Raw genomic sequence first — 205036 nt, forward strand, 5'->3', positions numbered from 1 at the left:
CAACATTAAAGCTATAATGCTAAAGTCTAGCAGAAACAGTCCATATGGCAAAAAAAAAAAAATATATATATATATATATATATATATATATATATATATATATACGTTTGTATAAATAGATAAAGTATAAGAATAAAATGTATATATATATATTACTGAAAAATATTGTTTTGTAAATATATTTCAGCACATATATTTTTTAAAATTATTTTACAACATATAAGCACATAACAAAATGCAAAGATTTCTTTTTAGTACACACATAGAAAATTTTCAAAAATGGCTGCAGTATCTAAGTTCTGTACTCCTTTGCCACTAAAAGAGTTTAAATTAGTACCTCAAAGGTGCATATTGGTACCGGAGAGTGCTATTAGTGCCTCAAAGGTACATATTGGTACTAAATGTGTGCATATCTGTCCCTAGATGGAACTGAAGGGAACTGCCCCAGTGACAGCTTGGGACCATTTTCCTGCTAGTGTGTAATGCATTTATTGTACTGTATCACGTTTGAGAGAACTAATTGAATTGGTCACTGTCTCTTTAAGAGATTCCGTCCCGCCTTTTGCCCAAGTTCCGCGGCGCGTCAAACATGTGCATGCAACACGGAAGTAAATAAACTCATGAGTTTTCATCTCACGTAAACACACCATACAGGTTTAGTTTAATCAATGTTAGTTTTAGAGTATGTGTATTGTTTAAAGTTATAGATATGTTACCGTCGTCAAGAACCGCGCGTGTGAATTGCGTAAGTCTTAAACGAGTTTGGTTGTTATTAAATACATTTGTATACAAATATTGAATGAATGACGTTTAGTGTTCTTAAATACTAACATGCTTATATCATATTTACGTCAGTAACTTAATGCTAGAATATATATACTACAGTGATTGTTACTACTGTATAATAAATTGTTATATACACAATGTAATCTGCAGTTACAAAACAAATCAAAACGACAGTGACAAAATGACTCTGAATTTGTTCTTTCACAGTTTAAAGAAAACCCCATATTAATTTACCATGGTTTTACAGTAGTAATGATGTGGTACTTTGGCATAAACTATAGTTACCATAATAGCTGGGTAGAAGTATGGATGATACATTGCAAGTATTTGGGTCAATGACCTGACGGAAGTTACTTTGTGTCTGTATGGATAAATTAAATGTAAAAGGGTATAATTACTTGCATACATTCTCTGTTTTGAAGACCAAGTCTAAAATTTCTGGTTTTATTTCATTTTGAAAGAATTTTTGGGGGATACCTGCAAAAATGTCAATGTGGTTTAACCAGTCTGTGTCAATTGGTGTAACTAGTATTTTTTAAATGAAGATATAAATATATTAATAAAAAATGTGGAATAAAATATAATCATCTAGTTTAGTGTAATATGATTTTTTTCCACATACATTTGACATCATTTGTCAAAGATTGTTTAGAAAACAGAATATGTCCGGACAAATATTACCAAAACACATTAAAATTTACGTTTAAAATTATATCTAATAAAATGTTATTTAATTCAGTTTTTTTATGATTACGGTTACATGCCATCAAGGTGGGTAAAATATTTAATATTTCTCATTTTTTGTGCAATTGACAGTTACACCATTTGACATTTTCAGGTCCATTCAGTCTTAACTTTCATAAAAATTGTGCAAATGTAATTTTTTTATTGCATAAAATTAACGTAAATACAATATTTGCATTGAAATAAACGATGCGTGCTTTTAAAACAAGTTTTTTTAAAAGATTTTTGAATTTCTCATCTTGCCAAACCATTTTTGCCACTTACCCATTTACATCATTAGTCAATATAATACAGAGCAACCCCAAAATAGACAAAATAAATGGCTGATATTTTTATTTATCACTAATGCTAGTTATTTTACTCATCGTTCAGTTCATTTTACCTCACTGATCCTGAGCATTTTTCAATTAACACCTTTCTGTCTCTCAGATTGATGTTTTGTAACTCCCGTAAAGGAGCGTGTCTGGACATGGATGCCGAGTCTAGAGATATGATCCCACCACAGAGATGGAGAGATGAGGATGGAGGCGTCAGATTCATCTCTCCTGTCAGTTTCTCATTGTTTGGGATTTGTGGGAGGAGCTGAAGGAGAGAATAGATGGAGAAACCGAATGAAAATGAGGTGAGGAGATGGACCATCACAGCTGATGAAGAGGGAGAAGAGGAAGGACATTTGGAGAGAAGTGTGGAAGGTTTTGTAAATAAAAGAGAGATGATGGCGTGGTCACATACTGAAGGTTTGTTTTTTTGTATAGCACAATGTATTGTAATAGTTACCACTATTGCATTTTTTAAAGGTGAGTTGGTAATCTATGTATCCGTCTAGATGAAAAACCGGCGATGATGGTAGCAGAAGAGGAAAAGGTTCATTCAAAGACCTCCACGGATTTCAACGGGGAGCAATTCTCATTTGCTAGCACAACCAAAGTTGAGCCAAAGATGAACTTTTCGGAAATTCCCTTGTCAAGATTAACAATTGGCGCAGAAAATGGCGGAGTTCACTCTTTCTCTTCGGGTCTGGTGGACACCTGGGCTCCGTCCATCTCAGACTCGCTCCTCGGTTCTTCCTCCTCTTCCTCTTCTCTGCCCTCTCTCTCTCCACCTCTTCCTCCGTCCGTTGAGCTGGATGGCGTGTTAGTGGAGGACAGGCTGGTGCTGGATGTGTATCGAGGCGGAGCAGAAGTTTTGCCGGTGTTGTGGGGGTGCGTTCAGGAGCGTATGAGAGACCTGCAGTACCTCAGACTGGGCTCAGAAGAAAAGGGGGCGCTAGAGAGAGCGCTGGATGTGCTACATCGACTTACACAACTGCGCTCACTGACTTTCAGAGGACACAAATGGATAGTTATATATGTACACACACACACACACTCTGCCTAGGTGTGTTACACAGGTAGCTTATTTTGGACAAAAATAATTGTTTGCATTTACTGTCTTATCTGTCTAAACCATTTAATGTGTTTATATTTTCTTCTTTCTCTTATTTTCGGTCTCCAACACAAGGACACCTTTTCCATGACGCCCGTGGTGACCCTCTCCCCGGTCTCCTTACATCTCTCCCTCCCTCTTTCTCCTCTCTCTCTTTACTCGTTCATCTGGATCTCTCCTTCAACCGCCTCTCAACTCTTCCTCTTTGCATCCTCTCTCTCCCTCACCTCCTCGAGCTCCTGCTGTGCCACAATGAGTTGACGTCTCTACCCGAGGGTCTGGGGACGCTGGTGTCCCTACAGAGAGTGAACCTCCTGGGGAACAGGCTGGTGGATCTGCCCCGGTCAGTGGGGCTCCTCTGCAGGCTTGAGGAACTGGACGTGTCCTTCAACCTGCTGGAGGCTCTTCCAGATGAACTGGGACAGCTGGAGAGCTTACAGAAACTGGAGGTGTCCAATAACAGACTTAGGGTGCTACCAGAGAGTTTGGGTAAGGAACACACCAGCATTAGACAGATCCATTAAGTCTACAAACTCGCATGTTGAGTTGTGGAGTGTATGATATTTAGATGCATCTGCTACCCTCATCCTGCATCCGTAATATCCCACTTCAATACTATATGGGTGATTCTCACGAAAACTTGGTTTTAAAAATGTCAAGCATGAAAATGTAAAAATTGCTTAAATTTACTTTTTTTCCCACCAGACATTGAAAAACAAAGTCTGGAGTAAATGGGAACATTAATTTAAAAACTTTTACTTATCATTTAACACTTTTTGTAACATAATAAAAAAAATAGTCCTAAAAAATCTCATTACCGCAACAGTCAGAAAACATCAACACTGACATGTTTTCAAAATGACATGACAAACCTGAAAGAACATAATTTGTAGATTCTTCACATGCATTTAAAATCAAAGTATTATGCTTCTATTAATTAAATTAACATTTAATAAGCATCTGTTGCGGTAATGATAATCAAAATGTCGTGTAAGTATTCTGACAAGACAATATTTCAAATTAACTGTAAAAAAATTATCTTACCTGGTAGCCATCTTGAAGTAACTGGTCCATGTGCTTGGTCACTCAAAATCAAACTTTATTAAAATTTGTATGTGTGCTTAAACTGCTCTCAAAAAGTGTTGCGGAGGATGAGAACATCATGAGAATTTTTCTTCATTATTATTATACATGAATATTCAGTAAATATTTTTTTCTGTCATCTAAAGTAGTCTAGCAAAACATCCATTTATTTTTTTTCTTAATATTTTTGTGTTAATTTGATTAAATTACAACATAACGCATGTTCAAACACAGCCGGACACATTGCGGTAATGAGAATTTCAGCAGAAAATGAGATAAAATTTCCAATTATAAATTCTTATGTTGAAATCACACATTGTGCAAGGTAGAACACAGTATTGTGTTAATTCTGATGCTTTTTAATGTTACTATATTACACATTTTAAAGCTAAAATCATTAGTGCCGTGGTGTTTCAATGGTTTCGTGAGAATCACCCATATAACAGATGAATAGTATGTCCAAGACCTCAGTGTGCAAAAAACAGTAGACAAGAAGATACGTTAGTGTGCATTGGATAAACACTTTCTATTTCATAGGGCATGTAAGACGCAAAATTTAAAAAGTGAATAAATAAAAAATAACACAACACTGAATCTTCTGTATGCAAATGATGATTCATACCAAAATGTTTTTTTGCATAGTTGTGTTTGACACATGAAAACATGTTGGGTTGCGCATTTAACTGTTGTTCCCTGAGAAGGGAACGAGGCGCTGCGTCTCCCTTGCCATACTTCCAGCGTCCCTTTAACGCCGTCTTTGGCAATATTTCAGATAGTGATATACTTTCTGGCTCCCGCGTCACCCTGTCTTTGTCATGAAGCCTCACCATTGGTTGAATTTGATATACACATTCAGACGCTTGGAGGCGTCCCCAAAGTGTCACCGCAGTAATGCAGCGCAAGTTCCCTTGAAAGGGAACTGTAAGAATGTATCTTTAAAGGTAACACGATGTAATCTTGCTCTCACTTGAAATGTGTCCCCACATTTAGTCCTTGAATTTGAGGGTATTGGACCTGGAAAGTCCTTGAAAGGTCCTTGAATTTAAAGTTAACTAAGGTATGGAAACCCTGCATTTTAAAGGAGACATATCATGAAAATCAGACTTTTTTCATGTTTAAGTGCTATAATTGGGTCCCCAGCCCTTGTATCAACCTAGAAAATGTGAACAAGATCTATCCAGTAACTTAGTTTTGGTAAACCATTCTCTGCAAGCATGTGAAAAAATAGGTCATTGAAATTCGGCTCCCCTTGTGATGTCAGAAAGGATAATACCGCACCTTAATCTGCACTGTCCAACCACGACACTGCCATTTAGTGCAAAGATCAGCTTACTTGCATTTAAAAGGACACCACATTTTTACTCACACCAACAAAGTGGCAATTTTAGCATGCTATAATAAATTATCTATATGATATTTTGAGCTAAATGGTCACATACGTACTCTGGGGACACCAAGGATTTATTTGACATCTTTAAAAAGTTGTGAAATGTCCCCTTTAACAATTGTAAATGACCATCGTGCATGAAATTCTGCTGCTTGAATGGCTTCATGAACTCTTTCTGTTTTGCTTTTTCTCAGGATCTCTCCATTCTCTCAGGCATTTAGTAATTGAGAGTAATGAGCTGAGAAGCATTCCGGAAAGTTTGCAGTCTCTCCCATTGCTTGTGAATCTGGATGTGAGGAACAACCCACTGGGTCGACCCCCGACCCCACCACCACTCGCCCCTGTGACTCCCAGTAAGGGTGACATGAGTAATATGTAATAGTTTGCTAGAATTACAATGACCATTTGCTTATGAAACAAATCTGATTTGTTTGGTGTACGTTATGCATTTCTGTATCTTCATTAATTATACATTCCTGAGATTTAATTCTACTGTTTGTGTTTTAGTTTTAGAAGATTGTGAGATTCCCGAACTGCACCTTCGATTTGATGAACACAGGTGAACACAGTCCACATTTATTTTACACTTAAACATTAAACACGCGCTCATGGCTATGTTCTAGGGATGTGCATGTATGTCACTTTTTTTTCATTTCGATATGAGGGAACTTGTGACGGCGCTGTACATTTTGCACCTGACTGACTGCATTTTTGTCTTGCTGAAGTGAATCCAAAAATTACTGCATCCTTTTAAAACCATACAGTGCCTCAGTGATGTGAGTTGTGTTCGGCTTCACAGCGCTGGCCGAGTGCACATAGGAAGCTTTTGAATCATGCGTGGTACTGATGATATACGTGTCGACGTCAACACGCACCCAGTCTTTACTACCACAGGCGCTTGTAATGCTAACCAGATATCCAAATGCCGCCATAACCACAAAAAAAATAAATAAATCCACACGGTTATCATTTTCGTGATCGATCGTCGATGCCACGTTGGAGTACTCGAGCAATCGATTACTTGTGCCCATCTCCTAATGGCACACTACAATACAACTCAAAATAGTATGTAGTACACTTCGCCAAGTATTATGATTTTCTATTTATGTGAAATACTGGATGATTTACAATAATTTGCCGTATCCAACCAAAACAAACTGCACCAAATACTGTATCCTACAATGCAATGGGCTCGACGTAACCATATCTTTACAGTATAATGAACGAACACGAAGCCACGATTTTTACCCCAGTCTCTTTTTAGAGTCATATTTGATCATACTACCAAAATGAAAATGCTTTGTTAAATAAAAACATTTAAAAAATTCAATACAACCCTATTTATTTTTCTACTTTGACAACAGCTGGACATTAATGTGGCAATAATATTGTCTAAAACAGGGCCATTCAACATGCTTAACTTTCAAATAATCCTGTAGACTTTTATTATTTATGACATTTATTATATTTATCATACTGAGTAGTGCATAGCTTCACATGCTGTTTTGATTTTAGCATTAAGTATACAATACTACATACTACGTATTTCTAATTTTACCCCTATCAGTTTCTCAGTTTCACCTGCTGGTTGTCACGTGTTTCTTCCTGGAGGGGCGGAGCTCTTATTTCCGCGAAGATGTGTAAGCGCCATCACACAGCTTAAGTGGGGAGAGAGGAGACCGGACAGGAAGTGGGTGTGGCTAGAGGAACATGATGTCCTTTTAAGTCGTCCGCTAGAGCTCCGCCCACACGGAGCCACGTTTCAGAAGGTGGGGCACATTTAATGCTTTCGGTTTGTATAATAATAATAAATAACGTAATAAAATTCACTGTCACTTCTTTTAGCCGGTAGAAGTGTGTATACCTTATCGTAAAACACGGAAAGGTGACATCACAGTTCGTAAGTTTGATGGCCGGTCTTGGATGACGTTATCCACCCAAACCAGGAGAGGCAGTGAGAGACACAGTTGCAGGCCGGGTGGTCGTCCAGCAAGGGTAAGCACATCATCATCTCCGTCACGTCTGATGTTAGCATATGTACGCATACGTAATTCAGGGTTCCAATGGTTCCTTGAAAGTTTGTGAATCTGGGGAAAAAATTAAAGACCCTGGGAAGTTTTTGAAAATAGGGAACGAGACGCTGCGTCTCTCTTGCCATACTTCCTGCGTCCCTGTAACGCCATCTTTGGCAATATTTCAGATAACGATATACTTCCTGACTCCCGCGTCACCCTGTCTTTGTCATTAAGCCTCACCATTGATTGAATTTGATACACATTCAGACGCACTTACCTCTGAAGGCGTCCCCAAAGTGTCACCGCAGTGACGCAGCGCGTAACAATGTATCTTAAAAGGTAACATAATGTACCCTTGCTCTCATTTGAAATGTGTCCCCATTTTGAGGGTATTGGACCTGGAAAGTCCTTGAAAGGTCCTTGAATTTGAAGTTAACTAAGGTGTGGGAACCCTGGTAATTAAATTTTTTTTGTGTGTGTGTTTAGTTAGCTTGCTGCAGTGTGCCGCAGTTCTCGTGGTTCGTCGTCATCTCTCGTCCTTTCCTGGACAGTTGCTCAGTGTCTCCAGTGGGGGCGCTGTTGGTATCACAATTCGACCCAGGAATTAAACTTACATTTCCTCCAGAGTGCACAACAGAGACGCGTACCGTCACACTACAGGTCTGTACCAAAAACAACGCCACACCCAATCATTACAAATACTAACACCGCATCTGTGTTTATAGTAATGCATTGCTGTTTCTCTTAGGTCCTGCAGGTGGCGCTGTCTGAAGTGCATGATCTCACTGGAGACCCTCAGGCGAGTGCCAGCCCTCTGCTCTGCCTGACCCAAACTCCCAGCATGCACTTTCTTCAGCCAATCACAGTACAGATACCGCTTCCACCAGGAGTCACTGGTACGGCATCATATTTTTCGTGTTTTTTTATCTCTATTGTACACTCGATTTCTCTCATTACACAGTCCTTTCAGAAAAACGCTGAGTTTTTTGTGATTGTTGCGGGCAAAAATCGTTGGTCTTGCGGCACGTTTTCTTAAAAAATGCGATGAAATACGCAAGATATTTATGCAATTTTATGTGATGAAATTGCGTGAACTTGCCAAAACTGCGTGAACTTGCAAAAACTGTTTGCAGCTTTTCATTGATGTTCACGTTGCGTAATTACATCACTTCCTAACATTCCCATGTGTGAAGTAAATTCAACATTTTTCAACTTTCTGCTAAGATATATATGACTTTTTGCTACGAAAATGCTGGGATTATGAAATCACGCAAGCCCGCAAATTTTGCGAGCAGAAATCTGCAATTTATGCTGCGAAGTTGCGGCGTATTTAAAGAATTCGGCCCCTCAAATGGGTGATTCTCATGAAATCCAGATTTAGATGATGTCCAGCATCAGATTTTTTTTAAAAAGCCCTTGAAGCCAATTTTTTTTTGCACATATAAGATTAAGGTCTGAACTTACTATAACTATTATTTTTAGAGGATTTAAAAATATTTACTATAGAATTATTTAAATTTTTTAGATTATCATTATCAAAAATGATCATTAGCGTAACATGATATTACATTAAATATATGCATTTACAAACTCATGTTTCGGTAATGAGAACTAAAAAGTTGTCTAGGTACTATGACAAACTAAATTTTAACTTTTATTTGGAGAGAAAAAATAAGAAGTGCTTACCTGGTAGCCATCTTGAGTGTCACAGTCAATTATGTCCCTTCCAACTAATTAAATTTTTTTATTGTTCTTTGAGGGCTTAAACAATGATTGAAAATTGTTGCCGAAGATGAGAAAATTGTTCTTGGACACATTTATATTCCTTATTATTGTCTCTACATTTACCAATGATCACCAAATACCACATGTTTCTTTACTGTAAATGTTTATAGTATAACATGCACTGAAGCTTTTTATTTTTTTTTATTTTTTAATTATAAATTTTCATGTCAAAAAAACCCAAATTCAGTCATGGACACGTTGCGGTAATGAGAATTTCCCCCTCAAATGCGGAAAAAACAATAAAATTGGTTTGTATGATGTCATTTGAAATCATGTGCAGAATAGTATATGAAGAGATGTTTGTATGCTTCTTATTTTGATAGCATTTACTATTTTTATCAAAATGTTTTATGACACCTCTAATTTTGTGAGAATCACCCGCATACATATGCAGACTTTGGCTCATTATGCATTGAATCATGCGATCACATAATCACGTTTTTCTGGAGGGACTGATTCCACTGATGCACACATGAAAATCTGATGAAATATTAATTAAGACCATTAGTTAACTGGAAATGCAAGTTGAACGCAATGCATTGTGGGATACAGTGTCGTACGCAGTTTGCCAGCAGCATTTATGTTTGTATGTTCAGGACACATGGTGGACATGTCCCGTCTGCACCTGATGCACGGCGACCCCGCCGCTCACACCTGGACTGACATCACCTCACAGGTGTCCCTCCACGTCACGCACATCTACGCCATCTTCTCCATTACACACTTTTCATGGTAAGAGTCTACACGCATACCCAAACTCAAACCTGTACAATCTGTCACATGTATGCGTGTGTGTTTAGGTATTGGTTGTGGTACACCACCCACAGATGTGTTAGTGGGGTCGTAAGGAAGATGTATCATCGGTTAAAACAGTTCCGGGTTCGATTCCTGGTGCAACAGAGGAAAACCGACCCAGCTCAGGTTCTGCTGCAGTGCTTACCTGCTGATAAGGTAAAGTGTGTGATGTCTAACCACCAGCATCACCAAACATAAACTTTAAAGCAGTGTTATGACATTTTGTGTTTGTACAGGCTGAAAGCAGGTTGCTGTCTCTCTCTGAGCAGTATGAAGGTCCTCAGCCATCTGAGTTGTGTATCCTGCTGGAGGGTGAGCAGTTTTTCGCCGGATTTGAGAGGGGCATAGACGTCAACGCAGGTGGGCACACACATTAAGGTCATCCTGTTGTTAAATACTGTCGTATTTACAACGTTTGAATTAATGTTTTCAGATCGTCCTGACTGTAGAGATGGAAGGCTCTCGTTTACATTTTACTCTCATCTGAAGAACATTAAAGAGGTCCATGTGTCCCCGACCGCCTCACAGCAAGGCACCGTGAGAGGGCAGGTGAGATAGTTGGATAGTTTTAAGCAGTCCAATGTTAATGTGACTCGCATATGGGTGATTCTCGCGAAATTAGACTTATGAGGTGTCATGACATTTTGATAAAAAAAGTAAATGCAAAATAAGAAGCATACAGTTACAAACATCTCTTCACATACTATTTTGCACATGATTTCAAATGACATCATACAAACCAATTTTGTTGTTTTTTTCACATTTAAGGGGAAAATTTTCATTACCGCAACGTGTCTAGACTGGATTTGGGTTCTTTGACATGGAAATATTTATAATTAAAAAATCTAACAAATAAAAATCTTCAGTGCATGTTATACTTTCAACATTTACAGTAAAGAAACATGTGGTATTTGGTGATCATTGGTAAATGTAGAGACAATAATAAGGAATATAAATGTGTCCAAGACCAATTTTCTCATCCTCCACAACAATTTTTAATCATTGTTTAAGCCCTCAAGGAACTAACATTGAAAAAAATTGTTGTAAGGGACATAATTGACTGTGACACTCAAGATAATTTTTCAATCCAGATAAAAGTTAAAATTTTGTTTGTCATAGTACCTAGACAACTTTTTAGCTCTCATTACCGAAACATGACTTTGTAAATGCATATATTTAATGTAATATCATGTTGCGGTAATGATAATTTTTAATAATAATGATAATCTAAAAAGTTTAAGTAATTCTATAGAAAATATTTTTTAAATCCTCTAAAAATAATGGTTATAGTAAGTAGGTCAGACCTTAATCTTATATGTGCAAAAAAATTGTCTTCAAGGGCTTTTTAAAAAAAAAAATCTGATGCTGTTTTTAAATCTGGATTTTGTGAGAATCACCCATATGGTTAAGTCTAAATGTGAAAACTGTATCGTGGTCTCTAACCCTAACACCATGTATTAGTCCAGTCCTTTAAAAAGGTCCCTTACTTTTGTCTATTTCAGCTATGAAACAGATTTGCATTGGTCATTTATGATGTTAATATCAGATGCACACTGGTTTAAAGGTGTAACTTTATCTCTCCTATAAAGCGTTGTGTGTTTCTACAGGTCTCATTTTACAGGGGTGAAGTACCCAGTGACCTTCCAGAGGAAATTGCTCGTAAGAGAAAAGGGCATGACAACCAATGGATGGCCACACTTCCTCTTCGACTTCCTGTAAGACATCCTGGAACCCATTACAGCCGTGTTTGAAACCCTAGAAGCTGTTAGCTAAACAGTTGGCATCATATTATATTAGGAATCATTTCTCGTATGCTTTACGGATAATAAAATCCCAGAATGCACTGCGATGAGATGTACAGATATACGATACATTTTTTATTCAATATTTTATTCAGAAGTATTAAAGGAGTGCTCCACTTTCATAAAAAAAATCCAGATAATTTACTCACCACCATGTCATTCAACATGTTCTTCTTTCTTCAGTGGGAAAGAAATTAAGTTTTTGAGGAAAACATTCCTGGATTTTTCTCCATATAGTGGACTTTAGTGGACAGTGTATAGTTTCAATGCACCTTAAAAGGTCTCCAAATGATCCCAACCGAGACATAAGGGTCTTATTTAGCAAAACGATCACCATATTCACCAAAAAAAGTATTTTTAAACCACAACTTCTCGTCTTGCACCAACCATGTGATGTGCCAGCGGGACCTAACGTATTACGTAATCATATCAAAACGCACACTTGTGAACCATTTACACTTGTAAACACTGGAGCGGTAGTTTCTCATACGTCATGCGTGACCTTTCGACGTGATTACGTAATATGCAAGGTCATGCTAGCGCATAACAAGGCTAGTGCAAGACAAGAAGTTGTGGTTTAAAAGTAAGTTTTTGGCGTTTTATGTTGCTTTCACTTAGGATGCGGTGTGGGCTGCGCTGCGCTATGAAACCCATTCATTTCAATGGCTTGTGCCGCGCGAGGGCGGTTTGTTGTTGCGTCGAGGAAAGCGCAGCTTGCACTCACGCCATGGTTCAAGTAAGTTCAAAATAGTTTAAAGGTGACATAGAATGATGGAACGGGGTATTTATCCTTGTTCTGTGATGTGACATGTAGACAAAAAAATTTTGTTTGGGTCTGTAATGCCTTAGAAGCTTCCTAAAAACCTCTCTCAGATAGCTCTATTAGGGTGGGTGATTTTAAACAAGTGGTTTTGCACCTATTTGGCTCCCCCTACTGGCTTAACTTGCAATCTCATTACTCAAAAAATGTAGCCAATTATTTTAAAGTGGAGGGCCAGTGAGATGCCTGTGATGTCATAGGCATCAGTTCTTCAGATTAGGCCGTTTTTGGCTGGCATTTCTAAAAGAGGAATTTCTATGAGACTGAGATGTTTAGCATGTTTAGCACTTTTTGTATGTTCGTGAATGCGGGTAGACTACCATTATTCAACAAAGACAAGGTAAAAATGGTTTTTCATTCTCTGTTCCCTTTAACTTTTGCTGTGCGAACTGTGACAATTACCCGTGCGGCCAATAGAAACAGGGGATGTAAGCAATCGCAAAAATCAAAATAAATTTAGTTTATATATATATAATTTATAAAATTATACTCGGAATTCCTGGAGCTTTATAGTGCAAGTTTACGCTCATACAAAGACATCGGAAGGAAAGCCGTGTCATGGAAACACGTAGCAATTCAAGTTGGCATGCCAGGTGTGTTTTAAGTAAAGTAGCCAGCTTAAAAGCAACACCAAAGAGTTTTTTTTACCTTAAAATAACGTTTCCAAAAAAGTCAAAACAGGGTGAACGGCACTTTCACATTCGCTCTGCAGCCCTCTATCGGCCAAAACCGCACTAAAGAAGTTTCCAACGGTCGGGCCGCGGTCCTGTAGTTCGAGTGAAAACTACAAAAAATTGCTTTACGGCAAGTTACAATCCAATCAGAGCCAGCTTTGCTGCAGTAAGCTAAATTATTTACGACAGTGGTAATGGACAATTCCGCTTCCAACCTGTAGGGGGAGCAAAGAGCAAAAATGCTTTAGTGTTGCTTTAAAGCGTAACTAAACCCTAAACCAACTTTTTTAGTTAATGATCTGTAAGAATGATGCTTTATTAGTGCTGTTCATTGATTTTAGTAAGTTTTTTGACATTTGGATATAAAGTGTTTCAATACTACAATATATGGTGTAAAAACGTCTGAGTGCTGCCCTCTTCAGGTTGAACGGTGGCTACTGCAGTTGAATTTTCCTTTTGAATGTTGGGTCCAAAAAATGACTCGTGACGTAAGCAGGTTCAAGATCACCACGCCCTTGTTACGATCTCACCACACAGTTCGTCCCCTCTATCTCCTTGGGATCTGCCCACTTTTCTTGCATTTTTCAAATATTGCCAGTGGGTGGAGTCAGGCTTTGACCAGGGGTTTAGTTACGCTTTAAACTTACGTGAATTGGAGACGGGCAACATCAGTCTTTGTATTCCTCATCCACTATTGTCGTAATTTTATTGAAAACTTTGGTCTGGCAAGCAGAGCGCAAATAGCTTGGCTCTGCTGAGCCCAGCGGCAAGGGCAGCGCACACTGCGTCCTATGTGAAAGCCGCATTATGCCTCGTTTGGGATCGTTTAGAGCCCTTTGAAGTTGCATTGAAAATACAAACAGTTGAAAAAAATTTGAGAAAAATCCTGGAAGGTTTTCCTCAAAAAACTTTATTTCTTCTTGATTGAACAAAGTAAGACATAAACATCTTAGATGACTTAGGGGTGAATAAATTATCAGGATTGTTTTTATGAAATTGGAGGATTCCTTTAATAAAAATGGGAATCATTTTACCAGATTTTGGTGTATGCTTAATTTTTAATAGAAAGCAAGGGAGTGTATTAGGTTAAAAAAATGTGAAATACAGACTTATGACAGACATCTGAGAGCTGTTTTGTATCGTATGTACACACACACAGGGTTCAGACTCTGAAGGGAACATCTACGGCGAGCTGAATCTGGGTGACCCGGAGAGCGGCTATCTGACACAAACCAACCTGCTGTCCATCTCCTTACGCATCAATCAAGAGTGGCAGAACATCGGCATAAATCTGGGCATCAACTACGACCAGCTGCAGAGGATCCGAAACGACCACAGGTGAGCAGATCAGAACCACCAACATCCACCAGCAGATGGTGCTGTTTAATGAACGTGAACACTTGCATGCATGCAGGTTTTGTTTCACAAAAAGCTGTAGTGCTGTGAGGATGAGCAAGCAACAGTGTTGTGATCCTGTTTATATTTATAAGCGTTTATAATAATATTATGTACATAGTCATTAATGGAACCCAACATCATTAAGTTCCAGTATATTTATTAAACCACTTTTGGTGTGTACTGGTGTGTAATTACTCTGGCCAGGGTGTTATGGGGTGTACACCAAATGCGAAGCATGTACTCACACCGCGTTCCTCACTTAATATTACTCGCTAGATTAAATGTTGGGTCAGGCAAATATTTTACTGAAGACACTTTTTAGGTGAATAATAGTAGGGCTGGGCAAAAAAATAGATTTTTCGATTAATCGTTTTTTTAAAACATGGTCGATTCAGAATCGATTCTCAAAGAGCAGAATCGATTTTTTTCTTTTTTTTCTGCAAACTTTGAACGTAAGATTAACATTAATCAAATTACTAGTCTTCTTCACGAGATGTCACCCTCTTTTTTGCCTTGCGCGATGTTACCAAGGAGCGAGAGGTGAGCCTGTCATTCTTTCATTTAGTCCTTAAAATGGCGGTTTTGGATGCATCATCGACGTTGATGCCACCTTCACATAAAAAGTAAGAGGTATGGAGGCATTTTAGATTTCGCTAGCAAGACGACGACGACGATAGTGTTGTGGCTTTTAATTTATTTTTATTAATTACCCACTTGTAAACTTATGTTCATTGTTCTTTTTTATGAATATAGTATTTCTATTAAATCTATATTCATTGAGTTGAATTGAGAATTGAATATAAAAACCGACCCGAGATCTGGAATCGAAAATTGAATCGAGAATCGAGAATTGAATCGATTTGATAGCTTGTGAATCGAAATTGAATCGATCTGGAACATCTGAATCGATACCCAGCTCTAGTGAATAGCGCGTGTTTGTGGCCAATTCACGGCTGATTTTTTATGGAAACTACTTGCGTTTGGTTTATACGCCCCATTACAGAGAGATGATACAGCAGCCCTGTTTCCATTACAGATTTCCTCAAAACTTTTGCTATATTTTCTAGGGATGCACCGATGTGGAAATTTTGGCCGATACCCATAACCGATAACTCTTTATATTTGGGGACCGATAACTGATATATAGGCCGATAAATATTCATATTATTTTCACAATGAAAAACTCCCAGACCGCGGACATCTTGTCTTTGCGCTAGACTAGCATACTCTTCTTAAGCCCGCAACATGTGTCATCAGAAAGCACCAATCAAAACTCCACATGGCCAGCAATGAGCAAGTGAAGTGGTTCAACAAACCAAAGTATTCCATAATTTATCGGCTTTCATTTATCGGCCTAATTTTGCTATCAGACCGATAACCGATAATATTAAAAATAAGCAATTATCGGCCGATAACGATATGTCGGCCGACATCTCGTGCATCCCTAATATTTTCTACATTTTCTAAACTTTTGCGAAATGAGTCTGTTTTTTTAACAGATATTTTGCGACTAAAACATATTTTTCTTGCACAATAAGTCGTTTAAAAAAATGATGGTGACGGATGTTGTTAGTTTACATATATTGGAGAAGTAGGTGTTATCCAAGCATTTATGGCAGGCAAAGCACCTTATACTTGGGAGCGGCCACGTATGAGGATTTTCTGGGAGGAACTGCGGATTCAGAAGTTTTGGAGGAACAGAAGAACCTTTCTTGAGTTGTGCAATGTAGTAGTGCCTCTTTTAGCACCTGCTGCATCGTGCCCAAGGGAGACAAACAAACACATAGCTGTTTATAAACTGGTACAGGGTAGTTGGTGAGACATTTGGGGATTGCAAAACCCCTGTCCACACATTTTAAAGAATGATCTCAGTTTTGCGAAATATTCCTTAGATAAACAACATCATGCGAGCATAAAACTTTTTGCGATATATGGGAGTTTTTGCGACATTTACGTGTTTCCATTCATTGTATTTTTAATTTTGCACAATTTGCCAGGTAATGGAAACGCAGCTAGTTATGTTAACAGAGACAGAATGTAACGTGATTCACGAGAATGTTGTGTGTTTGTTTTGATCTCATTCCCATCACTAAAACCATCTGTGACGCTGCAGGACGTACATGCATTTGGCACATGCATTTATACACACACACACACACACACACACACACACACACACACACACACACACACACACACACACAAAACCTTTGTCCTTTCCAACAATCTGTTCATCCTTTTGTCTTTACATTCCAACAAATCTCTAAGATAGCTTTTTAAGCAACTAATTATCTTAATTTAGTTAAATGTGCATCATTGAAAATCTAGCAGAAATAGTTCAATATATAGCATGACATAAATAAATACATCAGGAAATATTGCATTTAATAAAATAGGGCTTACAAAAGATTCATCGGCATTAATCGCATACAAAATAAAAGTTTTGCATAATATATTTGTGTGTATTTTATGTAATTATATAAATACACACATACATGTTTACATTTATGAAAAATGTGTATTTGTGTATATATTTTTTACGTTTATATATAATATAAAATACATACAAAATAAAAAATTTGAATATATATATACACACACGCATTTTACCGAATTTTACCATTTTATTTTACAGATTTTCCATGGGTTTTTTAATACAGTTAAAAATGGTAAAATTACAGAAATATATTGCAAATTTACATATCTACTGTAAAATCACATTAAAAACACGTCAATGTGCATACATGTAAATGTTTCTTAAATACATACATGCATGTGTGTGTGTTTATTTATATATACAAAATAATTACACCCAATGCACACACATATATTATGCAAAAACAAACTTTTATTTTGTATGCGATTAATCGTGATCAACCTTTTGACAGCCCTATAATAAAATATTTGTGAGTATTATTATAGCACAAAACGACTGAATTTATTTCTAATGTTTATAGTTAATAGTAAATAATCAACTTAATTTATAAATTTATTTTTCAGTTTTACATTCATAATTATATGCCTTATTTATTTTTGTCCACATTTAATACTAATTTTTTAATAACATTTAATACATTTAATTAATTTTCTATTTGCTTTTCTCCATTTTATCCCTCCATACTGAAATGGCAAAAAAATTATCCATATTGCGCAAATGGAGTTAACAAATTAAAAAAGCAAAACAAATGTTGATAGCAACAATATTGAAGATTCTTAGGATCTGACTTTCTTAAAAGCAAGGTGTGTGTTTTTTGTCTGAGGTTAAATTTTGACTTTACTCCCTGTCAGGGACAACTTTGGTGACCAGGTGTTGGCGATGCTGTTTCATTGGGCGAGAGGGCAGCAGGGGGCGGGGCCTGGAGCAGTCCAGCGGCTGATGAAGGCACTTGCGGAGAGCGGTAGGCAGGACTTAGCTGACGAAGTGGACGATATAGTGACTCTGGGGAAAAGGAAGTATGAAGAATCACTGAGGAGAGTCGGACTGGAGACTGCAGTTACAGACACTCAGTCCAGCTGACGCACACACACGCACTTAAACTCAATCTATAAGACCATTAGGATGATACTGCACTTCTGCTGAGATCAGCTGCCATGACTTATAACATAAACTCTCACCAGCATCAGTGGAAATGAACACAGTGACACGTAGACGTGAAGTGCCAGATCTCATAGGACATAGTAACTGTGAGTTAGAGCAGCTGTCTGTGTGAATGTTGTCTTTTTATTAGATGCCTGTCTCACTTTCATACCTCTTGAGGATCTGTGGTGTCCAGCAGATGTGTTTTGTTCGTATTAAGAAAATTGTATATGTGCCAAATGAGCCATGAATATGTTAAGTGTCTTTTTTGTGTTTTAAACATGAGACAATCAAAATGAATCAGTCTGTTATACTGATTATTATCTGTGAGAATCTTACTGAAAGTTTCACCCCAAAATTTAAAGAAAAGGGTTAAGTTTTGCATAAAATCTATATATTACATGCAAAATTACATATACATTTTATTGTGTTTATTTATACAGTACGTGCAAAATGTAATTTTATTTATTATCTTTGATTTTGGAGTAAAATGTTTTCGGCAGATTCGTAATGTTCACCCCTGTACAACACTGTGAATCAGCAAAGTTGAATCAAAATCATTAAATAATTAAATCAGTGATGCTAAATCATCTTTATGCATAATTCATCCAAAAATAAAAAGTGCTAAATTAAAATATAGTGTCATTACTGTTGAAACTCATTGGTTCTTGCATGTCTTCTTGTGACAAAATGAGACACTATAATGAGGTAAAAATATTAATTTGCATTCTTTTTATTGATTGCAACACTTTTGTATACTTAATTAACTAATATATATTTTAATTATTTTATTGTTTTTCCATTTGCTTTTCTCCATTTATCCCTCCACACTGAAATGGCAAAACAAAAAATTGTATCCATATTGCGCAAACGACTGATCTGTGTACAATAAAAATAGCCAAGAATAAGCATATTTATAGTAACCTTTATTTTTTAACAATTGGTGTATTGTTGAATTACCCAAAATTACATAGAAAATAGTGCTGGGAAAAGATTAATTGCAATTAATCGTATACAAAATTAAAGTGATTTTTGGCATAATATATGAGTGTGTTCTGTGTGTAATTATTATGTACATATAAATACACACACACATTCATGAATGTATTTAAGAAACATTTACATGTGTATATATATTTATTTATATTTTTATATATTCTATATCATATATATATATATAAAAAAATGATATATAAATAAAAATCTGACATGAATATATGTATGTTTGTGGTTAAATACACAATAATTACACACCGTACACACACATATATTATGCAAAAAAAAACTTTTATTTTGTATGCGATTAATCGCGATTAATCTTTCCCCAGCCCTAAAAATAATTAGATATTAATTTTACTGTTTATTTATACATGCAAAATTTTATTTATTATCTTTGATTTTAGAATGAAATGTTCTCAGCAAATATTGTAATATTCACCCCAGTAAACACTATAAATCAGCAAAGTCAAATCAAAATCATTAAATCAGTGATGCTAAATCATCTTTATGCATAATTTATCCAAAAATAAAAATGTAAGTGTTAAATTTACCAATGGTTAAACTCATTGGTTCTTGCATGTCTTGTGACAAAACATGCATATAAAAACTAGTCACGATACACTAAATAAGATGAAAATGTTAATTGCGTTACTTTAATGTTGGATGTATGTGCTTTCTTAACCTTCACCATTGTGAGTTCCATGTACACAGAAATCTGATATATTTAACACCCACATGTAAATATAGGGAAAATATCAAAAATGTATACATTAAAATGAATAAAATGTATACATTCCTCAAAATATCTTCCTTTGTATTCATCAGAACAAAGAAATGTATACAGGTTTGTAACACATGAGAGGGAGTAAATGATGACAGAATTGTTATTTTTGGGTGAACTAACCCTTTAAGCACAGCAAACTCCAACATCTTACAGTTTTGCATAAAATTTACCTTTATATAATTAGCTCAAGGGCGCCGTGACGTCACCGCGATGACATCAGCATGCGCTCACCTTCGTTTTGACAGCAGAATTAAATCCGAGCGCGCAGTTACGAAAATGCGCCAGCAGGCGGCGACACAAACGCTCTCCTACCCGCTCCTCCCGTACGTGTCGCTCCCTCCCGCCCTCTCCTCCGCAGACACACGAACGGGAGTAACACCGGCAGTTTGAACTATTGTCACGCTGTCACCGGAGGAGCAACGTCACATGAAGCCGAAATAAACCTCTATAACGGAAAAAAAATCTGCGGAGTCCGGTATGTAGTTCACGTTATGATTTATCACGCGCACCATCATCTGTAGAGACTATGCATATTCGTAGCGTCGCGTAAACGCTCCAAATAGAAAAATTATATTCGAATTTAACAGTTTCTGTATAAAACATGCGTTACGTGAGGAAAATGAGCAAACATAATTGGACTCTATTGAATGTAATGCAGCGGATCGTTTCCCGTTATGTGGAAAGACATGATTTACCATCGCGGCGTGACGCAAGAAGGCGTCTGAACGCAAAGGGTCACCAGGATTGTACGCGAAAGACGCGTACGCCACAAAACTTGAACGTAAAGGTTAAAATCAAACGCTTTGTGGATGCTTGCAATATTTATGGTTGCTTTGTGGGTTTTGCATCGCATTGTGCGCGTGTAAAACTGGCAGCTTCATATATGATTAAAAAAGAGAGTGTTTGACGCGGCGCGTCGCTTGCAGCGTTTATTATAGCAAGTTTGGGTCGCTAGCGTACAGTGTGTTCCTCGCTCAAACATCTGTTTTTCATTATAAAGCGGCGCGCGCTTCGTTCACCGATTTGCGTATTTTTGGTGTGTTTGCATTTGACCCCCGCGGGATTAACAGAACCTCGTACGCGTATCTGCCGTGAGGGGAGGCTTTAACACCCACTGTAGGCTACTGTATGAGTAGATACGGATCTAGATGCGAGGATGCAGAGGACAACATCAGGTCGCAGGGGCGTGCGCGTTCTCGTTGCGTCGTGCGCGCCCTCATAGAGATTCTCATAGAGAATAGGATTCACTTCACACTGCAGATGAATTATGTCACGAGAGAGCATCAGGGACCTGGTGTGTAACTCTTGTACAGATTTCCTCACTGCTGATGTGGTTATCTGTATGTTTTGGCAGATTTTCTTCACGTGATTCAATTATTAATCTACTATAGCCTTGGATTACAGAACACCGTCTCTTACAAACAAATAATGGCCTATTATTAAAATATTTTGTGTGAATATGTACCTTGTCAGTACTGTGTTTTTGTTACTGTACATCATTCGATATATAGATAGACACCTCAAAGTATATTTTTACACATCCATGACATTTAAATACCCTATATCACGCAAGTGCGTGACTGTTTCGCGTGTGGACCAACGTGGGGGTGTCACGTTTTGCCGGGTTTGGGCGTGAGCATGTCACGTTTTCTGTTTGTGTCACTTTCACGTTTTTTGTCCTATTTTCAAACCATTTTCGCTTCGGTTTAGGGTTAGATTTGGTGCTTGTGTTATATGTCACTTTAAGTATTTGTCACTTTAAGTATTGGTTTATAAAAAAAAGATACAAGACTTATTCTTTTTTATTTTCTAAACTTTAACCAATTGTCGCCTGACGTTGGGGTTAGAGTTTGTTTAGGTAAGGATGTCATTTTATGTAAATCTAACCCTAAACCGAAGCGACAATGGTAAGAAATTAGGACAAAAAAGTTGAGTAACCAAAACGTGAAAGTGACACAAACAGAAAACGTGACATGCTCACGTTCAAACCCGGCAAAACGGGACATTTTCACGTTGGTCCATACGTGAAATAGTCACGTATTTGCGTGATATTGGGTTGATACACCATGTTGCCATGTAATACTTTTTGCTGAAATTAGTTATATCAATAGCTGTAGATTAGGGAACGACCAATATGGATTTTTTTAGTGCCGATGCCCATACCGATTTTTGTTTCATCAGGCTTAGTTGATGACCGATAATGGCTGCCGATTTTCTTGAGCCGATATTTGGAGCCGATACTGCTTTTTCTCACACAATTTACATCGTAAAAATGACACGATGATGCCAAATGTTACAAGTCTCAATTTAAAAAAGTAACATTTATTAAACTAAAAAAAAAACATATATTTAACAAATATTAAAAACAGGTTAGGGTGCTGAACTGCACTCTCCACAATGACGAGGAACTATCAGCAGAGGATATTGATTTCTAGCACTTTACTACTATAAATATATATAGAGATGAGAAATAAAAACCCGCTTTGTCCAGGTATGATCAGCTGTTAGGCCGAGCTTTCGATGTTGTCATGGAAAGGGTGGTTGTTTTTAGTCGCATGACCTGCAATCGCTTACAGCTTCCAGCACTCTGTCTGTAAAAAATACCGGAAAAAATCGGCGAACACAGCAGCCACATATCAGCCGATGCCGATTCACATAAAACGCGCAAAAATCTGCCAGATATCGGTCGGCCGATATATCGTAGATATTGACTAATCAGTAATAATGCATTAACTAACATGAACTAGCAATGAACAATGCTGCAAGCTATATTTTTACAGCTTTTGTTGATTTGTTTTATCTTTTATTTTAGGTAATACCAATACAATTATTTATTCTACAGTGGTTTGTTGGTTGTATTAATAGATTAAACATTTGTGTGTTAGTACATTTTAGAAATTACCATATAGTATGATTGATGTGGTAGCACTATACAGTAAGTCTGTATTTGTTAACATTAGTAAAGGCATGAGTTAACATAAATTAACAGCGAACAATACATTTTCAGCATTTATTTATCGTTGTTAATGTTAGTTCGTGTCATATATAATTGTTTATGTCAGATCACTGTGCACACTGCCAAAAATGACTTTTCTTTCGTAGTATTTTGGTCTTGTTTTCAGTAGAAATATCTAAAAATTCTTAAATCATGAGCAAAATGACCTAAGAAAATAAGTCTAGTTTTTGGACAAAAATTATATAGTGAATTTTTCTTGAATTAAGAAAAAAGTTAAAGATTTTTTTTCTTACCCCATTGGCAAATAATTTTGCTCGTTTAAAGCACAAATTCACTTAAATTGTATATTTTTTTGTCTAAAAACTAGACTTATTTTCTTAGGTCATTTTGCTTATCAAGAAAATACATATTGATTTAAGAATTTTTTAATATTTATACTGAAAACAAGACAAAAATACTAGTAACAAAAGTCATTTTTTACAGTGCATTAACTTATGTTATATCACGGGCCTGTTGAATGCTTTATTCTGATTGGTTGAGAGATCGGTTATGCATTATTTTTTTGATAAACGCACACCTGACCTGTCAAATGTCGTAAAATAACCACCAGAGCAATGTTTAGGGTAACAGTGGTATAAGCAGAATAATTGACTCTGGTCCTTTGAATTATGTAAGGAATAATTGACGACGGGCCGTTGAATTATAAGAAAATAATGCACACCCAAGGTGGGTGATGCGGGTGTGCATTATCTTAAAATAATTCAAAGGACCGGAATCAATTATTCCCCCAGTATCACAAAATTATGTACCTATAGTCACATAATTTCATGAGTGTTTTCCGTGACACTGACACGTTTTTCCGCCTTTTTGAGTGAACATGTCACGTATTTCTGTTTACGTGTCACTGTCACGTATTTGTTACTCAACTGTTTTGTCCTATTTTCTTACCATTATCGCTTCCGTTTAGGCTTAGATTTACATAAAATGACATCCTTACCCAAACCCAACTCTAACCCAAATGCCAGACGACAATGGTTTAAAAATCATAAAATATAAATTATGAAGAAAAGGTTGAAACCAATACTTAAAGGCACACCATGAAACTTTTTGGCCACTAGGGGGTGCTAGACATGTATTTTTCACGCCTAGCGCCCCTAGAGGCCACAAGCGCCGCAGCACTGTCGCAAAGGAAAGGAAATGGCCAACCTTAAAACTAAACTAAAAACTAAACATTTAAAACGCTAAACGATCAACATTTTGAGACAACAGGGAGAAACGCAGTCATGTTACAACTTTCTGATGAGGAACTCGTCGTGGCAGAAGCCATTTCTCAATCTGAAGGTTGCAGCCTCCGAATGTCGTATTTCTAAGCTGCATACGTCATCAAGACTCTCTTATTTCACAATATTAACAATTATAAAGTTGACTATTGTACTTAGTTAATCGTAAATTGTTGCAGTATGCTTATGACTTGCGAATGTAATGCTCAGTTTACCTTAATAAACCAGGCTTGATGACGTGTGCAGCCTGCATATTTGACCTCCGGAGGCTGCAGCCTTCAAATTGAGAAACGACCAGAAATATTTCCTTGCCTTTTTCCAAACAAATATTGTTGCATCGTCTCTCTCTCCCTCGCCACCAGGATTTTCCGCAATGGCGCTCGTTTTTCCTCTCTTTTGTGTGAAAATTGTCGCTCCAAATCCAAGTAAACCGATGTAATCCAAGCAGACCTAAAGTCTGCCGCTTTGTAATACGTCACGCGAGTGACAGCGGAACGCAGCAAATGAGGAAGAGAGAAGAGAGAAACGCTCGGATCTGATTGGTGAATGAATAGGGTTTGGTTTTACACTGTGAGCAAGTTTTACTGCTGTAGCATCCTGGATTGTAATGTAAATATCATAGACACAGTAAAAGAAAGGTAAATACGTGAACACAGCATCTGAATACAGGGAACTATATGCAAGATAATCGCCGTCATTTATAAAGAAGATCGCATTTATGTATGAATCAAGATCGTGAGTTTATATAAAAAAGTGCCTTAAAGGGGACTCGAACGCGGGTCGCCCGTGTTATAGGTCCGTGACACTAAAACTGTGCCACGGAGTCACATGCTATAAGTTGCTCTCTACACTCCTTAAGTAGCCTCCAGCAGAATTCACGTTAAAAACAAATTGTGTGGAGGAAGTGATGTATGCCGTAAAGCAGTCGAATTTTGTAGTTTTTTTTGGTGCTCTGGTTACTACCAGAAACCCTAAGTTTTAAAATACGAGTAAAAGTGATACAGACCCCGTCAGGCTATGGTAGACATGTCATTCAACCTATTTAAAGTCGATGTACTACCACAAGGGTCTTGAAAATGTATTATGAAGGTTGAAAAATTACATGGTGTCACTTTAAAGTGACATCCTAACACAAACACCAAATCTAACCCTAAACTGAAGCATCAACGGTTTGAAAATAGGCCAAAAGAGTTGAGTAACAAATACGTGACAGTGGCAAAAAAGGCGTAAAAACATGTCAGTGTCACGATAAACACTTACAAAATTACGTGACTATAGGTACATAATATCGTGATACAGGGTTGGCTTATACCACGGTTACCACAAACATTGCTCTGGTGCCTATTTTTAAGACATTTGACAAGTTAGGTGTGCGTTTTACAGAAAAATAATCAACACCCATGGAGCATTTCTCAGCCAATCAGAATACAGCATTTAACAGACCCGTGCTATAATTGAAAATAATGCACACTGGGCTTAACGTCGTGCCACATGGGTGTGCATTATTTTCAAATAATTCACCAGCCAGTTGTCAATTATTCTTAACAGTTTTACAAATAAATAAGTAAATGTTGAACTTCACATAAACTAAGATGAATAAATGCTATAGAAATATTGTTCATTGATATTTCATGCTAGCTCGTGCTTTAACAAATAACCTTATTGTAAAATGTTACTGACAAATCTTTTAAAATATGCTTTTCTTGTCTCTGGTCTTCAGACTCAGTTTAATAATTCCTAACAGGACAAAGGTGAAAGATAATGCCTTAAAGATAACAGTCATCTTAGGTCAGTTAAATTAGGCCAATCTTAAGTTAAATTTAATCTTTTACTAATACAGATATTAATCACAAGATGTTGCTTGACTGGTTTAAGCTGGTTTTATAAGGATTTGACCACTTTTTGCTGATCAAGCTGGTCGGGCTTGACCAGCTTTGGCTACAAGACATTTCAACAAGGATGTTGTATGAATTTTTGAAATAATTAATTTCACTAAAGTCCTGGTAGAGTACACCGGCTAACTAATTAACCAGAACACATCAAGAGCTTGTTAAGCTGATCTTGCTGATATTTATCTTCCTCGTCTGGTCTAACACGTAGTAAATGTCTCTGTGCTGTACTGTAAATCTCTCAGTCATTACTGTAAACCCATTGACTGCTGAAGACTTTCTGTCTGTCCGTCTGTCTTTATGGTATCGGCCTTGGACTTTGTGAAATCCTTATTGATCAATTACTAATCTGAACCGATTCTCTCAATGACACAGCTGTGCCGCATATACTCATTCATTTTCACGCATGTAGGGGCGGTTTCCCGGACAGGGATTAGACTAGTCCTAGACTAAAATAAATGTAAGAGCTGTCCAAACTGGTAACATCTTGCACTGACATATCTAAAAATACATCAGTGCCCTTTGTTTTGACTCAAAATGCACACAAGTAATGTTTTTAGTAAGGCATGTTTGTTAAAACTAGTTATATTTCATAAGAAAACTAAGGCCTAGTCCTGGCTTAAACTAATCCCTGTTCGGAAAACCACCCCGTAAAGTTTAAAGTGTTGAAACCAGATTAAAATTAGGATTAAATCTAAACTACAGATCAATTATTTTGTGTTTGAAGCACGATACTACATCACACACCGAAACAACATTACAGAGAAATAAGAGACATAAGAAATACTTCATATGTTAAGGACCTAGTTTAAAACTGTTGACCATTTACCAGCAGATGAAACCTGGTGGACCAACAACAGCTTGACTTCCATGTAACAAAACCACCTTAAGATGTCAGAAACAGCTATTGGCTTTTCCCCACACTTTGGTCCAAAATCCAATAAAAAATACTCTGTCTCTCTCTCTCTCTCTCTTACCTTTGACCAAACCCCACCCTTCACTCTCTGACCCTGAAAACAGATCTTTGTACAGTACCAACACCACATGTGTTTAACATATGAAGATTACTTCATCTCTGTGTCGCTCTAGATCGATCAAACCATTTATGGACTAAACACTATACTGTTCAAGTGTTATCTGGTAACCCAACACAGAATTTAAAGGGTCCCTATAATACAAAATCCACCTTTACAAGGTGTTTGGACATAAATGTGTGTTGGCAGTGTGTGAACACAACCACCCTACAATGAAAAAAATCCACCCACTCCTTTTAAATCCCCCTTTAGCCAAAGCAGTCTAAAGAAATGCCGTTTTGATTCTCTTAGCAATGTGATGTCACACTGATAGAGCCCCGCCCACGGACAGTTCTGTATTACCAGTTTCTGCCCTTATCGAGTTACGCTGTCTGCTATTTTCACAAAATCAAATCTTAAAATAAAAATCTAAAAGTGCTTACTTTCTCTTTTTGTAAGAGAGTGTAGTAACTCATTTGCATTTAAAGGTACACATACGAAAAACAGCACGTGTTTGCTCGCACCCAAATAGGGGTGTTTTGGACATGCTATAATAAATGATCTTTGGGGTATTTTCTGGGGACAGATTCTGGGCACACCTGAGACTTAGATTACATCTTGTAAAAATGGGCATATATGTGACCTTTAATTTATTAATCATGTAAATATAATGTAAATGTGTTCTTTAAATCAATCAGTGACTTTTATTTATATTACCATGATCTAAACTGAGACCTGACATGGTTTTGTTTTAAAATTTCGATCTTTTTTTGACAAAATATTTCTATGTGTTATTTTTAAAAGTTAAATGAACAGTATGTAGGATTGTGGCCAAAACTGGTACTGCAATCACAAAACTTGTGTCTAAAACTGGTACTGCAATCACAAAACTTGTGGCTAAAACTGGTACTGCAATCACAAAACTTGTGGCCAAAACTGGTACTGCAATCACAAAACTTGTGGCTAAAACTGGTACTGCAACCACAAAACTTGTGTCTAAAACTGGTACTGCAATCACAAAACTTGTGGCCAAAACTGGTACTGCAATCACAAAACTTGTGGCTAAAACTGGTACTGCAATCACAAGACTTGTGGCTAAAACTGGTACTGCAATCACAAAACTTGTGGCTAAAACTGGTACTGCAATCACAAAACTTGTGGCTAAAACTGGTACTGAAACCACAAAACTTGTGGCTAAAACTGGTATTGCAATCACAAGACTTGTGGCCAAAACTGGTACTGCAATCACAAAACTTGTTGCTAAAACTGGTACTGCAATCACAAAACCTGTGGCTAAAACTGGTACTGCAATCACAAAACTTGTGGCTAAAACTGGTATTGCAATCACAAGACTTGTGGCCAAAACTGGTACTGCAATCACAAAACTTGTGGCTAAAACTGGTACTGCAATCACAAAACTTGTGGCCAAAACTGGTACTGCAATCACAAAACTTGTGGCCAAAACTGGTACTGCAATCACAAAACTTGTGGCCAAAACTGGTACTGCAATCACAAAACTTGTGGCTAAAACTGGTACTGCAATCACAAAACTTGTGCCTAAAACTGGTATTGCAATCACACGACTTGTGGCCAAAACTAGTACTGCAATCACAAAACTTGTGGCTAAAACTCGTACTGCAAGCACAAAACTTGTGGCTAAAACTGGTACTGCAATCACAAAACTTGTGGCCAAAACTGGTACTGCAATCACAAAACTGGTGGCTAAAACTTGTACTGAAACCACAAAACTTGTGGCTAAAACTGGTACTGCAATCACAAAACTTGTGGCTAAAACTGGTAATGCAATCACAAAACTTGTGGCTAAAACTGGTACTGCAATCACAAAACTTGTGGCTAAAACTGGTACTGCAATCACAAAACTTGTGGCTAAAACTGGTACTGCAATGACAAAACTTGTTGCTAAAACTGGTACTGCAATCACAAAACTTGTGGCCAAAACTGGTACTGCAATCACAAAACTTGTGGCCAAAACTGGTACTGCAATCACAAAACTTGTGGCCAAAACTGGTACTGCAATCACAAAACTTGTGGCTAAAACTGGTACTGCAATCACAAAACTTGTGCCTAAAACTGGTACTGCAATCACAAAACTTGTGGCCAAAACTGGTACTGCAATCACAAAACTTGTGGCTAAAACTGGTACTGCAATCACAAAACTTGTGGCCAAAACTGGTACTGCAATCACAAAACTTGTGGCCAAAACTGGTACTGCAATCACAAAACTTGTGGCTAAAACTGGTACTGCAATCACAAAACTTGTGCCTAAAACTGGTATTGCAATCACAAGACTTGTGGCCAAAACTGGTACTGCAATCACAAAACTTGTGGCTAAAACTAGTACTGCAATCACAAAACTTGTGGCCAAAACTGGTACTGCAATCACAAAACTTGTGGCCAAAACTGGTACTGCAATCACAAAACTTGTGGCTAAAACTGGTACTGCAATCACAAAACTTGTGCCTAAAACTGGTATTGCAATCACAAGACTTGTGGCCAAAACTGGTACTGCAATCACAAAACTTGTGGCTAAAACTGGTACTGAAACCACAAAACTTGTGGCTAAAACTGGTACTGCAATCACAAAACTTGTGGCCAAAACTGGTACTGCAATCACAAAACTTGTGGCTAAAACTGGTATTGCAATCACAAGACTTGTGGCTAAAACTGGTACTGCAATCACACAATTGGTGGCCAATACACAACATGACAACATAAACATCAGTTGAGGGCTGCAACTTCACTTTATAAATGACAATATCCTGGCTGGACCACTGTTATACCTATTTGAAATGAAAATGATTTTTTTAATGTCTAGAGACATATCAGGGCAATTTTATGATTATTGATATCAATTTCTTACATACTGATCCTTTAAAGAAGTTCATCATATACAGTCAGGCGAAGCAGAATTTTTTAGCTATGGCCCGGCACAAATTTAGACAAACGTGTGCAGATTCTCTCCATCTCTCTCTTTCAATTTAATTTTCAATTTAACATTTCAATTTTAATCTATAATGAAAAAATTACATCGTTGGAAGGGTCTAAGAATGTGGATTCATATTAAAAAAAAATTGCAGTAGTAATAATGCAGCAACAGTCATTTATTAATTTGTGACAAGAGTATGCAGCAAACCTTGACACCTAGCGGACGTTGTTGGTAAAAACACTAAAAGTGTAACACAAAACTTATTTTTTGTAATAATTTTATGTATAAAATATATACATTATTTTTATTTATTACAATAAATGTATGATGCTATAACAATTTTTTATTTAATATTTTCACCTCCACACACTTCCGTTAACACTTTAGTGTCTTCTTTAAAACAAGACGGAGATTAGGCTTTTAGACTGAAAAAAAAGGCAGATTTATATTCATTTGAAGGTGTACATCACCTTTACACCCCTCCCCCCCACTTAAAAGGGACGAACCAGTTAAGGTACTTTATTGGCATTATTGCTTACAATATAGCCAAAGAATTATACCTAAAACAAGACGTATACAATAACACAATAACAACAACTAACGCCAAGATATAGATAAGGTCTCTCTGTCTCTCTGTCTCTCTCTCTCTCTCTCTCTCTCTCTCTGTTCTAACCAGCTGTGTCTGTTCTCAGGTTGACTTCACCTACTTTCTCTCCTCCTCCCTCTTCATCTTTTCCTTCTCTGTGCGCTGTCTTCCTCACACCAGCTGTCGCTCATTAGTTCGCTCTTCCCTCTCCTTCATTCAGTTGTTAACCTTAACATTTAAATATGTGCAATTTTTATTGGCCTCTCTTACTATGGTAATCAGGTTGCTGAATATACTACCATGTTTTTTGATACCATGACATTTTCATGATTTACATTAAACTAACATGGCATTACCATCTGAAACCATGATTGTACCGTGGTACCGCTGTGTGTTTGTATGATTGATATCTTACTATTCAGTGGGTCAGTAGTTGTGTGCATGTAGATATTAATGTTTTACATACATTCGTCATTACTGAGCACATTTTCTTAGATCTCGGACAGCGCTGCAGTGTGTTTTTAATATTTTCTGTAACTCATGCTGAAATATTTGGCACCCATTAATAGGATTTTTTTAATCTTGGGTCTGTTTCCATGGCAACAATCTCAGTGGTCTCTGTTGTATAGAGATATATTCTGAAAGATGAAATGCTTTGGAAGGAGTTGATACTGTATGTATAGTACGCACACAGATATGCATCAACAATTTTAATTACACTGAACTCTATTTTATTATTTTTGCATATAAAGAATAACTTGATAAATGTAGCTTCACCATCTTAACTAGTAACGTACAGTAATTCATTATGGTGGTTTAGTGAATAGTTTGTCATGTTGTAGTGGTCCATAAAACTTCAAAGGTTTCAGTGAGGGTCAGAGGTCGGCAGCTGTTCATTATCTGATTCAAAGTGCAATGCAAAAGTCACACACATAGACCTGGTGCATGCTGGTTCAAGGTTGCTTCAGTAAAACTGCTCATTCATTCACTGATTCTCGTCAATGGGTTTCCTGCCTTTAAACTTTAAAGCGACTCATTTGTTTTTCTCTTTCCAGGTGTGACGATAATTTAGTACCTGCTGGCTGGAGAACATTTCATATCTGGTAGGATACCGTATCTGTTTTTTATTTATTTTAGTTCCCCATAGCCAATAATTTTATTACTTAATACTCATCTTTGATCATCATATTAGCATATGTAAAAGTTTTTCCTGTGAAAATAATTTCTTCATGCTTTAAAACAACTTGAATGTAACACTGCACCCTTGCCTCATCTAGTATACGTGTAACAGTGTTGTATCTGCGTTGTGTGTAATCAGGATGGACACCAATTCACGCTTGAAGACAGTATTTTATTCTGTTGATAACATATGAACAGTGTGATCAGATTCACAAATCACCCTTGTGTGTTCGCAGCCATTCTCTCTCGTGGCTGGCGTGAATCTAAATTTTTATTAACATTTATATGAACACTTTTACAAATTGAGAAATATGTACCTGTTGATAACATATGAACAGTGTGATCAGATTCACAAATCACCCTTGTGTGTTCTATAATAAAGTAAACAAACTTGATGTTACCACAAAGATGATGTATCATAAACACAATTCAAACATACATTTAAACACACATAAATTTACATCCATAAGATGGTTATGCAATTATATAGAACAGTATTTTATCACAGAGCACCCACTCACCGCAGCCATTCTCTCTCGTGGCTGGCGTGAATCTAAATGACCCTACCGGAACCAGTTCATTATATGGGTGGAGTTTACAGCGGAATTAAAGGGGCCACACATTAAAATGTGTAGCAAGTGGAAACATCTTTATTTACCCTGTTACACTCCCCCCTGCTGATTTCCACTTGCTTCCGCAAACAAGTCCATACCCCACAAAAAAATAACACTAGATCAACATCAGAGTGAAAACACTGATCACAGAATCAGGTACATAACCTCATAAACCATAAAAAGTAATAGAAAGAGAAAGAAGAAGAAACAAAATTATATAGTGTTCAAAGTTTCATGAAATTGTCACTTGAATTCAGTGTAGACACTATTCCCCAAAAGAATTAAAGTGAAAAGAGGGTGGCCAATCCCCTAGGCACTCGTAGACAAACATGCCCATTACATGTTAGATAGACAATGACAATTCATACATTTGTACACACAAGTTACTCGGCAAAGAGACTACATTCCCGTCTCAAATCAATACATTACACTTCCTTAAAGCATCCAATAAAAAATATAAACAATAATAGTAACATTAGCATTAGCCAATAGAACAAAATGTATACCACAGAAAAAAAAACTAAATATTCATGTTTACCCCAGAACTTTTTGCTGGTTCATTAGCTCAATAAATCTAGTAACTGGTTTAAACAGCCTACCAGCTCTGGATCTCACACGACTTAATGAACGTTCAGGAGGAAAGTTATCAAAACTTATATTTGACACTGAATTCTGTTCTGTAAGGCGACCACCAACAGCCTTTGTGGCACTCAAGGAATCAGGAGCAGCTATTTCAACTTGCTCTGCAATGGATTCTGGTACACTCTTGTCCAAACCCTCAACATCATCAATGTTTGCATCATTCATACCATCAGAAGGTAGCTGTGACACCCACTCTTGTGTTCTGTAATTTGAAGCATCTTCAGGCACATCAGTAACCACAGAATCAACACTCTCAGAGTCACTCAGGTGGTTTTCAGTCGTATCTACTTCATCAGGAAGTGGAAGGAAGTTTACTGGCATTATAAGGTTACGATGTACAGTCTTCACAGCACCAGTCTGACTGTGCTGAATTCTGTAAGTATGACTGTCAGCATTAAGCCCAACAACAGTGTACACTGTATCCTCCCAAAGATCAGCAAGCTTCCGTTTCCCACGTGCTCCCTTGTTGGCAAGCAAAACTCTATCACCAACATCAATTGGTCCTCCCTTGACTCTCCTATTGTACAAGTCAGCATGCCGCTTAAGCTGTTTTGTGGCAGATGCATGTGCAATGTTCATTGCCTCCTTCATATCTCTCCGCAGAGCCTGGATGTAATTGTCATAGTTCACAACATCAGGACTATCCAGAACAGCTTCAAATATAAGGTCAATAGGCAGCCGTGGAATCCTTCCAAACATCAACAGGAAAGGGGCATACCCTGTGGTCTCATGGATGGTGCAATTATAAGCAAAAGTTAGAGATTTGAGTACTTGAGGCCATTTGTGCTTGGTCTTTGCTGGCAGAGAGCGTATCATATTGCCCAGTGTCCTGTTCATCCTCTCACATGCTCCGTTACCCATTGGATGATAGGGAGTCGTTCTCGATTTTTGGACTCCAGCGGCATTCAACATCTCAGCAATCAGGGCACTCTCAAAGTTGGCTCCTCTATCAGAGTGAATACGCCCTGGGAAGCCATAAACACAAAAGTAGTTATTCCACAGTTGATGCGCTACTGCTTTTGCGGATTGATTTGGACACAAAAAAGCGTTAGCCATCTTTGTGAAGTGATCTGTGACAACAAGAACATCCAGGGACCGATTGGCAGAGTCCTCCGCTGACCAAAAGTCTATGCAGACTAGTTCAAGGGGCTCTGTTGTAATGATGTTCTCCAATGGTGCACGACCCTCTGGTTCTGGTGTCTTGCTGATCACACATCGACGACAGCACTTAACATACTCTATTACATCCTTCTCTAGGCCACACCAAAAGAACCTTTGCCGAGCAAGATATAGAGTCCGCTGCTGACCTTGATGTCCTGCTTGGTCATGAACACCTTTTAACACCACGGATCTCATTGCGTCAGGCACAACATACAGGTAGGTTTTCTTTTTGGTTACACCATTCTTTGAAACTCTGTACAACACACCATTCTTCATCAGAAGTTTTCCCCAGTGTTTCATGAATTTCAAGACAGTTGTTGGTTCAGTGATTTGTTCCCTCCTGTTAGGTCTCCGCCCTCTCTCAACAAAGCAAATGACTCTGCTCAAAACATTATTTTCCTGTTGTTTCTTAATCAGATACTCATGGGAGAGCATATCAATGTCTGGTGATTCTGATGGCATTATTGCTTGAGGGAGGTGAGGCAGTAGTAAGGTATGTGATTTGATGTTCTCATTGCTATGCCTACAAGAGTGCAGAACAGCTTCCACTTCCTGCTTTGACATAGTGTCAGGGATGGAGACTTTAACTGGATGGCAGGCATCAGCCAGTCCTCCAGTGTCAGGAGTACTGTCAAAGGGGTGAGTAGACCAGCGAAAGACATCTTGGATATGGTCTGTTTGCACAGCTTCAGCCTCTGCCAGCAATTTATTATAAGGAACTCTTGTCAGACGATGGAGTACACTAGGGTGTACAAAAGGCTCTCGGCTCAGAGCGTCAGCAACTACATTTTTTGGACCAGGCACGTACCTGATGTCAAACAGGTATGGCGCAAGTTTGGCAACCCATCTATGTTCACAAGCGTCCAATTTTGCTTTGGACAGAATATACGTTAATGGGTTGTTGTCTGTCCAGACAGTAAATTTCTGACCTCTGAGCCAATGATGGAATTTGTCACAGATAGCCCATTTCATGGCAAAAAACTCCAGTCTATGTGCAGGGTATCGTGACTGAGCATAATTAAGTGATTTGCTTGCGAAAGCAACCGGCCTAGCAACTGTTCCACCAGCAGGAAGCTGAGACAAGACTGCCCCGAGTCCTTTACTCGACGCATCCACTGACAGCAAGAACGGCTCATCAAAATTTGGATGTGACAAAATGACATTTTCAAGCAAGGCTTGCTTCAGCTGTTTAAAAGCTTGCCTACACTCCGCAGTCCAATCTGAAGAAGACAACTCCCTTTTATATGTTCGACGCTTCCCCTTTCCACGTGGAGCCCTTGTTCCGGTAGTAAGACTGAACAATGGTTTGGCAATAGCCGAACACTCCTCAATAAACTGTTGGTAAAATACTACCATACCCAGAAAAGATCTTATTTTCTGCTGGCAGGGAATATTAGTGCCTTCAACCATCAGATCATCTTCAGTAACAGAAGCAATGGCTTGGACTTTCTCAGGATCAGTAGCAATGCCATCTGCACTGATGACGTGGCCTAAAAATTTTACAGAACTTCGTAAGAGATGACATTTCTTTGGAGCAAGCTTGAGATTATGAGCCTTCAAACGCCGAAACACAACTTCCAGACGCTCCAACGCCACCTCTTCAGTGGGTGCAAACACCAGGACGTCATCCAGGTAACATAGTAGACTGTTGAAATTCTGATCTCCGAATATCGTCAACATCATTCGCATGAAAGTGGCCGGACTGTTACACAACCCCTGCGGTAAACGGTTATATTCGTATAACCCAAAAGGTGATGTAAACGCTGTGTACTTCCGGTCATCTTCATGGACTTCTACATTGTAATAGCCAGACGTGAGGTCCATAGTTGAAAAATAAGCATTTCCACCCAATGCAGCAAGGGCATCAGCTTGATGGGGGAGGGGATGCGCATCTTTGATTGTGCGAGCATTAATCCAACGAAAGTCTGTGCATATTCTCAAATCTCCTGACTTCTTCCAGACTAGGACAAGAGGTGATGCAAACTCACTACTAGATTTTCGTATGATCTCACGTTCTTCCATCTCGTTCAGAGCCTGCCGAAGTTTGTCATATTGATTTGGAGCAAGACGTCGATACGGCAAACGAAATGGCTTGTCATCACTCAGGCGAATGCGATGAACAAAGCCTGTTGCTTTTCCACAGTCCAACTTGTGTTTGGAAAAGATAGAATGGTACTGAGAGACAAGATGAACAAGTTTCACTTTACAGTCCTCAGACACATCGCAAGATTCCACATCCAAGTCAGCCAAGCCCAGATCACGTAAGACTGCTATGCCATCAGCAGAGTCGGTCGGTCCAGATTCGACTGGTAATCTTAGAGCATCTGTTACACTCGTTTCATCCTGTCTGTCAGTTAGAACATCAGCTGTTCTTTGAACATTTTGCTCCAAATCAAATGAGCAACCATCAGGTAAGTCAGAGGTGTCAAAATCCTGTAAAGCCATGCAAGGAAAAGCATCAGCAAGCGCAGAATTCCTTTTCAAAGTCACTGCTTTCTGAGAAGGATTTATAACTTTGAGTGGGACCCATCCATCTTTGCGTATCAAAGCTACTGTTTTTCCAACCAGCACTGATCTTGGCCTTGATTTTACTCTACTGGGCTCCAAAATGACAGCACTGCCAGCTGAGATATCATGAGTGTTTTGCAGTTTGCCCCAAACTAAGTTTTCAGTCATGGGCTCGAGTGTCACAGCCTTTTTGATTTTTACAGTTCCCACTAAGTCAGGGATAGTATCATTTCTCCACTTCTCCACATTGGCTAGTAGGTCAAGTAATTTATTTTGTTCAGTTTTATCATACTCAGGATCAGATACACTTATCAGGAACTCTGCAGAACTTCTTAGCTGATGAATCAAATGTTTCAAAAGGTTACTGCCAAGAATGAGATCATCACTCTGGCCATCAACTACCAGAGTCGGAACAGTGACGTGACAGCCGTACACGTCCAAATCCAGCTCACACACTCCTAAAGGGTTTGTCCTGGTACCTCCACATCCAACCAAGACAACATCTGTTGGGGCAAATGAAAGGTCTGACAACACACCAGCACTCAGCAATTGTGGTAAGAACTTGGAGCTCATGGTGCAAGACATTGACCCACTGTCGAGCATTGCTTTTGCCTCAACTTTTCCACCAACAATAACTGAAGTGTAGAAAAGATCCTCGTATGGCTTAAGTTTCTGTGTATTTTGCATAATAACTGTACATTCGGAACTATACTCTTCACACACACTCATATAGAGAGATTCCAGATCACAATCCAACAATGATGGGGGATCATCATTTGGCCTTACACTCACCCCCTCCACATGCAGGCCTATTCGTTTCCCGTACGTGGAAGAGCATCCAATTCAGGCATCCTATCAACAGCTGTGCAGGTTCTGGCTTTAGGACACTCCACACGTGAATGACCTGCTTTGTAACAAAGAAAACACAGATGATTTGCTCTGCAGTGAAAATGGGTGGTGTGGCCAACATCTCCACACACTTCACATGGTAGGGTAGGCCTCACTCTGCTTCTCTGTGACCTAAACGCATTACGCTCTCTACCGGACTGATTTCTTGATCGTTCTTGGTCCAAAACACGTTCTAGCATTGCTAAGATTCGTTCCATAGGTTCAACATGCTCATTAGTTGGAGTTTGGTATTGAGCAGACTCAGGTTTAACACTTGTCTTAACCTTTGTTTCTGTAGGCTGAACAGCAACTTCCTGTTTCAGAAGAGGAATGGCTGGGGGTGCTTTAGGCACAGAGCTACATCGCTTCTCTCTACGATACTCTTCCAAGCGTGCATGGACATCTGCTGCTGTCCACTCTTCCAATGGTCTGCACTTGAAAATTAGTGAAAGCTCAGGATTCGGACAATGTCTGATAAACATTACAGTGAGTTCATGGGACAGATCATCAGTCTTTTTATTTTGTCTCTTTAAGCAGTCTTCGGCCATGTCCATGGCTCTATTTAGCCTCAGCCAATAATCAAAGAGGTCCTCACCAGCGTGCGGGAGAGTGCCATAAAAATCAGCTAATGGCATGCTAGAAAAAGCTGTGTCACTGAAGTGTTGCTTAAGCAAATCAAAAATAGGACTTGGACTTTTGGACAATTCAATAGAGGGGTTACTGCGCAAGCCCACCCTTACAACTTCCCGTGCCCGCCCCATAAGCCTACTCATGACTTCGTCAGCTTGTTCTTCGACTGGTGTCCCTGTTTTGCGTAAATATGACTGCACTATGGCTACCCACTCATGTATTGTGTATGGATCAGCCCGATCACCCCTGAAACAAACAGGTTCTTTGATTTCAGATTTTAGAACTCTGTTCAAGACAGATGAGTCTGCAGAACTACACATTTTAGACTCTAAACAGGAAGCAATGCTCTCCCCAATTGAACGTCCCATTCGTTCTGCCATCCCCACAATTAATTCCATTGAATCATCCCCTCTCAGATTTGGTTGTTTCAGTTCACCTTCACTAAACTGAGGTGGTGGAGGATTTGAATTAACATTTACATTTTCAATAGCCTCTAAGGCGGACATTGGAGTCGATGTGACAGGAGTATAATCAAATCTACCTCTCCCAACTGATGGCATGGGAGAAAACATGAAGATGCCTCTACCTCTACCAAAACTATTCTCAGACTCCATACTCAATGTTGACAATATCAATGAACAAAACAAATAAAAATATTATCCAAATGAGAAAGAAAGAGAAAAAGAATCTTTCCCCTTATGTAGATATATATGAAAATTTGAATCAGAACTTCAGAAAAACACTCTCAGGAGAAAAAAATAGAAAAAATAAATAAATAAATCTGCAGTACTCAAAATGTTCAAAATGTATAGTCCAAAGTTCAATGAAAAGTATTTGTTCAGCTTTCAGTCTTCTCCACAATAAAGTTATTGTAGATTAATTAAACCCCAGTCATCAAAACATATATATATATATTACATACTCTTTTTTTTGTGAAGGAAAAAAAAAATACTTCAAAGTTCAGTTTTAAATGGCAATCGTTGTAAAATATATCATTGCTGCTTTCAAATGGATACCACAATACCAGAACTTTGCTCCTCTCAATGATGAAACATGTTCCTTTACTCCCCCTTGTGGGCAGAAACGGTATTGCGCTTAACAGCGCCGACGCGAAAACTCGTCACCCACGGCACAAACACCTCTGGAACTCACTGATCAGTCGTTTCAGCAGGATGCTTCCAGAGTCACGGTCACGGCACCATTGTAACAGTGTTGTATCTGCGTTGTGTGTAATCAGGATGGACACCAATTCACGCTTGAAGACAGTATTTTATTCTGTTGATAACATATGAACAGTGTGATCAGATTCACAAATCACCCTTGTGTGTTCGCAGCCATTCTCTCTCGTGGCTGGCGTGAATCTAAATTTTTATTAACATTTATATGAACACTTTTACAAATTGAGAAATATGTACCTGTTGATAACATATGAACAGTGTGATCAGATTCACAAATCACCCTTGTGTGTTCTATAATAAAGTAAACAAACTTGATGTTACCACAAAGATGATGTATCATAAACACAATTCAAACATACATTTAAACACACATAAATTTACATCCATAAGATGGTTATGCAATTATATAGAACAGTATTTTATCACAGAGCACCCACTCACCGCAGCCATTTGCTGGATCCCAAACCGCCTACTTCCATACTATATAGTACGTAAAAAGCGCTACTTTACGTACTATATAGTATGGAAGTAGGCGGTTTGGGATCCAGCAATTCTCTCTCGTGGCTGGCGTGAATCTAAATGACCCTACCGGAACCAGTTCATTATATGGGTGGAGTTTACAGCGGAATTAAAGGGGCCACACATTAAAATGTGTAGCAAGTGGAAACATCTTTATTTACCCTGTTACATACGCAGGTCTATGAATATGCAAATTAGTCTCCGCCTCTACCCGATTGCACAGTTCAGGGCATATTTATGAATATACAAATTAGTCCCCACCTCTACTTAATCACACAGTTCGCAGAATAGATTTGAATATGTAAATTAGTCCCCACCTCCACTCTTTTGCATCACCTCGGACCATAGATATATCTGTAAATAGATGCTACATTTGACAGTTTCTGACACATAACAGCTAAATCCAGTTTTACACAATACATACGCAAACTGCACTTTTGCAGCTTTAATTTTTCTACAGCTGATGTTAAAGGTTAAAGCATTTATTGCAGTTCCAGTCGTTTCAGTACCAAGTAGGGCTGCACAATAAATCACATGCGATACCACACGCATCACGTCAGTAATGCCGGTTCCTTGATTAGTAGTAAATCGCCATCAGTTGTTTTCAGATGGAGCAGCTTTAACTACACAGAGCCGTAGTTCACTGACAAGCTGGGCCATATCGCATACATATCGCTGGCCATACGTCCGCGATAATTAATGCGAAATTGCCCCGATTGTCAGTGAACTACGGCTCTGTGTAGTTAAAGCTGCTCCATCTGAAAACAACTGATGGCGATTTAATACTAATCAAGGAACTGGCATTACTGACGAGATGCGCGTGACAATCACATGCGATTTATCGTGCAGACCTAGTACCAAGTCTATGAAAATATTATGAAAATACTCAGCAATGGTGTTGAATGATGATTCTTTTTTTTTGACGAAGTCATGAAATATCATGGATTTTGTTTGTCGCTTTAAATTTTAGTTGTAATCTGCTTGATAAGTTGTGACATAAGGAATGTTGTTTCCGAGTCCAAGCCTTCACTGATTATAAGTGAAACTACAATTTAAACAGCCGTTTATTGGCAGTGTTGGGGGGTAACGCAGTACAAGTAACGTGCATTACGTAATAATATTACTTTTCTGAAGTAACGAGTAAAGTAACGCATTACTTTATAAATGTACACAGTAATATTTAAGTTTACTTTTAAAAAAAAGTAATGCGAGTTACTTTTAAGTTTAATTAATTCTGAAAAAAATAATTAATAAAAAAATAATGTACTGAATTAAACTCAATGTAGTCACGTTTGAGGCACTGATCTATATAAATGACTGGATTGCGCATAGAACGCTTAACGTAACCGCGTGAGGTTAAGCCAGCGCAGAGTTCGAGCCGCCATCTTGGTATACCCAACCGGCAGAGGGCGTCATTGACTTCCATTCAAAAACATGATCTAAATTTACCCCCTTTACAGCGTATCAGTCACACAAGATTAATTTTACGATATGTGTACGTAAATTAACTTTTAATTCTGGTGTTATTTGCAGTGTTTATGTTTTAATTGGGCAGGATAATGGATTTTTAAAAAAACGTTAAGGTGAGTGTGTCTGCTGCATTCTGTTAATGACACGGGTATAAATAACGTTTTTTTGACATTCAGCTACACGGTCACGTTATTTCTTTGAACAAGTTTAGGTAACTTGTACGTTTAGATAACATAATTACGAAACCAGCAAATTATTGCATGCACATACGGTACAAAGCATGATTATTTATTTAGATTTCAGAATGAGCACGTTTGTCATTAATACTAAATATTCTGCGGTCTGTCTGCTGATCTGATACTGTAATGACGATGAATGTATAACTTATTAAAAACTAAAATGTCCAACTTTCAGTAAATAACTATGTACATGCTTAGGACGTTTTTGTTGTAATAATGTTCAGGGTAACTTCAGATATAAAAACGAAGACTAGTTAAGTGATGTTTTATCATTTAAATCTGATAACGTCCATTGATTTAATAGAACGTTTGGGTATACCAACATGGCGGCGCGATGGCTTCACAAGTGTGACATCATGCGCAATCCAGTCATTTATATAAATCAGTGGTTTGAGGAGCAGTTTGTGTCAAAAAACAGAGATGACATGCCAGAGCTTGACATTTTTGTGATGGAAATATGCAATTTCTGAATACAGAACCTCTCAGTTATAAAACTGAAAGAGATCAAGCCTCAGCCGAGTAAGAAAAAGTAACGCAAAAGTAACTTAAACATAATGCATGTATTATCTTCCATGAAAAGTAACTAAGTAACGCATTTAGTTACTTTTTTTGGGGAGTAACTTAATATTGTAATGCATTACTTTTAAAAGTAACTTTCCCCAACACTGCTTATTGGCATTGTTTAATCATTTCGCGCATTTAATCAGACATATGTCATGGAAATTCAGCTTTTTAGTCAGGGAAAAGTCTGGGAATTTGACATTCGGCTTAGAATGGGAACCCTAAAACTTGCGTTAGACAGACAGATGTTTTGTCACGATACACATCGAGATTCATTTAGAAATGCTCAGACTGCATCACAAGATCAACCACAAGTACCACACAAACCAAATGTTCCTCTATAGACTGAAACTGAAAGAGGAATGTTTATGAGGATCTCTCACAGGAAGATTTTATTGCTCAGAAGTTGCTCTTTTATAACTCACAAGACTTTAAGGAATTCTAGTTGTCTTTAATTAAAGATTCATGGTCAGATGTTTCTGTTTACAGTACAAATAGACACAAATAAGACAAGTGTTGACATGTAGTAAGAGTAATGTGGATATCATAGCTTAGATATTTAATAGATAATGATCATGTGACCCTAGACCAGAGTCATAAGGGTCACCCCTCGTGGGTCTTTGTTTTGTATCCCTGTATCCCCCAAATAAACCTTGTTGTGTACACCTAAGCCTGCATATGGGTCCCGTCTCTCTCTCCTTTGGAGATCATGACAACAATATTTGACAGAGATACAACTATTTGGAATTTGATGGTGCAATTAAAGAACAGACCTGCTTTCAAACAAACAACAACAAAAAATGTTTCGTCCTACCTTCATGTTTTCTCTTTTTATCACATCTCAAATATTGGTAGGCTTCTTCAAAAGTACCTAATTTTGAGGAAAAAGCTGAGACAATTCAATGTTTGTGAAGGACTTTTGATAGAGATCAGATTCAGAGCGATTATCAAAACATACACAGAGTTTGAACTGTTTGGCCTGAGGGGTTGCTTACGGGTTTTTTAAGTTGGTTAAAACGCCACCTGGTGGATAATAGTGGAAATATGGATTGCCATAAAAAAGTGTTTTCTCTTAATTGTCGAGTTAACTCGTCAACGGCGGGGAAAGAGTTCAAGTCGTCCAGATGAAGTCTTTAACAACACATATTACTGATGATAAATATTTTTTTTATATATTTATGGTAGTAAATTTACAAAATATCTTTATGTAACATGATGTTTACTTAATATCCTATGATTTTAAAAAAGTGTGTAATTTTGACCCATACAATGTGATTTTTGTGGTCCAGGGTCACATATTTTAATAAATTCATATCTTTCAATTGCAGATAAAATCTGTGTTATAAAACTTCAGCTGAAATCTCCATTTAATCTCACAGATGTCTTGGAGGATTAGTTGAGATCTAATTTCTGAAACCTGCCACAAAAAGTCATTGAGTAAATAAACATGGCTTAAAGTGCATTAGATCTCTGTCTTGGAGAAAGGGTTGAGATATTAAAGGGAGCGTCGTAATGATTTTCTGTCCTATGGGTTGGTGGGTTTACAGTTTTCATTTATGGCTGTAGCTTGACCTCATCCGTGTCTTACAGAGATCTTTGTGTAAGACTCTTAATGGTTGTAATTTAATGTTAACTGATAGCAGCTACATTTTGCCAGACAAAACAAGCCTGATATTCACACAGTTCGAGAAGCAGATTGTAATGGAAAATCAGCAGGATAGAAGAGAATAACAAAAATATTAAAGGTTCATGCTGGTTTAGTTCAGCTGGTTGAACAGCATAACCATGTCTCTGTAGCTATTGCTGGTTGACTGAGGATGTTTCTGGTTATGAAAGTTAAGAGACTTAATGGGTCATCATATAGTCTTAAAGTCCCCCTGTGGTGATTTTTTTTATTATTGTTTATATGTCTACTGTATGTGGTGTTTTTAATATGCTTTAAGACAAACCATGTGCAAATTCGTCATTTAATAGCACTTAAAAGTATTTTCTCCATAAAATTGCAGTTGAAATCGATTCAGTTGAATGCAATTTGAAATCGCCTCGGTTTCCTACGTCAAAAGATACAACCAATCACATCCACATATGTTAACATCAACAAAATATGTACTGCAAACACGCAACTCGCATATGCATTGTTAAGCTACATGTAGCATCTATGTACATATATATCTATGCTCCGAGCTTGTGTGTTTGTAAAGGTGGGGATTAATTTGCATATTCATGCTCCACGTATACTAAATGAGGAGGGTGTAGAGTTACATTTAAGCTATTTTAAAGCATTAATAAAAAACTTTTATTTGCTGTTTTGATGCTAAAAGTTGAGTTTTAAGGCAGTGGTTTGGGGCCGTGAGATGGTGCCAGGGGGGCCGCAGTTTTATGACATTTTATGAAATACATGAATTTATCATGAATTCTGTGTAATGTAATTAAACCTAAAAAAATAAGGCTACTAACCAAAAGCACAACTTTTTTGTAGAATTTAATGTTTTTTTTTTTTTTATTAAAATGTTTTAGAACAGTTTTTTGTCACAAATTTTCTTTGTGGGGCCGCGAAGGAATGCACCGTACACAAGGGGGGCCGGACGCTGAAAAAGTTTGGGAACCACTGTTTTAAGGGATAACATTATCGACTTCAAGAGGATTTTTAAATATACTGCTGTGCAGGCCAAAACAATTTAATGAACTAAAGTTTGAGATAAGGAGGTCATCCTGTAAAAATACTGAGATTAAGTTCACGACTCCAAATTGTACAGGCGGTTGTAGAGTCTATTCCTCAAGGTTACAAGTATCTTTTCGTTATCTTGAAAATACTAGAAAAAGCAGAAGCATGTTACAAAAACCATCATAACTTAAATATATGTGTTGTTATGTCAGCAGGGAGTAATTCAAATAAGAGCATTTATGATTTATTCATATTCTACAAACTTTTTAAAATCAAAAATATGTGAATTGTCAAGCTCAGGTGCTTAATATCACACTCACAGGAGTCTCTTTCAGTTTACTGTGTTTTGTTGACATAGCATAAATGGTCACTTATATTATACTTATAGCATCGTTTAATAAACAGGAGTCCAAAGAAAGAGCAAAATTATCTTTCAAAGTGTTACAAACATTTACTGTGCACTTCATTATTTAATTTTTTTTATTTATTTGTAATAAATAACATTAACCTCCTCGAAATGACATCTCTTCAGGAAGGGCGTGAGACTTGTTTTTGCCCAGGAAAAGATCACAGTGATTAGCAATTAGCAACATGGCCCAACTTCCAACGATTGAATAAGTTGTCGATGGATGAAACAAGTCCCACCCTAAATTTTTCCCGTTTCAAGTGCCGCTTCACACGGAAATACGACTCACAATACAGGAAAGAAGACAATCGATACTTCTGTTTCTTGGTTTGTGTAAAATCATTTTAGAGAATTGTTTCTATAAATGTTTCGCTGAAACACGTGACAAAATTGTGAACTATGTAATACTGAATTGTGGAGTTACACCGTTAAACAGTTCCACATTTCTAAGTGCAGGATTATTTGGGCGGGGCTAAAACGGTGGCTCGATGATGCACTGGAGCCACCGAGCATGGCCCCGCCCCTTAGACAATTGCAAGCATCCATTTAGGTTTTAGGGATTTTAGAGACCGGCTGCTTTCCCACAAGAGGCCGTGGTTTTAGCGCAGACAGCAGACACGCTCCACTTTTTTTATCATTAAAATTTGGCGGTTAATTACACACTTTTTCTGTGGTGTCACAAACTGAAAACACATTTAATAAACGGGGAAAGTTCACCCAAAAATGAAAATTCTGTCATCATTTACTCACTCTCATGTTGTTTTAAACCTGTGTGAATTATTTGTTTTCTGACGAACACAAAAGAAGATATTTTGATAAATGATGGTAAGCACACAGTTGATTGTAACCATTGACTTCCATAGTAGGAAAAATAAATATGATGGAATTCAATGGCTACCATTAGCTGTGTGCGTACCGTCATTTTGTCAAAATATCTTCTTCATCATTTGTCACAATACTTCCATAATATTTGTTTGCCTACTATGGAAGTCAATGGTTATCATCATTTATTAAAATATCGTCTTTTTTGTTCATCAGAAAAAAGAAATTCATAAATGTTTAAAACAACACGAGGATGAGAAAATGATGACAGAATTTTCATTTTTGGGTGAACTATCCCTTTAAGGTTGAGATCTTTTAAAACTTTATTGGAGTTCAAATCTATTTCATTTTTTGCTCCAAATTAATAAAATATTTGTTCAAACGAAAAATAACTTTTCTAATGAAAGAAATTAATATGTTGGTACAAAAGTATTTTTGTCTCCAAAAAGTTATTACAAATATTCCTTCAAAAGGAAACTTTTTTTAATCCTAAGAAACATTTCAGTCAAGTGATTCTAAACTTTTGAACATGACTGTAAATGTGGAAACACAGCAGAGATTTGTAGTCAGCAGAAATCACAGGAACAGGAAACATGTCAGTGGAGGGCTGATGGAGAGATAGGCGGGGCTAAAGCCAGAGAGAGAGCTGATTGGCTGAATGGAGGGGAGGAGAAAGAGAGAGACTGTTACTGTCTTCAGGTCATTTCAAATTCCACATGCGAAAAACACATACAGACAATCTGTCTCTTATTATACCCCAAAAAACATTCAGCCCCCCCCCCCTCTCTCTCTCTCTCGGTGTGTTTACAATAAAATTCAATTACTGTAGATTTGGGGGCAGTTTTCTCTGTATTGAATGTCATGTTTCACACAGAAATGCAGATAGTAAAATGTATTGCGGTTAAATACAATTGACTTCAGTTCTGCAGAAGGACCTTGAGTAGAATTTCTAGAGACAAATATGAAGATCTCGCACCTTCTGATCCCGAACACGTCCAACTCTCTCATTCTCTTTCTATGTATGTTTGTGTAGCAGAGGCGGGTAAAGATCCCAAATCCAAGTCTGGGAGAAATCAACACACAAGCACACACTGAAGAACTTCAGGGGTCCAGATAAATGGCTGACAAACAGATCAGGTTCATTTGTTAAAATCACATTTGAATTGCTTGTTGATGCAAATATTAACTGTGCTAACGTAACACTATAGACTGTTATTGTCTCTTTAATGTCTCATCACCTCTCATTCTTCGCTTCAGTTTGCCTGCCAAGCTAATAAACGGAGGCGTGGCGGGACTGATCGGCGTTACCTGCGTGTTTCCCATCGATCTGGCCAAGACTCGACTTCAGAACCAGCAGAATGGATCACGACTATATACCAGCATGTGAGTGTAAACACAGATCTGTTTAAATTAGGGATGCCACCGAAATTCCTGTGCTGATACTGGGAAAAATTCATGCGTTGATACGATACAAAATGTCTGTGGCGGTTAGGGGTGGGACAAGTAACCACAATTCAAACGAATAAAATGGTTGTGAATTGCAAAGGCAGTATTTTATAATTTTGATACAACGCAAAAATTTTGTGCCGATACGGATACAAAATTCCTGTTCATATACAAATACAAAATTTCTTTGTCAATACCGATTTCTTTGCTGGTACTGATACAAAATTGTGCCGATACCAATACAAAAATTCCTTAGCATATACCGATACAAAATTCCAGTACATATTGTCAAAACAGATTCTTTGCTGGTGCCCATACAGAAGTGCTCTTTGCTGGTACTGCTACATAATTGTGCCGATACGGATACAAAATTCCTGTCCATATACCGATACATCTTTTTTTTTTGTCGATACGATTTCTTTGCTGGTACTGATACAAAATTGTGCTGATACGAAACTAGATATTTGTGCCGATACCGATATCAAATTCCTGTCCATATACTGCAACAAAAAATATTTGTCAATACCGATTTCTTTGCTGGTACTGTTACAAAATTGTGCCGATAGCGATACAAAGTTCCTGTGCATATATCCCGTTAAATAATCTCTTTGTCGATACAGAGTCTTTGCTGGTACCGATACAAAATTGTACCGATACAAAAATTCCTTTGCATACACCGATACAAAATTCCAGTTCATATACCGATAAAATATTTCTTTGTCGATACAGATTCTTTGCTGGTGCCGATACAGAAGTGTGCTGATACAATGCAAAATTTTTGTGCCGATATGTATACAAAATTCCTGTTCATATACCAATACAAAAATTCTTTGTCAATACCAATTTCTTTGTTGGTACTAATGCAAAATTGTGCTGATACGAAACTAGATATTTGTGCCGATACCGATACCAAATTCCTGTCCATATACTGCAACAAAAAATCTTTGTCAATAGCGATTTCTTTGCTGGTACTGTTACAAAATTGTGCCGATAGCGATACAAAGTTCCTGTGCATATACCGTTACATAATTTCTTTGTCGATACAGAGTCTTTGCTGGTACCGATACAAAATTGTGCTGATACCGATACAAAAAATTCCTTTGCATATACCGATACAAAATTCCAGTTCATATACCTATAAAATATTTCTTTGTCGCTACAGATTCTTTGCTGGTACTGATACAACACAAAATGTTTGTGTCGATAAGGATACAAAATTCCTGTTTATATAACAATACAAAATTTCTTTGTTAATACCAATTTCTTTGCTGGTACTGATACAAAATTGTGCTGATACGAAACTAGATATTTGTGCCGATACGGATATCAAATTCCTGTCCATATACTGCAACAAAAATTATTTGTCAATACCGATTTTTTTGCTGGTACTGTTACAAAATTGTGCCGATACAAAAATTTATTTGCATTTACCAATACAAAATTCCAGTTCATATACCGATAAAATATTTCTTTGTCGATACAGATTCTTTGCTGGTGCCGATACAGAAGTGCGCTGATACAACACAAAATGTTTGTGTCGATAAGGATACAAAATTCCTGTTTATATAACAATACAAAATTTCTTTGTTAATACCAATTTCTTTGCTGGTACTGATACAAAATTGTGTTGATACGACACTAGATATTTGTGCCGATACTGATACCAAATTCCTGTCCATATACTGCAGCAAAAATACTTTGTCAATACCGATTTCTTTGCTGGTACTGTTACAAATTTGTGCCGATATCAATACAAAGTTCCTGTGCATGTACCGATACATCATTTCTTTGTCTATACAGATTCTTTGCTGGTACCGATACAAAATTGTACCGATACAAAAATTCCTTTGCATATACCAATACAAAATTGTGTCGATACGGATACAAAAATTCCTTTGCGTATACCGATACAAAATTCCAGTTCATATACCGATAAAATATTTCTTTGTCGATACAGATTCTTTGCTGGTACCGATACAAAAGTGCGGTGATACAACACAAAATGTTTGTGTCGATACGGATACAAAATTCCTGTTTATATAACAATACAAAATTTCTTTGTCAATACCAATTTCTTTGCTGGCACCATTACAAAATTGTGCCAATACAAAAATTCCTGTGCATATACTGATACAAAATGTATTTGTCGATACAGATTGTTTGCTGGTACCGATACAAAAGTGTGCTGATACAATGCAAAATTTTTGTGCCGATACGGATACAAAATTCCTGTTCATGTAACGATACAAAATTGTCAATACCGATTTCTTTGCTGGTACTGATACAAAATTGTGCTGATACGACACAAAATGTTTGTGCAGATACCGATACAAAAGTCAATTTGTGCCCATTTTTATTGCCAGGATTTATTCTCCCCTGATCGATGGCTGTTTTTGAACAATTGACTGACATGCGATAGTATTTGCTGACAATGATTATCGGCCGATATATCGGTGCATCCCAAATATTTAAATCATATTGCAGATTAAGTTTATATGTGTTATATATATGTTTGTGTATCACAGGTCAGACTGCCTTATTAAGACCATTCGGTCGGAGGGATATTTTGGAATGTACAGAGGTAAGTGTATAGTTTTTAGAGAGGAAATTATTAGTAAATGACGCGAGCATGCCTCATGTACCACAACTCATCAGGTCTATGTTAGAGCACACATTAAACAACAGGACATTATGTTTTTTAAAAAGAAAATCTAAAGCTGCTTGCAAATTTGCATGAATACATCATAAGTTTCATAATTTATATGTTATTTCTTTCTCAGGTGCTGCGGTGAATTTAACTCTCGTCACTCCGGAAAAAGCCATCAAGTTGGCGGCGAATGATTTCTTTAGATTTCACCTCTCTAAGGACGGGTGAGTGACATGCAAACAGTCATATTACGAGCATGAATCAGTATAAACATGATAAGTCATTTATTTAGGCGATGCTGATGCATCATCTTGTTGCTTTCATTCCCGTTCACAGACACACACGCTTCATATTTCCCACTTCTGTGTGAAATATGTCGGGTTACAGTAACATTCTGGTTAAAGGTGTAACCATTAAAATATACAGTACCATGGTGTTATGGTAATAATATTGAAAGTACCTTAATTTAAGTAACATGGGATGAATATGGTATCAAGGTATCATTTCGACAGTACTACTAACATGGTATCTTAAGGATTGTACCACAAAAATATGCTTTTTTAAATGTTATACAGTAGTATTACAGCTTCACACCGCAAGTGTACCACGGTATAGCCACATACCTACACTGTCAATCATCTCATTCAATTCAGCTCATGGTACTGTATTACATTGCGTAACACTTCAGTCATTAATATTAAATAGGAGCTCGTGCACAAAGACAATACCCACAATTCCCTGCTCAGATGTCTCCAAGATTCCCCGACCACCTGCGTCTCCATGACGACCGAACCCAGTGAATTATTGACCACGGCTGCCCAGTCATAGTGTGAATTATTAACCGCCTTCAGTGTTTGTGTTTGTGATCATGAGAAATCGAGCTGTCGTTCTCTCTTTAGACAGAAACTCACTCTGCTGCGAGAGATGCTGGCCGGTTGTGGCGCGGGTACGTGTCAGGTCAGTATATACGTCAAACTTTGTATGCATTTCCTTTGAAGGCCACAAGTGTACTTTACCCAAATACACAAGTGTAGGTGACGCACAATGACCTGCGTACTTTGACACATTTCAAAACACGACGACGCATGAAATCACTGTGATCGTGTATTTAGCGTGCACAGTACACAGTAGACTATATATGTGCGCACACACACACACACTATCTGAAATTGCTCTGATATTTGAGCATCCATTATTAGATTTTATTTATTGTCATCACTATTAGTTCCTTCACTTGTGCACACGCACACACGTAGACTTGAATACACACACAGACAGATAATTGTCTTTAATGGCCTGGGAGACAACACAGAAATGCATTAACCGTACAAACACACACACAGCCATTAAACATTCACATTATACACACCTGAATACATCTGCCATAAACACATTCAACTGCAGGAGGATTAGAAATGTTTCTAAAGATCAACTCGGTTGTGACATTAAAAATACAGTAACTAAATAATTTTGTGTTTATTTCTATTAACAGCTATTTTATTTCAGTGCCAAAAATAAAATAAAATAAAGCATTGTTTTCTTGTAATCATTTATTTTAGCAAAGCAATACAGTTTATTAACCAGCTTTATGAACTGAAATATTTCAAATACACGATTTTCAAGAAAAAAATTCTTAGTATTTTGATCTTGTTTTCAGTAAAAATATCTAAAAATTCTTAAATTTAGATGCTTTACTTGATGAGCAAAACAACACAAGAAAATAAGACCTTTTAGACCAAAAATATCAAATTTAAGTGATTTTGAACATAAAACAAGCAAAAAATCTTGAGCATTTTTCTTAAACATTAAATTCAAGAAAAATTCAAGAAAAATTAGCTTACCCCATTTTCAGATTTTTTTTGCTTGTTTTAAGCACTAATTTACTTAAAATTTATATTTGTCTAAAAACTAGACTTATTTTCTTGGGTCATTTTGCTCATCAAGAAAAAGCATCTTAATTTAAGAATTTTTAGATTTTTTTTATTGAAAACAAGACAAAAATACTAAGAATTTTTTTCTTGAAAATCAGACTTTCTTACTTAGTATTTTTGTCTTTCTTGTTTCCAGTAAAAATATCAAAAAATCCTTAAATTAAGATGTATTTTCTTGATGAGCAAAACAACACAAGAAAATAAGACTTTTTAGACCAAAAATATAAACTATAAGTAAATTAGTGCTTAAAACAAGCAAAAAATCTTGAGCATTTTTCTTAAACATCAAGAAAAATTCAAGAAAATTTTTCTTATTCCATTGGCAGATTTTTTTTGCTTGTTTTAAGCACAAATTCGCTTAAATTGTATATTTTCTTGTCTAAAAACTAGACTTATTTTCCTAGGTCATTTTGCTCATCAAGAAAAAGCATCTTAATTTAAGAATTTTTAGATTTTTTTTTGAAAACAAGACAAAAATACTAAGGTTTCTTTTTCAGACTTTCTTACTTTAGTATTTTTGTCTTGTTTCCAGTAAAAATATCTAAAAATCCTTAAATTAAGATGTATTTTCTTGATGAGCAAAATGACAAAAAATATAAACTATAAATAAATTAGTGCTTAAAACAAGCAAAAAAATCTGCCAATGGAATAAGAAATTTTTTCTCAAAATGAGTTTACATTTTCAATAAACACTTAATTCAAGAAAATTTTTCTTATTCCATTGGCAGATTTTTTTTGCTTGTTTTAAGCACAAATTCGCTTAAATTGTATATTTTCTTGTCTAAAAACTAGACTTATTTTCTTAGGTCATTTTGCTCATCAATACATCTTAATTTAAGATTTTTTTAAAAATATTTTTACAAAAATACTAGGTAAGAGTCATTTTTAAGTCATTTTTTGCAGTGTACAGCTAGTTGAAGGATAAAACCAGCATGTCATGATCTAAAGAGTTTTTTTTAAAACCAGTTTAACCAGTTAAAACTACAACTCAGTCAGACTGAAGTCTAGCAGCAGCTGTAAGGGTCAAAACTTTGATGTAAGAGTTAATCACGTGCTTGGCCCTTTAAATCTGCTTGTATGTTTCCTAAATCTCGCCCGTTTCCTTATTTTGCATTGTAGGTCATTGTTACAACGCCAATGGAGATGCTGAAGATTCAGCTGCAAGATGCTGGAAGGATTGGTAAGAATCTAGACCAGTAGTACACTGTAAAAAATGATATGCTGGATTTACTTAAAAAATTTAGTGCATAATTTTTGCATTCACTTTGCATAAATTGCTTAAAATTGCATGTTATATTTACTTAAAAAACGGATGCAAAAATTATGCACTATATTTTTAAGTAAATATAGCCTTTAATTTTTTTCAGTGAAATAATAACAATAACTTAAATACTACTGATATAAAAACGTAAAATTGAAAAAAAAAAAATAAAAGTTAAATATACAAATGTGCTATTAAATTATTGAAATATTTACTTAAAACCTCAGGGGGTACTTCAAGTAAATAATTTATGTAAAGGTCTGACAAAAAACTTTGAAAACCCCTGATCTAGACATTTCTGAAGAGGAAGGAAATGATAAGCGTGTCATTGTTAAACACCGCCCCCTTGTGGCCACACTGATGCTTTAACTGTAATTCAGTTCAATTTATTTCTATAGCACATTTTAAAAAGGACTGCACAGATTTAAAAAACAGATAAATACACAATAAAAACATAAGACAGAGAAGCACAAAAGTCTATTTTATCTTTTAAGAAAAGTCAAAACAATAATAGTCAATCTAATCAAAGGCAGCTCAGAAAAAATGTGTTTTGACTGAGACACGATTTGAACTCAGACAAGGAAGAAGCCGATCTAATATAAAGTGGGAGCCTATTCCATAAGGGGGCCTCGATTCCCTTCTTGTTTTTATCAATAATAATCTCTATTATTATATTAAGATTATCACACGGCTAAATACCAAATTAAATATTCATTTTATTTTTTAAGATATCAAATAAATCTTTGGTGTCCCCAGAGTATATATGTGAAGTTCTTACTCAAAATACCATACAGATAATTAATTATATGTTAAAATTTCCACTTTGTAGGATAGTGCAGATTATCCCCTTATGACATCACAAGGGGAGCCAAATTTCAATGTATTGAATTTCAACCTATTTTTTCACATGCTCGCAGGGAATGGTTTACCAAAACTAAGTTACTGGGTTGATCTTTTCACATTTTCTTGGTAGATAGAAGCACTGGGGACCCAATTATAGCACTTAAACATGGAAACAATCAGATTTTCATGATATGTCCCCTTTAAATAATTTTTATGGGAAAAAAGTCACAGAATGACTTCACAGAAAATTATTATTTTAAAACACGAGTCGACAAGTGATTATGTAATTTTCACAGCATCTATGTTGTTTTTTAATGTGATTGAGTGTAGCGGCTCAGAGGAAGCTCATGCCTCAGGCTGTGACCCCTGCTGGCGGTCCCGTCGAGTTGAAGTCCCAAACTGCTATGCAAATCACCCGAGATTTACTGAAGGAAAAGGGCATCGCCGGTCTCTACAAAGGCCTGGGAGCCACACTGCTCAGGTATGGAAACACAGTTGAAGTGGTTTTGCTTGGAACCAAAACACATAAATCCTACTAACCATCTTAAATCAAAGGGAAACAACAGGTTGATAAGAATTGTACACAAGCCTTTAAACCAAAACATTGACCCTAATCCTGCAAACTGGTTGGATATTAGAAATGTTAGGACCAACAATGGTGGAATCAATAACTTAAACTTTGACTGATTAAAAGCTTGCCTCTCTTTTTTCAGGGACGTCCCGTTTTCCATGATTTATTTTCCTTTATTTGCCAATCTGAATAATTTGGGGAAAAAAGAAGCTGATGGCCCCGCCCCTTTCTACGTATCTTTCATATCCGGCTGCATCGCAGGCAGCACGGCTGCGGTCGCCGTCAACCCTGTAGATGGTAAACCTTTCTTCTGTTCATTGTATCTGTCCATTTGCTTTTTATTAACACACCATTCCAAAATCTTAATAGGCCATTTTTTTACTATTTTTTAGGGTTATTTTTTTAATATTTTGGCTCTTCCTAGCTTCATAATGGCATTGTATAGAGGCAAATGTTAAAGGGACACTCCACTTTTTTTGAAAATATGCTCATTTTCCAGCTCCATTATTAAACCTTTGATTTTGTCCGTTTTGGGATTCATTCAGCTGATCTCCGGGTCTGGCGGTACCACTTTTAGCATAGCTTAGCATAATCCATTGAATCTGATTAGACCATTAACATCGCGCTAAAAAAATAACCAAAGAGTTTCGATATTTTTCCTATTTAAACTTGACACTTCTGCAGTTACATCGTGTACTAAGACTGACGGAAAAATAAAAGTTGTGATTTTCTAGGCAGATATGGCTAGGAACTATACTCTTATTCTGGTCTAATAATCAAGGACTTTGCTGCCGTAACATGGCTGCAGCAGGCAAAGTGATGTTGAGCACTGCCGAAAATAGTCCCCTGCTATTGAAAGATACTAAGAGGACTATTTTCGGCTGCTGCAACCATGTTACAGCAGCAAAGTCCTTGATCTTTAAAAAAAAAGTGGAGTGTCCCTTTAACAATCCCAGAATGCACTGCGTTTCATTCCACCATGCATTGCATTTAATTATGCATTTTATTTAAACATATATCTGTATGTTTGTTTCAGTGATAAAGACCAGGTTACAATCACTAACGCGAGGTAGTCATGAGGACACTTACAGCGGGGTGACGGACTGTATCAGGTGATAAGCGATGACCTCATGACTTTCACCCTATCTTGTATAAGATATGATAATGTATTTGTGGTTGTATTCATTTTTTTCCATCTGATCACAGGAAGATATTACGCAACGAAGGTCCCACTGCTTTCCTGAAGGGGGCGTACTGTCGCGCTCTCGTCATAGCTCCTCTGTTTGGCATCGCGCAGGTGGTTTACTTCTTGGGTGTGGGAGAATTCGTACTGAGTTATCTGCCCAAACGAAACAACTAACCAATCATCTCCAGACCCATCATGCATCGCAGCAGTCAGATCTTTCCCTGTCCTTTTCCCTGCCCATGTGTGTGACCGCAGGATCAAAACGTAACGTGGACCACTTTAACCGATTTTAATTGTTTTATTGTTGTGGCGATGTGTATTTTTATCTGAATGTGGTGAGATTGTGTTCGCCAAGCTGCCTGTTTCGTCTCCGCCGGTCTCGTGCTGAGACAAAGTGACTTTGATCGTAGATATATAAAATAATTTTACGATCTTTTAATCAAATGAAAAGTCGAGCCATCGTCCGATCACTGGGGCTTTATGTCACAACGTTTAACATTTAAATGATTGACGATCATGATGAAATATCAACCTGCCGTGAAAGCGTTTTTAATTTGGTGTAACCGGAGGGCATGTCATGTTCTCTGGGAAGTTGATTAGTTTGCCCGTGTATTAGCTTGTTGTGTTTGTTATCCAACACTGCATGCCATTCCTCTGGGCTAGGAACAACCTTGAGGTGATGTATGAAAGTTTCAGATATCCTGTGACTAAGGTCAGAACTATGTTCATCTGTATTTCTGGGTGAATTTCAATCGGAAGTCATCATCCCTATGCCCTATTTCCTTCGAAGATCAAAGCTCTTGATGTTTAAACTGTGCAGGGAGTTGCGCAATTGTGACTGGCCGTTAAAAATACATTTGGTGAATAGAGCAATGAAAACAACGTAATTTTCTCTTTATATGGAGGGACGGTTTATGAGGCGCCCCCTTGTCGAAGTGCCCGTCAAGGGCGCAAAAATGCAGTTTGGAATTAGCCTTCTGTCTCTATGCAGTCTGGGTCAACTGTTTCTGTGGTTTCACACCAGCCGCGTTGAGGCGTCAAATTCGCGTCTAACGCGTCTAGTTTGATGCTTGAACATTTTGAGTTTACTCGCTTCATTTGCGCGTGAAAGCTGCGCGTGAAATTCTAGTCATCGAGACATTCACGTGGAAATTTGCGTATTGGGAGGGCCTTCCTTAGGCTTCTGTGACTCTGCTCGCTTCCTGTAACTGAGAGCAAGCTCCTGATTGGTTAAGGCGGCACGTTTTTCCACCAAAGTTCAAATTTTTCAACTTGCGCGTTTCCCGTGGTAATGCTCAATTCGCACGAACTAGGCGCACGAATGAGGCGGAATTGCGTCTACCACGCAAATCGCGTCTACCGCACCAAGCCCGTCAAGGGCGCACAAATGCAGTTTGGAATTAGCCTTCTGTCTCTATGCAGTCTGGGTCAACTGTTTCTGTGGTTTCACACCAGCCGTGTTGAGGCGTCAAATTTGCGTCTAACGCGTCTAGTTTGATGCTTGAACATTTTGCATTTACTCGCTTCATTTGCGCGTGAAAGCCGCGCATGAAATTCTAGTCATCGAGACATTCACGTGGAAATTTGCGTATTGGGAGGGCCTTCCTTAGGCTTCTGCGACTCTGCTCGCTTCCTGTAATCACGTCACTACTAGAGCAAGCTCCTGATTGGTTAAGGCGGCACGTTTTTCCGCCACAATTCAAATTTTTCAACTTGCGCGTTTCCCGCGGTAATGCTCAATTCACGCGAACTAGGCGCACGAATGAGACGGAATCGCGTCTACCACGCAAATCGCGTCTACCGCACCAAACGCGTCTAACGCGCAGTGCTAAACGCCTCATTCGCGCCGCGAGACCTGCAGACGCGCGTCAATTTGTCTTTACATTGACTTAACATTGAAATCTCTTGCGCTTGACGCCTCTACCGTGGCTGGTCTGAACGCAGCATTTGTTCGCCTTCGTATGAAAGGTTAATTGGATTAGTTTCATGAAAGCGCAGAGCAAAATGGTGACAGTAAATGTGAAATGTGAATTCGATTTAAAAGGAACTCTCAAACGAAACCTAAGCGAAAAACACTTACAATGCGGAGCGAAGGAATGGAGTTTCGTTCACTGTTTTTTGTTTAGAAAGGAAGCAAACATTTATTTATTTTATTATTAGTCTCAATTACTTTACAAAAGCGCATTAAACGCAATTTCCGACTTTTACAATTGCGAACTACAATGAATCACATTTGTAGGTGATCGGAAATTCGGAAATTGGATTTGAGGTCATTATTGTGCACTTAAAACGTTATGTGACGTATTTAGCAATGTTTGCTATTCGGCAAATCGGTAAGAATCACCTAATTAATATTCATAAGCAAAATATTATTTTAATGTGAAAACTATTGTAATGTTTAATGCAGATATGGGATGTCTCTTAGCCCGTTATTATAAAGAATAGCTACATTATCTCAAAACAAGATTCGCAAAAGCCAAAGTAAAGTGTATTGATTGTAAGGAGTTGGACATGAATATTAATGCATTGGCTGTTTTCATTTCTTACCAAGTTGTTTTTAAGCTCCTGTGATGGTGGTCGAATTAAGTAATCATTCCAAATTTGCGAAAAGCTGAAAAGCACACGCTAATAAAGTGATGTCCCAGAAGCGAAGTTATATTTATTGCTAATCCTTATTATATAGATGTATACACACGGATATAGTATATCTCACTATATATTTGTATAGATAGTTTTATTAGTGTTTAATCGTGTGTGTGATCGTTGTTGATTACTGTAATGTACATATTCAGATTATATGTGATTATTTTGTCTTTTTTCGTTTTGTATGTGATGGCTTATTTGCACACCCCACATCGTTTGCCGGCCCATTCCTTTTACGGTTTACATTTTTACATTTTGGTCGCCGAAAGAATGCACTACCAAATGAATCGAACAAAAGCCTCGTAGTGCCCGTTTACTTTCGTCTTTTATTGTGGCATCATCGCACATGCGTTTGGTTCGATCCTCACATGTTTAAACAGGCCTATTGTGGGAACCCTCTGTTTCCTCTTACATTATGTGCTGTCACAACAGCCCACAGCGGTTACAGTGAGATAAGGTTGCCTATGTGTGTTGTAAAGAGAGCTATTGGCTCAGACTCACAAATTTGTCTCGCATTGTGGGTCTGTTTTATACTGCCGAATGCTTCCTGACCAAATCCCAACTTATAATACCTCTATAATATGAGCTTAACCTTTTTTTTCTACATTTCCTGACATTAGTAAAGGAGCTCAGTGTAATATTGGCCATGTAATGTATGGTATGCACTACGAAACATAGAGAGATGTTGATCGCATTTATGTGCGTGACCTCTCTGAATTAGATGATAGTAGTTATAATTGTTTAGCACTGAATTTGGCTGAATTTGCATAATAAACCAGATATGGAGTGACACCTATGGTAATTGGCCATTGAGTTCACACCAGTCAGTAGCTATGTTTCCATCCAAAGTTACGTATTAAACTTATGCGCAAAATTGGAATATTGTATAAAACATTTTGCGAATTTGTTATCCAGTGAACAAAATCGTCACTTTTTACGTAGCATGCACTTAATATCATTAACTCTTTTCCCGCCATTGAGTTATCTCGTCAATTAAAAGAAAGTGCTTCCCTGCCAATGACGAGTTTTTACGGCAATCTGTGTTTCCGCTATTATCCAATAGATGGCGCTCTTACCCAACTTATAAAACACTTAATCATCCACTGATCCAAAAACAGTAAAAACTCTGTGTATGTTTTGAGGATCGCTCTGAATCTGATCTCTAATAAAAGTCCTTTACAAAAATGCAATTATAATTTGGTATTTTTTAAGAAACCTACAACAACACACGCAGATAGCATGAACCTTATTGCAACTTCTTTTAAAAACGCTGGCGGGAAAAGAATTAAGAAAAACATGCAAAGCCTTCTGGAAGATAACTTTACCAAACTACTTAGACGACAGACTTTGTATTTTCATTTCAAAACGTCCCAAACAGCATTTCAGACTCAATAAGATTGGTTCACTGGTTAGTCCACTTTAGTGCCGTCAAACGATTAATCGCAATTAATCAATGAATTGCATAAAAAATAAAAGTTTGTGTTATTATAATATGTGTGTGTGTACCATACATATATAAATTTAAGAAAATTTTTATTTATATATAAAATATTTTTATATATATATAAAATACTGCTGAGCAAAGATTAATCTCGATTAATCGCATACTAAATTTTTTGCATAATATATGGGTGTGTGCTGTGTGTAATTATTATGTATAAATAAATACACACACATACATTTATTTATTTAAGAAACATGTGTATATGTATATTTATTTATATTTTTATATATTCTATATTCTCTCTCTCTCTATATATATATATATATAAACAAAAAATAGATATATAAATAAAAATGTTCTGAAATGTATATATGTATGTGTTTAAATATACATAATTATTACACACAGCACAGACACATATATTATGCAAAAATGCACTTTTATTTTGCATGCGATTAATCGCGATTAATCTTTGCCCAGCACTAATATAAAAATATAAAAAATGTATATACACATGTTAATGTTTCTTAAATACATACACTATTATGTGTGTATTTATTTATACATAATTCTTACACACAGTACACATACATATATTGTGCAAACACAAACTTTTAGTTTGTATGTGATTAATTGCGATTAATCGTTTGACAGCCCTAATCTAGTTATCCTAATCCATCCATCACAACTTTTTTGACACAAAACCAGGGATTTATTCAATTAAAGCACTTGATTCTTATCAGAATGCTAATTTTTCGAATTAATTTGCATCTTTTTTTATGCGATATCTAAAAAAATGGAGGTGGATGGAAACCTAGCTAGCGTATCTTACAAGATTATCTTACAGGAGAAAGCCATTTAAGTCCGAACAATCAGGGTTTTCGGTATTTGCACCCCCCCCCAAGGTTAAGACCGGTGCTGCGTCTTTGATTTTCTAATGTGGCTATCGTCTGGCAGTTTAATATGAGAATAACTCTAATGATCATTAACTGGAAGTTCAGAAGATTACATGGTGCTGTTTTACAAGTGAACATCTCTAGTGAAGATTCATCATTACTAAAATGCTCTTATTTATTTATGAAGGTCATACGTCGGACTTGACAAGGTCATACTTGACATAAACCGTCTGACTGCTTACCTCACATATCGATGTTTAAATGACATTTATATGAAACGTGACGTTAGATCGGAGCTTCATGCCAAATTCGAAAGATCCAATGACTTTCCGACCCTAATGGCCTATTTTGCCTTGTTTTTGTTTCATCTGTTGGTGTTTTATCCTGAACATTCCCAATGCTGAAATGTCTTGAGATAATGTTTGCATTACTGTGATGATTATTGTCTGTAATTTTTTGTGTTATGTGATGATTTAGTTTTTTTTTCAATCATGTTTTATCAGCTGTGAAGTGATGTGTTTTGTGATGGCTCATGTATTGTGTGCGCGCGGGGGTCAATCAACTGTATGGATTTGTGTGTTTGATGGTATTGTGCGCTTTGTTTTTTTGTTGTTTATGTAACACAAGTTAAACTTACTCTCTCTCTTTCTTTTTCCACCATCTGTCCTTTCTTTTTCTACTTGAAGAGAGCAGGTGGTGCAAAACACCAAAAATAGACAAATACATCAAGCACAAAAGATATCTGGCACAAATGCAATATTAACACGCACCCACAAAAAACCCTTTGATATCGTACGATATACTAGCCTATATATTAAAAAACAGATATTACGTATCAACAATTTTTTTTTTGACAAAGCAGAGAATGTATCTTTAAATCATTATAACCAATGTTGATTGATAAGATTTAGTATCAAATTAGATGTTAGATATTTGTGATTTCACTCTTTATATAATAAGGGGCATATATGTATATTTAGAAAGACCAGCGCATATTTATGCAATAATTAGAAATAGTTGACAAATAAATTGATGAATTTAAACACTTTGAAAACACGATCAGGTCACATTTTATCCTAAATGAACAGAAAACTAAGTTTTGGGGGCAATAATTAAATTCTAAAATTAAATTAAATTATTACCACATTTGGTATATTAAAGGCCTATTATGCAAATCAAATTAATTTCTTTTCATAGTAGGATAAAATCTGATTGACATGTTTAGATCCACCTAAATTCTTCACGTGCTTTTGTTTACTGACCCATAAAGTTATTAACACAATGCTTTTGCGTTCCGAAAAGTGCAATAACACAACTTTAACTACACAATACACAAATATGTGCACAATGCAGCCCTACTGGAAGTGAATCTGTATATCAAGGCAGCGTGAATGTGTATATGTGTGTGTTGATATACAAACATCACATGTGTGAGACCGAAACATAGCAAAGGTTTTGGTCATTGTGGCAATGACACAGTGATAAAGTTGCATTTCTTGTCACAGATTGTTGTTCAATAAAATAACTTTGTTCAAAACGGTCTGATCTGCCTGTAATGATTCTGTTTAAATATTTTTGCAAAAAAAAATGTTTAGTACACGTGTCATATTTTATTGATTAAAAATAATCCATGCATGCAAATGATATGATGAAATACTCAAAGGCAAAATCGAACTATTTTCTACTGAATATTTGCTTTATTCACATAACAAAAGCCCTTCTTCAAGGTCATTATAATCTGTGCAGTAATGAGAATCAGACACTAGATGTCACTGTAGGGTTGATATCAATAATTCACTGCCTGTAATGAAAAATAAATGATTTTATCCAGTGTGAGCATTGCATTATATGATCCATTTTTACATTATAAAAACACCAAGAGTCAGCCAAAACAAGGCTACATTTACATTTTTATTTTTAAGTTAAATATGGGTGGCTGAAAAGACATCTTAAAACTATTTTTTTCTGTGAAAACCACACTGGAAATATAATCTCAGTCAGTCTGTGTGTGTATTGAAATTCAATGTAAGGTCAGGGTTAGGTTTCAAATCGACTGCGGTAAAATATGATCCATTCATCTTCAGTGTTTACTACGGTGACCTCATTCGCTGCATTCACAGCCTGCAGGTTACGTTTACTATTTATTTTTGTGTGACCTCAAAATACACAAAGCTTGTGAGTCGAATGCACTAGACTAGATAGATACACAAAACCTAAGGATATACAGTTTAGGTACTACAGCTGAATGTATGAAATATTACACAAACTGCAGGCTGTGAATAAGATCTCTTAAAGAAATAGATTAACCTTGTAATGAAAATTCCCATGTCAATTGTTTTTTTTTTTGAGGGTGAGAAACAATAACAAAAATGTCATATAAAGGTGAACTTTCACTTTAAAAGAACAGAAACATACATCATCATTAACTAAGGTTGATCTTTGACAGCTGCAGGTCAAGAACGCACACGTCATGACCTGTTCATGATAATAATTAGTTTAAAGCGCAGCTGCACGCATGTGAGCATATATTAAACATATATTCAGGGTAAACATCCACCCTAAACTATTATTAGCTCATCCATTCAGCCAGAGAGAGAGAGAGAGAGAGAGAGAGAGAGAGAGAGAGAGAGAGAGAGAGAGAGAGAGAGAGAGAGAGAGAGATGGTAATGTGTATATAGGTCACTAAATCAATGGGAATCAAGTTTTCTTAGAGCAGAAGACAGAGATATTTATAGAGAGACAATGAGACAGATGTGATGGACTGCCTTTAAAGATCAGTCCTAGAAACCAAACACATAAACACCATTATTAAATTTACTTGTATGTATGCATAAAACATTTATATTTTCTTAGTATTTGGTACACTGTCAGAAAAAATGTCAAAAAATGGTCTCGAGCTGTCACCGGGGCAGCACTCTTTAAAATGGTCCTACTCCTAATATGTACGATTTATATGTATACATTTGGCATGAGGAACTAATGTGTGACCCTGGACCACAAAACCAGTCATAAGTGGCACAGGTGTATTTTGCAGCAATAGCCAACTATACACTGTATGGGTCATAATTATTGATTTTTTTAATGCCAAAAATCATACGGAGGCGATTTTCTCAATATTTAGATTTTTTTACACCCTCAGATTCCAGATTTATGGATTATAATGATGTAATTGATGATTGTAATCTCAATTAAAAAAAAAAGCCTCTTATGACGGGGTTTGTGGTCCAGGGTCACATTAAGTAGGACCTCTTAGGTGCAAAAATGTAATTTAAGAAAGGGTACCGCCCCACACTGTGAAAAAATGCAGTTAGTTAAAACAACTTGGTTTTGTAAGTCAATTCAACATAATATTTTAAGTATTGACCTGTGAATAGTTGACATAACTTATAAAAACTAGTTGAAGTTGTTTAACTTATATTTGTATGCTACTTTAACTTTAAAAAATAATGTTGATTTGACAAAAATTATGCATTTTTATTTTACAGCGCAGTGACAGCTAAGGACAATTTTTTCAAAAAAAATTTGACAGTGTATACGCCCTTTAATCATGGATGATAAGTTGGGGTAAAATCTGATGACATCTTGGAGTAAATGTCACGATGTTCATTATGTTTAGAGTAAATCATAATGCACTCGAACAAAGAATTGTTTTACTTTTTTAACAATCCCAACCCTAAAAATGAAATGCTCTGGGGTGTTTCCCAGACAGGGTTTAAATTAAACCTTAATACTTTAATTTGTACATTAAAGTAGTTTTTACAAACAAACCTAACAAAAAAAGAAACAATACTGGTGTGCATCTTGAAACAAATCATTAAATGGCATTAAAGAGCACCTATTGTCCGATTTAGGATTTTACATTTTCTCTGGTGTGTAAGTGTATGCACCGATATGGAAATTTTGGCCGATACCGATAACCGATAACTTTTTATATTTGGGGGCCGATAACCGATATATATATATATAGGCCGATAAATATTCATATTATTTTCACAATGAAAAACTCCCAGACCGTGGACATCTTGTCTTTGTGCTAGACTAGCATACTCTTCTTAAGCCCGCAACACGTGTCATCTTCGTGCTATGTCACAGAAAGCACCAATCAAAACTTCACATGGCCAGCAATGAGCAAGTGAAGTGGTTCGACAAACCAAAATAATCCATCATTTATCGGCTTTCATTTATCTGCTTAATTTTGCTATCAGACCGATAACCGATAATCTTAAAAATAAGCAGTTATCGGCCGATAACGATATATCGTGCATCCCTAATATTTGTACATGTTAAAGCAACACTATGTAGTTTCCATGTAAAAATGACTTACAGCTCCCCCATGTGGTTGAAAAGCGCAACAGTGCCTGGTATCAGACACTCTTCTGCAGGCAGGGGGAGGGGCGGGGCTGTGTGCTCTACCCTCCACCGCCACTTTCAGAGTGTGCTTGTATTAGCTAGGAGGCTGCTCAGGTTGCAGCAACAGTACAATTTGTCCAGTTAAAAGTTGTTCTATCACTGAAATAATTTTAGAGACATTATTTAAAGGTAAAAAAACTACATAGTGTTGCTTTAACGATATGCAAAAGGTACAAACCCCAAAGTAAATGATGATACAAGTTATCGTATCCAACGTAAATCTCTTTTCTCCGACTACAACAAACACACGGATTGTAGGCAACAGTTTACATCCTGGGATTGGTGACATAAGACCGACATTATCATAATTCCTCCCGCTTCAGCATGCAAGTTAACTCCTGTTAGCATTGCATTGTGAGCGAATCTTTCAAACATGGTAAGGAGCGTCACAATTCCGGACGATGTCACGGAGGTATTCAGACCAATCACAACGTACAGATTAGATGGCCAATCAGGGACATAGAGCTTTCAGGAAGAGAGTAAAATCTGGAGCTACAAAAATGTATGGTATGAGGAAAATAATGTTTTTTTAACCATAAACCAGGCGAACACATTGTATTATACCAAATATACAAAATAACATTGTTTTTTTACCAATGAAATAGGTGCTCTTTAATATGTGTTAAGATATGTCAGTGCAAGGTGTCCTTAAATGAAGGCAGCACAAACATGCCTTGTCCGAAAAACCACCACATAGTGCGTAACTTGGTGCATAGACATACAGAACAATTCAGCAATGAAATGAGCGCTAAAGATCACTTTAGCGAGCACCCACACTAAACACCCACCCTAACACACTGTAGGTGTCTTTTACACAGAGAAGATCCCCTCACAGCTTTCTCATGTAATTCCATAATAGCCTTTGATTTATAAGATGATCATCTACAGCACAACAAAGGTACCAGACGCATTACAGCAGCATGCAAAATTACCGTAATGAGTCTCGTGTATAACACATCCAATTCCAAGTCATTAACGGCTTCACACGGGCATCATTATAATACATATTGCATGTAAAAACTTGCCACTTCATATTGCTTAATAACGTTACGTAAAAATATACAGACTCAACACTGGTTTGCCTGGAGGTACAATTAAATTCCCATTGTACACAATAAACCATTAATCTTCATACTGACTTTTTCTGACTTAGGTCTGTGTGTAAGTGTCACAGATTTCCTAATGCACCTCATATAAATGCTGACTTTAGCAGGAGATAATGAATGGATGAGAATAATGAATTGTGGGTAATTACTGGGAGGAGGCGTGGCTTCCTCCACACATAAGTACACCTGCTGAAAGATGCAGAGATTACATCACAATACACAACAGTTACAGTACAGTACATTCATAATTTAAAAATATCTTTGTGTGATTTTATTTGAAGCTGGAATTGTGCTTCATCGTAAATATTGTGTTTTAAATTAAATGTCTATGGTTTTGGTGACTACAACACTACAGTAGTTTATCATCAGGACTATGACGCACACACTTTTTCGTGTACGTGCACGAATAACAGTGTCATATTAAGAGCAGCACAAAGCCATCCAGACACAGTTCATCGAGCATCAAGTCACCCTTATGGCAGTTTGTTAAAGATGTAACAGATAATGGTAAAGGTTATATAAGAGTTTATTATCTACTGTACATCCCGCTGTGTTCGGATAGTAAATCTTTCCTCGGCCTGGCCAGTACCCTATATAAATAAATCCTGTTTGCCTTAATCGAAACTCCCAAACCATATGTGAGACAAATTAAATGCGTTTAATTTGACTAAACAAACCGCTGGCATCAATCTCTGACCTTAACATAGAGACGTTATATATCTGAACAACCACAGGATTGCCAACTAAATGACGCCAGCTGGTGTTTGGGGACGTTTGGACGGTCATTAAGTTAAAATAATGAACAACGTAATATGTTTAGGATAAAATGAGCATCTCTATTTAATAAGTCACTCATTTGATTGAACAGCATCTCTGCTGGGTTTCATTAGCTTTACACTAAAGCCCACAAGGTTACATTAAACATATTTAAAATTACAACTAGATTGAGATGCACCAATATTAAATATTTACCTTTATAGTGCATTACAGCTATATAAAATACATTGGGAATGCATGTACAGAACTCGACCAATAGCAGATTGGGCAGGTGTGCAATGCAACAGGACAACTGACTGAAAAGTCGTACAGTTTTGTTTAATAATACAACATAAGAATAAGTAGTGAATACGCATTCAGAACAAGATAATGAAGCTATTTTTAAAATGTCAGTATATTATGACGTCAACACAGCCAGCGTCTCCATCCTATAGACGGTTTTAGCAGTAACAACATAAAAAATTGCTTTCGTGGAACAAACAAGTAGATTACCTTAGTTCATATATCATAGCTAAAGCGTTTCAAAAACTTCACTGAGCTAACGTTACAGTGTAAAATGTGTACTATATAATATACAATATTAACTACAGATCAGCTGCCAAACCTCCACAAAGCGGTTATCCATGATCGCCTTCTCCCCTCGTCTTTAGGAAACTAAAACATTTGTTATTTTCGACAAGGTATTTTTTTACAGAGTTCAGTTTAGCCACTAGTAAGACCATTAAAGGGGTCATAGCATGAAAATTCAACTTTTTTCATGTTTAAGTGCTATAATTGGGGCCCCACACTGCAAAAAATGACTTTCAAGAAAAAAATTCTTAGTATTTTTGTCTTGTTTTCAGTAAAAATATTTTAAAATTCCTAAATTACGATGTTTTTTCTTGATGAGCAAAATGACCCAAGAAAATAAGTTTAGTTTTAAGACCAAAATATAAAATTTAAGTGATTTTGTGCATAAAACAAACAAAAAAAAAACCATATGCCAATGGGGTAAGCAAATTCTTCTCAAATTTTTCTTGAATTTAGTGTTTAAGAAAAATTTTCAAGATTTTTTGCTTACCCCATTGGCAGATTTTTTTGCTTGTTTCATGCACAAAATCACTTAAGTTTGATATTTTTGGTCTAAAAATTTCACTTGTTTTCGTTGGTTGTTTTGCTCATCAAGAAAGGCATCTTAATTTGGGAATTTTTGGATGTTTTTACTGAAAACCAGACAAAAATACTATGATTTTTTTTTCTTAAAATCATTTTTTGCAGGGCAGTGAAGAGATAAATAATTGACAGCACAATTGAGTTTCAATTTCAACAAACCACCATCATTGCAATCAGTGTTTGCATCAGCTCATTTGCATTTTAAAGGATACACCCAAAAACTGCACATTTTTGCTCAGGCCTGACGTGTACATTTTAACATACTATGATAAATTATCTGTGGCGTATTTTGATTTAAAATTTCACATACGCACTCTGGGAACACCACAGACTTAATTTACATCTCTAAAAAAACTTATTTTATGACCCCTTTAAACAAACTGAGACCGGAAGTTAAGTTCCGCCCACCGCCACAACGCACGTGCGTCCGATGAAATCGTCTATAAATCTGCGTAAACAAAAACAGGTAGGCTATGATTTTCAATACGTATCACTTTAAATTTTGTCTCTTCCTCACAAAAAGCTTTCGTATGGCTTTGGAGTATACTGTAAATATAGCACACGTGTCGAATTAATATTTTTATGATTCATTTTTCACAACCGTGAGCCCAATTTCATTGGACGTTTTACCGTACAAATAACATGTCAGGATAAAAATTTTGACAAATAAAAAATGATATGGTTTCGGACTGACATTAGGTTGAGTAAATGATGACAGAATAGTAAAGTTTGTCTGTCTTTGTCTCTTAACTGCAGGTGTATTGTTGTTGTAATGGCGCGATTACACCGCTAGACGCCGCCACATTGACATGCAATCCATCAGTTTTTTAGAGGCGTGAGCGGCGTGCGCAATGAGTCCGTGGGACGGGGGAGATGCTGTTTATTGTAGGTCTTCATTCGCTCTTTCTTCTCTACTTATTTTTCTCTTCACGATACCCATCGCTACCTGTGCGTGAGAACCGGGCCAATAAGGCGGGGCAGGTGCAACCCGCTGAGAACACGGACTCCTTCCCCATCGGGATAGTGACCGACCAACCCCACCTGCGGAGTCTCATCTGCGCCACGGGTGCACAAATAGGATGTTATGCAACAAGCACACCTTCAGCTAGTGTGACACTTACTCGAGTGGGTACCAGGTGCATCTTCAAGACTCAAAGGAGAGAAACAATCTTGTTTTAAAGGCACACATCCACGACGCTTTCTCCCAAGAGCAAATCTTTCACTGTGCAAGCCACTCGAGCATGCATGGTGAATTTATAAGTTTTATTTGGCATGAATGTTTTGCATTGTCAAAGCATTATATATGTGCATGCATACAGTATACACACCATAACAGCTCCAGTGCTTTCTATACCCCAACCCACCCACCCCACCCGTGGGGCAATGTCTCAAAGCACGTCACCGCGCGCGCGCGCGCGTATGTGTGGAGGGAGAGAAAGTAGATGTGCAGACAACCTGCTCGCGCGTAATTCTAGTATGACTCTCCGCCGAGCAACGACACAATAAACACTTACGGAACCGCAAGAGTTTACCCGGCGGAGTAACAATAACCACTGAGATCACGTCAGCCTATCCAACCAGGAGAACATCATCAGTTAGCAGCCATGTATCTGAACAGGGAGGAGGGCTACTACAGCAAAGGTTAGTGATTTATTTATTTTTACCTAAAACTTGTTGGAGTACCTTCGTATGGAGAGGTGCTGGCACGCGCAGGCTGGTCCGGCGGGGTGGCACGAGAGGGTTTTGGGATGGTGTAGTTGGCACGATCAAACAGTTGTTTGCTGTCACGGGGTCATCGCCCCCTTGCCCCCCGTGTTTTATACATAGGCACGCGCTGAATGTTTTACATTGTTACGCGCTCAATTGCATTGCCAACGGGCATTCGCGTGGCAATGCTGCGTTGTTGCACATTTGATAGGAGGAAAAAAACTTTGATTTGAGGTCCCGTGCACTTGCATTGAAGGTCTTTGTTATTGCATAATGAAATACATCGCTTCGGAAGTACTTGGTGTGCCCGATGCGCGCTTCTTTGATGCATTTTTCCTTGATATACCCTGACACCGAGAGACTTGATAAAGGACATATGACTAAATCACAAGGTCATAGCATCTCAAATCGTGGCTAGACACTGCGTCTCTTCTCAGTTACGCGCAACATCACCGCGACATTATAGCAATCCTCGTGCATCCTTATGATATTACGTGGGCGCCTTGCTGGTGGCTGTTATTTATGTTATTTCTCCCACGTGTTTCCGAAGCGTGATTCCCCGTAAATTCACGGGGCGTCCACTATAATTTTCTCCGGTGTCCCTCCCACGGTAAATGAATAGCTCCGGGGCTCCGGACGGACGGGAGGTGATTGGAATTACGAGCGCAAAAGCGTTCGGGCTGTGCCAGCAACACCTGCTGCTAAACATAAAGAAAAGACATAAAGAAAAATGCCTCAAATGTTTGAGGAGGGGTAATGGCAGTGTGGATGTAACAGGCGTGAATACGACTGTGTGGGTTTGAATAGAGAAGGCGGTCACGGATGAGTCCCCAACTATAATACGAGCCATATAGAGAACAATTTTGGACACAGAATTGTCTCAGAATTTTAAAGAAAGGCTTTAATTTTTTCATTGTCAAACTTTGATATGCAAAAAAACGAATTTATTTATCCCAATGAATACATATTGAGCCTGTCAATCTTTATGTCCTTAATATAAGTAAATGTGACGTTCAGCCAGAGTTTGCTTATTTGCAGATGTTTAGAAACATTTTAAGATCGTTTTGCATCAGTTTCACCCAGTCTGGGCTTACCTTTATAGCTGTTAGTAAAGCTCTTGTAGTAGGTGTGTGTTTGTGGAGAGTTTAAGTGACGTCAAATTTCGCCGTTGAGCGGCTCTGAATTCTTCGCGCGTGTCAAGGTGGAGGCGGGAAGCGCGAGTTCGATCTTAAACTGAAGGGATTTCTCTGTAATGTTTACAGTTATTTTACCGAATGGTCGTTATTTTTACGAGTTAATTGAGGTAAATGAGGTAAGTTTCTGCTAGTACGGTCACATGAACGCAACTGTGCGTTCATTAATTGTGTTTGATTAAAACTCCATAAGTGTTGTATAACAGGCCGTTAATGAGGGAAATAACTCATTTTGAGTCGCGAGAATCGAACTACGAACAGACTGTATACACAAGGCACAATCTGGAATCGTGTCAAAAATTTTTCCATGCTTGTTACTCACCATTTAGTGACTTAATAAGGAGCTCAAATGCAAGTCCAGGTTTAAGTGGATTTTTTAAGAGAATGTATTTGATGAACCTATAATAGCCTAATTTTTGACTGATGTGGCGTTTAGCGGCTTTTACATCTGAGCTCATATGACCTCATATAGAGATACATGTAAGGTTGATTTGATTTTCATAGAAGCTTTAAACAAAGCAGAAGTCTTGCAGGTATTATATGTCTTCTGTTAACCCCGAGTAAAATGTTATTACACAGTGGTTGCTCTTTCATAGCTCAGGAGATTTCTTAGATGTGTATCAACGATGTCTCAGATGTTTCTCCTAAAATAACATAGAGCTGTACAATTAAAGGATTAGTCATTTTTCTTTAAAAAAAAATCCAGATAATTTACTCACCATCATGTCATCCAAAATACTGATGTCTGTCTTTGTTCAGTCGAGAAGAAATTATGTTTTTTGAGGAAAACATTCCAGGTTCTTTCTCATTTTAATGGACTTTAATGGACCCCAACACTTAACAGTTTTAATGCAGTTTAAAATTGGAGTTTCAACGCAGCGTCAAAGGACTTTAAACGATCCCAAACGAGGCATAATGGTATTATCTAGTGAAACGATTGTCATCTTTGGCACTTTTAAACCACAACTTCTCTTCTTTATCCGGCTGTGTGACGAGCCAGCGCGAACTCACGTAATTGCGTATTGACGTCAAAAAGTCACGTGTTAGATATATGAAACGCACATTTGCGGACCATTTTAAACAAAAAACTGACACAAAGACACTAATTAGTATCTTTCGACATACAACAACGTCGAATCGGTCCTCTTTCTCCACACTTGTAAACACAGTTGGGCGTAGTTTCGATACGTCATCCGTGACCTCTTGATGTGATGACGTATTACGCGAGGTCGCCCTGGCGCGTCACAGGACCGGAGGAAGACAAGAAGTTGTGGTTTAAAAGTGCATATTATTTATTTTTCTTGCCAAAAATGACATCGTTTCGCTAGATAAGACCCTTATGCTTTGTTTGGGATCGTTTAGAGTCCTTTAACACTGCAATTTTAAACTGAATTAAAACTGTTAAGTGTTGGGGTCCATTAAAGTCCATAAAAATGAGAAAAATCCTGGAATGTTTTCCTCAAAAAACACAATTACTTCTCGACTGAACAAAGAAAGAGATCAATATTTTGGATGAAATTGTGGTGTGTAAATTATCTGGATTTTTTTTTTTTAAATGGACTAATCTTTTATTGTAATTTTTTATTGTTATATTCTGGATTTGTGTAAATTTGATAAGAAATGTTTGAGTTTATATTAAATCTTTTGTAATATTGACTGTATTGGCAAATTGTGAGCTTAGTTTATGACATTGTTAAGATCTCATCTATTAAAACTCTAAAGGAGACATTTGTGAGATTTCTGGATCTTTTTCTCAGAAGAAATATCTGATACACCAAAGATTAAAGGCGGAGTCCATGATGTTTGAAAGCCAATGTTGATATTTGAAATCACCTAAACAAACACGCCCCTACCCCAATAGAATCTGGACCCTCTGTTGATAGACCCACCCCACACATATGCAACCCGGCATTTGATTTGATTTGATTGGCTATAAATGTGTTTTGGTAGTCGGCCCGTCTCCTCTTCCAACGCGTTTTTCAAACATCGTGGACTCCGCCTTTAATTTATTCTCAATTTAATCTCATTGATGTTTAGGAGAAATAACTGAGATATTACAGAAATGTCATCTTTGACACTTCTTACAGGAATGTAGCTTCTGCTAAGCAAGCTTAAATTCATGCGTGGTTGTTTTTAGAAATGTGTCAGACTATTTATAATAACACAATTCGAGTGTACATTGCAATCTCAGCACTGCCTCTAAGAGCCCTAAAGGGGACATTAATGTAAACTGCTTTCTATGGCCATGTTTTTTAGGTCATTTACTGTCATAGTGAAGCAACAGTTCAAACAAATCTGGCAGAGTATTTTATTTAAAGTCAACCTGTTTATAGGTAGTTAAATCTCTCACCCCCTTGAGTATTTAATGATTGTTTCTGCAAAAACACTTGCTTAATATCTACAATATACTCGCTTGCCAGGCATTTACAGCAGCGGTTATGTAGGCTACTTGTGCATATATTTTTATGGCTTGTGGCTTTTTGGGCCATAATTTTTTTCTTATTTAACATTTACAGTAGCATTGTACATTAACCGCCCTCATGGATGATAGTATGCGTGTGTGTGTTTGTGTAAATATGATGAATGTGTTATACAGAGGCACAAAAGAAGGAGGGATATAATGTTTAGAAATGATTGACAGTTCATGTATTATTCATGCAATCCTGTTGATCTGGAAGAGGAAGAGACACACAGACAGAGGGAAAAAATTGACAAATTGTCCCTAGCTGTACTGTACCTCCATAGATTGATCTCGCATGAATGTCTGCACTTACATGTGAAAAAACTAACAAGTTGCGCATCTATACTGCAAAATTATAACAGATAGTCAGGGTCGCCCTGGGGGGATTAGTACGATTCTAAGGGCCCGCGCACATTTGGGGCCCCCAGAGATTATTTTTCACTGCCGTGGTTTTACGTAGCATAATGACTAGAGTCACTAGCTGCGTCCCAATTCACCTACTTGTACTATGCCTTAAAGGAAAACACCACTGTTTTTCAATATTTTACTATGTTCTTACCTCAACTTAGATCTTTTTTAATTATTGTACAGCGCTTCTTAACGTGTTAGCATTTAGCCTAGCCCCATTCATTCCTATGGCTCCAAACAAAAGTTTTATTTTGTGCCACCATACTTACTCGTGTAACTACTCATGTAACAGTCTTTAAATAGGGAAAACATGGACGTGTTTGGTGGCTTCTAAATTCTTCCCTGTTTGGAACCATAGGAATGAATGCGGCTAGGCTAAATGCTAACACATTCATGAGGCGCTGTACAAAGATTAAGTGCACGCATTGAATAAAGATAGTTATGTATTAATTTGTCTAAGTTGAGGTAAGAACATAGTAAAATATTGAAAAAATGTGATGTTTTCCTTTAATAGTACGAAATAGTCCATAGATATTGAAAATTTTAGTTTTAGCAATCTGCTCGGTATGTGTTTGTACAGTCTCTCTCTTTCTCTACTGTAGGTTACTCTGAAGAAGTATTCCCATTCAATTTTCAGTCTGACCTTCGAGGTTGATGCTGGGAATGAATTTGTTCATGTAAAAGATTTGTTCAAAACCCGTTCACAACTTGAAACACTACTAATAGATGGACATAATTATGTCTGTACATCATCCAGTGAACTGCGTGGCCATTATCTGCCCTGGGATTTGTTGCTTTTAGCCTTAAGAGGTATAAAACCTTCTAAAAACCTTTAAAAGGCTTGACCGAAGATGGCCGCAGAGCCCTTTGAGAGACGGCCCTTTGACCCGTCGTTCCTTAGAAAATTACTCACAGTACCTGAACTCAGACAACATGGGATAGTAATTGGAAACCAGTACCCAGCTTTTATAGGAGGGATAAGTGAGAGGGTGCATTGATTTTAAGCTGTGTACGATCCAGCTCGCTGTTATAAGAAAAAGGAAATTGATTCTGAATTTGAGCCTCTTCATCTTAATAAATATTAGATAGCAAATTTGGCAGCTAATGAATACGCCCACATGTTTTCGAGTTTGAGTGCCTCCTTACGATTCTTTGGAAATTATTTTTTGCATTCCCTTCGCAGGCCAATCTCATTCTCTGTACACGATTGGTTTTATTGGCAAATGAAAGTGTGGACATGACCTTGAATGAAGTGCAACAGCCTTGATGTTCATTTTCATGGTTGAATTTAACAGAAAAATGCGCCTTAACAATCATCCTCAATGGTGCTCAAAACAAATTGAGTGACCTTAATATTGAAAAGGATTTCCAATTGTTTCTTTCCTATTGCAGTTGTCGTGATGGCAGCAACATTCGTTGTAACAGTAAAATAAGTAATAAGTATTCTGTTTTGAAGGACATTTTCTTACTTAAAGTCGCCCTGTGGTAAAAAGTATGTGTGCTGTTTTTCATATGCTTTAAGCAGGGTTCCCACAGTTCCTTGAAATCCTTGAAAGTTAGTGAATCTGGGAGAAAAAAATGCAAGGCCCTGGGAAGTTTTTGAAAATATGCATACATAGATGCAGGTCATTAAAAGTGCTTGAATCTATTTTATGCAAGACGTTTTTTGGAAAAAATCCACATTATTCCCTGTGTAGTGTAGGATAGTATCATAAAATTCTAGACTTTTAAGCACACATGCTAAACTGTTCGCTTTAAATGCTTTTATCTTCTGTATGTGAATGTTTTTTGCATAGTTGTGTTTGACACATGAAAACGTCTCGGGTTACGTATGTAACTGTTGTTCCCTGAGAAGGGAACGAGATGCTGCGTCTCCCTTGCCATACTTCCTGCGTCCCTGTAACGCCGTCTTTGGCAATATTTTAGATAGCGATATACTTCCTGGCTCTCGCTTCACCCTGTCTTTGTCATTAAGCCTCACCATTGGTTGAATTTGATATACACATCCAGACGCACTTACCCATGGAAACGTTCCCAAAGTGTCACCGCAGTGACGCAGCACGAGTTCCCTCAAAAGGGAACTGTAACAATGTATCTTAAAAGGTAACACAATGTAACCTTGCTTTCACTTGAAATGTGTCCCCACATTTAGTCCTTGAATTTGAGGGTATTGGACCTGGAAAGTCCTTGAAAGGTCCTTGAATTTGAAGTTTACTAAGATGTGGGAACCCTGTTTAAGAGAAACCATGTGCAATTTTTATTATTCAACAACTTTGCTGAGTATTTTCTCCATAAAATTAGAACGATTTTCTACGACACAAATGTAACCAGTCACATCAACACGGTTGAACGAGTGAATCAGGCATATGTGACGTGCCGTTGGGTTCATCCTACCTAAGCCGGCAAATTTAAAATGTTTTGTGAAGTTTTTTTGTTAATAAATATTCTTTGTTTTTGTGGCCTTCCTCATTTGTCACGGCCTGAGCCAGTCGTGACAAATATGGGGGCTCGTCCGGGATTCGAACCTAGGACCTCTCGCAAAGAATATTTATTAATGAAAAAACTTCACAAAACATTTTGAATAAGGAAAAATCCCTTCGGGAAACATATTTTAAAATAAAACTACATACTTAACACAAGCGCAAATATCCAAAGTAACCATAACTGAACTATACCAAGGTAAGTGGGCAAACAAACGTTGAACGCAAAAAATAACCAAGGGCCAAAAAGGGTAACAGAAATATGAGCGCCGTATTACAACATCACACAGATTTTAATAGTGATCAACAGGTGTTAAAAAATTACGATAATAGTGAAGACCCATCCCACTGCCGGCTAAGGTAGAATGAACCCAACGGCACGTCACACATTTCTATGGATGCCACATAGACTTGATGCTGAAACGATTGCAGCACTGAGTACAGGCGGGGACTAATTTGCATATTCACAGACTCATTTATACTAAATGAGGCAAGGGTGTAGAGTTACATGCAAGCTATTTTTTGCAAAACACTTTGGAAAAGGGATTCTTGTAACCTATAAGCAGTAAGGGGCGTGTCTTCTAAACAACATCGTTGGCTTGGTTGCGTATGTGTGGGGCGGATCTATCAAAAGAAGGTCCAGATTCTATATTGGGGTAGTGGTGTGTTTGTTTAGGTGATTTCAAATGTCACCATTGGCTTTCAGAGATCATGCACCAGCCTTTAAATCATGAAGAAATTACTGTCACAGAAAAAACTTACATATGATGCTCAAAGTGTATTTTTTAAGAGATAAAATTATCGACTACAGGGGGACTTTAATTTTAAAATTTTTTAAACCATCAACAAGTCTGGATTAATGAAACGATTGTTAATAACACCTCACTATCAGATCCAGTGCTCAGATGAGAGATTAGAAGTCTGTCAATCATATTGATTAATGCTAATTTCAACCCCGGGGTCGGACTGAATCAAAACAGTGGCGCAACGCCTCAGTCAACAATGACAAATATTTTCCAGATGAACTGTGTGAAATCATATCTTCTGAGGCAGTATTTATCATTTGACAAATCCATGGCACTAGTGGGCATTAATGTAATTTGCAGCAATGTAACGGTCATTAAAATGATTAGCATGGAAAGGGACAAGACGGAAATTGAGAATAGGAGAGAGACAGCGAGCTCTGACTTTACCTTACATCACATATACTAAAACTGGGAGGTACAGTACAGTATACACCAAACAACGAGCACTGTGACTGTGTCATATGGTAGAGATTTTTTGAGCTTGTTATCAACATAAAGTTGTTAATAGAGAATTCACCTGATGCGCTGTCAGTGTGCGTGCCGATTAAATGTAATGTTGTGAAGTTGTTTATATACGGATGTCAGACTTGTCATATTTTTTAATTAAAGAATAATTGTATCTCTTGCTCCGTCAAGTTTAGATTAAAACGAGAACATCAAATTATCTTATTTAAAAAAAGGCATTACTTAGGCTGTTTATTTAATATATAATCAAATTCTGGGAAAAATGCGGTACTGTGATGACTCATACGGTTATATCCTGTAAGTATTAAGGTCATTAGGATAAGTGCAGATTGTTATTTTGTGGTTGTTCAAATGTTAGTCTTACAGCCAACATCCTACATCTCGCTGTCATGTGCAGGACGATGGGTGTGTCCTGTTTTTGTTTGGTTGAAATGCAGATGGTGTTATTGAGACGGAGTGATTGCGAGTCCTCGCTAATGCTTGACTTTGTTTGGATGGGTGAAATTTAAATGGATGGGTTGGGCATGGTCAAGTGAGGAAAGCCTATGCTTGTGTTAGGGAGAGAGAGAGAGAGAGAGAGAGAGAGAGAAAGAGAGAAAGAGAGAGAGAGAGAGATCATAGTCCATTTTCATTAGCGGAAAAATATTCCTTCTAAATGACAAGTACAAATGGCATTATGAAATCTTAAAGTGCACCTATTTCATTGTTAAAAAACAACGTTATTTTGTGTATTTGGTTTAATACATTGTGTTTGAGTGGTTTATGGTTAAAAAAAAACATTATTTTCCACATAAATTTTTGTAGCTCCAAATTAGGGGTGGCACGGTTCACAAAAGCCCACGGTTCGATTCGCATCACGGTTTTCGGTTCTTTACGGTTCTTGTTTACATTTTTTTTTTTTATTGTTAACACTACAGAATTTGACTTCAGCATATAATATATAGCTTAATTATTCTCAATTTAGGGTGCAGTATTAACAAAATTGTTATATCATGTAATCATGCACAAACTGAATTTAACTTGACTTTAAAGGCGGAGTCCATGATGTTTGAAAGCCAATGTTGATATTTGAAATCAACTAAACAAACACGCCCCTACCCCAATAGAATCTGGACCTTCTCTTGATAGACACATACGCAACCCGGCAAGGATGTCGGTTAGTAGACACGCTCCTTACTGCTGATTGGCTATAAGTGTGTTTTGGTAGTCGGCCCGTCTCCTTTTCCAAAGCATTTTTCAAACATCGTGGACTCCGCCTTTAAGGACATTATTGTGATCATCTCATGAGATTGTTATATAGCAAAAGAGAAGACATTGATGACTTTTCATTTACTTGGCAAAAAAGAAGAATGTGTATTGCTATCTCTACAGGAACTTACCTTTTTAGCACACAAATATTGAATTTGAAGAACACAAAGATTAAACTGAAGAATTAACTTCGAAGCATTTATCAAACTGCCAACTTCAGTGTAGCTTTAAGCCTTGTTTATACTCGACGTGTCCACACGAGCGCGAGGGTGTGCGCGGCAAAAATGACGTCAACGCGGAGTGGGCGGTAGTGCACGTTTAGTGCGCGAGATCCCATTTCGCTTGCCGGTGTGCACGTCAAATTTTGTAACTTTGCGCGCGGCTCTGCAACCCAACAAACACGAGTTCCAGGCGAATCTAGCCGAGCATGACGTTTCATCATGCCGGCACCCAGTCTGTGCGTCGAGTACAAACACCTCCCCAAATGGAGGCTTGCGCTGTGGAGCCAGACAAAAGTATACAAGGCTTCAGGTAACATACAGGCATGATGCTACATTGCGCATGCTTTGCTGGATTTACGCTGGAAACGATAACTAATAAACACTTACACACCAAAGGAAATGTAAAATCATGAATTGGACGATAGTTCCTCTTTAAAGTGTTTCGTGAATGCAATCCTAACAGGTTTTGTGTACAGCATTTGTGTTACGTGTAAAAAGCTGTTGTGAGACGTTACACAAACTTACACACATATATAGACTTTCTACCTACATTAACTGTTTTATTTATTGTTATATTTCAACCCCTAAAAACCTATTTCGCATTTCCTATTTTATGATTAATTTCCATTAAATGTTTTAGTTTCGTACTGTATGTTAAGTATTAACAGTGTTGGTGAATTCAGACTTTACGGTTCTTATTGGAATGTTTGGTCTTTACAGCAGCTCAGGCCCTGTTTACACGAGAACGCTCGAGGGTGAAAAGGTAAAAATATTTTATCACATGTGCCTTTCGTTTACACGGCGACAGCGTTTTTGACGCTTAAAAAAGTTAACCCACCCTCCAGAGTGGAAATCTTAGAAACGCTCTACCGTCGTGTTCCTGTCTAAATGGTAAAAACGCAAAAGTCACGGTGCCTCTTATCGCGTACACGTTTACGTCACAGGCATGCGCAAGTTCAGGAAAATAACAACAAACGTGTCGGATTATTTCCATATGTTAGACCTTCTAGTTGCCATAGCACCTGTGATAAATATACAAGAGTCTTTCCAGCAGTTGTACGAAATATTCACAGCTACTATTACTGATCAGAGAAGGTGCATTATTACCTCAATTTAGGGGTGTGACGAGATCTCGTGGACGAGATCTCGCGAGCTTAAATGTGTTTCGCGAGATTACATTTGTCTCACAAGATTTCTTGTGGAGGTGCTGGCCGTTTCTCAAATAAAAGACTGCATCCTTTGGAGGTCGCATTTTTAAACTGCATTTACTTCATCACTGTCTTATTAGAGATTATTAACAATTATAAAGTTTACTAATTATTTAGTTAATCGCAAATAGTTGTAATATGCTCACGACTTGCGAATGTAATGCTCAGTTAATGATCTGAAATTTGACAGTGCATGCATTATATTTGTCTTTTACTGCGTTTGCTTTTTTTGTTTGGGTTTCCAATAATGTTCGTTTGGGAGCTCGTGTGAAGTCTGAGACGCGTTGTGTTTGTCTGTTGATCAGTGTCAGATGTGAAGTCTCAGCAGATTAAACCCTCACACAGAGTTTACATGATTTAATGTCCGCATGTTCTTGCTCAAAAAATGACAGTAGCTGTATCATTTCTAGTGTAAAGAAATGGACATATATTAAATATTAATACGGATTTAAACATTGTTTGACTAAAAATAAGCGTTTCTCTCCGTCTAAAGTGAAAGTGAAAGTGAAAACAGCGTCCGTGAGACGAGTCCTTTATCGCCCCCTGCAGGCATTTGTTATAATACATACATAATGATTTTTATTTATAGGCCACAAAATGTTGTTTAATGTAACTTGGTTTTAATACTTTATTTGAACCAATTATTATTGCATCTTCGTTATTATGTAATTTTAAATGCTACTGCACACTTGGGTCTATTTTTATTACCCCAAAATAACAAATTATTTCATTATCAGTTAGCAAAATAATTGTTAGGGCCAGTCCTTGATTAGTTAAAACATTTAAAAGAATGTGATTTCAGTTTCTTATACATGTATTTTATCATTGAGGGTTTCTTAAAAAGTGTAAAAATATTGTCTCGTCTCGTTCTCGTGTTTCGTCTCGTCTCGTGGATTAAGTGTCTCGTCACACCCCTACCTCTATTAAATTGTTGATGCTCCAATTTGTCGGAGGCAAACCAGACACATGCAGGTGCGTGGACTTGGTGTTGTTGTGTGTCAGTGCTTCACATTGCCACCTAGCCATCTGGAGTGTATACTACATCGAATATCACACACTTTTGCATCACCATATGCACGCTGATTTCCCCCAAAAAACGCTCGTATAAACGTGGAATAAAAATGCAACGCCACGTTTGTGTTTTCTCTTCAGATCGTTTCCATGTAAACGTAGCCTCAGCGGTAAAGCATTGTTTGCAGTGCAAAAGGTTGTGGGTTTGATCCCAGGGAACACACATGCTGATAAAATGTAGTCTATACCTTGTAATGCTCTGTAGTTTTTTGGAATAAAAGCATCTGCTAAATGCATAAATGTACATGTAATGTAGGCAGAACCACACACACAATATACTGCTAGTATCACCATAGGAGCTAAATATAGCCATCGTGTGAGGTCACCTGAAATAGCCGTCGAGTAGATTTTAGGTCATATTCTTTCTGAGTCCGTCTCACAGAGGAATAATAAATCAGCAAGAAATATAAAAATAATGCATCTAAGCATTGTGGCGTGAGATGGTTTTCCCTGTGGTCTTCCTAATTTAATATTGACGTAGTTCCTCTTGTTCAGTGTTATTAGGATGACCTCTTGATTTTGCTCCAAGACTAAAAGCATCATTTTGGCTTAAACCCTCCATTTGAGAGTGAGTGTATTAATTCAGTCTAAAAGTGGCATCGCAGCACTTAAGAGGAGTAGACTTGAGTTGGATCCAGACATGTTTGTCTTTCAGGGAGTGATGGAAGCCAGTACAACCTTCTCATCTTGTCTCTTCTCGTCTCATCTCGTCTTGTCTCATCTCATTTGACCTTTTGTCTTTTCTCATCTGTCATCGTCTCTCATTGTCTCATCTCTTCTCCTCTCTGTCTTTTATCATCTTGTTTTTTCATTTTAACCCTTTCGTCTCTTTTATCTCTTCACATTTGATTTGTTTTTTTCAGTTTTTCATCTCATCTTTTCTCCTCTGGCTATTTCTCATTTATCTCATCTTGTCTCTTCTCGTCTGATCTTGTCTCTTTTCGTCTCGCTTTTCTTCAGTGTTTTTTCTTTTTCATCTCATCTTTTTTCCTCTGGCTTTTTCTCATATATCTCATCTAGTTTCTTCTTGTTTGACCCTTCATCACTTCTCATCTCTTTTCTTCTCATCTTATCTCTTCATGTCTCATCTCTTCTGCTCTGTTTTTGGCTTTTTATTTTGTCTCGTCTCATCTTTTCTCATTTATCTCACCTTGTCTCTTCATGTCTTACTTTTCAGCTTTTCTCTTCTTGTCTCTTCTCGTCTGATCTTGTCTCTTCTTGTCTCTTTTCTTCAGTTTTTTTCTTTTTCATCTCATCTTTCCTCCTCTGGCTATTTCTCATTTATCTCATCTTGTCTCTTCTCGTCTGATCTTGTCTCTTTTCGTCTCGCTTTTCTTCAGTGTTTTTTCTTTTTCATCTCATCTTTTTTCCTCTGGCTTTTTCTCATATATCTCATCTAGTTTCTTCTTGTTTGACCCTTCATCACTTCTCGTCTCTTTTCTTCTCATCTTTTCTCTTCTTGTCTTCTTGTCTCATCTCTTCTCCTCACTGCCTTGTCTCGTCTCACTTTTTCTCCACTTTCTTACACTCATTTTTTATCTTCTTGTCTCTTTATTTTTGTCCTTACATCTCTTTTCATCTCATCTTATTTTGTCTCTTCTCGTCTGATCTTGTCTCTTCTTGTCTCACTTTTCTTCAGTTTTTTTCTTTTTCATCTCATCTTTCCTCCTCTGGCTATTTCTCATTTATCTCATTTTGTCTCTTCTCGTCTGATCTTGTCTCTTTTCGTCTTGCTTTTCTTCAGTGTTTTTTCTTTTTCATCTCATCTTTTTTCCTCTGGCTATTTCTCATATATCTCATCTAGTTTCTTCTTGTTTGACCCTTCATCACTTCTCGTCTCTTTTCTTCTCATCTTTTCTCTTCTTGTCTTCTTGTCTCATCTCTTCTCCTCACTGCCTTGTCTCGTCTCACTTTTTCTCCACTTTCTTACACTCATTTTTTATCTTCTTGTCTCTTTATTTTTGTCCTTACATCTCTTTTCATCTCATCTTATTTTGTCTCTTCTCGTCTGATCTTGTCTCTTCTTGTCTCACTTTTCTTCAGTTTTTTTCTTTTTCATCTCATCTTTTCTCCTCTGGCTATTTCTCATTTATCTCATCTTGTCTCTTCTTGTTTGACCTGATATCACTTTTCATCTCTTTTCTTCTGATCTTATTTCTTCATGTCTCATCTTTTTTGCTCTGTTTTTGGCTTTTTATTTTGTCTCCTGTTGTCTCCCCTTTTCTCATTTATCTCACCTTGTCTCTTCATGTCTTACTTTTAATCTGTTCTTATTTTTCTCTTCTGTTTTTTTCCTTTTTGTTATGCCTCATTTATCCTATTGCCTTTTCTCATTTCTCTCCTCTCCTCTCCTCTCCTCTCCTCTCCTCTCCTCTCCTCTCCTCTCCTCTCCTCTCCTCTCCTCTCCTCTCCTCTCCTCTCCTCTCCTCTCCTCTCCTCTCCTCTCCTCTCCTCTCCTCTCCTCTCCACTCCTCTCCTCTCCTCTCCTCTCCACTCCTCTCCTCTCCACTCCTCTCCTCTCCTCTCCTCTTATAATCTCCTCTTATTCCTTTCTCCTCTCCTCTCCACTCCTCTCCTCTCCTCTTCTCTCCTCTCCTCTCCTCTCTTATAATCTCCTCTTATTCCTTTCTCCTCTCCTCTCCACTCCTCTCCTCTCCTCTCCTCTTCTCTCCTCTCCTCTCCTCTCTTATAATCTCCTCTTATTCCTTTCTCCTCTCCTCTCCTCTTATAATCTCCTCTTATTCCTTTCTCCTCTCCTCTCCTCTCCTCTCCTCTCCTCTCCTCTCCTCTCCTCTCCTCTCCTCTCCTCTCCTCTCCTCTCCTCTCCTCTCCTCTCCTCTCCTCTCCTCTCCTCTCCTCTCCTCTCCTCTCCTCTCCTCTCCTCTCCTCTCTTTTAATCTCCTCTTATTCCTTTCCTTCTTCTCTTATTATCTCATCTTATTCCTTTTTCTCTCATCTCCTCCCATTATCTCCTCTTATTCCTTTCTCTCTCCTCTCCTCTTATAATCTCCTCTTATTCCTTTCTTTCTTCTCTTATTATCTCATCTCATTCCTTTCTCTCTCTCTCCTCTTATTATATCCTCTTATTTATTTCTCTCTCCTCTTTTTATCTCCTCTCATTTCTTTCTTTCTCCTCTCCCCTTTTATCATCTCCTCTCATTTTTGTCTCTCTCCTCTCATTATCTCCTCTAATTCCTTTCTCTCTCCACTCCTCTTATCTCCTCTTATTCCTTTCTTTCTTCTCTTATTATATCATTCCTTTCTCCTCTCCTCTCCTCTCCTTTCCTCTCCTCTTCTTTCCTCTCCTTTCCTTTCCTCTCCTCTTTTTCCTTTCCTTCTTCTCTTTTTATCTCATCGTATTCCTTTCTCTCTCATCTCCTCTTATAATCTCCTCTCATTCCTTTCTTTCTTCTCTTATTATCTCATCTCTTTTCTTTCTCTTTCCTCTTATTATCTCCTCTCATTTCTTACTTTCTCCTCTTATTATCTCCTTTCATTTCTTTCTCTCTCCTCTCCTCTTATTATATCCTCTTATTTATTTCTCTCTCCTCTTTTTATCTCCTCTCATTTCTTTCTTTCTCCTCTCCCCTTTTATCATCTCCTCTCATTTTTGTCTCTCTCCTCTCATTATCTCCTCTAATTCCTTTCTCTCTCCACTCCTCTTATCTCCTCTTATTCCTTTCTTTCTTCTCTTATTATATCATTCCTTTCTCCTCTCCTCTCCTCTCCTTTCCTCTCCTCTTCTTTCCTCTCCTTTCCTTTCCTCTCCTCTTTTTCCTTTCCTTCTTCTCTTTTTATCTCATCGTATTCCTTTCTCTCTCATCTCCTCTTATAATCTCCTCTCATTCCTTTCTTTCTTCTCTTATTATCTCATCTCTTTTCTTTCTCTTTCCTCTTATTATCTCCTCTCATTTCTTACTTTCTCCTCTTATTATCTCCTTTCATTTCTTTCTCTCTCCTCTCCTCTTATTATCTCCTCTCATTTTTTTCTCTCTCCTCTCTTATTATCTCCTCTCATCTCCTCTTATTATCTCCTCCCATTTTTTTCTCTCTCCTCTCCTCTCATCTCCTCTCATCTCCTCTTATTATCTCCTTTTATTCCTTTCTTTCTCCTCTACTCTTATAATCTCCTCTCATTCTTTTCTTACTTCTCTTATTATCTCATCTCATTCCTTTCTCTCTCTCTCCTCTTATTATATCCTCTTATTTATTTCTCTCTCCTCTTTTTATCTCCTCTCATTTCTTTCTTTCTCCTCTCCCCTTTTATCATCTCCTCTCATTTTTGTCTCTCTCCTCTCATTATCTCCTCTAATTCCTTTCTCTCTCCACTCCTCTTATCTCCTCTTATTCCTTTCTTTCTTCTCTTATTATATCATTCCTTTCTCCTCTCCTCTCCTCTCCTTTCCTCTCCTCTTCTTTCCTCTCCTTTCCTTTCCTCTCCTCTTTTTCCTTTCCTTCTTCTCTTTTTATCTCATCGTATTCCTTTCTCTCTCATCTCCTCTTATAATCTCCTCTCATTCCTTTCTTTCTTCTCTTATTATCTCATCTCTTTTCTTTCTCTTTCCTCTTATTATCTCCTCTCATTTCTTACTTTCTCCTCTTATTATCTCCTTTCATTTCTTTCTCTCTCCTCTCCTCTTATTATCTCCTCTCATTTTTTTCTCTCTCCTCTCTTATTATCTCCTCTCATCTCCTCTTATTATCTCCTCCCATTTTTTTCTCTCTCCTCTCCTCTCATCTCCTCTCATCTCCTCTTATTATCTCCTTTTATTCCTTTCTCTCTCATCTCCTCTTATAATCTCCTCTCATTCTTTTCTTACTTCTCTTATTATCTCATCTCTTTTCTTCCTCTTTCCTCTTATTATCTCCTCTCATTTTTTTCTCTCTCCTCTCTTATTATCTCCTCTCATCTCCTCTTATTATCTCCTCTCATTTTTTTCTCTCTCTTCTCCTCTCATCTCCTCTTATTATCTCCTCTTATTCCTTTCTTTCTCCTCTACTCTTATAATCTCCTCTCATTCTTTTCTTTCTTCTCTTTCTATTATCTCATCTCTTTTCTTTCTCTCTCCTCTTATTATCTCCTCTTATTTCTTTCTTTTTCCTCTTATTATCTCCTCTCATTTTTTTCTCTCTCCTCTCCTCTCCTCTTGTTATCTCCTCTCCACTCCATTCTTTAGTTTGAACGAAAATGCAGATGTGGAATTATGGGAAGAGTCTAAGGAGAGAGTAAATTGGCAGTAAAAGATACAGAACCATGAAGTGTTTAAAAAAAGATCAGAATACCAAACAGACAGGAGAGCAGCCAAAACACCTACAAGTACATAATGATGATGGGTGTATGATGCCACAAACACACAACACATTGTGGTGTGTGTGTGTGTGTAAAGGTTTTTCATGTTTTGAATGGTGCTTTTGAGGAGCTGTGAAAGGAAAACTGGGAAAAATCTTTTAATCACTCTCCTCTCTGGAGAACAGACGGCCTCTCTGGAGAACTGAAGACAGAAATTGTGTGTGTGACTGTTCATGTCTGATATTTTGGTGTGTTATTGTCTGAGAGACAAATGAGGGACTGAATAGGTTGTGCTTTTGTATGTCTGTAGGTTGAATGACAGATGCGAGTTAAATGTGTGAGCCAAGGTGTTTTTGTATATGTGTATGTGTACAGTATATTTGTGTGTGCGTGTGTTTATTTTTAGCCCTTGCTATGCAAGAGCTTTATATATAATGCATCTCTGTGCTATAGCAGGGGTTGAGCTTCATCTTCTGTGGTCTGAGTGTAGCTGAAGGCTAATAAACAAATAAACAACCCCCCAACAAAATAATACAAACCATATGCATTGTGTATGCACCAGGCCAGCCTATAGTAATAGAAGTAATAGCAAAGCAAATGATGCCGCACATTCATCCTGGAAATTCATCAGTCTGACATTCGTTTAAAAAGGTTATTAGAAGATATGCATTTGTGTGTGTGTGTGTGTGTGTCTGTCTGTCTGTGTGTGAGTGTTTGTGTTAAAATCTGGCAGTGTGTTAAGATGGACAGATTGTGCTGAACAAGTGCCATTTCTTCAGAGTCTGCTCTTCATATCTATATCTATCTATCTATCTGTCTGTCTGTCCATCTGTCAATTCGTCCGTCTGTCTATATCTCATAACTGTCTGTCTGTCTGTCTCTCTGTCTCATAACAGTCTGTCTGTCTGTCTCATAACAGTTTATCTGTCTGTCTGTCTGTCTCATAATAGTTTATTTGTTTGTCTGTCTCTCTCATCACAGTTTATCTGTCTGTCTCATAACAGCTTATCTGTCTGTCTGTCTGTCTGTCTCACTCATAACAGTTTATCTGTCTGTCTGTTTGTCTGTCTCATAACAGCTAATCTGTCTGTCTGTCTGTCTGTCTGTCTTACTCATAACAGTTTATCTGTTTGTTTGTTTGTTTGTCTGTCTGTCTGTCTCATAACAGTTTATCTGTCTGTCTGTCTGTCTCATAAAAGTTTATCTCTCTTTCTCTCTGTCCATCCATCCATCCGCCTGTCTATCTCATAACAGTTTATCTTTCTGTCCGTCCATCCGTCTAACACTCTATCTCATAACAGTTTATTAATCTGTCTGTCTGTCTGTCTGTCTGTCTGTTTGTTTGTCTATCTGTCAATTGGTCCATCTGTCTATATCTCATAACAGTTTTTCTGTCGCTATATATCTGTCTGTCTGTCTGTCTCATAACAGTCTGTCTGTCTCTCTGTCTGTCTGTCTCCTAACAGTTTATCTGTCTGTCTGTCTGTCTGTCTGTCTGTCTGTCTCATAACAGTTTATCTGTTTGTCTGTCTGTCTGTCTGTCTGTCTCATAACAGTTTATCTATCTTTCTCTCTGTCCATCCGCCTGTCTATCTCATAACAGTTTATGTATCTGTCTGTCCGTCCATCCGTCTAACACTCTATCTATCTCATAACAGTTTATTAATCTGTCTGTCTGTCTGTTTGTATGTCTGTCTGTCTGTATGTCTATATATTTATCTCAAAACAGTCTATCTGTCTGTCTGTCTGTCTGTCTATCTATCTCATAACAGTTTATCTATCTATTTGTCTATCTGTCAGTCTGTCTGTCTCTCTGTCTGTCTGTCCATCTGTTCATTCGTCCGTCTGTCTGTCTATCTCATAACAGTTTGTCTGTCTCTATCTATCTGTCTGTCCGTCTGTCTCATAACAGTTTATCCATCTATCTCTCGTCCATCGCTCTAACAGTCTATCTATCTCATAACAGTTTATTAATCTGACTGTCTGTCTGTCTGTCTGTATGCCTATATATCTATCTCATAACAGTCTATCTGTCTGTCTGTCTATCTCATAACAGTTTATCTATCTATCTGTCTGTCTGCCTGCCTGTATGTCTGTCTATCTCATAACAGTTTATTTATCTATCTATCTGTCTGTCTGTCTATCTCTCTGTCTGTCTGTCCATCTGTTCATTCGTCCTTCTGTCTATCTATCTCATAACAGTTTGTCTGTCTCTATCTGTCTGTCTGTCTGTCTCATAACAGTTCATCCATCTATCTCTCGTCCATCCCTCTAACAGTCTATCTATCTCATAACAGTTTATTAATCTGACTGTCTGTCTGTCTGTCTGTATGCCTATATATCTATCTCATAACAGTCTATCTGTCTGTCTGTCTATCTCATAACAGTTTATCTATCTGTCTGTCTGTCTGCCTGCCTGTATGTCTGTCTATCTCATAACAGTTTATTTATCTATCTATCTGTCTGTCTGTCTATCTTTCTGTCTGTCTGTCTGACTGTCCATCTGTCAATTCGTCCATCTGTCTATATCTCATAACAGTTTGTCTGTCTCTATATATCTGTCTGTCTGTCTCATAACAGTCTGTCTGTCTGTCTGTCTCATAACAGTCTGTCTGTCTGTCTCATAACAGTTTATTTGTTTGTCTGTCTGTCTGTCTCATAACAGCTTATCTGTCTATCTGTCTGTCTGTCTGTCTGTCTGTTGTCTGTCTCACTCATAATAGTTTATCTGTTTGTCTGTCTGTCTGTCTGTCTCATAGCAGTTTATCTGTCTAACTGTCTGTCTGTTTGTCTCATAACAGTCTGTCTGTCTGTCTGTCTGTCTGTCTATCTATCTATCTATCTATCTATCTATCTATCTATCTATCTATCTATCTATCTATCTATCTATCTATCTATCTATCTATCTATCTATCTATCTATCTATCTATCTATCTATCTATCTATCTATCTATCTATCTATCTATATCTCATAACAGTTTATCTGTCCATCTGTCAGTCTGTCCATATGTCTGTCTGTCTATCTATCTCCTAACAGTTTATTTATATATCTGTCTGTCTGTCTATTTCTCTGTCTGTCTGTCCATTCGTCTGTCCGTCTATTTGTCTATCTACCTCATAACAGTTTGTCTGTCTGTCTGACTGTCTGTCTGTCTGTCTTATAACAGTTCTGTCTATCTGTTCAATTATCTGTCCGTTCGTCTATCTATCACTATCTATGTCTGTCTGTCTGTCTGTCTCTCTTTATCTGTCTGTCTGTATATCTGTCTGTTTATCTTATAACAGTTTGAGAGAGGGACAAAAGAAGGCCATTAGACTCTTTAAACAACAGGACAGAGTCATTTCTCATTGTCCTTTGCATCCGCCTCAGCGCTCACCTGTTCAATGTTTATCAATAAGAATCATTTGAAGGGTTTGTTAAATATTCATGAGTTCAATGAATATTCAGTGAGATCAGATGCATAATGAGCAGCAGGTGGAAGAAGGAACACGACCAACATTCCGAAATCCACTCTCCATTTTCCTCTCTGAGTAACTTATTACAGTTTCATTTAGATTTGTTTGTTTTTTGTCATGGCCGAATAGTTCATCCCACGTGCTGCTGTTCATAGGATCTTGAACCCGACTCATTTCTCTGGGTCGGATACTCACAGGCTCATACCTGTAGTCTGTTGGATAATGTCTTTCACAGGAGTCTATTTATAGATCTTCAGATGCAATAATGAATCCTAACGCTTCAAATACGTTTTGTGAATAGACTCAGTTAGCAAGTGATAATGATTTTTAGCACCCCCGCTGAAATAACCGAGAGTGCTTATTTGTTTATTTACTTATTTAGTCAGCTATTCTCATTAGGAGAGTATAACCGTCACATTTATCGAACACAGGTTAGATGGATCGGAAAGTACAATGGAGCTAGTTGGGACACTTTTTACTCAAGTGAATATTTTTCACTGCATTTTTTAGGCTCTTTTTCACATCCCTCAGTAATGGTTGTGACATATCAATCATATTGTTTTGTCCAAGAGAATAAAATTAATCAATTTTTACATCTATGCATTTATGCATTTGGCAGACACTTTCATCCAAAGTTCATTAAACTTCGAACCCATGACCTTTGGGATGCTCTAGCAATGCTCCACCAATTTCATGAGCGTAAATAAAAGTAAAACATTTAAAACATAATTCAAAATGTTGAAAATAAATAGTTTAAAGAATATAATTTACACTAATGTTTGAAATCAACATAGAAAACATTTGTGAAAGAGAACAAACATTTGTGTTATTATATATCTGGTTTAAAAAGCTTATGGTTACTCAGATGTAGCCCTGCCTCTCTCAGATATGTGTTTTAAAGATTATAGATATTTGGACTAAGATAACCATGGAGTTTAAACACGTTCTGACTGTATTGATTTAATTGAAAATCTTTAAATTATTCTTAAAGCTGTCAGTTATCGATTCAGGGGGCATGCGGACCCTCTAATGCACTTTGTTGCCCCCTGGTGGCCAGAAGTAAAAGAGAAAAGTGATGATGTGATTGAACGACAGCTGACATGTGAAATGTGGAGGAGTGAAACTATGAGTGTACACACACACAGTCACACATGAATGCACAGATGCGCAAAGACTGAGAAAGAAACCATACAAAAACATTTCTACATGCTGAACACTTGGCAGGATTGTATTTGTTTGCACACTGTGTATGCACACGCTGTTATCATATCCCCATAATTAAAGGGAAAGATAAATAGTCTCACACAGATGTGGGCACTGATAGCAAAAACTGGCAGAAGTACGCCCAAACAGACCAATTCCCACACACACACACACACACACACACATTTGCATGCCGCTGTTTGTTCCTTCACCTGATCCTACACCAGTTGGGCAGCTCTGTTCTTGATCTTCTGTATCCATGTTTGGCACTAAAGGAGGTCTGTAATACCTGGAGAGATTTCTGCTGTTTCATTTCAATAGCAGTCGGACCACAGGCGGTGTTTGTGAACGTTTCTCATGGGTGTTCTGTTCCTGAAATGTCTTTTCAGCCAATCACCTGAGCTGCGAATGCCATGTGACTTATTACCGAAGAGCTTTGGGAAAATTACATTATGATGATGCTGATTAGCTTGTGGCAACATAACGTGCACACTGTCCTGAATCCCTCAGCTGTTATCATGTGTTGTGATATCAAAGGTGGCAGAGAAAAACGTAACCCTCCAAAAATAATCATATTAAATCCGGTTTAATGAGGATTTTATTTCTGTCAGATTCAGATCAAAATCAACTCAGATTCAGCTCACAATCAGTTCGGCTTTAATTCAGATTAGATTCAGATACATTTCTCATTTTCTCAGATTAAGTACTGATTCAGATGACATTCAGTTCAGATTTAATTCAGGATAGACTCAGATAAAATTTATATTCAACTCCGATTCAGTTCTGATTCAGTTCACAGCCAGGTCATATTTAATTATAGATTCATATAAGATTCACATTCATCTCGGATTCAGTTCACAATCAGCTCATATTTAATTCAAGTCACAGATTCAGATAAAATTCACAATCAACTCAGATTTCATATTAAATCAGTTCACAGTCAATTCAGATTTAATTCAGAATAAATTCAGATACAATTCACATTCCATTTGGATTCAGGACTGATTCAGTTCACAATCAGTTCATATTTAATTCAGGTCAGATTCAGATAAAATTCACATTCAACACTGATTCAGTAATGATTCAGTTCACAATCAGTTCAGATTAAATTCAGATACATTTCAAATTTTTTCAGATTCAGTACTGATTCAGATGACATTTGATTCAGATTCAGTTCATAATCTGTTTAGATTTAATTCAGGACAGATTCAGATAAATTAACATTCAACACTGATTCAGTAATGATTCAGTTCACAATCAGTTCAGATTAAATTCAGATACATTTCAAATTTTTTCAGATTCAGTACTAATTCAGATGACATTAGATTCAGATTCAGTTCATAATCTGTTTAGATTTAATTCAGGTCAGTTAAATTAACATTCAACACTGAGTCAGTAATGATTCAGTTCACAATCAACTCAGATTTAATTCAGATACATTTCACATTTTCTCAGATTCAGTACTAATTCAGATGACATTCGATTCAGATTCAGTTCATAATCTGTTTAGATTTAATTCAGGTCAGATTCAGATATAATTCACATTCAACTCTGATTCAGTAATGGTTCAGTTCACAATCAGTTCAGATTTAATTCAGATTCATTTCATATTTTTTCAGGTTCAGTACTGATTCAGATGACATTAGATTCAGATTCAGTTCATAATCTGTTTAGATTTAATTCAGGTCAGATTCAGATAAAATTCACATTCAACTATGATTCAGTAATGATTCAGTTCACAATCAGTTCAGATTTAATTCAGATACATTTCACATTTTCTCAGATTCAGTACTGATTCAGATGACATTCGATTCAGTTTCAGTTCATAATCTGTTTAGATTTAATTCACATCTGAGCACATTGTAAAGGTTAAATATAACTGCATGACAAGTAACATCTGATTAAATAAAATTCACATTCAAAACTCTGATTCAGTACTGATTCAGTTCACAATCAGTTCAGATTTGATTCTGTATACTGTAGATTCAGATCAAATTCACATTCAACTCTGATTCAGTACTGATTTAGTTCACAATCAGTTCATTTTTAATTCAAGTCAGATTCAGATCAAATTCATATTCAACTCCAATCATATTTAATTCTGTATAGAATCAGATCAAATTCACATTCAACTCAGATTCAGTGATTGAATTCATGTTAGATTCTGACAAAATTCACTTTTAGCTCATTCATCCGTGCTATATGTTTAAACAGGTGTGGCGAATTAATCTTCTAAATTGATACTGATCTCTGCAGTGTTCAATGTCATTTGTGCAAACACTTCCTGTTCATTACTTCCTGTTTTTCAGTGATGGAAAAAGGGTGTGACACGTGGGTTCTTTTTCACAAAGGTCCTGTTGTGGAGATTTATATCAGATAACACACCCTTACTGCTGAGTATATTTGTTCAAGGCCATTATGCCCTACACTTTTGATTCTGAGTTCAAAAGGATGTTTACCTTTGACCCAGAATTGTCGTCATGTTATACATGCACGTAGCCATGCGCACCTGACAAATATCATGGTGGATAATGTGAGACAGATGTGACGCTAATGCTAAACATAAGTCCAGGGATTATGCAATTACCTCTCATTATTTCTGTCTTGATCATTGTTTTCTTGTCCCTTTAGTAACTTTATAGAAATAAGAGAGAAATTTTTGAGAAATTGTACATCCAGTATGTGTATATGCATATGCAGTATATACAGTAGTGTCCAAAAGATTGCCAAGGTTAAATTTACTGTAATACATGCATTTTTTTTATTACAAACTACGTTATAACAATTTTAAAAGTTGAATTATGCTAATAACATAATTGAAGATAAATTTCTTAGTTTCTGGAATGTGTCCCTTTGCTTTAATGACAGTATGCACTTGAGTTGGCATTAACCCGAAAATGATGATTCATGTTTTAATATGAACATCTTGTGTGACCTTTTCTACAAAGACGTTGGCATGGTAAATGTCACAAAATTGCTTTAGTTAAATGCAAAATCACAACTGTTCTGTATTTTAATTTTTTTTTAAATCTTGTTTATATGCAGGCTTTATCAAACACAGTTAGATGCAATCGTGATTATGTTGCCTCTGTTTTTAACTGATTTTATAAAAATAAAAAGAAACAAATTATATAAATATGTATAAATGTGTGTTTGCGTGCATGCTTGTGTGTGCGTGTACAATATCGTAAAAATACTTCAAGGAATTAAATATTACGTTATTATCATTAATATAAAAAGCTAAGATAGTAGCATAAATTACAACACACTTCAATATTTCTTTGTATTTTATGCCTTTTACAGGATTCCTCTTTGTTTTGTTGTCTTGTTTGATTTATAAGACTCTTGTGCGTGTGAGTGAAGCCGAAAGTATACTAGGGACGTCCGCGTATGCGCGCCGTCCGCATGACGTCATTTTCGTCATCAGGAGGGTCCGCGGCCGGCCGCGCGGACCCTCCGCGAGCAGCCCCAAATGTGAGTCCGCGCGGCCAGGGCGCGGACCGTCCGCGTACAACAACGCATGCGCGTGAAAATATTTAGACAGGACACTCCACTATAAACAATTATACAAAGGAAATAGACAGCATTTGCACACACACTATCGTTTTTCTTCTTTAACTTTTACTTCTTCCAAGAACAGAAAGCTGTGGAGCATGTTTGTTTGATTCCTGACTTTGTTGTCTTGTTGTTTGTTCTAAACTGTGTTTGCAATGGTGGATCAGTTACTTTTCTTCACCTATCCTAATGATTTAATGTACTGTAAATGTCTCCAAATCAGTGCTGCCCTGACAGCCTGTTAGAATAATAATTTGAATAAGAAATCACTTGTATTGCGTACAGTGTCGAACGCGGCCATCCACGTGTAGCCGCGGGGACTATACTCGGAAAGCTGCGCGGACGCGTGCGCGCGCGAGCCGGACGCGGACGCGGAAAAAAAGTATACCCGGGCCTTGAGGGTCTGTCATAGAGATTTACACACAGAGAGAAATGAGACCATGTGATACTTTCTCCACATCTCATGTCATAAAAGGAGCACCAAGATTACATAACCAGTACACACACACACACACACACACACACACACACACACACACACACACACACACACACACACACACACACACACACACACACACACACACACAAACACACACACACACACACACACACACACAAACACACTGTGCAATTGCACTTCTAATAATATGGGTGTAAGTGTGTGTTCAAGCTTACAGATCAAATAGCTTACAGATCAAATAATGGACTTTTTTCTGAAGATGTGCTTTGGCATCACTTTAAGTCTCTATTGTCATGTGGGTCAATGAAGTGACATTCATTATTTTGTGTCCGTATGTTTCAATTAATTGTAAAATTGTTAAAATTTCCAAATACATTTGCAGATTACTTGCATACATTGAGGACCAAGTCAAAAATTTCTGGTTTATTTCATTTTGAAAGAATATTTGGATAATTGTAAAAATGTCAATGTGGTGTAACCGGTATTTGTCAATTGGTGTAAATAGTATTTTTTTTCATTAAAATATAAATATATTCATACACTGCAAAAAATGATTTTCAAGAAAAAAATTCTTAGTATTTTTGTCTTGTTTTCAGTAAAAATATCAAAAAAATTCTTACATTAAGATAATTTAAGAAATTTAAGTGGTTTTGTGCATAAAACAAGCAAAAAATCTGCCAATGGGGTAAGCAAAAAATCTTGAACTTTTTTCTTAAAAACTAAATTACAAAAATATTAAGAAAAATTTGCTTACCCCATTTTTTTGGTCTAAAACTAGACTGGGTCATTTTGCTCATCAAGAAAAAGCATCTTAATTAAAGGAGTTTTAGATATTTTTACTGTAAACAAGACAAAAATACTAAGAATTTTTTTTCTTAAATCATTTTTTGCAGTGTAAAAATGTGGAATAAAATATTATCATCTAGTTTAGTGTAATGTGATATTTTTTACATACATTTTTACATCATTTGTCAAAGATTATTTAGAAAACAGAGCTGTTTTCAGCATATGCACTGCAAAAAAAAATTTTTCAAGAAAAATGTTTTCAGTAAAAATATTTTAAAAAATGGTTAAAGTAAGATGCTTTTTCTTGATTAGCAAAACGACCCAAGAAAATGAGTTTAGTTATTAGTTTAGACCAAAAATATCAAATTTAAGTGATTTGTGCATAAAACAAGCAACATTTTTTCTATTTTTCTTGAATTTAGTGTTTAAGACAAATTAAAAAAGACTTTTTGCTTACCCCATTGGCAGATTTATTTATTTTTTTGCTTGTTTTATGCACAAAATCACTTAAATTTGATATTTAGACGTATTTTCTTGAGTCGTTTTGCTCATAAAGAAAAAGCATCTTAATTTAAGATTTTTTAGATATTTTTACTGAAAACAAGACAAAAATACAGAGAATTTTTTTCTTGAAAATCATATTTTGCAGTGTGTCTGGACAAATATTACAAAAATTCATAAAAATTTACATTTAGAAATAACTAATAAAATTTATTTTCGTGTGATATTTTAAAATTATTTTTTTAATAATTTACGCTTACATGCCATCAAGGTTGTCCAAATATTTCATATTTTTCATTTTTTGCGGTTACACCATTTGACATTTTCAGGTCCATTCAGTCTTAACTTTCATAAAAATGGTGCAAATGTAATTTTGTATTGCATAAAATCAACATAAATACACTATGTGCATTAAAATATACCTGATGCATGCTTTAACAAGTTTTTAAAAAGATTATGTGATTATGTGATGTCAAAAGTCAAAGAGCATCCCTCTGTCCCTATAAAAACACATCCATCCCGATGATTTAAAGAGCAACTATTGTCCGATTCACGATTTTTCATTTCCTTTGTTGTGTAAGTGTGTATTAGTACATATTAACGATATGCAAAAGGTACAAATCCCATAGTAAAAAAAAAGTTTTTTTCAATGTTTTGATTTCTTGCACCCTCAGATTCCAGATTCCTTATTACTGTTTTTGTGGTTCTGGGTCATAAATGTAAAAAAAACATACAATAAGTTTAAGTCTTAACCAACATGAACAGTTTTAGAGCTATTTGATTAACATTTATTTGACTAGCACAAACACAAAGATTATTTCACCGTGGTAGAATTTAAAAATATATGTCTCGTATTGATTTCAGGTTTTAAATAGCATTTCAATGTTGCCTATAAGCAAAAGTCTTCATTTGTGTTTTTGTAAATCTCATTGCCGATAATGAGAAATAACAGAGAGTTGATTTGTGACTTTTGTTTCGTGTGAGTATACGGCATGATAAAGGGAGCGAGGTTTAGTGTGACAGATGGACAGAGTCAGAAAGACAGCAAAAGCTTATGAATATTTCAGCACTCGTGGTGTTAATTTATGGACACACAGAAATCATCGGATTAGACCGTTCACAGTCCTCTTGAGACCGAAACCACACACACACACACACACACACACACACACACAAATACACACAGTCAGTAATTACCTGTATTGACAACCCAAGTCTAGCTGAGATCAACACTGGAAGGTCACAAGATGAAATGTAACGTGTTGAATATTACACAACCTACTGACCTTTGAATCACAGATATGTGGCATTTGGCTAACAGTAATCTGAGAAATGGTAATAAATGCAACATGCATGTATTGTATATGTATGGATTTTACATTTGGACCACATTACCAGTCATAGGTCAGTTTTTTAAAATGGAGATTTATACATCACAAATATGCTTTCCATTGATGTATGGTTTGTTAGGAATGGACAATATTTGGCTTATTTGGAATCTGAGGGTACACAAAGTATTGAGAAAATGAAGGCCCTATGAACACACATTACTGATGATAAATAGATTTTTGATATTAATGGTAGGAAATTTACAAAATATCTTCATGGAAAATGATCTTTACTAAGGACGCTCAGATTGGTATTGGACGATTATCAAATGACTTGAAATTTGCCGATTTCATGAACCGATCTTTCTGTTTACTTTTGAATGCGACCGCAATTGGAGACCATTTTTACGCAGTACGAGCATTTTTACAACCCGTTGCCACCTGCAAATTTTTATTTCTTTTTTTGCCTTTACAGAGATATGTGTATTTTCTAAGCGGATGCGCTCCGGTCCTAACAGCGCGATGTGTCTTCACATCCCCATCACGGACATTGCACCTTCATGCCAAAAGTTTATTATTTGCATGCGTTTTAAAGTTTTAACAGTTTAAGGATTTTTGACATAAAAATCGATAGTTTTGACCCATACAACGTATTGTGGTTATTGCTACAAATATACTAGGGGTGTCACGATTTTCCAAATCCTCGATATGGTTACATTTTCGATTCTAAGGCCACAATTCGATTCGGTTTTTAATATTTTTTTTAAGCACAAAAAAATGCTATGCCATTTTTAGACTAGACTTTTATGAAATATCATATCTGACCTTGAACACAGAGATGCCCTGCCATGTTAGTCGTGCTGCCAGTGGAAAAATATGGTACACGCACATACCTAATAAAATGAAGCTTCCTGTCAGACTAACATCCCTGTCAGTACTTTGCACCTTAAAAACGTGCTTTTATTACAGTCAGACGAGATTGTGAGACTATACCCCAAAAAGTCATGTTTAAATGCTGTTTTCATAACTCTTATAGGAATATTCCATTTTCTTAAAAGAAAAATCCAGATAATTTACTCACCACCATGTCATCCAAAATGTTGTTGTCTTTCTTTGTTCAGTCGAGAAGAAATTATGTTTTTTGAGGAAAACATTGCAGGATTTTTCTCATTTTAATTGTCTTTAATCGACACCAACAGTTAACACTTAACTCAACACGTAACAATTTTTTTCAACGGAGTTTCAAAGGACTATAAACGATCCCAAACAAGGCATAAGTGTCTTATCTAGCAAAACGATTGTCATTTTTGACAAGAAAAATAACAAATATACACTTTTAAAGCACAACTTCTCGTCTAGATCTGGTTGGGATGCGCCAGGTGACGTCACGCAATACGTCATGACGTGAAACTCCGCCCCAGTGTTTACAAGTGTGTTGAAAGAGGACCGTTCCTACGTTGTTGTATGTCAACTGATACTAATTAATGTCTTTGTGTCAGTTTATTGTTTAAAATGGTCCGCAAATGTGCGTTTTATATATGTAACACGTGACCTCCCTACGTCATTACGCATTTATGTTAGGTCGCGCTGGACCGGACCTAGACGAAAAGTTGTGGTTTAAAAGTGGATATTTTTTCTTTTTCTTGTCAAAAATGACAATCGTTTCACTAGATAAGACCCTTATGCCTCGTTTGGGATCATTTATAGTCATTTGAAACTTCGTTGAAAAAAACTGTTACATGTTGAGTTAAGTATTAAATGTTGGGCTCTATTAAAGTCTATTAAAATTAGAAAAATCCTGCAATGTTTTCCTCAAAAAACATAATTTCTTCTCGACTGAAGAAAGAAAGTCATCAACATTTTGGATGACATGGTGGTGAGTAAATTATCTGGATTTTTCTTTTAAGAAAATGGAATATTCCTTTAAGCAACTGAAATCAGCTGTGTTCAGCTTAAGGCGGGAGGCTAGGCATGGGTCGGTTACCCGTTTCAAGGTATACTGAGGTTTTAAACAGTCAAGGTTTTAAAACCACTAAAATGTTCTGTGATACCGTCTCCAAGGTATGAGCTGTGTTTATACAAAATTTATTAAATCATTAAGTCAAGTGATTGATTTGATGTTTACATTTAATGTACATTACGAAAATATTATATATATTTTTTAAAGCATATTATAATTTAAAGGCTTTGTTTTTACCTGGCATTTAAAAATAACACATTTTAGGGTTGCAATGGCAATACCGCAACAGCGTGAAACCGTGGTATTTTTGCTAAAGGTTATCATACCTCCAAAATTGTATACCGGCCCATGCCTACAGGAGGCGCTTGCTGTTTTTTGTTTCCCATGTAAAGAGCAGCTCGCGTGGTGTCTCCTGCATCTGCCATGCTATTTTTACTAGCTGTATCTAGCTAAGTTAGAGGAGGTTGACTCGCAGCACTCAACACGTTGTTTTTCCCCGCTTGGCAAGCCGACCGGACGTGACATGGGGGCGTGGCATCGACGATTCCATTTTTTATTTGACATTCAAGGTTGTGACTAAATATCAAATTTAAAATCAAAATTGTGACACCCTCAAAATATACCTGTGCTACTTATGACAAATTGTGTAGTCGAGGGTCACATGTATTTTAAAAATACGACATTGAGGCAATTTTGCATATGAAATAATCAGTACATCTATTTCTGTCAACCAGCGTAAAAGTACATTCGCACATTAGAGATCATATACATGAAAATAATGTTCTCCACTTTATGTTTATATATATGTGTGTGTATGTATCAATGTATGTGTTTCTATATGACCATATTTCTGATTTCTGTAGGGTTGTTATTGTCAAGCTTTGCTATTACATAATCGCCCATATTTAGGCTATATTTATACTTAGGGATCAGATGTGTAGCCAGAAAACACATTGGTGCAGAAAAAAAGAGATAGTTGGATGTCTGGTGGTTAGCAGGTGGCTTCTGTCCTTCTAAAGCAGCTCTGATCTTCAGCACTTATCATCTGTTCACTTTCCAGCAGATAGACGCCTCTTACAGCATCCCTCACACCTAATGCTTCTCGCTCAGCTCCAGACTGCTTCAAGTGAGAGAGAGAGAGAGAGAGACAGATTGGGCACTTCAGGGATAGAAGTGACACATATGGGCGAGTTAAGAAGCAAGGGATAAATCTAAAAGGAGGGATGGGGAGAAAGTGAGATTCTCTCTCTTTCTTTTTCAGTTTAAGATGGGTTGGTATGAACTCTGAACAGCACAGGTTCATTTATATCTGCTAGCGTGACCTTGAGCACAGGAAGAGAGAGTTTCTCATCAGATGTGAAGCACACTTCATTCAGGAAAATTTCCAAATCCTGTGCTTAAACTGCATTGCACCTGCGACCGCCACCAGCTGCCAGGCGAACCTCCTTTTTTGTTTTCTTCATCACTTGAGCATCTCTCCCCTCAGCATCCATGTTGCTTTCTTTTCTTGTCAGGCTCTTTATTTCATTACTTGTATATTGCTTTAAGATTCTTCAAAATGTAATTGTTGTTTATCAATGCTTTTCTCCAACACACGTAATACATGCGATATAATATCGTAACATCCGTGTTGGCGCGGTGCGCTCTCTCTTTGGCTCATGTGGCATTAGAAGCCCCAGACTGTGCCCAGACTGTACCGTCCTGAATACAGAAGAATTTTATCTGATCCAGATAGCAGCCAAACAGCTCTCGCTCACTCAGAGAGCACCTTTGAAGTACTGGAAAGGTCAAGACACGAACAAATCATTCTCAGCCTGATGTTTAGAGCCATTGTCTTGCTGTGACCCGGTAAAGCCAGTCGGCTCAGAGGACAAGCACCTCAGAGAGTCCTCCATCTTTGTCTGTCTGGGCGCCTGCCTGTGTTGGAGATGTACACAAGGTGCCCTGCTGTTTGCCTGGCAGGCAGATCATCCTTACAGGCTTACTATGGGCATCTTCCACTAACTAAACTTCAAACATGACTAACAATGTTGGGTTAACTACCTGAAATTTGTTGTTTGTACCAAAACAGGAAACTTTTCACCACATTTTTGCTGTTAGTTAAAATGCATGTTTTTGAAAGTGACATCACTGTTCTGTAAAACGACATAAATGCAAATCTGTGACATCAGCGACGTCATGCACGTGCATATGGCATGTTCAGTTTACAGACATGCGTGAATACTTCACAACCATAACAACGATGGCGGCCTACAGGATTGTGTTTGTGCTACTCAAGAAACTTTCGTTTATCAACTAAAATTTGTAGTTTTAGAGTCCAGGGTCACTTGTAATAATAAACCAACCTCATATCCATCTAAACCAGTGGTCTTCACTATTTTTTCCATAAGAGCCACACTGTAGGTCAGGGTCAATAAAAGAGCCGCCTTTACAGCAAAGTATCAAAAAAGTTACATCCAGTCATAATAGCATTTCTGCTTATCAATCTGTCAATTTGTTGCAATGCAATAAATACAAGGGCAAATCATTCTTTATCATTTACCAGTCAAATTTGTAACTGAGACAATATGATTTCCCTTAATGACAGAATATAATATGCTTATGCAGTGCTCCCCAAACCACCAGGGGGCCACCTTTCTCGTAATTTCATGCGGCGCTGCACAGAACGGTTGGCGCGTGACATTACTGTGACGCGAGGGCAATTCGAAAGCATAACAAGAGGTCTTATCTCACAGTACTTTGATGTCATATGACGTTCGCTCTGTGCAAGCGAAGCATACAACTGAACACGCTTATTGACGTGCATCTTAATAGGTATGGTTTTCTAACAAAGTTTGCGTCTGGAACAGAAAAAGCGCATGCCTGCATGATCATATCACTGTATTATTTACTGCCATGTGAGCCATAAATTAAAGCTTGCGAGCGCGCAATGAAGAACACTGATCTAAACGAAGTTGTGCAATCAATTCGCCATCTTGATTGTTTGTTCATGTTATCATGCTGTAAAGAATGTGTATGTGTAGGCGTGTAGTATTCCTTTACAAAGTAACATTGCCATCTACTGGCCTGGCACACATAATACAGCATTTTTAATAATTTTCGCAAATGTGTAAAATGCAGATCTTTTTGATAACATTGTTATATAAACATACATAGTTTTAGTTTCGAAGTACACAAAGGGGCTTTTTTGTACTTTTTGGCGAATGTAAAAGTTAAATTCCATTACTATATAGACCGTTTCTTTGGACGCACGTGCGGTGTCACGATAAGCGTCTGGTCCGAACTTTACTTCCGGTTTCTGTTTGTTAAATGATCTGACTAGTTGCTGAAACTGAACTCTTAAATAAATACCTCGTGAAAAATAACAAATGCTTTGGTTTCCTGATAATCTACGGGTTGTTTGTTTTTCTTAACTACTTTAAAAGGACTTTGTTGTTATTTATTCTTAGTGGAGTTTACCAAAAGTTACGTGTTTACCACGAATGCCGCTTGTTTAAGTTGTTACTGCTAAAACCGTCTATACGATTTTCTATTTAATCTTAACGCAGTACTAGATCACTGTCTTTTTACTGGACTTTGTTATTGTCAGTGCTATGAAATCGACTAATTAAGTCAGAGCGATGTCGTTTCTGCGTAATGCTTATAAATATCAATGGTGTTGTTTCATGTATTAATATTCACATCACTGGAAATAAGTCAGCCAGTGTCCTGAATCCCTGATGTATACTGAGCCAGTGTCCTTACCAGTGCCCTATAGCGCCTGTACACGATATACTAGCAAGGTTAATTTCAAACAGCGTGTGCCCTTTCAAGAAAGGGGACATGTGCAAACAGACGCTCCAGGTAAAAAGAAAATGATTGTTTTCATTGCTCTATTCACCAAGTGTATTTTAATCTGCCACGGTATGAGACACAATGACTGCAACTCCCTCAAAAGTTTACACATCAAGACCTCTGATTTTTTTAAGGGAATCGGACTGATTATTTCACCCGATTCACGACCTACAGTAGGGAATTTATTGAGGCACGGAAAGTCTTTAAAACAAGTGTTTGTTTAGCCTAAAGCGCCTATAACACTTGCTGTTTCTGCGTATCTTAAAATATCTGACGTGATTGCTGGCTTTAATATCTCTAAGATTTAGGAACCTAGAGATTAGGACCGTGAGTTAGATTTTTTCCCAATTAAATTCAGCTAAAGCTTTTAGCATTAAACAACATCACTTTCATGAGCTCTTTCATGAAAATGATGTGTGATTTTCCTCTGCCCTTGTGGCGGAGCATCAGCTTCACATTTACATTTATGCATTTGGCAGAAACATCTGTTTTCTCTGATGCAGTGTAAACTTTAGCTTGTGGCCGCCTGCTTTCTCCTTTTTCTCTCTTTTTCTTCACGGAGCAGAGCATTTAGCATTCAGTTGACTTGAGCTGTCAAAATTGTTGCTTTAAGATGTCTGCTTATACTATATGAAGGAAGTTTGGCCTGTAAAATGCCATAAATTGTGCTTATTAGAGGCTCAGTCACTAAAATGAGGCAGAATTGTTGAGGCAACTTTAAAGTCGAGCTGATCAACGTAAAGCAACAGTTCACATAAACATTACATTTCAGGCTTTATATACAATATAGGACTCCTTAAACAAAATGTTTAGCAATAAATGTAAACTGTGCCAAAGTGATGCCAAGCTTATAAAGGGGATCATAACTTTTTATTTTTCATATGCTAGCTTTGTGTGAGGAACCTAAATAGTCTCATTTAACATGATTAAAATATGCATTAATAGTAGAGTTAATGCTTTAGCCAACAATAAACACTATAATAGGCTGGTTTCCTGGACAGGGATCAGCATGAACCAGGACTAGGCCTTAGTTTAATTATGAAATATAACTAGTTTTAACAAACATGTATTACTAAAAACATTACTGGTGTGCATTTTGATGCAAAATAAAGTGCACTGATATATTTTAAGATATGTCAGTGCAAGTTGTTTTCAGTTTGAACAGCTCTTACATTTATTTTAGTCTAGGACTAGTCTAATCCCTGTCCGGGAAACCGCCCTTATAAATTATTATAGCATTTATTCAACTTTGTTAATGCTAGTTAATGCAAATTTTGATTGGGCATCATTTAAATGCCACGGCCTACCTGAGCATTGTTTTTGACCATGTCCATCCCTTTATGACCACCATGTACCCATCCTCTGATGGCTACTTCCAGCAGAGTAATTTCAAATTGGTTTCCTGAACATGACAATGAGTTCACTGTACTAATATGGCCCCCACAGTCACCAGATTTGAACCCAATAGAGCATCTTTGGGATTGAACTTTTAATTTAAGAATATTAAAATATTACAAAATGTCTTTTTGACCCATGTTGGATAAATAATAGACAGAACACACCGCTGGGTTAAATTTGACTGGGTTATTATAACTCATGGTTGCCTAACAACAACCCAACATTGGGTAATTTTTAACCCAGCATGTGTTTTGTCCAATTTTTACCCAACATGGGTCAAAAATAACCTAGACATTTTTAGAGTTTAGTAAATAGTAAATTAACATGCCCCTACTGAAAAGAGCCTGACCAGCTAAAAAAGTGGCCAAAACCCCTCTAAAACCAACCTGCTACCAGCTAAAACCACGCTGGAAGACCAGCTTAACCACCTTTGCCAGGCTGGGGAGACCATCTTAAACCAGCTACTTCCATCTTAAACTAGTTCAGATCAGCCAACCAGCTTAGCCAAGCTGACCATGCTCCAGCCTGGTCAAGCTGGTTTAAGCTGGTGGGTCGGCTGGTCTTTTCTCTAGGGGTACTAGGATTAATAAATGCTTTAGTATTGGTCATTGTTACTTCATGTAAACTAATGTATTAACTAATGTTAACAAATAAGAAACATAGCTTTTACAGTACAGTAGCTCTTGTATTCATTATTCAAATATGTCAGCTAAAACTTTCATGCTTTAGTTGGGTGACTTTATTATTCCTGTATAAAAAAGAAATACGAGTAATAATGTTACTTATCTTTACTCGCCAGCTCTTGACTCTGAGTGACATTTCATGGGTAGACATTGAGGTTAAGTATGTGAGTTTACTGTAATGCTGTGCGTTTTATAGTGGAAAGTGAAGCGGTTTTACAATTGACCTGTCTTCTCATGGTGAATAATCTGAAGTGAAGGCTCTTTAAATGACTCTGTTTGAAGGGCATGACAAACATTATTAAATGAGAGATGGCTTAGTTGAAAATGAAATAACCGTGCATTCTTACAGTGATTTTCACTTTTTTTCAACGTTAATGTTGATGGTAATTGGACATATTGTAAAGCTGTTTCTGTTTTTCAGCCGTATGTAATGACTGACAAAAGCCATATGGTCACATTTGATTCGAAATTTTAATGAAATTAATTTGTTTATGTTTTAAGAGTTGTGCAAATCATCTATTGATAGACTTTAGTAATGGTTAGAGGTCTTCAGTGGTCCTCAGCATCATATACTGATGTTTTGAGATCTTAACCAGAATGCCAAACCAGCAAAGCCTTCTTTGGGCAACCAGACGATAATGAAATACTGCTATGCTGAAGACAATGGAGAAAATGCTAAAAATTCCTAATTCTCAGATTTTTGGGATGACATAGACCCGTCTCAAATGGCACACTTCATATGGACTTTCGGTCTCGTGGTCTTAAATTGCGCATGCTCGCTCAGTCTACGAGTCTGTAGGGTGTGCAATCTGTCATTTTTACGCTCCGAAGTGTGCTCATCGGCGCCCCCTTTGAACCCTTGATGTGGTCTTCGGTGAAGCCCGCACTGCAGCAGGCTTCGCGCACTTTACCAACCCAGAAGTCCTTGTGAAAGAGCAATCAGACCAATCACACAACGAAAGGGAGGAGTTTACACTGATTGGGACATTCTCTTCCTATTTTCGGCGTGACGCTCCAGTCTGTTCCAAAATACAACTTCGGTGCACCCTCTTGGATTCGCGTCAATGGTCCCTATGGGTCTGCACTACATGATGTCATCAAAGTATGGACTCTAAGGAGGTCCACAAGTCCGGAGTGTGCCATTTGTGACAGGGCCATATTTTTGTGGGCCAAACCCAGCATTGTAGCACTACCATTATCATTGTGGTGAACACAGTAAATATGTGTTTTTAATGAGGTTTTGGTTAAACTCCTTAAATAAGATCTTAGGTTAACATAACACAAATATATTTTCAGGTTTTATTTTACCACATAAAACACACAAATAATCGTGAATCTTGAATTTTTATACCCATACGAAAAAAAAAAAAAAATATATATATATATATATATATATATATATATATATATATATATATATATATATATATATATATATATATATATATATATATATATATATAGTTTCGTTGCAAAACGAGATAACCACCGTTTTTAAAACTAAACATATTTAATTAAGCTTTCCTTTCTACAAAATGTATTTTGCATATATTTAAAACATATTCTTGGCCGAAGAAATGCATTTTTTTTGCCGTATGGGAAACATTAACGTTTCTTTAAAATGGCGGTTGCTAACAAGTTGCTACATGGGACTATAGACTTTGTCGAGATTTCGAAACATCATCAGTATTAAAGAGCTCAAAAACAACGCAACATTGACACAATTCCCAACAAACATTCATCCACAGTGTATTTCCTTATCAGGGAACAAGTTTATAAATGTGTTTAATAAAGTTTGAAAGATTTTTCGGAAGCTTGGTTGTGACGTTGATGTCGAGAGACTGTGGTAGTTCACTTGGAGCCTGAGGTTAGCTTTACAGTTGACGCATTTAGACCTTAACATTGATAAAAGTTGTGTTCACAGTTGTGTAAAGAGGATCTTGTTGGACAAAGCATGTAAGTGCCATAAGCTTTTGGTAAACACAGAGCTTATTTTTTGCAATAATGCTTTTTACGAGAGAATCGGGGTTGGCCTTCAAAAATACTTCACCCCTGGAGCACTCAAGGATAACAAATTTTGCATAAAAAATGCTCTAAAGGTAAATTTTCTGAGCTTAACTATTCACATATTTTTTTCTGTTTTTTTTGGACAAACACACCTCATAACCCGAGAAAGTCTCCTAAACTTTGAAACAGCCGAATCTGAGAAGTAAACCAGCACTGAACAACTAAATTATACTCTGAATGTGTTTAATTTTCACATATTTTTTCAAACTTATTGCTGACAGAAAAATTACCTCTTTTCATTGTTTTCCAATGAAATAATGAATAATCTGCTAGGGTCCCTGTGACTCTCAGTCGCTTGTCTTTATGTATTTCCCATTATTTCATTCTTGGAAAAACCACCAAGAAAAACATTTGTTCTCCAAAATAATGTAGATCTCTTATGAAACTCTATGAGACAAGTGAGATTACTGGGGTCTGAAAAATCAAGTCATTACACTTCCACAAGGTGATGTTTTTCCAAGCGACACAGATTATTCAACAATAATAAATGTAGGTCAAGATGTGATTTTCATCCATTGGGAAGTAATTGGAAGCACTGCTGTTGCACACTTTTGATTGGGTGTTGTGACTTGGATGTGGAGGCTGAAGGTCACATTCACCCTAGAGAGCTTATTATAATTCTTCAGTTTCAGATTGACGAGTTTTTTATATTTCTACCGCAACCTTTATTACCGCTGTCCTTTTACTGTATGATCAATAGTAGCCCCGCCCCTAAACTCTTGCCACAGTGTTGGTTTTTTACAGTCTTCACAAAATGTTTAAACATGGAGCAGAATTATGTATGGTTTTACCCTTTTGCAAAAGTCTCAATTTGATGTCATTACTATTTAGGAGAGATATTTGTATTATTTGTGTGTTGTTTTAAGGATGCTGAAGTGCAGGTTCCTCAAATAGCCCGATGTGCTAGAAATGCCTTGAGAAAAATACGATAAACACATGCATGAGACTGCAATAGTGATGTCCGGAGACGAGGTTAGACGCAGACACACAGCTGACCAATTACACCAAATGTCAGGGTTAAAGAAAACCCGGCACTGGGGCGAGAACCTTCATTTGTTCTTGAGAAAATGTCAAACTCTGATGGTGAGCACTGAGGAGCGAGCACCTAAGTGTGCCCTAATATCCAGGGTTCCCAAGGGTCCTTGAAATCCTTGAAAGTTTGTGAATCTGGAAAAAAATTCAAGGCCTTGGGAGGTTTTTGAAAATATACATACTGTGGTCATTGAAAGTGCTTGAATCTATTTTATGCAAGAAGTTTTCTGGGAAAAAAAAATCCATATTCCCTGTGTAGTGTAGGATGATATTATAAAACTTCTAGACTTTTTAAGCACACGTGCTAAACGGTTCGCTTTAAATGCTTATATCTTCTGTATGCGAATGTTGATTCATACCAAAATGCTTTTTTGTATAGTTGTGTTTGACACATGAAAACGTCTCGGGTTACGTATGTAACTGTTGTTCCCTTAGAAGGGAACGAGACGCTGTGTCTCCCTTACCATACTTACTGCATCCCTGTAACGCCGTCTTTGACAATATTTCAGATAGTGATATACTTTCTGGCTCCCGCGTCACCCTGTCTTTGTTGTTAAGCCTCATCATTGGTTCAATTTGATATACACATTCAGACGCACTTACCCCTGGAGGCGTCCCCAAAGTGTCACCGCAGTGACGCAGCGTGAGTTCCCTCGAAAGGGAACTATAACAATGTATCTTAAAAAGTAACACGATGTAACCTTGCTCTCACTTGAAATGTGTCCCCACATTTACTCCTTGAATTTGAGGGTATTGTACCTGGAAAGTCCTTGAAAGGTCCTTGAATTTGAAGTTAACTAAGGTGTGGGAACCCTAATCAGGTTATTTTAGTTCTGTAAATCCATTTTTAAATCCATTTGTTTTGTCCTGTACATTTGTTTCCAGTTTCTGTTTAGTCTTCATTTGTTTAAAAAAAGGTTATTTCTAAGTTGTATTTAGTTATATAAGTTACATCAACTTTTTTTAGATTCACCAGCAACAATCAGGCACTAAGAAAATCAAAGAGCAAGAAAGCGAGAGAGCCAGAAGGCAGCGTATGATGAGGCCGACTGCCTGCTGAGATTCAGACACACTTATATGACACACATGCAGGTGTGCAGGCGACCTGTGAACAGATGATGGATTGGCTGTTGTGTCTGCAGTCGGCGGTTTTACGGGGTGTTTTATGGACTTCAGGGGCGGCCGGGACTCTGCCTCAGTCAATGTTGTGTTTTAGGGCAGGGATGCAGGTACTATAGCTCCCTTCTGGGTTATATGTGTGAACTTATAATAAAACATGCTTTACATGGCACTATAATTCAATGAGAGAGATAGAAAAAGAGAGAGAGAGGGCACCAGGTGCTGATTAATCATCAGTAATTTGTTTACGGCGAGTGGATTCTGTCTGGTTTAGAGTGTGTATGGTTTATGTGTTGTGTGTATGTGGCAGTAAACATGTGTTTTGAGGGAATCTAGGACATGAACCGAGAAATGTCTCGGTTTGTGGAGCAAATGACTTTTAGAAGCCAAATGGGCTGCTTTCCCCGCTGGAAATCCAGCTATAACCGGCTTATGCTGGTATATGGTTTTATATGGTTTCCAGCTGGCCCAAACGGTTCATTAGCTGGTCCAAGCTCATTTTGGTAGTTAGCTGGATTAGTGACTTTTCATTAAAGATGTAATCCATTTTTTTTTGTTAAAAATAAACAAAAATCTGCTATTGAACAAGTACATAAACAATACAACACAATCTCATAGCAATACATATTTTGTGTAGTTTACTGACATTTGGGGCAATTTCGCATTAATTATTGAGGACGTATCCCCTGCGACATGTATGCGATATGGCCCAGCTTGTCAGTGAACTACGGCTTTGTGTAGTAAATGCCGCTCCATTTGAATAGCAGGTGATGGCGATTTACTAATAATCAAGGAACTGGCTTTACTGATGAGATGCGCATGATATTGCATGCAAATTATCGCACAGCCCTAGTTTTATTATTGTATTTTTTTTATAAAATCATACGTTTTGTACGATTCACTTTGTACTAATTTATACGAATTAGCCAATTTGTTCTCTGTACTATGATTCGCAATAAAAAAAGCTAATAATCAGGATTTATATAATAAAGTGTCAGGTATGTCTTAAGCCGAAGGTATACTAGGGCCGTCCGCATGATGTAATTTTCGTCATCAGTCCGCGTATAACGGCGCATGAAAATAGACAGGACACTATAAACAATAACACAAGCCGAAAGCTGTGGAGCATGTTCGTTACCATAATGTTTGATTCCTGTTCTTTGTTTTCTTGTTGTTTGTTCTAAACTGTGTTTGCAATGGTGGATCGGCTATTTTTCGTAGCCGCGGTGAAGCCCAAGTGAGTATACTTAAAAAAGCTGCGTGGACACGGAAAAATGTAAACTCGGCCCTTCAGGCAGAAATGTTACATTTTGACGCATTTAATGGTGCGTTGTGTAACTTTGAGAAGAAACTCTTGACAGAAATGCAATATAATATACATAACTAAATAATCAGTGGTGTATAAAGACCTTACAAAATGAACTTGATAGTTTTTATTAGCTTAGAATGAGCCGTTTTAATTTACATACTTGTGGGTCATCTTACATGGAAGTCATGGTCATGTTTCTACAGTAGCTTTAAACAGACAAACTGCTTTATAGAGCGTATTTCGTCCGAGGGGCTACCTTTTGATCTCGCTGATGAAGTTAATACGGAAGTGCCTTAAACTGCATTTCATCAACGGACCACTAGAGGCTGACTCCTAAAGGTAGTAAATCCCAAAGACCCCCATGTTAAAATGCCCAACTTTACAGCAAAAAATAATGTGTTTACAGCCTGGAACAAAACGTGTTTTTGGTCTATATAGGTAATTCTTCCCTTCATGACAACTGTGAAGGGGGTACATTTTTTGTGTAACTCGTCTGTTTAAATTCTAATAACCCTCAAAGGCGCTCTAAGCGAATCTGTGTGACGTTACTTTTTGTTGATGTTTGAACTGTTTTCAAACAAACAGAGCTTAGCTAACTCCTCCCCGCCCCCCTCCCTTCCGTGCTTTCATGAACGCGCCTAACCTCCACCCCCAAATCCTTCTTGTCGTTTTTTGGCTGGAACACTTTGTTATCGTTTCTGGTGGTAGGTTTGGCCAATTAGTTTTTATTGCAGTTTGTGAAGGCTGTCTACAGAGATCGCTTTTTTTACAGTTTGATCAGCGGACAGGCAGCAAGCAGATGTTTGCTGTATGTAACAAACAATGTTTTATGGTCTAAAACGCCTGAATTTGCTTTGAGCACCTTTAAAGTTCTGCATAATTAAGGGCGTGGACACTTTAGTGACGGGTGAACTGCCACTGCTGTCACTAGAGTCGAGCTAGGGGGGCGTGGTTTCAGCAACCAGCCACTTCAGCTTCACCCACGTCCCGCCTTTTTACCCATTTTTGGTTATCCGCGAATGACGCGTTGCTAAGATGCCGCTGGCAAGCCCCGCTAACTATTGGCTTCAAAAAAGCTCTTTACAAACCTGTGGGTGACGTCACAGACACTACGTCCATATTTTTTACAGTCTATGGTTCTTCCCTACGTTTTCTCAGATGACATGTTTGTCCTGTGGCGGCTACCATATGCGTTTTGAAATTGAGGGGTGAGCTGTTGGTTGCAATTCATAATCTCACCACTTGTTAATTTTTTTGTTAATTATGACATGATTTCTGTTTTCTTATTTAGTAAAACAGGGATGGTATGATGTGGGTTAGGTATAATTGAGATGTCAGAAACGTTTTTCTGTCCTGAGAGAGCCGACAATGACATTTGTTTGTGATGTGTTTGGTTGTGTGTATTTGGGTCCCACGGAGCCACTTGAGTCCTGTCAGAATAAACCAGAACCTTCTTCACAAACTCCAGCACCGCAGGCTATTTATGCTAAATATCTTATGTGTTCATTTCAGGGCACAAGGACAGATTTTACTGCAGTTTTTGTTCTAGGGGTCTGATTTCAAGTTCTTGTTCTTTGAAGGTCACATTAAGTCCTTTTTCTTTTACCGTTTACTTCATTAATTGTTGTCTGTTATGCACACTTAAAGATACTGGATATAACAAAATTGTGCACTCCTATTACTATGAATAAGGGACAGTACAATGCTCAATATGATCGCTCGAGCGAGGGATGTCCTGCTTTCCAGTTAAAAGAACCAATCATCAATCAATAAAGACTGATGGTTCTCTGGGGGAGGAGCTCTGTCCAGAGTTGTGTGCAAGCGGCAACCTTATGATTTTGTGATGCCAACATGGAAGTGACTTAAACTGCAAATCATCGACTGACCACTAGAGGCTCCAAAAGGGAGTCAATCCCCATAGACTCCCATGTTAAAATGCTCAACTTTACAGCAGAAATAAATGTGTTTACAGCCTGGTGCAAAAAGTGTTTTTGGCCACTGCTGTTACTACCGTTGAACTAGATGGGCATAGTTTAGCAACCAGCCAGTTCAGCTTCACCCATGTCCCACCTCTTTACCCATTTTCGGTTATAATAATAATAATACATTTAATTTATATGGCGCTTTTCATGGATAATTGATTTTGGGTCTGGGGTCTGATTTTGGCGATGTTGCAGAGGTGAAAGAAGAAGGAGGAGGAATTTCTCTATTAGGAGGAATTCCATTTTATCGCTGTTGAGTTTGAGGAAGTTCTGTTGCATCCAGGTTTTAATAGCCGACAGACAGAAGTTGATGTGGGAGAGGGGATGATTGTGTGGGGTTGTGGTGCTGAGGTAGATCTGCGTGTCATCAGCATAGCAGTGGAACTCCAGGTTGCAGTGACTGAGTAGCTGACTAAGGGGAAGGATGTAGATGGTAAAGAGGAGGGGGCTGAGGACAGAGCCTTGGGGAACCCCTTGAATGACTGAGGCGGTGGCAGAGGTGTGGTTATCTGCAAGTGATGTGCGCTGATGTGATGCCAAGATAGCGATGGCAGGCCACGCCAACTATTGCAAAGATGGCCACCTAGTAGTGTGACTTCCCTAAAATCTTAACATAAGCCTGTGGTCTGCAACGTTTTAAAAATGTCTAAAGTTGGACATTGTTAATGAACATTTTAACCTATTAACTAGTTAAACTGTGAAGAAGTGTTTGAGAAGAGTGCAAGATGCCCCTCTAGTTTGTAGAGCATTTTTAATGCGTTCCATTCTTAATATACTTATATATAGCTTATAATGCACTTCCAATGCTTTGGATAAAAGCATCTGCAAAACGCATAAATGTAAACAGTCCCGTAAATGAAGACACACCCATGAATGTGTGTTTTCTGTAACAGCATTATAAACTCTTTATCTTCCTGTTGAACTTCTGTAAGTCTCTTACTGTTTCCCTCTCTGTCGTCTTTCTCTCGTCCCCGCGGGGCAGGAGAGTCGGCCGGAGAGTTTATCTGTTACTTTATATCTCTGTGGCTTTATCAAGAAACAACAGAGCGAGACGGAGAGCGAGTGAGAGAGAAACTACTGTACAGCGGTAGATGACGGTAAATTATTAAATGAACAGAATATAGAGACGAGAGCAGAGGGATGAACTGATAAACACAGAGGATTAGTGAACGGTGAAGAAATAACAGAGAGAGAGAGCGTGAGTGGGCGAGTCAGGCTGTAACAGATGACCATGAGTTAAACATGAGAAGTTATGAAGATAACAGAAGGAGAAAAACATCTGACCTTTAAACGATCAGTAATCATGGCACTAATGGATAAACTGATTATTAAAGCATCCTTTACACTGACAGCCATCCACAATGACCAATTCACATTGAGCGTTAGAGAATGAGTGACTGACTGTCTCTCTGTCTGTCTGTGTTTATTTTTCTGTCTCTGTAACTCTATGTGTCTGTCTATCTTTCTTGCTGTATGTCTGTCTGTCTGTATATTTATGTATCTGTATGTCAGTGGCGGCCGGTGACTTCTTTTTCGAGGGCGCTCTGTCTGTCTATATTTCTGTCTGTCTATCTTTTTGTATGTGTCTGTCTGTCTGTCTGTTTATCTATCTTTATCTAGCTGTATGTGTCTGTCTGTCTGTCTGTCTGTTTATCTATCTTTATCTAGCTGTATGTGTCTGTCTGTCTGTCTGTCTGTCTGTATGTGTAACTGTATGTGTCTGTCTGTCTATCTTTCTTGCTGTATGTCTGTCTGTCTGTATATTTATGTATCTGTATGTCAGTGGCGGCCGGTGACTTCTTTTTCGAGGGCACTCTGTCTGTCTATATTTCTGTCTGTCTATCTTTTTGTATGTATGTGTCTGTCTGTCTGTTTATCTATCTTTATTTAGCTGTATGTGTCTGTCTGTCTGTCTATATTTCTTGCTGTCTGTCTGTCTGTTTATCTATCTTTATCTAGCTGTATGTGTCTATCTGTCTGTTTGTCTGTCTGTTTATCTATCTTTATCTGTATGTGTGTGTCTGGCTGTTTGTATGTGTAACTGTATGTGTCTGTCTGTCTGTCTGTCTGTCTGTCTGTTTATCTATCTTTACCTAGCTGTATGTGTCTGTCTGTCTGTCTGTCTATATTTCTTGCTGTCTGTCTGCCTGTCTATATTTCTTGCTGTCTGTCTGTATGTGTCTGTCTGTTTATCTCACTTTATCTAGCTGTGTGTGTGTGTGTGTTTGTGTGTGTGTGTGTGTGTGTGTGTGTGTGTCTGTCTGTTTGTATATATGTAACTGTATGTGTCTGTCTGTATTTCTTTCTGTCTGCCTGCCTGCCTGTCTGTTTATCTTTATACTGTAGATGTATGTGTGCGTGTGTCTGTCTGTCTGTATGTGTTTGTATGTCTGTCTATATTTCTGTCTGTCGATCTGTCTGTCTGTCTGTCTGTTTATCTATCTTTATCTAGATGTATGTGTCTGTCTGTCTATATTTCTTTATGCCTGTCTATTTATCTTTATCAAGATGTTTGTGTGTCTCTGTCTATCTGTATATGTCTGTCTATATTTCTGTCTGTCTATTTATCTTTATCTAGCTGTATGTGTATGTCTGTCTGTATGTGTCTGTCTGTCTATATTTCTTTCTGTCTGTTTATCTGTCTTTATCTAGCTGTATGTGTCTTGTTGTCTGTCTGTATGTGTCTGTCTGTCTGTCTGTCTATATTTCTTTCTGTCTGTCTATTTATCCTTATTAAGATGTTTGTGTGTCTCTGTCTGTCTGTATGTGTCTGTCTATATTTCTTTCTGTCTGTTTATCTATCTTTATCTAGATGTCTGTCTGTCTGTCTGTCTGTCTGTCTGTCTGTCTGTCTGTCTGTCTATCTGTCTATCTATCTATCTATCTATCTATCTATCTATCTATCTATCTATCTATCTATCTATCTATCTATCTATCTATCTATCTATCTATCTATCTATCTATCTATCTATCTATCTATCTATCTATCTATCTATCTATCTATCTTTATCTAGCTGTATGTGTCTGTCTGTCTGTAGGTGTTTCTCTGTCCGTCAGTGTAACTGTATTTGTATACCTGTCTGTCTGTCTCTCTGTCTTTCTATCTGTATGTGTTTGTCTGTCTGTAACTGTATGTGTCTGTCTGTCGGTCTGTTTTTCTTGCTGTTTGTCTGTCTGTCTTTTTGTCTGTATTTATCTGTCTGTACATGTGCATCTCTATGTCTATCTGTGTAACTGTATGCGTTTATGTGTCTTTCTGCTTGTTTCTCTGTCTATGTCTGTCTCTCTGTCTTTCTGTGTGTGTGTGTATTTGTCTTTCTGTCTAATGTCGTTTTTTTGTATTTCTCTGTCTGTCTGTACCTCTCTGTCTATCTGTTTGTCTATCTCTCTCTCTCTCTCTCTGTATATATTTCGGTATGTCTGTATATTTATCTGTCGTTCTGTGTGTCTCTAGCCACTTCACACAGAGATTTGGAAAATGCACTGATAATGTGTCCAGGATTGTTTGATTTGGGTTCATTCACACTGATTTTTTGTGCGTCCGTTCACACACATCCATAAGGGCCTGTAAAGACACGTGAGATCAGGATATGACGTGTAATGTACGTGTTGAAATTGATAGTTATCACAATAGCATCAGGAAATCTGTTCAGAAGTGACATCATCTAGCATGGTAATGGATGCGATTGTTTGGGTTTAATAGTCTGATCATCTTATCTCTATGAGATTTGGTTCCCATCTGACGTTTTACTGAGAAGTCCAGAGAGACGGAGACAGCGAGATTGTATTATTAGATGACAAAAGTGAAAGAATGAATGACACTGACCCAAACCCACATGTGAACCATCATCACTGATCTCAAACCGCACACTTGGGACGTCAGGTTCATGTGACTTACAGAGGAAAAGATTAAATTATGGTATCCATGACAACAAGCCTGTAGAACCGAGCAGTAGCATCTTGGTCCAGAACAGCCACAGGAGAAATTCAGTTCGAAGGGGCCGAAACTAATAAGGTATTATGACTGTTAAAGTGTTCAATCATCTTAGATGTAATTAATATTTCATTCAGCCTGCAGCAGGGGTCTAATAATTTGATTTTGGTGCCTTAATTTAAGATAATGCTCGGTAATAAAGATCACAATATTAAACTGGTCAGAGATGTGGTTATGTAACGCTGCCATCTTTGTCAAACACACAAAAATTGTGTTGAAGTCCTGGAGCGAAACTTCGGGTTGCTCGCGGACCCCGCAGCAGAATTTCAGCGTTCCGGCTCAGTGCGTCGCCATGGCGATTTGTTCATCAGATGCCGCTGTCACACATGGTAAAGACCCTAGTATGCAAATTTAATAGAAATTACATCACGTTGTGTCATCATCATCATATTAGAGAATAAGTTGAGCCTTTTTTGGCTGCTGTTGTGTACGCGTGGTTGTGTGGATAACCAATAATTATTTTACTTTTCTTCTTTATACTTTTTTTATTGATTTATTTTTGGCCGCCTTGTTGACAGTCAAGTGCAGGACATAAGTGAAGAGTAATGCATGTTGCATTTGAATTCCCATCTGCATAAAAGCTACAGAGTTTAATGAGTCAGATGAGTATTTTAAAAAGCTTTGAATGTTTAAGGAGAACGACACGAGTAGGTTACATAAAAGCCCTGGATATTTGAGCGCAGGATGTGTTTGGTTACTGGAGATCCATTCAGGAGAGCTTTCAGACTTCAGATGGAGAGTTCACCTTCTTGTACGCATTTATTTCTCCTTTTCTCTCAAAGCGCAATCTGGTCCATTATCAAATCCTGAAGTGAATGAGCACAGCCAATTGTAATATCATATGACACACAGATGACAGAGAAAGCCAGAAATGGAGTTAGAACTGACAAAACGATTTTAAAGTGGTCTCAAAATATTTTTTAACATAATTTATATATTTTTCCATGTGGTCCACTTGTACAAATAACCAAATGTTTTGAAAATAACAGAGGAGTTCAGATGCAAAACCCTCTAAGTGCATCTGACATGTTTTCTTGTAAATAAGCAGTTTTTTTTATTAGGCTCTTACGTTTAGTTTCAGTAATTTCACTTTAATGTCAATTGTTTATTTTTTTAACATACAAAATCACTTCCTAATCAGAAATTAGCCTACCCTTTACAGTGTTAGTAATTATTGTGCTGCTATTTAAATAAAGGAAGAACGAAAAATAAATGAACAGAGTTTAACAATAGTGCTGGGCAAAGATTAATCGCATACAAAATAAAAGTGATTTTTAGCATTATACACAATATATTATGTATATATAAATACACACACATTCATGTATATATTAAAGAAACATTTACATGTGTGTATATATATTTATTTGAATTTTATATATTTTATATTATATATACATTTAAAAAAAAAAATCTGAAATGTATATATGTATGTGTGAGTGTTTAAATATACATAATAATTACACACTGCACACACACACATATTTTATGCAAAAATGAACTTTTATTTTGTATGCGATTAATCGCGATTAATCTTTGCCCAGCACTAGAACTATAATAAATAAAGAACGCGGTAGCATACTTTCAATATCAAGTTTAATGCAAATCATTGGATCTGCCTTTTTGTGAGCTTAAAACCAGATATATCCAATACCAAAGTAATCACCATGACTCCTGGTGACATATTGATGTCTTGTGAAGCAGGTTAATCTGTTTTTGCAAGATTTTTAATGTTATTGACAACATTATTAACGTTAATGCAGTCAAGCCTAGCCAAACGTGCGCAATCTTCTTCTTGTGGGGTTTGGTGGCAGTTGCAAGCCAGGTACTCAGCGCCACACCGCCACCTATAGAGCGGGAGCGTAAAGTGCACTTCTTGCTTGGCAGACTCTGCATTAACGCTAATAATGTTGAAAAGAAAACAAATGAATATTCGAATCTCAAAATTTAAAAATGGAATGCCATCTCACAGAACGAATATTCGAATAATCGAATATTCTGACCCAGCCCTAATAGAGATGCAACTAGAAATATTGCAAATATTGAAAACAAGAATGTAAAAACTAAGAAAGTAAAGCACTGCGGGGCGCTGCGATCCATGTCACCACCATATTCGGGTTGTATTCAGATCCAAGTACTCACAAGCGACTCACAAGTTTGAATGTGACCCACTGTCGCTTTGGACACCATTGTTCATCTAATTCACCTTTTGTACACTTAGTGCACAAAGTTGATGACGCGTTTAGCTGATTCTGATAACAAAGCGGTATTCCCGTATTCGGTCAATGTCATTATCTCATTTTTGATGGAGGTGGCGTAGAGCTGCCTTTGCATATAAGCTCCTAAATTGTTAACACCATTCATTCATTGCACTGTTTTTGGCACATAGGCCAAAAGTATAAAATGGTGAATTTGACAAATTTTTGAATGCATCAGTTTGTATATATTTATATCATGTTGTAAACATGGATACTGTGATGCAAGAACAATTTCAGTCCCCGTCTGATAAATAAGGTGCTATATCATATATCATGTTTTATTATGTTTATTTACATACATGCATGGAGGTATATGTTTTGAGAATTAAACAGGTTTTGATATTGCTGTCCCACCGAGATGGTTTAACCTCTTAAAGTGTAAAATTAGACAGAGTCGTGATAGGAAAAAGGACTAAACATCGATTTTTAATGCAGTAAACTCTGGAGCTCAAACTATACTGCCAGTAAATGATAAAGAGTCAGTCAGTGTGTGTGACTTTAATGCACTTGAGATGTAGTCATCTTTTCATACCACTGATAAGACTACTACAATCACAATATCTCTATGACATGAAGAAGAAAGACAGCCACAAGAAAACGTTTTGCTTGGATGTTCTTTAGTAGCTCAAATTAGTTTACTAAATATATTTGTCTCATTTCAAATTTAAATTTTAAAAATAAGAATAGACACAATGTTGTTGACATAAAGAAAAATATAGACTGTAACAGGAATGTGGATAGCACAGCTTAGATGCTTTAATCTGATGAGAAATGATTGAGTTCATATTTTTGACTTTTAGTGTTATTGTGCATTCACACCAGCCGCGGTAGAGGCGGCAAAAATGTGCTATTCGCACGTAGTTGGACGATTAAACATTTGAGTTTACTAGCTTTTTTCGCGCGTGAAAGCCGCGAGTGAAATTCTAGTCTATCGAGACATTCACGCAGAAATTCGTGTCATGGGAGGGGCTTCTGCGACTCCGCTGAGACTCCACCACTTCGCTTGCTAATCACGTCACTACTACAGCAGGGTCCTGATTGGTTAACGCGGCACGGAAATCTACCGAAGTTCCGATTTTTCAACTCACGCGTTTCCCGCAGCAACGCTTAATTCGCGCGGAATGCGCCATTCGCGCCACAGGATGCCTAATCACGTCTTTGCATTGACTTAACATGTAAATCACTCGTGCTTGCCGCCTCTACTGCGTCTGTTGTGAACCCTGCATTAGACTTTACTTTGCTGAGATATCTGAATCTCTGTATGCTTTGTTTAATATCATCACAGTGTCTATGTCACATTTCACACCAAAAGCAAAGATAAAAAATTAAAGTTTGCTTTAGGAAAGTTGTGGTGGCAATGAAAATGACCCAGGAATATTATTGACATTCTTTGTAAAATTCACACCATTGCTGTCTGGAAGACACATAAAATAATAACAAGATCTCGGTTGCAGCACAAATAATTGATTTGATTGTGCTTTGCTGTGACAGTTTTTGGATAAGCTGTGAGTCTTCAGGTAATGTAATGACCTCAAAACCTATAAAACGACTTATTATTGTGTTTTATATGTGGACACTGAACAGCAGGTTTATCTGTAATATTAAAGCGCGACTTAATACATTAAAGATTTGAATCACAAAAGCACGTAGAGGACCTCTAAGAGGAGCATTATCTTCAGACAGAAAACAATAACCAAACTCCTCCTTATCTCTTCCTCTCTCTATGTCCGTCTGATTCGGGTAACTGCACACTATTTAGGTGGACAAATATATGGCTTGAGTGCTGTGTTTGTGTCCTTCACCAGGGACGCTTTCTCTTGTTAAGATTTCATCACCTGTATTTCTCTCCAGGCTGGAGTCTCAGACGCACCTTCATCTCCTCTCTCTCCCCTGGGTCAGCAACGATTATACTGACACAAACTCAGATAAGACTCCCATAAAACTGTGTGTGAGACACAAACAAAATACGCACTCAGTGCATCCTGATGATGAAGGTGAAGGTTATTTTTTCGATAAAGACCCAAAGCTAGTGTCTTTGAAAGGTGTAATGCAAAGTTTTTATCTTTCTTAAAAAGAAACTCTGCATTCAGCAGCACGATTACAGCCAATCAGAGATTTTGGATTATGGTTTTTGGACCAATAAGATTTAGGTGTGGGCACTCAGTTATGGAGTATGTGTGAATGTATTATAAGTATGTTGTTTATATGCCTGCTACGGTCACAATCAGCTGTTTCAGCAGGGATCTGTTTGTTTCTCATTGCATCCAGCTGTGTTGCTTAATGTCGAGTTTGCACAAAAGCCTTCGTGAGAGTCCAGTCCAGTGTCTGCTGGTTAAGATATGTGTGTGAAGTCAACACCGTTCCTTTTTTGTAACATTTGTGTAACATTTCTGAAGTTAAAATACTTCCGAACACGGAAGCATTGAATCAGTCAGGTGTGTTAGGGGCGGACACGCCGAACACATATTTTGACATGACGAGCCACAGGCTACATGCATGTTTTGCATTTGTGCCCCACCGAAGTTACCGGCCACTGCTGAATGAAGGTGTTGTCTGTGTCTATACTGACATACTAAAGTATTGCATAATTCACAGTATAGATTTATCCTTTGCAAGTATAACCAAACCAGTATACACACACTGATTGCAAGAGTGTAACATCTTGTCTAAATTGACAGGATGGATCAATGTTCTTTATTTACTCCTCCCCATCTCGCTCTCTCTACACATTCATCCATCCATCCATCCAACCATCCCACACCTTCATCAGCTGCTTTACATGAGTATAGGATCATACAATACACTGTGCATGAAGCATGTGTTAGCTGTGTAAACTATGATGTGTTATATAAACTTTATCTTGCAAAATAAACCTTATGTGAAAAGTTTGTACTCTTTGCATGATTTTCCTGCCTTTTCAACAATCTCCACAGCTTTAGACTTCACAGTCTAAGGCTTTGACCTTATTTATGGAAAGTGTCAAGTGTGTGCCGTGAATGCTTTTAGCTACACAGACTTGATTTCATGCACTGTTGCGTTTAGAAACACGATTATACTTTACGTAAGCATGTCAGCGCATGCGCTTTGATATTATTTACTGTTGCATTTAAAGGAAAACACCACCGTTTTTCAATATTTTACTCTGTTCTTACCTCAACTTAGACGAATTAATACATACCTACCTTTTTTTTCAATGCGTGCACTTTTAATCTTTGCACAGTGCCTCGTGAATGTGTTAGCATTTAGCCTAGCCCCATTCATTCCTGAGGATCCAAACAGGGATGAATTTAGAAGCCACCAAACACTTCCATGTTTTCCCTGTTTAAAGACTATTACATGAGTAGTTACACGAGTAAGTATGGTGGCACAAAATAAAACTTTTGTTTGGAGCCATAGGAATGAATGGGGCTAGGCTAAATGCTAACACATTCACGAAGCGCTGTACAAAGATTAAAAGTGCAAGCATTGAACAAAGATAGGTATGTATTAATTCATCTAAGTTGAGGTAAGAACATAGTAAAATATTGAAAACGGTGGTGTTTTCCTTTAAGATGATTTTAATGCATGGCCACAGGGGGCACTGTACAGCCAGGTTCTGATTTTACTGACTAGAAATGGTAGCAATCTTAGTTAAACTGTTGACATGTTTATAGTTAAAGTCGCCATGAAACGGAAGTAGCGATTGTCTTATTTTCCCCGGCTTATGAAATGAATAAAGGTAGGGCTGGACTTGAATTCATCCATCGAGAACTGATTGGATAGTTTAAAGTTGGGTTGTTTCCCGGACCTCGCCCATGTGTCATACCATATGACCGGAAGTAAAGAGCGATTGTTTCAAAGAGGGGGGGGGGGGGTTTGCTTTTTTGAGTAAATATTATGCATATGATTTTTTTATAAAATAATGAAGCTCACAGATAAGTCATTTGTAAAAAATACCACAATATTCCAAAACAACTTATAATTTTTCATTTCAGATTTTTTTGCGAGTATTTGCACATGCTGGTAACTTTTACGAAAGAAGCATTAAATCTAAAGTTTAGTATTTTCAGCAGAACTTTCACTTTCTCTCTCTTTTCCTTTTTACTACCTTGTTCTGTATTTCTCTCCCTCTCCTTCTTTCATTTCTTAAACATCTTTTTATCTTTTTTCTGCCTTTTCTCATTTGTTCTCCGGTCACATTTATTCCCCCATCGTGAGAAATATTGATTCGTCTTGAGAACTTCATAAACTCTGAGAGTAAATGTCAGATTGCTCCCCTTCAGACGGATATTAACCCCGTGTGTGTGTGTGTTTGTGTGTGTGTTACAGGCTCGATCTCATTGACGGTGCTGCTGGTGTCGTTGGCTGTGACGGTGTGTGGCGTTTGGCTAGTGGCTCTCTGCGGCGTCTGCGGATGGTGTCAACGTAAACTGGTGAGTTTCACACAAACACTAAAACGAAACAACCAAACAGCAACACGCAAACAACCACTCAGAGCACCTTTGCAACCCCATTGCAACCTGCATACAACCGAACAAAGCACTGTAGCCTCATAGCAACATGCAAACCATTATGAGCATCTTAGCAACCCCAGAGCCACAACTTGATGTAGGTTTTGCATTCAACATTTGAAGTAACATGTCTCAGTTAAAAAATAATGACCTGTTATTTTAACATCACAATCCCTGAGCACATGCATAAATGGCAGCTGTGATTGGAAAGACCTTGAGTGACCTTGAAAGGTTTCAATGTAAAAAAAGCCACTCTCTAATTTTACTATACAAACACATGGTACCCGCAGTGTAATGTTTACATTCCTGCTCTGTATTGATATTGAATATTGATATTCAATCAGCTTTCCTCCAACAGAGAAACTGTGAGGGATCTTTAAACTTAAACCTCTCACACAACGCACTGATCCCAGAAAATTGTCATAAAATTGCCAGAGTGTCTTCTGTGTGATGCAAACGCGCCCCGGAATTGTTCCTGGGATCGTTTCCGGGATGGGGACCTAGTAACATTCCTGGGTTTTGTGCCAGACACACCCTGTATAAACAAAAGCCAGGAACAATGGCTTAAAGGGGTGTGTCGTAGTCAGGATGTGTTTCATCACAATGACATAGTTATCGTTTAACTCTTTGAACATGGACAGATCAACATTTATGATGAGAAATTGTCTGCAAACTGGAATGAAGCAGAGACCATGGGAAATCACTATAGTAATATATACATACTTGTTTATGTGTGTATTAATAAATAAAGATGTTTTGACCCTATGCAGTGCAGGGATGACGTATTTTTGTAGGCCAACCCGGAAGTTATCAGGACACTGGTTCCCTCGCCAAAAAGCACATACATTTTTTCGAAGATTTGGATTATCACAAAAAATACATTTTGTGTTTAAGAAAAATTTATTTAGTTTGCACCTTTTGTCTGACAAGATAATCTTTACAGATGAACTTTTATGAATTTTGAAGTCTAAATGCATTCACTAAAAATATAAAGCTAATTTTTCAGGCTTCGACAAAGTACTCTCGGACTCTCGACTAGGGATGGGATGGTATGAAAATTTCATATCATGATTAAAGTGACCAAAGTTATCACGGTTATCAATATTATCATGGTTTTGTTAAAATGAGATGGAAATGTTCAAAAAGGACTGATACACACACTGAAAACATTTGAACAAGTTTTATTTTTGAAAATCACAATTTAATATTTCATGTCCCTGAAAAAAATAAAATAAATCTGTCTAATAAGTTTACCGTGAATTAATACAATACATTATCCCTTAAATGCCTTCTTGTGCAAAAAAAACTATGTTTCATGTGTACGCCTGCGTCAATCTGATTCTGGCTGGACAGGATTTACCGCAAGTTTTCAAAATCACGCTAATCAAACATGGTTGTAATGATAATTACATTTTAAACGATAATACTAACCGTCAGGACATTTTATTGTGGTTAATCGTGAAACCGGTAATTGTCCCATCCCTACTCTCGACATCAACTTTTTCACCCAAAAGCTTTCGACAGCTTTTAAACTTTATTAAACACATTTATTAACATGTTCCCTGATAAGGAAATACTCTGTGGATGAATCTTTGTTGGGAATTGTGCCCATGTTGCATCGTTTTCAAGATCTTAATGCGTGATGACGTTTACAGTCCCCAAAAAGCCCTTTTAACTCTTTCCCCGCCAGCGTTTCGTAAAAAAGTTGCAGCATTTTTTATGACTTTCAAAAAGTTTAATGCCTTTCCGAAAATATTCTTTTTTAAATATGTAAACATACAATATATCAAATGAAAGAACATTAAGAACAAAACTTATTCTCTTTTTATCACCTCTCAAATATGGGCAGGGTTCTTCAAAAATAAAAAAATTTGAGCAAAAACATAGCTAATTGCGTGTTTGTATTGTGACAGAGATCAGATTCGGAGCGATTCTCAAAACATACATGGAGTTTGAATTTTTTGCCCTAATGCTGCGTTCACACCACCCGCGGTAGAGGCGTCAAGTGCAAGTGATTTCAATGTTAAGTTAATGTAAAGAAGCGTTGACGCGCGTCTAGAGGTCTTGCAGCGAAAATGAGCCGTTTAGCGAGTTGAAAAATGTGAACTTTGGCGGAGAAGCGCGCCACATTAACCAATCAGAAGCTTGCTCTAGTAGTGACGAGATTACAGAAAGCAAGCGCAGAAGAGTCGCAGAAGCCCCTCCCATGACACAAATTTCCACGTGAATTTCTCGATAACTAGAATTTCACGCGCGTCTTTCACGTGTGAATGAAGCACGTTAACTCAAAATGTTTAAGCAGCAAACTAGACGCGGTAGACGCGAATTTGACACCTCAAACGCGGCTGGTGTGAACCCATGGTAAGGGGTTGCTTCCGGGTTTTATAATTTGGGTAAGAGTGCTACCTGGTGGATAATAGCGGAAAATACGGATTGCCGGAAAAATTCCTCATTGGCAGGGAAGCGTTTTCTCTTTATTGATGAGTCAACTTGTCAGTGGCGAGGAAAGAGTTAAAGACACATTAAAGCTATAAAAAGTCACAAGTGCGGGTATTACTGGTGTGTTTTATGTCGTAAAATAAAACATGAAAATTTCTTGGGCTTATTGTAACCCAAGATTTTATTTAGGGTGTGTAACCCAAAAAAATTGACTTCGGGACAAAGTGCTAAAATGCAAACTTGCTTTCGGGTTTTGCTTATAAAAATATGTCATCCCTGCATCTGTTGTGGGCAAAGGCAGTCAGTTCTGAGGTCAATAAAGCAATAAAATCGGATTGAGCCCAATTTAAAGTCACTCATCGACAGAAGCTTGTGGATAATAGAAGTGAATGAGAATTATGAGTTAAGTTTTATATTTATTACATTTCACTGAATTAAAACTTAACCATCCTTCTCACATAAGGAGTTATATTTTTCGATCTACTAAACCTCTGGAGGTCAAAAACGGGGAGAAAGTTTAAGAGATTGGTTGACCTTCTCTCCTGACATCATACTAGGAACTTGCTGCTTGTTGTTTCATGTAGGGCCACTAGGGGCAAGACTGTGAGCCGACCCTGTTTATCAGTACACCCGACCTTTGACCTTCATAAGGTGAAGAAAGGGTATTGATGGGAATATGAAATAATAAGAGGGATAGTATGTGTAGGTCTGCTGGGTGGATGAGATTTCTGCTCGTGTTGAGGAATTGGGTTGCATCTTCTCCCCAGACAGGCCTTTCAGACGGACTAAGATCATTGAGACAGTATGAGATATAGATATATCATCCTCCGCTCATCCAAGGACAAACAGGACGACAGGGATACCAAATATTCTGATGTTTCATGTATATTTTATCTTGCTTTTTTGATATTTACAGTATCACAACTTTGTATTCCTTTTTCCGCCTGCAAGCCATTTCGAAAGGAACACTTTATTGCTCAGATATTGCTTGCTAATAGCCCGAGTACAGGGTAATGTCGTGTTTCTTTTTTTAATGTAGGTCTCAGATGTCTTCCTTAATGAGACCTCACAAATCCATTTGCTTTGGAGAAACTATTGAGTTGTTAAAGAGATACTCCTATCCTTTCATCTGTCCTTGTTGTCGTTGACAGTACATAATCATATCTGCATGTGTTAAATCATTGACACGCACAATGTAAGCTGTAAAGTTTTTTTATTAAGTACGTGATATGAATGGATTTAAAATCGAAATGTTTTGTGGTTTATAAAGAGCCCTTCATTAAAACAGGAAGCATCGGTAAAGGAAAGAAAACTGTTCATCAGGCATTTCGTTTCAGCTCTGAATCAATTGCTCATTTAAATTCAGCATAATTTTTTTTAAATCAGCTCTATTCAGTTAATACACGTTCCTCGTCTTATTGTGCACGATTCATCGGTGCGTGTTACTCCAAAGAAAACATTTTTATGATCTTTCATGAAATAGTTTGCTCTGCCTCTCGGATGACTTGCAGATGTTATTTTTTTGTAGCTTTGTACCACCTGTCATGAGCTTTTCACACTCAGACGATTTCTAATCAATTAAATCGCTTCTCAATGCACATCTCGTTTCATTCGAAAATATGTGCAAACGTTTCGAATGCCGCTAGTAATGCTCTGAGTCAGTTCCCCTGCGTAATGACTGGACGTCGTGAGGTCAAGCGGATTGGTATTAAATACTTAATAAAGATTCTGTGCGTGTGCACTGCTATGATAATTACACCCTGTCCTGAGGTGTCCGTACGGCACTTTTTTGTAATTCATATAACCGAGCAGTTTCTCCAGGCTGTTTTTTTAGCAATGAATGGTGAGAGGGATTATTAAGAAGGACTTAATAATCTTCCTACTAGCTGGGCTCTGTCATTTTGCATGCTATCTGTGATGCCTGTGAGAGTAGAGCATACTATCAAATAATAGTAGCCTGATATTAAATCAGTGAAAGTCTTGACAGAAGGTTGACAAAGGAAAGATCAATACAAGCAAAGACATCAGAACACGATGTTCCAAAAACCACATTTCTTATATTTCTTTTCGCACTTGTTTTTTTTTTTTGCAAGGTCTTAACATTTCAACCACGGAAATGCAATTATTTTTATAAGAGAAATGTGTTAACTACGATGAAAAGACACAGCAGAAGTGCCGGAGCTCATGTGACAGCTGGTACGCTGAGCCGGTCTCAGTTACACTCGATTGACTTTAGTTTGGATCTCTGTGCGCAGGTGCTGCTGTTCACTGAAAATCTGTGCAGCTCGGCATATTACTAAAGTCTGTGTGTTTCAAGAATAGACTCTGATGTGATTTTCTTTGTTTATCATGAGCTAATGTACATGCAAATTTCGAGAGAACTTTAAAAGCAAACCGAAAATGCAAGAGTATGACGGAGAGAAGATTAACTCTTTCCTCGCCAGCGTTTTTCAAAAAGTTGCCAGACAGCATCAGCATTTTTATGATTTTCACAAAAGTTTAATGTCACCTTCTTTAAATGTATAAACATACAATATATCAAATGAAAGAACAGATCTTCTGCTTTTAAATAACAACAAATAACCTTCATTTGTTCTCTTTTTATCACTTCTCAAATATGGGTAGGTGTCTTCAAAAAGACAAAATTTCGAGCAAAAAGTTGAGATAATTGCATTTTTGTAAAGGACTTTTATTAGAGATCAGATTCAGAATAATGATCAAAGCATAATGTTGTTGAATTAGTTGATGTGTGAATTGGTTAAGAGCGCCACCTAGTGGATAATAATTGAATTAAAGATTACTGTAAAAACTTGTCATTGGTAGGGAAGCGTTTTCTCTTAAAGGGGACATTTCACAAGGTTTTTTAAGATGTGAAATAAATCTTTGGTGTCCCCAGCGTACATATTTGAAGTTTTAGCTCAAAATATCATATAGATCATTTATTATAGCATGTTAAAATTGCCACTTTGAGGTGTGAGCAAAAATGTGGCATTTTGAGTGTGTCCTGTTAAATGCAAATGAGCTGATCTCTGCACTATATTGCAGTGCCGTGGTTGGATAGTGAGCTTACTGTCCTCTTTTTATAATGCTAATAGCACCAGTACCCCCCACCCCACATTACAGAACATTATTACCTGGCCCTTATGCAGAAAACAGATATTTGTGCAAACAAAGTCCAGACACCAGGGCCAGCTAAGTATATTTTATAAATAATAAGATACAGATAGTTTCAAATATTGCTACATAAATACTTTCAAATTCTTAAATAAATAATTCATTTTCTAAAAACATATTTAATAACATTAAAACTTTTATTACAACTCAAAATAGTATCAGAGACATTAAAAATCAATATCATATTTTGTTGCTACCAAAAAATGATTAAAAAGGTAGATTTTTAACAGTTTAGAAGTACAGCTAAATCATGTAATGTGCAAGGTGCGCAGGTCAATTTTGCTACTTAATGTTGTAACATTACAACATTGACATCATAAGCTTAAAATCTTATAATCAAAACATTCATATTTTATCTTAAATTAATCAAAACATTCAGCTGATCTAGACACATAACTTATCACGAAAAAATATATATTAGTCATTGTACATTACAAAGTCTACCAATCTAAATCATTGTAGGGTTAAAACAATCAGACTTTTTAGTTGTGTAAATATGGTTTTAAAGAGAAAAACATGTACAGGTATATTTTATTAGACCTTAAACTGATGTTTTAATATTACAACCGAGGGCTTTACAGGGTTAAGGGGCGGTATTATCCCCTTCTGACATCACAAGGGGAGCCAAATTTCAATGGCCTATTTTTTCATATGCTTGTAGAGAATGGTTTATCAAAACAAAGTTACTGGGTTTTTCACATTTTCTAGATTGAAGCACTGGGTACCCAATTATAGCACTTAAACATGGAAAAAGTCAGATTTTCATGATATGTCCCCTTTAATTGACGAGATAACTCGTCAATAGCAGTGAAAGAGTTAAGGGCGCGTTCACGCCTGCAGCTGGCCTATGTTTTTAATTGTTTCTAATGGCAGCGCCTTGCTTTTTAAAAATGCTAGCAGCTGGCGTTTTTTTCCGCGCTGAGCGCCCAGAGTTGAAACAACAACATTTCACTCAGCCATCCAATCACAGTGACTGAAGGGGAGGGACAAATACCACAACAACCAACCGGCACATGGTACAACGACTGATGAATAAAACAAAAGCATCAATCAAAGCGCTTTGCTGAAAAAATCTGCCCGGCGTTTAAACACTTTCGTGTACACGCCCCCTAAAGGTGCAGTGACTACAGTAGGACAGTTATGCATCTTTTGCAACTAAATTCATGTTTTGATTATTGTATTGAATATATTATTGAATATTGTATAAAGCAAAACTATCTGAGAGAGTTTGAAGGACAGGCTGGAGTGAGATAAATGCAGTTGGAGAGCATAAAAAGAAGAAGAGGAGGCATGAAGAAGAATATATGAAGAAATTTCTATCAGAGGGCTGCTCCAGCCATAGATAGAAGGAGAGAGAGAGAGAGAGAGAGAGAGAGAGAGAGAGAGAGTCTGTGCGACTGATGTTTTTTCTGATGTCTTTGCCTGTAGCAGTGTGTGTGTTTGAGTATCTTTGCTCAGAGTCATGCTACTGGATGCACATCTCTCTCTCTCTCTCTCTCTCTCTCTCTCTCTCTCTATCTGTGCACGTTTCTTGTCACACACCACCAATAGCATCTCGTTTTCAATATGGACCCATATGAATGGTTGTTGCTCACGTCTCTTTTGAGCTACATAGCTTTCTCTATTCATCATCAGCCCTATGGTCTTGTGTCTCACTTTTTCCCTGACTTCTGTTTTAGACCCCGCCTCATCCAGCCCTCTCCCCTTTATTTTGTCTCACGCTTGAAAATTTCATGATACAGCTGAATGATAGATGAGTTTTCTTTGATAGCTTATTCTTGAATGTCAAAAGCAGCAACTTCTTACCCAGAAACTGCAGCGTGTAAGTACACTGTGTGTATGTGTGTGTGTTTGTGTGTTTTTAAATCTGAGACAGGTGGTGTGAATTGAATGTTTAGTGACTGTACTAAGAGTAGTTATTTATGTGTTGATGGGTGGACAAATTAATGTTTGATTTGCTTATATGCAATCTTAATCAGTATTTTATCTTGTTTGCCAGTAAAATATCTTTAAAAATAATATGCATTTACATGCATTTGAGTTTTTGCACTGTATAACTAAAGTGAAACAGTTTGTGGACATATTACCATGTTAATACTGTAATTACTGTATTTCTTAAAATTCCATGTTAAGCAACATATATGCAAATTATATAAACATATACATACTAGCATAATATTATTATTTAAATTATATATAATTTAAAGAATAATATTATGATAGTAATATATATATATATATATATATATATATATATGTGTGTGTGTGTGTGTGTGTGTGTGTGTGTGTGTGTGTGTATAAATGGTTAAAGAAGGATATGGGATTGTTTTTAGACATATATTGATAAATGATTCCTTGAGCTTTGAATGATGACAAAATCAAAAAGCAGTGTGTGTGCGTATAACTGCATAATAAATGCATGTCACATATCAAGGTCACTCATGCTTTATACATGCTATGACATAACGCATATCTGGGTCTGATGGCACGTCATGTATTCCTAAGTCTTGTGTTCATGACTCATGACGCACGTGTTTCTGTTCACATGTTCTTGATAACCTTCTTTAATGGTGAGTTCTAGAGATCAGATTGGTGTATTGATTTTAATGTGCTTTTAACTGCTCATTATATTTTGATTTAAGGTGAATCACAGAGTACTATGGTATTACCATCTGATGACATAATGTGTATATATAGTCTAGTATATGGAAGCTTAAATGAGAAGAACGAATCACTTGTTAGTTTTGTTGCATGGTGTACTGTGGATTTAACAGTTATGGTAAGTACTACATGCTGGTTTATATAGAAATCTGCCCCATTTTCTGGTAGCTATTGAGTTAGTTATATTATATGTATAATTAATTTTATATAAAACCACATTAAGTTAAATGTGTGTGTGTGTGTGTGTGTGTATTGTGTGTGTGTGTGTTGTGTACTACTGTCCCCTTTGGCCGACTGACTCATGTGTGTATGGCTCTATGAATCTTGGACTGTCCTTTTTGTTTAAATCAAGTCTCTTAGGGTGTGTGCACAGCAAAAACGAATTGAATTAATTCTATAAGGATTATTAGGAACACCATACTAATGCTGTGTTTGACCCCCTTTCGCCTTCAGAACTGCCTTAATTCTACGTGGCATTGAAATTCTTTAGAAATGTTGGCCCATATTGATAGGATAGCATCTTGCAATTGATGGAGATTTGTGGGATGCACATCCAGGGCACGAAGCTCCCGTTCCACCACATCCCAAAGATGCTCTATTGGGTTGAGATCTGGTGACTGTGGGGGCCATTTTAGTACAGTGAAATAATTGTCATGTTCAAGAAACCAATTTGAAATGATTCAAGCTTTGTGACATGGTACATTATTCTGCTGGAAGTAGCCATCAGAGGATGAGTACATGGTGGTTATAAAGGGATGGACATGGTCAGAAACAAGGCTCAGGTAGGCCATGGCATTTAAATGATGCCCAATTGGCCTAAAGTGTGCCAAGAAAACATCCCCCACACCATTACACCACCAGCCTGCGCAGTGGTAACAAGGCATGATGGATCCATGTTCTCATTCTGTTTACGCCAAATTCTGACTCTACCATCTACAACCGAGACTCATCAGACCAGGCAACATTTTTCCAGTCTTCAGCTGTCCAATTTCTGTGAGCTTGTGCAAATTGTAGCCTCTTTTTCCTATTTGTAGTGGAGATGAGTGGTACCCAGTGGGGTCTTCTGCTGTTGTAGCCCATCCGCCTCAAGGTTGTGCGTGTTGTGGCTTCACAAATGCTTTGCTGCATACCTCGGTTGTATTGAGTGGTTATTTCAGTCAAAGTTGCTCTTCTATAAGCTTGAATCAGTCGGCCCATTCACCTCTGACCTCTAGCATCAACAAGGCATTTTCCCCCACAGGACTGCCGCATACTGGATGTTTTTCCCTTTTCACACCATTCTTTGTAAACTTTTTGTTATAGACCTCAGAAATTAGCTTCTCCACAGTGCCATGACTTTTCAAATCTGCGTGCATTTAAAGTTCAAAAAGATTTGATTGGCTGTCAATGGTTTATTGTTCATTAGTTGGAAAAAACGCTCAGAAAGTGATCCCAACAATATTGTTTATTGTATATTTATTGTTATAGTTTTAGTGTGAACTTGCTAATGCAATGACACAATAATACAAGAAGATCAACAAACCATTTGCTGCTAAGGCGAATTGTTTGATTTTGAAATTTGAATATTATAATTTGAATGCTTTGTTTTCCAAACAACATGCACCCATAAAGCTTTAGGATTTGATTTGCGTATCCATTTTATTTTCGAGTTCACTTCGATGAGCTGACACCTTAGGCTGATTTGTTCCAGCAGGTCTCGTACTTTTTCACGGGTACATTCAGAAAAACCGAAAAGTGAATGCATATTTTGCCCTTGCTCCAGGAGCTTTGTGTATCCAGGACAATCACCGAGCACAGCTAGGCAGCATGTTTGAAACCCTTTGTTGTGGATAGCTCATGATATCCCATCCCTCAGCTCTCTCTGATACAGCCAGACACACACGCTCAAAGCCAGAGAGAAAGGCAGAAGGCCTGCCCAGATGATAGCCATGGGGAGAAAAGAGATGAGATAGAAGAAGACATTGAGAGCTCTGGGACACATCTCACTGCCAGGAGATTTAAACTACGCTACGGCCGTCTCCACAGTAACCACTTCACACAGATGAGACCTGGATGAGTGGACGACAGGGAGGGTGTGGTTTGGTCCAAGACGATTTTTATTTTCCTCTCTGTTGTGTTTGTGCGTGTTGAGGAATCTCATTTAAAAAGTTTGCACATGCTAAACTTTCCAAGTGAAAATGCAGGAGTCTGATGGAGCGATGCAGATGTGTTATGCACGTCTTTTAAAGTTACATTATTGCATTTCTCGTAAAATAGGCAATTACGTTCTATCAGCGTTGTCATTGAATCCAATTAAACCTAGATCACTTCACTATAAACGTAAAGTCGTTGGAGGTGCAGTCATTGTACCTTGGCTTTCGTTTTAAATGTATCACGACAGAGAATGCTGGTTGTTGTGTTCTTTAAGGTGTTGTAAAATAAAGCTTATTCAGGTTTTTTTTCTTTGGTCATTAAACTTATCTTCAGGGCTCACATAAACCCTGTGTAAGCATCTTTTTTGTGCAGTGTTGCACATCAGATGACATTTGTCTGTATCTCCAACACAATCTCGTGGCAATTCGTAACTGTTTTATGAGGTGGCTCATTCGTATTAATTGATACAATAGGCCAGATTTACTAACTAAATGTATCTTTTGGCGATAATAAACGACTGCCAGGATTTACTAAAGACACGCACTGAAATTAACGCTGAACAGGCAGTTATTTTTGTGGCTAACCTTATTGCATATGCATTTGTAGAATTTATGCGAGGAGAGTATTTACTTATTTACTAGTAAACATGATTTACTACATGTTCATCTCTTTACATGATATGAACTTACGTGCCGAGTTACAACATAATACAGCATAATAAGCAGTTTTACTTACATAACTCATTTGGGACTTTTCAACAAAATCCAGTGTTAAACAAATACACACGCAAAACTCTGTTGCTACCCGGGATAAACAAACTATATCCATTGTTTCCATAAGGCTGGCTTACTTGGAAAGTTAAACAAGGCTTTCTTCTCCTTACATCCAAAAACACACTTCTTTTGTGTCATTGTTGAGTCTTGATATAAAACAATAGTGTCACGTGAAATGATGCTTGTGACTTCTACTCGTCGTTCTCGGTCTCTCGCTCTGATTGACATGTGGGCGTGCTTTTCCGGGGGAAGTGCCCATAAAAGGAATTTGATAAGTAACGACTACCCATGGTACGTAAGGGGTACCCATGTTCAAAAAAAATCTGAAACTTGTAGAAAATAGGAGGCGTGAGTTTTTTTGCATTTGTTTAGAATAAGGATTACAACTCTTAACTCATTCGCCGCCAGCCATTTTTTGAAAAGTTGCCCACCAGCTTTTTTGTGATTTTCACAAAAGTTTTACAAAATGCCTTGCCTTCCAGGAAAATTTTCTTCTTAAAATATATAAACATACAAATATATCAAATGAAAGAACAGACCCTGGGGAAAAAAAACGTTTCATCCTATCTAAATTTTTTTTCTGCTTATAAACTCTTAAATAAGGGTATTTGTATTTTAAAAATACACATTTTTAGCAAAAAGCTGAAATAATTGCATTTTTGTAAAAAATTTTTTGTTAGAGATCAGATTCAGAACAATTATCCAAACATACACAGAGTTTAAAATGATTAAATAACGTTTTGGCTTCAGTTTGGGTAAGTGCACCATCTAGTGTATAATTGCGATAATCGATAAACGTAAAAATTTATCAGGAACATGTTTTTTAATGCAAATGTTTACTCTTAATTGAGATAACCTATCAATAACCAGCCAATAGCGGGGAAAGAGTTAAAATGCCTGCTAAGCTCCTTCGCCCAGGTGCCACTTCCACAAGGTAGTGCTTCATTCTAATGATTTTTTCCCTGAATAATTGTACATTTTTGTACAATTGAAATTTAATTTATACAAAAGCATCACCTTGTAGGCTACAATAATAGAGATCAAGGCGTTTTTTGTCCTGTGTCTGCATGTTTAAAAAAGTGACCAGACGTCCACGTTTTCCGGGGACAGTCGCGTTTCTTGGTGTTCTGTCCCCGACTGGAGCTGTCCCTGGAAATGTCCCCATTTTACAGCACGTCCAAAACAACCAGCAAATACACTAAAAAACCCGATCAGCAGGTAGTCTTTGTAGTACCAGACCGGAGCAATCATGTAATTATTATTTTCTCCAGCAGGGGTGCCGCGAGCTACACTGATTTCTTAGTTGCGTGCCACTGATTTAGCGAAGAAGAATTTACTACGAGACACATGAGAAAGCGTCATCAAGTTATCATCAATCAAAATATGAAAACAGTCAAAGTTATCTGGGGTTAAGGTACTAACTACTCATAATAAACCAATAAAGTGAACTGAGCACAGCATAGTATTGAGCATTTGTTTTGTTTAGGCTAAATATGTTTACATTTTGCATTATTTCTTCTGTTCTTAACGTTTACAATGCTATGACATCAGCTGAAGTAATGCCTGAAGTAATTTTTGATGAGATATGTCATATCTGTGCACTAAAAATAGATTTAGTCTACAGAAATTGTTCAATTAATTGAATTAGAAACACAAAATAAATATTTTCTTACTTAGTATTTTCTCCTGTTTTTATTACAAATATTCAAAAAATTCTTAAAACAGTATTCATTTCCTTGTTAAGCAAAATGACCTAAGAAAATAAGTGAAGAGTTTTGTTGCAAAACGAGATAACCACCGTTTTTTTAATTTTAAATCTCGTTTTTTGGTTGTGCATTCCAATTCATTTCAATGCAACTGCAGTTGGTTTGTTTTGATTTAAACCTTCATAACTTAAAAAACACAGCTAAGTAGCACCATAAAACTAAATAATAACATGATAACATAATAATAAACATGTTTTGACAAAAATGTAAAAAAATGGATTTATCTCGTTTTGCAACGAAACTCTTCAAAGTCTAGTTTTTAGACCAAAAATATTAAATCCGCAAAAACAAGCAAAAAATCTTAACCCATAGGCAGATTTTTTGCCCGTCTTAAGCACAAATTCACTTCAGTTTAATATTTTTGTCTTAAAGCGAGAATTTTTTCTTAGGGGATTTTGCTTATGAAGAAAATGGATCTTGATTTAAGAATTTTTAGATATTATTTTGTACTGAAAACAAGACAAAAATACTAAGTAAGAAAGTCATTTTTGCAGAAAATGTTTTGTCCCCATTTTTTAATTTATAGATAACAACAAATGAGATTTTATTGATATTTTGACTATTGAACTAGGAAATATTCCCGGTTTTCATTTTAAAAATCTGGTCACCTTAATGTTTAATACACCAAATTATTAAATGTTTTTAAATTCTGACTTCTTTTTGTATTTTTGTTGATAGAGAACATTGTGATGTATAGTCAATTTTTCTTCAATGTAAAAAGCACTCCTAAATGGCCATGTGTAACCCAGACAACAGACGACTCCGGGCCGGATCCACAACCGATCTGTGCCGAAGTCAGCAGCTCTATTTCGGATCCGGCCCTGAGTCGTCTGGTGTCTTTGTACAGTCCTGAAAGTTTGTAAAAACAAAAATTTTAAAGTGTTGCCTGGAGGTTTACAACAGTTTATAGATTAGTTTAAAGGTTATTAGCCTTGTGTAGTTTAAAGAGAAATTAAGTCTTTGTTGGAGCCGATGGCGTAGTGGGCAGTGCCACGACATATGGTGCAGACGCATTTTCGGCCTTTGCCGCTCACGTGTCCTTCTTTTCATCCTATACTTTCATTTGCTTTCCTCACATACTCTCTATCTAATGAAGGAAAAAATGGCCCAAAAACATAACTTTATAATAATAAGTTGTTGTGTAGTTGGTACAGTACGATGACAAACCTTAACCACATTTTGCATGTGGCCTTTGTTCAAGAGACCATAGTATAGATAAAAATAGACGATACTTTAAAAAAGTGTAAAGAATACTTCAAAAAGTAGTCAGGTTATGTAACTCATTATTTGTAACAGTCTAAAACTGAATTCAGGGCTTTGTCAAGTCGCCCTTTTCAAGAGCAGAGAGGCGGACAGCATTGACTTCTATGGAGGGTTTCCACAACACCACCTACTCCACACAAGACACATTCTGTCATTCTGCCTTTCCGTTCACCCACACGATCTCTCCGTCTCTCTTGTAGCCCGTGACGCTGTCGAAAGCTAAATTGGCTATTTCCATGTAAATATGAGGCTTGCGTGTGGTTTAATTACTATGGAGATGACTTAGGACGGACCGTGTGATTTGAGCAATCAGCATCTGGGAGGAGAAGAGGGAAGGAAGGGTAATGGTACAAAAGCTGGAGAAGCCCTGGATCAATGAAGAGCTTGGGAATAACCTTTGCTTTTCTGTTCTTTGCTTTCTCCTTTTATGTTCATCACAGGGGAAGAGGAATAAACCGGGCGTGGAGTCAGTGGGCACTCCTGATTCAGGAAGAGGAAGAGGAGAAAAAAAAGCCATCAAGTAGGTGCAAGGGATTTTATTCATGTTTTCGAAACGCATCAGTCATGACAGATAACAGGTGTGTTTTGAATCAATGGAAGTCATTTTAAGTGATAACTTTATAATTCTTCGAAGTTTAGATTTGTGGGCCGATGAACTGCATTCATTCAGCAGCCGTGCTGAGCCCTCCGTAGGATTCCAGCTTTATGAATGATGATGAAGATCTGAAGTGTGTTTGCATGTGTGTGCGTTTGAGGAGAGCTCAGCAGGATCACGTTTTGATTGTCGAACGTCTTCAGATGTTTTGCATGTTTCTTGTTTATGAGATGCTTGTTTTTGGAGATGTACGCTGGTGATGATGTCTTACTTGTATTGTGGTTTGTGATGTTGATGCTGTTGTTTTGGCTTAATGAATATCTATGCTTGCAGGTCCTTGTGTACTTTTTATGATGTGTATCAGTATCATATATTTGTTTTACAAATGAAATAACTTGCATAATAACTTTCTGTAAATACTGTAACTTTTCCAGGTGGTGTTCATCTTCCTTACGCCGTGCCGTGCCTGATAAACCTTCACATTTCTTTTACGCTGTTCTTCACTTGTGTTTACCGTGTCGTTCGCTTTCCGCTCGGACCGTTTTTTATGTTTTATTGCATTTCTTAATGGTTTGTTGTCAACAAAGAGAATGTTTTATATATTTCTGTTTATGTAAGATTGTGCTGTGTTTGCGTGACTAAAATGTTTTATTTCGCCAAGTATAATCTTCTTTTTAATGAATGTATTCCTGCTTTATGGATGTCTTTATTTCCCAGTTTGATCAGAAAGCCTTCCTCTGAAACCGCACCGTTTACGAACGTTCCTCATTTTTTCTACCACCTACTTCTCTTTCCTTGCCCTCCCTTTTATTCGGTGCTCTTTGGAAAGCTCCTGTGATGGATCGTAATGGGAACCTACACTATGACCTCTGGATGGATAGATGAATGAAATGAATAGCTGACCTGCTTTTTTTCCACTGATCAGTTATGTGTGTCTCTCTGTGGTCTTTAGTGATCTAGACAGAGACTTTTGGAATAACAATGACAACAGTTCAGTACAGCAGCGATGGAGTTCATACCCACCCAAGGAGTTTGTACTAAACATTTCTCCTTATGCCCCTTATGGAGACCCTCGCCTCACACTCAAGTGAGTCTCTGGTCAAGCTGGTAAGAGACACCAACCCCAATCCCAGCCCTACCCCATCTATACTAGTGATGCGCGGGTCGGGTGATTTTCCAACCCGCGGGTCCTGCATTTATGAAACTATTTGGCCCGCCACAGCCCACCTCGCATCTATTTAACAACCCGCCTGCACCCGTGACTATTAAATAGACATACTAATGTAAGTAGGCATTTTAATGTAAGTGAAGACTTTATTTGGTAACAATTTACTTAATGGGGTGTTCATAGGAATGACGTGACACCTTCATAATCGTGACATAATTTGTTTAATTATGTCCTTTTTAATGCAAAGATGACATTGTTTGAATTGTCTTATATGACAACTTGACATAAACCTACACATCATAACTTGTAATAAATCTGTCATAAACATGACATAGAAAAATTTTCAAACTTAAGAAAATGCCTAGCTGTATGGGTTAACATTACATTAAACTGTGATTTAAATGTCATTAAGAGTGTTAAAACAATGTCAAATAATTTTAAATACCTTAACAAAATGCAACAGACACGTCAAAATATTATACTTAACTTTATGTATGTGCACAATAGATAAAAAACTGACAAATAACAGAACTTTTTTTATTTTCTGATGAACAAAACATTTAATTATTTTATTTTATTTTATTTTATTTTATTTTATTTTATTTTATTTTATTTTATTTTATTTTATTTTATTTTATTTTATTTTATTTTATTTTATTTTATTTTATTTTATTTTATTTTATTTTATGCAATATGGACCCAACGCTGCATGGCTTAAACCATTATTGTACTGTTTGTTTTCATTTCATTTTAGGTGAATCGGTCTCCAAACGCAATTGAGTATAAAGTATTTTATCAATTTTTACTATTATTTTTGAATGATTGATTTTATTTGTTAAACACATGGAGGAAACTTAAAAAAAACATTATTAACTGAAGAATATTCATGACACTGTTATAAAACTATTTGACAGTGTAATAACACTTAATGACATTTTAATGATAAATTATATTTGTATCACTGTAGTTGAGGTCAAGAAAATATTCATGACGCTGTTATAAAACTATTTGTATTCAAACTTAATGACTTTTTAATAACAAATTCAGTTTGTATCACTGTTGAAAAGTGGTCAGTTATGTTGTATTGGTTTATGTCAAGTTGTCATAACAAAGACATCTCAAACAATGTCACCTTTCAATTAAAAATTACATAATTGAACAAATGACACTTAATCACAGTTGTCATAAACGTGCATAAAAGCTCCTTCATGTTCATGACACGTGTCATGTCATGCTTATGAATGTGTCATGTCAGTCTTACTATATGAACACCCCTTCAAGTAAAGGGTTTAATCCAGCCTAAAAGTGCTTGAAACAGCCATTAGATGTAAACTGGCAACAGCATACGCTTATAAACCATAGAAACCAGCATGGCATTATTAATAACAAGATAAGATAATGATAAACATTTTCAACATTTACAAAGAAGCGGTTGTATTCATCTGTATAGAAGAATTATAAATACCTCTACATTAGATTAAGCAGCTTAACTTTCTTTTTCTTTTAAAAATGTAAATTCTTGACCTTGGCGCTTTCGTGATGTGAGGTCAAAGGTTTAAGGACATTACGCAAGTTACGTTGCCAGATAGGCCTACGCATTGTAACCTCATCAAAGAGCCTAATAAATATGAAAATATATATTAGCAAATATTTAATTAAAGCCATAGGTTTTTTATTTTGTTTTAAACGACCCTCCCAGCTAATAAAGTGACAATTTCTTTTCCCGGAGCCCGCGGGTTATGACACGACCCGCGCATCACTAATCTATACCTATACCAACACATCCCATACACAAGCTCACATCCAACCCTTTGCAAAACACCCCATAAACCCATCCTTACCAAACAGCTAATACTTACAGGCTCATCCAAGCTTTCAAACACATCCCTTAAACAAGCTCATCCATCTTTACGAACCCTACCCTATTCATACCCTTATCAAACCATATCCCATTATACCCATTTTAAACTAACTTTTAACATACAGTACCCATATTTAAGTTGTATTTTGATTCTTTCTGGTTCGCCCCAGCTTTTTTCTTTTTTGACCCTTGCATGCTATCTCATGCATGCAACCCTTATTAAAATCTCTAACTAACTTTAACCTAACCCTATATCATCCTATACTTAACCGTACCTTATGTCAATTCATATCTTCGCTTGCCCCATCTAAGCTGTTACCTAACTTCACCGCATATCAACCCAAACCTAACCATATCCCATTAAAAGCATTATTCCTGGCAGGGCTGTAGTGATGAGGAGGCTGAGGCACTGTAAACTAATACACTTGACCAGATAATGTAAACTGATTGTGATTTTGGTCAGTGATGTATGGTATCTTAACTTTGTACAGTAAGACTTTTCAGCATATACAAACTATTTAATGTAGCCCAATATAAACTGACTAAGTGTCAATGTATATAAAATAATAAAAATAAAAAAGATGGCAGGCACAATAGGATGCTAAACATCCCTCAATCCCCACAGCCCTGCCTGTCTCTTCCTTGCATCCTTTAACCCTTTCCCCTCCCTGCCCCTCCCATGGGGTGTTACCATGGAGACGGACAACCCTCCTGCTTCAGTGTCCAGCGAACAACTAACATCAACAATAACTTTAAAAGAAACAAAAGCAAAAATCTTCAGTGCCGTCTGTTATTTCTAACCCTCATTTTGGTACGTTCCTGTTGAGGGTTGACCGTTACAGTCAGATAGTGGTGTGGTAACCCCCGTTTCTGTATGTTTGACATGTTGTTATATAATGTCCTGTTTTGCCTTTGTGCTATTTAGGGCTGCACAATTTGGTTACATTATATGATGCATTGTGATTTGATTTAAATGGCGAAAATTCAAAAAAACATTTTTGCTTGGATATTAAACAAAGTCAAGTCTTTAGGGGAGTCACGCAGCTATCTGTACAATGCATCCAGTTATTTAAGTCATGCAAGACACGGGTCCTATCTACTTCCATGGGCAAACACAACATATTTATGACAAACAATGAAACCTGATATCAACTGTATCATAACTTTATTTCTGAAGCTCAAAGTGCACTAAAAACTTTAGTCCAGTCGTTTAAGCTACTGTGCATGCGTACATGTTGGCGAGTGCCTGTATACAGCCCCTCCCCTAGAAAATTGATTGATTGATGATTGGTTCTTTTAAATGGAAGGTGGGACTTTCACGCCAGAGTGGCCATAGAGTGTCACGGGGATGATGGATTTTCTTAGGCCAACCCAGACGTTAGCGGGACACGGGTTCCCTCACCAAAAAATCCATTAATTATTCCCATAGACTTTTGGATTATTGCAAAAAATAAGTTCTGTGTTTAACAAAAGTTTATGACACTTACACATTTTGTCCAATTAGATAATCTTCACAGATAAACACAACTTTTATGAATTTTGAAGTCTAAATGCATTAACTAGAAATTTAAAGCTATCCTTTTGCTGGGTACACACCAAAAGTTTTTTTTTATATCTTAAAGGTGCAGTGTGTAATTTTTAGAAGGATCTCTAGACAGAAATGCAAAATTATACAAAACTATATTGTCAGGGGTGTATAAAGACCTTTCATAATGAACCTTTATGTGTTTATTACTTTAGAACGAGATCTTTTTATCTACATACAACGCGGGTCCCCTTACATGGAAGTCGTCATTTTGTGCCGCCATGTTTCTACAGAAGCCCTAAACTGACAAATTTTTTTACTAAGTTGTCTCCGATGATGACATGTTTGTCCGGTGCCGGCTACCATAGCTTCTGAGCAGTGGACTAAGCCGTTGTTTGCAATTCACAACCTCACCACTAGATGCTGCTAAAATTTACACACTGCACCTTTAAATCAAAATAAGTGATAGACCTGAGGATAAAACATGAGGATAAAAAATCCTAGATTTAACCGTTTTGCACTTATAGGGCCCTATTTTAACGATCTGAAACGCAAGTGTGAAGCGCAAAGCGCAAGTGACTTTGTGGGCGGATCTTGGGCGCTGTTGCTATTTTCCCGGCGGGAGAAATAACTCTTGCGCCAGACGCAAATCAATAAGGGGTTGGTCTGAAGTAGGTTCATTATTCATAGGTGTGGTTTGGGCGTAACGTCAAATAAACCAATCAGAACGCTATCCAACATTCCCTTTAAACGCAAGTGCGCAAGTTCCATGGCGGGTTGCTATTATTATGACGGATTTACCAGGCGCACGCCAGGAGCGGTTCACAGCCGAGGAGACCCACGTTCTTGTAAGAGCAGTCAAAGACAGAGAAGTTGTTTTATATGGGGATATGAGAAACCCGCCCAAATCAGCGTCGGTTAAACAGGCGTGAGAGGAAATAGCCAGAATTGTCTCATCAGCTGGCATCCCCATAGTTGCGCCAAGCGCTACAATGATGTCAGTAGACGGGGGAATCCCAAGCTTGCCATCATAAATCGGGCACGCCGTGTAACGGGAGGTGGATCGCCCTCTACACATGACCTGACGCCAGCAGAGGACATCGCTGCGTCCACCCTCACCGCTGAAAGCCAAGAGACGCAAGCAGTCCAACCCCAAAGTACACTTACAAATCAAGTTCATATACATTAAGGTTTCTTATGAAAACATTTTAATTATTATTTACATAAAATAAACGTAATACAGCCACACAACAAACTTATGAAAATATTTTAATCGTTATTTGCATGATAATTTTTTAACGCAGCCACACAAAATAAATAAAAACTATAACCATAATGCTCACCACTATGATTTCCTTTATCTCCTGTGTTAATATTTTTTATTGTAACAATTTATGATTTGCAAAAATAACTGTTGCATCTGTGTAGATTAGATAAGCAAAGTGTGTGCACGTTGTGCACGCTTTATATTATGGTCAAGCATGCGCTCTTAAAATAGCATAATGAACAACGCGCCACTGACTTTAGACTAGTTTTTTTTTTGGTCAGTGGCGCAATTGTTTTTTGAAACAGCAAAATATCATCAGGGATGGTTTGCGCCGGAACACGCCTCCTTTTTTGCGCTGAACCACCAAGGGAGCGCAATTTCATTCCCTAGTCTGCCGATGTGCGTCTGTGGAGGGAAAACCCAGCTGTGCGCCGGTGCAAAATACGAATGATACATGCATCACTGACAAAGTCAATTGCGCTGGGTGCAAGATAGGGCCCCAAGTGTGTGGTGTGCCATAATGTGTCAAAGACAGCACACCACACACAAACAGATTTTCAACCAGTTTCGACTGTGAACACAGGAAATCTAGCAAAATCTCGCAAGACTTAAGAATAAGCATGGCGGACGATATGCAGGAAGAAATTTCATTAATAGTGTTTGGAATGATTTTCATAAAAAATTCAAGGAAAAAAATAAAAGGATTTGGGTGAAGTGGTGGGGACAGCGAGAACATGGTCTGTACAAGTTCACTTTGCATCAACTTCACTTTGTGCTGTGCTATGACTGCTTCAGTCTTCTATCATCTCGCTTTCTGATTGGATATTGTTTCGTTTCACGTGATAATCTCAAGAGCGTGTGCGTTTGTCCTTGGGGTTCCCCCCACACATCCGGATTACTGATCGTAAATATTAAACATGTTTACAATTCGCCATCGGGGCGGCTGTGACGTTCTTCCGATCAGGTTCGGACACTCTTAACACCTACAGGTAAGGGAAAATCTGATAAGATAATCTGTAGAACTATCAAGATAATCGGGACATAGCAAGGATTGTCGGAAGGGGGGATATCAGCCTAAAATCAGCCTGATTAACTTTTTGGTGTGTACCAAGCATTAGGCTGCAAGCAAACTACACCACAGTCTCTCAACATCAACGTCATCACCACCAAGCTTCCGACAGCTCTTTCAAACTTTATTAAACACATGTTCACTGATAAGGAAGTACTCTATGGATGAATCTTTGTTGGGAATTGTTGCATTGTTTTTGGAAACTTCATGAATGATGACGTTTAAAGTCCAAACAAAGTCTGTAGTCCCATGTGGCAACTTGTTGTCTTATGTTAACCCAAGATTTTAAAGAAGGAGGCTAAACAAAACCCCATTCAAAAACCCATTGACTTTGGGACAATGGAACCGGAAGTTTTACCAACAAAAAGTTATTTTTGGAGGTGTTCACATTGGAATCAAATCTCTATGGGGCGGTTTCCCGGACAGGGATTAGACTAGTCCTAGACTAAAATAAATGTAAAGCTGTTCAAACTCAAAGCATCTTGTACTGACATATCTTAAAATACATCAGTGCCCTTTGTTTTGCCTCAAAATGCACACAAGTAATATTTTTAGTACGGTATGTTTGTTTAAACTAATTACATTTCATAATTAAACTAAGGCCTAGTCCTGGTTTAAGCTAATCCCTGTCCGGGAAACCACCCCTTTAAGTTTATCCAAAAGTGAACTGAGAAAAAAATATTATTAAATTGAATATTGGAATTTAAAAAGTGATATACTTTACACACAGTCAGTCGAAAATAGTGTATTAGAAGTAAGTGTAGCAGACAACAGAACCGAGCACAGCGCATGTTGACTATAAATGGACTGAATTAAACCTGAGCCTTTTTTGGTATAAGGGCCATATTGTGATATCGATTTTTTTTTATTTCAATTAATTGTGCAGCCCTAATACTAGAGTATCTGCCTTTCACCTTTATCTGGCTCATTTCAAATGTGTCCCTCTAGCACTTCTGATTCTTCCAGCTTCTGTTCCACAGCAGCGTCTGTAAGGTAAACCCCAACCTGCCTAATCCAACCCGCACAGATTAAATACTCCAGCGATATGCTTTAAATATACTCGTCCATCAAATCTACCACATGGACTTTCAGGCCAAAATTTTAGATTGGGGTTCAGATGGGCCGGGCTGTCTAGAAAATTAAAAATGAATTAAACATTTTAGCCGCGGTGGCTCAGGTGATTTGATTTTCTTCCCTTCCAGTCGGACAGACGTTCAGTGGTTGTTATAGTGGGCCAAAGGATGTGTTGGATTAAAACGGTGGGGTATATGCAGACCGCTGCCCAAAATTCCTCTTATTTGAGATGATGGTTGCAGATTCAAGCAAAATCAGATTCACTGCGTCTTTTGTTGCAGCGTTTGGTGCATTTAACCTTTAATTAGACTTTATAACCTTGGCTTTAACAATAGATGCTAAAAGCAGAGATATGGTGCTGGACGGGTTCCTGATATGCCTCTGTGATGCGAGGCATCGGATCGATATAAATGACATTAGTTTTGTCTAATTGTTTTTATCAATAGCGTCTGCATCCTGCATGACATTTGCAAGAAAAGTAAATTGCCGTTTGCTCTCGGGTAGCGAATGAAATCTGGATTTGTGCCAATCTGCAGCCATCAGCCTCATTACGTACTTCAGAAATCTCTTTTTGCTGTTATCCTGCTGTCGTTGTTGGTGTTGTATTGTGAGTGTTTGAAAAGTAGCTGAATCCCTTCACACTTGCATGACGACCTTCACCGGGTTTAGAAACTGGTGACCGATGGCAGTGCTAAATACTTACATTTCAAAGTAACCCTTTTATTGTTAATGTGTGTCTATGAAATCTGTAACTTTTTCTGGTGTCAGTAGTGCAAAGCGTGTCACTGGGGGTGCAAATGTGGTTATTTTAAGCGTCGTGCTTGTTGTAAATCCATTTTTATGCAACCTATGCACACACTGAAGCGAACTACTTACAAAGCCTCACTGTTCACATCTAAAAGAAAAAAGCTTAGGCGGTCCATTTGTATTGGCTCTTCGGTCACCATGCACTTCCTGAACACGCTCAGTTTATCACACGCCTGTCGTGCACACATGATTATTTATCCAAACCTGTAACCATTTCTTTCTCCCAATGTTTGTCCTGTCCTCTCTTTCCTCCTCTTTCCACCTCCCCTGCCCTCCTCCTGGTCGACCCCTCAGTGGTGCGGTGCCCGGGGGCCAGAAAGGAGCATCAGGGGGTGGATTTGGGGACGGAGGGGGGTCTTCGTGTAGTGATAGCCTGAAGAACGTGGTGACGGGGGGCGTTAAAGCTGGCAGGTGGCAGACAGTGCAAAGCCGTCTGCATTCCGGAGACTTCAAAAACGGCAAGTGAGTCAAACCCTTCGGGAAAACAAAAGATAGATAGAGAGAGCTGTGTGTGTGTGTGTGAGGTTTAAGAAAGTTAAAAATGCCTTTGTGTGGGTCTGTGCTTTGCTGAGATTCCAGGCCGCCCTGCAGTCTAATAATAGTCGAACCACTGACTCACGCACGTAGAAACACCGAGATATGGCAATAGCTCAATTTAGTCCATTATAAAACATAACAGGCAAAGCGGTGACTCAAAAAGCAGCATAGCTGGTGATATCATGCACCTGATTCATCCTGTAAATGCGATACATGAGAGACAATAACGTTAAAGCCAGAAGAGAACCAGAGAGGTCTTGCATCGCCCTGGAGGGGGTTATTTTTTCAGTAATGACTGGCTGACTGTACATTATCCAGCGTATTATGCGGCTACTTACCAAATAAAAGAGACCAAATGGATATGAAATATTGATTTGAGCTCAATGTCGACATGAAATGAAAATTGGCCCTATTTACTTTAATACGTATTGCTGGTCTTTTTGCAGACGGTTCGGTTTGGATAAACATTTTTTCTATGCAAAAAAGCTCATCTTCATAATCCTTTAATTATTTTCTGGGAGGAAAAGGCAATGAAGGAAATTGGGTTCACATGAACCGATAATATTACAAGTTATTCCAGAGAGCCGTGTGATGATAACAAATGTCCCGGGTGACTTTTCAGACAGTATTTTTCACGGTTCAAGCAAATCTTATGAGTTCTGAGCACCAGATTTTTCAAAAGCGTTAGCGTGCAGTAAAATTTTAATTGAAGTAATTTTAAGGACATGACTGATGGTGGAGGGACATTAAACGTGAACGACCACCAGCAAAAAATATCAGTACTGAATGTCCTGAAATTTTTAAACAATTTAGCAAATTGTAATGTGTATATGTCAGTAGTGTGAGAGAGGCAGAATATCCTAGTAAAGAAGCAAGTGTCAGTGCCTGGTAAGTGAATTATAAGAACTCCAATGCGGTACTACGACTAAGGTAGTGTGCACACCAAAGCTTTTAAAACGCCTGGAGGACGCCAAATGCCAGATGTTTTTTCAGCTGAGCGCTTTGGTAGCTGTGATACTTGAGTTGTGAGCCGGTTGGTGGTTGTGATATTTGTCCCGCCCTTCCTCCACTGTAATTGGACGGCCGTGTGAGAACTGACATTGACGAGAGGAGCTTTTCACCCAAAGTTGAATATTTTTCAACTCTCGGCGATTTCAGCATGGAAAACGATTTCAGCTGCTGGCTGTTTTGAAAAACCCTGTGCTTCCATTGGCCGCTATCGTAAAAACTTTGGTGTGCACACCCCCTAACTGGACGTGACAGCTAGGGATGCACTGATAAATCGACCTTCCAGTATCTCTTGAAGCCAACACGGAAGTGACTTAAACTGCAATTCATCGGCTGGCAACTATAGATTGGCTTCAAAAGGGAGTCAATACCCATAGACCCTCATGTTAAAATTTTCAAAATAAATATATTTACAGCCTGTAATAAAAAGGGTTTTTGGTCTATATAGCTAATTTAGCCCTTCATGACAACAGTAAGTGAGTTGACTTTTTGTTACTCGTCCTTTTAAATTATATTAGGCCTTAAAGCATTAAGGGCGTGGCCACTTGAGTGACAGGTGAACTGCCGCTGCTTTCACTACTGTGCTATGCATGTGTGCCACCCACGTTCCGCCTCTTTGCCCATTTTCGGTTATACACAAGTGATGTGCCGCCAAGATGGCTCCCCCATCTTTGGGCTTCAAAAATGCTCTCCAAAAACCTACAGGTGACGTCAAAAAATGTGCATCCATCCTTCACAAAATAAGTCCAAACGGCTCCACGATGATAAACAAAGTCCTTCTAAGGGTAATTTGCGCCGTTTTGTTGTGGAAATATTCACATTTACAACTTTGTAGATGAAGGTGACTGGCTTCCGGTAATGCCGCCATATTGGTCGCGTCCGCATTCAAGATGAGAGCGTATGCAGTTTACGGAGGTTTCTCTGCTGCTGCTCTGTGCCCCGCCCTCCGCATTTGTCATACGTCACTAAGAAAAGTGCGTACACTATGCTAATACTCTCTCTTGAATACAGAGGAGTTTAAGATGGCGGCGCTAACGGAAGCTAGTTATTTTCGTTTATAAAGTTTTAAATATGAATATAACTACACCGCACAGATTACCCTCATCATGTTTATCATCCTGAAGCCATTTGGATTTCTTTGCGGAAAGATTTATGCACATTTTTTTAACTTGAAGGACGTGGACCCCGCAACTTTACTGTTTAGCAGCTGGAAGATATAAGACATTTTCTGAAATAACTGAAAATGTGTTCATCTGAAAAATGATGGACATCTGCATCTCGGACGGCTTCGGGGCGAGTAAATCATGGGTTTAAAGGGCGTTTTGCAGGTTAAATTTTTCAACGAATTTGTGCAATTTGCTTGTTGATAATAAACATTTAAACTGTTATCCATTGTATTTTATGTCGTTGGGTATCACAAAACCCGAAAAAGTATGAAAAAGTACAGCGGTTTGCAATGATTCTCCTTTCCCTCACAACGCACTGTATGACGTCACGCTGGGGAGAGAATTTACCAAAGCCGCCTTGAGAGCATTGAGAATGACTAATGAAAGACGAGTAAAGTACAGTTCTGATAGCGCAGATTATAGATAAATACATAGATAAATACATAGATAGATAGATAGATAGATAGATAGATAGACAGACAGACAGACAGACAGACAGACAGACAGAGAGACAGACAGACAGACAGATAGATAGACAGACAGATGGATAGGCTAGTATAGAGAGATAGGCAGACAGCCAGATAGCATAACGTTAGCATATCTTCGTGTAGAAAGTAAACAAACAATTAACATACTCGTGCATGCTGGCTTGAGGGGGTCCATGATCCTGCCTGAAATGGGTGTAACTTTATGCGATCTTCAGCACAAACGGTTTTGGCAGCATGTCTCTAATCCTGAAGCTGAGTGAGGCACGTCACATCTGTTCGCGGGGACCAGCGACCCAAACGCACTCACTTTCTTACAGCCACAGCCAGTAGCTGAATGGCAATCGGGAGAGTCGGGACTTTCCCGGTGGGTCGATCTGATAATAGTTATACATTTCGCCGTCTTGCGGCGTGATGTGCGTCCGGTTCCCGCAGCCCGCTGGTCAAACTGTGCAGCCTCTCTGCTCAACAAAGTATATAAAAGTGCTCAACCTGTTCGGCAGGTCCAAACATGTACAGGATTTATAAAAATACGGTGATCAATGAGCGGGTCCTCCTCAAATGGCATAGTCTGTCGTGGTGTAAAAAGCCGCCGAACGCCTGTTTATTACAGTATGTATGCGGTTGGGTCCGAGTGTGCTGCAGCTGCTGACTTCTGCTTCTGCGTAAATGATCGTGTGATTTGTTATAAACGCATAAACAATATAACAAAGCATTCTTTTATTTCACAAAACAATATATTTGAGATATTATTTGATAGACTAGTAAGTGTGGATTAAGGATGTTTAAAAATCTCTAGCCTGGTGGTCAGGACATGAATGGATCAAATCACCAGATTTGCGAAGTTTTATTTATCTCCACATATATCATAAATAATAATTACCAGGGTAACTTTGCAGTATAACACATTATATATTTCCTACGATGTATATATGATTTCCAAATTATATACGTAAGTATTAAACAGCAATAAATGTCTCATCTATCTCTATGGCTCTGGCTGAGGCCTTCTCCACTTCTCCCCAACGTGACGTCATCGCAGAATTGCGTAAAAAAAAAAACGTTAATACCAAAAACGTAAAAAAAGTGGTCTGTAAGACCATTTTTGAGACATTTTAAAAATTATACACATATCTTGTGTGATTTATGTACCCATTAATCGACAGTGGTGGTTAACCTGCAACACGCCCTGTAATATCATTTTTGGCCGAACTATCCCTTTAATTTTACGCAATATCAGATATCCGCCGTGTTATTCTGTCATCTTTTCTCCCCTTTTTTCCAAACCTCGACAAATGCCATTCCTCCTCCTCTTCAGAATGCAATAAATCCGCTCAACAAATCATAGTGCACCATTCCACGCATTGTAAACGATAATGCCGGCGCTTTGAATACACACAGAATCCTAGTTCTCCTCATCTACTTTGTACTTCATGATTAACAAACAAACAAAAACAAAGTAATACTTTTGATGGCATTGCTAAACCTTAGCCATCAAAATCAAATAATTTACGTGAGAGGCACTCGGGAGAAGGAAAAATGTTCGGCTGTTGCTTGTTCTCACACGACAGCATCAAGCTTCTGTCATGTTAACACATTGACCTCAGGGGATCTTATGAAAAACGTTACATTATTTTACTCAAAGTCAATGAAAATCGAGCAGGACAAAGTAAGTGTTTTGATTAATGCAATTAATGTTTAATCGAGTATACCACTAGTCAAATAAATAAATTTAACATGGCAAAGAAGAATGCACATTTATATATTGATTCAATAGATTTATAGCATTTTGAAAAAAGTTTGTCATGGATTTATTGCATTTTGAGGATTTTTTACCGAAATTAGTCAAAATGGATGTATTATGTTTTGGAACCAAACTCTTTATATAGTTTAGGTTTGAGAGAATACAAGAGATATTCATACAGGGACTTAATGACCTAATTAACAAGTTTCACGGTCAGGGAAGGAACAAAGACATGACATCAAGAAGAAACCAAACAAAAGGCATCCAAAACAAAAGAGAAAAGCATTACAGTCTTGTGCGTTAAACTGAATGACATCCACAAACTGCCGGTGTTGCACACACATACACACGAGGGGCTCGGTTAAAGTTTTCTTCACACCCTTAGCTAACACCTTCCTTTCTTTTACCATTTCACAAATTCTGTCTCTGTCTCACATCTCTCTTCTCACACTCCTTCCATACCGCCGGTCCTCGATCTTCTCGTTTTCTCTCTCAGCACGCCCTCCGTTTTTCTCCGTCGGTAATTGGATTCTATTTTAAGGCAGCTATATGTGTCTGTCTCTTGTGTTTGTGTCTCACATCCCTTTTTTTCTGTCTCTCTCTCTCTCTGCATCCAACATTCACCCACTCTTGTTTTTCCTACAAGTTTTTGTTGCCCTTTTCCAGTTAAGCAGCACTTTAAAGTCAACAAGGAATCAAATTTGACCCTATTGGTAACGGGTGATTCATCAATGCATGGTATTTCCAAAAAACAAATGTTTTTATAATCTCTCATTAAATTTAATAACATCCTCCAGGTCCTTTGAGGGCTTGGGGTTAATTTTACTTTTACGCATTTGGCAGATGCTTTTGTCCAAAGTGACTTATAGTGCAATTACACAGTATACATTTTTAACAGCATGTGTGTCCTCTGGGTTCAAACCCACTACCTTTTGCGCTGCTAACTCAATGCTCCTCCACTGAGCTATACAGGAGCACCATATAGCTTAAATTCCTGATCCCATAACCTTTCCTTTGCATTCGGCTCCCGGAGTCCCTCCGAAATGCTTCACTATTTAATGGCTTGTTAACAATGTTTACAGACACCAGGCTGCTTAGATCAGACCAGCTGAAAAGGTGAGGAACATCAGGGACATGTTTAACGGTGTGAAGAATGAGTCATGCTAGCAGCTCAGGTGAAAATCAAGCTTCAAGTTTCAGAAGTGAATTTGACACAGTTTTGAAATTGCGAAGTGTGAAACAGGGTTAATCACGAGGGGAGCGAAAAAGAGGACAAAAGAGTGACGAATAAAGACGTCGTAGTTGGTTGGCTGTTAAGGGGACACAGGGGGCCGTGGTATTACTTAAAACCAGTGTCGCATGAAACGATGAGCGAGTTAAGACACAACGGAGAGAAGAGGGATGTGTGTGGACTTGGGAAATAGACAAGTGTAGAAGTGAGGGACCGAGATGGGAGGCTCTCAAAAGACCAAAAAACAATCTCCTGGAAGAACGGGTGGCGGGAGACTGACACCACACACACCTCGGCAGACACACGGTCGATCCGGACACACATCGCGATTGTGTCAGTCACGCGCAACAGCAGGACGTAAACAGTCCTCGCAGACGCACATGCATGCTCACCGTTCGCCGTCCGCTCAAGGGAGTCTCGCTCGAGCAGCAAACGGACATACGCAGAGTCACACGCACGTAGACCAGGGCGGCTGCGGTCTCTTCTGTTACTTGTGCTACGGTGGTTACTGTCTCTGTTTGATTCTTCTTTCCTTTTTTCTTCTTGTCCTCCTTTCCCCGCCCACATCTCACCCTACGTCTCCTCCTGCTGCTCCTCCTCGTTCGCCCTCTATGCCCGACGACACCTCGTTTGATGACTTCTTTTCGCTATCTTTCTCACCTCTGGCTGTTCCCTTCTGCCCCCATCCTTCTCTGAACTTCTCCTCCTCTTCCATGTCTCTCCTGTCCCCCACCAACTCCATCGGTCTCCTGCATCTGGATTCTGACCTTTCCTTCAACCTGTCATCTTCATGCCCCTCTCCATCTCCTACTTTTACTCAAACCCCATCCAAATCCACCCCCAAACGTTCTCCTTCTACCTCGCCCCGCCCTTTTGTTCTCGTCCCACCTTCGCTCCTCCTACTTCCTCCCCCCTCCATCTGTCGTTCTCGCTCATCCTCCTCTCGCTCCTTGCCCACCTTCTTGCTCTGCCCCCACAGTTTGGCCGACCACGGCCTCTCTTCAGCCACGACCTTGGACCACATTCCCGCGGGAGCGACGCCTCGTCCCCGTACTCTGTTGCGGCAACAGAGCCTCCAGCAACCGTTGATTCAGGTTCCGCCCCCGAGTTTGGCCAGCAGGTCGCCCATTTCCCAGAGTCTGGGTCATTTGCACACCCAGCCGGGCAATGGTGCGGGTGAGGGCGCGGGACCTGGGGGAGGGGGCGAACCTGGAGGTGGGGCTCAACGAGGTGGGCCTGGCACACGAGCGGGTGGCGGAGCTTCACGCTATAGGTCGGGAGGTGCCGGGGGGCGAGCCAATCGTGGGAACCCTGGCAGCCTGGATCACATGATGGGGCAGATAAAGACTCGAGGCCTGGATGTTAAATCTTTCCTGTAAGTCACTTAATGTGTGGGGTCTGTTGTGTGATTTGTGCATGCCTGTATTTTCCTGGATTGGTTTTTCCAAGTCATTTCCGATCTATTACATTTATTTATCAACTGTAGCATTTAAGTTATATCAAGTGTTTCACAGCTTAAAGGTTTTAAAAATGAAAAAGCTGTTTAAGAACAAACAAGCTCTCATTACATATTTACCTTTTTACAGTAAAAATTATGGTAAAGACACAAGGAAAACAGAAAAAAAATCTTTCACTAATATGTTTTGTCAACACTAACCCTGCTGTTTCTGTCTTAAGCTCTTACAACTGTGTAAATCTGTCAAAGTTAGGCTGAAAATGATCTTCATGCCTCTTCATGCTCTGTGCTCGTCTCTTTTCCCAGACCTCTGTCTTTTTCATCACTCGTCTCTCTCTTTCTCTCTTACCATTGTCAGACTCTTGTTCGCTCTGTCACACTATATTGCTGCCCAGCAGCAGGATATCACCCCCCTCCCTCAGCGTTCTGCGCTGATCTGCTGTTTCTGACGTGCCGTTTTATATGGGTTTCGAATATTGCCTCTTGTGCTGCCTGTCTCAGCTGGTTTAAATGTGTCAGACTTTGGGACCTCAGGGGACCGCTGGAAATATGGTACCAGGATGTACATTATGTGTGTGTGTCACCATATGCGTGCATGTTTGGGCATGTGTTTGGAAGGGTGTGTGTATGGTTATGAATATTTTTACGTGTCTGTTGAACATTTTCCTCTATTATTAATTATTTGCGCTCATGTCGTTATAAAAAAGTGTATTTTCACTATATGTGTCAGGTGGGCGTTGTAGTAATTTTTACCAGTCTAGTTGTCCAGACAAATCCTCAACTAGTCAGCAGGTCATAATTACTGGCGTGCATCTTTTTTGGGGGGCCATTTTTGCCTTTACTGGATAGAAAGTAATTAAGGAGATGACAGGAAAGTATAGGGTGAAGAAAGGGGTATGGGATTGGCAAAAGTCCTCGAGCCGGGATTCGAACTTGAGGGGCCAGAAGTGCGTCTGCACCTTGTGTCGGAGCACCGTCCACTACACCATAGGTGTGCATCTTGAGAGAAACAATGCCATTCATATACTTTAAGAAGTGCAAATAGTGTTTAGGGGAGAACCGGGGAAAAAGTAATGAAGGACAAAAGTAACAAAATGGTTTTCTCCAAGCCCTGATAACACTTGCATTTCAAACTACGACAGCATCTTAAGCATTCAACCCTTGACAGAGCTGACAAATATCGCGTTATTTCCTTACCGTTTTGCACGTGTAGGTCCGGCAGCATTTTTAGATTGTGCATTTTAGTCTAGGACTAGGCTTGAAACCGGGCCTACCCAGTCAAATAAGTGCTGCCCGTTGTCACTAGCATCCAGTCGGACACGCGATGTGTCATGTTTGGATATGCATACCTGTATAAGACTTCAAATAATTTGACGGTGCTTTTTGAAGCCATGGGTCACCGTAGGCTTATATTATATGGTGCACAACACCATGAACCACCTTAAAATATCTGCTTTGTGAAAAAGTAGCTCGGGTCTGGAATAGCGTGACAGCAAGTGAAGTTGCATTTTTGTGTGAACTATGGCTTTAATCTTTGTTTACTATGTGTGTTTCCACACTTATGTTTAGCCTTTCATTTTTAAAGGGGTCATTTATTCGAGCTCAGTGAATAGCCGTGACTTATTGAGCGCACAGGATTGTGGACTATCAGCGGAGCGCCGCACATAAGGACAGGATGACAGAGGCCACAGGTCTTCAATAGAAGCTCTGGCTGGTTTTATATAATAGCATTTAACTCCTCTTTGTAAATCTCTCGGCTCGCTACCGCTGACCTGCAGAGGAAGGCGGCCAGGTCTCGGCTCAAATGACAAACAATTAACGCGACTGAACATCATCTAATTTCCTAAGATTATCCACGTGCATACGCGCGGGAAATCGGCGTGATTGATGGATTTCATGGCTCTCAAGTGATGTGACACGGTTGAATTTATAGGGCTGCCTCTGTTCTGCGTATGCGACATTTGACTCTGTTGTGACGTATTTAATTGAATTATAATAAATGCTGTCCTGTACGAGAGAGAAGAGCTGTAATTTTCACATTTAAACAGCAATTTTTAGGTGTGTTCGCGTCTGACAGGTCAACAGCGAGGCGGCTGATAATTTGACAGGATCCCAGAATGGCAGTCCAGTCGGTGCTATTTAAATACATTTCTTAGGAAGTCGTTTTTTCTGTGATTTTGATGATCTTTTTATTATTTTAAGGTAAAGCAATACTTGTCATTTATAAGCCTCATGTTGTTTCAAACCTGCAGGACTTTCTTACTTTAAAAAAAAAAAAGAATAAAGTCAAGTCAAATCATTATTATTTGTATAGTGCTTGTTAATAATGTACAAAGCAATTGCATTGCTTCAAATCAGCTTACAAAGATAAAGTAAAATGGGAAAATTGTTAAATATCTACAGTAGTATATATAGTGAGGAAAGTGGGTTTTTGGACACACTGCAATTTTGCAGGTTCTCCCACTTGGAGGTCGTGGAGGGGTCTGAGGTTGTCTTCGTGGGTGCGTGTCCGCTGTGAGAGACATAATCAAAAAAGAAGGTCTAGTAATCACAATGTATGATTTTTTACTATTTATTTGTATGATACAGCTGCAAATAAGTATTTGAACACCTGAGAAAGTCAATGTTAATATTTGGTACAGTAGCCTTTGTTTGCAATTACAGAGGTCAAACGTTTCCTGTAGTTTTTCACCAGGTTTGCACACACTGCAGGAGGGATTTTGGCCCACTCCTCCACACAGATCTTCTCTAGATCAGTCAGGTTTTGGCCTGTCGCTTAGAAACACGGAGTTTGAGCTCTCTCCAAAGATTCTCTATAGGGTTTTGGTCTGGAAACTGGCTAGGCCAGTGCAGAAAAACACCCCCAAAGGATGATGCTACCACCCCCATGCTTCACAGTAGGGATGGTGTTCTTGGGATGTCATCATTCTTCTTCCTCCAAACATGTTTAGTGGAATTTGGCCAAAAAGTAATATTTTGGTCTCATCCGACCACATGACTTTCTCCCATGACTCCTCTGGATCCTCCAAATGGTCATTGGAAAACTTAAGGCGGGCCTGGACATGTGCTGGTTTAAGCAGGGGAACCTTCCGTACCATGCATGTTTTCAAACCATGACGTCTTAGTGTATTACCAACATTAACCTTGGAAACGGTGGTCCCAGCTCTTTTCAGGTCATTGACCTCCTCCCGTGTAGTTCTGGGCTGATTTCTCACCTTTCTTAGAATCATTGAGACCCCACAAGGTGAGATCTTGCATGGAGCCCCAGTCCGAGGGAGATTGACAGTAATGTTTAACTTCTTCCATTTTCTAATGATTGCTCCAACAGTGGACCTTTTTTCACCAGCTGCTTGGCAATTTCCCCGTAGCCCTTTCCAGCCTTGTGGAGGTGTACAATTTTGTCTCTAGTGTCTTTGGACAGCTCTTTGGTCTTGGCCATGTTAGTAGTTGGATTCTTACTGATTGTATGGGGTGGACACGTGTCTTTATGCAGCTAATGACCTCAAACAGAATTCTAGCTGATAGACAGGTGTTCAAATACTTATTATCAGCTGTATCATACAAATAAATAGTTTAAAAAAAGTCATATATTGTCATTTTTTTAGATTATGTCTCTTACAGTGGACATGCACCTACGATGACAATTTCAGACCCCTCCATAATTTCTAAGTGGGAGAACTTGCAAAATAGCAGGATGTTCAAATACTTATTTTCCTCACTGTACATCAATGAAAAACGTATTTATTCGTTTTTTAGGTGATGCATAAATCTGTATGACCCTTATGACTGGTTTTGTGGTCCAGGGTTATCGTAAAAAAGTTAATACAACTTGGTTTTCCAAGTCAATGTACTATTTTAAGTTTTAAATTGACATAACTTGAACAAGTTGAAATTGTTGAACCTTATTTGTTAAGTTAAAGTAACATAAAAATATATGTTGATTTGACATAAATGATGCATTTTTACATTGTATTACTAAGTGCACCACATGCCTACAAAATGTTTTAAGGCAAAAAATTTGTTCATGCTGTTTTTATTTCTTTTTTTATTTGTCATACACCAAAAGCATACAGTGCGCAGTGGCACCTCCAATACTACAAAAGGAAACACCATAAACCTTAAATTCATGCATAGATTAAAGGAAAGTCATACAGGTTTGAAACATGAAGATGAATAAACAATACCAGAATTTTATTTGATATAATTTTATTCATTGAATTCTTGTTGCATATGTGTGTCTATTAAAGTGTGTGTTTGTGTTTTAGATAGCTTGTGTACAGTGGCAGGTGTTATGTTTAGACTTTAGCTACCCTAAAGCATTGATTACCTGTCCTCTGAATCATTACTTTCAAAATGGATTGTTACCACAGGACAGAAGAGGAGAGAGAATGAAAGAAAGAAACTTGGGTTATATTTAGAATAGGATAGAGCACTCGGTTTACAGCGTCCTACCTTATAATTCGTAAAACTGTGCATATGTTGCTTGTTATCATGTCACGGTCAGGTCACAGCAATGCATCGTGGGATACATTATCTCACACCCTTTGCACATTTTGACACATGCTGTTGGTCTTCTGGGTATTTTTATCCAGAAAATTTGCATATTGCAAAAACAGTACTACTGTAATATGTTAGTATAGCAGTCTGAGAAAAGTAAATGCTGCTTAAAGATGTCATTGACATACATACATGGTCTTGGGTTTGACAGAGACAAAAACAGAATATGAATGTAGAATGAAGCGAGAGGAAAAAGAGGGAGGGATGTGGAATGGTGTAATTTAGGGTTGTTGGCGTGTTATTGCCGGTCAGCGACAGTCTTGAGATCATCACTGAACATTTCTCCATCCGGCTCTCACCGGAAAAGTGTCTCTCTTTATTGCTTTGACAATAACTATTCCTGTTGTGCGTGCATGTGTAGTAGCAGAAGCCAGGAGCTATTTTTTGCAGCCATTAAATTTTGAAAAGTAAAAATAGCAAGAGTGTGCCAACATGGAGGAAAGCCCTAGAGAATATGAAGAAACGGATGGATTTGCAGCGAGAGAGAGAGAGAGAGTCTGGGTGGAAAAAATTGAGAATGGAGTGCTGGTTGAAGAGTATTATTGCGACTTGAGAAAGAGGAAAAGTGTGAAGAAAAATAAATTAGGAGTGAGAGATTATAATACCATACCATATGATATGTGTGAAGTAGAGATAAGAATTTGAAGGAATAGTTCACCTATAAATAAAAATCTCAAATTTACTCAGCCCCATTTTGTTCTAAACATATATTCAGTTTTTTTAAGAGCCACACAGATCCAAAATCGAAACTGATCTGTATTGCAGTATGGCATGTAGCTGTCCATCAATGTAAACAATGTGCAAAGTAGTTGAACCAAAAAGTGCACGATTAATAAAGTTATTGGCTTCTAAAGTAGGTAGTCGACTCTGAATCGCTGAAACGAGTCGTCATATGGATTAAATCTCCTGCCTGACTTTATCCATGTCACACAAACACTTTGCATAATAATCTCCGCTTACAGCCTTGCCCGGGAGAAATGAAAACTATGAGACTTCAGCTAGTTAGTGTGTAAACATCATATCACGCTGTGTTTTCAGTTTGTGTTGTTTTCACCACCAAAGGGTGAAGATATATGAAGAATCTGTGGTTAAAATTACTTTTTCAAGGAGGGATTTACTAAACGTTTGGCAATGGAAGATGGTTCAGTACCCACTTTATTTGGAACAACATGCGTATCCTAACCACAACCTGTAAGTATCATTATTACATTGTGTTTATTTTCCCCCGAGTGTTCTAAAATGTCTAGTTTACTGTAATGTCTTATCAGTAAGCTGCGCTAGCAACGCATGTTGCGATTAAACTGTGACCCGGTTAGCTTAAGTTAGACTTGCTTAAATGAGTGTAAAAATGTTAATATCTGTTGTCGTTTTTATAATTTGGACTGATGATGAATGATGTGTATTGATGTCGGTGTTTAAACTCTTAATATACTGTCAGAGAGTCATGTTAGCAAGCGATTAACACATGTGCACTAACTTAGTGTTTACATTTTTGCTATGGTCTGGTTAGCTTACATACTTGCTTAAATAAGTGTAAAATGTTAGTTTCTATCGTCTTTTCTATAGCTTGGATTAATGATGAATGATGTTGTTGTTTAAACTCTTAATATACTGCCAGAGAGTCACTGCACTTAGGGTTTTGCTATGGCCCGCTTAGCTTACATAAATGCTTAAATGAGTGTAAAATGTTACTTTCTATCGTCGTTTTTATTGCTTAGATTAATTATGAATATTGTCATTGTTTTAACTATTAATATACTGTCAGAGAGTCACGTTAGCAAGCGGCTAATGCTGCACTTACGGTTTTGCTATGACCCGGTTAGCTTACATAAATGCTTAAATGAGTGTAAAATGTTAGTTTTTTTTGTCGTTTTTATTGCTTGGATTAATTATGAATGTTGTGTATTGATGTCGATAATATCTTCTCAGTAAATCATGTTAGCACTAGAAAAGCTCAGAAAGGTGGGGTTTAGGCAGACTGAGTCGTTGAACGGCTTCACGCGAATCGTTTAGGGATGTCTAAAAAATGTGGTCATTTTAAATTTATATTTTGAGAAAATTACAGTGTTTTTTGACCTTGCATGCATTTCAACCTGTTGTCTGGGACTTATAAACAACGATAGGACGCTTAAAATGTGCATCTTACTTGCTCTTTAACTATTTCAATAATTTCAATAACGAACATTTCTACATTATTATCTACGTCTAAAGCTCCAAAAACTAAACATCATTGGATGTTGCACCATAACTGAATATGACATTTTAAATTTTTATGCATTTGGCAGATGCTTTTATCTAAAGCTACTTACAGAGGTATAGAATTTGATCAGTTTGTGTGTTCCTGGGATCGAACCCAGAACCTTTTGCAGTGCTAACGCAATGCATATGATGCAAGTAATTTCAACATACAACTGCATGTTACATACTGTACAGTATGTAATCTCTGCACTCTCCAATCAAATCAAAAGCTATAATATTCATACTTTTCATTTATCGGTGAACTATTCCTTTAAGATGGGCACTGAGGACAACAGGAGATGTACTGTACGCTCTTAAAAGCTGTTTAAGAGGTGAGAATAGCAGGATATTAGAGGGGTGTAGGCTCAGAGATGAGGGGGATTTGTAAGGAGAAAGCGAAATGAAGAATGTAAGGAGAGGAGGCTGTGCAGTGACCCAGAAAGCAGCCGCTCTGTCCTGACACCTCACACATACTCCACTCTCAAATAGAAACAATTAGTCCAGATCTCTCCAACGGGCCTCAATTAAAGGTGGAGAGAGAGAGAGAGAGAGAGAGAGAGAGAGAGAGAGAGAGAGAGATGAAAACACAATTGGAAACATATAGGGAGTGAGGCAGGTGGCAGCAAGAGGAGTCAGACAACGTATCGATTGAAAAAGACAGTAAATCAATGTTTGTGTGTGACTGAGTTTAGTGTGTGTGTATATCTGTGTGTGTAAGAGAGACTGAATTTGTGTGTGTATATGTGAGACTGAGTTTGTGCGTGTGCGCCCTTGTTTGGGTGTGTGCGCGCATGCGTGTGTGCATCTGTGAGTTTTTGTGTGACTGAGTTTGTGTGTGTGTGTGCGCGCTTGTATGTGTGTGCTTGTATGTGCATTGTGTCATCGTAGGTGCATGTCCACTGTGAGAGACGTGATCTAAAAAAATCCAGAAATCACAATGTATGATTTTTAAACTATTTATTTGTATGATACAGCTGCAGATAAGTATTTGAATACCTGAGAAAGTCAATGTTAATATTTAGTACAGTAGCCTTTGTTTGCAATTACAGAGGTCAAACGTTTCCTGTAGTTTTTCACCAGGTTTGTACACGACAGATCTTCTCTAGATCAGTCAGGTTTCTGGCCTGTCGCTGAGAAACACGGAGTTTGAACTCCCTCCTAAGATTCTCTATTGGGTTTAGAGACTGGCTAGGCCACGCCAGAACCTTGATATGCTTCTTACAGAGCCACTCCTTGGTTATCCTGGCTGTGTGCTTTGGGTCATTGTCATGTTGGAAGACCCAGCCTCGACCCATCTTCAATGCTGTAACTGATGGAAGGAGGTTGTTCCCCAAAATCTCGCAATACATGGCCCCGGTTATCCTCTCCTTAATACAGTGCAGTCGCCTTGTCCCATGTGCAGAAAAACATCCCCAAAGCATGATGCTACCACCCCCATGCTTCACAGTAGGGATGGTGTTCTTGGGATGGTACTCATCATTCTTCTTCCTCCAAACATGTTTAGTGGAATTATGACCAAAAAGTTATATTCTGACCACATGACTTTCTCCCATGACTCCTCTGGATCATCCAAATGGTCATTGGCAAACTTAAGACGGGCCTGGACATGTGCTGGTTTAAGCAGGGGAACCTTCCGTACCATCCATTATTTCAAACCATGACGTCTTTGTGTATTACCAACAGTAACCTTAGAAACAGTGGTCCCAGCTCTTTTAAGGTCATTGACCAGCTCCTCCCATGTAGTTCTGGGCTGATTTCTCACATTGAGACCCCACGAGGTGAGATCTGGCATGGAGCCCCAGTCCGAGTGAGATTGACAGTCATGTTTAGCTTCTTCCATTTTCTAATGATTGCTCCAACAGTGGACCTTTTTTCACCAAGCTGCTTGGCAATTTCTCCGTAGCCCTTTCCAGCCTTGTGGAGGTGTACAATTTTGTCTCTAGTGTCTTTAGACAGCTCTTTGGTCTTGGCCATGTTAGTAGTTGGATTCTTACTGATTGTATGGGGTGGACAGGTGTCTTATGCAGCATGGACCTCAAACAGGTGCATCTAATTTAGGATAATAAATGGTCAGAATTCTAGCTGATAGACAGGTGTTCAAATACTCATTTGCAGCTGTATCATTCAAATAAATTGTAAAAAAATCATATGTTGTCATTTCTGGATTTTTTTTAGATTATGTCTCTCATAGTGGACATGCACCTACGATGACAATTTCAGACCCCTCCATGATTTCTAAGTGGGAGAACTTGCAAAATAGCAGGGTGTTCAAATACTTATTTTCCTCACTGTATGTTGATTTGACAAAAATGCTGCATTTTTCCAGTGTATGTTTATGCGTAAGATTGAGTTTGTGTGTGTTGTGAGTCTGATTTTGATAGTGTTTGTAACGCAAGTAAATATTCGCCTCAACACTGAGCATGACACCACATCTCGAGTCAACTTTGCATACCTGAATGCACATGAGATGTGCAGTAGAGTCTGAGGTACAGGGGTGATATTCTAACTCGACATGTGACTAATAATGTCAGCTGCCTACTAACAGTCTTATCTCTCTGTTTGTTCCCTCTTATTCTCTTATTCCCCTTCCTCTCCGCGCTTCACTGCTCTCTGTCTGACGTTTGTGTGTTTTCATGGTGAAGGGAAGGGAAAATGGTGGTTCTCTCTCTTGCGATCGGATTGGCTGAGCAGGATGACTTTGCCAGTCTGCCAGACCTACAGGAAGTTCCGCCCAATCAAGAAACTACCCCTGATAAGAGGTATCTGTCCGTAAGAGTGTTTGTGTGTATGTTTGTGTATATGTGTGGGATTAACTACTGTATGGGAGTTACACCCAGTAGCCATGTTGTCAAGTGTGTGTTTGTTGATGGAGAGATAGATTATATGTTTGACCAACCCACAGCAAGCGACCGAGCACCACATAGCCCTCTGTACCAGCAAACACAGAATGGTGTGTAAAACCCAGCCTTATGTGGATTTGCCGCTGCTTTGGGGCTTCTGATCCCTCTTTCAAGTCGTAATGAGAGACCTTGCTGTCTCTACTGCCATAGGCAGCCACTGTAAGACAGCGTCTTAACTCAAATAGAATCTCATATGTGAGTGATCGAGAATGCTCTCCTTAGGTGGTAACTCTGCACGCCATCACGACACACATAATAGTGCTACTTATGAACTCGCAGGAGATATAAAACTCTCTAAGCTAACAATTTAATGCTTTAATAAGCTTTAAAATACACAGGAAATGCAAATAGAGAGTAAAATAGTCATTCATGTTTTGGATTTGGTAACTATTCATGCTATTGACACTTCTTAGTACTGAATAAAATACTTTTCATAATATATGTGATGCTGTGTTAGATTTTGGTCAAAACAAGGCATTGTGAAAGGCTGCTTTATTCTTCCTAACTTAAATTTTTCCTTTTTAGCACTGAATAAGAACTTACTCAATATTCAATGTTACATTAGATTTTGGTCTTAACAAAGCATTGTAAAAGGCTTCTTAATTTTTCCTAATTTGAATGTTCTGTACAGTACAAAGTAATTACAGAGTACCGAATAAGTACCGAGTACCGAATAAGCGACACATACCGAATAAGTACGGCATACCGAATAAGCACCCAGCACAGAATAAGTATCGAGCACTGAATAAGTACTGCATACCGTATAAGTGCTTAACACAGAACAAGTAATGCATACAGAATTAGTACAGCATAAGTACGGAGTACAGAATAAGTACTTAGTACTGAATAAAATATATTTCGGATATGCGTTGCTGCATTAGATTTTATTTAAAACAAAGTGTTGTAAAAGGCTTCTTAATTTTTCCTAATTTGAATAAGTATTGAGCACCGAATAAGCACTGTATACCAAATAAGTACTGCATACCGAATAAGCAACCAAACACCAATTAAGTACATAGCACCACATAAGTACCCAGCACAGAATATGTATTGAATACCGAATAAGTACTGCATACCGTACAACTGCTTAACACCGAATAAGTAATGCATACTGAACAAGTCCCGCATGCCGAATAAGTACTGCATACCGAATAAGTGCTGAGTTCCGAATAAGTACTTAGTACTGAATAAAATATCTTTCGGATATATGCGTTGCTGCATTCGATTTTGTTTAAAACAAAGTGTTGTAAAAGGCTTCTTAATTTTTCCTAATTCGAATAAGTACTGAGCATCGAATAAGTACCGTACATCAAATAAGTACTACATACCGGTCAAGTACACAGTACCGATTAAGTACCGAGCAATGAGCAACACATACCGAAATAAGTACTTAGTGCCGAATAAGTACTGCATACTGAACAAGCACTCAGCACCGAATAAGTATCAAGCACCAATCAAGCACAGCATACCGAATAAGCGGTCAGCACCGAATAAGTACTGTATACTGAATAAGTACTTTGTACCGAATAAGTACAGAGTACAGAATAAGTACTTAGTACGGAATAAAATATTTTTAGGATATATGCATTGCTGCATTAGACTTTGTCTAAAACAAAGCATCTTAAAGGGCTGCTTAACTTTTCCTAATTTGAATTTTCCCTATTTAGTACTGAATAAGTACAGAGTACCAAATAAGTACTTAGTACTGAATGAAATATCTTTTGGATATATGCGTTGCTGCATTCGATTTTGTTTAAAACAAAGCATCATAAAAGACTTCTTAAGTTATCCTCATTTGAATTTTTCCTACTTATTTCTGAATAAATACTGAGTACTAAATAAGTACCTAGTACCGAATGAGTACTGAGTACTGAATAAGTACTTCATTCCAAATAAATACTTCATTAAAAAAATTCGAGCACCAAATAAGTACCGCATACTGAATAAGCAGCCAGCACCAAATAAGTATTGTATACCGAATAAGTTCTTTGTACCGAATAAGTACAGAGTACCGAATAAGTACTTAGTACTGAAATAAAATATTTATAAGATATATGCATTGCTTCATTAAATTTAGTTTAAAACAAAGCATCGTAAAAGGCTGCTTAATCTTTCATAATTTGAATTTGAATAAGTACTGAGTACTGAATAAGTACTAGTACTGATTACTAAAGAAAATATTTTTGAATATATGTGATGTTGCATTTAATTTTGTTTAAAAAAGCATCTTAAAAACAGCTAAATTCCTTATTTTATTCAAATTTTCCTAACTTTTCAAATAGCGTCATGGCATCATACTGTAAGTCATGATGTCTTAAGGTGCTCTTTAGGTGGGCAGCTTCATATGGTTTGGTCAGAGCCGAGCCAAGGCAAGTAAACATACTGTACATTCGGGTGTATGTCGGTAACAGATATTGAAGTCATTAATCATGCTAATGAGATCCTCACCTGAGGCTGACTGAGTGTTGAAATGGTATTGGAGGCTTTGCGGGCCTGAGCTTTGCAGCTGAAGTGTCTTATTTTACACTGCACACACTCTATTCGCCTTGTGTATTTCTGTTTTGGGCGTTTAATGGCCTGGCATTAGAATCAAATGTTTATTCCCCCTCTCCCTGAACGTGTCTTATGCGTTTACTCTTTATCTTATGCTTAATGTCAGTCTTTATTCATCATTTGTCAAGCCGGGCCCATTGCTTTGTGGGATACAGTTTATCAGCATATGTTGCAATCCACACACTGCACACAGTATACACATTGAATACTGCATAAAAGCTATATGGTGTGTCATTCTGAATAAACCCTCTTTGTGTAGAGAGATCCACAAGGGTTTTCACCGTTCACGACTGTCACTTACCTAAACAGTAATTTATTTAAAAGAAATACCATTCCTCCATAGACGCCAGCACACACTCTGTCTAGATATCTCAAGGGAAATCCTCTCTGGGTAAACAGCGATCATAGTAAATGTTTTTGCGCTGGATAATGGCGGTGAGTCACAAGCTGAATGAGTTTTTGATCGTGTGGAGGGCCAACAAGTGGCCGGAGCTAAATTAGAGAATGCAGATGAGAGTCGTCTCTCTCGCCTTCTCACAAACAGACTCGGCGTTGCTTTAGGTTTGTGATTTACTTGCGTCTGGTGCCGTGCCAAGAGCAGCGTATTCATGTGGTTAGTGGAGGTAATTTACAGACCTCCGACTGAAGTGGTCCGACTCTCCTGAGACCGAAGCTGAGTCACGAGCAGATGACTCTTTAAACAGGCAGGGATCGCACCGATTAAGGTTAATATTAAATGTACTGATGCTGGGCTGAACCTGAATGCAGTAGGATAGCAATTATGATGCTCACTCGCCATACATACTTCAGTCTACATTTCTGAATTACCTTAAACATATTTCTTCAGTACATATCGATGCATCTTTTGATGAAATGTCCACTAGAGGCGTTTGTTTTTGTTCGTTTAACCCAGAATTGTTTAAAGTTACAAAGCAGATACATACACAAATTAACTTATGGCGTTTTTTTTTAAGTTGCCAGCCAGCGCCTGCATTTTTATGATTTTCACAAAAGTTTAATAGCTTCCGGAAAATTTTCTTTTTTAAATATATAAACACACAATATATCCCAAACAACAACAAAAAAACATTTTATTCTATTCTTTGTTCACTTTTAATCACCTCTCAAATATGGGTAGGTTTCTTTGAATATAAATACCAAATTTGCTCAGGTAAAGTACACTGTAAGCCCATACAGGTTGATTGAACCTAAAAAATGTATGGAAACTCGTTGCCCTAAAAAAGTTGATTTTGCCTGGTTGAAATAACAGTTAATTTTAAGTTTAATGTACTTAATGTTTTAATTTCTTCCAATGCACTCTTAACCCAGATTAGATGACATTACTAGAAATGTGTGAGGAAACCTGTTGCATATAACTTTAGTTTTTATCACTTTATATTACTTTTGATGTTATAAATGGTATTATACCAAAAATTAATGACTGACTTTAAGTCAATCATTGAATAAACGTGATTCTCCACAGAAATACACAAAAAATGTGTTTGTTTTGACATACATTGTAAGTACAGTGGAGAGAAATACAATAAAATGTTTTGAACAGCGTTCATGTACGGAAACACTGATCACCTGAACGGTGACTTCACAAAATTATCATTTACAACAAAACAACATCAATAATATAAGAGCTTGAACCTATATGACATTTTATTAACAAATATTTGAATAGAGAAAGTTCTTATCAGTTTTTAATTTGTGAAAAAGCAAAAAATAATCTAAATAGTCAGGCGCAAAGGATTATGGGTATTCCTCACAACATGAACTAATAATTTTAAGTTCATTTTACTTGAATGTTTTAGTTTAATAGATTTTGTAAGGTTAACAGTTAAATCAACTAAACTTTTTAAGCTTTGGCTTCAAAACAGAAAATATTAATGATTTTTCCTTGATTGTTTGAGTAAAGACAATTTTTGGGTTAACAGTGTACCTTTGTTAGAGATCAGATTCAGAACGATGATTAAAAGATACACACACTGTAAAAAATACTTTGCTGCCTTAAAATTTTTTGTTGAATCAACTCGGATTTCATTTCAACTTATATTTATCTTGACTAGAGATGAGTTGTTATAACTATAGGTGAGTTGTTATAACTTATAAAATTAAGTTGACTTTTCTCAACTATATTTTATAAGTTGTGGCAACTCATCTCTGTTGACATGACTTGTAAATCTGAGTTGATTGAATTTTAAGGCAGTAAAGTATTTTTTACAGTGCAGAGATTTTACCTGTTTTTGAATAAGTAGATGCTTCATTGTTTTTTTAAGTTGGGTAAGAGCGCCAACTAGTGTATAATAGCAAAATTATAGATTACCGTAAAAACTTGTCAGAAAATCGTCATTGGCAGGGAAGCGTTTCTCCTAATTGACGAGATAACTAGTCAATGGCAAGAAAGAGTTAAGTAGATTTTTGCCTTTTGTTACTTATTTATAGTCGTATGCAAGCAAACACACGGCATGCCTAGCAATTTATGCTGTACTTAACTCATTCCCTGACAGCCTTTTTTTTTTTTAAAGTTGCCCGCAATAATTTTTTATGATTTTTACAAAAGTTTCACAAAATGCATTCCAGGAATTAAAAAAATATATATATATATAAACATACAAATATATCAAATGAAAGACCAGACCCTCTGCTTTCAAACAAACAAACAGAACAAGGAAAAAATCATCCTATCTATACTTTTTCTCTTCTTATATAATTTTTTTAGCAAAAAGCTGAAATAGTTGCATTTTTGTGAAGGAATTTTGTTAAAGATCAGATTCAGAACGATTATCAAAACATACACAGAGTTTAAAATTAGTAAAATAACGTTTTTGCTTCAGTTTTTTTATCTAGTGGATAATTGCGGTATTGCAGATTGACATAAAAATTAATCAGGAACACGTTTTTTATGCTAATGTTTTTTCTTAATTGACAAGATAACTCGTCAATGGCGGGGAAAGAGTTAAGGTTGCATTTGAATAAAACACAGTTGACTAAGAGCCTGTCCACATTAAGATGCGTTTATCTGTATACATACATATTTTTATCAAAACTGCATTTCGTCCAGAAGGATCCAGTGTTTTGCAAGCCTAAATCTGTTATTTTTTTAAATCAGGTGCCAGAGTGGATAAATCTAAAACCGAGACCCTTGTTTATTTGTGCGTACAGCCAATCCGTATTTTTTTAGCCCTTTTCTCACACAGTTTACGGAAAATATACGTAAAGATGTGTATGTTTGCTTATTCTTATTATCCGCTATTTCTCTCTGGAGGAATCACCATTTATTTTTTGATCCGATCATGAACTTGCACATGACGTACGCCTGAGCGTATAAGAGCTGAAAGGTAACTTGTGCAAAATATGTCACTACGACACGCCCCTTAAGGCATTGTTTATGCCATTTGTTTATACTGTACACATTTCTTGGGACAACTCAAGAAATGATCGGATTAGTGGAAGCACTGGCTTTGTGAGTCCTTTAGTGCAGTTTTTCTTTATACTCAACTTGAGTTGATTTATATTTCATAGACGTACTGCAGTTTTAAAACACTTTTTCGTCTTTTCCCCTGGTTAATTAGAGTAAAATCCCGTGTCCACCGAGTACACACACATGCAATTAACTCAGCCAGGAAAAACTACTAGACTAATAAGAAGAGGACAGTGAGAAACAGAGAGAGATTGTGTTTGAATGGCCAAGCCTTCGAGCTGTTGGCAGAATCTTCTGGCTCATTTACCGCTGCGTTCAGGGTTTGTGATTACCCACAATGGCCAGGGAATGGGAATCAAACAGGAAGTGCTCGGCTAGGGAGAACCAGTGTAACGGCGGGCAAATACTTAAAACAGTTGGAAATATGATGTGGTAATGTTACTTTAACTCTGAGATCGAACTAGAGGATGATAATGTATGCACACACACACACACACACACACACACACACACACACACACACACACACACACACACACACACACACACACAGAGGCTTTGAAGTCATATCTGATGGTTATATCTGTATGGAAAGCTTAGCTGGATTACAGCCAATAAAACAGAGAGCTTTAATGCATATGTAAGTAAATGGCATACAGATATGTCTAGGTCAGGATAAAACGGTATTGTGACCGCTAAGATTATTTACATTATTTAATGACACTTGCAGATGAATCAAGTAACTTCTTTGGCTTTAATGGCATCAAATGAAAATGCAAAGTGAGTTTTTTTCTTATAATCTTTTTAAAAAACTTCTATCATCTTCCTATTTGGCAAAACTACAGATATGCATATTATGCTGGAGTATTTTAACAATCTTTCTCATTATAATAAGCAAAAAATTAGGTTTGTGTTACACTTTTAGTGGTTTTACCAACAACGGCCACTAGGTGTCAGTGGTTTGCTGCATACTTTTGTCACAAATTAATAAATTACTGTCACTGCATTATTATTACCAGTGGCGGCCGGTGACTTCTTTTTTTGAGAAGCTCGATGCAAAGTTCTTCACAGCATGTATGTAGCCCGTCATGTGTGTGGTTAGTAATTTCAAAATGTGTGTTCTGCTCGTCAAGCGATCCTATGTGCATCACGTGTCTTGTCAAAACAAGTGCCTGCTGCAGACGCGTCTAAAGGGTTTATGATAAGAGAGACGCTCACGTTTGTCAGATACTCACATAATCTCATGCTGAATCAGAGTTTACTGTTAAGGGAGTGTCTTGGGAGTATTTTGTGAATGTGAGCGTCTCTTGTCATGGACGGTTTTGGCGCGTGTGCAGCGGGCGCTTGTTTTGACAAGGCATGTGATGCACATGGGTTCACATGACGCAACAAGCACTTATTTTGAAAACACAAGCAACACACATGACACTTCAAACACTTATTTTGAATTTGCGTTCCTCGGATGAGCAGTCACGAGCCACCACTGATTATTACTACTAAGTATATGAAAACTACATTTCATTGGACCTTTCCAGTGATCTATAGTTTTTTGTGATAGATTAAAATTTACATTTAAAATATTGAAGTATTAAAGTAGACAGCTCAGGTAAAGAAAGATTTGTTCTTCCATGGAATCTTGAAGCACTTTTATTTTTAAAAGTATGGTCTTAGAAATAGACTTTCGGATGAAATTTGAACAGATGGTCTTTACAGTTTTTCATGAAAGTATCCCATGTGCTGGTTGGGAAAGAGACGGATTCATATCACATCCTGTTTGTCACATAAATACTCGTCACAGACACACAAGCAGGCACGCGAACACACAGCTTTTCTCTGCCATTTTGCTGTTGATTCAAGCGTGTGGCACCTCTATAGAGAGGCTTTGCTTTGGATTTGGGCTGAGGCTCCCACTGTGATCATGGCATTTAGAATGAATGGATGCAGGCGAGCTCACACGCGCACACCTATATAGAGTATAAACGCCTCGCTGTAAAACTCATGACTCTCTTATGTAAGAGAGAAGATCGTTTTGATTTCAGCTAAGCCTTAAGGTCTCTCTCTCTCTCTCTCTCTCTCCCTCTCCATGTTATTAAAAGTGTGTGAATGACTTATTCCAAGATTATTATCTTAAACTGAGATGAAAGTAGAAAAGCGTCCATAAAACAAAAACTTTTAAACTATTGCTCAGAATAGAAAATAATTACTGGAGGGATGCACCGATACAAAATTTCTGATATGCGATTGCTTATAATCTACTGATACCGATAGATATCGATAGTTTTGCATTTTAACTTCTTGTTTCAAATTATTATGTCCTGAAATCAAGTGCAAGTGTACAAACTATAACTCTGTTGATCCAATTCAAAATAATCACACAGTATGAGCTCAGAGTTTTTACGCCCCTTTCGATTGAAACTGAAGCAAAAACAAATTTAATTAATTTTAAACTCTGTGTACACTCAAAAAAATGATTCAAGCCCTTCTTAGAGATGACACATTAAAATTATGTTCAATGAATTCAAAATACCTCATTAAGAGCAAAAAGTATATATATTTAATTAGTCTAACACAAAAAGAATATGTACTATAATTTATTGATTTCTTTTTAATTGCGTTAACACAATTAGTTTGAGTTTGGGTTCTGGAAAAATAATTTCCCAGCATGCTTTGCATGCAACTGCTTTTGGAGAGTAATTTTGTTAATTTAGTGTTATTTTATGCATTTTTAGGTAAAGAGAAAGACTTAATATTGTTTAATGTCCATTTATCTTATTGATTTAGAAGCATTTGTGTTATATATTTTTTAATTGTTTGGTTACCATCGTGCAGAAGAGTGGCGCTTGTGGTTAGGTTGTGGATGTGCCGTATATCTCTCAATGAGCACTAACTGTGTTAATGCCTGTTTGAAGATCAGTCTCTTCTCACATGCTCATCCAAAGTATCATATGTTATTATTATTAGCATGCTAACATGTGCTTATGCTAATTAGTATGATACAAAAACGTTTTATATAAAATAAAAGAATTGAGTTATTCAGACTACACTACATTGTGTTACTCAAACTATGCTAAATTGAGTTATTCAGACTACACTAAATTGAGTTGAGGCAACTAATTGAGTATTGCCATTTACTTTAAATTGAGTTGGACTAACTCAATATATTTTTGTTGTGTGAAGCAGTTTTTTATGAGTTAGGGGTACACATTCATATTGGATGGAAATCCTGCCCACAATTTTATTGAGTTAATCCAATGAATAATTTTTTTGAGTGTATGCTTTCATAATCGTTTTGAATCTGATCGAAATTCATCTGAACAAAATTAATTTACAAAAATTTCAGCTTTTAGCTCAAAATTTGGTCTTTTTGAAGAAACCTACCCGTATCTGAGAGTTTATAAAAAGAGAACAAATGAAGATAGGATGAAAATTTGTTCTCGTTTGTTTGTTTGTTTGAAAGCATAGGGTCTGTTCTTTCATAGGGCTGTCACAATGATTAAATAATCGTCTCATCGCGATTGTTTGACCTCATCGTGATGATTTCAGATCACCGCAATGATTGCACATCTCTCTAAAAACACAAGGGGGAGCTGCAGTGCTTGTATAAACGAGATTACTTTTAAATAATGTATGTGTTATGTGTATTAATATTTACTGCCAGGTACACCTCGCAAAATATTTAATTTAAATAATCACAACACTAGTAAAAATTATTTCATAAACAAAGAAAAAAAATTATGAGAATTAAATGTCAAAGCAATAAAATAGACAAATAATCGTCATAATCTTCGAACCCATAAAACAGGCAATTAATCGCCTTAATCGACACAATTTATTAGGCAATTAACCGTAAGCCAAATTTAATAATCGTGACAGTCCTATTCTTTCATTTGATATATTTTTATGTTTATATATTTTTAGAAGAACATTTTCCTGGAAGGCATTTTGTGGAATTTTTGTTTAAATCACAAAAAATGCTGTCCGGCAATAAAAAAAGGCTGGCGGGGAATGAGTTAAACAATCATGCGAAGTCCAATAGTGGAAAAACTTGCCTTTATCTCCTAATAACGATTATAGGGCAATATATCTGTGTATTTCCCAAAAAAACTAAACTGAAATGCACAGTACATTTATATTAAAGTATTAAAATAAAGTAAAACAACCTTGACTTTTATACCCTGCAGTAGATTTTGTCAATGGCTATGTTCACATTAGAAAATAGCCTACTACCAATGTGCTCCTGTATCTTATTACGTTGTATGGTGATCGTGTGCTTTCCAGTATCTCATAAACAAATTTCGCATTTTTCTATCCTATTTTGTCATGTTTTAGGTTTGAAGTACTGTATGGATTGGACTTTAAATTGATCTCCATTAAAACCCACAAGCACACACTACACAGCTTCATGTTGTTCTGGATTCTAATATCCACAGTAATTAAAAGCTTGTTTCTTTATTGCATGTGTTTTAATGTACACACTTAAACAACAACACACGCAGTGGGTGTATGTGATAGGTGTTCACACAAGCCTCTGGGTGTCAGCATTATGTTGATAGCTGGATGCTCTGGTTTGTATCTTCAAATGCACATATTGTTGCAGACATGCATTTGCATATAATTTAAATGATTACATAATGAGGATCTTTTTTCAACCCTGTCTGTACCAACACATAACACTGTTTTCGAATATGATACTTTCACCTCAATGAAGAATACCGTACAATTTAAAGTCTTGTGCTTGATTATTACTTAATTCACAAACAAACAAACAAACAGGTCTTAAAGGGCACATGTCACACATTTACATTTTCTTTACTCTTACTCCTAAGCAGATTAAGCAGGTTCACTTTAATACTGTATATAAAATGTACGGGATAATGTATACATGCATGCCGCTTATTACACGGCTATTTATGTCATAAGTAAGGTAATGGACATTAAATATTGATTTGAAATATTTTATTTGCTCTGTTTTAACGAATGCTGTTTACTTTCAGTTTTAAAATAAGACAATACGTTCAAATGTCACAAGCACGCTATTTGGTTTAACTCATTCCCCGGCAGCTATTTTTTGAAAAGTTGCCTGCCAGCACTTTTTGTGATTTTCACAAAGTTTCACAAAATGCCTTCCAGGAAAATTTTCTTCTGAAAATATATAAACATAAAAGAACAGAACCTCTGCTTTCAAACAAACAATAAACAAACTAACAAAATGGGAAAAAAACATTTCATCCTATCTATATTTTTTCTCTGCTTATAAACTCTTAAATATAAGTATTTTTCTTTAAAAATATTTTTTTTTTACCAAAAATCTGAAATAATTGCATTTTTGTAAAGGATTTTTATAAGAGATCCGATTCAGAACAATTATCAAAACATACACAGAGTTTAAAATAAGTAAATAACATTTTGGCTTCAGTTTTTTTTATAAATTGGGTGTTAATACATTTTTTATACTTTTATATACTTATTATTTATATTTTATTAAAAGACATATTTATTTTTATTTTTTGTGTAATATTAAACTGTACCTGTCTAAATGATTTGCAGCAGTATGTTATTATCTTCAGGTGGTTGTTATCTCAGAGAAACATACCTTGGAAATAACATACCATGAAAACATACTCTAGTATACTTGAGTATTTACTAGAAGTAAAATTCCTATATATCATGTTGTTTTGACCCTTAACATAGTAAACATTAAAGTATACTACAGTATTTAATACAGTTGATCAATTTACTATAGTTAACTCTTTCCCTGCCATTGACGAGCTGTCTCGTCAATTAGGAGAAAACATTTCCCTGCCAATGACGCTGTCCTGACGAGTTTTTATGGTGATCTGTAGTTCCGCTAATATCCACTAGATGGCCTAGTTACTCAATTTATAAAAAACTAAAGCAAAAACTAATTTAATTCATTTTAAACTCCATGTAAGTTTTGAGGATCACTTTAAAATCTGATTTCTAATAAAAGGCCTTTACAAAAATGCAATTATTTTAGCTTTTTGCTCAAAATTTTGTATTTTTGAAGAAAGTTACCCATATTTAAGAGGTTACAAACAGAAAACAAATGAAGATGGGATTAAAACTTTTTTTCCCTGTTGTGTTTGTTTGTTTAAAAGCAGATGGTCTGTTCTTTCATTTGATATATTTGCATTTTTATATATTATTATATATAGGAGAACATTTTCTGGAAGGCATTTTTTAAAAATCACAAAAATGCTGTCAGCAACTTTTTTTAAAAAGGAGTTTATTAATTTACTATAGTTAATACAACAAAAATAATCTAGTTAGCATAAACAAAGTAACTGTAGTAATTACAAATAATAAAAATAGTATAATACAGTATTTTTTCATGATAGCAATTTGAGATGAACAATGCAGCAGGAATTATGTTTATTGATAGCATCTGTTTAAAGTCGATGCGAGTCTGCGATATGCCCGAGTTAAACGCAGCGTAACTTCATGCAAAGGCGCAGTGATGCTATGCATCGACTGCTAATGGGAATTTAGCCAGCGAAGCTCACGTGTGTTGCCTTTCAATGCAGTCAGATGCCGCTGTCAAGACGACACAACTACTTGTGACAAAGAATACATGTGGACCTACCATGATTCAGTGACTGTCGGTTTGAATGCCCTTGAGTCGTGAGCCGTGAGCCCCGTTGAGCCGCGGGTCCGGACTCATAAAATGAATAATGGAGCTGTCCGTGGTGCTGAAACACTGTGTTGGGTTATATGGCTTGTTTAGTCGAGTAGATAATCTCTTGTAATTAGCTGTAGATAAAAAGAAAGCACAGTGTGTGTTCAAAAACAGGTGTTAGGTGGGAAAGAAATGATGGGAAAGGAATAGGATTAGGGGTTTTTGGACGCGGCAGGCTTACAGAGATGATTTGAAAGACTGAGTTTGCAAGTACACACCGTTCTGTGCAACCCATGGTGTCTTTCTCTTTTTTTCCCCGAAAATTGCTACCAGCTGTATGGAAAACTTAAATATATATATTTTTTGTTCATTTAAATACCGAATTGTTTAGTTTTCTCGGTTTATGCTGTGTGGCCGTGCGTGTAAATGAAGGATTTTGATGGCAAACTTTGTCTAGGGGATGTCTGTCGTGCCCAGGAGCATCGGATTTTAATTGAGCTGTTCTGCTGTGCACGAGCGCAGATTAGATCTGGGATGGAGTGTGGTGTGTGTTTTTAATGCATGTGTCTATTCTGTTTGCACATTCAGTGCTGTCTAAGAAATTTCGACATGCTTTTAATGAAATGAATGAGCTAACAGCGATGTTGGTGTGTATGTGTGTGTTTGCTGTACTGGACAGGCTTTGACTTTTGTCTCAAAAGGCCTGGCGTATCGTAAACGCAGTTCAAGAAATAATGAGTTATTGGAACACACGCGAGCTCATGGCGCTTTGCAGAGTGGGTTGGTTATGTAATGATCTCTAGTACGTTCTCTGTGGTGTGGTTGGAGAGTGGATTTAAAAAATGAGTATTGGTGTCAGTGTTGGAGTGTTTGTTTGTGTGTTTGATATCTACTGCATGATTTTGTGTGCTGATGGGAATATATATGGGGAGGGTGGGGTGTATGGATCTGTGTTTGGCGTCTCTCTCCAGCCTGGACTCGTGGCGTTAACCTCGGAGAGAGAAAGAGAAAGGTGCGTGCATTGGTCCAGGTAAACGCAGGATAGTATAACAGGTCATGGTGAACCCCAAAAACGGCCCGCCTCTGACTGTGTGTGTGTGTTTGTAGATGTATACATGTGTGTTAGTGAGGCGCTCACCTGTACCTGTCATATATCCTTCTTCTCGTCAGCTGTGTTTGCACCGTGGTCTCCTGTTTGCTGCCCCCCAATCCCTCATACACACACACACACTCACACGTCCGTGCCCACCACCCCTTGGTTGCTATGCCGACAGCCCACTTTCGAGGTGAGAGCGCTTGGAAGAGCACATTCCAGATGTCGGGGGAATTTGGGCTCCTTCTGCCCCCTACTGGTGACTCCACACACCTGCAAGCTGCCGACTGCAGCTCCTCATGCGAGCCGTTTATATCTGCAGATCTATAAACGAGCCTCATTGCAGTATATACTGTAGGCCTACTTATATGATATATGTGTATATAATGCATACATCATATGCAAAAAAGGAAACATTACATTTTTGTGAGTTGTTTATATTTTTGTTTCCATAACAGTTGGCTCATATCACTTTATACATTTATCATAATTTTGTCATCCTTATCTCATTGCAGCTTTTCAACTTTGTAAACCTTTATTACCGTAAACCGTAAATTATTTAACATGTCCCGAAGCGGCAACAGAAATATGATAAAACAAAAGATTTTTGATATAAGTTTATATTAGGTTAGATAATTAAGTTTAACCAAGTAAACAGTTTAGTTCTGATTTACGGTGGCGAGTTTAACAGCGTCATTTTCCTTATGCAAAGCGGATTTGCGTCCATATATGACAGCGAGAAAGATAACGTTCATACTTATTTTGATATGCACGATGACATCTCAGTAAAAAAGCATTTTACTTAAGTTATCAGGCAAACTTATCAATAACTCTGAATGAGTTATTCAGCTCTCAGATACGTGACTGCATGCACCATTTGTCTGCCATAACGGCAAAGACAGACGGAGAGATACAGAAAGAGATGATCATGTTCTTTGTTCTTATTTGACCACTAAGGTAGCGTGCACACCAAAGTTTTCAATTGTTTCCAATGGAAGCACTGCACTTTTCAAAAATGCCAGCAGCTGGCGGGTTTTGTGCGATGAGCGCAGAGAATTGGAAAAGCTCAACTCGTCAATGTCACTTCTCACTCGGCCGTCCAATCACAGTGGAGGAGGGGCGAGACAAATATCACAACAACCAACCGGCGCATCGGACAACGAATGATAAACAAAGCAGAAGTATCATAGCAACTAATGCGCTCAGCTGAAAAATGCTAGCAAGCGCCTACATCTTGCATCCGCTTGCCGTTTTCAGCTGTGTTTAAATGCTTTGGTGTGCACGCCCCCTTATAGTTCATCTGGCTCTCTCCGGTACACAATTTGTGGTGCTATAATTTTCAATCTTTGGACGCAAATTATACAGCAATTTTCACAGTATAGTCGATGTTGTGTGATTTTTATACATAAAATATTTTCTAATAGTTATTTTCGGAACGAGGTTTATTGAGGTTCTTCTTGCAGCGTATTGACTTGCTTGCTGCCTCGTGTGCAGTTACATAAACGTCAGCGATCTTTAGCGTTTCTGTAACTTAAAACTACTTGTCATTTTGACTAGTAAATCTGTAATTAAGTTGCTATGGTTACCTCATATTGTACGTCAGTGCAACGCCCATACCATATTTTCCGGACTATAAGTCGCTCCAGAGAATAAGTCGCTTCAGTCAAAAATGCGTTTTGAAGAGGAAGAAAAAACATATATAAGCCACTCTGGACTACATCGCATTTATATAGAAAATAATTTCACGAAATCCAAGCTGAAGAACAGACATTTAATCTGGAAAGGCAAATTATTCAACTAAACAATAGCACAGAACAGCAGGCTGAACAGGTGTCCGTACATGTTAAAGTAACATAAACAGTTATTTACACGATACACAATTGCATACAGAACATGCCTGGGAGGCTAAATAGGTTAAATTAACAAGCCAAATCAAGTTCAAAAAGGTCTCGGTGTCATTCCACATCACTGAATCCATTGAATTACATAAATACAGGAGCAGCATAGAGCGGACTCTCATGGCTGTAGACGGTAATAGTTTCTCTTGGTTCATATGAAATAATTTTGACGTATAAGTCGGACCTGACTAGAAGTTCCAGGACCAGCCAAACTATTAAAAAAGCGACTTATAGTCCCGAAAATACGGTATATACAACAAAAATATATATATTTTCAAATATAATTTTAAACATATTTCAAATAAAAAATAATGGCCAAAAAAATGTAACGTTGTATGTAGCTACATAAATGTAAATTTTTAAATATGTTAACGAAAATGTATTTTTCACTAATATATTTTTTGGACATTTTTGCTATATTTTGACATATAAAAATAATTATTAATAATTAAAAATAAATATATTCCAAAAATAAATATATTTTTAAGCATTTATATTTACGTCTTATTTGAAAAAACGTACAAGAAGACATATATATTTTTTGCCGTATGGGTTGTAAAATTAGAAATGTATTTGTGTATTTTTGAAATATATGTTACTTTTCACATTCAAGAATATATTTATTACTTTCTACAAAATGTATTTAGCATGTATTTAAAACATATTTTTGGCCAAAAATTATTTTTTTTAAGTGTTGGGTGTTAATAAAGGTTACAGTGAAAACAAAAGTGATACATCAAAAAAATCTAAATATGATACCAAAAGCTCTTGGTTTTGTGCGATGGATGTTCTGAACTTACATCTTAATAACATATGGTAACACTTTATTTTACGGTGTCTTTGTTACACATGTTACATGTAATTATTATAGTAATAACAGTAAATTATGCATAATTACATGCAACTAATCCTAAACCAAACCCTAATCCTAACCCCAACCCTACAGTAAGTTAAGTACATGTTGTTGATGATTATTACTTAGTACTTAAATATATAATTACAATGTAACAGTGACGCCTTAAAATAAACTGTAACCTAACATATTGTACCTTTGGTGTCATTCAAACGATTGAAAAAGCTGTTTAAGTGTTTTTTGTGTGATATGTTCAAATTTTTTTAGGGTGAATTGTCACCCTATTTGTTTTACATTTTCATCTCTCCACCTGTCCTTTATTTCTTTAACTTTCACTTCATCTCAGTGGCAGCTAAATGTGTGTGGGTTAAATAAAATGTAACCAGAGCAAAAACAGATTTAGCCAATCAGTGATGCATTTTCCAATTAACCAATTACTGATTTACTTATTTAAACAGATCATGAATATTCATTAAGGTATTAATGTAAAGATTTTAAACCCCTTCCTCTCTCCCCTCCCTTTGAAACTCTCATAGCTAGCTACAGTATGCGTCTATATTTGTCTGTCTGTCTGTCTGTCTGTCCTGCTTTGCCTGCTATGTTTTTGTGTACAGTCGACAATGTCTGTGTGTCTTCAACATTGAAGCTGTGTTTCCACCATCAGTTCGGTGCAATTTAAAAAAGTGGCAACATCGAGAGAATGTTTTCCGAAACAGATGTGTTGACAGACAGACACTTTATGGTTTGTGAGTAAACCTCCCCGCCCGAGCTAGTTATGTCCTCCTGGACCACTTCCGCTCTCCTTAGACTGGTGGGGATCCATCTGTGGTTGGTTATTCATTTAAAGGCACAGTTTACCCAAAATAGACATTTGGTTATCTGTTTTTTTCTGCATGTGGGCATGAAAAGGAGGGGTTTAGCAGAATATACAAATGGATTCAATACTTTTATAGTTTTTACTATCCAATTGGAGTTGAAATTGGTATGTTTAAAGGATTAGTCCATTTTCTTAAAAAAAAATCCAGATTTACCCACCACCATGTCATCCAAAATGTTGATGTCTTTCTTTGTTCAGTCAAGAAGAAATTATGTTTTTTGAGGAAAACATTCCAGGATTTTTTTCATTTTAATGGACTTTAATGGACCCCAACACTTAACAGTTGTAATGAGGTTTAAAATTGCAGTTTCAAAGGACTCTAAACGATCTTAAACAAGGCATAAGGGTCTTATCTAGCGAAACGATTAAGAAGGAGAAAAAGTATGCACTTTTGAACCACAGCTTCTCGTCTTCCTCCGGTCCTGTGGCGCGCCAGCGCGAACTCGCGTAATACATCATCACGTCAAGGTCACGGATAACGTATCGAAACTATGCCCCAGTGTTTACAAGTGTGGAGAAAGAGGACCGTACCGACGTTGTTGAATGTCGAATGATGCTAATTCATGCCTTTGTGTCAGTTTATTGTTTTAAATGGTCCGCAAATGTGCGTTTCAGATATGTAACACGTGAACTTTCCACGTCATTACGCAATTGCGTGAGGTCGCGCTGGCGCGTCGCGGGGCCGGACATAGACGGGGGGTTGTGGTTTGGAGGTGCATATTTTTTATTTTTCTTGCCAAAAATGACAAGCGTTTCGCTAGATAAGACCCTTATGCCTCGTTTGGGATCGTTTAGAGTTTCTTGAAACTGCAATTTTAAACTGCATTAAAACTGTTATGTGTTGGTGTCCATTAAAGTCCATTTAAATGAGAATGTTTTCCTCAAAAAACATAATTTCTTCTCGACTGAACAAAGAAAAACATCAACATTTTGGATGACATGGTGGTGGGTAAATTATCTGGATTTTTTTATTAAGAAAATTGACTAATCCTTTAAGATATGGATATGTACATAATTTTACTTAAATGTTTTACTGTTGGTAAATATAAATTAATGAATCATATTGCGATTGTACCGTATGATATAAAAACTTTTAATGGAGCCCACTTTTTGTCCTCTTGGCATTGTGGTCACCATCCACTGTCATTGTATGAAAAATTGGATCTGGGATGGAGATCTAATGGGCTGGATATTTTGCCAAATAACTGCTTTAATGTTTCACAGAAGTAAATACATTTCTATTTGTTCGATCGATGAATGAAAAATGACTAGATTTTTTTTGGGTAAGCTATCTCTTTAAGGCAAAAACGTTGCAAGACAATCACTTTTATTTGGATTGTATTTCCCTGCCAGTCTAAAGACAGAAAGTTTGACTTTCCTCCGTGTCTCTCTTTCCCTTCCTGTTCTCCGTGTTTTAATGTTTGTGCCATTACTGTGTTCCTCTACACTATTTGTTTACTCGTTCTCTATTTTCTCTTTTTCCAGCTTTCATTTTCTCTCTCTTTAAAGCTTCACTTCTCTCTGGATAAACACACTTTCTCCTGGTCTGTTTGTCTTTTTTGTGTTTCTTTCTTTGTATAACTAATCTAACTCTGTGTGTGCTTTTGTTTAACTTTCGTTTCTCTCTTTCTCTCCTATTGACCAAACTCAAGAGTTTCTTGTCTTTCCAGGCCTCTTTCTCTTTTCTCAGCTGTGCTGGTTTGGTTGACGTCTCTCATGGTTTTGTTTGACTCTCCAGTCATGCGAATAACCTTCTGCCTTTGTATCGCAGATAAACGTCTCTCTTCCGCCTTTCAGCTGTGACTGTCTCAGTTGTCGTCTGTTTTTGTCTGTCGCCTTCATCGCTTTTTTATGTTCGTACAGTGTCTCACTTTCTCTGTATGTATCTGTATATAACTGATCATCTGTTTTCTTTCAATTGTGTCTAATCACTAAGTGTCACTTAGACTGTCAGCGTCTGTCTTTCTTGTTTTTCACGCTCTTTGTCTGTCTCTCTTTCTTTCCTTCTCTATAATTTTGGCCCCTTACTCTGGTCCTATTAACTAGTTCAGTAGTTTAGTCAAACAATAAAGGAATGTCAAAGGAAGTTCAGCATTCGTGGCATAATGTCAAAGAAAATAACTCAAATAAAACATCATGATTACAGTAATGCACTTGTTGCTAATCTAAAACCGCCCACCTTGTGTAATACCGTATATTAAACAGACTGATCTCACGGAGGGTCGTGTTGTAGTCACGAAAAATGTTATTGAGTTGTTCGGGTCCATGGCGCGAGGTTCACATTTTTTTGTGCCTTGGGACAGTGGTTTTCAAAATGGGGCCGCGAGATGGTGCCAGGGGGGCCCCAGTTTTATGACATTTTATGAAATACAATAATTTATCATGCATTCTGTGTAATTAAACCTAAAAAAATAAGGCTACTAACCAAAAGCATTACTTTTTGTATAATTTAATGTTTTTTTTATTAAAATGTTGAGTTTTAGAACAGTTTAGTCACAAATTTTCTTTGGGGGGGCCGCGAAGGAATGCACCATACACAAGGGGGGCCGCACGCTGAAAAAGTTTGGGAACCACTGCCTTAAGCATTAATGTCTTTTTCGTGTCACTCGCACAAATTTCTATAAATAGTTTTTCATGTTCGTTGCACAGCTTTCTTTTTCGTTTCATTTTGTGTATTGTTTTCTTTTTGTTTTTTTCCTATTTTCTTACCATATTCGCTTGGGGTTAGAATCACTTTCTGTTAGATTTTTAGACATCCTAACCCAAACCCCAACGCTAACCACAACTTCATGCGGAAAAAGTTTTAAAAGCAGAAGAAAAACATGTAGAAACCAATACGTAAAAGTATATCCAAACCCCAAATCTAACCCCAAGTGACAATGATTTAAAAGTAGGAAAGCAAAATGAGAAAACAATACATAAAATGACAAGAATTAGAAAATCGTGCCACTGACACGAAAAACATTTTATAGAAATGTGACACGACAAAGACATTAATGCTCAAGGCACAAAAACAAGCTGAATTTCGTGCCATGGACATGAATAAATTAATAAAGAAATTGTGGCTATAACACGACATTCCGTGAGATCATGTTGATATTAAACGTTATACTTTAGGGCTGTTAAAGGATTAATGGCGATTAATCGTATACGAAATAAAAGTTTTTGCATAGTATGTGTGTGCACTGAGTGTAATTATTTTGTATATATAAATACTTCAATAGCTTCAATGCATTTAGGGGTGTGGTCATGGTCAAGACAATCTCCTGAATGGGCCGACTGATTCAAGCTGATAGAAGAGCAACTTTGACTGAAATAACCACCCGTTACAACCGAGGTATGCAGCAAAGCATTTGTGAAGCCGGCACAACACGCACAACCTTGAGGCAGATGGGCTACAACACCAGAGGACCCCACCGGGTACCACTCATGTCCACTACAAATAGGAAAAAGAGGCTACAATTTGCACGAGCTCACCAAAATTGGACAAAGACTGGAAAAAATTTGCCTGGTCTGTTGAGTCATTCAGATCAGAGTCAGAATTTGGCGTAAACAGAATGAGAACATGGATCCATCATGCCTTGTTACCACTGTGCAGGCTGCTGGTGTAATGGTGTGGGGGATGTTTTTTCTTGGCACACTTTAGGCCCCTTAGTGCCAACTGGGCATCGTTTAAATGCCACGGCCTACCTGAGCATTGTTTCTGACCATGTCCATCCCTTTCTGACCACTATGTACTCATCCTCTGATGGCTACTTCCAGCAGGATAATGCACCATGTCACAAAGCTCGAATCATTTCAAATTGGTTTTTTTAACATGACAATGAGTTCACTGTACTAAAATGGCCCCCACAGTCACCAGATCTCAACCCAATAGAGCATCTTTGGGATGTGGTTGGAACGGGAGCTTCGTGCCCTGGATGTGCATCCCACAAATCTCCATTAACTGCAAGATGCTATCCTATCAATATGGGCCAAAATTTCTTAAATGCATACATGCATGTGTGTGTATTTATATATACAAAGTAGTTGCACACGGTGCGCTCACATATATTGTGCAAAAACAGACTTTTGTTTTGTGTGCGATTGGTCGCGGTTCGTCTTTTGACAGCCCTAGTATAATTCAAACTTGTATAATAAAAACTCCACTCGCTGACCCTACTTTGATTGTAAGTGTCTTACTGTAACCTTTGGTTGAAATGATTTACTGCAGTAAAAGACATTGCCACACTGAGTCGATAAAATACCTAGAACTACTGAACCCAGAACATTCCTTTAAATAGATTTTTTACTCCAGCAATCCCACTTCAGACGCCGACCCCGGAAAATGAAACGGATTGGTCTATAACGTGATGGCTTGTCATGACGGCTTCATGCGTTGGCAGAGAGCTGAATATTTTTGCCAGCTTACTGTTTGACACTTCATTTGTTTGTGTTCAGTTTTTCGGGTCTGTTATGCACTGACGTAACATTTTGTCCCAAAATGTGTTTTTTTTTTATGTGTAACAGGAAATGAATAAAAGCTTTAAACTGTGTGTTTATTTTTATTTGTTATGGCTGTTTTGTTCCAACAATCAACGGTAATACAAATCTTCATATTTCTGTCCATTTGTGCTGTAAATTTTCTGATCAAGTTTGTCTGAGCCGATACTCGCAGCTCGCCTGGGTCACTTGGGTTTGATTTGTTGGATTTAGTGACCAGATGCTAGATAAACGCATTGAAAGAGAGCCACATAAAACATCACAGGTGGTTAAAGTAGTCTCTCACTTTTTCTCTCTCTCTGCTTTCTTCCCTGCAGTAGGAATATGGGGAATAAGCCAGCAAACAGTCCTAAGGGTCACCCACCAGACGCAGATGGTCATTCTTCAGTATCTGACCTTGCAAATTCTCTTACTGGAGACATGGTGATGGTAGGACAGTGTTTTCGTGTTAAGTGGACATTTCACAAGACTTTTTTTAGATGTCAAATAAATATTTGGTGCCCCCAGACTATAGATGTGGATTTTGGGGTGTGTCCTTTAAAATGCAAATGAGCTGGTGTCTGCACTAAATGTCAGTGTAGTGGTTGGATATTGCAGATTAAGGGCTGGTATTATCCCCTTCTGACATCACAAGGGGAGCCAAATTTCAATGAGCTATTTTTTCATATGCTTGCAGAGAATGGTTCACCACAACTAAGTTACTGGGTTGATCTTTTTCACATTTTCTAGGTTGATAGAAGCACTGGGGGCCCAATTATAACACTTAAATGTGGAAAGAGTCAGATTTTTGTGATATGTCCCCTTTAAGTCTGTATGCCCTCATTTTAAACATGTACAGTATGCGTGTGAGTGTTTGGTGTCTAAGATGAATAAAAGTCAGTTTTTATTATAAAGTTCTCCTAAACTTTTCACAGTTGTCTCCAGGGTCAGAAGACGATGATCATGAAGGACATATTAGCGAGAAACTAGGTCGGATTCAGTTCAGTTTGGGCTACAGTTTTCAGGACACGACTCTCACAGTGAAAATCCTCAAAGGTCAGGACCTGCCTGCTAAAGACTTCTCCGGGACCTCCGATCCCTTCGTTAAAATCTACCTGCTTCCTGACAGAAAGCACAAACTCGAGACCAAAGTCAAGAGAAAGAACCTCAACCCTCACTGGAACGAAACCTTTCTATTTGAAGGTATGTAATGTGTTTATTTAATACTGTAAATTATAAATTACTGTAGATAAAATATAAAAATGTCAGTTTCCAGTTGCTTGAAACCATTTAAGTAATTTGAATTTTTTTTTTCAAATTATGTTTTACATAATAAGAGTGTTAATTATAGGTAACACTATATGTTATATCAAATACAGTATTCACACTTGGAAAAAGCCACACATGTAGATGCTTTAAATATATAAAATATTCTCAGGAAATAATTGATAAGTCTCACACCCCTCAGGGTTTCCATATGAGAAGGTGCGGGAACGAACGCTCTATCTTCAGGTGTTGGACTATGATCGGTTCAGCCGTAATGACCCAATTGGGGAGGTATCCATCCCACTGAATAAAGTAGAACTTGGACAGCTGAAGACATTCTGGAAGGATCTGAAACCCTGCAGTGATGGCAGCGTGAGTCACTTGATGCTTCTGCTTTTCTGAATTTTCCGGAGGAGTTAATGGAGAGGAAGTGTCACTCCTACATAGAGAATAAACCTGCTATCGTTCATTTCAGAACTTCATCCACCCATACTTGAAGTCATTTACCCATTAAATCGAAATTCCTCTACTGTCGTGCCTTTCCAAATCTGCATCTTTTCATCTATCATTTTGCAAAATGTCTAAAATGCTCTTGTTTATGTCATGATAATATATATAGGGACTGGAAGTTACAGTAAGTTTTTGGTATTGAAGATACAACATCCGCCCCGGTTTCACAGACAAATGCTTGAGGCTAGTCCTAGACTAAAACATATCTTGGAGGTTTGGAGGACAGATTTACAGATTTTAAAATATGCAGCCCAGTGCCATCGATTTTTTTTAAGATACACACCAGTAAACAAAATTTTCTGAGGCATGTTTATAAAAAATGCTTAAACGTTTTAATTTAACTAAGGCCTAGTCCTGGCTTTAGCTAAGTCTTCTCTGTGAAACTAGGCTTATGTCACATTGTTTAACTTATGCTTTTTAGTTGTGAAAGTTCATGTATATACGCAGTTTAGCTCTACAGCCAAGGGGATCTGTGAAAACATTGAAACCAAAACAAGTATGGGGTCCAGAACAGACCCTTGATGCACCCCTTATAGATCTTGATGACAGAACACAGCATTTTTGTTCACAAATGCAGTTCATTCTTATTGAGTGATTATGGTTTGTAATGCTTGTTGTCTGTGTTGTAGGGAAGTCGTGGAGATCTGCTGCTTTCTCTATGTTATAATCCAACTGCCAACACCATCACTGTTAACATAATCAAAGGACGTAATCTCAAAGCCATGGACATCGGGGGCACCTCAGGTACACAGAGACAGACAGAAACAATGTAGAAATACACAAAAATACCAAGATGCATATAAATGCATATGTATAAATGGATACAGAATGAAATATCACTCTTAATGTAGTTGCCCATGTATTGAATTGTTGCATGTCATGTTTTTCTCTGATTGGCTGCAGACCCCTATGTGAAAGTGTGGCTAATGCACAAAGACAAGCGTGTAGAGAAGAAGAAGACCGTGACCATAAAACGCTGCCTGAACCCTGTTTTTAATGAATCATTTCCCTTTGACGTGCCCGCACACGTTCTCCGAGAGACCACCATTATCATCACCGTCATGGATAAGGATCGACTAAGCCGCAATGATGTCATCGGAAAAGTAAGAAAACACCCTTTTGTGCTCGCTCTTTTACCCGTTTACCAAAGAAAAAACAAATATGAATTTGTGTTGTTTATTTTCCCAATACAGCGTGTAAAAATTATTGTATTGTCTTAAATAGATAATACGTTGTTTTTTTATAAATGACTCTGTCGATACAAAAGAAGATTTAAAATGCATCCCAGAGACTTTGCAAATTCACTTAAATGAATCAATGAATCTTCTTTTATTGAAACGAACTAATGAACTGTCTGAATGAACTAATGTTACTGGGAAAGATAAAGCTAAAATTGAATTAAGTAGCTTTTAGTTTGTTACTGCTGAAAACTCAACCCATTGTTTTCTTTACAAAACTCCTTTTTCAGATCTACTTGTCATGGAAGAGCGGACCAGCCGAGGTCAAACACTGGAAGGACATGTTGAGCAGGCCGCGTACTAATGTGGCACAGTGGCACGCCCTCAAAGCATAATTCGCCCCTCAACATTTCCCATTTTCCCCAACCCCATTTGACCCGAACCCCGTCCTTATGCACAAGACTAACTTGCTGCCAGACGGCACAACACGGGTACTTTAGCCATCCACTCTTATAACCTTTAACCTTCTGTCTCCGGTGTTTTTCCTTTCCCGACGTCTGCCTCATTTTACTTCCTCATCTGGTAACATGTAGTGTAAAAGCCCGCCTATCATCCAAGTTGTCTCTGTGACACAGTAACAAATCATTTCTACTACCATACACAAACAGTTCTTTATATTTTTTGCATTCAGGTTTGGGACCTGATTAACAAAGCTAAACAAAGCCATTTGAAAAAGCACTTGAACCGTAACTACACGTTACCAGGATGTTTTTCCTTCCTCTTTTTGTTTGTCTACCCACAATTCCCTCGCGTCCCTGATCTGTGCTCACATCTGAGTGAGACTATCCCTCATGTCATCCAGCGCAATCGACCACTTCGTCTAGACCCCGGAGCTCACGGGAGCTCATTTGCCAGCTTTTAAATTGGCCACTGCTGAACCGGATCAAGTCGCAGGAACTCTGGGAGTTGTATTTTTCCAGGTCTCAGACGTCCCGTGCGAGTGTATCGGCCTCGGAGGGCCCTTGTAATTAAAGCCATGAGGGAAATGACGGGCCCTCTTTCCATTAGCAGTCTCTTGTTTTTTATTTACGTCTCCATTTATACTTGTTTTTATCAAAATCCCAGTCCTCTACGAGTTTTTTCCACATCTTTCCCACTTGACTGGATTTTCCGTGTATTTTTGTTGCATTCCGCCCTCGCTTGAGTCTCTGCCTCTTTTGATCTCTTCCCTCGCTTTTTTTCTACGTAAACGTTCCGATTGGTTCAGCGTGAAGCTGTTGTGACATCTTACCCAATCCGGAGACTTGCTGTACGAGACGGCGAATGGACTGCATCGTATTCTCTATTTTCCTTTTAATCTGTGGTTTTATCTCTGGCACAATTGTAGTGAAATCCCTCTTTTTCCCGGGATCCCTCGTTGTTCGTGTGCTGTGAGTGACGTGTAGTAGATCCCACAGAAATAGAGTTTAACTTTTATCACCAGGGCGGAGAAGTGAAAAAGGATCGTTCCAGGTCTTCTGGGATTTTTGGGAAGTTCAGATGGAAGGAAAAAAATAACATCGTTTTTTTATAAAGAAAGACATTTGAAGAAACCAATCAAAAATGTTCTTCCAGACCTGCTGTGAAAATAAAGCAAAAAGTCGATTTTTCGCGCCGTGTGCACCATATAGTTCCCGCCACACTTTGCTCTAGTGATGTGTATTTGTGTGTGTATGCGCGCTGATAGCAAATATCGTCTTTGGACGAAATCCTTCAGAAACACCTGCCTTTATTCATGTGTGTGTGCGTGTGAGACTGTGTCGACGGTGCTGTGCAAGCTGAATTTCACCCCAAAATCGAAAAATATGAGATGATATTTTAAATAAAATCGTTTTTCGCATTGTTAGATTATTGTCATGTCAGTTAAGCCTCTTTATTGTAAAGTAAGTTTATCAAGGCAGTATATGAAATAGTAAATTTTGCAAATTAAAATAATTATTATGACAATTGGGGTCGAAAAGTGCTTCTTATGATATAATATTGCAATGTTCAAAACGTATCTAAAATATTATATTTTTATTAATTCATTGATTTTGGGTGGGAATATGACACAGATGGGTGTTGCGAGATTCTTCCGTGTGTATTACGGCATTAATGTGTATCTTCATTGATGTGAAAAAACTCAAAGTGTGTGAATATCCGGTTCAATTTTCCCATGGCCTACTTTTGTCTTATTCTGAGACTTTCATGACTTTCTCCTGTGTAAAAAGGGGATAAAAGTGATCTGCACTTTTTAATGGTGTAACACTGAGAAATATGGTAGTAATTGTTTATACAATAATAAATAGTTTTTGTATTTTAAGGGAGGAGCGTTTTAAAGAAGAAGCAGCGAATACTGGGGGCTGGACTGGTCTCTCTCTCTCTCTATCTCTCTATCTCTCTCTCTCTGTTTATATGTGTGTGTATACATCTGCTCGTGGCATTATGAGATGTGTTAGCATAAGGTGTGGCATTTCCATTGAGAGTGATGTTGCCATGGGGTCACTATGGGGACGTAGTGACTTTGCATTTGGGTAGACAGTCTCAGTCTATTGAAAGCTTTTCTAGCTTTTTGCCTGTGGCGGTAGCAGGACACAAAAGCCAAATGTGTACAGTCATTTCCAACCAGAGCTGTCAAATGAACAGATTTAGGAAACTATCCCAGCAAGCAATTTTGCATTTAAAAGATGTCTAATAGCCGTCCAATCACAGGCCAGACGTTGCAAAATTTAAGCTGTCAGTGAAAATTTTATAGATGCCCAAAAACGCATTAAAAAATAATAAATAAATAAAAGCAAACATCTTGTAATCACTGTTGCTTTTAGGCCATGGTTATATCTGGAGTCTTCGTGCGATCCATAAGCGCTTGTTCAGAAGTTTAGTTGGTTTTTATTAGACGCTACACTTCAGAATTCAATGAGTTGCTTCAGTTGCTTTGTAAAAAAGTGTTTTGACTGCTAAACTCACGATGAATACAAAGACATTAAAAACAGTTCAGTAATGACTCGGACTGGGACGCCGCGCTTTTGTTAGACAGTATTTAAGTACTTCTGCTTTGAGCCGAAAGCCATCTCAGATCACTGGAGCGTTTAATAAAGCACTTTCAAACACTCAATGTTATCAGATAATAATACAGTTTAAATTTTGTGTTTGTGTTCTTCATAGCTTAGCCTTTAGCGAACACGAATAGTGTGTATGACGCAACATCTGCTGAGTTTGTGTGCATGCACGTGTGTGTATGTTTCTGCATGTGTGTGTGTGTGTGTTTGTGCAACTACGTGTATTAAGGCTTTATTGAGGTCACCTTGCTCTTATTCCTATCAGCCATTCTGTATCATTCATGTGTTTGTGTTCAAGAGTGCAAGTGTAAAAAGTAAACTGGCTATTTTATGTTTGTATAGTGTGTGTCAGACAGCAAACAAATGACCAGACACTTTTATAATCACATCACGCATAAATAAAACATAGTAATTAGCTACATTTCCATTACACTTTAAATTGCACCATTTGGAATTTCGATTGAAAACATGGCCAAAGGAAATGCCAATTTCGCAAAAATGAAACGCAAAAAAGTTTTTACGCTTGCATGAGGTGGTTTTTCAGGCGATTCGGAAAAGGTGTATTTTACTGCAATGCAATTTTACTGCAATGAAATTATATTTGCAAGAAAAACAGTTTATTCACATTTTCAGGTTACGTGATGCAAGTATGTCAAATAATTATTATTTGAAGATGTCGTGGACTCCTCCGTCAAAAAGCGTGACAGGCTAAAGTAGTCTATTAAAAATTAATTTGACGCTAATTTTTAAAAGCCATAAGCACACCACAGTCAAATGTGCTGTTAAATTTGCTCTAAATATGCTTGTACATTTTATTTCCGGCGTTGTTCAATTACCCGACAATTAATTTAATTTAATTTAATCAAGTAAATTCTTGTCAACAATTAACCGATAATCAATTAACCGTTTACATGCCTAGTACGCGGTATGCACTAAAACCTCCCAGAAACACCCTAATACGTGTCTGCTGCCAGATATAAAAGGCTTTCCTTGCCAATAATGCTTGGATAACACTCCTGCATCTCTTTTGATTTAAAATAATGTACTATTACCTTCAAGAAACACCTATACGTTGCCGCTTCGAAGTAAAATGGGCTTTTTATGTCTCCTTTGGTTTGAAACTAATGCCTAGTGCGGTCGATGTGATATTAACCAACCAATATCAGTCGATGTGATGTTTGAAATGACTTATTGCGAGAGGAAAAAAACTAAGTTTCATTCGCATATTATCGATTAACGGAAACTCCGTCATTTCGCAATAGTCTTTTGTCGACACTTAATTAGTTAATACACTTCCCGCACTAGAGAATTTCTTGTTGCGCTTCCATTTTTAAGTTTAATGAACTTGAATTTACAACAAGATGAATTTCAAATTTCTTAAGGATTTCCGAAAAATTTTAAAAATAAATTTGAATTATAAGTTATTTTATTTTATATTTATATAAAATAGCAATATTTATAGCAACTCCTTTCTAGTCAAGAAATTGATAAATCTTTCAAATTTAAATGCCGCTTTTTAACAGTGTTTTAAGAAATGTAGAGTTCACTTTTAATTAAAAACAAAATCAGTAAAATGCATTGTATCTAGAATAAATCAGGTTAACGTATCTGGACAGTTTTGTTGAGTTGGCACTACTGAGCTTGCAGTATTTTTTTCATAGAAAACTCCAGTCAGCAATAGATCTGAAGTGTGTGTGCGCGTGCGCGTGTGTGTGTGTGTGTTATGGCCACTGACTTCTTTGCTGACCAGTACCTTTTGCTTCGCTCACTTTGTGTGTTTCCACGTGTGTGTGTGTATTTTATAGATATTATGAGTGTTGTGGCTGTTACCGTCACTCCAGATCATTTTCTGCATGAGACTTTTGGGTCATTTTGTAGGGAAAAACCAACCTAAATATACACACAGAGGTCCAAAACAACACTAACCTTCTGACAGATGCACTCCAGTTGGTTTTGGCGAGACAATAAAATGGAGTTTTAATCCCCAGATGGCCAGTATTAGGAAATGTAATAACACACGGTTGCAGTTGAGTTGATAAAGCAATAATGTCTTTTCTAACAATCTGTCACAACTCACGTGTCTTTTAACAAATGGTACTTCAGTGGAACGTTTAGCATCGTAATCTACGACGCCTAAAGTTTGCATTTTTATACTAAAATAAAAATTTTAATATTTCTCGCATTGAGGCACCAAAACAAATATGTCTGAACGGTTTGAAAGAGTGACGCAAAGCATCTCATCTTGATATTTGTTTGTCATAAATATGCATGGAAAAACAATTAATAATGTCATTGCCTTAGGGACCGAATGATACAAAACAGTTTCGTGGCCAGGAAGGAATATTTATGGCCTGAAAGTTCTTACTTTTCCCATCATCGGCAGGTGTGGCAAAAAATTAATTTTGCACCCTGCAGACAAAGATACAAATACACACAGCGAGTACTCATACAGAGGATCGCTCAATCACATGCCTTCGTTTAACAGCTCATTAAACAGCAACAATCATTTTACATTTTCATGACCAAATTATTGTTTTAAGAAAGCAATTTTTTCCCGTCCATGAATATGTCATGGATCTCCCACACTCATTGCCATATGCACACCTACACACACACACACACACACACACACTGAAGAAAGCATCACTGCCGTCCAATTATCTGTTCTTCAGAGAAAAGAGAACGAGAGAGAGAGAGAGAGAGAGGCGGTAAAGCGAAGTTTCTCTAGATGTTTTGCAGTTGGTTGCATCATGCAGGCATTGGTTAGATTCACGGGTGTTTGTTTCAACAGCTGTTATAATGGTGCAGACGTTTTTCTCCCATAGCTTAAGAGATCTTGACTTCCTGTTTGTTTTTTTAACACATTTGTTGGTTCAACTTAAGGTACCTGGTTGCCTTAAAAATTTGTGTTAATTCAACTTAAAAATATTAGTTAACTCAAAAAAGTTGTCGTCAACTAATATTTTTAGGTTGCATTAATTAAAAAATTTAAGGCAACGACAATGTAAAAAATGCAGTGTTTTTTAGGCCATATCGGCCGAAACTTTCCATTTCCATCGGTCTTAGTACACGATGTAACTACAGAAGAGTCAAGTTTTAAACAGGAAAAATATCTTTTTTGAGCGCGATGCTAATGGTCTAATCAGATTCAATGAATCATGCTAAGCTATGCTAAAAGTGCTAGCGCCAGACCCAGAGATCAGCTGAATGGATTCCAAAACGGTAAAAATCAAATGTTTAACTCTAGGAAAGCTGGAAAATGAGCATATTTTCCAAAAAAAGTGGAGTGTGCCTTTAAGTTAAAGTAACATAAAAACATATGTTGATTTGACAAAAATGCTGCATCGTTTTTTACAGTGTAGGTAACTTAAAAATGTAAGTTAAGTTTAACTTGAAATCCAAAGATATCAAGGTTGTATTTTCATGGAATGTTTACATCATGTAGGACGATTTATCTAGATAACACTAAGGCTACACTTACACGGCGTTGCATTATCACTTTTTATTCCGCGTTTATACAAGCGTTTTGAGGGTATTCGATGTAGTATGCACTCCAGGCGGCTAGGTGGCAATGTGAAGCACTGACACACAACAACACCAAGTCCACGCGTCTACGTACAACCTGCTTCATTGTACTCCCAGGTCTTGTCCAAAGCCGTCTGGTTTGCCTCCGAAGAAATTGGCGCATCAACAATTTGATAGAGGTAATTAATGCGCCTTCTCTGGTCAGTAATACTAGCTGTGAATATTTCGTACAACTGCTGGAAAGACTATTTTATATTTATCAGAGCTGCTATGGCAACTTGAAGGTCCGACGTATGGAAATAATCCGACATGTTTGTTGTTATTTTCCTGAACTGGCGCACGTCTGTGACGTAAACGTGTACGCGACGAGAGCCACCGTGAGCAGACTTTTGCGTTTTTACCATAGACTGTAAAAAAAGATGGATGACGCGACGTGGCCTCTCTCCATTTTAATGATATGAAGCCTTAATGTCCGACCATGGTCGCCGCCATGTTACGTAAAAACGTCAGTTTGGAGCCAAGGCATGCGCAGAAGGAATCGTCCGTGGAGCCAGAGGCGGAGCCGCGGTATCAAACTTCCGCCCAAACGCTTGCGCGACAAATTCAAACACGCCAATCATAACAACACGCCCCATTTCTATAGCATCAAATTACTTGCTAAAATGAAATTTATCACACAAATGAACACTTGGACATATAATAGCGTGATATCAACTACTTGAAAGGACCAAAAGCATCTTTAAGGAAATTTTATTGGAAGTGTAAATAATTTTTTTATTTAGAGCAGAGTCCCATTCGTTTGAATGGAGAGGGCGGGGTTTATGACTTGTACTGCAGCAAGCCACTAGGGGGCGATCAAAGAGCCTTTTCAAGACTTATGAGGCACACCCGGTTTTCACCCTTTAGACGGGAACGCGACGATAGAGCATTTTTAAGATTAACATTTAAGCCCCAAAAACGCAGTCGGCGTGTAAACGAAAGGTACATCCGATAAAATATTTTTACGTTTTTACCCTCGAGCATTCTTGTGTAAACAGGGCCTAAATCACAAAAAAATGGCTGCGTTTTCACATATATTTGCCCTTAATCTCTTTATGTATTGGTCCTGTACTGTAACGTGTTGAATTCGTGTACCTGTGTGAATCTATCAAAGATTTTTTTTTGCCTTGGGTTGAATTCAGGGAGGTGGCTAAAATGACTCAATCTTAATAATTCATAATGAGGATGTTCATGCAATACATCATATCAGATGTTATCATGTTTGTGCTTTCTCTCTAAAATCACAGTTGGCCTCTTCATTGAATGTAGTGTTTGTGTAAAGTCCTCAGCTCGGATTTATTTGTCCTGTTGTCAGTCAGGTAAACAATCTGATGGGGGACATATAGTCAATACTACACAAACCTTTCTCTTATTGATGGATGACAGATGTAGTTCGCTCGCTCTCTCTCTCTCTCTCTCTCTCTCTCTCTCTCTCTCTCTCTCTCTCTCTCTCTCTCTCTCTCTCTCTCTCTCTCAGAGTTTAGTTCTGTTGTACCAGCTCCAGCTTCCTGTCTGCGCTTCTCTTTATCGGTTTAAAGAGCTGGCCGTCAGGCCGGCTTGACTCCTCCCTGTCAGGGTTTTAGTGTATTTACTCTGAATGAAGGTAAACAACGCTACAAAGTAATAATTCTTCTGTTAATGTTCGACTCTGTGTGCGTCCGTATGTGCGTGCTTGGTGTTTTCTTTATCATAAATGTGATAAATGGGAGACGTCTCCCAATTTCATGTTTTGAACAACTTATTTTGTAAATAACCGAGCAAAAATGAAAGAAAATATTGTACATGTTTTCGTTTGTCACTTGTAAGCAGATGCTCTTGACTAACAGTGTGTTGATGACGATTTTGATCATAATATCCGCCCTTCTTGAACGAGGGATTTTGATGTCTGTTGTATTTCCGCAGAGGGGGGAATGAGGTCGAAGGGGAACGAGCAAGAAAATTAAACGAGAAACTGCCAATCGTCTGTGACATCACACTGCCAAACCCATCTCATTAATTACCCACAATTCCAGAAGATGCCCCCTAGACCGTGTCCTAACCAGATGTAACACAACTGAGATCCAAGTCATTTTTTTCATACTTACTGACAAAATAGTCTTAACAGCTGTGGGAAGCATCCAGATTTCACTGTGTGCACAATGCAACAGAAAATAGAAAGCGAGCAAATAACAAAGTGTAAAAAATGCATTGCATGAGCGGCGCAAAAGGTCATGGGATCGAATCCAGGGAACACACATGCTGATAAAAAATGTATACCTTGTAAGTCACTTTGGATAAACGCGTCACCCAATTCTTCAGTTTGTAGGATCAAACATATTGGTCGTAAGAGAAGGATAATACAGCTCTGTTTTTGTTTGCTTAAGTTGTATTTAACCCCAAACATTCGAACGGACGAGAAAAGATTTATCACTAGATCTCATTGCACCTGGTCGGAACACGGTGTCCAGACGCTGATGCATATCGCCCCAGACAAACACGCACGGGTACAAGACCGACTTTAAATAGATCAGGCACAGGCACACATATACAATAGGTGTCGAGCTGGCGTAATGAGAGCACGTTTCTGCTTTGATACAGGTTACAGCTGTTTTGGGATATTAGCACAGCCATCGCTCCAAACGTCCCGACTGCAGCCAGATGACACAGATGCACACTTGCTTTAGTCTAGCGTGTGGAGAACACAAACCCTGTCTGCGATCCATATGCCGCTCCCTGCTGTGCTTGGCGGGGTTTATCGACATCTTCCCCCCTCTGGCTCTCGCTCTGAAAATTACAGCCAGAGCCCTAATAACCGAAACCTCCAGGCTTTAGATCCAGATAGGGTTCATACTCGGGTGTTGGTTTTTTATACTGGCGCTTTCTAAAGCAAGCAACACTTTTACTGTTGCTTACCATAGGTTCACACCAGCCATGTTTGAGGCGTCAAATTCGAGTCTACAGCGTCTAAATTGCCGCTTGAACATTTTGAGTTTACTCGCTTCATTTGCGCGTGAAATTCGCGTCATGGTAGGCCCTGTCCCAAATGGCGCACTTCATGTGGACTTTCGGTCTCGTGGACTTAAATTGCAAGTGCACGCTTAGTCTACGAGTCCGTAGGGTGTCCCATCTGTCCTTTTTACGCTTTAAAGTGTGCTCATCAGCGCCCCCTTTGCCCCCTTGATGCGGTCTCTGGCAAAGCCTGCAATGCAGCAGGCTTCGCGCACTTTACCAACCCAGAAGTCCTTGTGAAAGAGCAATCAGACGATGGAAGGGAGAAGTTCACACTGACCGGCAACTTCCCTTCCTATTTCCGGCGTGACGCTCAAGTCTGTCCCAAAACACAACTCCGGTGCACCCACGTGGACTCGCATCAAGGGTCCCTAAAGTCTGCACTCTATGATGTCATCAAAGTGTGGACTCTGAGGAGGACCACAAGTCCGGAGTGTGCCATTTGGGACAGGGCCGTAGGGGCTTCTGCGACTCCGCTCGCTTCCTGTAATCACACCACTACTAGAGCAAGCTCCTGATTGGTTAACGCGTCGCGTTTTTCCGCCAAAGTTCAAAATTTTCAACTCGTGCGTTTGCCGCGGCAGCGCTCAATTCACGCTATTCGCGCCAACTACACGCGCGAATGAGGCGGAATCGCGCCTACCATGCTAAACGCCTCATTAGCGCCGCGAGACCTCCAGACGCGCGTCAACACGTCTTCACATTGACTTAACATTGAAATCACTCGCGCTTGACGCCTCTACCGCGGCTGGTCTGAACGCAGCATTATACATATCGATTGTTGAGAACACATTGCAAAGCAATTATCATGAATATTATTTAATCATGTAAAAAAAAAATTTTTGGCAGCTTGCTTATTTTGGCAACTTTGGGCAGTGTGCAATGGCCTTGTGTATTAATTTCGTAAACTTGTAAAGTCATGCAAAAAATCTGGTGTTGACTTTTTAATGAGAAAGGACCACTTAAAATCACCACTTTTCTGGAAATCTAGTTAGGCTATAATTTATGGACAATAATATTTGTTTTCCTTCAGCCAGCACTTTTGAGTTTAACATGCATCATCGCCCCTGAAACCACTTCTGAAATACAAACAGATTTTAATTGCCAAATTTACATTTATGCATTTGGCAGATGCTTTTATCCAAAGCGACTTACTGTGCATTACAAGGTATATATTTTTGTCAATATACTGTGTTCCCTGGGTTCGAGCCCGTTGCCTTTTGCGTTGCTAACGTAATGCTCTACCACTGAGTTAGATGGAGAATGAAACGGCAATAGATATGTTTCGTCGGACTCCAACAAAACATATATTTGTTTTAAAAAGACTATGAATAACGATATCATGACCTCACCGTCTGGGGGCGGGTCACGTTTTACTTGATCTTTCTCGTTCTCCTTGATCCCCATCTCTGCGTCTCGACACACGCTTGATGTGTACAATCTGACTAAATGTATTTATTCATGTATTTTTTTGCCAACTTGTACAGTGTAAAAAAATATAAATCTATGAAAAATAACAGTACTGTATAGATTTAGCTGCCTGTGAAAGATTCACAGAATAGTGTTGATAGAGGTTAACAGCATAGACGCGAGCTGAAGCAAGTTAAACATGCTTTCCGTAAAACCCGAAGGATGCCACGTTTTTATATTCTCGCTTTCTTTACTGGTTGTCGTTTTGTTTTTCTTTCAACGTTTTTGTAGTGGCATCATGCGATGTGTGTTGTTCTTGTTTGTTTGTCTGTCGTTGAACACAGCGAGGTTCAGGCGCCCGGGAGAGCGCTTGGGAACGCAGATCGGAAATGACGAAGGATTTGCATGCGTCTTTACCGTGATCCTGTTTGTGTGCCGTAACTTCGGTACTTACCGTAATGTCCATATGTGCTTCCCGTGTTTTACGTCTGGATGTAGTGTAAGACAAAATACCTTCCCGAGTTTTTTGTTATTTTTCCGTTTTGCTTCCTGTTTCTCATCAGGAAGCACAGGTGGAGATGCCATCAGTTGATGGATCACTATTCATACACTAGATGTCATCTAAACAGAGGCAATGCTAACCAAATTTGATTAGCAGATGGCGAGCAATCTGTCCTGTTTGTTTTTAAAAGTATAAAGATATTCTTAGAGAGTCCTCATGGCCTCAGGCTGTCAAAGTTTATTTATAAAGCACTTTTTTCCAAAAAAGTGCTGTACACACAAGAAGAATAAAATTATCAATGATACAAACAGTCAACACCACGAAAAAATTAGACACCAAGACACAATAAAACAATAAAAGAAAAGAGCTCTCGCATGTAGCGTTAAATGCCAGGTTATAAAAATAAGTTTATAGTAAATAAGTTTAGGTTGTGCACATATCGGTTTGTTTATAAGTGTATGTTTATCCTTGAAATAATGTGTATGTGATTAAGTGTTGAAGCTGGGTGAGTGATCCAGACGCCTCGCTCTTCCCGAAACTCCCCCGATTTCTCATACTTCTCAAAAAACTTCAAACATTCCATGAACGCTACGATGGAAAGCCAACGTTAGTGTCTTGCGTAAAATGTTTTTTAATGTACAATAGCAATGAATAAATAAACACTGATGTTTTGTGTCCGTAACAGGGTATAAAAGAAATTTTTTCTCATCATAAACTATGTGGTGTTTTCCAGCTACTAATTGGAGTTGGCGAATGTTTGGGATTTTGTTTCTCTAGGGGGCAGTAGAGAGTTTATTGTTTTTGGGGGGGTGCGGCTCGAGCTGAAGGCGTCTGAGATCGTTGCCCGGCAGCAGGACGGTAAAGCGTTCCCAGTTTTTAAGCCTCTCCTGTTTTTTTGGCCGAGCGGACTGTGATCTTACTGTTTGATTTTTCTTTGTTTGTTTGTTTGTTTGTTTTGTTTTCCTGCCCACACCCTTCCATATGATTGGATGCGAGGGTGGACGGACCTAAGGAGCACAGTTCTTACTATGTTCCATAATAAAATAGACTTATTTGTAAACATGCTGGTGTGGAGACTTTTATTCACTATAGTATTGTAAGTATACATATTTACAAGACCTCAGATGCAAAACCCTCTAAGGGGCCAATCACACCAAAAGCGCTTTAAAAAGTGCCTTTTTAAAATAAAGAGCAGTGCGACGCGGCTTTTCATATTGCTAAACAACCACCGAGTCAGCTGTCTTGTCAATCAAATATTGAAGCGTGATCGCTCTTTTGCTGTTAACTGTCATATTAACAGAAACTTTAAAAAGAGGACGCTTGCTCTGACCTTGTTTGAGGGTGAGAGGTGCACAAACACGAAGAAGAGAGTGAGTGAGTGGAGTCCGGTTCTTCAAAGCAACTGTAAACTTCCCTCACCACAACGTAAGGCCCGCCTCTCCCCTCATTCGATTGGACAATGGAAAGAGGCGAATGACGTCAAAAACGCGTGTCATTATATTTGCACTACCTACTGCTGTGACATCATACAAAAAGTGGGAGCGAGCATCTTTGGTATGCAGTGTTTCCTCTACATTGATTTATTTGTCAGTCTGCCACAAAATCTAAATTTACCACCACAAACAGATGTTTGCACATTGCGATGTCACTATACCTCTGTCTCAATTTATTTAAACTACATTTAAACAAAAGTTATATATTTTATTTTACTTTACTAATATTTTTTGTTTAAATGTAGCTTAAATAAATTGATTGCAACCACTTACCTTAAAAATTTTTATTAAATTCAATGAATCATTTTTTTTCAGTGTAGTGACAATTCTCTCAGACCAATCAGTGATCTACAGTGTTTTTATGTCACGTTTTTAGTATCAGATCAATTCGCTTGGAACCCCAACCATGGTGGTACTAAAAAAAGTATTGGGTACTAGGCCTGGCAAACTCGACTCCTTTTAAGGATCCGGGTTGTGTGAGTCACTTGAATCACTTGAGTCAGTATTGCTAAATCGCCAAGGAAACTCAGTACAGACCCACTTGTAACCGGCTGATCCACGCGACTCGAGATTCTCAGAGCCGGAAACATTGCAGACTCGCAGACCATGGGACTCGCTCTACAGATCCACACTAACCGGCTGATTCGCGTGGATCAGCCGGAGCCGGTTAGTGGATCTATAGAGCGACTGAAGTCTCCTCAAAAGCAAATCCACAACAAAAACCTTTCAATTCTGAGATAACATGCTTATAGGTTTTAGGTTTGGTGTGTGTATGGTCGACCATTTAAAAAAAATAGGCCTAATAATAGCATAATAATATAGAAAAAACTGTGTCCTGCTTATGCATCCCCCAGAGGCGGAGAAACAGTTCGCGCTGATCAGCCGGTTACGGATCAGCCGGTTACGAGTTAAAAAAGGTTCTCGAGTCAGAGCAGATCTCTTGAGTTTGCAATGTTTCCGGCTCTGAGTGAGAATCTCGGGTCAGTTCTCGCGCAGATCAGCCGGTTACGAGTGGATCCGTAGTGCGAGCGAAGTCTCATCAATAATGTTGAAGGAGGTTTGTGTGTGTGGTGGCGCTGTTTATGGTTTTACATTGAATTGTAGTAGGACTCAACTGATCCGGGTAAATGACACTAGAGACTCGCGACTCATGAGTTAATTTAAAGATCCGGGTTAAAGATCCGAGTGAGTCGCGACTCAAACAGGTCTATTGGGTACTATGTACCTTACCCAGTGGAAAAGCCCCCAAAAGTAAGCTGACCTGATCCAACCCGTGGGGTACTATACAATGAAAAAGCGTCTGACATGTTTTCTTCTAAATATTTTTTTATCACTCTCATGTTTTGGTTCAGTAATTCTACTTTAATAGAAATGAAGAGGTTATAAGTCAGTAATTGAAATGTCTTATTTTCATAAATGTCACTTTAGTAATTTCATTTTTATTAAACAAAATCTGACTCTGTCTTTTGCTGCAAAAGTACAAAAATCGCCACTATATATATATTCAGTAAACTTGCAGCTCCTTAATTGAAATCTGATTCATTGATCCAATTCTTCTTTCATGTACTTAGAGGACTTTGCTAAAAAAATCGTTTCTGCCAACAAAGTGGTATTTCTGAATGGCCTAAGGCAAGGATTAAGCAGATTTGAAGCGAAAGTATATGATGAATGTATAAAACATGCTAAGAGTGTTCGGTTCATCTCATTTTTGACGGAGGTGACGTTCAGATGTATTTAATGTGGTTCTGCAATATTAATAGTGTAATTGTCAATATGTGGAATGCACCAATGAATAATTTGCAATAATGATGAATTTATTACCATGCAAGGTAATTC

At 37.7% G+C, this 205036-nt stretch overlaps 3 protein-coding genes across 9 annotated transcripts; all 3 read left to right on the forward strand.

The window, feature by feature from the left end:
* The first annotated feature begins 581 nt into the window (after positions 1–581).
* LOC141364356 (p53-induced death domain-containing protein 1-like) lies at positions 582–19116 on the forward strand. The gene is made up of 17 exons (XM_073868939.1): positions 582–745; positions 1986–2267; positions 2357–2855; positions 3029–3444; positions 5620–5778; positions 5933–5984; positions 6993–7194; positions 7271–7420; positions 7927–8100; positions 8189–8336; positions 9822–9957; positions 10026–10176; positions 10257–10380; positions 10454–10569; positions 11628–11735; positions 14476–14654; positions 18003–19116. Exons 2-17 carry the CDS (start codon positions 2129–2131, stop codon positions 18229–18231), a joined length of 2982 nt encoding a protein of 993 aa, XP_073725040.1. The 5' UTR covers positions 582–745; positions 1986–2128; the 3' UTR covers positions 18232–19116.
* Positions 19117–20396: 1280 nt separating this feature from the next.
* LOC141364357 (mitochondrial glutamate carrier 1-like) lies at positions 20397–59659 on the forward strand. 3 transcript variants are annotated; one of them, XM_073868941.1, is made up of 12 exons: positions 20397–20549; positions 31801–31848; positions 47261–47364; positions 47485–47610; positions 50199–50254; positions 50454–50544; positions 51220–51277; positions 53371–53431; positions 54686–54836; positions 55069–55223; positions 55963–56038; positions 56133–59659. In XM_073868941.1, the coding sequence occupies exons 3-12, from the start codon at positions 47345–47347 to the stop codon at positions 56284–56286; spliced, it is 948 nt and encodes a 315-aa protein (XP_073725042.1). In that variant the 5' UTR covers positions 20397–20549; positions 31801–31848; positions 47261–47344; the 3' UTR covers positions 56287–59659. The 3 variants fall into 3 exon arrangements, with proteins under 3 accessions (XP_073725042.1, XP_073725041.1, XP_073725043.1); XM_073868940.1 differs by having other exon boundaries at positions 47264–47364; XM_073868942.1 differs by lacking the exon at positions 31801–31848 and having other exon boundaries at positions 20429–20549; positions 47266–47364.
* A 9715-nt stretch (positions 59660–69374) lies between these two features.
* LOC141364358 (synaptotagmin-7-like) lies at positions 69375–192152 on the forward strand. Of its 5 annotated transcripts, XM_073868943.1 has the most exons (13): positions 69390–70181; positions 124335–124438; positions 139166–139245; positions 140273–140407; positions 148386–148553; positions 155242–155637; positions 165156–165272; positions 187551–187662; positions 188148–188415; positions 188681–188850; positions 189618–189732; positions 189892–190091; positions 190457–192152. In XM_073868943.1, exons 1-13 carry the CDS (start codon positions 70145–70147, stop codon positions 190559–190561), a joined length of 2007 nt encoding a protein of 668 aa, XP_073725044.1. In that variant the 5' UTR covers positions 69390–70144; the 3' UTR covers positions 190562–192152. The 5 variants fall into 5 exon arrangements, with proteins under 5 accessions (XP_073725045.1, XP_073725044.1, XP_073725048.1 ...); XM_073868944.1 differs by lacking the exon at positions 165156–165272 and having other exon boundaries at positions 69375–70181; XM_073868945.1 differs by lacking the exon at positions 140273–140407 and having other exon boundaries at positions 69393–70181.
* The last annotated feature ends 12884 nt before the right edge of the window (positions 192153–205036 follow it).

The sequence above is a fragment of the Misgurnus anguillicaudatus genome, chromosome 6 (assembly GCF_027580225.2).
Source record: "Misgurnus anguillicaudatus chromosome 6, ASM2758022v2, whole genome shotgun sequence".
Classification (NCBI taxonomy): domain Eukaryota; kingdom Metazoa; phylum Chordata; class Actinopteri; order Cypriniformes; family Cobitidae; genus Misgurnus; species Misgurnus anguillicaudatus.

Coding starts and splice junctions, on each gene's coding strand:
- LOC141364356 (XM_073868939.1), top strand. CDS start 2,129: ATGGAGAAACCGAATGAAAATGAGGTGAGGAGATGGACCATCACAGCT. Junction 3,445..5,619: donor GGTGCTACCAGAGAGTTTGG/GTAAGGAACACA, acceptor GCTTTTTCTCAG/GATCTCTCCATTCTCTCAGG. Junction 14,655..18,002: donor AGGATCCGAAACGACCACAG/GTGAGCAGATCA, acceptor ACTCCCTGTCAG/GGACAACTTTGGTGACCAGG.
- LOC141364357 (XM_073868941.1), top strand. CDS start 47,345: ATGGCTGACAAACAGATCAG. Junction 51,278..53,370: donor GTGGCGCGGGTACGTGTCAG/GTCAGTATATAC, acceptor TTTGCATTGTAG/GTCATTGTTACAACGCCAAT. Junction 55,224..55,962: donor CGCCGTCAACCCTGTAGATG/GTAAACCTTTCT, acceptor TGTTTGTTTCAG/TGATAAAGACCAGGTTACAA.
- LOC141364358 (XM_073868943.1), top strand. CDS start 70,145: ATGTATCTGAACAGGGAGGAGGGCTACTACAGCAAAG. Junction 139,246..140,272: donor GGAGAAAAAAAAGCCATCAA/GTAGGTGCAAGG, acceptor TGTGGTCTTTAG/TGATCTAGACAGAGACTTTT. Junction 188,416..188,680: donor CGAAACCTTTCTATTTGAAG/GTATGTAATGTG, acceptor CACACCCCTCAG/GGTTTCCATATGAGAAGGTG.